The 288,358-nt window shown below is 46.0% G+C and overlaps 1 protein-coding gene and 1 long non-coding RNA gene across 5 annotated transcripts; one reads left to right on the forward strand and one right to left on the reverse strand.

Annotated features, from left to right (window-relative positions):
- Positions 1-4,036: 4,036 nt before the first annotated feature.
- Positions 4,037-204,625, reverse strand: Kctd1 (potassium channel tetramerization domain containing 1). Of its 3 annotated transcripts, none has more exons than XM_028892019.2 (5): positions 204,527-204,625; positions 49,741-49,919; positions 25,417-25,561; positions 8,952-9,257; positions 4,037-4,622 (listed from the first exon to the last, which is right to left on the reverse strand). In XM_028892019.2, the coding sequence occupies exons 1-5, from the start codon at positions 204,533-204,535 to the stop codon at positions 4,464-4,466; spliced, it is 798 nt and encodes a 265-aa protein (XP_028747852.1). In that variant the 5' UTR covers positions 204,536-204,625; the 3' UTR covers positions 4,037-4,463. The 3 variants fall into 3 exon arrangements, with proteins under 3 accessions (XP_028747852.1, XP_028747853.1, XP_028747851.1); XM_028892020.2 differs by lacking the exon at positions 204,527-204,625 and adding an exon at positions 103,469-103,666; XM_028892018.2 differs by lacking the exon at positions 204,527-204,625 and adding an exon at positions 101,318-103,430.
- LOC114708624 lies at positions 202,834-212,189 on the forward strand. Of its 2 annotated transcripts, none has more exons than XR_005089468.1 (3): positions 202,834-203,333; positions 206,768-206,882; positions 212,173-212,189. It is a non-coding gene; the product is annotated as an uncharacterized LOC114708624 (long non-coding RNA). The 2 variants fall into 2 exon arrangements; XR_003736829.2 differs by lacking the exon at positions 212,173-212,189 and adding an exon at positions 207,316-207,928.
- The last annotated feature ends 76,169 nt before the right edge of the window (positions 212,190-288,358 follow it).

Below are 288,358 nucleotides of genomic sequence, written 5' to 3' on the forward strand. Positions count from 1 at the left end.
CCACCAGCCTCCACACAGCATGGCACAACAACATACAAATAATACACATAGTAATTCTTTTTTAAAGAATCCGTTTGTACTTCTTTACTGTTATAACTTGAGACTCATTTTCCCTCAATAGCGTGGTTATTTCCACCTTCCTGCAAAAGCTTAAGGGGACATTAACTTCCACTTTGCTGCTCAGTTGATTTCTCAGCATCTTAGTTCCTTGAGGAACAATGTAACACCTGTGTGCTCATGAAGATGAACTGACCCAGTGGGGTTGAAAGGCTCAGCACATGCCTGGTACACAGTGCCTGCTCAGGGCATGGCTCTTATTCCTATGTGGAAACTCACCACGATTGGGAAACCAGTTTAGGCTTGCTCTGTTTTTCCAAAGTATTTCTTAAGAAAGAGCAGGTCAGAGATTGTGGCTTGTCTGCCCCAGGCTAAACAAATGTATTTTTCTTTGAAAAAAAAAAAAGTTATTTCAAGAATGAATAGTTTAGCCATTCAAAGAAGAACACTTTTAAGATTTTTATATTGTAACCAACAAGGTAAAAATTGAGGAAAACACTGCCAATGAATGGTAAAACCATCAGACATGTATGTGGGCGAAAATCTGGCCAGCCATGGTGGCACATGTCTTTATTCCCAGTACTCAAGAGCCAGAGGCAGGCTCTACGTAGTAAGTTCCAGGCCAGCAAGGGCTACATAGTGAGGCTATATATATATATACTATAACAAGAACAACAACAACAAATTGTCGTCATTCACACGGACCAAGGCTACTCTTGTGAAGTGAGGCAGTAAGGACCCAACCTGAGTGACACAGTGTTCCTGCAGAAACAGAAAATCACCTTCTGTGACTACCGACAAGGGCCAGTCAGGCAGACCCAAGCCTTTGTGCTGTGTTAAACAAGTGGGCTACACTCTTTAGAGGAGCCCAGGCGGGGGCACCCTCCTCTCCAAGGAAAGCTTCCCAGAAGGACTCCGAAGAGATGTTATTGATATATTGATACGCAATCCTTGATCAGATCCTCAGAGGGAGGGAGCAGAGCTGTCCAGGTTGATATAAGCACGGCTGGTCATATGTGCATATGAACTATATATTGGATGGTGAAAAGGTAGTGAGAAGTCGAGGCTGTGGCCCACTTGCGTTTTGAGTGGCGCACTGTTTCTGAAGTCCTTTAGTGTCTGAACATGGAGATTTTTACAAAAGGAATCTTTGTTCCACTGAGCTGATCAAAATAGTTGCAGCTGGGGCACACAATTCTGTGGGACATGCATACTTTTGGGGGACAGCACAAAGGGGGTGCTGGGTAAATATCAACTCTCGTGTTCATGTGTGTGCAGGTGCACGTGTGCCCTGTGTGTGTCAATTCTCAGGCACCTTCTGCCTTTGGTTTGAGAGCAGCTCCATAGCCTGGAACTTCGCTGCGTAGACTAGACTCACTGGCCAGCAAGCTGCGGGAGCCGCCTGAGACACTTCCCATCTCACCGGCGTGCGCTGTCGCTGAGCCCAGCTTTTTGCATGGGTTCCAGGGCTCAAATCCATCCTCACGTTTGCAAGGCACACGTTCCTGACTGAGCCGTCTCCCCAGCACTACATGTGGACTTGATTGTAACCGGTGGAATCCCAGAGTAGGGTCCTTGCTGTACTGATCTGGGGATATCTTGTCTAACGAAAACCGATTGCTAGTAAAAAACCATGGCAAACTTCTTCTTTTGGTAGGACGGGGGTGACACTGTGGCTGGCATGGGCAGCCCTGGCTGTCTGCATCGAATTCTGTGCTTTATTCGTCTCCTAGGGGACATTCTGGCAGCATGTGCAGCCTGACTGGCAGTCACTACAGAAATGAAGCGTTAGGGCTGCCTCTGTATTTCGGAGACGGGAAGCAGACATTAACGGCTTACTTTTAGTTCCAGCAGCAATGATATTTTCATTACTGGTGTCCTCAGGCACAGACTTTTAATTTAAAACAGGAAGGTAAGTTCAGGATGGAAATAGCCCTTCACCACAGGAGCATCGCTGCACCGCACACGCATTGCACCTTACCTGCCAATCTCAGCAGCATGCTGGGTGGTTTGGGGGTGTCTGGAAGGATGGAAGAAAGGCATGGGGAAAGAGGGACCAGAGTCACCAGGGCCCTGAAAAAGCTGAGGACTTAGTTCTAAAGTAAGATGGACACCTCAGGTTTCATACCTTTCTGACTGGTAAGAAAGCAATTGTTTTGGCACCAACATTTCCCTTATTAATTGTAAAAAGTTATAACATCTCTTCAAAGATCTTTTGGCTGATACTGTAGTGGATTTAAGTTGGCCATGAATTTGTTGTTATTGTCCTGGTCAGGTGGGTTTTATGAACTTCTCCTCGGTCTGAACTGGTTATGTCTGTTCAGAAAACGGAACAGAGCCACAGACAGCCTGGGGTGTGGTCTCTCACAGGCTGCACTTTCCACTGGTGGCCTCTCAGGGCACTCACAGTGGCACCTTGCTGAAGGAGTCTTAGCCACAGGGAGGCTGATAGCCATGTGGTTGGCAGCCACCTGGATAAGCTGCTATGGACATCACAGGCCTGCTGTCCCCTGGATGGCATCATAGAACAGGAGCAGACCAGCCAAGGCCAGCATGCACTTGAGGATCCCAGAATCACAAGCCAGAACATGTGTTAAGCCACATAATATTGGTCTGGTTCCTTCTGAAGCAAGATAATCTAAGTGTCACTGAAAAGTCTGTAGGAATAAAGACTGGAGTCCCTCCAGGCATGGTGTGCAACCCTGGAATCCCAGAGTGTGAGGGGAAGAGAGTCCTCCAGGCCTGGTGTGCAAATCTGGAATCCCAGAGTATGAGGGGAAGAGAGTCCTCCAGGCCTGGTGTGCAAGCCTGGAGTCCCAGAGTGTGAGGGGAAGAGAGTCCTCCAGGTATGGTGTACAACCCTGGAATCCCAGAGTGTGAGGGGAAGAGAGTCCTCCAGGTATGGTGTGCAAGCCTGGAATCCCAGAGTGTGAGGGCAAGAGAGTCCTCCAGGTATGGTGTGCAAGCCTGGAATCCCAGAGTGTGAGGGGAAGAGAGTCCTCCAGGTATGGTGTGCAAGCCTGGAATCCCAGAGTGTGAGGGGAAGAGAGTCCTCCAGGTATGGTGTGCAAGCCTGGAATCCCAGAGTGTGAGGGGAAGAGAGTCCTCCAGGCCTGGTGTGCAAATCTGGAATCCCAGGGTGTGAGGGGAAGGCAAGAGGATAGAAGTCAGGACCTTGATGGGAACTCAGTGATTCTGAGCCCTGCATGGGTGACATGAGACTCAGGGAAGGCTGTAGGGAGGGAGGGCCATGCAGGGAGAGGTGTAGGGAGGCAGGGCTGTGGGGAGGGAGGACCGTGAGGAGGGAGGACTGTCAGGAGGCAGGACTGTGAGGAGGGAGGACCGTGGGGAGGGAGGACCATGGGGAGCCTGGCCTGGGAAGCACCAGCTTTAGAATTCACACTCAGCTTGAATGAGGCCCTGGTTTCTGTCATCACCCTCCTCATCAAGAAGAAACAAAGTGATTTATCTTATTCAACAGGCAGAATAACGGAGCACAGGTGGCATTGTGAGTTGGGAGAGAAGTGTCAGGACAGACCCACATCCTGATCTTTTCCTGAGCTTTGCCTTTAAAGCTGGTGCTCAACACAGGAAAAAAAAAAAAAAAAAGGAAAACTTTCATTTTAATTTGTCCTTATCCCAACACGTGTGTTCTACACAGAACCCATTTTTTTTAAACAGCGTTTATTGTATTTAATACATTATAAAATCTGAAAAAATTGTAGGAAAGCAGCAGACTGAAACTGGAGATCTCTAGCAAGAAATAGCTCTGGCCCCTCTGTCAAACGGTCAACGGTCAGGGGTAAAACAAAGGAAAGGTCACTCCTGTACAAACTACGGTTCGAACGGCCTGTCCACATACATCCGGTGCAGTGTGCTCTTGAGCGGTCCTCTGAATTCCCTCCTGGTCCCTACCTGATGAGACATGAAGCCTCTGCTTGCAAAGAAAACACCAGCTGAGGTGTTTTGTTTGTTTAAAAAAAAAAAAAAGAAGAAGAAAGAAAAGGAAGAAAGATAAAGGAAAAAGAAAGAATGGATGGCTGCTGGCAATGGACAGTGTGAGGAGACTGCCCTCCCTGCTCATGGCTTATGTACTGGACAGAGACCTCAGAGGCCAGGACACTCGTGGCCTTCGCAGCATCCACCCTAGCTCGCTCTCTCTTTGCATTTCCTACCTTTTGACATATATATTTATATATTTATATATATTTTTTTTACATCTTGAGGATATCATGATTCCAATTGTTCCCATATGAATACAGGTGTGATTTCTAGTGGATATAAATGTCTTTTATTCAATTTTAGGTTCAGAGCTTGGTTTACTGTCCCAGCTGCACACAAATGTTCCTTTTCGCATATTGTTATTGGTTGTGTGTGTTTTCTTTTTGCATAAGAAATATGTCCGTTTAGTCCAGTGGCTCCTGTTTTATCCGGATGACCGAGGGTACTCGGGGTGTCCGCCTCAGTTCCCGTCGGAGGACATATTCACTGAACTGGGACGAGTCCACGCCTCCCCCACAGGAACCCACAATTTCAAATCCTCTTTGCTGTAACCGCTCAAGGACCTGTGAAAAAACAAGACAGGTGTTTACTTGGGGGCGGGGCGAGTTCATCGGCCACATAAACCCACCAAAGATGCTTCCAAAGCTCAAGTCACGTACATTCAAGAGGGAAAGGAAGGGTTTCCATTAGAAAGCACACCCCAGATTAAGCTTAGCTCGAGCTGGGGTTGCCACTCGGTTGTAGAGTTATCGGCTAGCATGTACACGGCCCTGGCTTTGACCTCTTGCCACAAACAAGCAAGAAGACACTGGAAAGGTCTGGTGTAGCCTAAATGTTGTTTAATTAAATGTTTCTGAATTCCGAAGTCAAATGCTAGCCAGATCCTTGCATTTGCTATGTTGGGCACTTCGACACAGGAAGCCACCCCTGTGACTCTGAGACAGGGAGACAGGATGCTAACTGAGAGCACTCTGTTTCTTTGGCATTCCAACAGATAGTTCACTAGATAGAACCAAATCCCATACATCTCTAAAGGAAAGGGACATTATAAACCATAACTTTAAAAATAAGCTCGCTTCAACCTTTTTTTTCTTGTTCTTTTTTTTTTTTTTTTTTTTTTTGAGTGAAATGCTGTTAAATAACTCTCAAACTGTCAATAATAAAGTGGACCACGTGTGGTGTCACACTCAACACTTGGGAGGCAGAGGCAGGAGGATCAAGAGTATGGGAACAGCCTGGGCTACACAGTGCCAGCCTGGCTGAAAATAAGCAAGCAAAGCCCTAAATATAACTAAGCAAGGCAATCCTAATTATAATTAACTGATTAATTAAGTGTAGTGCTGAGGGCTAAACCCAGGGTCTTGTGCATGCTAGGCAAGCGCTCTACCACTGAACTACATCTCCTCTGGCTTCTTAATTATCATTTCTTATCACCAACTTTTATACAGAATATAGAAGCAAAACAATGTACTAGAAGAGACCGGAACAACAACAGTATGTACTCCAAAAATACGAAGCCCAGACTGAGAACAGTGGCCAGCTCTGTCCACAGGTGAACTCACTGTACACATCAGTGTGCATCGGCCTAACGACAGGGTGACGGACCCTTCCCTAAGTTCTGGTGAGTACAGTGGTGAGGACAGCGCTCTGAGCAGAACTCTCTAGCAGAGGAAGAAAGGGAACCTGCCAGGGAGAGCTGCCTCGGTGTGCTTCGAAAGGATCTTCTGCCCCATTAGAGAGGACATAGGAGCAGGAGGAACCATGGGACAGCAACAAACTGTAGTCTGATGCCGATTTCCCCCGGGGGTGTTATGTCTGCTTGTCTTCCTACCCAGAGGTTACCACACCATGACAAGATTCTGGTGTGACCTAGTGCTGCTTGTATGTGGTCAATGCCGTGCAAACAGCTTAGGAAGTCATTGCTTTTTTTTCCTAAGTTTTTCTTTATTTATTTACATATGTATTCTCTCTCTCTCTCTCTCTCTCTCTCTCTCTCTCTCTCTCTCTCTCTCTCTCTGTGTGTGTGTGTGTGTGTGTGTGTGTAAGAGAGAGAGAGAGAGACAGACAGACAGACAGACAGACAGAGAGTTACCTCTCTCCTTCTACCACATGGGTCCCAGCAACTGAACTCAAGTCATCCGGCTTGAAGGCAAGCACCTTTGCCAGCTGAGCTAACTCACAGGTTGGTCAAACACCCAGTCCCACCTCTACCAGGTGAGCTAACACACAGGCTGGCTAGACACACAGTCCACAGCAAAGTTCCTCCAGTTTAGAAAACTTTTAGGAACTTGAGGAGATTCTGCAGGTATCTGATACCCTGTCCCTAAGTCTCTGTGTACTGACAGACAGGTGTCTACCTCTTGGTGATGGGTGGAGTGGGAAGCAAGAATGGGTTGGGGCCGTGTGAGTGATGAAGGTGATACAGGTGAAATTTTCACAGCTCATTTGGTCAGTGAAATCAGGCATACAGAAGGTGCTCACTGGCCAAGGCTGAGACCTTCTTCCTCTGGCTTTGGATGCTGTGGTTGGCTCTATGGACACCTGGCAGGGTGTGTGGGAGGAAAAAGGCTTTGAGGATTCACAAGCATTTAGAGACAACACAGCCGTGTGTGTGTGTGTGTGTGTGTGTGTGTGTGTGTGTGTGTGTGTGTGTGTGGCCTTGTACGACCACCTCATACCTCCAGGGGGTGCTATCCACAAAGGTGAGAATGCAGCTCTTGCCCTCTTGAACCCTAGTGAGACTGGGTGCCTTTCTCTTGGTGCTGGCAGGGTTCATTTTTCTGAGTTTCCTGATGTTCTTCTCGGGGACAACCGCTCACACATTTGAAAACTTATAAATGGTGTGTAACAATTTCCCCGAGGCAGCCTGATCCCGTGTTTCTAGCCTTTGAACTCTTGGAGAGCGCTGCAGACGGAACATGGATGGGGTTGCATTTGCTAGGTAAGCACTTTGCCACTGACCTACGTCTAAGTAGTGAACAAAGTCACGGGCCAGTGCCAACTACAGAGGGCTAGGGACCCTTCAGCCTGCTGCCTTCTGACAGAGTTCCGTGTGGCAGGGTTCTGGGGGAGCTCAGGCGTGCCTCTGCCTTCTCACAGCCAGGCAGGTGCACCAGCAGAGCTTGCCTGCTAGCACTGGTGTCAGAGGACAGTGACCCACTGGCCACAGCCCTGGGGAGGGCAGAACAGGTGTGCAGCACACTGAGGTAAGCTCAAGCAGCACCTATCAGCATCTGAGCACACAGCAGCACCTCACATGCTCTAAACCAAATCCTCAGCCCCCCCCCCCCAGTGTTTTCTTCTCCCAAAGCACTCAGACAGAGACCATCCACTCTGTAACCTGCCTCCTCATTTCCATTATCATCTACTGTTCAGGATTTTTTTTGTTTTTTTTTTAAGACAAGGTCTCCTGTAGGCAAAGCTGGCCCTGGACTTGCCAATTAGCTGGATGACCTTGAATTTCTTTATTTCATTTTACTTATTTTTATTTATTTGTATTGGCATGTCTGCTTCTCAGATTGTGCATCATGTGTATACAGTTGTCCGGGGAGGCCAGGAGATGAGATCCCCAGAGCTGGAGTTGCAGGCAGTTGTGAGCCAACCAAGGTGGATGCTGGGTACTGAACCCAGGGGGTCCTAACCACTGAGCCATCTCTCAAGCCCTGACCTTGAGTTTCTGATCCTCTTGCCTCTACCTCCAAAGTGCTAGAATTATAGGTTTGCACCACAGCTCATGGGGTACTAAGAATCAGATCCAGTGCATGCTGGGTAAGCCCTCTATCAACTGATCTACATTCTTGGACCCTGGAGTATTTATTTTAGAACAAAGTTACAGAAGCTTCCTCTTCTGTTCAAAATCCTCCACTTCTTCCACTTGGTCTCACACAGGCAAATGAACCTAATGCCAAACACAACAACCTTTCTCCCAGAAAACCCCACTAGTCATGAAAAGCCCGAGTGCTGACCACTCTCTCCGAGGCTCACCAGGACTGTCTCCATCATCCCCAACCTCGTGCACTAGCACAGGCTCCCTCCTCCGATTCCTTTTCTTCAAGTGGCGTTCCTGAGAGCACTCCACATGCTGAGGGCTCTGCCACTGTGGGCTCTTTCCAGCTTGATCATTCCTCCTGAAGACCCCTAGGGGCTGGGTATGAGGTGCACCTCACGAGGCTTGGGCATAGAAAGCCTGTCCGCCAGCTGGTAGAATTGGTCATCGAGGACACTAACTGAATAGACTCCGTGATTCCCTTAGGACTTTCTGATGAATGGCTGTCAGAGGTGGGGCCTGATTGCAGAAAGTAGCACACTTGAGGGTGTACTTCTGAGGGGTACATCTTGCCTGGGCCACTTCCTGTTTGTTGCCCTCTTTTTTTTTTTTTTCCTGGTCACCATAAGGTGAGCAGTTTGCTCTGCCACACCCGCCAGTCATGATGTTCTACCTCAGCACAGCCCAGGAAACGGTGGGGCCAAGTGATCATCCCGAGACCAGGAGCCCAAATCAGTCCTTAAGTTGTTTCTCTCAGGGATGTGTTACAGAGACAAACACTAACACCAACACTGTGCCTCAGATGTCCTCTTACCACTATTGGGCAGCATTTACATTGGCTGATGTCTGCCCCACCCCACTTCTGAGACACAGACTCCGTGAACACAGAACTGCTGTCTTGTTGTCTTCTGTATCACCCATACTCATAGTAGGTATACATAGTGTTGAGCGCATAGTAGGCACTCAACACAGACTTGTGGATTTATGGGATGGATGCTGTGGAGGCTGGGAAACCACCTACCCAATGTAAGCATGGCCCACGACAGTTCCTCTGCTCCCTGGAGGAACCGAGCTCAAGCGACAGCCGGAGAACGGCATCGGTGCCATGCGGCAGAGGCTGACATACCTGGACTGAGTTGAGGTGACAGTAGCCGTTAAGTGGAAACCTGATGACGTGCGTCGAGTCGTGATTCCAGCCTGCGTTGACAGAATTGCACATCACATCGCCAATCTCCGGAAACACTTCTTCTATCAAGGACTTGTCCCCACTGAGTGTGATCCTCTCTCCAAGGTCCGGGGCCACACGCACCACGAGGCACTCACAGGGCCGTGAAAAGCGGCCACTTTCTCTGTCCTGTTTCCATCGCTCCATCTCCAACAACATTGGCTGAAGTTGAAAATATTTTGCCTCTTCATATAACAAAGTGTAGTCCTGGGGGGATAAAAAGGCATTTTACGGTGGAAACCACACATATATGGTGCCCCAAACAGCCATCCATGCTTGCTTTGTTTTTCTTTAGGATCTTCCTAGGTAACCTGGGTTGCCTTTGAACTCATGGTCCTCTACCTCATCCCCTCCCCCGCCCCAGGTGTTGGGACTACAGGTGTGTGTCATAGCTCTGGACATGACGACACTGTAGTCTTGAACCCCCAGCACCTGTGGCTGTCTGCACATTCTAGCAAGGAGCGAGAAGGGCTCAGGAGCCTCCCGCCCTCCAGCTGAGGGGCTGTGACAACGGACGACTGCAAGGAGAGTCTGTCTCTTTAAGGGTGGCCCCGTCGGCTGACCCCGCCCCATGGATGGTCAGCTGGGCAGCAGTTATGGCTCCACGTTCATGAGCGTATGGATCACACGGACTGCACTCAGCGGGTTATTAAAACAAGAGGACATGAAATTGAAGTAGGGGGTAGGAGGTGTTTATGAGGAGCTGGGGGAAGGAGTGGGGATCAATGTACAATCTTGTATGCATGTATGAAATTATCAAATAACAAATTTTAAATGTTATATTAAAAAAGAAATTGATGTTTGCTCACTTCTGTGGTATTTCAATAATCAAATCTAAATGTAAATACTTCACTTACAACACATTTGCAAAGACTCAGTTTGCACTCACTCACTCACTCACTCACTCACTCATTCATTCATTCATTGTGCTGGCTAGAATTATGTCAACTTGTCACAAACTATAGTCATCTGAGAGGAGGGAACCCCAGTTGCGAAAATGCCTCTATAAGACTGGGCTGTGGGCCAGCCTACAGAGTGTTTTCTCAATTAGTGATCAATGGGGGAGGGCCCAGCCCATTGTGAGTGGTGCCATCCTTGGGCTGGTGGTCCTGGGTTCTATAAGAGAGCAGGCTGAGCAAGTTATAGAGAGCAAGCCAATAAGCAGCAGCCCTCCATGGTCTCTGCATCAGCTCCTGCCTCCAGGTCCCTGCCCTGCTTGAGTTCCTGTCCTGACCTCCTTTGGTGATGAAGAATGATATGGAAGTATAAGCTGAATAAACCCTTTCTTCCCCAAGTTGCGTCGGTTCTGGTGTATCATTACAGCAGTAGAAACCTTAACCAAGGCTTTCATTCATTTTGTTAACGATACAGGGGATTAAGGGCTAGCAGATAGGTGCTTTTCATGAATCAAGTCCTCAAATGACCTACGAAATCAGTCACCATGATTATTCCCATTTCACAAATGAAAAACTGAAATGTGAAAGGATTCGCTTTCTTCTTTCAGTTCCAAAATACACCTGGGCATTTCAAGCTGGATGGTGTTGGCGGGAATCCAAATGTAATCTTCTCTGATGGAACTCGCATGCGGTTAGGCTCAGCTGCAGACACACTCACAGGAGCCTTTAGTCCTTGCCCCCTCCAGAACTCATCCTGGGGAGGTGTAGGAGGCGACACAGCCTGGGGACAGGCTTGAGTGGGCGTCTAGAAGATGGGCATGTGACTTTGACTTAAACTTGGGTGTTGGTATGTGATGGTTTAGGTGAGGCCGACAGAGATTTGGAAGGTTCTCACCCTGCCCCTGGCCACCTGTCAGTGGTGTCTCAAGCACAGATGTCAACAGCATGCAGCTCTGACTCCCATGAACTGGGTGAGAGAGGGGACTTTTCATTTCTGAAAGGCTCTTCCTCAAGCCGCACACAGATGGCCAACTCTACGGAACAGGTACTGGAGTAGACACGGGAGTGATTGAAAGAGAAGACGGAATGGGGCCAGGGACGGGATGGAGACGCAGCCATGTTGACAAGCAGGCCAATATTATCTGTCAGTGTAGCCATGGTCACAATCATCCCTGGGCGTGAGATAAGTGGATACTTGTCCAGACATGTCGATTGAGAACACTTTAATCAACTGACAAAGTCATTTCTGCCTTCCTTCCGTGAGCTGACAGGTGGTGCTTGTCATTCACATGAGAGCCAGCTCTGTAAATACATGGCCTTGTGTCTCTGAGAGCAAGGGACAGCCCAGAAGCAGAGGATGGCCCAGAACTACATGGACAGTTCTCTCTCTCCAAGAAGCAGTAACCATGGCAGCAGCTTCATTCGTGTCTTCCTGAGAGAGCAGGGGAATGGTGCAATGGTCGGTGCCAGCGGGCCTCTCATTGGACAGTCCACTTTCCATGTCGGGGAAACAAGGGCCAGGTGTAAGATGCTGTCAGGGATGCTCATCTCGGGGCACAATCTGATGCTTCTTTACTCTGCCTTTCACCTCCCCAGCAAAGGGAGCCATGACTCTGATAATCCTCCTGCATGTGTTTCTATCTGCATGGCCTCCTGACCCTGGGGACACGATTTGGTTTTAAGATAATGAGAATTAGCTGAGATGTGCCCACTCTCAAAACAGGGCAGAATCAAGCTGGGTAAGTTTACACACCTATAATCACAGGATCTTTGAGGTGGAAGTAGGAGGATCAGGAGTTCAAAGCCAGCCTAGGCCACAAGAATAAAAGAACAGGGTGGGTGTGGGGAACACACCTTTAATCCCAGCATTTGGGAGGCAGAGGCAGGGGACTCTCTGAGTTCAAGGCCAGCCTGGTCTACAAAGCAAGTTCTAGAACAGCCAAGGCTACAACAAAGAAATCCTGTCTCGAAAAAAAAAAAACCCAACCATCCACAACAAACAAACAAACAAGAACAACTGGACAATGATGACAAAAGCTCGGCCCCCATGCCAGGCCTTCGGGGCAGGAGACAGCAGACCTGGCTCTCTGCCTGCCTGCCCAAGCTCTCCACTCTGGAGCGCCGTCATTTTTAAATTCTAATGACTGTGAGATACTGACCTAAAATAACTTATTAATGTGAACATTCTCAAGGAGATTTAAAAACAGAGCGGAGGGCTGGGGAGATGCCCAGTCAGGGACGTAATGGTTGCGTCAGTGTAAGGACCGAGTTCATTCCCGGGGCCCACGTAAATAAGCTGGGCAGTGTTGTCATCCGAGCTCTGGGCATGTGGAGACAGGTGGATCCCTGAGGCTCACTGGCCAGCCAGCCTAATGTCAGCAACTTTCAGGAAGTAAGATCCCCGTCTCAATGACAAATACAGTGGATGGAGTCCTGAGGAAAAACACCCGAGGCTGACCTCCGGCCTCCAAATGGTATACATGTATTCCTGTGCATGCACACACATGAACGCATGTACACACCCCCAAAACAAAACCCAGAATCAATAATAGTAGCAACTTCGGAGGTTGAGAAGGAGTATTGAAAGTTCAAGGCCAGCCCAGGCAACTCAATTAGATTCTGCCTTTAAAAAAAAAAAAAGGAAAACTTAAGGAGTAGGGAGGAAACTGAGTAGCACAGTAGTGCCTAACATGTGTAAGGCTTGGGGTTCAAGCCCTAGCATTGACACACACACACACACACACACACACACACACACACACACACAGACACACACACACACACACAGACACACAGACACACACACACACACACACACACACACACCACACACACACACACACACACACACACACACACACACACACACACACACGAGAGCTGTATAATTAGAGGGGAGTGTGGTTTGCTTGAGAAAGGCTCTATTAACGCACATGGGCTTCCTAGAGCCATCAGGCCTTCCAACCAAGTGAAGATGCTGGGAACAGCCTGCTTGCCCAGCTTGACCCCGGGAGAATTCTGTCCCACACCGCTGGGCCTCTGGCTGAACGCTTGAGCCACAGGAAGTTGACTCCAGTAAGTCACAGCACTTACAGGTGCTGGCAGCTTTGATTGTTATAAATGGCGGCATTAGAAAGCCCTGAATTTTCCCATGCTACCAACTCATTTTTTCTAATTCTCTCTGGAGTTAGGGTGATTAAAGAAAATGTTTTAGTTTAATAAGTAGTGGGCTGGGCAGTGGTGGCTCACACCTTTAATCCCAGGTGGTAGCAGGGGATCTCTGTGAGTTTGTGGCTAGCCTGGTCTACAAAGCAAGCTCCAAGACAGCCAGAACTATTACACAGAGAAACCCTGTCTCAAAAAACTAAAATAAGTAAGTAAGTAAGTAAGTAAGTAAATAGTAAATGAAAAGAAAAAGTCATGGGCTTCACTGTGACACCTCCATGAAGATGTTTCACTGCACTGGGCTTTTCCTCGGCCCTGCATTCCCGAATTTCCCTCTGCACACAGCATGTCCTTCCTGCTGGTCCCCTTCCTCCCTGACAAGCGGGGTGCCCCTCCCTTCCATTTCCCTCACAGGCCCTCCACTCCATTCAGACCGCCTTCCTCTCCCAAAGTCCCTCTTTTATTTACCTCCCTCCCTCCCTCTCTCTCTTACACACACAGCCCTAGAGCCTGCATATAAAAAAATGTGATATTTGTGCTTAATTTCCTTAACACGATGACCCCTATTTCCATCTGTTCTGCTGCTACCTACATGATTTTGTGTCTCTTTACAGCTGAATAAAATTCCATTGTGTCTGCACACTATGCTTTCTTTTTAAAAAATGAATTATTTATTATTGTGTGTGCATCATGTATGTGTACGGGCCAGTGTGTGCCATGATGTGTGTGGGGATCAGAGGACAATTTTTGTGGAGTCAGTGGGTTTGAGGACGGAGCTTCATCAGTTCTGTGATGGGCACCTGTGCCGGCTGTGTATCTTGGCAACCGTGAAGCATTAAACACGGACAAGCAAGTCTCTGTGGTAAGCTGACTTGGATTCCTTTGGCTGCTTATGCAAGTCCGGTGCTCGTATTTTTCTTTTCTTCTTTTCTTTTTTTAGGCACCCACACAGTGATTTCCACAGTGGTCACACCAGTGTGCCTTCCCGGCAGTATATAAGGGCGCCCCTCTCCCCACAGTCTCACCAATATTTGTCAGCGTTAGTTTTCTTATTGACTCGCATTCTGACAGGAGTGAGTTGAAACTGTAAAGCATTTTTTAACTGTATCTCCCTGACAGCTCAGGATGTGGAACAGGATTTCAAAAAAAAAAATATATCTTTTCTCTTGTCCTTGTAAAACTTCATTAAAATGCATGAAATCTGACTGCAAGACCTGGAACTCTAAAATTGCTGGAGGAAAACACAGGTAAGAACCTTCAAGATATGCATAGGGAGGACTTTCTGAACTGACCAATAGGAATGCATGAAGCCAAAGGCTTCTTACAGCCCGGAAGACAGCAGGGGCAGCCATAGAGTGGGAGAAAACCTTTGCCATCTATACATCTGACAGGAGATTAATACCTAGAATCGGTTAAAAAAAAAAAAAAAAGACAAAAATTAAATACCCCAAATCCAAATCAACAAATGGGCCAATGAACCCTATTGATGTAACTAACCGTCTTATTAAATAAGAAACACAGAAACAATGTAAAGGAGAAAGCCGAGAGGTCAGAGCTCAGAGCTAAAATCTCACCCTTCCGCCTGCGGTGTCCCAGCTTCTCGAAAGAGAGGGGGTCAGAGAACAGACAGCCACTAGATACAAAGGCTAGAAAATGGTGGCACTCACACCTTTAATCCTAGCATTCCAGAGATAGAAATCCCTCTGGATCTCTGTGAGTTCAAGGCCACATTGGAAATAGCCAAGCATGGTGACACACGCCTTTAATCCCAGAAAGCCAGCCTTTAATCCCAGGGAGTGGTGGTAGAAAGCAAAAAGATATATAAGGCGTGAGGACCAGAAACTAGAGATTTTGGCTGGTTGAGCATTCAGGCTTTTGAGCAGTAATTCAGCTGAGACCCATTCTGGATGAGGACTCAGAGGCCTCCAGTCTGAGGAGACAAGACCAGCTGAGGATCCGGCGAGGTGAGATAGCTGTGGTTTGTTCTGTCTCTCTGATCTACCAGCATGGACCCCAATAACTGGCCTCGGGTTTGATTTTATGAATAAGAACTTTTAAGATTCCTACTACAGAACCCAATACATAGTTCTGAAAAACAGAAAACCGAACGGCCAGAAAAGTAGAAAAAGTGTTCCCCACCCTGAGTGGTTTGAGCTATTGTGATTTCACCTTCTGCTGACCTCCTTCTGACACTGTAGCCTGGCGTCACACAGGCTGAAATCAACCTCCAGTCTTTCGTGTGGCTCCAAGGGTCTTCATCAGCCACTTTGCTTGACGCTGTTGACATGCTCCTAACACCCCAACAGCGCACCACACTGAAGAAGGTGTCACTCAAGAACACACAGGACAGCCTCTGCTCAGCGGGAGGCTCTGCCACTAGTAAGGACACCGTGTTTCCGGTCACCGCTGGCTCGAACGGACAGGTGAAAGGAAAGAGCCTGGTGGCTGGCAGTGTTTCCTTTCTCTGCTTCCCAGCTGCATGATGGGAACAGGACCATGCATTCTCCACCACACTGGATGCAGCCTTCTAAACCCGTGAGCTAAAACACTTCCTTAACAGAAATAACAAACATTGTAAGTAAGTAATTCTCACAGTCCTGGTCAAAGGCTATGCTGGAATCCACAATGGCTTATTAAGGTGAGTCTTTCCAGAGGCTCTGGCAGAAACCAATTTCTTCCCCCTTGCCAGCTTCCAGAGGCTGCCCACAGGCTGGCTGGTGGCCTCACAGTCACTCCATCCTCTGCCTTTATTGTCACACATCTTTTTCTGACTCTGACTTTCCTGCTTCATCTTATATTTTTAAGAACCCCTGTAACACAGCACACCCAGGTAATATGGGTCAACTCCCCAACTCAAGGGTCTAGCTTAATCAAACTGGAAAGTCCTTCTTTGCCATGTACAGGAATTAGGGCTTGGCAGTCAATGCTGCTATTCTGCCCCCCCCCCCCCAGCGCAAAGGTCATCCTCTTGGCACCCCATCTCTCTGTTTGTTTGCCTTCTGCTTACAGAGGGTTCTCTGAGCCTCCTTCACAAAGCTGCTGTGTCTGTCCTCATTTGGTGTCTGGAGTGTTCTGAGAGCCTCCATAATTTACCCCACCCTAACTTCCATGCTGTGGGGCTTTAATTTTTTCTACCTGAAGACTCTGATTCCCTCATCCAACACCCTGTGTCGCTCTGAACTGAGCAGTCTGTTCCTTGTGAGTCACTGTGCAAAATATCCAGACAGCAGGGCCAGCGCTTTGTGGGGTTCTGGCGATAAATCAAGGCTGGACTTCGGAAGCCGTCATTCTAAGATCTTGAGCTTACAGTAACGACATTTGGTAGGGGTCTTGTTGGAATGCTACAGTTTAGAGTAGGGTTTTGAGGGGACAGATGGCATTCTAGAATGGGGTCACGTCTCCACATTGCCCCAGGCTTCTCCTGCACCATTCAGACCTCAGCCTCTGTCTGAAAACTGAGGGAAACAAATTATATTACAGCTTCTCCCACCCTAAAACGCTGCATCTACAGCAAAACCATGATAGGATAGAGATCTTATAACCCAAAGGTGATAAAGCTGATGGTGTTTGGCAGGATGTGACCTTGGGTTCAACACCCAGCACTGTATATAATAAATACACACATAAATAAAATCAAAGGTAACGAGGCTAGAAGGACTTGGGGTTAGAGTCCCTCCTTAATCACTGAACCCTTACCTTTTTTTTTCTATAAATACACAAGTCACATATTTTTAAAGACTCTGCAGCCTGGCCATGGATGGACTGCGCATCTCCATGACAGACAGCACATCTCCTGTTCTAATGCTTGAATTCATCATTATCATCTTCTCTTGGAATGTTAGAGAAACAATGGCTGTTTTGAGACTCTGAGCCTTTCCTGGTAACTTCTGTTGCTAATGAAGGTCTAGGATGTCCTCTACCCCTTCCTCTGGGGCCCTAGATGGCATCCTGTGGGCCTCACATTGAACTGTGCCAAGGCACTGGGCATCTTTCTCCCTCTTACCGACCCTAGCTGTGCTTTCCTTTATCCCACCGCTCTGTCTGGTTCCTAGGGAAGATGAGCTCTCTGTGCTGTGTGGAGACAAAGGGTACCACTGGGAAGAGCTGAGCATATCGATGGCTCATCGCGCCAGCATGCCTCTGGGCACTGACCAGCCTGATCACTGCACAGGTCCACTCACTGGGCCACCATTTTCTGCACGGTTAGGATTACTCTGGCCATTCATTTTCTCAGCAAGCTCTTGTTTGTTTGTCTGTCTGTCTGTTTGTCTTCTGTACTTCCAACCAAGCACACAGTTATAGTTTTGATGCACCAGAGAACTCCCTATAATGTGGAGTCGGTCCTGTTGGCTTTTTCTTCAGAAAACTTGGCACCATCCTTTAGCAGGCCTGTTTAATTCCGTGATTTCAACTTCCTGCTTTGAGAGTTTTGTATGGCCATTTTGGGGTTCTCTGGTCCCAGGGTCATCCCCCTGTTGCCTCTAGATCTTTTGAAATATTCCTTAGGACCCTTTTCTGATTTGACAATGTCCTTTCTTTGCCTTGCACAGACTCTAAATTACTTCTCTCTTCATCTCAAGACACTTAGTGGAAACAGGCAGAAAATGTCAGAGCCGCAGCGGGCTGGACTCCAGCCCCTCTGAGAAGATGTCAGCGCCGCAGCGGGCTGGGCTCCAGCTCCTCTGGGGAAGATGAGCCCACATCATCTGCTTTTCCTCACCTGTGAGTGAGAAGTTTTCAGTACGGCGACTGGAGACTGGTGAAGGCTGGACACAGCAGTGAGAGCCCAGGGCCCCAGGGCCCACTTCCTCACTGGCAAAGGGCAACAGTTCTTCACCAACTTTGCATGTTTCAGGGATTTGAGCTTCTGAGAATATGCGTTTAATTTTTTGAGATTTATAATAAGTTTTTGAGATAGAAAGAGGGAAACCTCACTTTATAGGGGAGCTTCCCTAAGACCTGAAGACAAGCACACAGGAGAACATGTAAACATGGATGGACTCCAAAATGCAAATAAATCAGATTTTAAAAAAGTATTTCTTGGGCTGGAGAGATGGCTCAGTGGTGAAGAGCACCTGCTGCTCTTCAAGAAGACCCAAGTTCAGTTCCCGGCACCCATGTGGGAGGCTTACTACTGCCTGTAGCTCTAGTTCCAGGAGATCCAATGCCCTCTTCTGGCCTCTATTGGTACTGCACATACACAGAGCAGGCACTCGTTTGCACAGAGCGGGCTTACACATACACACACACACACACACACACACACACACACACACGCACAGAAATAAAAATAAATCTTAGGAAAAATGTTTTTGTTAATTACACATTTCAGGGGTGGGTAAATACACAACACACTAGTTTCTTTTTGCTGCTATAAGAGATGACTGGAAAAGCAATAAACCACTTTGTCTCTTGAAACCAACAGAGACTCATTCTCTTGTGAGGGCGGAAGTTAGAAATGGATGTCACTGGGCTGCAACCAAGGGTCAACAGGACCCCTCTCCTGCAGATGCTCGGGGCAGCTGTTTCCCGGTGGCCGGCCGCCATAGCACTCCGTTCAGTCACAACCTACCTTTGAGCCTCTTGTCCCCTTTTATAAGGTCCTAAGGGCCCACCTGGGTTCTCCAAAAAACTCTCTTCTAACCCTGTAACCTAACCTCCTCTGCAAAATCCCGCCTGGCACAGAGGCAGCATGTTCATGGATCTGGGCCCTGGGACTCAGCTCTCCACAGTCTCTGTCTCCTCAGAAGCCCTCAAAGTCTTGTTTGGCTCCTGACATGCTTGATGTTTTAATGTGGTTGACACATCCTTCTGCTTACAGGGCAACTAAACCCCTCACTCATTCACCTTAAAACCCGTGTCTGTGCCAAACATCACACAGGGCCCCAGCAGCACAGCAGATCACCCACAGGGAATGCAGTCAGTCCTCAGGACAGTGGGATTGGATCCCTGAGGCCCTGGGGAATGCTGGCTCTCAACAGCAGGACATCACAGGGATGTCATAGAGGGCACCATTCTTTGCTTTAAAACGGTGCCCTGCGCAGCCATCAGAAGTGACAGACCTCTGCAGGACTTACCTTCATTTAGTTTTAAGGACTTTCTCCCTACAAGGGTGGCGTGGCCACCATGGTTTTGCAGTGTTTGGACGCATAAAGTTAATCATTGTCCTCATTCTGCAACTCTTTCTTAGGCTGGCATTCTGGTGTTTTATTCTGTGTGTGTGTGTGTGTGTGTGTGTGTGTGTGTGTGTGTGTGTGTACACGTGAGTGCACATGCATGCATGTGCAACCACGGGTATCATTCCTCAGTTGCTCTACACTTGTTTTTCAAGGATCTCTCATTAGCCTAAGCCAGGAAGGCTAGGCTGGCTGGCCTGTGAGCCCCTGGAATCTGCATGGCTCCACTCCCACAGTGCTGACATTGCAAGTGCATGTTGGGCTTCTTCATGTGGGATGGAACTCAGGTCTTGGTGCATGCGTGACCAACACGTTAGCATCTTACGGAGCTGTCTCTCCAGTCCTGGGCTTGCTTTCTGTGTTTTCGGAGCCTGGGCAGTTGCTCATCTGTTCCCGTTCTTCTCCTGCTCTGACCCACGGCTTCTTACCAGAAACCCTCTCCCCTCACCAGTGGAAGGGGACTCCCAGCTTCTCCTGACGGCTCTTGGGTTTGGGGACCAACGGCACCCAGCTTTGTATTTATCTTTGCCGGCTAATAAAGGAAATGGAGACAGCAATGTGTCCCTTCTGTGCTTTGCTGGGGTCCCCGCCCCCTGTACACCCTGCAGAAAAGACTAGACCAAATCCAGCTAACAGTGACCGGATGCTTGATGACAGCCCTGAAGGCAGAGACACCATCAGGCTGGCAAGTCACATGGACATGGCACTGGAGGAGTCAGGCCTGACTGAGGATTTGGTGAAGGGAGGAACTCCAGGCCCTGTCTCGAGAGGGCTCAGGCTGGGACTGGCTGCCTGGTCCTCTTTGTCCTCCTAGGTTGCTGCAGCTAGTTTCCTGCCTCTGAGGGAGCCTCCTCGTGAGGAAAGAGGTAGGCATGGGCAAGAGGAACATGGTCTCTGGAGCGGGGAGCAGCGTGCAAGGTGGCAGCAGCTGTGTGGCCTGGTGCAGGCACCCTGAGTGGAAGTGAGGTCCCTCCGCTCTGAGACAGCTCTAACAACTGGAATAACCAGAAGCTACGCTTGTGGTGCTGGAGTTGACTGAAGAGTCTCTCAATGGAACCGGATGCGAGGAGAGACTCTGGTCACTGGTGGGTGGATCCAGGGCAGTGACAGTGATGTAGGAGAACTCAGAAAATCCTAACAGCGGGGTCCTCACAGCTGTCCCACTGTTTCTACCCATGACAGAAGGCTTCCATAGTTCCATGAGATAAACTAGCAAGTCTCTACCCCGCCCCATAAGGACTCTTTCCATAAGCGAGAGACCGCTGGTTCTCAGCAGGCCGACTCTGCTGCTTCAGGGCATTCGGCAACGCTTAGAGACGTCTTTGTTGCTATAACTGGGGGTGGGGCACTGTTGGCTCTTGGTGGGGAGAGGCCAGGAAAACTGATCAAAGTCTTACATTGTACAGGACAGCCCAACCCCAGAGAATCACTTGGCCGCAAATGTTGGCCAAGCAGAGGTTGAAAAGTAGTCTTCACAGAGCTCATTTCTCCAGCAGCCCAAGGGCATATGCCTCAGTAGCTGGCAAAGTTCAATCCTAGCATCATAGGCTGGCCACAAGCTTCGTTCGTGTGCAGCAACACGAAGCACACACTATCACGGGGCATGTGTTCTTGGTAAGATGTTGAACCTCAAGACCTCCAGATACGAACCTCCAGGTCAAATGAAATCAGGAGAAGACTGAATGAGCTAAACTATCAGGACGGCAAACAGGCAAATAAATCTAGATGACATACCATTCTGTGGGGCAGCTGGTCCAGCCTCGTTGCTAAGTAAGCAGGAACCTTACTATAGAGTTCCGAGAGTGATGGGCTGTAAATTCTCACTCAATATGTGGCCAGCCAGTATCCCGGAAACACTACCTGTGCAGGACATTTGGGGGACCAACCAAGTAAACTTCAGTGGGGTTATGGTATTACACGAAATACTGTTTAGTAAAAAGGGTGGTAGAAAATTGTTAAAATAAGTATAGGAAAAGTTCCAAGGGGGTATGTAAGGGTCTGTCATAGTTCTCTTTGGTAGCCCACTTGACATACCTGGACAGAGGGAGCGTCACATGAGGAACTGCCTCCATCGGACAGGCCTTTGGGCTGGGGGAATTTTCTTAACTTGGCTAACTACTGTAGTGCACAGAGAGCCCCCCCCTCCCATGGCAGTGCCAGCCCTGGGTGGATGGTCCTGGGGGTGTATAAGCTGAGCAACCTAGAGGAGGAAAGCCTGTAAGCAGCATCCCTCTGTGGTCTCTGCTTCAGTTCCTGCATCCAGCTTCCTGCCTTGACTTCCTGTCTTGGCCTGCCTTCATGATGGATTGTAACCATGTAAGCCCAGCGAACCTTTTCCTCTCCAAATTGCTCTTGCTCATGGGTTTATCACAGCAGCAGAGAAGCAACCTAGAGCAGGGTTTAACTCTGGTGATCTGAGCAGGGGGAATACAGTGCATCCATGTTCTTTGCTTTTCATATGTTCAGTTTTTCTGCAGTAGATACATACTTCTATAATATTAAAAAAGCATTAGAGTTTTCGATACAGTGTAGACTGATAAGCTAGGCTGCCTGGTAGTGGATTTGTGTAAATCTAGGAAGGGTGGATATTCACAGAGAGCGATCACAGTGGGGCTGTTATCAAAGATGTTAAAAATAACAAGCTGCAGGGAGAGACTCTTATGGGTCCTTAAGAGCAGTCAGAGCAAAGTGTCAGGCTTCTGGAGTGTTGAGAGCTGCAAACACGTTTGTGTTTGTATGGGGGACTGGAGCAGAAATGAGCAAATCATAATTGAGGACGGAATCAGACAGGAAGGGTAGTTAAATCCACATAAAAACACTCAGAGAATTTTTTTTTTATCAGAATGTACACTGATAACTGGCTTTCCGTGGAAGCCAGGACACAAGCTTCTGAAATATGAAATTATCATAATTGTTAAGTGGGTTTTTAGCACAGACAATGTGTTTGTGGAATTGGATGTTAATGGATGTTAATTGTAAGATTTCACACCCATGTCTGCTCACCAATGGCTGGAGTCAGAAGAAGCAATCAATAATCATTCTCCCTAGCAAACCTGTAAAGCAATTCTTTGCATGTGACAAGGCCATGTCCCATTGCCAGAGTCAGAAGGAAAACTCTGGCGTTCTGACAGCTCACATGGGCATGTGTGGTTCCTGAGAACTGAACTGCTCTTCATGGTTTAATTCCATCAAGGGCCACAGAGCTGAATGGCCATCTCAGCCTCCACCCCTCTTCCCGATGCTCGCTCTAAGTGCCCGAACACTATGATGTACAACCCATCTCCCAGCAGCTCCAAAGGAAGCATTTTAAGGCCCCAGGATATGTGAGTCTCTTTTGACATTTGTTTTGGGCTATGATCAACTAACGGTTGTGTTCTGTACTTAGAGTTGATGAACAACAGATATTTGGGGTTCAGGAATCTTCAGGGGACACCCCAAGGGTGTGGTGAAGCAAATGGCCCTGTCCTAGGCGACCTGGTGAGTCCCCAGGGCATGGCCTCTGGAACTGGCCATATCAGCATCTAATCTGAATGCTCTTGGAGACAGAACAGAGCCTCCCATGGAAGTCTGTGACTGAGGGTTAAGCCAAAGTATGTGTTTAAAATACCAAGATCCTTTCTTGAAATATGCTGCCATTAAAAATAAATGACTATATTTATTTTCTAACAGTAATTCCCAATTTACTATCTTATGGTCCCCTGGAGTCACATCCCTGTTAGAAATGGGAGTTATAAATGATGACATTATATAGATGCAAGCTTTCTGTTTTCAGGTTAGTCCTACATGATTCTAAGAGACGTGTACTGTCTGCTGACACTCAGCATCTGGCCTCCTGTGGTTATTGTCACTAAATAAGCAATTGTCACGGGCACAGTATATAATATCCTTTAGGAAAACACGTGTCTCTGTCTGTAAGAATATTACCATGCGGCAAGTTTAGGGTCAGACTCAGAGGGTTATATGGCTGAAATTTATTGGTTTACTTCCTGCTTGTGTGGGAGTGTACACATGTGGGTGTGCGTGTGGAGGTGTATACATGAAGGCTGAAGGCAATGATAGTTGTCTTTTATCAATCTCTACATTATTATTGTTGTTAGTTTTTGAGACAGGGTCTCTCACTGAACCTGGAACTACTCACCATGGTAGCTAGACCAGCTGGCCATCGCGGCCCCACCATTTACCTCTCTCTGGGCCCCTCTGGGCCTGGCGTTTATGTGGAAACTGGGGATCTGAACTCAGGTCCTCACACTTGCACAGCAAGCCACCTCCCCAACCCATATGGCCAACTTTTAGGTCAACTGCTGTAACCAGCAGATCCCAAGTCAATAAGGGGCTCTTTCCTGAACGTGAAACAGTGTGCATGTGCCAAGGATTACTAGTCAAATGGAATAGAGTACAGAAGTTACATCAGGGCATGTTTGTTTTAGATGAATAACAATGCACCTTTATAAGAGCATAGGAGAGTAATGGCCACTGCTGGGATGTGCAAGTCCCCTGCGCCTCTGCAATGAACGTGAGGAGGATCCATGAGCCTGCTGCTCACGGGCCAGCAATAAGTTCTGTGGGTCTCCCAAGGGCGCACACCTCACTTTACACTCCAGACTCTAAAGACTTGGTGAATACATTGCAGCTCTGAAGTGTAAGTGAATTACAACTGTGTATTGAGAAGACGCTATTTCAAATATTTACAACATGCATGATATTTTACATAAGTAGAAACACATTGCATATCATTTTATAACTTGCTATTGTCAATATAAAAATTCGGGTTTTGCCCCATGTATCAACAGATATACATGAACCATAATCTTTAAAATTATTCCATTATATGGATAGTCTATATTATTTCCTACCATCTGCTGTTTTTGAACTCCTTTTAGGTATGTTAAGTTTTCCTATTATAAACACAAGTACCAGACATCCTATGTACACACATGTTTACATGCTCTTGTGAATATTTAGAGAAGATAGATTCATAAGCATGGACTTGCTAGACAGCACGCATGTTTGAAATTTTAATAAATTTATTGCTAAATTGTCCTCCAAGAAGGCTTAGTCACTTTCCCTCCTGGCCACAATGTACACTCCCCCAGCACGGTGTCAAACGAATTTATAAAAGGATTATATCATTTTATTTTTTACCTTTGGTACTAGAGGGAGAATGAATACCACTTTAAATATTTACTGACAAAATCTTTTCCTCCCTTTGGAAAAATCTTGTTTATAGTTAAAAATTTCCTCTAGATTGTTTATATACTTTTATAGATTTGGAGGAACTCTTTTATGATGGATATTAATCTTTTGTTGCAAATATTTCTTCTACTAAGACATCTTCTATTTGAATATGATCTTTTTTGCTTCGCACAGATCTTTTTAAAAATTCCTGTGTATAAAAGTCTTAAATATACCCTTTCTGCCTCAAAATAGAAATTCCCTTTTTAAATACACTCTGTACACATCTTGTTAGGTTTACTGCTACCTGGACATCATAATTTCTGCTCTTATTTTTTCTGTTAGATGCTATGACTGATTCTTGCTATTCTGCATTGGTTGTTGAGCATTGGTTCTGAATTCAGATGTTTTAGTTAGTTCTCTATTAGTTCTAATAGTATTCAGAATTAGTAGTTTTAGAAATCTTCTATTTAGAGAGACATTACCAGCCATAAAAATTCTATTTCCATGTATTCCCGTCTAATAAATTCCATTGCCTACCGAGATTCCCTTTCTGTGGTTGATGCCAATACTTGCTACTCCGTTCAAAAGGAACAATTCTAAAAGCATATTGCTAATATTAACCTTAGATTTCTGGGAGACAAATTTTCATTGAGTTAAGAAGTTCTTTTACTATCTAGCTTGCTAAGACATAGCAGAAATTAAATTTGAATTTAACCAACTTCTTTTCAGTTTCCTAAAATGAAGTATAATTCAATTATTTAAATAAAAGGTGAACGCTTCCTGGTCCTATAAAGCTTAAATGCCCATGTACTGTGCTTGACAAAGACAGGATAGCCATGTTAGGGGGCTGATGCCACTGGAGTTGGCATGCGTGGCAGGACAGGGAACTAGAAAGAGTTTTTTGGAGCATATCAAAACAAATCACAAATTTACTGTTAACATGGATTCCCTCACCTTGAAATCATCAGGAATGAGGAGTTTTGATGTTCGTAGAAAATTCAAGATATATCTGAACATTTGTCCATCTCTGTCAATGAAATAGTGCTGTTTGAGACTGTCCAAAACAATGGGTTCTGTACCATCAAACAGTCTTCCGATTCTGTGATAAAAAAAAAAAAAAAAAAAAGAGGGAAGAGTGAAGACAATTAGTTGCTTGGCCACTGAGACTCACATCTCCAGCTCTGTGTCACTGTCCTGCATGCTTCCAGATAGCTGCGAAAATATCTACTCAGCAGTGACGGGTCTGAGAAGTGCTGCTCCTTACTTGATAAACATCTTAGGACGAGAAAACTCAGAATAGTCTTGGTCGGTTAAGGCACATGCCCGTATCCGTCACCTGCAAAGGATCATGGTGAGGGCGTCACTGTGACGGGAGACCCTGCCTTTCCCCCAGTGTTCCTTGCTCTCTGCTACTTGCAAAGGGTTCGTTCTCCCACGTGTCTTCTAAACCTCTTCTACTGAAAAAGGGGTTCTGTTTCTAAGAAAGGTGTTTCAGCGGTTTCCCCTCTTATGAATGCCAGGGTTCTAACAGGACAGGACGGCAGTAGAGCGCTAACGTCTAACTCAGAGCCAGTGAGGGCTGGCGAGTGACAGGAGGCACAGGAAACTTCCCTCCTTGACCAGAGGCTCATCTGCCTTCTCATTAATGGTACGGGTGGTCGGATCACCCCAGTTTTTAAATACGAGTTTTTAAACTGATCTCATAACTTGCCTGTCTTGGCTTTGGAATGCTGTTTATTGCTTTAAAGATTATTTTGAAATAATGCACTGTCTAATACTATGTTGAAATGTGACAAAGGTCACAGAAACTCAAGTATTCTACCCTTAAACATGACAAGTCATATTTTCCTCTCCTCTGGAATCAGTCCTGTGAATTTTTGTTTCAACAAAAATATTTTAAAGATAATTCTAAAACTCACCCTACCCAGAGGTGGGTCAAAGAAAGCCATGGTGGAGTTGCATTTCTCAAGCTCAGCAAGTTTTCTGTTGAACTTTCCATGAACCAACTGTGATTATTTAGGGTGCAGATTACAATCACCCCAGGATTCCTTCACTGTGTGTAACTTCTCGTTCCTTTCTCCCTGACACATCAATCAGACAAATCCACTGCGTGACTTCTGTGTAGCCTTTCCAGGACAGCCTGCTGCAGGACGGGAAGGAACGAGACTTGTCTGCCTCTGACTGAAGCATTTGACTCTTCGCTTAGTAACACGATAAACACTTGGTTGTCAGGGAAAGAGTGGAGACTGCATCGGTGAAGCGCTTTCCGGGCGTCTCACCGTCCTCAGCACTTTCTCCATGTGAACAACAAGTCCATTACCCTCATCTTAGCGGTGAAGAAATTTACTTGAAAACACGAGGAACTGGCCCAACTAGTTAAGTAGCAACAGGGATTTGACTGACTGGAAAGGGGCCTCCTTACCCTCATGGGAATGAAAAGAATTGCCATTGTGCAACGAGAGCTTTCGGCTTAGAGCTGTTCTTAACTGTATTGGTTAAACGAGAACTATATAATGAGATCCAAGCCCCGATACTGATTAATTTAGGGGCCTGAAACAAACCAGCGTCAATGCCTCTTATCACTCTATTAAACAGAGATGAAAAACATTTTATTTTTAATTAAGTCCTATGCTCCGGAATCACTGAGTACTCATTTGCAAGCTTACACCTAGCAGGGCAAGGTCACAGGGTGAGTCTCCAGTGTGGGGCAAGGTCACAGGAGGAGTCACCAGTGCAGGGCAAGGTCACAGGGTGAGTCTCCAGTGCGGGGCAAGGTCACAGGGGGAGTCTCCAGTGCATATGTGCCGAGCGGAGCCATAAAGGAACTGCTCACTCCTGTTCAAGGAGAGCGGCCGAGCAGCGTGGCCCAGCCAGTTACTACCTCTACTCTGGAAGCATGCCTTCCTTGTAGCTCCATTTCGTTTTTATAAAACTGTCTCATTTGTTTTCTAAAATAAGCTTTTCTTCCCCTCACAGTTGACGAGCAAAACCCAAGTCATTCTTAGCTCAAAAAGTGCACAGGAATAGAGAGATTCCAGGGGAGCCAACACAAATTTCTGTTAATTTATTAAGTTCGATTGAAGACATTGTTGGCTTTTGAACTCTCCAAATTAGGAAAAAGGTGTCACTGAAATACTTTTTACGGTGTAAAAAGCTAAACGGAAAATGTGGCAAGTATTCACAAAAGGTACCCGGGCAACATGAGACATTACAGAGAGACGGGGGACTCCAGTCAGCTGCTGCAGACTCGGAAGGCAGCTGGGCCCAAGGCAAGGCATGGGCAGAGAGAGCGTCTCTAGGGAGAACAGGAGGGGTTGACCACCGGGGCAGGAGAGGAAACCCAGCCAGGGCTGCAAGGGCCAAGGAAAAGACCCAAGTCCAGCACTGTCATCCTTAATGAAACCTCCAGCAATGGTCAAGTCCCCTGATGCTGCTGGCTTGGAACCTTTATCCAGCCCTAGGACTGTAGTGGGATTTGCTCCGCCCATGACCTTGGGCTATGCATCCCAGAGGAGGCTTCCTGCCTTTGTTTGTGACCTCTTATAAGAAGCTGGAGAATGGTCCGGCATCACTTATTATGATCAATCCACGTGAGTCTATTAAATGGGTAACAGAATTTATTAAAATATAAATTGAGGAAATACAGTCACGAGTACAGAACGGAGTAGACACCAGAAGTCATCCTCTGATCTGACCCGGGAGTGAATTCACCTCACAGGCAGGAGCAGGGAGAAGGGGCATGTGACCCTTCTCCAACTCCTTATAAGAGGTCAGTGGTAGGAATCACTGCCTCCTTTGGGACTTAGAGCCCAAGGTCATGGGCAGAGCAAATACCACTACATATGACCTATGACCATGGAGGGGCACTGGGTAACCAGAACCCAAAGGGAATAGGACCCCTACTGAAGAAGGACCAGGTAGAGCAGGGGTGACCCCAAAGAATAGGAACTAGTAAAGGCCAGGCTGATGGATACGCTCCCAGGAGTCTGGGGGCAAAGAAAGGCATGAACTCCTGGGTGGACGAAGGTAATAGAAAGCCTGGTCTGCTTAGGGTAGAAAGCTTAGGGTGCAGAGAGAGGGTCAGGGCTGTGGAGAGAATGGGAGAGGCCTGGAAAGGGGCCTAGGGCATCAATACTCAGTCCTGACCGAGTGAAAGCTCTCATGAGAGGCAGGAAGTTCCCTATCTGAGCAGCAAATGTTAGAAGTAAAAAGAGGTTGCAATGGTCTCCTTTCTGCCAGCCTCGAGCAGAAGGGGAGGGAAGGAGTGCCAGCAACCATTAGTGTTGTCTCCTGGTGGGGTTGGTGATGGGCTAGGTTGTGCTGTGGGAAAGTATTGTTTGGCTAAACAAATAACGGGAGAAATCAACGAGGCTGTATTTCTCGTGGACACATGAATGGGGCTACAAATCACACTGCAGTGACGTGTAAACGCTGCTGCCTGGAAACTATGCGGACTGATTACAGTGTACAGACCTTGGAGAACATTCCTGGTTTCCAACTGACCAAGACCGAGCTGGCTCCAGATGATGTATGGCTGCGGCTTTCCTCCTCTCCCTTTACAAGTGTGTCTTCACTGAACCAAGGGTAATGCTGAGAAAGACTTCCACGATGTTTCAAAGGCTAGTAACTATTCTAATATCTTATGCCATCCCTAAAATCAACTTATTCTGAATAATTTCAATCTCACACCAAAGCTGACAAGTAATGAAAGGAATCTCTTAAGTGAAGACACTGTTACCCCCGTTTCAATATCTGAGTTCTTAACTAGGCTTGTTCCATGTCCACCTTCATGCCTTACTGCCCCCTGACTGGGAGTTTTGAAAGAAATTTCATACAGCACATCATTTTATCTGACTATTTCACTAATTACTAGCATTAGAAAAGTCTGCTAAAATCTGAATTAAGTATGTTGAGTATTACTCTTCTTTGGTGCTTTTTGACATGAACATTGTTGATTCCTCTTGCTTACTGCTCAGGGCAGAACCTGCTGTGGAAAGCAGGCTCCTTTGGGTGAAAAGTTGGTCTGGTTTCCTGTTACAATGGGCTCCCCTTTTACCTGGCAGAGTGTGTTAGATACAGTGTGCACATGAATATGAAAGGGCTAAAATCAGATCTACCCGGCTCTGGATGAGTCAGTCCTGAAAACTGTTCTCTTCTGTCTTCACTCATCTGTAAGCCCTGGGTTCTGTAATTTACTGAGCTGGTTTGTTAAGAATTTCCCTTCCCTCCATTCTTGTGTAATCATTTAGTTATTCATTCAATATCCACTGAGCCCGACTACACCAGAAACAGGTGTGAGTATGTGAAAAAGACACAGTCCTTGCTTTTGTGGAATTTAATAGTCTATGTGGCTAGAAGCGCAGGTCAACTGTAGCATGACAGAGTGAATCAATTTGTGTGGAGCGGACAGTAGAGATACAAAGGAGGTACACCCAACACATTCAACTCAACTGCGCATTGTCAGGGAAGAAAGAAAGGCTCACTGGAGTGAAGGAGAGGAAGTAGCTGAGCACAGGGGTGGGTGGTCAGGGTAGGAGAGGGCCCAGGAGATTCAGGAGCTTGGGTGGGAAAAGGCTTCCCATGCTGTGCTGAGTCAGGCTGACTGAAAACTGGGCAGAGTCTGGTCCATCAGGAAATGGAGCACAGTGTGGTTTGGAGGGTGATGAGAACTGATGGCAGATTGTTCTCTTGGGAATCTTAAGAGAAAGCAAATTTAGAAACGAGACGAAAGTGAGACACCATATTGGGAGGCACATCTCCTCACGGCCACGGCTCATCCAAACCCAGTCTCCTGGGCTCTTCACCATTTCCTGTGCATGGTGAGGTGGTTCTCAGCCCAGGCTGATGATGGAAATCCTGGTGAGCCTTTAAAAAAATACTGATCTCAGGGTCCCCCAGTTATTCTGATGCAGTTAGGAATAAGGCCTAAACAACTGTAGTTTAAAAAAGCTTTCCAAGTTTGTGTGACCATTTGTTTGGGAGACAGGATCTCACTATGTAGCCCAAGCTGGCCTTGAACACACAGAGATCTGCCTGACTCGGCCTCCCCTCCCAAGTGCTGGGATTAAAGGTGTGCACCACCACAACCACACTGGACAATCCTGAACCTTTGAACGTCCTTCCATCTCCCGAATGCTAGGATTACAAGTGTGCACACCACAGAGGGTCTCACCGAGCTAAAAATTAGTGTAAGGGGGGGAGGGGCAACGAGACTAGAGAGTGAGCCAACCCACCCACCGTGGTTCCCTTAGTCACGTGGTTAACGGTGGCAGCCCTCACTCAAACAGCCAACCACACTTTTAGAAACGAAAGACTTGATATCATTCAACCTCCTGTTTATAAATGTAACAATAATCATAAATATGCCCTTCTAGAGACACAGTTGGCTAGACACAGTTTCTCTAAATCTCGTCTTGCTGCCCTGTGGTGGCCAGCAGAGACAGCACATGCAGCCCTCAGAGGGCAACCGAGCCTAGTGACGTGGAGTGGGTCCCCTCACTCAATGACCTAATGTCTTAAGAGCCAGATCTTGGCTCATCTTGATCTCCACAGGTGGTCTTAGCTTCTCATCTTGCAGGTAAGGGGTAAGCCCACGTTTTAAGTCACTTGGCCAAAGGGGCCATATTGAAATGATGGAGCCCAGATGACAACCTCAGTCTGACTTGAAAATTTTTCTTGATCATTAGATAGACTGCCTCTTCATTTATGCTCAAAAAAAAAAAAAAAAAAAAAAAGCCAACAGCTTCTTCTAGGAAATGTATAATTGTTACAGTTTGATAAAGCTTGATAGTACAAGATAATATGTTATCTGGTAATTACTGTGTAGGGAAAATAATTTACTTGATAGCAAGATAGAAAAAGCTGAGGATCTGGGGCCTCCAGTCAAGGTCAGTGGAAGAAATGATGTGCTGTGAAGGCACCACAATTGAGTCAACCCAAACCAAACGGAAACACCGAGACTTCTGAGGTTACTGTCAGGACAGCTGGTGGAACCGTGAGGGAGTACACGGAAGGACGGGAACTGAGGATGTGCGGAATGGTGAGAACTCCTGGAACAGGGCACACAGCTGACTCATGACCCCACCTACTCTGTCACCACTACCCCCGACACACTGTGTCCTTACACTGCGCCCGGAACACTCCTGGGATTTATGGCTTTACAGCTGTGGGAACTCAAGCTGGGGGAGGGGGCTGGGGGGTGTTCCCATGCCTTCTGCAGCTGGCCACCTTCTGTCTCCAGTCCTTTACACCCTCTACTCCCACAATGCCTGGTAGACACCTGATCATATCCTGTTTCCAGACATGGAAATGGACACTCGTTCTGGTGACCTAGGGACAAACGGAATAGCCTTCCCTGCTCTCCTAAGCCCAAGTGCCCTGGAAACTAGAGGACGTGGTTACCTGCAGCTTCTGTAGGATGGACATGAACAGGGAGGATGAGAAATCCCTGGGGAATGAAATGCTAAGACTGACCAAGAAGCAAGGGGGAGAATAGGAGGGAAGGACACCAGGTGGGCCTCTACACCCATGCAGGAGCTTTTTACCAATAAACACCCCTCACCTTTCCATTCTAAGGTAAACATGGCTTGGACTTGGGGAAAAGACTCCATTCAGTTTCTGGTCCTTTTTTTTTTTTTTTTTTTTTTTTTTTTTTGCTGGCTACCAGATTCAGAGGCAACTCTCAAATGATCTTGTTAGCACTGGGGGTATTTTTAAGTTCTAAGTGGTACCTATCAGTTGAAAATCAGGGAAGTATAAAGGGTAGAAATGAAACTGAACAGAACATCTGTCATGAGTCTACCATCTAATGGGGCATTAAAAAACCTCACTTTGGATATGAAAAGTACTCCCCCTCCACACATCCCACCAAAAGTTCATGTGTTGAAGGCTTGGTTCCCAGCTGGTGATACACCACTGAGAAGTAACAGGATGGATGGGCTGCTACTTCATCAACATATTAATGAGTTCACAGCTAAATGGGCTATTAGAGGTGGGACCTCATTGGAGGAAACAGATCACTGGGATGTGGCTTTGAAGTGGTATATGTGTCCCCGGGCCTTTCCTCTGCTTTCTCTGCCCCCCTGGGTACCATGAGGTGACCAGTTTTGTTCCATCACATGGTCCTTGCTATGATTCTGTGCCTCTCCTCAGCCTATAAACAAAGGAGTCAGCTACTATAAGCCAAAATAAGCCTTTTATCCTAGAAGATTTGGTCAGGCATTCTGTACCAGGAGTGAGGCTGGGAGCACCTGGTAATGCAGCTTTATTGCTCTTTATGTCTTTTGTTTGGCTTCCCAACCACATTTCTTCCCTAATATTTGAAGTCTAAGGTAGATGGCAAACAGGGTAGAGGGATGGATAAGGACACTTGTGTGTCCATGCACAGCTTTTTTTTTTTTTTGTGTGTGTGTGTGTGTGTGTGTGTGTGTGTATGTGTGTTGTTGTGTGTGTGTGTGTGTGTGTGTGTGTGTGTTACAGGTATAGGGAGAACTGTCACCACAGATGTTATCTGGCCTCAGAGCATCAGAGAGATAAGCACAGATGGGCAGAGACAACCTGTCATCAAAGGATTCCTTCCTGTCTTTTCTGCTGAGATTACAGAGGAAGGAAAAGGAGTGAATGAAGAGAAACTATAATTAATAATGAATATGTTTGAAATGTTACGTTAGACTGATCGAGGGACTCCATGATACCTTCTCTGCCATGATGGACTATATTTCCTGAAACTGGGAACAAAAATAAGGAAGAAGAAGAAGAAGAAAAAAAAGTCCTGAATGGTCATAAAGAACATCCAATCTCAAGCAAACAGCATGTTGTTTATGACCACTCTGGGTTCTGGGATAATCCTTTAATGTTTCCAGTCTTGGGAAATTTCATGTTTCATGACTACAGATAAAAATTGATTTAGAGCTTGTTATAGAAATGGATAGAAGTAATTTAAAGGAAGAAAGAAAATAATTTCTTAAGTAAAAACCAAAGCGAATTTTATCTACGTATGGGGAGCTGTGGGGTGCCTCCAGCACCTCTCCCTGAGGCAGCATCATTTTCTGGGATAGATGGAACTGGAGTCATTGGGGGAAAGAAAGAAGCATTTCAAATGTAAACAACAGGGTGTGTGCAGGGCCAATACAGGAGCTCAGTCTGGACAGTCGGTCTTGATACTGATGGCTCAGGCTAGGCCAAGGCCACTGAGACACTACTTCATCTACAGGAAGTTTCTAATGCTTTTAGTATTGCTGTCGTGTGCCTGTGTTCACATGCGCATGCATGTGCCCAAAGTGTCCTCACTTGCAAAGTGAGGGTAACAGTATAAAGTCAATGCCAGGAGTCTTCCTCAGTTGCTCTTCACCTGACTTTTTGAGACAGGGTCTCTCCGGGAACCTTGAGTTCACAGACTCGGCTGGCTGGGGATCAGGTTCAGGCCCCTGCCTGTCTTTACCTTTCAGTGCTAGGACAACAGGTGTGCACCACGTGGGTGCCCAGGCTCCAATTCAAGTCCCCATGTCTGCACAACAGGTTTACCCACTAAGCCATCCTCCCAGCCCATTAGCTTGAGTTTTGATTTGGTTGTTGTTGTTCTAACTAGAGAAACGGAATCCTATCAGTCAGTGAATTCTTAAAAGGAACACATGGACACACAATAAAACATGCACTGTTCTCTTTGGGGTACATGGTATCCAGTCTACACGACTGTTTGAGGCTCCCTACTGCAGCAAGCTGGTAAATAATGATGCCAAGACTCCCATAGGCAGCTGGACTACAGGGCCTGGCTTGGACCTTCTCCTGCACTACCCAAGAGTTGTTTTCTCTCTCCGTAAAGCACCGTGCCCTCCTGCCACAGACTCAGTAACCGCTGGCAGATGTTCATCCTCAGACAAGTAAGTGCTGTGCCCCAATCAGAATTCTTCAAATCTAAAGGATCAGGCTGAATGGGACAAAAAGAATTAAGACCACCTGGGCATACTCCTGGGTCAAGCAAGTGTCTGTTTTAAATGGTTTCTAGAACGAATGCCTGTTTTTCTCAGATGAGCCCAGGACGAAATCATCCTGCCTTTTCCTGGAGCCCAGCTGGGTATTTTCAGTGAACATAGTCTCTTCAGGGTTTTATCTTGCTTTCTGTATGAGCAGGCAAGCATGAACATGTGCGCACGAGCCTGCCTCCGCAGCCACCCCCTTCCTCCTCCCAACAGTGGGTTCTATATTTAGAGGGATTTTTGACACACTGCTTAGGCTTTTCTCTTGATTTAAGAACTCTAGAATATGTTTTCCATTTTCGAGTAATAATCCCTATTCAGAGGGGGAAAATGCTATAATAGCTAACATTTATTGAGAGTGTGTTCAACACTCTGCTGGAAATTTTACAGATTATCTGCTTGAATTCTCACTATGGTAATACTAAGTATAAAAATGCCTAGTACAGGGAACATTTTGACTGAGGCAGTGAAGAAACTGGGTTGTAGTGCCATCAAGTAGCCTGCCGAGGATGCTGAGGAAGCTGAGGTCTGCTTTCCTGAGAGTGAGGGCCAGTCCATCTTTGAACTGTCCCAAGTCTCTCTGCTACTAAACCATTCAAGCACACTAAAATGTCAAGTCAGGGATGAGGATTCATGGTTGAGTCCTTGTCAGCATGTGCAAGGACCAGGGTTCAATTCCCAGCACTACAAAACAAACAAAAGACAAGAGCAGAAGCTTAGGCTTACAGCACTGTCCCAAGTCTGCCTGCCTGTCTCAGAGCCCTGCTCCGGTCTTCACCTGCCATCTTGTGATCTTGCGGCTGTGGTCTCTCCTTCCTTCCTTCCTTCCTTCCTTCCTTCCTTCCTTCCTTCCTTCCTTCCTTCCTCCCTCCCTCCCTCCTCCCTCCCTCCCTCCCTCCCTCCTTCCTTTCTTGGACTCTCCATCTCTTCCCCCTCCTTTTTCTCTCTGCAAACTCTCAAATCCAGCCTATACTGCATGTTAGCCAAGAACTCTACCACCACACTACATCTCTAGGCCTTCATATTTCTTGTGACAGGAAACTCCTGAGTGTGTTCTGGGTGAATCTAGTTGTGCCTGATTTCTACCCTTATTCCTGGGCTTCTTCATCACGACAAGCCTGACTGTCAGATTACAGAATGTGACAGAACGTTCTCGAGTCTTCCCCCATGTCTAGCAAGCTCCTGGGTCTGTCCCGGGACTGCTGTTCACAGGTGGCCGCTGGCCCGCGCTCTCCTCATACTTTGTGACCATCGGTGAGGACAGGCTGGGGAGTGGAGTATGCCCACGCCTCCTTTGTTGTCCCACTGTTCCAGACTGTTGGAAATCACTTGCAATATTGCCGCAGTCATTGCTTCACATAAACGCGCATTATATTGATCATACGAGAGGACGATGGCCAAGCCAGCATTTCTATTTTCAACTTCGCAGTTTTCCCCACTTGCGATCATGCCAGCAAAACAGTGGCTTATAATGAAAGTATTTAAATCTTTCCTTAGTGTGTTTAAGTGAAAAACCTAGAAGCTTCACAGTTTAATGAAAAGAACATGAAATTACAAAAGACCAGGCCAATGCTTTTCTAACATCTTCAGGAAGATGGACAGGATAACTGAATCCACCCTGACCCATTTGTACTGCTTTCTTCCTCCCCCACGCTCAGAGACACAAATGCACACACACACCTACCATATACATTATTTCCACACATGTACACAAATGCATACATCTCACACATATCCACAAACATATACACAACACAAATACATACAAATTTATACACACCATATGCAAACACTTCACACATACAAAAATACATGCGCATACACAGACACACACTCCATATGCATAAACACCACACATATATAAATGCATGTATAAAGACATGCATACATGCCATATACAAATGTACATACACACATGCATATATACCACACACATATACAAATTCACACATATATACAAGTGTATACACACACATACACACACGTACACTGTCTTAGTCAGGGCACTATTGCTGTGATGAAACACCATGACCCAAGCAAATTGGGGAGGAAAGGGTTTATTTGGTTTGCAGTTCAGAGGAAGTCAGGACAGGAACTCTAACAGGGCAGGAACCTGAAGGCAGGAGCTGATGCAGAGGCCATGGAGGATGCTGCTTGCTCAGTCAGGCTTTCTACAGAACCCAGGACCACCAACTGAGGATGGCACCACCCACCATGGGCTGGGCCCTCTCATACCAATCACTAAATAAGAAAATGCCCTACAGCTGCATCTTTTGGAGGCATTTTCTTAAGAAGGTCCCTTCTTTCATATTGACATAATGTGTCAGGTTGACATAAAGCTAGCAGCACACACACACAAATACACACACACCAAACTTCATTTACGACCACTGTTCTCAAGAGTTTATACAGCAACAGTCTCACCAAAAGGTGGTTGAATGAACGGAAATGAATTCATCCTGGGACTATGATTGCAGAGTGATGACGTTAAAAACACATCCAGAAACCAGGCTCCCCCCAAGGACACCACCTCAGGACTGGGAGTTGTGCCTCTTTAAAGGAAGAGAGAAAAGCCGAACATTGAAATTCATTCCACAGTCAGTCGCACATAGGCACGTGGAAGGGCGCACTGGACATCTCTGTCACCCAACAGCCGTCTCAGAATGTCTGTTTCTTTGGATCACCGTGGGACGTGCCTGTTTGGCTACATGCTCTCCGAAGCCCCCTGTTTCTAGATTATGCTCGCCTGTGCGAGAGTGTCACATGAACAGCGTGACCTGGAGAGCCAGGCATGGTGCCTCAGGCCTGGACACTCGGCAGCTGGGAGGCAGCTTCAGGTACACAGTAACTTCTCCTGGTGTTGGCTATGAAGACCTTGTGTGAACCGCCCGGCTCACAAAAAGTTCAGACCTGTTCATGATTTAAAGACCACTCTTGCTGTTGTGTGTTGGGAAACTCCCGAGAAGGCTGCTGACAGCTCTTTCGGCCTTGGCCGCTGCAGGGCCAAGAGCAGCCACTCTGGAGGTGTCTGTCTCAGGCAATCAGCCCCTCCCTGCCGGGCTCATGCCTGGTTTACAGAGTTCAAGAATTCCCCCAGAGGTGCCATGCAGGCCTTCAGCACACTGAAAACAACAGATGCATCTCGAGATGTTTCTCCCAATGCTCGCCAACAAAAAAAAACAGAACCAGGCCCCGACCTGCTAAAGAAGTAAACACTCCCAGCTGGGAACAAGAACATGTCACTATTCCATTCCTGCTTCGGGTGGGCATAGAGAGGAGCTGACAGACTTAGTCCGCTGACATGACAGCATCCCCGACTTGTTCTCACACCTCCCTATGCAGAAGTCCTAAGGAAGAAGGAAGTACTTTTGCCAACCTGGGACTCTCTGAGGCAGATGAGCTCCTCAGGAGCCCACCCAGCACACCTTGTTCTTGGAGAGACAAGCCACTGCTCTTCTGTCTAGCTTTCTGACGGGTGCAGACACCTCATGGTGGGAAGAAAGGAACATGCTTCATTCAAAAAAAGCTTGGTTGTTATGACCTTGAGTCCAATAATTCAGTGTATCTAATGATTCTCTTTCTTAATTCTCCTGCATGCCAGTTCATTCCTTACATGGTATATTAGCAACGTGCTGGGGTTTTGGTGAGGCCTCTTCCTTAAAGCGCTTAAGATTATAGACTAATGGGCCAGTCTTAGGTTATTCCTTAAAGACAGAACTAGAGGAAAGAAAGGGGGGTCATCTAGGCATATAACTCAGTTGGTAGAGTGCTTGCCTAGCATTCCCAAGGGCTTAGGTTCAACCCCAGCCCTAAGCTGAGTATGTGGTGCACACCTGTAATCCCAACACTCACGCAGAGGTGGGAAGATTGGGCGGGGGTGTATCCTAGGCTACACAGCCTGGTTTGCCTGAGATCTGGAGGAGAGAGGAGTTAGAGAGGACCTTTCTTTTTTCTGTTCTATGGATTGAGCTGTTTTGAGGCCAGGGGAGTTTGTGTTCTGCATGGATGTGAGACAAACTCCCCATGAAGACACAACACAGGTGCTGTGTGACAGTGTGCTTGCTCACCCACAGAGGCCCCCTGTGTGACTGCGGTGGCCTGGAGGATGACATCAGGACTACCAGAAGACAGAAACAAGGCTGCGGGTATGATAAGTCTCACGTCCCAGGTTCCGATAGGACAGTTGGGTTTTTGGAAATCCATATAAATATTCGCTATTTTAGTTACTGTTATGTGTGTATGTGATGATGTGTGAGAGTAGAATAAGTACATCCACGTCACAGGATGCATGTGGAGGTCAGAGGACAGCTTAAAATTGTTTTTCCTTATTCGAGAATTTCATATATGTATACAATGAGATATACACCCCAATTTCTCTCCTCCAATTCCCCCTCATCTCCCAACATGTCCCCTCCTCAACTTTACCACATATTTTTACATATATTATATAATAGTTATAGACATGTATATGTAAAATATATTTGTATATAGCATATGAATATGTATGTGTATACATGTATGTATTTACACATGGACACACACACCTATAACCCACCAAGTCCAGTCAGTGCTGCCCATATGTGCATGGGCCTTGGAACAGGGTAGTCCTATCAGCAGCCACATCCTCAGGAAAGACTGGTTCTCCCTCCCTCAGAAGCTACCAGCTGCCAGCAGCTAGAGAGGACACCTTTCGGGAGTCAGCTCTCTCCTTCATTGCCGGTTCTGGGCATTGAACTCAGGTCGTCATGACCTCACTGGTCCTAAATCCTTTCATAGTGGCCTTTAAAGAACAAAACAAAATAAACCACAAACCCTCCCCCAGATCACGTGTGTGGCTGGCAGAAATGACAGGGTTTGCAGGAACAACAGTCGGTCCCTGAAAAGCAATGTCCAAAATCTGTGGGCTGAGCTGCATGAAGGAACCATTTAAAAACCGAGGCTCCTCTCACGGAACTGCTCTCACGAACACAGTGAGATGGAGCATAGTTTTTACTATTAACCTTGTAAGACATTACCCAAATGGACTAATTTTTCAAATAGATGAGTAGATCAGGCATTTGTTATTGTCTTGTATGATGAGAAGAAACATGAAGATACTGAAAACTGTAAAAATAATCTTGGCATTCTCTGTGACACTACTCATCATGACAAACAAAAACTAAAACTGTTGTCCCAACCCGTGTGATTCATGGCACAATTAGTAAGAAAAGCCTGGTTTTACAGACTGCATGTGGCCACACCAGAGCATGCACCGAACAGCCTGTGGACACTTGTACCTGTCATTGCACATCAGCTGCCCAAACTCTGAGATCCATGAGGATCCAGGGGCATTTACTCCGACTGGAGAGTTTGGGTGCTGAGGAGATGGCTTAGCTGATAACCATGTGACTCCCAAGCAGAAGAACCTAGGTTTCCTCTCCAGAGCCCACATCCAACTGGGCACCGCCCACGTCTGCAGTTCCAGGGCTGGGATTCAAAGGGACGCAAAGATCTAAGGGGCTTGCCGGCCAGCCACTTGAGCCAAATTAGCCAGCTTCAGCGAGAGACCCTGCCTCAAAGAACCTGAGGCCAGACAGGTCATGGGCCCTGTGGGAAAACCTACTACCATTACTCGGCTAGATAAACAGAGCAACAAAATGACTCCTAATGACATTGCTATACGCCCCAGGGTACCACTCAACCTTACCAGAGAAGTTTCTTCTTGCAGTAACGGTAATTTAAGAGACCCACATGGTCAATGTACAGAGAGGAAGTCACTTTAGAATGGTTAGCCCTAACTGGGGTGTCTTCACCATAGCTGTCTCTGAAAGGCTCAGGGATCTACGTGGAAGAGAGGGCAGAGAGACTGTAAGAGCCACAGGTGGTGGATGACTCCGAGGGAACTTTTGCAGACACCGTCGACAGATGCAGAGGCCACGGCAGCACATGGAAGATGGACACAAGCCCAGCCCAGACAACATCACAGCACTGAATGGGAAGTAGGCATGAAGTCCCGCCCCTCACCAAGGTGCCCCCCCCACCAAGGCGCATTTGATCACTGCTGGATAAGGAAAGTCAGTTCAGTGAAGAGACAGTTACGGAATTTCCCATGCTCCAGAGTGGGCACCACACCCAGAATAATCAGCCAGCAAAAACTGGACTCCATGGTTTTTTGTTTTGTTTTTTTTTAAGAGAGAGGTAGAACATGAAGTTGGATAGGTAGGTGGTTGGGGGAGGACCTGAGGATGTGGGGGAGGAGAAACAATATGATCAATATATTGCATGAAATCATAAATAAAAATAGTATTAAAAATAATGTAGAAAGCAATAAAAAAAGACATCCAGTATCTACCTCTGGTGTGTGTGTGGGTGTGTGTGGGTGTATGTGCACCTACACACACCCAGAAATCTACATTTCCCAAGATGGAGGATTCTGGTTCCAATTTTTCTTCTGGAGAAAGTAAGCTTAAAAAAAAAAAACAAAAACAAAAACACCACACCAAAACTCGTCTCTGGTTTGTGTCTTGAAGGAAGGCACCTGTCAGTCCTCACTACAATGTGCTGGGCCCCAAGGACATGGGGCAGAACGTAAGCAGAGCGTTGTAGGGTAACAGAAAGATGTTCAATGGGAAGCTGGGTGATTGACAAATTAGGACATAATTAACATACACAATATGACCCACAGTTCTGCCTGGAACCATTTTTCTCTGTTATTCCCAAGTGACTCTAACATGAGGGTGCCAGCAGGTGCATACATGTAAGGGGTCTGTGCCTCCTTCCAGGTCTAACCCGGAAGAATGAGGGGTAAGCTAAAGCATTATTGGCTTCCATGAAGCTTCTACACACATTTATCTCAACGGCTTTTCATTCACTACTTCAGTCAAAACCAAACAACTCCACATGTAAAACTGAAAGACCATGCTGGTCACAAAGGGCATTGTGGATGACGGAGCAGTGAGGGGAGCTGCCCCATGCCCAGGGCCTGCGGCGCAGACATTCTGTGTGTTCCTGACCACTGGAACAAAGGGCCAATGCAGCGATTCCCCATGTGTCCTCTGCTGGATGCATCAAAGGACACAGGAGACAGACAGATTGGGTAAGACTCAGCATGCCATAGTAGCAAAATTCTGCTTCCAAGTGTAAATTAAAACGCAAACTGAACTTTTGGCTTAATTTTACTCTCAGAAAAATGAAGATGTTTCTTGGGGAGAGAATTAACTTTGTGAAAATAAAATCATCTTAGATTTAATACAGTGGGCAAGTTAATTCCCCAGAGGGCCTATTTATCTTGTGTAGTACTCTTTTCTTAAGACAGTGTCTCATATAGCCCAGGCTAGCTCAAACTCATAGTGTAACAGAGATGGCCATAGACTTCTGTTCCTCCTCCTCCACCTCCCATGTGCTGGGATAACAGGTGTGCCCCACCATACCCAGCTATTATCTTTCTTTGTAGTAATTAACGTCTAGTGAATATTGCTTATTGACTGTTTTTCTCTGCCACCTCTGTCTGATAAGCTACAGAGGCCGTTGTAAGAGAGTGAGGACTTCTGCAGGCCATTGCATGCTCTGGTGGAGAGGAAAACACAATAATCCATCAGTGAACGTCAGCGTGTGGTTGGGAAAAGCATAGACACTGTAGTGGCCTTTCCTCTAAATTATACTTTAAGACAAGACACTCAAGTCCAACCCCACTGAAAGAAAGCACGGCCCATCTTGCTCTCTGTGACAGAGGAACCCGGCGGTTGTACAGTCCGTGTCAGTAAAGGATATTCTCCAGCACTAGACAGAGAAGCAGCTTCCCTGCTTAAACACAGAGGTCTCTTCAGTTGGTCGCCTGCATCCCAGAGGAGTAACCGTGGGGAAGCAAGACGACTGTGAAGTGAAGAGAGGCGAGAGAAGGAAGAACCCTCCCGTCAGCCCCGGGAAGCTCCACACCTTCCATTCCCAGGGCCTTGCCTCTCCCAAAGTCTAAGGCTTGGCCAGTCCTCGCTCCTCAGTCACTGGGTGGGTGTCCTCTCACAGCAGCAGTACGATCTCCCCTCCCTTTCTGGTGGCATTCCACGGCTGACCTACCCTGTGACGCTTTAACACAGGCATTGGATTATCCAACACGTGGATCAAAACGCAGGGTATAACAGAACGGCTTAGTCACTGGCATGCTGCAACTTTAGGCTTTTTGGTTTTGTTTGTTTGTCTGTTTGCATTTTAGACAGATTCTCTCTGAGCAGCCCAGGCAAGCTTCATCTGGGATCCTCCTGTCTCTGCCTCCTGAGACCTCAGATTACAGATATACACGACTGAGCCTGGCTCCATGCAGCAATTCTGAAGAAAGTTCAGTGAACCATTTGGCAAATCAGATGCATTCATTCTAGCAGCACTTAGGTTTTGTGGTCTTTAAAATATGGGCTTATGTGGTAACATAGTAGGACCCATGTCTAGGAGAGACAGCATTAAACTGGAAGCATAAAGGCAGGAAAGGGGACGTCACAGAATCCCCATGCCTAACACGGGAGTCTAGAAAGTTCCATAGGCCAGGATACAAGTGGACAGAAATGCAAACACTGGATTTGATTGTCTTCAGAACACAGGCTTCAAAGATTCTTTTATCTTAGGGTTTTAAAAAATATTTATAGTACTCAAAATTATGTGTATATGTATGTGTCTCTGTGTATGTGTACGTGTCTCTGTATATGTGTGTTCATATGTGAGTTTAGGTGTATTTTGGAATAGAGAAGAGGGTGTTGGATCCTCTGGTTATGAACTACCCAACATGGACATGAGTGCTGGGAACCAAACTCGGGTTCTCTGGAAGAGTAGGAAGTGCTCCTAACCACTGAGCCATCTGTCCAGCTCCATATTTTAGGTGGTTTTGTTTCGAGACAGGGTATATATGCAACACAGAGTGGCCTGGAACTCACAATCCTGGCCTCCCTGATGGTCTCCTATTACACTGACTGGCCTTCCCCTCAGTGCAGCTCTGCTGCACTGATCTGTAATGTCTAACGTGTGTAAGAGTGACGCATGCCAGATGACAGATCTCTGCTGGCCAGGCACACATGCGTGGCTCCTCCATCCTGAAGCTCTGGACGTACACCCTTGGGTGGTCATGGGTATCAACCCCATGGCTGCAAAAAGGGGGACTTGAGTTTTGCAGTTATCTACATATCCCCGTGTGCTTAGTAACTCCACAGCTATTTTGGAGACATCCATTTAGCATAATCTGCTTACGTGGGAGTTAACTCATGTACCAGGTTTAAAATATACAAAAGCTTTGTCAAGCCGTCAGCTCAGCTGGCACAGGGGACTGGAGCCTGAGCACTCCCTGGCTGACAGTGAGCTCTTTCCACCCAGACCCTCCCTTTATTACCACCCAGTAGGTCCTATTGATTAGTAGTATCAGGCCACTTCCCCAAGTGGAAATGTTCAAATCTGAATGAACAGCAGCATAGCACTACTAAAATCACTTTTGCTAAAAGGGACAGTGATGGATGTGAAAGACCCAACTTTGAACTCAGACAAGTCTTTCTTAAAATGATTACTGAGTGCCTGTTCTTCATACACATATGCCAAGAGCAGATCTTCAGGATGCCCTGTAATTTGGCATGGGGCTTAATAAACAAATTATCGCAATATTTACGTGTTTCATTATCAATTGTGTTAATAAAGTGTCACCCATGTTTTTGAGTCAGTCATAATCAGCTCTACCCTTCAAATATGCCCAGGCCAGAGAAAGAATACAGCATCTACAATCACCTCCCCTCAGATGCTCACACTACAAATCAAGTGAGTAGACCTGTATCTGTTTATTTTCTTTCCTTTTAAGTGGTGCTGGGTTGGATCAGGGATGTTGGGGAAGTATCCTACCACTGAGCTATATTCCCAGAGCTCCCTACCCTCTTTAAAAAAAAAAAACTATTGTGAGACACAATCTTGGTAAGTTGCCCAGGCTGGCTTTGAACTCACAACACCCCTGCCTCTGTTTCCTGATGAGCTCAGATTACAGGCCTGTAAATATCTGAAAATATCTGATGGTGGCATATTTTTCTTGACTTTTTCTTTGTTGTTGTCTCTAGTAAAACTTTATTTGTAAAAACAGGAAGCAGCTCCATGAGTGCGCATTTGCTGACTTCTGACCGCCCATCTTTACATGTACATGGCTGTCTCCTATCCCTGTACAGGTTTGGTTTGGTTTTTCTCATAGTGCCTCTTTCTTTAGGCCAGCTTAGCCCCGAACTCAATATACCTCTACTTCAGCCTCCCGAATGCTAAGATATAATGTGCATGCTGTCCTTGGTCTGGTTTTTGTGTTGGTTTGTGGGGTTTGTTTTTCCTTTAAACTTCGTGGGTATAAACTCATTATAGATCCAAACCAGGTGTTCTTATGGACTGCAAGGCCAAGTAGTAGCCCCGTCTGGAGATTTAGAGCAGTCACCGTTCCTGTCAGTGCCCGGGCCAAACTCAGGTCCTTGTGCATGTGCTGCTCCACAAAACTGTGCACCCGCCTCGCGCCCTACGCCCCACGTCTTTCAAGGCTGCTACTTAGAAATCTTAACTACAAGTCTTCCTTGTAATCCTAGAAGTCTCCCTTCCCTCTGAACCGCTCCACCAGAAAGAGGTAGCTGGAGAAGAACCAGGGGCTCTAAGTGGGTAGGGCATGGGGAGTCCTTCAGGGATAGGAGGGTTCAAAGCCCCTAGAACCTACAGAGTGCTAACCAGAGTTGCTAGTAATTTGAAGGTCATGGGTAACCCAATTGGTCTGTTGGGGCTTTATTGACAGAGGGTTGACTAGGTCGGAGATCTTCACAGAAATTGAAGGGACCTTTGACACCTATGGGAAATATCACAAACACCTGTTCTTCTATATATGTCTGACTGCTAAACTCTGAGTGTGGGTCCCTTTCTGAATTTTCTTTGAGATGAATACTAATTACTTATAAAAGTGTCACAAGAACCAAGGAGAAGCAGAGCAGCACATGGTGGCCAACTGAACACTGAGCCAGTGTTATCTGACCAGTGTCGTTTGTTTTAGGTATAAGCCATGGGGACAGAAGTTCCTTTGAAACTTGACATAAGCTTAAAGCTCTCTCCTGTTGGAAAGGCTGAGCTCAAGGCAGGGTATATAAGAGAGGACACAGTACAGACACAAGGAAGGAGACCCCAAGGTCAGGCTGTCTGTCCCTGGCTGCAGGGAAGGCAGGAGTGGGGGTCAGTTAGAATTAGGGAGGCAGTTTGAAAGGAGACAGCTGCTGCGCATGGCAGACTACTGTGCATCAAACGCAGGGCCAGGAAGTGATTTCTACAATCACATTAACGATTAGCTTTGCAAGAAGACGCATTTGTACCTGCTTCACAAGAGAGAAGGCAGGTGTTCGGCCACTGGGCCCTACCAACCTATCAAATAACTGCCAGGCGAATTACAGACCTACATCTAAATGCAGGTGTACGAGTCAAATCACTTCCGCTTGGGCTGGAGGTGAGACTTAGCGATGGAGCATGTGCCTACCATGCACAAGGCCCTGAGTTTGACCTCTGAAACACCAAAAGAAAGGAAACAGTTCTTTGTTGTTGCTGCTGTGATACTAGGGGTGACGAGTGACTGGAAATGACAAGAAAACTTAGGAAGGCAAGCTGAACAATTCTGCCTTTTCTAATTAGGTTGATGGGAAATTTCAATTTTTTTTTTTTTTGTTTTTCGAGACAGGGTTTCTCTGTGTAGCTTTGCGCCTTTCCTAGGACTCACTTGGTAGTCCTGCCTGGCCTCGAACTCATAGAGATCCGCCTGCCTCTGCCTCCCGAGTGCTGGGATTAAAGGCGTGCGCCACCACCGCCCGGCAAAATTTCAATTTTTGATATATGCAGGTATCAGGATGGGGAAAGGACAGGTTTAATTCTTTTCATAAAAATGTATATTCCTAGTTTAGTGCTGCCATACAGGAAAGAAGACACAGAAGCAATTTTACATTTTCTAGCAGCCACAAGGGCAAAGTGAAAAGAAACAAAACTTGTCTGAAACATATTTCTACATCACTAAAAATGTTATCATTCCAACAAGAAACGGAAATAATATAAAAATCATTGGAATAGTTTTTTTTTTTTGGTTCTATGCCTCAAAATTCAGTGTGTAATGTATGGCAAGAGGGGATTTCAATTGGGAATGTCCGCTCTCTGGATGCTCACTAGCTACATGTGGCAGCTGGTTACTAGGAGACCGAACAGCTCTAGAGGGTGAAGGAATCTGGAAGCTGATGCACGTTTCAAGACGTGAGCAATGAGGGTCAAAACATGGACTTGAGGAACATTCACAGAAAGGTAGACTAGGGAAGTCTCCTAATGAGACATTAATTGAGGTCTGTTTATAAAATATGGATCACCAACAGGAGGTGAATGAAAAATTATGTGAGACAGCTACAGAATGAAGAGGAGCGATCACCCTTTTAATCTGCCTCTGCAGCCCAAGGTCTAAGCGCGTCCAGAGCTCTACAGAGGACTGAACCTCAGACTGCACTAGAACCTCCATTAGACTAGGGAAAGACCCACGCAGCTGCACTGAGCAACCAGAACACAACCAGCTGCCTAAGGCACGGGCCAATGGTCCTAACACCCACATCCAAAATGTTCCAAAGTCCAAAACCTTGGCATGGGCTTCTACTCGAGTGTGTGCACATACGTGTTCATGCATGTTTGTGGGGCTTGGAGGGATGCATGTGTGTATGGAGGCCAAAAGTCAACCTTGGGCATCATCCCTCAGGAGCTGCCCATCATGTTTTTGGAGACAGGGTCCCTTATTGGCCTAGAGCTTGCATAATTAGCTGGTTGGCCAGTGAGACCCAAGGATGCACCTATCTCTGTCTCCCTGGTACTAGTGTTCCAGCTGCATTCTGTTGCTGGGATAAAATACCCTGACCAAAAAAGAGGGAATGGGTTTAGTTGGCTTGTGTTTCTAGGTCACAGTCCAGCACTGAGGGAAGCCAAGGCCGGAAATCAAGCATGATCCTTAAGTGGATACCCTAGGGAATGCTGCTTGCTAGTTGGCTTGTTTGAAGGCTCATGCTTAGCTAGCTTTCTTATACATCCTGGACACCTGCCTAGGGACTGTAATGCCTACAGTAGACTGGAGTCTCCTAGATGCATTAGCAATCAAGACAATACCCCACAGGCATGCCAACCTGACCTAGGCAATTCCTTAACAGAAGTCCCTTCTTCCAGGTGTATGTCAAGTTCACAATAAACGCTAAGTGGGACAGCTGGAATTATAGGGACATACCAGTTTTTTTTATGTGAGTTATGGGGATTGGACCCATGCTTTTGTGGCAAGCTCCTTACCAATTTAGCTATTTCCCCAGTCCCCAAGATCTTCTCTGTAACAACATAACACGCTACATGGAAAATTCCAGGTCATGAAACTTGGTTTCATACACAGAATTATTTGAAATATGATACAGAATGATACTTGGTGTGTGTGTGTGTGTGTGTAAAACATAAATCAATTTCATGTTCAGACTTGGGTCCTCTTTCCCCAGATTTTTCATTATTTATAGACAAATATTCTACAATTTGAAAACATGCCAAATCAGAAATGCTTCTGTTCCTATGAGCTTCAGAAGGAGGCCCCTCAAGCTGCATTAAGTTCCCCCTTATATCAGAAGTTTTAAAAGTTAACCAAAGCAAAGGCCACCAGACCAGACCACTAAGCTACCCTACATTTAAGGACAGGATTTGGACCTTTGTATATATTTTTTTACTTCACCCTGGATTTAATGTTGCATCTGAAGGGCCAGCAGCGATTTTCTGTAGTTGCATTTTGTTGCTGGGATAAAATACCCTGACCAAAAGAGGAGGAAAGGATTTAGTTGGCTTGTGTTTCTGGGTCACAATCCAGCACTGAGGGAAGTCAAGGCCGGGAATCAAGCATGATCCTTAAGTGGATACCCTAGAGAATGGTGCTTGGAAGGAATACAAATAGGTACACTTCAAAAAGAATAATATTTATAAAGCCATATTCTTGAAAACTACAGCCACTGCGACCATGGGCTTTTGTAGCGCCTTCTTAGTATTTTTGAGTCACACCTGCCCTAATACCTGAGAGACGGGGTTGTAAAATGCACAGCTTTGAGGACATCTTATAAACTTCTATTTTAACCCTTTCATTTTTCTTGTGGAAAGTAAAGCTGTAAATCAAGAGAACAAACTTTTCTATCCTTTTTACTCCGATTTTCAAATTCTTTTATAAAGTACTAGGCAATCAAGAGAGATCTGAAAAGCTAAAATGCCGGTCTTCATAACGTTTTTATGGTATCTATGATTTTTATTCTATCTTGTCTATTTAGGCTATAAACATTATTCTCTGTTGGGGAATATTATTTTAAGGTGTGTTACTTTAGTTTACGTTGCATTTAACTCTGAAGCTGTGTTACTGTGCCTGTGTAAAACACCGACGGTCTAAAAAAGAACTGAATGGCCAATAGCAAGGCAGGAGAAAGGATGAGTGGGGCTGGCAGGGAGAGAGAAGATATAGAGGGAGAAATCTGGGAGGGAAAGATCTAGAATCGAGAGAAGGAGGTGGACTCCAGGGGCCAGCCACCCAGCTACACAGCCAGCCACAGAGTAAGAGTAAGATTTACAGAAGTAAGAGAATGGGAAAAGTCTAGAGGTAAAAGATAGATGGGATAATTTAAGTTAAGAAAAGCTGGCAAGAAACAAGGCAAGCTAAGGCTGGATGTTCATAAGTAAAAATAAGCTTCCGTGAGTGATTTATTTGGGAGCTGAGTAGCAGGTTTCCCAAAAGAAAAAAAATAAACAACAACAATTTTCTCTGTCTGTCTGTCTCTTTTTCGCTCTCCATGTCTGTGTGCACATGTGTGTGCCCATGCATGCCACATACACATGTAGAGCTTAGAGGACAACCCTCTGGATTCTCTCCTTTTACTTTGACACGGGTTTGAACTGAGGCCATTAGGCCTGCTCCGAGCCATTTCACTTGCCCCCACCATTTTATTTTGAAATAGGGTCTCACTCTATAGTCCTGGCTGGCCTTGAACTCATTATGTAGCACCAGCTTGCCTTGAATTCATGATTCTTTTCCCTAGGGTTCCTGAATGGTGGAATTACAGGTATACACCATGGCACTCAGAAAGTGACATCTGGACATGTACTCTGTGCCCCAACTTGTGGAAGCCATGCAACCATAGCCCTGAATAGCCTTAGCAGGTCATGCCCTACACTTGGCATTGGCCAGGCCACATTGTTCTTCTGATGGAAGCAAACACAGTCAAGAGCATCAAAACACATGCACTTCTGAGAGCGACATCCCCACTTTTGTGATTACCTTGACTCGGGGTATTTGGTGAGGGTGGCCAGGCTGCTGGTGTACATGTGGCCGCCCACGTCAATGTGGACGGGTGCATTGGACTTGGTGAGCTGCGCTGGAGTTGGAATGCCTTGGTTGTTCAGTGGCGATGCAGGGGATCTAGTGATCAGGGGTCTTGACATATTGGGCCGACTGTCCTACAGAGAGAGAAGCACATTTAGATATGGTTTCTGTTGTTAACGCAGACAGAAAACAGGGATCATAAGAAATGAGGAGTGAGTACCAATGATAACCACTTGGTAATAAAATCTGGAAAATCAGCAGGTTCTCTCACTTTTGTTTTAATGATTATAAGAATAGCAAACCCTGCCACAGAGAGAAAGAAAACCTCATGTGCTCGGGATCCAATTCTGATGACTCTGAGGGCTTATTATACAAATGAATTTTCATATTATGCAAATGACAAGTGGCTTGTGGAGAAATCCTATTCATTTCAAATGAAGAGATAATCAATGCTTAAAACAATACGCACCCAAACAAAACATGTGTGGTTTATACTTCTCTTTGAAAACTCCCTCATTGTTATGCAGAGGGACTAAAGCAGATCTTAGCCATGTGTGTTCTGTAAGACAGTTTCCTAAGGTTCTTTTTTTTAATCACAAAAGAGTGTTGCACAGTTCTAGCCATCCACTGTTCAAAGAGACAACACGGGCTTATCAGTCAATAGATTTAAAAAAAATCAAAAGCCAGTTACTTGCTCCCCAGTTCTCTTCCTGGGAGTCTGTGGCTCTGGGATGCTTCAAAACAACAGAACTCTCAAGTGACGAATGTGTGCTTGCAGACCACAGACCAGCATCTGTGCCATATGCCTGACTTCTGAAGAGATCAAGTTTCCAGGGTGAAGAAGATGAGGCAGGTGCTGCTGCTATGATGTGTAGTCCCAGCAGCAGAAGAGGCGATATGAGCAACCAGATCAGAATGAAGGCAGTGTGTGGCAGCAGCAGGTACATGTTCAAGGAACTGCACTCCCAAAACAGAAAAGACGCCAGTCGTCCCAGGATACAGCATAAATGCTTAAACACCATGGGTGATTCCAAACCACAGGCAAGTCACAATGGGTTTCTGGCACTCCACAGGGTCAGCTATTCAGAGTCATCAATTTGATGACTCAGCTGATAAGCAATTGAGGAATATACCGAAAGAGCAGTCTGTAAGACTGAACACACACACACACACACACACACACACACACACACACACACACACACTCTCCATTCTCAGATTTGTAATTTAGTCAGAGACTGTTTTCAAACACACTCACCATATGTGCCAAAAATAGTGATGGGTTACATGAAAAATGCCTCTGATAGAGATTACAGAAGAAGAGTCGCTTAGTCTTGTGCCTAAAGTGCAAGTGATAACATAAATCTGCAAAGCATCATGGGTTTCTTGATCCTGGATCAGCTTGAGGAGTTACCTGGAGCTCAACTGTTAGACTACTTAGGGTTAAGGCCAAGTCCAACGGAGACTGCGGCTGGGCGAGCTTTCCCAGGCAGCCCCTAGAACAGTGAGGTGATGGGGCCTTGCACAAAATGTTTACCATCTGTGTGGCGCTCTTCTGCATGGCGCATGAAACAGAGCCCAGAAACTGTCACTTGAAGAGAGTTCATTTTTCAGTTCCTAAATCGGGTGGCAAATTCATGGGTATTCACTAGAGTATTCTTTACTGTATTTTTCAATATTGCAAAATAGAAATTAAGAACACAAAAGGGCCCCGGAACACACAAAGAAAAGGAGCTGAAAGGGTTATTAGGCAGTAGGGGTGGGGTGGGGGATAACTCAGCAAAGTCACAGATGGTAGAACATATTAATGTTAAGTGCCAGAAGTAGCATTTTCCATTCTGGATGACAGAAAACATACTTTACCCTTAAAAAGTGATCAAGAGCTGTGGACTGGTACAGTAAATGAAATGCTAGCAGTGTGGATGTGAGGAATGGAGTTAGAATTCATATACACCCTGGCCCAGGAGCACGGGTCTGTAATCCCAGTGTTCCTACTGGCCAGTGAGAAGTAGAAGCAGGAGACAGCCTGGGAGCTTTTGGGTCAGCTAGCCTGGTGTATGAAGCACAACTATGATCCATCAACAACCATGACCAAAGCAAGCGGGGAGGAAAGGGTTATTTGGCTTACACTTCCACATCTAGTCCATCATCGAGGGTAGGCAGGGCAGGGGTTCACGCAGGGCAGGGAGCTGGGGGCAGGAGCTGACAGAGGCCACAGGGTGCTGCTTACTAGCTTGCTCCCCATGGCTAGCTCAGCCTGCCTTCCTACAGAACCGCCAACCACTAGCCCAGGGGCGGCCCCACCCACAAAGTCCAGAGCACCCCGCCCCGTCAATCACTAAGAAAATGCCCTACAGGCTTCCCTGCAGCCCAGTCTTACAGAGGCATTTTTTCAACCGAGGCTCCCTCCTCTCAGATGACTAGAGATTGTGCCAAGTTGACATAAACTGGCCAGCACAACTGACCCCTTGCCAGCTTGACACACTAACACATCACTGTTAAGGTAAGCCACAACCTTTCCTTTCTTGTTCAATCCCAAGATCTCACGTTAATATTGATGTCACGATGTGAAACATTTTCAGACTTAAAAAATCCCACAAGTCATACAAACTCACTTTTAAAAATTCATTCTCTTTTAAAGTCCAAAGTCTTTTAACTGTGGGCTCCTATACAATAATAAAAAAATTAAATGGTTTTTCATTTCAAGAAGAACGAACCAGGGCACAGTCATAATCAAAGCAAAACCAAATTCCAACTGTGTAAATAATTCAGTATCCAATGTGTGGGATTCACTCACGATCTTCTGGACTCCTCCAAAAGGCCTGGGTCGCTTCTCTGGCTCCACCCTCTGCAGCACACACAACTTGTCTTCTAGGCTCTGGCTGGCTCCATTCCACTGCTGCTGCTGTTCATGGTGGTTCATCTCACCATACGGGTATTTCCAAAAGCTGGGGTCTCTTGCTGCAACCCAGCTGTACTTTCACCAATAGCCTCTCCTGGGCTCTCTTCAGGGATCCCAGCCTACCCCACAGTGTCCAAGCCTCGGCTGCTCTCCACGACCCCTCATGCCTTCAAAACCAGTACCACCTGGGTGATGCTTACACTACCAAGTTCAGCTACCAGGACAAGGTACAACCTCAGCTGCCTCTGAAATACAGCTTCTGTGTGCTGATCCTGATGAAACACTTCCCAGAAGATTTCGCCAAAATGACGCTGGCCTCTTCTTAATCACAGCTGATTCTTCAGTCCCAGCTGGCCAGCATCTATTGTCCCAGCAAAGCAAAGGTTTCACTTTCTGGTTCTGGTCTCTTGTTAATGGCAGCGAATTCTTCAGCTCCAGCTGACCAGAGCCACGGATTCTTCACACAGATGGCTTGGTAGAGTCTTTGTTTCCCTCTGAAAACTCACAAGCCAGGCCTCCAAGGTCTGCACTGCCCTCAACAGTCTTACCTTCCAAGCTCCTACAGAACAGTCCACTGAGCTCTCAACACTCAATGACTTTTCTAGCCCAAAGTTCCAAAGTCCTTCCACAATCCTCTCCAAGGCAACGTGGTTAAGTCTGTTACAGCAATACCTGCTGTGGGATGTTCTGTATGGCAAATGTATTGCTCTGATTGGTCAATAAATAAAACACTGATTGGCCAGTGGCTTGGCAGGAAGTATAGGCGGGATTAACAGAGAGGAGAAAAGAAAGAACAGGAAGGCAGAAGGAGTCACTGCCAGCTGCCGCCAGGACAAGCAGACTGTGACGATGCCGGTAAGCCACGAGCCACAAGGCAAGGTATAGATTTATGGAAATGGATTAATTTAAGCTATAAGAATAGTTAGCAAGAAGCCTGCCACGGCCATACAGTTTTTAAGCAATAGAAGTCTCTGTGTTTACTTGGTTGGGTCTGAGCAGCTGCGGGACTGGTGGGTGACAAAGATTTGTTCTGATTGTGGACAAGGCAGGAAAACTCTAGCTACAAATACCCATTATCCTGGTACCAATTTCTGTCTCAGTTAGGGTTCCTGTTGCTATGATGAAACATCACAACCAAAAGCAGGTCGGGGAGGGGAGGGTGTATGTGCCTTCTATTTGCACATCGTGGTCCTAAATAAGGAACTTGGAAGGAAGAAATGATACAGAGACCATGGAGAGGTGCTTTCGTATAGAACCCAGGACTAGCAGCCCAGGGGTGGCTCCACCCACAACGGCTGGACCCTCACATATCAATCACTAATTGAGAAAATGCCGTGTAGGCTTGTCTGCATCCTAATCTTAGGGAGGCATTTTCTCACCTGAGGCTCCCTCCTCTCCGAGTGCTATCGCCTGGGTCAAGCTTACATAAAACTCCCCAGCACAGGGACCCTTCTTCAAATAAGGCTGGAAACAGAAGACCAGCTCCCTACGTCACCCTCTGACTTCCACATGTATGCTGGGACTTGTGTGTGCACACATTCACAGACACACATACACACACACACATGTATCATATCCACACACATACATATCACATCCACACACTCACAAAGCAATAAGAAACCACTTTTAACAAATACCTACTGGGCCCAAGCTGCTGCTGAGGGCCCTGTCTGGGTCCATGGTCCAGCTGCAGTCGGGGGTCTGTGTTAATGTGTGTGGCCTGTGTCATCTCAGGGGACCATAGGAACCATGCATGATGAAATCAGAGGTCCATGCTGAGCCACCCTGCCCCTCACTGGCACTGTCCCTCACTGGACACTGCAGCAAGACAGCTGGCCCCGATGACACTCATGAGAGATGGTCCCACCCCTCACACGACTGAGGGAGAACTAACCCTTAGGGGAGCTGGCTTCATCCCCTCACCTGAGGTGGGTGGCCCCAGTGCCTGGACTGACCAGCTCAGCCACCACCCAGGCACACAGCTGGGCCTGGGGTTGGTCCACCCTAACATCTACCCCATCTAGGACCTGCTGGAGATGATGAAGGGACTGATCCTGTGGAATGATACCTACAGGATCTCCGTGACTTGAGGCAGCCACAGGATATCTGAGAAGAGTTCCAGTGAGGATCCAGTGATGATAGTGTACCAGAAACCAGAGTCCTGGAACCAGACCAGTGACTCATCGCAATGAACACTTGCTAGCAAAGCTGACTGGACAAGAGTATATATACTATGTGACACACTGAGGCTCCCAATGCCACCACGGTGAACGGCGAGGTGCTGGAGAGGTCGGAAAAGATGGAGGATCAAAGAGGTTGTTTGTTTGTTTGCTTGTTTTGATTTTTTTAAATTTTCTTTTGGTGGGGCCCTGCAGGGATGAGGGGAGGATATGGAGAGACTGGGGGGTGAGCATGATATGAAATTCCCCAAGAATCAATAAAGAAATTATGTTAAAAAGAAATACCTAGTATGTGGCTTCCTGAATGATTTCCTGGCTGTATGTGCGCACACTCACACACATGCACACACCCCAGTTACAATTCAGCCCATCACTGCACTGCAGTCTGTAATAGCTTTTCAATTGGACACATTCTATATCCTGCCTGAGGGGGCTCGGCGGAAATGAACAGATTTGCAGGGTTAATACTGTAGTTAGTCTGTGACCTCATTCAGCGCAGCTCCAACACTGCCAGGTCTGCATAGAAAGAGCAAAAATTCAAAGCATAACTGATTGGTTGAGGAGTCCAGATATCTACATTTACTTCTCCAGATTGCTACCATTTACAGTGTAAATCATAAACGGATGGCTCCTGCTAAATTTAAAATGAAGCCAGCATTTCTTCGGCTGGACCTGGGGAGGGGGCAGGGCTTAGCCCTTAAGGGTAAGGACTAGAATTGGTCTCCTGAACCTTCCTGAGTTTCCTTCTAGACTCTTGCCCCATCCTGATGCAGCTTCCAGCTTTTTGTATCTCTGTGTGTGTACATGTGTGAGGGTGCACACGTGTGTGCAGATACACGGAGAAGCCAGACATCATCCTGAGGTGCCATTCCCCGGACATCTTCCACTTCGGTTTCTGAGACAAGATCTCTCATGCCTGTGGAACTCGCCAGGTGGGCTGTGCTGACGAGGCAGTGAGCCCCAGGGCTCCACCTGTCTAGCGTCCCTGGTGCTGGGTTACAAATGTGTGCCACCACCACAGCGGGCTTTTTTGTCATGTCTGTTCTGGGGACTGAAACGCAGGTCCTCAGGCTTGCAAGGTAACTTCTTTACCAGCTGAACCACCTCCCCAGCCCCCAATACAATCCCAGGCAGCGGCGGTCCGTGGCAGAGTGAACGCTCCCTTCCCTTCATGTAGACACTGAATACTTGGAACTGTTGCTACCTGCTGTCTCCCTCAATGCCTAGAGATGAAGCCAGGGTCCAGGGGTGCAAACCGAGGCCTGGAATCTGCCACACTGAGCTTGTCTCTGGACTGCATGTTACTCAGGTAAGTGAATTTCTGCGTGAGTCGTAATTTCTCTCATGTGTCCTGGGGTAGAACACCTCCTTTCGAGGCAGGTTGGCCCTGGAGACTTGGCCTGCCATGCTAAGAACAGCTTCCTGCCACAGATGCAGGAGGATTCTCTAGCATCCTTCTTCAGTGCTGTTTTCCATCTGTGTTTCTGCAGAATCACTCACCTGCCAGCCCCATAGTCTGTACATGTCTGTCAGCACGACTTCTCCAGACAGGAAAACCACAAACTCGAACCAGAACGAGAGCAGAGGACTTAGATGTACAGCGGCTCTGCTGAAGAATCAGCTCAGGGCACAGAAGCCTGTTCGGAAAGCTGGTCACACAGAGAACTGTTTCCAAAAACATCCTTCTCGGAGCTGCCTCCACCCCAAGACAAGAGAAGCTGCCCTCACTCTAAGCGAGGCAGTTACTGATCTGTCTTCCTGTGGCCTACAGCCCCTTCCTTCCTTGGTATTAATTAACATCTCCCAAGTGTCAGGACTGGTACCAGGGGCTGGACCACACAGCAAAGGAGAAAGGCTAGCCCCTGGGTGGGGGTCCCCGGGAGAGATCAGCAGATGACTATGATTAGGGGACAAGAAGGCCAGATGACGTGGCAGCTTCACGGAGGGTCACTTAACCCTGACAGGGCTCGGGAGGGATGATGGGAGGTCCAGGAGAAGTCTGCGCTCCTGATGTGGGCTTGTGGGGGGGCAGTCTAAGCTGAGACCCAGTGGATAAGAGATTGACAAAAAGGAGAGCCATAGGGCTCCACAGAGCTTCGCTAAGGTCCCAAAGGGGGAAAGGCACGTCCTAGAAGTTATCATTTCAGAACAGCAGAGGTGTAAGTCCTCAAAAAAAAAAAAAAAAAAAGCTCAATAAAGCATCCTTACAGCTGTAAATGTGGAGGAAGAGACAGGGAGCTAATAGTTTGCTACACTGTGGTACCTGATGGTCACAGCTGGGCATCTGAAGCGTGTCTAGTGCCATGGAGGAAACAGATATTTTTTTGGTTTTTGCAGAGATTGGATCTCATGTATCCCAGGCTGGCCTTAAATTCACTAAAAAGCAACATCTGGCCTTGAACTCCTGATCTTCCAGCCTCAGGCTCCTGAGTGCTGTGGGAATACAGGTGTGCATCGCCAAGCTCAGCTTCTGCGTTTTCAATTCTCATGAATTTGAATTCATTTGAATTTTACCTTAACCCCTGCAGACAATGGCTATCATCTTGGGTAACAGAATAAAGTATGCTTGACATTTTCTTATTATTTGGGGAGGGTAGCTCATGATAAATCTAAAGGTATCTCCCTTGGGCTAGGGAAGCAAGGGCGTTTTGTGGCTTGTTTGTTTGTTGTGTTTAGCTTGGTTGGCTTTTCTTTGTCTTCTGCTCTTGATACAAGGTCCTAATATGTAGCTCAGTGTGGGTCTGGAACTCAAGATCTTCCACCTGGGAGTGCAGGGCCCTCCCATCCACCCATTTCTCCTGTTCTTTCCAACAGCATCTCTGTCTTCTTTTATCGGTCTTATGGCAAAAAGAAAAAAGAAGAGAAAAACCACATAGTGAAGGAAAAGGAGGAAAGAACGAGGTCTTCTGGATGGGACAGACGGTCATCAGACAGACAAGTGCCCACGCTGTGTGTCTGTCCATGGGGAGTGACAGGCAGGAGGCATCGGTGATGACAGAGGTCAGGATGCTGGCAGTCTCTGGAGGCCATTCACTGGGAATGGAGAGGAAGGCCTCCAGAGGGCTAGAAAATTCTGTCTAATCTGGGTGTTGCACAGGTATTCCTAAGACATATGCATACTCAAGATTTTTCTCTTTATCCTAGTTAAATGCAGCAAATTTAACCAAACATAAAATCTTTAAAGAAACCTACTCTAGTCAGAACACTCTCTTGCTCAAATACTTAACTTTCAGTGCAATGCTGCCTAAAAACAGAACAAAAGAAAAAAAGAAACCAGCAAGGGCTGGAGACGCAGCGCGGTGGTAGAGCACCTGTCTACCATGGGAAGGCCCTGGGGTCCACTCTTAACAGCGGGGTGGCCAGGGAGAGGTAAAACGGCATTTATTAGTTCCTTTCACAGAACTTGCTAAATCTAACTGAATACTCTGGCATGAAGCAACCCTCTGGGACTTCATTTCTAATTTTCCCCTTGCCCATATCTGGCCCCCACAGATTTCCCAGGCATGTCAATTGGTTTATCTCTACATTAGCATCTCCCAGCTGCTCCAGTTTGCTGCCTGGCAGTGGCGTAATCATCCATCTCACCTACCCAGCAATGGTTTGGGGGAAGTCGAATCCTTCAAGGGATTTCACTTGAGGCAGCTGCCCAGAGAAGCTAATGAAAAATTCGTCTCTTCAGTCTAACCTGGCTGTGTGCTGTTCAAACAGGAGCCCCCCGGGGCACAGCCTCAAACAAACGACCGAAGTTAAACTGAAAGTCTGAATGACTTTATCTGTTAGGAATGCAGCTTCTGCCTTATGTTGCTCTCACTTTCCAGCTGGACTTTTTGAGCTGGACTTTTCGAGCTTCCCAGTGACACCTCCACAAAGGTATGTGCAGAGGAAATTATTGCATTATTTTATGCTTTAATTTACAGTGTACAACAGAGTAGAAAAGGAATCTAGTGTAGATTCGAACCTTTCCCCGGTTTTAACTAAGGTGTATGATCCAGTCTCTGTCTCTGTCTCTCTGTCTCTCTCTCTGTCTCTGTCTCTGTCTCTCTCTCTCTCTCTCTCTCTCACACACACACACACACACACACCGCTAACATTTATACACGATGTATGGCACGCCCAGGGAAAGCAGCATTCTGACTCACTCTTTCAGACACCCTGACAGCTATTCGTAGCAAGCAAACTATAATCAGAGTCTCATGGGCAAGGACCCGCTCCCTGTGATGGAAATCTGTGGTTGACTGGGGCATGTCATTTGAGGAATGACATAATCTATTGGATTCTCATGGTTCTAGTTAAAAGCACCACTGGCCAGCCATTGTCCCCTCCGCCTATCCCAAGCTTCTCAAACAGTCGAGTCCTGAAGGGTGCTCCTGCTCCCTTTCTCTCCAGCACTGTTTACCAGGCCTTTCCCAGACGCTAACGCTGCTTTCTACTGACTCTAAATAAACAACAGAATGAACCTGAACCCAGGGAGAAAAACAAAAAAATCATTCCCAATCATTACACAGGTTTAAAAAAAAAGGTCAGCAAGCACCAGGGTGCTTCAAATTTGATGATTATTGTATTCATAATTTACTTAGAGGACTATTTGCATCAGTCTCAGTCATCTGGAAGACAGTGAGGAATTAGCCCCCCAAAATCTTCTGAGTATCCACATTTCATGTCAAAATTTCCACTTACTCAACTCATGGGCTCCTTCTTCAAATTCCTAGGGCCCATTTTATTATATTTTTAAGATTTTATTTTTAATTGAGTGTGCACACACACACACACAAGTCTGCACACACACGTATGCATGTGCCAATCTCTACAGCTCCTTGTTGAGTCTACTGACTCTGAGTTTACACACTGTAAGAATCTCAGGCCAGGCGGTGGTGGCACACACCTTTAACCCCAGCACTCAGGAGGCAGAGGCAGGTGGATCTCTGTGAATTTGAGGTCAGCCTGGTCTACAGAGTGAGATCCAGAACAACCAGTGCTATACAGAGAAACCTGTCTCTGTGGCGGGGGCAGGGGGTGTAAGAATCTCCGCTTTTGTAGCTCATTGTCAGAACCATTTGAAAATCAAAGCCCAGACTGGGTGCATGCAGACTTGCAGTATAGTTTAAACACATTTCCATACCCAAATTGCACTGAATCACTTTATTTTTAAGTAAAGGCCATCTTCATATATCTGGCAAAGCTCTGTGAATAGGGTATATTTAGTGTGAGAGAGAGAACCTATGTATCTGGAGCCTGAGGACCTGGGTTAGGCTCAGTCCAGTGATCAGTCCCGTGCTCAGCACGATCCTGGAGAAATCCAAACCATATGCTTCCAGCTTCCTCTCTGAGGTCAGGCAGGGATGACCCTTCCAACCTTTCAATAGGTAAAGATGGCAGGAGAAGCTGGGCATAGGAGCCCATGCCTGTAATCCAGCACTGAGAAGGCTGAAGCAGGAGGATTGCCACAAGTTCAAGACTCATCTAGAGTACATAGTGAGCTCTAGGCCAGGCTTGAATGAACCCTCCCCCTCCCTCTCTTACTGTGTGTGTGGACAGAGACAGAGACAGACAGGGACAGAGCAAGCTGAGGGTGTAGTTCAGTGCTTCCAAACACATGTAAAGCCTTGCGTCCCTCCCTACCTGCGCAGAAGCAGGTGTGGCGGCATACATCTGTAACTCAGCACTCAAAAGCCAGAGGCAGGAGGATCTGGAGTTCAAGGTCATGCATCATCAGCCACATAGTAGTGAGTTAGAGGCCACACTGGGCTACATGAGATCATGTCTCAAAAAACTGAAAAATATGACAGAAGATGACATCGCGCTGCTGAAGAGGTACAATGGGTGCTTTGCATGGAGAAGGACAAACGGCAGCAGGTACAGCACCTCCAATATCTGCGGTGACACACCCAAAGTGAAAGGAAGGTGACTGGCATTGTCTAAAATCCATACTGGGCATAGACAGATGCTTTTCTCATCACCATTCCTTACAATATCGTACAACTACTAGTTACATAGTGTTTACATTGTACTGGGGATAAGTAATTTAAAGTCTGTAAGAGGTGTACAGGTTCCATGAAGACATTATCATTTTACATGAGAGGAGCCCTCCAAGGTGGAGGGATTCTGTCTTTCTTTCCTTATACACCCACCCGTGTGCGCGTGTGTGCACACACACACACACTGAATACTGCAAACCAGTAACCATGATGCCCAGATGCCCGGGCTTTCTGCTTTCTGCAAATCTAGCAAAAAGTACAGGGAACTTGTTAATGTCTGTGAGGCAGAGTCCAGGGAAAGGACTGCAGCCCTGAGTGTGGTGCTTCTGGCTGTAGAGGAAGAGGACACAGGACAGAGCATACCAAGATGCTACTAACCACACACTCGGCAAAGTGCAGCGTGTGGGGAGAGACAGGAGTCGGCCCGGCAGCTCCTGGAGTGAAACGGCCTTGCCGCTGCATTTTTTTCTTTTCAGATAAAAATCTTAATTTCACTGCAAGAAATAAATGAAAATATGGTGTGAACTTCAAAGTTGCTTTGAAATGACCTCTACCCCATTACACGAACGTGTAGCTCTTTCCTAAGCTGAAGCCATGCAGGTGGCTCTTGTAGTGGCCAGGAAGAGGGCCACTGCTGTTTATGTGCTGCAGGGCACAGGGTGTCTAGCAGACATGGACTAAACGCCCTCTGTGTGCCTTTCTTTTTTCTCTGGAATAGTGAAATATGTATCTGAAAGCTCTGTTATTAGATTACCACACTGGAGCCATGAAAAGCATGCCCAGTCGTCAATATTTCTCTCTCTCTTTCTTCCAAAAGGAAAATGAACTTGAGAAAAACAAAGTACTGATGGAATTTTGTTAAGTGTTTTTAAAATTATATTGGTTAGATATTTGTAATATACTTAAAATACAATATATTTTAAATGTACAGCTTCACCTGTATATTATTTTTTTACAAATACAAATGTAGCACGAAAGTGGCAGAGTGTGCCCAGGGATGACAGTTTTAGGGAAAAGGCTGTTTGTTTGTTTGTTTGTTTGTTTTTAAAGTATATGAACAGCAAAGCACCGGGAATTATTGCATCAAAATATTAGGAGTTTGGGAATAGGTGATAATGTTACAAGTAAGCGTTAAGTGTATATGTATGCATGCATGTGTTCATGAATGTAGATGCATGTGTGAGTACATAGATACATGCATGCACATGTATATGGAGGTCAGAGACCTCAGGCATCCTTCCCAAGGCACCCTGACTGTTTTGTGTTTTTTTTTCAGTTTTTCATAGGCCTAAAACCCACCAAATAAGCTGGACCAACTGGCCGGTGAACCTGCCTTTTTCCACCTCCCCAACAATGAGGTCACAAATGAATGTCCTTAGATTTTTAAACAAAGGCTCCATGGATCGAATTCAGGGCTCATGCTTGGAAGGCACTCACTTTATTGACTGAGCTATCTGCTGGCCTCGTTAAAAAAAAAAAAATACTACAAGAAATGGACAGCTATCACTTTTGGAATATTTTTTAAAGGAGAGAAAACCAGGATGCTCCTGCTCCGTGACACCAGTTGGGAAGGCTGTTGGTGCACGCTGTAGCCTGTCTCTACAACAGAGATTTTTAACAACACAGAAGGAACTGGAAGACGAAATTCAGAGATGGAACCCACTTCGGGAAACTGCTTCCTCCCCTTTATTTTCTCGCCAGACAGGAAATGTGCAGAACAGAAAATCAAACAGGGCCTCAGGTCACAGTAAGCTCATATGCAGCAAACACAGGGCCATTTAGTTTGATCCTGAAGGCTAGAGGCAAAAGCCCATGGTGCCCACACTCTTGGGGCCAATCTGGCTGTCTGGTTCCCCTTCCCAGAAGCCTGCCTTCCAGGCTCTAAGACTCAGGAAGGGCGAATGATTCCAACCTAGGGTGAGACCCAATCTCCCACGCGCCTGTGGGCCAGGGCTCTGCAGGCCTCAAGGGGAAGCTTGAGTGGCATCCAGGGTTTGGCTCTGTCACAGTGTCTAGCACAGAGACCTTCTAGGCTGAAACCAGAAACCTCTGTGAGATGTTAAGCATTATCGCCCTTTTACAGAGAAGGAAGTTGACTCTGAGGTCAAGTGGCTTAGCCTATAATTACCTAGTAATGAATTTACTGTGATATTTTACACGCTGGCCTTTGTATAGCGAGATAAGGTTGCCACTCTCCCGTTACCCATGTGTGCTGGCTTTTCCCAGAAGGGGTGGATTTGCATTTGTACCATCCACATTCCTCCCATTGCTCTGTCTAGGGAGGGCTTTAGCAGGTATAAGGGTCGTGACTGGTCACAGAGGAGGCAGGAGGCAGCTGTCCAGCAGTAGACACCCCTGTCAGAGTCTTCCATGGACTCTGTATTCCCCATCACAGGAAAGTGGCATTCTATTTACCCCCAATTCATAGTTCTATGGGCCACATCTCCCTCTAAACAGGCACTGGTACGACGGCCTACTGACTGCTTATATGAACTCATAAAAGTTCCTTGTCAGGGACCGGAAGGTGGCTCAGCTGATACAGCGCTTGCCTTCAAAGCATGGGGACCCATGAGCTATCCCCTAGAGCCCACACACATGTCTGGGCTCACAGTGAGTGCTTGCAAAGCCAGCACTGAGAAGAAACAGGCAGACAGATCCCTCACTGGCCAGCCACCTTCGCTACCTGGTGAATTCCAAGCCAGTTAGCAGTAATACCCGAGGAATGGCACCCAAATAGGTCTTCTCTGGCACACACATCTCAAAGGAGGTGGATGGCATTCCTGAGGATGACACCCACAACTGCCCTCTGAGCTACACACACACACACACACACCACCACCACCACCACCACCACCATCACCACCACCCACCACCACTACCACCATCCACCCCTTGCCCAGTAGAGTATCAAAAGCGAAATGTGTTTCCTTAAACCCTGAGTTTCTAGATACCCCCTACCCCTGCTAGAATTTTAAATGCTCAGTTGCTTGCCCTATCTGAATTCAAAGAATACAAATTAAGATATGCAAATTTATGTATTCATTAAAAGCTCACTGACTCATTCATTTAGAAAATGTTCACTGGCTACTGTACTTGGAACCAGGCCAAGGCACTGTGGCCGTCAACTTCCAGGGAGTTAAGAGATTACTTGAACAATGGTTACATGCTCAGCAATTCTTGGTGACGAGAGATGCCTATGAATATAAAAGCCTTTTTAAGTGCCATGCTTTAAATCAGGGATGCCCAGCCTTTTGACGTTTTGACATAGCATTGTCATCACCAAATGTCTGGCCATATTCATATCCATGCTGGGATGCATGTGGCCATGGCCCACAGTTGGACATGCCTGCTATGAGGACTGCTTCTAGGTCCCTTTGAAGGCGAATAATACTTCGGTACAGAGAAGAACGTACTTCTCTTGGTTTCATAAATCTAGGGCATATCATTTTAAAATACAGCATACCTATATTTAGTATTTCCACATCACTAGTCTTCTAACTTTGACCCAATTACTTTTTTGGTTATTATGTTTTGTTTTATGGGTGTGTGAGTATGTGTGAGTGTGTGTGTGCACCAGTATGTGTAGGGGTAGGGGTAGGGGTGTGTGTGTGTGTGTGTGTGTGTGTGTGTGTGTGTGTGTGTGTGTGTGTGTGTGTGTGTGTGTGTGTAGGTCAGAAGGCAACTTTGGGTGTCATCACCTGAAGGAATGCCATCCACCTCCTTTGAGACAAGGTCTGTCATAGATTCTCCAGTTCTTGGATGACAAGCATGTGCCACCATGCCCAAACCTTTTTATGTGTGTTCTGGGGATTGAACTCAGGTCTTCATGCTTGAAAGACAAACACTTGACCAACTGCTGAGCCATCTCCCCAGCCCCAGTTACCCTGGAAAGAGGAAGTTCAGTTGGTACCTCGAACAGTGCAGATATCACTAAGGATTCCTACACTCAGGCCTTTCTTCCCAAGGACACAGTGAAGAAGCAGCCATGTTTCAGCCCGAGTCATGTCACCACTGATGCTTCACGCAGCCTTGGACAGTGATTCCATCTCTTACTTGAGTTTCCCCTTTATAACACATACATGCGGTTGGAGCAGATGGTCTAGGATGCTCTTTCTAGTTCTGAATTTTCACTACTCTGTGCTCTTAAAAAGTACAAAACTTGGAGACTCAAACATCTTAAGAAAGCTTGCATTTCAGGAGGTCACAATAGAGCTCGAAATCCCTCTGCAGGAATGAAGAACTGGCAATCAAATGAAAGGCGTGCCCAAAATAGCCCAGGCAGAAAAGGAAGCCAGCCCAGAAGGAGTTCTCAGCAACCATACTATCTTCTCCAGCTGATGGGGAGGATTAAAGTTTAATCACCCTATGCTTTGGATTTGCTTTCACTTACAGGAACAGCTAATAAAGCCTGGCTTTCGACTGCAATGTGCCTACTTTGGAAAGTTTTTTCTGAGTAGCCTTGTAGTGCAGTGTGGTTTGTTTATATCATGTATTGCTCTAAAATCTCAGGCTGTGTATGAGATTCTACTACTTGAGAAGCTGAGGCAGGAGGATTATGAGTTGAGAAACCAAGCTGGGCCACATAGTGAAAACCTATCTCAAATAAATAAAACATGGGACAATCTGTATGCTTCTGTTTGCAGTGTGTGTGTGTGTGTGTGTGTGTGTGTGTGTGTGTGTGTGTGTGTGTATGTTGGAAACCTTTGGCTAATCTGACTGCACTGTGTCCCAGAATCCTCCTGTCTGTGACTCCCTGGTGCTGAGATTAGAGATGCATGCAGCCATGCCCAGCTCTTACATGGAGCTGGGGATTAGAATCTGGGTCCTCATGCTCCTGTGACAAGCACTTTTCTGAGTGAGCCATCTCTCCAGGCCCAGGGCAGTATTAAGGAACATGTCTGAAATTCTTCAACAGAATGCAAGAAATCTGCTTTAGTAATATGAAGTGCATTTTGTAGAATAAAGTAAGCATCCTTTATAGGCAGAGTCAGTGTTTATCTTTCCAAGCTACCTAGCAGGTGAGAAAAACAGGGAACGTGGGCATTGGAGGGATGTGTTAATGCTTACACACTAGATCCAATGGGCCATGTGTCCCTTTGGGGAGGCATGCCTGAATCCTTGTGCTTTGCCAAAATTCTTCTCACAGGAGACATCTGATGCTTCCTGGGACCTTTGCTCTCAGGATACATGGGCTTATTTTCTCCTGCTTGCTTGGGTCATCCTGATTCTTAGTGGCTCATCCCCAAATGGGACCTGGCACCCAGCAATAAGTGTGGAGGTAATGGAATGGGCTCCTCTGGCTATCTTCTTACGGTGTCGTCAGCACAGGTTTGCCAGCAGCCAAGTGTGACTGCCAGGCCAGTGCTCACAACAACACTGCTGGCCCTGTGTCAGTAGAGGGGACACATTTCTAGGGATCATTTGGAGAGGACAGAGGTCTCTGGGACTTCTGGCTTAGGAGAGAGTGTTGAATGCAAGGAGAGATTAGGAAAAGGGACACAGTGAAGTCATCCTGGCCCTCAGCACTTTACGAGCTATTCTTTACGAGTTTCACACTGAACAGGAGACATCTGTGTTCTAGAAGACATTGCTTAAAATAAACACCAAAAAAATTGAAAAATGAACCAACTTAAAAAAATTTTTTTGGAGACAGGGTCTCATGGAGCCCAGGCTGTCCTCACTAACTATGCAACCGATTATGATCTTACACTCTAGACTCTTAGTGGCCTTTACCCACTAAGCACTGGGTCTACAGGCATGTGCCACCACTCCTGCAGAAAATGTTTTAAAAGATCAACCTGATTGGGAAGAAAAAACCACTATGAGAATGAAAATACCATGCCTTCTATTTACACACTGACTTCAGACAGAGTAGTTGTTTATGAGATCCAAGAACCCCAAAGACTATGAATAACCATGACCTTTATGTCATTAGAGGGTAGAGGGGGGGAAAACAAGGTCGGTCATTGTCATTTACAGAAAAGGAACAGCAGGGAGCCGTCTGTAGGTCGGAGGCTGGAGGCCAGCAGCAGCAAGGACTCTGGGATCGAAGCTCATATCCTCCCATCCCAGACGCGGTGTCTCTGTGGGGCGGGCGAGGCGGTAGTACCCCGCCTGCCCACCGTGCACGCCAGGGAGCCTTGCCACTCAAGGTAACAGAAGGTGAAGTCTTCCCGAGCTGCTCTGAGAGCTCCAGCTATGTTTTCTGACCCGGTTTCTTAATCCCAAGCCAGTAAAAAATGTCAAGTTGGTGGGACAGTGCAGTAGCGAGAGGTGATGTGTTTGAGGATCAAAAGAACCATGGCCAGAGAAATGGGAAAGGCCAGAAGAGCCCAAGAAAAGAGAGCAAGGGGAAATGAGAAGCAAAGGAAGAGAGGTGGGAAGTGAGCAAAGACCGTGAGTGGGCGGAAGACGGGAAGGGAAACTGAGGAAAAGGAAAAGAAGCTAGGACACGAGGAACAGGGTGTTCCGGGACAGACCCGGTTTATGTTCTGTTCGTGTCTTCATGAGACACAGTCTCACCTATCCCAGGCTGGTCTTGAACTTGCTATGTAGCTGAGGATGACTTGAACTTCTTGGTGTATATGTATAATTGTGCTGGTTTGAATAAAAATGGCCCCCATAGGCCCAGAGGGACAGGCACTACTAAGAGGTGTGGCCTTGTTGAAGTAGGTGTGGCCTTGTTGGAGGAAGTGTTACTGGGGGGCAGGGGGGGGGGCTTTGAGGTTTCAGAAGCTCAAGCCAGGCCCTAGTGTCTCACTCTCTCTCCTGCTGCCTGTGGATCCAGACGTAGAACTCTCAGCTCCTTCTCCAGCACCAAGTCTGCCTGCATGCTGCCTTGCTTCCCGCCATGATAATGGACTAAACTTCTGAACTGGAAGCCAGCCCCAATTAAATATTTTTCCTTTATAAGAGTGGTTGTGATCATGGTGTCTCTTCACAGAATAAAACCTTAAGACAACAATGTATGTGTGTGTGTGAATATACCCATGTATGCATATGCAGAGGCTAGAGGTCACCGTGCAGTGTGTTCCTCTATTGTCTTTCACGGTTTTTTGTTCGTTTGTTTGTTTGAGAAGGGTCCCTCAGTGAATCTGGGGCTCACAGATCTGTCTGGACTGGGTGGCCAGCGAGCCCCCAGGTCATGTCCCCCGCCCCTGCCTTCCTGCCCTGGGGTTGCTTTCATGTAAGTGGTAGCATCTCAGCCCAGGTCTTCATGCTTACACAGTGAACATGTCACTAAAGCCACCCCCTTAACGTGACCTTAAACGTCTGATTCCCCTGCCTCCACCTCCAAAATGCTATAGGCATGCATCATATGCCCAATTTACGTGGCATGAGATCAAAGTCAGGGCTTCATGCTAGGCAGGTACTCTATCAGCTAAGCTGCATCCCTGACCACTAAACAAACGCACAGTACTTTTGGAAGGTAGTGTCTGCTGCCCTTTTGCTGTGGGCAATTCCCCTGTTTGTTTGAGAGCAGGTTCCATTAGCATCTGCTAATAAATCTGAATGACCCTTCTCCAGACCACAGGGTAAAGCCTAACTTTTTAAAAAATCAAGTAGACATATTTTGCCCTAGTGGGGAGTTTGCCAATGCAGAGGCTCGTGGATAAATGTTGACAAATGGAAGAGCCAGTTAGAAGCCCAGGCACAACTGTGGTGAAACCGTGGAGTGAGCACCCCTCACTTCCGGTAAGCTCCACCCAGAACTTCAGGACCTGCTTGTGTCCTTTTTGTGCACAGTAGAAAATGAACAAAGTGACAGCGGTAGGACCCGTCCAGAGTCTCGGTGATCGAGTGTTCTGACCTTCTTCCAGAACATGGCCACGGCGTTTTGTCCTTTAGAGTAGTGGCCCTCAATGACTTCTGGTTTCTTCCACCCCCATCTCACCCATCAAAACAAAAAGATTAGCTTCACAGTCTCATGGTGTTCCCATGTCACATGGTGTTCCCATGTCACATGGTGTGCAGGTCAATTATCGAAAATGTCAATGGTAATGAGAGTTTGGATTCTGTGGAAATAAGTTAGGGTACTAATACCTCCCAGGACAAAAAGAATGTTGTCACAAGGAACTGGGCAGCCTACCCTAACCTGGGAATCACCCAGGGTGACGTGGTGACAGAGCAGACTATTAGGAAACTGTGTTGCTTTAAAAAACGACAAAGAGGTTGCCAAACCGGGGATGACTCTGCACCCCTACAGCAGACAGACAGACAGACAGACAGACAGAACAAGACAGCCAAACTTCATCTCAGTTCTCACCCAGGATGTCTTCACTAATGAAACGTACTATTCAAAATCAGGCTTGGAAATCAACCAGGATGGAGGTTCACCTAGGAGGGACTGTGAGTTTTGCTTGCTGGACCCTCTTTACCACAAAGCTGGGTTTAGTAGGCACACAATAAGCATCTGTGGAATGCAACAACCTAATGTGGGATCTCAGGCGGGAATTAAAAGGATGTGCATCGTGGCACCACGTCATTCACCTTTCTTCCCAGAGGTGGTTTAATCTCTTCAACAACCACACAGAGCCAGAACCACTTCAACACAGAGAACAGAGGCAGCAGAGGGGAACCACAAGATGATCCCGGGATGGAAGAGAAGCAAAACCTCAAGAAAGAGAATGCAGCAATATATATATAGGCTTATGATATTTAAACACCCAGACTAGGAGAGTGACCACAGGGAACTGGGGTGGACTCTGGGACAAAAGCAGTGACATCTTACGATGGAGTGAACTATTTTCAGGTATAATACTGGGAACTGGCAGCCATGCTTCAAAATTCTCTTTCTGGAAATCCGTTGACAGCATTTGAGCAGCGTGGGGAGGAGGCAGAGTGGACAGTGCCGGCCCTGGGGACACATCGTCGCTCTTTCATCCTGGGTGCAGCACACGCATTGTACCTCAGTTTCCCCACTGTGGCAATAGTAATCAGGCTGTCTTTTATGATTACTATTTAAAAAAAAAAAAACACCCCTTGGACAATAGTAACAAATTATGGAAAATCCTTGTTTAGTGCCTACAATATAACTCACAAAACAAAACAAAACTTGTCACTTTGAAAACTGGTTTTCAAAATTTTGCAAATTATTATTTTTTAATTAATGACAGCTTTTGAGAGGTATAAAATTTCAATCTCACATTTGCTGCTTCCATATTCTTTTTGTTTTTGGGGGGTGCCAAGCTGTGCAATTCCAGCATTTTCTGTTTTGCATAAATTGCAGTTGCGGCCCAAACACCTCGAAAGCTCACCCTCTGTAGCTGATGCAGAGTGTGTGCCAGTGAGCATCTGATAGTGTGGAGAGCCAGATATGAGGGAACATGCCTGTCATCCCAGAACTTCGAAGCAGAGGCAGGAGGAGTTGATGAAAATTTCAGGCCAACCTGAGCTAGATGGCAAATTCCAGGTTACTAAGTACTACACAGTGAGACCCTGTCTCAAAAACCTACGTAAATATATGTGGAGTGAAGGAATTATTTCTCTGGCTTTAGCTCATTCTCAAAGCTGTTTAAATACAAGTTCTATATCAATTAACAGGAGATGGTGTCTTAGCATTATTATTGCTGTGATGAGACACCAGGACTCAAAGCAATTTGGGGAGGAAAAGATTTATTTGGCTTACATATTCAGAATCACATTCCACCAAGGGAAGACAAGGCAGGAACTCAAACAAGGCAGGAACCTGAAGACAGGACCTGATGCAGAGGCCATGGAGGAGTGCTGCCTACTGGCTTGTTCCTCATGGCTCGCTCAGTCTGCTCTCTTATAGAACCCTGGATCACCAGCTCATGAGTGGCACCACCCGCAATGGGCTGGGTCCTCCCTCTATATTAAGTAAGAAAATGCCCTACAGACTAGCCTACAGTCAGATCTTAAGGAGTCGTTTTCTCAGTTGAGGTTCCCTCCCCTTGGATGACGCACCTGTGTCAAGTTGACATAAAACTACCCAGCACAGGTGGCTTGGCAGTTAAGACCACACACTGTTCTTTCACAGGACCCAAGTTCACAACCACCTGTACCGCCTGCTCCAGGAACCTGAAGCTACTTCTGGCCTCCACTGACAACGAGGGCTCGTGTGTACATACTTACACACACACACACACACACACACACACACACACACACACACACACACATACACACACACACATACACACACACACACACACACACCACACATACACACACACACACACACACATACACACACACACACACACCTCTAAGAAACCAGAATTATGCTTAAATCTCCTAAGTACTGTTTTTAGCCTGAATACAGAAAATTCTTAACAATGACGGCCTTAGAGAATCTCTGTATAAGGAATTCTCATTTAAATAGAAATGATTGCAGAAATACAGAACGTAATTCCTTGATATACTTATCTTTTTGAAATTAGACATTTGCCATATAGCCCGTGCTGGCCTCAAACTCCTGCTCCTCCAGGCTCCCGCTCCTACCAGCTGTGACTCTTGGCACGAACTGGAATACCTATTCTTTCCTACACATTCAATACCTGCCTCCTTGCTATGTATTACATACCCAAATAAGTTAACCTGAGGCTCCAGTGATGCTAAAATAGTAACTGCTTGCTTACATACCACTCCGTTACTTCTGGAAAAGGGGTTATTGAGACCAATTTTTAAATATTCTCAATCTCTATATTTGAAAATGCAATGGCCCTCTAATTGTCTCTAGCTAAAAGGTAATCAAATCAAGTTAATAATAATGGCTGTAATTTTCTGGTCTGCTCCTCACCATTTGGAGAACATGGCCCAAGATTTAATATTCAGTCTACTACTTATATAAACCAAGACTCCAATTCTGTCGCTGGAATAGTTTTAATAATATACTTGCTATCCTGATCCATGTACTTGATGTGCAGCTATTAAAATGTTAAACAAATTAAGCAGTGATGGCCGTGTCTCTTTGTGAAGCTATATTCAGTTGCTCTAATATAATTTGGCTGGATGATAATAAAGAGAGAGAGATAGGAGGAGGAGGAGGTAGGACATTAACATACTCGAAATGTAAAAGTAATTGTGGAAAGGGATGTGGCTGCCCTAGGTAAAAGCCTATGTATTCAGAGCCAATCGCTGCCATTTGTTACTCTTAATTTAAAAATCTGTAAGAAAGCATCAAAATCAATTCTGCTCAGTTTTAATGAGACAGCTCGAGCAGAAGTCTATTCACTGTACCTGTTCTAATTAGCATGAGTATGTCCTCAACGTCAAGTCTGACAATACACTTAGCGACATTCGTGTTCAGCTCCTAACACAGAACCATATTTGAGTTAGCAGCTCTGACACAGAATTTGCATATTAACATTTTGATAGTGAATAGCTGGTGAGGGTGAGGCTGGAAAAGAGAGGTTTGAGATCTTAAAAAAAAAAGAGGGAAACTGAGGTTCAAGGAAGTTCAGCTGAGAAGTGCCTGGCGAGTGGGTTGCTGGGTTTCAACGCCTCGTATGCCGGGGGTTGGGGGGTGGGGGGATGGGGGGGAGTGGGGGGTGGGGGTGGGGTGGGGTTCTTTCTGCCGTTGTGCGGCGCAGCGGAGCCCGTGGAACCTTGTCAACCCCCGTGGGAGGGAGATGACACCACCCACAGTATTGACTGAGAAGATCTGCTAAGGCTTGAGAGCAGAAGACCTCAGATACCCCCGTGGAGGTTATTAAGTTTAATTCCTACTTTTTAATTGCCACTTAAGCTGAAATTACTACCTCTTCACGATTGATACGAAGATAATTTAGAGATTTAGTTTGAGGTGGATGTCGACACACAAGCTAATTGACCTTAATTCACACGTATTTCTAAAATGATATGAAGGAAAAAAGATGGAAAAGTTGTAACAAATGAGAATTTTTTTAAAGTACCACCCTGAAAATAACTACTAAAAAGATGGTGCCAGGCAATTCCACACATTTGTTCTAAATTGTTTAATATGTCCCAAACACCAGACTAAAATGGCCAGCCTTTAGTTTGTGTCTTCTGGAGAGTTTGCTCAGGCTTGGCAGGTTCTGGAGGGCTGAGCTTGTAAGCCAGCCCCTGTTTTAATTAGCACGGCATGGACGATCTCAGTGCTGGGCTGGCCGTCGTCTGGGAGCCGATTCAAGGGCTGCTGAAGACACTTGCTGTCCAGCCCACTGCTCTGCCCATCAGGACAGGAAGCCTGGTGGCACACTGGCCACGTGGGCTCACTGTGGAACCTTCTCGGTCTTCGCTTGTTTGTTAGCTTGTTCTCTGAGACGGTAACTCACAGATCCTAAACTGGCCTCAGACTAAGTCTTCAACTCTTGGTCCTCCTGTCTCCCCCTCTTGAGTGCTGGGATACAGGCAAGTGCCATCATACCAATTTGTGTGGTTCTGGGAGGCAAACTCCGGCTTCGTGAACACTGGGCAGGCACACTCTTCTGCTCTCAATAAAGCTATGTGCCCAGCTTCTGAGACCTTCTTTTTAAGGGAAAAGTACTATTTTTATAGCCAATAAGGAATGAAGTTAGGGCGGACAGTACCATCTCTCCCTGGAGCTGGATAGGATGTCAGAATTCTAACAGCTAAAGAACTCTGGGAAAGAGCATCACCAGGCCTCCACAGTGACATCCTGAAGAGAGAGCATCACCAGGCTCCACAGTGACATCCTGAAGAGAGAGCATCACCAGGCTCCACAGTGACATCCTGAGGAGAGCATCACCAGGCTCCACAGTGACATCCTGAAGAGAGAGCATCACCAGGCTCCACAGTGACATCCTGAAGAGAGAGCATCACCAGGCTCCACAGTGACATCCTGAGGAGAGCATCACCAGGCTCCACAGTGACATCCTGAGGAGAGCATCACCAGGCTCCACAGTGGCATCCTGTGAGTTCACTGGTGGCAGTTATGACAGGTAGTGTTTGGGAGGTACTATGAGCCATGTTCAGCCCTTACTGCGTGATATCTCATTTAATCACTACAATGACCTTGTGACACCACACTAAAAATACAACCTCAGGCATACTCTAATACCTCAAGAGGCTAATGTTGACGAAGAGCTGAATTTCCCTCAGTTAAACTCATTTTCCAGGTAGAAGTGATCAGAGCTTTTACTGTTACGTGTTTTAAGAAATTGACTTGTTAGCCAGCTCTAAAGTACATGTCTAGAACCCCTACACTTGGGAACCGAGGCAGGAGGATCACAAATTCTAGGCCAGTCTGGGGTCCAGACTCTGTCTCAGAAACAAAACAAGCAAGCAAATGCTGCTCCTTTCATGAGCAGGAGGTGGGGGAAGAATACTTTCCTCACAGGCAGACCTAGGTCATCGGTGCTGAGTACAGAGAAGAAACAACTGTCTTAGAGGAAGATCTGTCAACACTGTTCTCTAGCAGCTGCTGAGTTCTAAGGGCTGGTTATGGTGATGAGAAACTTGGGTGCTAACTCCCGTGGACTCGCACACAGGTCACCTTAAAGGCGGGGCTGGGGGCACAGCTGAGTCGGCAAAGTCCGTGCTTCGTGAGCACGTGGATTGAGTTTGGTCTCTAAGAAGTCCTGATTAAAACAAAATAATATAAATAAAGGAATAAGAGAATAAATAAATGAATGAATAAACAAATAAGTAAATGGTAGTACCTGCTTGTCATTCCAGATCTGGGAAGGCAGAGACAGCGAGCGGGATACCTGAGACCCCCTGGTCAGCCAGCCCAGCCTGCTTGGTGGGCTCCAGGCCATTCAAAAAAAAAAAAAAAAAAAAAAAAAAAAAAAAACAAGGTAGACAGCATCTGTGGAACAGATGGTGCTGTCCTCTGGCCTCCACACGCATGTTGCCAACATGTGCACTTGTACCCAGCTTACACACCCGCACACACACGCACACAGAGCAGACATAAACAAAAAAGCCAGAACAATAAATACATGGGTATAATTTTGTCTGTAGGAAACTCTGGGGATGGTGCAGCTTCAGGTCACCTACGGCAGGACATAGGTCAGCAACAGGTGCTGGGCCGGCCCTTGGGTGAGAGAGGGGACAGGAAGTGGAGAGATGGGGCCATATATTTTTAAAAATCCACTGAACTGTACACTTGGTGCATTTAATCTGAAACTGGACCATTTTAACTAGCATACGCCTTAATAAGAGTGACGGAAAGAGCTGGGTTTGAAGAGGAAAAAAACAAGCTTAAAGAAGAAGCCCGGCTCAGCCTCCACTAAACCCTTCTCCTCCCGCACGTTCTTTCTGGGACCAGCGGACACACAGATGTTTACATCACATCTCTCAGACATTCGTCCACTGAAGTCCTACCTCAGAGTGGGGCCTTTGGAAACAGCCGCAGTGAGTGTGACTGTTCCGATGCGGGCATGTAAGAGCAGGGTAGGCCGGAGAGACGGCTCAGCTGGTAGAAGAACTCACCACGCAAGTCCAGTGACCCAAGCCCCACGGAGGGAGCCCACACGAAGGGCTGGATGTGGTGGAATACATCTGTAACCCCAGCACGCGCCTGGTGACATCGAGGCTCTCAGGCCGGCCAGTGACAGAAACACACGAGACGGCCTCAAGAGGGTACAGAGCAAAAACTCACCTCAGCAAGCTGTTCTCTGACCTGCACATGTGCACTGTGGGACTCCTGCACCCACACCTTCACCCATACACACAAATACATACACACATGCATGCATACACACATACATACATGCACACACACATACATACACATATACACACATACACATATACATACATACACACATGCATGCATACACACATACATACACATATACATACATACACATATACATAATACACACACATGCATGCATACACACATACATACACATATACATACATATACACACATGCATACAAACATACACTACATACACATATACATACACACATGCATATACACATCCACACAAACATTTTTAAAGACTAATTCAGCAGCTTATGCTACAGTTTGAATATGACATGTGCTCCTCAGGCTCAAGTGTTTAAACAATTGGGACCTAGTTGGTGGTACTATTTTAGAAGGTTGTAAGAATGCCTTGGACGTGGGATCAAGTACATAGTCTACCGGGACATAGCTTGTGAATTCTAGCCCTTCCAGGTCCCACCCAGCGGTCTAAACTAACTAGTTATAAACTAATAAAGTTTATTTATTTATTTATTATTTATTTATTTATTTATGGATTTTCAAGACAGGGTTTCTCCATGTAGTTTTGGTGGCTGTCCTGGATCTTGCTCTGTAGACCAGGCTGGCCTCGAACTCACAGAGATCCACCCGGCTCTGTTTCCCGAGTGCTGGGATTAAAGGGGTGTGCCACCACCGCCTGGCCCAATAAAGTTTATAAAAAATGAAGACCTGGATATAGATGGTGCAAAGAATGTATATAATTAAGACATATACCAGAAGGCCACTGGTGTAGCCGGGTGCTGTGATACATGTCTGTCGCTTCAGCTACTTGGGAGGCTGAAACTGAGAAATTGCCGTCCTGGGACCAGTCTGGACAACACTCTTTGAAACCACATCTCTTTTTAAAAAAAAAAAAAAAAAAAAGACAGGAGAGAGCCGTTCACCCTGACCACCCTCAGAAGGAGCCACGCTGCCAACACAGTCTCCAGCTTCCAGCCCCCAGACATGCGAGACAAGAAATTCCGGCAAAAGACACCACTCAGAGCTGCACTCTGGAGCTGTAGAAGCCCAGAAACTAAAATAGTCAGGTAGATTCTCTTTTCTCCAGCTACAAAGGATGAGATGCTTTTACCCACTTTCTCAAACTTAATCAGAGCTTAAAGGATCTCTTTCCAGACTTTTCTATTGCTGTCTTCAAGACAGAGTCTTAGACCAGAGTCTTCTGAAGCGCCAGTCTGCTCAGAGTTCACGAATTACATCATCCACGCTGGCATTTTCTGAGACTTCCTGTATCAGACACAGGGTCGAGGGCTTTATGCAAGCTGGCCCATCTAACCTAGTCAGTATGAATGACGTGTGAATTAACACTACGTCATTCCCCAAATTTAAAAAGAATTTATTTTTATATGTATGGGTTTTTTTTTTGGGGGGGGGAGATGTCTGTGCACCATGTGCATTCAGTGCCGATGGAGGACAGAGAGGGTGTCAGATCCCCTGGGAGCAGAGCCACAGAGGTTATGAGTTCTCATGTGGAGGTGGGGAATTGAACTTGGGTCCCCTGGAAGAGCAGCCAGTGCTCTTAAGCCATGACTGTCTTTCTAGTATCATGAACCAATACTACACCATTTTCAAAAGAAGTTTATATAGACTAAGTAATGCAGTCAAATCAAAAAATTCATAAGCAGCCTTATGAACTTTTGGAATTTCTATATTACTACTGTAATTATCTTAAGCAGTACAAATTTAAAGAACTCTTTGAAAGTTTGTGAAAAGTTACATGTTCCCTATGATGATGGGTTTCTCGCAGTGTTAGAAGTTGTGGTACTATGAATTGTCAAGTGGGAGCAAAGGAGGGTTAAAACTGAATAAATCTGGAAAGCACTCAGTTAAACAGGAGTCTTGCTTGCTTGCTGCTAGGGATTGAGGCCAGCGCTTGTGCATGCAAAGCACACACTGTACCACCTGACTACAGGGCTTGTGCATGCTAAGCACACACAGTACCACCTGACTACAGGGCTTGTGCATGCTAAGCACACACTGTACCACCTGACTACAGGGCTTGTGCATGCTAAGCACACACAGTACCACCTGACTACAGGGCTTGTGCATGCTAAGCACACACTGCACCACCTGACTACAGGGCTTGTGCATGCTAAGCACACACTGTACCACCTGACTACAGGGCTTGTGCATGCTAAGCACACACTGCACCACCTGACTACAGGGCTTGTGCATGCTAAGCACACACAGTACCACCTGACTACAGGGCTTGTGCATGCTAAGCACACACTGTACCACCTGACTACAGGGCTTGTGCATGCTAAGCACACATTGTACCACTTGACTACAGGGCTTGTGCATGCAAAGCACACACAGGACCACCTGACCACACCCCATTACCAACAAGTCAAAGAGGTGTCTCTTTTTTTGTTGACCATTTCTTTGGTTGTTTTGTTTGTTTGTTCCCAGTCAGGGTCTCATGTAGTCCAGGCTAGCCTTGACCTCATTATGCAACCTCAAACTCCTGGTCCTCCTGCCCTACCTAACAAGCTCTGGACTACAAGTGTGCAATGTGAGGTATACAGTGGATATCCAAGAGGACAGCACCACTCCCCAAACCTACCTGACCCCGAAATCCCACTTATTTAAATAATTCTTACATCTAGTAGAGCTAGTGTCTCCTCTAACCAGGGGTGAACTGTCACAGACAATGAAACTGTCACAGGCCTTGACTATTTTGAGTCTCATTTTTTTGCATCAATATAATGAAAATAATAGCACCTCTCCCCCGCTATCTTCCAGGGTTGGTGTGTAAAGACATGAAAATCTGAAAAAGCTGTGTGTGGTACTGGGAGGGGGGAAAAAGTCATCAATTTGTGGGTAGCCTTCTATAACCTCTTCCGTCTCCTCTCCTGTGAAGTAGGAAAATCCACCCACAGTGTCACACAGTACATGGGACACCCTGAAGGCATAAGCCATCGGACTCCTGTGGGTACTGTTCCAACGGACCCCTGGGCTTTGAGGTCTGAGCATGCTCACTGTGGCCAACGCCGCTTTAACATGGAACAAACCAAACTAGAACCTACAGCTCTGTGGAACCCTTCCACCTGAGCAGGACTTGGGACGCTCACAGCAGTAGCCCTGGAGAAAACAGGGCAGGAAGGGGGCACTTGGGCTGCTACTTGGTGACATCTCATGCAAACACCCCCCAATCACCCACTAGGACGTCCCATGGAGGGTTGAGGAGGTACACGCTGGAGCATCTCTGATGTGTTCCCCACAACAGCCAGGTCAGGGTCTAACCTGGGACAGAAGCCTCACCTGCCTTCCTGGCATTGGGGGCAGCTTCTGCCTGGGCTTTTATTTCTCTGCTGGGTGTGCACGTGCCTGAGTGAAGGCGCCCCCACGAGGCAGTGTTTATAGGCCCTTCTCACTTTCCAGTCTGCATGAAAAGGAAGAAAGGATCCAAACGATTCCTCTCATGCATATAAGACGAGAAAACTCAAGGTCTCATTTCATTTCCAAACATTCTGTCTCTGCAGACAGAATTAGCTCGATTTCACAGTACATTTATTTCCATTTCATCCCATATCATGCTTTGTTTGTGGTTTTGGTTTACATGAACCTCCAAACTCACTGTACACACCATTCCAGCGTGTTCTACAGTGCTCTATTTGGTCTGAACCTGTAAGCAGGAGCCTCACACCCTAGCTTCAGATAAAAATCTACCTTTCAGAGACCATGTGTGATGGGATGATCTGTGAAGACTCCATGGGAAACTAACCGTGCTTGTCTCTAAGGAAGAAAACAGGGGCTGGCAGGCAGAGTCCAGAGGCAGGCTCATTTGCCATGGTATACTTTGACATTTTAGCATGTATATGTGTTAAGCTTAAGGCTCTTTTCATTTTTGAACAATTCAAGACACAAACCACCGCTAAGCTGTTAAGAGCTGCAAAGGACATTTTTCTTCTGAAAACAAAAACAAAAACAAAAACAAAACCCAACTTGTTCTCATTGTATCTATGGCCTGCCCAGGTGAGCTGTATGTAAAGGGGGGGGGGGTCCACAAAGAGGCTGAACACAAAAGTTCATTTCCCCCCCCCAACAAAACCAAACCCCCTGCCCTTTAGACACCAATCCCAGCGGCTAGCCTTCAAAGCCCAGCTTTGGAAACCTTTCTTCTCGTGTGGCGCTTTCTTTTTCCTACCCTTCCCAGTCTTCGGGAAGGAGGGCTCAGGCTAGCCTCCACAAACCATTTCCACTGGCTGGCTGGACCATCCTCCAGACGCTACATCACTGTGGGACTCCTCACCTAACAGGCTCTCCACGGCCCTCTCCTCTGCTGGCCACCTGTCATGGTCCCTTTCTTCATTTTCTGTAGAACACTGACTGCCTTGTCGTATTTCCTTAGTGCTGCCCAGGTCTCCCTTGCTTCCATCGAATTCTTCGGAGTCTAAGCGCCAAGAGGGCAGGGATCTTGTCACTAGCTTCCAGCTATCATTTCCGGCCTCCAGAGTGGGTGTTCAATAAGGAGCAGAGAGCAATGTGCCAATTATTGATCTGAGTTACCACAGCCCCGGGCTCGCGCTGCCCTGGAATACATATCCTATGCTGCTGAGGCAGGAGGCCAGGTACAGACAGAAAAGACAATCTGCATGGAATTGAGACAGTTACACGTGAGAAAAGGGACCAGCTGGAAACCAGCCCGGTCTTGACAAAACGTGCTGGTTATTCATTCCTGGGGACCCTGGAGCAACTTGAGGAGACCACATCACCCGTGCAAGGAGCTACCAGGCTCCCAACAAATTCATGAAATTAAGCTCTTCCGTGTCCTTTCCACCTGAGGTTGTGATGTAGGTGGGTGGCCCCAGAGAGGACTCACACCCAGTAACGCTGCAGGGAGGACAAGGGTGCACAGCTGTCCAATTGTTTCCAAATAGTTGGGCAAGGTTTTCGGGGTCCCTGGAAAATCTAAGTATCACAGCAAACTGCTGATACTGCTTACCAGAAAGGAGATACTCCCTAGAAAGGCAAGTCGTAAAACGAGAAAAAAAGCAAAAGCCAGGCCAGAGGTGCTCCTGGGGTCCCAGAACCGGTTTCCCCCCATTCTCCATCTTCGCTTCAAGGTGTGGAGAAGGTAGCCTAGGAGAGGCTCCATTTCATAGCTTCAGGGACGAAGCAGCATGAGAGAGGGGACTTTTCCCCGGTGAACTGGCATCTCAGCTCAGTTCTTGCACATTTTGAGTTTCCTCCTCCAAGGACTTCCCAAGTACCCAGTGACACAATGCCATTTCCCCTGGCTCTAAAGCAATGCACTGGTGTGCACAGTGAGGAGCCAGGAAGCAGAGTGAAGAACAGGCGCCTTACCAGCTCTGTCCCCACACACTGCCTTTCTGCTAACCCTTGAATGTTGCTGTCCCTGCCCCCGGGTTTAGTAGATAGCTCAAAAAGCTGTTGGGCTCTTTCTAGACGGGGAGTTGGTGGGGGTTCAGGGTGGGGTAGGTGGGGGGAGGGGGGAGTGCCCAGCCTACAGCCATCAGGGAGGGGCAGGCCAAGGGCAGTTTTTTTTTTTTTTTTTTTTTTTTTCTTCATGGCCAAAGAAGGAGAAAGAAGTTTCTGCTGAAATGTTAACTACAGAGAGCTTTAAAAAGGGAGTGGGAATAATGACAGAGAAGAGAACAAAGCTGGCATTAGATAAGGACAATTACACAAATTAAGGGACTTGCTGCTTTAAAGTCATTAATTCCAGGTCAGTGACTAAATTTTTCTTTTGTGTACTCAAACCAAAACAAACCTATTAATAAGGTTGCACCACAGGATCTTCCGGAACGGTGAGATGGGAAAACAAATTGTTATGTTTACATGGAAGAGGGCTACAGCAGATGATGAATGAATTAGTGAATGGGAGCGGGGGATACACAGGAGGAACTAGAGGGCTTTCGAAACGGAGCCGCTATTCAGTGTGACCCTATCGGTGGACACGCTCATCCAAACTTACAGGACGCACGGGAGTGAATGCTCACGGAAGCTGGGGACACTGTGCTGGTATCTCAGCTGGAACCAGTGTACAGCTCCAGAAATGGAGATTGGTGGGTTCTCTTCTTGTTCTTTCTCTCTTCGTTTTCTATCTTATTTTTGGAGACAGGATGCCCTTATGTAGCCCAGGCTGGCCTGGAAACTCTGTATGCAGCCCAACCTAGCCTTGAATCCTCAAGCTTCATGCTTCTGTCTCTTAAGTACTGGGACATAGGCCCCCAAACCCAGCTTGGGGCAGGGGATCTTTTTGCATAGAGACAGGAGATCCATGGAAGCTCTAATTCTCTATTCAGTTTTCTGTGAAACCAAAGCTGCTCTTAAAAGGGTTTATTAAGAAAACAAATAATCCGGACAGTGGTGGCGCACGCCTTTAATTTCAGCACTCAGGAGGTAGAGTCAGGAGGATCTCTGAGGTTGAGGCTAGCCTGATCTATAGAGTGAGTTCCAGGACAGCTAGAGCTACACAGAGAAACCCAGTCTCGAAAAGCCAATAAAATAAATAAAAAACTACAGTTGTTGCAAATCACAGTAATTTCTTTTCCCAGAAAAAAAAAAAAAAAAGGTTGAGGAGTAACTAGAGGCTTGTCTTTTTTCCTTTATATGTCAAGTTTACACATGCCCAGCTCAGCCTGAAACCTAGACAGCGACCCTTTTTGCACATAGGCATCTTCTTTAAAACCAGTTAATGTGACCAAAAGCCGATCCTAATTCTGAGAAATCCCAGGACCAGTGTGCTGCCCAGAATGCAGCTAATGGCTTTCTCTATTTCAGCAACATTTTCCAACAATTTATGTATTTATGTGTTTCTTTACGTATCTGGGTCAGCAACAGGGTCTCCCTGGGTAGCCCAGGCTGGCCTTGAACTCTCGGCTCTCTTCCTGCCTCAGCTTCTAGGTAGCAGGGTAAGAGGCATGGCGCCCAGCTTCACTGTTCCCATTTCACTGAGCTTTGTTTTCAGTGGAGAACCGGACCCTCAGCTTTGGCTCTGGCTCATTTCAAATTCCACTTGAACTCACGCTGATCAATCGGGAACTTTCTTTAACAAATAGGGAGCCAGGATCCTTTACTGACAGAACTCCACTCTTCCCGCCTCCTCCTCCAACCTCGAGAACACAAATCCTGCTGGGCAGGGTCCCCTCTGGCCCAGTGAAGGAGCTACATGCAGCACAGGTCTAGCCTGGGCTAATCTTTTCTGCCTGTCACTTTTGAAAAGTACATTAAAGAGTTTATAGGACAATCCAAAGCCAGTCAATCTACCCACCCTCAGAATCTGGCTGGGTCCCGACTCCAGATTTCTCATTCAGTTTTTCAGTTCCTCTTCTTAAAGGCACAGAACCCTCCCATATTGCTTCACCTCCCTGGACTACACTATGGCTCCCCCTGCAGCAGCCCCTATTTCACACACCTATCCCTCTTCAAAACCCCCTTGCCAGTCGGCTGACTACAGGCCTCCCCGAGAAAATCCCAGACACACTGTGTGCCCCATCCTCCCACAGCTCTGGCTGCACTCAGGAACCGGCCCCTTGCTTTGCTTCTAACACTGCCTGATGCAGCTCTGTGTCAGGTTCCTCCTTTTCCGTCTGGCCCAGGCTCCTGAACGGCCAGTTGCTCTGCTCTCTCTTCCCCCCCTATCATTAATCAAGCAGGACAATCCATGCTGATGGCTTCATAACCATCCTGGGGGACTCCAGATCCGGCCACTGAGCCCAGCCTCCCCAGACCTGATGTCACACACTTAGCAATGTGCCCACGTGGGTATCCCAGACACAGCTCAGTTCCTAGAAGTGACTCCTGTTCTGCCTGCCTCGCCGTGCCCGAAACCTGTGGCTCTGCACCCCCTCAACCCTCAATATCCGCCTAAGGTCTGCCGACTTCTCTCCCTCTCTGCCAGCCTAACCCGGGCCCCCTGACCTGACCTCTCTGCAACTCAGTTTATATGTCAGTGAGACAGGACTTGTAAAACACAAACCGCCAGGAGAGGAGCACGATGCTGTCCTTGGCCCCTGCCTTCTGTGCTGCCTGAACGTCTTCATCACGACCTGACACAGGATGGGACCCTTCTCCAACCTCTCGGCTTTCTCTCTCACCACTGCCCCCTGGTCTCTGTGTTCCGAGATCAGAGCGTCTGTGCTCGAGTATTCTGGAATGTCCATGCTCTTTCTTTTGTGACACCCTTTGCTCGTGGTTCAAGATCCTTTTTCCTGCCTTTTCTCTCTCTGAACATTGAGAAGTGAAAACCAAGAGTATGTCATAAAGAAAAAGAAGTGTAATGTGTTGGCAATATAATAAATGGTAGATATATTTAAATGCCATTAAATATCATATTAATAGAAAGCATCATTTATTATATACGGAGGAGGGGAACTGTGATACACTTTCATGCATCCCAAGCTGGTCTCAAAGTCACTATGTAGCTGAGGATGACTTTGAACTGATCCTCCTGCCTCCGCCTCCCTAGTGCTGAGATCACAAGCTTGGGCATCCCCATGGCTCAGATGTCATTCTTTACATGAAAAGGAAAGGTCAGGACTGGGGGATGGTTCAGTCCATAAAGCACTTGCCTTACGAGTTTGGGAACCTGAATTTGATCCCCAGAATCCATACAAAAATTACCATGCACGGGAGTGGCCACACACACAGACTGGTAATGCCAGCATTCGGGAGATGGCAACAGAGGGTATCCAGGGCTTGCTAGCCAGCCAGGCTAGGCCAATCAGTGAGCTCCAGGCCAATGAGAGACCCTGCCTCAGAGGAGGTGTGTGGTGTTCCCGAGGATGACACTGATGTCCTCAGGCCTCCATAAACACACAATAACCTGTACACACACACACACACACACACACACACACACACACACACACACACCCCGCGGGGGAGGTGACTCCCCAAGGTTGTACCTACACTAGAACAAAGCACAAATTTCCAAATATTAAACCACCTTCAGAACACCGATTTCAATTTCTATAGTTATGAACAATAAAAAAATGGATTCATGGGGGATACTTATTCCCTTGGTATTCCAAAGCCATTTACAGAATTCTTACAGCTGTGTTTCCCACATCCGAATCATAACACAGACCCACCTGAAATTCCCAGTACCTCTGTGTGCCTATCCTTAGAGAAAATCCTACACATGGGGTGACTGAGAGAGACAAAATGGTTACTTTTGTGAAAGAGTTCTTGGTTGGAGTTAAGCAAAGGATGGCGAGGAAATGGGGTCTATGGGAATAGAACAGGAAGGGAAAAGTGTGAGGTCTAGAGAGAGGAGAAGACTCTATACAGGAAAAAAGCACCCGTGAGACTGGAAGTCGTGGTGACTCTGGGCAAATCCATCTCGGCTGGCTTTCATTTAGGCATAGATTCAACCCGCCGACCAGCCGCCCTCTAACCAGGAGAGCACTTCCAGAGCTGGAGCTTTATCTGGGCTGTATGTGATTTCTGTGATGCACTAAGAACTAAGAGGAGAACAAATGAAGTCGGAACGTATGCAATATTGAACGTGACAAATCTCAGCATCTGTCTTCACCCCTGGTCCATCAGAGGACAGCTGTGCCAGGCACCCTGGGAGTGTTCGACACGTGCTTAAGGAACAATATTTTTTTGTGCTATTAGGAAAGCTTTTTATTTCTAAGCTTCACAATCAAGGAACTAGTTTTCATATTTTCAGATGAGGATGTAACATTTAGGGGAGACCTTTTAGCTTTCAGCTTGGGGATGGGCAGAGATAATGAATTAGTGTTAAATGATACTTAAAACTATTCAACCTTTTCGTGGTACGTGGGGCTGAACCCAGAGCCTCGTGAATGTTAGGCAAGTACTTCACCACTAATTATATCCCCAGCCCTCATTTTAATTTTTATTTTGAGATGGGGTTTCACTAAATTGCCCAGGTGGTATGGAGCTGAATCTGTGGCCCAAGTGGACCTTAAAGTTATGATCCTCCTGTCTCAGCCGCCTAAGTAGCTGGGATGACAGGCCTATACCACCAGACCAGCTCATCGACCACTTTTCATTGAAGGACTATTCTGCATACATCAAATTAAAAATAATTAGAAAATTTCAACCATTTGTTCAAATAAGTTAAGTTCAATGCATATAAAGTATATTATAAAAAAGACCTCTTCTCGATGGGTGGTGGTAGTGCACGCCTTTAATCTCAGCACTCTGGAGGCAGAGCTAGGTGGATCTCTGTGAGTTCGAGGTAAGCCTGGTCTACAGAGCGAGATCCAGGACAGGCACCAAATCTACACAGAGAAACCCTGTCTAGAAAAACCTTAAAAAAACAAAACAAACAAACAAGCAAAAAAACCCTTCTCTCAACATACAAATGCCAACTAGTACTAGCAACAGATATCATGTCAGAGTACACACAAATACATTTGGCATTAAAGAGCCAAACTGAAATTCATACCAGGGACAGACAAATCGGAGCTTTAGTATATGAGCTGCCAAAGTGAGCACCGAATCGGAGCTTTAAAAAAATAATTTCCTTCCATGTATTTGTTTTGACCTAATCTGCAAACATTTTATTTTAGGTTCTCAGGGAAGGGAGAGATTCTATGTGTATCCTATGAGCCTGGTCAGTGCTTCCTACCTGGTCATCTGACGGCCTGGCAGGGCATGATGGGACTTAGCATCCATCCTGGCTAATCTCTCCTTCTCAGAATCTAACCCCATGACTCCGCTATGAGTCAGCATTTAATAGGAATGTAGCCCTGCGCTGCTGGCTGCTGATCCCACAGGTACACCTCAGAGGCTCTCTTTCATGGGAGTCTGAGAGAAAGAAGCAGCATTTGAAGAAGAAGCACCTGAGAGAGAAAGATGTCCAGTCCCCCCACGCCCGCAAGTGACTCATTTAATTTTTTGAGTGGCATGATAGGCCTGTCTTGGACGAGAGAGGCCTGGATGAGGCTCGATGGTGTTCTCGAGGTCATGCAGAACCTTGCTCAAGAGGAGAAGACTGACTCCAAGGGCTAGTCTAAACAGCCTGATGGGAAAATGATGGTTAGAAACCCTTTGCTAATAACTAGGAAAAAACCCCAGGGTTTCTCTTGTCTCTAGCAAGATGGGTCACCAACGTGGCCTTTATTCCGTGTGTACAGTCATCACAATGGAAAGGTCTACATGTCTGTGGTTGTCACTTCCCAGAGATGTTCTTGCAGCAGAACAAGTCAGGTGACTCCAAGAGGGCTGAATCCCTTCACTAGCCTGTTCCTGCAGGGCAAGTACTGCCTGCCAAGAGCCCGCAAGAAGAAGGAAGGCTTTGGTGGGGAGGGCCTGTCATCCCATGCCAGGAGGCAAATTCTTGTCCATAAAGCGCTGTGGTATTATTAAACATTTTCTATTTGTCAGGCACTTTATGGTCATTTTTATTGGTGCTTTTACTAGTTACAACTGTGCATCAGAACTGTGTGGTTTATGTTTTTTCCCCTTCTTTTAATTAAATGCTCTGAGTTAGGTGGAAAAGATGGAAGGATTTGGGAAATGAGTCCTCAGCTGCCCAACAGAGAACTGGCCTGGTCACCAGGAGTGTCTGACTCCCAATGAATATCCAGTGAGCACCCCACCACTGCTGAAAAGGTGGGGTTGGGGGTGTGTGTGCTCATCTTTGTATAAAAAAAAAATCCTCCAATCAACCTAGGATAGTAGTTTCCGGTCACTGACAGCTGAAGTGTGACCGGGCCATTCCATCCTAATCCATAATGTTTGTTTTCTATAATCTCCAAAAATCCAATTGCTTTCCAAAGACATGCCCAGCGTGTCCTAAGGTCCATCCTTTTCCTCCTCCCCCTCCTTTCTTCCTTCCCCTCCCCACTTCTGCCATTATTTTTGGTACTAGAGAATGAAACCCTTTCTCAAACATACTCGGCAAGCACTCTACCTCTGAGCTATAGACAGCCTCTACTTTCCCCTTTCAACTTTTAATTTTGAGACAGGAGCTAACTAATTTGCCCAGGCTAGCCTTGAGCTTTGTGACCCTCCTGCCTCAGCCTCTGGAAGAGCTGGAATCACAGGCCTAGCTCCCTCCACCTTCATGTCTACTTGTACCATGTTTAGAATGTTATTTATGCTTTTAAAAAAGTGCCCCTGTTGCTGGGCAGTGTGGTGCACACCTTTAATCCCAGCACTCGGGAGGCAGAGCCAGAGGATCTCTATGAGTTTGAGGCCAGCCTGGGCTACAGAGTGAGATCCAGGACAGGCACTAAAACTACACGGAGAAACCCTGTCTTGGAAAACCAAAAACAAAAAAAAAAAAAAAGTGCCAATGTATAAGAGGCCTAGACCTCAACCAGGAACTAGAAATTTCCCCTTGCTTTTTGGCAGGTGGGGGAAGTGGAGAAGTTGAACTCTTCAAAGTCAGATCTGTCCACCTGCTGAATGGGTCTGATCGTGATGTCTACCCTCTCCCTCAGCATGCTTCTCTCCTCTCACAGAATACCACAGGCTTAGCACACTGCCAGGACTCTGGTTATAACCAGGCTCTGGTTATGTTTCTGCTCCCTAGGACACACATGACTAAGCCCTCCAAAGAGGATTTCATCTTCTTTCAACCATACAGCATACAGATTGACAACATGGTGAACACGTAGAGTGACTGGTATACTGTGAAATGTGGCAGTTTACTTTGAGTTGGAGCATTTCAATTCTAGTGCACATATTGGTTGAGCACCCGTTATCTGAATATCCAAATTGTTCTGAGTGCCACTTTCCACCAAAGTGGAAAATTCCACACCTTACCTCATGTGCTGGATCGCAGCCTGAAGACTGGCATGAAACAGTATTATAGAGTCAGCTCTAGGCTGTATGTATAAAGAACATAGGGAAGGAACATAAGGGAATTTCACATGTATATTTGAGTCCTATCCCCCCAAGAGATCCTATTATGTATATGAAAATACTCTAAAAAGGCCAAAATGAAAATCTGAAACTGGAAATATTTCTCATCCTAAACTTCCTGGATACAGGACACCCAGGCTGTACTAAGCTGAAGTGTTATCACAAAGAAAAGGCTTGATGTTACAAACATTTTATTTTTTCCCCTGAGTTTCCACATACTATACAAACTAGCGGTGAAATCTTTCAGCTCTGTCAGGAGCCTCCAGTCGAGTTTCTGGGAGACTAGCACAAACCACCCGTTTGCTCTCTACTCTAGGGCTTGTGACCAGTCATAAACGAGAGGTGGCCTTCCTCCCCACCAGCCTGCTGGGCTCACCCAGACGCACACTGTGGCCCAGCGCCTTCTCTTAAGCACGTCCAAATTCTCCTCCTCCAAACGCCTCCAACCCTGGCACAAAGCAAGTGTGCTGCCAGGTCTGACGTCAACTGATCTGAGGACACACGAGCTAGAGTTATCTGAAAGGAGAGAGCCTAATTGAGAAAACATCTCCATAAGATCCTGCTGTGAGGCATCTTCTTAATTAGTGACTGATGGGGGAGTCCGCTGTGGTGAGGCCATGCCTGGGTTGTCGTCCTGGGTTCTATAAGACAGCCGGCCAAACAGGAAAAAGCTCCCTTCCATGGCCTCTCCATTAGCTCCTGCCCTGGGTTCCTGTCCTGTTCCTTTGACGATGAGCAGCGATAGAGAAGTGTAAGCCTGATAAACCCTCTCCTCTCCGGGTTGCTTTTTGGTCACGGTGCTTTGTCACAGCAATGGAAACCCTGACCAAGTTGGTCAATGTTCAACAAACACATTTGTAAACTAATCCAGGTGTTGAGGGTGCAGTTTAGCTGGGAGGACGCCTGTCTAGCAAGCGTGAAGTCCGCAGTTCCATCTCTAACACTAAACAAAACTGGGTGTTGCTCTTGCCTGCAATCCCAGTGGTTAGGAGGAGCCAAGAGGATCGGAAGTTCAGGGCTATCCTTGGCTACACCAGAAATTCCAGGCTAGCTTGGACAACTTGGGACCCTATCTTAAAATAATAAATCAGCTTTTCAGAGTCTTCCCGAGTAAGAGTCTCCATTACTTACTTCTCTATTCTCCAATAATAGCTTTCATTCCAAGAAAATGTCAGCAGAAACAGTCGGCGAGGCCAGGATGGGATTCGAGATTCCACTCTGAAAACGGCCAGGGCGGTAGCTCAGTGGCAAAGGCACTCGCTGCCAGACCTGAGGACCTGAGTTCAGTTGCCAGAGCCCACACAGTAGGAGGAGCGGACTGATCCCCACAGGCTGTCCTTTGACCTCTGCACGTGTGTTATAACATGCACACTGGCACATGTGCATGTACACACACACACACACACACACACACACACACACACATCAAAAACATTAAAACAACAGAGACCTAAGGACATTCCAGAAATTTTGTCATCCCCAGTCTGAAAAAGTCTCCGAGAGGGAAATCAACACTTCTCTAGATGGCCTGCCATTAGTTTTCAGCATGGGAACGAACACCAGGCTGTGGGGAAGGGAAAATGATACGATCATAATCAGTTTTCTAAAGTTCCTGCGAGGCTTTTATTTTGGTCTGTTTCCACAGCAACATGTTTTTGAATTGCTATCTCACGCCACTGAAAAAAATAAATGTTCTGCCCCCCCTCCATTTCTCTTATCCCTCTCTTCTTCCTTCTATCCCTCCATCCCTCCCTCTCTCCTAGAGGAAGAAAAAAAAACCCACAATAAGATCTTTGTTCAGGATGGAAGAAAATGCCTACAATATCTAAAACCTATTAAGATAAGTTTTATCAGAAAGGATGCCAAAACCTAGAAGCTAATATTCTGGATGAGCTATCTCCCTAATAAAACTTAATACCTAAAGCCCAGGAACTTATCCGACAAGGACTGCACTGGCTGAGTTTCACGGACTTTTGAAGGGCAAACTGAAGGCAATAAATCCCTGCACTGTCACATCCATCATTTCTATTTTATAAGCACACTTGCTCACACTACAAATAAGTCACAAGAGGTCACGAATTGGTTGGCAGTGTTCCATTAAAACCCCCTCACTCTGACCCTGGAGTCTATTCAGGACGCTCCTGGGTCACCGCAAACATCAACTGCAACTTCCTCGTTTACATTGTATCCAGGCGGGATGCGGTTTCAGTTCTAATTTTCAATTAGAAAACTGTAGTCCATTTATGCATTTGAGAAATGCAAGCGATAGACCGTGAGATCCAGACCAACAGGAACCCCACTTCTAGAGTACTGAAAGAAGATTCATGGAAGTGATTGCTCTAACAATTTTCATGTTTTAAGAACCCCGGTGTGGGTCTGCTCAGTGGGGAAAGGCACTTGTTGCCAAGCGAGCAACCAGAGTTCAGGCCTCAGAATCCACAAGGCAGAAGGAAAGAACAGATTCCTGCAAGTTATCTTCTGACCTGCACACACACACACACACACACACACACACACACACACACACACACAGGTACACACAGGCACACTCACACACAAATAAATGTAAAAAATAAAAAAATTAAAGACTCCCAGTGTGATGAACCTCTAACCCCCAAGCCATTCCAGATAAAATTTTCTCTCTTATGAGAAGCTTTTGTCTAAGCCAATATTGCTGAATCATTGGAGTTTGGGCAGCGGTTATATCCATCCGTGGTTCTCCCAATCCCCTTCAGCCTTAAAAACTCCCACAATCCTATAATGAGAAACAGGAAAGGCCTTCAGAGCAAGCCCAGAAGGTGCAGAGTGAATGTCTACTTTGGCCACCCAGGCAAATCTTAGAGAGAAAGACAACATGGAGTTAGGGAATCAAGCCGGCTAAAAGATGGGCTCTGTGAGGTAACAGAGCAGAGGTCGGAGAGGACTAGAGAGTCACAGGCTACAACAAAACGTCACCATCTCTCAGAGGCCCATGGTCTCCAGTAATCCCTGTCCAGTCCATAGAGAGGAAACCATTCCAGCCCCCTACCAGCCCCTGAAACAGCCAGGCTGACTCAAAAACTGCATTTCCCGCCACATGTAATCCTTTGTGCTTACAAAATGACAGTAACTCTTTCTAGAACGGCTGTCTTCAGATCAATCTTCAATCTTTCCTCCTTTCTTCCTTTTTTTTTCTTTCTGTGTTTTGTTTTGTTTTTTGGGAAAAGACCAAGCCCAGACTGACCTTGAACTCACTACATGGCTGAGGATGACTTTGAACCCCTGATCTTCTGGCCTCCATCTCTCAAGTGCTGGGTTTATAAAACATGTGCCACCATACCTAATTTTTTCTGTGCTAGGAATTGAACCCAGGGCTTCACACATGCTAAGCAAGCATCCTACCAATGGAGCCACATCCCTAACCTAATAAAGAATGTTTCAGACAGTAACTAATTTAATACTGATGGACATCCCATTTGCTTAATGATGGAGATGATCCCCAGGGAGTGGGAGGCAGAGCTGAGGGCTGGTCAGGGTCTAACTGTGGGGACTGTTGCTAACTGCTCTGTGATTTGGTCTCTCAAGGGTTTGTTCCAGTTCCCAAATCCAGCAAAGGCTGAGGTCCCACAGGGCTACGTGAGCATGCTGACCACAGGAAACAATATTCGTATTCTCTACATTTGCATGTAGTTATTTCTTTAGTGCTAATATAAAAACAAGCTGTCAAGGGAACCCCTCAGCCTGAGATGGGATTTGATGTGCCATTCTCTTTTCTTTCAGATTATTTTATTTGAACAGTTGATAAGAAATTTGGTACCAATAGACCATATATTCAAATATATGAGTTCAAATCCGAGCTTGGTTACCTGAAAGTCGCCAGGTAAATCAGCATCTCCTAGCCTTGTCCCTGCAGTAAACTGTGAAGCAGAGCCATGACTCAGGGCTGTGAGCTTCAGATGAGAGACCAGCTCAGTGATCGTAAAAGCAGTTAGGGCTGCTGTCAAAATGAAGACGCTGACCAGGCCGGCATGGTGACAGTCCGCGCTGTATGGTCTGGATATGACATGCCTGCCTCCCTCCCAACTCCACCAACTGAAGGCTTTATCTTCAGGTGCTTAGCCTGGTTTTCAGAGGTGCTGGGATTTCAGGAAGTAGGGCTGCACGTAAGTCACTGGGAAAATGGCCTTGGGGCTACACCTTACCCCGCCCCTTCCTGTCTGTCTTCTCTGCTTCCCAGCTGCCATGAGGTGAGCACCTGCACGCTAGGGCATGCTCCTCCCCAGGATGCTTTCTTTGCACATCATGGAACCGGGGCTTGAAACCACGGGCCGAGGAAGTCCTTCTCCCCTTATTTTCTCGGGTATTCTGTCACACCCCCCAAAGCCTGACCAATACACTGCATTTCCAACAAGCTCCTGAATGGTGTCTCCTTGCTGCCTGATGGAGCCCTGGTCACTGCCAACCGAGAGGTCACTGCTGACTTGAGTGCTCAGTGAGAGGCCGTGAGCACTTACACCAGGACGCGGCAGTGAACGAGCCCCGTTCGTCTCTGCAGCCTGCAGCCCAATGAAACAAGAACCCATTTTCCCTCCTGCCGAGATCTGGTCTGCTAGTCCACTCTGTGACCCATGACAGGTGCGAACGTGGAAACAGTTCACATGCCTACATTACAGCCCTTAAAACTACATGTTGGAAACGGGAGCAAGCAAGGGTATCGGAATTAATCATGTTCAGGAAGCTTGCCCTAAGTAATTACTTCCCAGACTATAACACAGTGAAGGATTGTTCTTTTAAAGTATCAAATGCAAGCTGGGCGTGGTGATGCACACCTGTAACCAGCACTCAGGAAGCAGAGGTAGGAATAGCCACAAGTTCGAGGCTACTTTGGACTACGCAGCAGGGAGTTCCAGGCCAGCTTGGGATTATACATCATGAAACCCTGTCACAAACACACACACAACCAAATTTATTTGTGCGCAAGTGTGTAAAGATGATGATCATTTTTATAAAAGAATAAAGTAGACAAATCTAAAGATAATACAAGATTTTAAATGTTTATCATATTTAATGTACTAAATAGGTAAATATACACGTTTTAATGTAGCCCCCTCCTTGGTACAGAGCGGAAAGGTTCCAAATGGGAACTGTGCTATCAACAGTGATTCCTTTTCCGTGTGTCCAGAAGGAACCACATGGGAGACACTGAACTAGCTACATTAACTTGGACTACAGGCATGAAGTAAAACTAAAAATTGACAATTCCAAGCTTCCCACACTGTCCTGACATCTTAATTTGGTAACCGAGCACCTCATACAGGAAGTGGCATCCTGGGTCAGGCTGCTGCGCATTGTTCTCAGTCCCATGTGCCATCTGAAATCTGTCAGCCCCTTCCCGTGGCACATTCCTGCGCCCTCCTCTCAGACCCAATCGCCAGTCTGCCAGAGGTCACTGCCAGCCAGCAGAAGGCAGCAGTTCCTGGTGTGAGTGAGGCTCGCAGACAAGGTCTGCCCCGCAAAGGGGGTTTCTAACGGCACCAGCCCTGGTCAGCATCCCAGGGGGACGGGCTGGGAGCTGGAGGTGGAGGCTGAAAGGCCTTGGGGAGCAGGAATGAAACAGCTCTTCTAGCCCGTCCTCCTTTTTCCCTTTCAAGGTCACTCAAATTCTCTCAGTTCTTGGGGTGTCTCTAAAGGGTTCACCAGGAGAGGCTGACACCATCCTCACTGTCCTGTGCCTCAGAGGATTAAAAACAACCAAAGTCCCACTGCCCAGCAGAGAGGAGGAGGTCAAATTACACACCTCAGAATGTAGAAGGTCTCCAGAAAAAGAACAGTCCCCTGGGACTAACCACGTGGACAACCCCGTGCACACACAGACGCGCCTACACGCAGTTCATGGGTTAATCAACGTTAATCAACGCTGCCACCCTCCACTCCTACTTTTATAATTACAACAACAACAGCAACAACAACAAAAGCCATTACCTAGGACTTGAGCAACATTTAAGCTATGACAGAAGAAAAAAAAAAAGTGACTAAGTTAACTGTTAAATACAGAAAGATCCCTCTCAGGTTGGAAAGGTATGGAAAGGTAGCCTGGCAAGAAAGTGTGGGTCGGAGGGACTGGGAGGATTACAGAAAACCTTCAGAGCCCCTCATGGGGTCTGGCCTTCTGTAGCTCACTGCAGCAAGCTTTCCTACCCAGTGACAGACACAGGTATGAGCAGATCCCACCACGGATCCGTGTTGAGTCCGTCATGGTCTTTGCTGTCCTGAGGCATCTCACAGGGCATCACTGCTCATGTATTTACAGACCACACAGAATCCACTTCCCACCACTCAGTCTGACCTCTCTCTGGAAGGTGGGAAAGAGCAGGCCAAGAGAAAGCTACCTAAGCACGAAAGTCCAATGGAAGTTTCCAGAGGCCAGGCTTGAAGAGTCTATCCATTTCTACTGTGTTTGCAACCAGACAGAGAACTGCCTTGGCACACAGCAAGACCCTCAATTAACAACGACTGAAGTGAATTCAGCACCAGAGAACATACAAGTGTTACATAAAACTGGGGCACTTCAGCTGTAGGGATGACGTGGTCAAGTGTTTGCCATGAGCATGAGGATCAGAGACCACAGAAAAGCCAGGCCCAGGAGAGGTGTGTCTACAACATCAGCACTGGAGGAGAGGAGGGAGTAGCAAGAGGACCCCCGGATGTCACTGAGGGCCAGCTAGCCAAATCAATGAACTCCAGGTTCAGTGAGAGACCTGATTTCAACAATGAAGATGGAGAGCAAGCAAGGAAGACAAAGTCAACCTCTGGCCTAACACACACACACACACACACACACACACACACACACACACACACACGCCATACACAAATACATACACACACACAAACACACACATGGTGGGCCACTTCAAAGATCTAAAACCGTATTTTGTTTTGTTGTGTTTTCCACTTTATTAATATCAATCAATATTCCATCTGGAACAATGTTTTCAATTGCACCATCCCTTATGTATATTCTCCAAAGAAGTCTTCAAACCATTACTTCCCCAGTCGGCACAATGCAGCGGACTCTAAGTGGAGAGAGCTCGCACAGCTGAGAGGAACAAGAACCCGGCTCGGACCCGGAGTGCTGGCTTACACACCTGTTCTAAGAGCTGTAGTGTAGACCCAGGAACTCCAGCATCAGTCACCTTTTGAAATGGCAGTACCACACCAAAAGATAACCTGAAACCAAGCACTTCAGAGCTCAGGTGGCTTTCTGACTGGCCAACGCTGCCTCCAGAACCCCAACTGACCTCCAGTCCAACTAGCAGTTCTGAAAAGAGTTTCTCAGGCTAGAGATTTAGCGCCGTTGGTAGAGCGCTTGCCTCGAACGCATCAAGCTGTAGGTTCGATCCCCAGTGTCCCATAAACTGGGTGGAGCAGTGTATCCCTGTAATTCCAACTCCAGAGCCTCAAGTTGACTCTTGGCTTCAGAATGAATTCAAGGCCAGCTTGGGCTACATGAGGTCTGTCTCAGAAAACCACAAGGGATATGGAGCTTCTCTCTGTTCAAAATCTACTTTGATCATAACAAGTGGGTGTCTAGGGTACCTGATTTCAAATCAAAGTGATAAAAATATTTAAATTTTATATCAGGATTATCCAGCCTATGGCCCAGGATACCTGTGAATGTAGTCCAGCATAAACTTACTTAAGATATTATGAGATTTAGAGGTTGGGAGGGCTAACCATGAACTTGGTGGATGACCACGAGGCTTAAGAAGCTCCAAAGGTTGGACATTCCAATTTTACATACATGACACCCAAGCCTTTGTTTCTCAGCAGGTACTTTTTTTTCCTACTCCATATATCTGCTTCAATGCACCGTGAACTGGCCCCTGGTGTTGATTTATATACGTTTGAAATAATAAACTTCTGGGTGTGGTGATGTGCCCCTGTAATTTTAGCTGCTCAAATGGCTGAGACAGGAAAATAGAGACCAGCCTGTGTAATACAGTGAGATGCTATTTTACCAGTAGTAATGAAAACAAAATAATAATATCCCCCCATACTGATAGTCATATTAATATGTAAGAGTACATAAAGGAGGATATAAAACTAGATTACTTTCTTCCAGTAACAGCTGCAAAACACTGAGTTTATCAGCCAGGCAGCTGACACTTGTAACTTAGAGTTTAGGAAATAGAAACAGAAGGATTAGGAGTCGAAGGCTAGCCTGGGCTACGTGAGGCCTTATAGCCCATCCCAGACAATTCCTTTTAACTTTTTAAAATTTTAATCTGGTTTTAATGTGAAATGAGGCTGAAATCTTGCCAACAAGACTACTTGCCAAGTAGAAAATTGATCAATTTATAAATTCCTGGCACAAAGCTGAAACAGTCAACACTCTGTAACTACTCCCTGAATGGGAAAAGAAAAAAAAAAAAAGTTACATACTTATGCACCAGACATGTAGTTCCTCTGCCAGTTTGAAGTTTCCCTAAAAGAGCAAACCTCTTACTGTAGAAAAAGGAGTGTAGCCACAAACCAATACTAAAACACGGGAAAACACCCATCGTTAGCGAGGCAAGGAAGCCCAGGACTGCCAGGCAGGCAGCCGCCTGCACAAACTCTCATCTTTAGAACATGGCATTTCTCCTGCCCCATCTTCCAGCCCTTCACACAGCCTTGGAGACTGTCTCAGCACAGCAAGTGCACACTCCTTCCCACCAGACACAGCCTTGGAAACTGTCTCAGCACAGCAAATGCACACTCCTTTCCACCCAACACAGCCTTGGAGACTGTCTCAGCACAGCAAATGCACACTCCTTTCCACCAAACACATACGCTTCACACTGCAGCTCCTCCAGCACTACAGCACCGCAGTGAGAGAACGGCCCCTGGAGCCGCCCAAAATCCCAGCCCTCCGGAGGCAAAGCTGGACGACTAGCAATTCTAGGCCAGTTCGGATACACGGCCCAACCTTCTCTGGACACCACTGCACCCCCAAAAAGCAACGGTGATGTTAGCCTCTGACTTCTTCCAGAGGTGAATTAAAGAGGGGTGTGTGTGTGTGCGTGCGCGCGCACGCGCTAGGTGGCTGCTCCTGTGTCTAGCTTGTATATTCTAAGGGCCACCTCAAGAACACCATGAGGCAGGTCACACAGAAAGAGGGGACTCACCCCACCCGAACCTTTATGATACTCAACTTCTACGTACAGAATTCCTTAAAAGTATTTCCAGAATGAATCTGGGCTAGGGTCAAGCAAGTGTAACCAGACACCTTGGTCACAAGTTGCAAGTACTCCCAATGTTGGGGAGCAGGGAGGGGGGGACACATACGAGAGAGAGAGAGAGAGAGAGAGAGAGAGAGAGAGAGAGAGAGAGAGAGAGAGAGAGAGAGATGTTGCCTGGGGCTCTGTGCATGCAAACTATAAGCTCTAACACTGAGCTACATCTTCAGCCCCAAGTATGTCTTACAGTGCACTAACTTGCCCATTTTTTCCACATTACAGGTGCAAATCATCTATAAACACATCAACAAAAAACTACGGCAAGTAGAGTGTAAAATTATTAATACTTCTTCCTTTGGGTTATGAAGAATAAAGTTCCAGGTACAGCTCAGGGGTAGGGCCTTCTGGACACACTGAAGACTGGTGTTCAATCACAGCTCAGGGGTAGGGCCTCCTGGACACACTGAAGACTGGTGTTCAATCACAGCTCAGGGTGAGGGCCTTCTGGACACACTGAAGACTGGTGTTCAATCACAGCTCAGGGGTAGGGCCTTCTGGACACATTGAAGACTGGTGTTCAATCACAGTACAACTGACAACTGAGTTACAAACCTCCACCATCTACTGAAATCGGGAAAATGCTGCATTTTCACGCAAAGAGAATAGCTATAAAGATGTAGGACATAGTATTAAACCTATTTTTCCAATTCAATATTTTTTAAATTTATTTTTGAGGTAGGATTGCACTACAGAGTGCAGGCTAGCCTCAAATACAAGACTCTCCTGCCTCAACCTACCCAGTGATGGGATTACAGTGTGTACCATCATGCTTGATGTGTTAACATTTTTTTAAATGGAGCACAGCAAGTATGTCTTCAACATAGACAAAGCCCTGGGTTCAGTTCCCAGACACTGAAATGAATAACCACGTAAAATGGAAAGAGTGATTACTACCCAAACTTGATCATCATGACACTGTGGCGGAGAAGGGACATAAAGCACTTTTGACCACTAACACCACTGACAAGAATCAGAGTTACCAGTTAGAACTACCATCACCCTCCCAAAGCAGACAGACACTCTACACTGAAACTCACAGACTCCGTACTCCTATTCATTTTCCTACCTTCCCCATAGATGAAGACACTAGTTAACATCCTCGGAAAGAGATTATTAATTCTTTACCCATAGTTCTCCTTTCCAAGGTCAACTACTGTCTAAAAATATTAAGTGGAAAATTCCAGAAATAAGTAAGTCATAAGTATTAGGTAAGGTGTCTTGTAGGATATTGTACTTGTTCCATTTTTATCAGAAGATACTATTGTCCATCTCTTATTGTGCCTGGTATTTAAATCAAACTTTATGACAGGTGTGTGTGTCTAGGGAAAACACCAGGGCATACCCCTGGTTCAGTGCTATGTGGGAGGGTGGTATTAAGAAAAACACAGCTGGAGTTCAAGTCACCAGGCATCTCCAGGGGGTTGAGGTGATGGGAAGAATGGATGTCTCCCATGTTGCCACTGACCACTAACCTTGACCATCATTAATCTGCCAAGACAGGGGTTTTAATATATGCCAAAGGTAAAGGTTTAGTGGCTCTTTTTACTTAAAGCAAACGTGTTTCGTGAGGAGAATGCCCAGGGCCCTTGGAGTGAGTGCTGAAGAAGCCAGCTGTTAAAACCACTGGCTTCTTAAGAAAGAAATGTTTTCTATTGTATTCTAACTGACAAGCTGACTATTAAATACATGCAAACCGGGCTGGGGGTATGGCCCCTGCCTATCATGCACAGGGCTTGATCTTTAGGAACCCCACCCAAAGAAGAGCAAATAGAATGCCTTTTCTGTAGTTGTAACTAAAAGAGTGGAACAGATAAAATGTTATTGGACATCCACAGTTAGTAATCACATAAGCAAAATATACCCAGATCTACATTTAACTTGGGAGTTGCCTGACAATGACTTGAGAATAATAAAAGTGTCAGAATAAAGTTTTATAGGCTGATTTAGCTCACTAGGGTAAATGAAACACCATGATGGGGTGGGGGAGTGCAATCAGAAAACAAAAGTGAGGAAAGAAGGAGAAAAACAAACAAAAAACTGTTATGGACTCTTGGGTTGCACATCTATACAACACTGATATCCAGAACGGACGTTTCATTATTATCCAGCGTACATACATATTTAATACACATTCTTAGGTGCTAAAGCTCTTAATCAGATGTGCCTCTAACCCGGGGCACTTTAACTGTATTTATTAGAAGACTGTGAACATTTTTGCTTTGCTTTCAAAGAAAGCAAACCCGACTCTCCACCCTTAAAATTTTTTTAAACAACCCCTGACAGAATGAACCGCATACAGGGAGAAGCACAGGACACAGGGACACAGACTATGGGAGGGGGGGGGCGGCGGGGGGGGGGCAGAGGGGGGCTCTTCGGGTTGAGAAGCCAGTGGTGTTTACCCTGCCGTTCACAGCCCTTCCTGGCAGCCTTGAGGCATGCCCATTAGCTAGTAAGCCTCTGAAAGGGTCAGCTTGTCCCAAACTGGAATTTCCACTTTGGAGAAAGCACAGAGGTAGTGATGGGCCCTCACTATTTCTCCAGACCTGGGGCAGAATTCCTATTTCTGCTGATGTGGTGGGGGGGGGAGGAGGGGGGGGTTCAAGATGGTAAAAAATTCCTGTGGCTCCTGCCAGCAAACCCGGGCCATAAGAGACCTCCTCCGCCTGCCTTCTGGAGAAGCTCCAGAACAGGAACATAACCTCAGCAGTGCTGGTGAACAGGTTCCTCCAGGCAATGCAGCCGGGAAAGAGCCTCTAACACTTCAGGTCCTAGTCTCTGTGTGGTCACCACCGTCACTGATAATTTCACGTTGGGGTTCTTTCAGATTTAATGACAATACCTAAAGTCCAAACGGGTGAACTGATTTGCCCAAGTTCGATCCTCCTGTGGCTGTTTACTTACTCTGGAGTGATGCCTCCTCCCTCCCCCACTCCACACACTTTCTTTCTTTCTCTTCCTTGTTTGGGCCCCAGATAGTGAGCCTCAACTGGGCTAGGGATGAATAAACCTGTTCCAGTGCCCAGAGCCAGCTTGGCACGTCACAGCTGCACATCATCTGGGTATCACGTCCGTAGCTCAGACATCACTTTCTCATCTGAGTAATATTAACAAACACTAATGGGAATGACACCCCAAAGGTCACGTTACACGCCGCTCCATGTTAAAAGAATAAACTGGCACTCCATTGCCTGACGCGGCAGTCTCCGCCCCTTTTCTTTAACAACAAAAAAAAGCCATCTACAGGAAGTGGAATTGGCATGCTTTCTTTTTAATCATTTAGAAGCGTATTTTTTCTACCTTCAGAAGTTGTGGCGAGTATGTAATGAAGCATTTTAAAAGTAACTTCATTCTAATTTATTCAAGATAACTACCTCTATTCAGCGCTCTGGCAATCCTTGCCTTATAAAACTCAGGCATCATGGAGAGGCACTTCAAGAGCGAGCTTAAACCTTCTCTTCTGACAGCCTCGAGGTTTCTAGCGTTACTTCGCTGCAAAAACTTGGAAGCTAAGGATCCCTGGCATCTTTTAAGGTTAGGGGTAGAGTTTCCGCCAAAGCACGAAGAGTTACATTTCTAGGAACTGTATCAAATCGGGTGCGGTATAACAACTACTTATATAAAGGAAAAAAAAAATCCCCCCGCCCCGCTCCACCCCGACCCCGACCGACAAGAGCATAAAAGTTAGTCCCGAAGTGGTACCCGACAAATGTTTCATGCATAGACGTTGGTTTGGTTACCTGGGTGGGGGAAACAATAGCAGGTGAGACTATGGAGGGAGAATTGGAGCTTCGGTGCCCATTGACTTCTGGAAGAAGAGGCAGGGGGTCGTGTTTCACGGAAACCACCACCACCGCATCCACAGGTTCCGAGGAAGGACGGATACAAAGTCTTTTGGGGGAAGAAGGGCCGCAGATTTCCCCGGACCCGAACACTGACTCGTACAGTGCGCGCTTGGGCGCAGCCTCGGATTTCACGTCGGGCCCGACCTGGCTGTCTTTGGGGAGGATATACGTGTTCCCCAGCGAGGGTGGCTGGGGGCGGTGGTGGTGGGAAGGATGGGTCGGGGGATGGTGGGAGTGGTGACGAGCTGACCCGTTCAGAGCCTCGGTATAGCAGCCCTGCGGGGCCGGGGAGCCTAGCTTGGTCCCGATGCCCGCGATGCTGTTGAGCGTGGCGATGGACACCGCGCCGATGCAGTGGTTAGTGTAGGTCTTGGACAGCTTGGCTGCCTTGGAGAGCATCTGCATCCTGGTGCCCAGCAAGTTCTTGCCTATGGCTTTGTTCTCGTACCAGGTCACATCGCCCTCGCTGCAGTGGTCCCGGGGCCGCTGGAAGAACGCCTTACAGAGGGGATTGCGCTTCGACAGGTACTTGACAAAGCTGGCATAGGGACAGAACTCAGTGCCCGTCTCGTACATGCGCGGCAAGTTCTCTTCGTCGCTGCTTTCCGCCCGCTTCTTACTCCAGGACGAGGAGCGCGACTTGTGGTAAGGCCCGAGCGACTTGAAGTAGACGAACTTGCGACCGTCCTCGTCCATGGCCAGCCCGAAGGAGTCCTCCTCCAGCTCGCGCTGGTTCTCGCGGCCGCGCGTGCAGAAGTACATGCAGGTCTCGAACCAGACCTTGTTGAGCAGCCCAAAGGGCGTGTTGGTGCTGAAGACGCTGGAGGTGTAGAGCTTGCGCAGGTCGGCGCGCGTGATGGCTTGCTTCTGCACCACCGGCCCTGCGCCCTGTTCCTCGAGCTTGCGGATGACTGCGGCTAGCGTCAGGTTGGCGCTGCGCAGCTCGGGGTCCTTGGTGAGGTCGAGCGTGCGACAGTACGGGGGCTCGTTGAGGTAGCGGTTGAGGGAGCTGCGGATGCTGATGAGCGAGGACTTGCTGTAGAGCTGGCCGCTCTTGGAACGGGCCTCGGCGTAGAAGGAGCGCAGCACGCGGCACAGCGCCCCCTTGTCCATGGTCTCGAAGTCCGGGCTCTGAGCCTTTTCGCTCAGGTACTCCCGGAAGATGCGCACGGCGTAGCGGGTAGCCAGCCGGGTGTTCTCGCTCAGCCGGGCCCGCTCGGGGCGCTGCAGCACGTCGGGGTCCAGCTCCGCGCTGTCCCCCGGCGGCCCCGCGCGGGCCCGGGGAGCTAGCAGACGCGGCGGCGCCTCGGGCTCCAGCGCGGCGCTCTGGTCCATATGGATCATATGGACCGGCTCGGGCTCCAGCTCCTCCCCGGCCGAGTCCTCCGGCTCCAGGGGCTCTTCCCAGTCCATCCCCATCTCCTCCTCTTCCTCCTCCTCCTCCTCGTCCTCCAGCCCCCCACCTCCGTCCTCCTCCTCCTCCTCGTCCCCCGTTATCTGCACCTCCTGGATCTCGTCCTCCTCCTCCTCCTCCTCCTCCTCCTCCTCGCCCGCGCTGCAGTAGTGCGGGCGGCCGTGGCGGCGTCCGCGGCCCCCGGCCCCGCGCTCGCCCTCGCCCCGCTCCCCATTGTTCTCCGCCGCGGCGGCGGCGCTGCCGCCCGCGCTGGTGTTACAGTCCCCGCTGCCAGGCATTCTCGCCATATTGCCGTCTCCCTGCCAGTCCTCGGGCAGGGCGCATGCGCTATATTGGACCGCAGCGCTGAGAGCTTTTGTGTTTAATGACCTTCAGCTACCGGGAGGCAAAGCCGGGCTCTTAAAGGAGCCGCGCTCCAATTGTCATTCCCGAGCGCCACTCGGGAGGGGCGAGGGGATGCCAGGGAGGGGAAGTGGGGGGTAACTGTGGCCTGGAGAGGGTAAAAGAGGGAGCCCGGCGGGACCTTCGTCCTTCCCCCAGTCCGATCCCCACTTCTAGGAAAACTTTGGGGGAAAAAAAAAATAGGAAGGGGAGGGAGAGCTGTCGGTGGGGGCGAAACACTCCCAACTTACCCTCTAGCGGAGCCGGCGCGCGGGCCCGGGCGGGCGCGAGGGAGGGCCGGCGGGAGGGCGGGGCGGTGTCGCTTCCCTAGGTAATGCCGGAGGAGCAGTGCCCCCTCCACCGCCCCCTCATTGCCCCCCGGAGCCGGGGGATCCGGGCGGCTGCTGCAGTGTGCGGGCCGCGGGTGCTGCTGCGAGGAGCGGGTGTCCGGGACCGCCCGGAGCAGGCAGGTTAATGAGCTGGGTGGAGGAGGCTCCGCGAGGCCCTGCACCCTCTCTGCGCCCGCGGCCAGGGCGCAGCGGGCGAGGCTTGGGAGCGGGATGGGGCTGGCGGCAGCGGCGGCTCCCCCACCTACTTGCTGGCGGCGAGGCGCGGGGGCCTGGGGCCAGCAGCGCGGCTCCCAGCTCCCATCCCGACTCTTGCTAAGGAGCGGAACACGCCCCTCGTCAGCCTCATCTGTTTAGACTTTTCCAACTGCCACTTTTAAGCTGTCATTAAAGACCTGGGGCGCTCCCCAAAGGTCTGGGGCAAGTCCGCGCCGGTCTAGCCAGCCCCGGGAAAGTGCAAGAAAGAAAGACTGGGAGGGGTTGGTGGGAGGGGAGACGTGGGAAGAGAAGCTTTCCGGGACCCCAGGGACCCACTCGCCACCCACTCGGGCCGCCGTCCTCCCTGCCCCAGAGCAAAATGACACAACACCCCGGGGCAAGGAATGCCTAGGTTGGCACTAAAGCAGCGCGGATCCCTAAAGGACAAGCCGGTGAGCGGGCTGTTGGAAAAAGTGAACTTGGGCTTGGGTCGCCCCCGCTCTAGCCACAATTCCGGCAATTTGGATCTCGAGCGCGCTCTCACTTTTAAGTTTGCCAACTGCCCTGCATTCACCCTCGGGGCTGCGCTGCCTCCGGCGCGTGGGGGCGGGCACCTCGGAAACTGGAAAGACAGCCAAAGAGCTCGCTGGGTCCCGCTTTCCCATAGGAGATACTGTCCCACTTCCAGCCAAACCCCCGCCCTTGGCGCGCCCAGGCTCTGGGCACGTCTTCGCGTCACTACCTCCCTTTCTCTCCCGGCCCTGGGGGGCAGTGCCCTAGTGCCAACTGGACCTTAACTGTTCTTTGGTGGCAAAAGCCAGGGCGGTCTCCAGAGATGAGCTGCATCCTAACTTTCTCCAGCTCCTCAGGATGCCCAACTGTCCCCAGGCTCTCCAGCGAGGTCTGAGACTCAAGGCCATGGAAAACCAATGGAGCCAGATCTCAGCAGTGTACCCATGTGCCAGGCCGGGCCTCCCTGGAGGCAGCCTCGCTGGGTCCTTGCGTGCGTCATTGGAATTTGCCTCTAAGTCTCAATGCGGCTGTGGAGAGTCCTGTCTCAACTATTTGTTCCCTTTGTCCCTGTTGCCTATCTTGTTTTGTCTTTTTTTTTTTTCCAGGGCGTTTATCATTTTGTGCCTCAATAGAAACCAGCCATCACATTGTAATTTACAAGGAATGTTAAGTAAGAAGAAAGAAAAGCTAAGTCCGGGCATCGTGGGCATCTGAGAGGGAGATGTCAGTGGCTTCTCTGCAACCATCTTTCGTCGCCCTCTGAGAGAGCCTCCTCAGCCCTGGACACCACAGAGCGCTGGGGAAGCCAGGCCAGGTGTGAAACAAGTTGTAACAAGTCCCTGCCTCTCAGGTTTCCTCAAGCTCCTCGGGGAAACACACACACACACACACACACACACACACACACACACACACACACACGCACACACGCCCACGCGCCCTCTCATCACAGACAAACTACATCCGTCCGAGGAGGAGGAAAGGGTCTTTGGGGTTGGACTTCTAGGGACTCCTTTCCTAGGTCCTACTAGAGAGGTGGTGGGATTTGTCACAGCGTTCTGTTCGTCGTCTTAGCCCCTGGAAACACGTTGTGAGATGCACTACCTTCCTAGACCTGGGAGCAGTGGGCAGCTAGACGGACACACAGCCGGAGCTCAGCTCATGAGCCTGCACATGCTAGTCACACACCGCCTCTTCTGGAGAGCGGACCTTTGATCCCGGGATGCTGTCAGATTTTGTAATCTCTGAGAATTGCTCGGGTACTGAGACCTCAGTTGGGCCGGGGGCAAGTCACCTTACTACCAATGGCTTTGATCTCTAGACTTGCCATGAACCAAGGGTCCTTCACCCTAGCTCGGGGGCTGCGCCCCGGACTTTGCCAGGGGATCCAGCTCCACGCTTGGGCCCACAAGGGAGTAGCTCTCCAGAGCTCCCCCTTTTTGCATCAGACGGGCTACAACCACTCCCCAACCGGCTCCCACGCAGACACCGGCTCCACTCCCCTCTGGGGGAGCTGCTTCCAATTGCTTGCAGTTTGCCCGAGGCAGTATGCTGGATTGGACGCTCCGGGGAAACAAAGCAACCAAAAACAGCTCCCAGTTGACGTCAACGTATTTCCAGAAAAGAAAATAGTTTTGTGTTCCCAGGACAAAATACCCCCCAGGGCAAGTCCCTACTGGCAAAAGCCAGGCGGTGGAGGTGGGAATCGCAGGGCTGAAGAGGGGGAAATGCCACCCAGGCACGAATCACTTTTTAACGGACTTGGAGAAACAGCAGTTTCAGGAACTGCCTTGGCGTTTTTGGAAGAACGGGCAGGACCCGAGCTTAAACTAGGGATGAAAAACACACCTTGGAAAGTATAAATTGGCCTGACTGTCGCAGGACTGTTTATCCACCTCCTAGCATCGCATCAGCTTCTGCCCCGCAACCAAATTTTATACCTGTAAGGAGACTTCATCAAATACTGAAGAAACCTCGTCAGGCTGGTAACCAACATAGTTACCAGGCAGAACTGCCAAACAAAACCAAACAAACACAACGAGAAATATGTGCTCTTTCTCCCCTGCTCCCATCAAATGAAAGACAGATAAGGAGGAAAGGTTGCTTAATTGTTAAGACCCGGTAACATAAAATTACAGTTGAACTCATAAAAGAGTTCAATTCCAGGTTTATTAAATGATCTTTTACATATACTCAATTTGAAATCGAAAAATATTTTTAAATGCCCTCTTAATATTTTTGTAGAGGCAATGTTATTTGTTTAGCCTCTCTGTTTTCTAAGTCCTTCACTTAGGTCGTGGAGTCTCTTCTGCTCACCACTTAAACTATGTGAGAGATGTGGTTTCTGTATTACAAGAAGCAATCCAGCCCCATGTGGAACTTTTGCTGCAGCCACCCCACTTTTGAATTCTTCACCATAAGGCACCTGAAGATCTGAGCAGCTTCCACAAGACGCCTTGTCCACATGAGCTGTCTCCACCAGCATCATCAGCAAAGACCACTCATGTATCTGTTTCCCTATCTCAGAAAGTGGAGACAAGGTGATTTGGGGAGGAGATCATCCCGGCACCCCTCACACACCTGCTTTATAAACCATGGATTCCCATTCCAGATTTTCATATTTTTGTTGTCAATATCAATTAGGAAAACCACCAGGCAAACTCTTCCAAAAGCCATCAAAACGTTCACACTCCGACTGAGCTATGGCTTCCAGCCTTCTTAGGCTTGTCTGCTAGGAACTCTGTCTAAGTGCCTTTAGTACCATGCTTCCTCTACTAACCCAATACACCTGAGTGTCCCAGCATGCTGCCCAGAGCAGGATGAGCTCTCCAGCTGTCTATTACAAATGAATGAACACGTGAACAATCAGGGTAGCATTTAGTTAAATCCTATATTTACCGGAATTTTTTAACTTGAAAAAGCTAATGAATGATATTCTACAATTCAAAAGCAGGACAAAGAAGAATGATTAGATACCACCAGTTCCTGGGAGTTAAAGAGAATTCAGTGACTGCTTTGGGTTAATATTTCTACCATCAATGTTTTTCTCTGGTGGAACGTTTCGTAGAAAGTGATTACAGCAGTAGAGGGAGGGACCACCTCCCCGACCCAGTGGAGTCAGTTATTATGGACTCTTTAAAGAGAGGGCTAGGGAATGGAAGTGTCTGTGTGTTGTGAGAGGTGAGTTGAGGGGATTTACCCTGGTAAACCCACAGGATTTTGTGGGCTCTTGGGCAGAGGCCAGAAAAAGCATTTAGTTAATCACTTTAAAGAAACGAATCAAAAGAGAAAACCATGCTCTCTTGATTTGATTACTTAAGGATTCATAAAGTGATTTTGAGGCTAAATATGAATTCAAATCGAAGCTATTTTGACATGTCTTTTTTTTTCAATTTCACTATTAATTCTGTTGCATTCAATTGAAGATCATCTTGAGTAATGTTTTTTGAATTCAGATGAAGTTTGGACTCATGTAATCTAACTCTACAAAGTAGCAGAGAAATAACTCTGAAAGGACAAAAACATGTCTTGTGACTGTAAACCCATTTATTTTCCCCAAATAGTTTAGCAAGATGGCTGGCATATAGTAAACACAATAATTGTGCACATGCTCACGTGTAGGGAGAGAGATGCTAATTGCAGACTGTGGAGCAGGACTGCTGAAAGTCTCTGTCTGAAGCCAGGTTGCGGTGGGGTGCATTTTACCTTCCAGCTGCTTTTTTTTTTTTAGTGCCTCAATCTCCTTATTCTGTGTTCTGGGACACAACTTTTGGTTGTTTTGAAATTTAAATAAGTTAGTATGCATCCAAGCATTTAACATGGTATCTGAAACATTAGTAAACATTTAACCATTGGCTCATTTTGTTTTGTTTTATTTTTGTTGTTGTTTTGAGTTTCGAGACAGGGACTCGTGTTGTAGCTCAGATTGGCCCCAAACTCAAGATCTTTCTGCCTCAGCCTCCCAAGTGCTGGAACGCCAGACATGCTGAACTGCACAAGGCTATTTATTAGCTATTAAAACTCCAATATTTTCCACATTTCTTTATATACAAGAAAACCAAGGCTGTGGTGTGTAGTTAGTGAAGGAACACCAGCTTGGCAAGCAAGAGGCCCTCAATTTGATCCCCAGCACTGCAGAAACATTGAAAATAAAAGTTAAAAAGTTAGACCATGTGGCCCAGGTCTTCCAGACTTCACTAGCATGGACAAACTGGTTCCATAGCACATGACCAAACTTCTTGACCACTTTCAACCCCTCTCTCTCTCTCTCTCTCTCTCTCTCTCTCTCTCTCTCTCTCTCTCTCTCTCACTCTCACTCTCTCTCTCTCTCTCACACACACACACACACACACACACACACACACACACTCACACACACACACAGACACCACTCGCTCTTAAGGAAATGATTCCCTGCCACTCAAATTTCTGTGCCTGTGTCTTAGATATTTTGGAAGGCAGGATGCCGCTAGGCTGAGGTCCTGGACTTCAAGTATTGTAGAAACAGTCTAAGCACAGCATAATCTTTGCCAGACAGTGGTTCTATTTTCCTAGCTTATTGGAAGTAAAGACACATTTGTGTTTTAGAGGAATTTGGAGACAAAAGGAATGCTTACTCACCCAACCAGATTAGCCTGCAAAACAACCAAGTCCCTGGCTCTTCTGTGTGCATCTTTGGGGGGCAAGGTAGAATATTGCATATCTTTGTCTTTGATTCTGTGCCAGAAAAACAGGTCACAGTAAACTCAACATAGTGATTGACAGGAGTAGAATGTTTAGATTCTAATTACTACCAGCTGACTGTAGTTCTGGACCTTTCCAGCTAAGTACTTATCTACTAGTTTCCTGGTGTTTTTAAAATGAATAACGTACAAGAGGAATGTGGTTTTCCATAAGCAAATTGTGTGTTTGTGAAATCTGAAAATGTGCTGTCTCCCTTTGTTATAATATCCTGACAATAAAATGTCACTTGGCCAATAAAGAATTCAAATGTAAAGATAGTCAAACCTACTCTTAACAAGGTGCGCCACTTCCTTATCTTCTAGCTACGCCTCTACAGAGTCCACTGAAGCATCCATCAGTATTGTTGTTAAGTAATATGTATTTTCATTTCATCACAATACTAATGAAAGTGGAAGAAGAGCTAATGATATTCATTAATGTCATGTAATAAATGTTTTTGAGTAATGGGGTTCTTTATAATGGTTTCAGTATATAAATTATTTCTGAAGGTATTTGCTATATTAAAATAGCTTATTGAACTAAAGAGATCAAAACAAAATGAACAAAATTAAAAACAATATGTTGATATAATTTTTTTTCGTGTTTTTTGTCATTATCATCGAGGTAGGACAGCCTCTTAAGAAAAATGACTGCAAGTCATGAAAATGTTCATAGTCTTTGGCCAAGAAATCACTTCCAGAAGGTCATTTTCTTAAGAAATATCTTGTTTTATTTCTATTTAGTTTCATTTGGTTTATTGTGTCTAGGCCATTTGGACTAACTGGTTCTGAAGTTTATGTTCAGAGGGTATTCCACAGTGATTTTTCATGGTGTCTCAGAGGCCTGCCTTCTTTGACAAAAGTTCAAAAAGTATTCCTAAATGGAGAAGGAAACAGACTTTCTCAGTAGCCTCACCAGGCACCTCTTAGTGACTATTGATAATAAAACTGAAGATAAAGGATATTAAATAAAAGGGCTAAATGTTAACGATACGTTCAAAGCTCTGAGCCAGTTTAAGGTCCAGCATTTGAAGCTCCATATAGCAGAAACTGGTATCAAGGTGTTTGGTGGCACCTCACAGGATGTGAGGAGGAGTTGGTATGAACCTGCCCTGTGGCTGTGTTTCTAATGAACTAAAAAAGAAAAAAAAAAAAATCGTCTTTTAAATACCCAGAGGCACTAACCCACATTTTGAACTAATTGACTTACTTTTTTCTTAGAAAAGCTTAATTTAACCAATAGGGGCACGTGGGCCTATCTGAATATTTAAAGAAGCCCTGGGATGAGTTTGTTCCATTTCTTCAACTTGATGCTGGGGATGCTTCACACCTGCCAGAGAGGACTGCGAAAGAGAGGGGCAGGAAACCAGAAACGCTGTGTCCAGCCTCTCCGTCCTGTGAGCCACGTGTGCAGAGATGGGACAAGGTTACTACGGAGGAAGAGTCTTAGCCCTTCACTGTTACTCTTTCTGCAGTCGGCCTTCTGACTGACCCATCCCAGGAGCGCATGTGACTCTCCGAACAGAACCGACTCCTCTAGTATTGATGGCATCCACTGTGCTATCCACTGTGCTATCGTTTCTGTCTTCGGCCCTTCCCCGAAGTTAAAAAGCACAAAACAGGATTGGGGTTTATCATTCTGGCTATAAGATAAAATGAACAATCCCATAGGAATCTAACCTGGGTAGGAGTGTGTGTGTGTGTGTGTGTGTGTGTGTGTCTGTGTGTGTATGTGTGTGTGTGTGTGTGTGTGTGTGTGTGTGATTTCTGGTTCATACTTAGGGAGTGTTTGCTGAGGGTCTCAGCTTGGAGCACTAATTCCTTTCTTACAAATACATGTGAAGCTGGTCCCTGTGTTACACACGAGTGGAACCTGAGCACACACACTTTCTAAACAATTCTCTGGGCCAGTCTCTTTTGATCCTTTTTCTGTTTTTCTGGGGCGGGGTGGGGGGTGAGGGGGATGTGTATTCCAGTATATTCCCACAGATTCAACTGCATAGAGTTTACTGTTTAATTTCTAAGTATTAAATATTTAAACTTCCAGAAGTCACAATATGCCATCAGTGGATGCTACAGTTTGAATGAATCTTCCAAATTTTATGTGCTAGAGACTTAATCCCTAAAGTGATATGTTAATGACACTTGAGAGGTGAGACCTTTAGGAGAGGACTGGGTCACGAGGGCTTGGTCCTCATGGACCTATTAATTCACTCAGGGATTAATGGCTTAATGGGTAATGGAAGGAGTGGCTTGGTCGTAAAAGCCTGCTCTCTCTGGCACAGTTTCCCTCTCTTGCATCAGACACCCTGTGCCGCTTCAGGCTTCTGCATCCTCCTCACCAGCTAAGAGCTTCTCACGAGGTTGTCCTTCTCACTGCTTCCAGAACTGCAAGAAACAAATCTCGTCCCTTCATCCATGGCCTGTTCTGTGAGGTTCCGTGAGAGAAAACGAGCTATGATGGTGGATTTTTGGTAAAATGTACCAAGCACATGGTAAAGCAGGTAGGAAGGGGATGTGTTCCAGGAAACACACATCACCTGGCACTAGAGAGGATGTGGCTTAGGTAGGCTGGTGTGTTTATTAATAGTTTTTTCTTAGGCCTTTCTTCCGGCTATCCTCTTTCAGCGTACCTTTGAAGGTCTCCCATCCTGGGAAGCTGTTTTGAGTTACTGGGGTTTGAAGACAATATCCAAGCCAGGCTCCTTCTGCAACCATATGCTGACACACAGGAGACAGCATTTAAGGGGACGACCATGGAGAGAGAGGACTCGGAAGGAGGAGCCTGGAGTCAATCCCAGTTTGGTACATTTAGGGGATTGGTAGCAAGGGCTTTTTAGACCTTAGCACCATGTTTTTGGTGACTAATATGTATTCTAAATTCATAGTTAATTTAGCTTTCTTAGAACTGTGTGTGTGTGTGTGTGTGTGTTGTGTGTGTGTGTGTGTGTATTCAGGCCAGAGGTCAGATTTAGGTGTCACTCATCAGGTCCTGTTCACTTTGTTTTTTGAAAAGGGGTATCTCACTGGCTAGGAATTCACAGAGTAGGCTAGGTGACCGGTTGGGGCATCCCAGGTATCCACGGGGTTCTACCTCTTCACTGCTAGAATTAGCTATAAGCAGGCTACACCTCATCTGTCTTTTTTCTTTGGGTTCTGGGAACTGAACTTGCAAGACAAGCACTCTACCAGCTGAGCTGTCTCCCAGGCCAGCGTTGCTGGCTTTTAGATTTGGAGCCCAAGGCAGCATCAGAATGTCTCATTCGCCTGGAGAACTTGTTTAAAAATGCAGATTCTCAGGTGTCAGCTCCAGAGGACAGGAATGTGTCTCAGGGATGTGCATGCCACACCCAGCACAGACCATTTTAATGCCAGTCTGACCCCACCACAAGAAACACTGCTTCTAAAGCTAATATAATTTATTAAACCAGAAAGCAATTTCCTTTCCAGCAATGGTAACTAACCACATTGGGACTGTGAATCCCCTGGAAAATGGGATGAAAATTACGAAACCTCTTCCTTAGAAGATCCACATGCTGAACCAATGTGACCTGTCAATCATTTAAGGGAAGTAGGAAGGGCTGGGGTCAAGGCTGCCTAAGCCCCGGTTTTCAGCAGCACTGTAGTCCACGTCTTCTCCTGGCCCAAATGTTAGCATGTTCCTTTTCTTTAGCTCCAAGCCTAACTTCTGCAGGATTTAGCCCTGGTCTGGTCACTCGGCATCCTCTGTGGGATTTCCCCGACACTCGTCTCCCCCGTGTAAGAGAACTCCAAAGAAAAAATGCTAGAAAGTCCACATACTTGGCCAGCCCCTGGCTGGCAGTTCCAACTGATCCTGACACTTGCCTGGGCCTCCAAATGGCCCAGGAGGCCCATGGGAACTGGGAGTGCTGGGCCTTCTCCAGGTGTCTGATGGAGCCAGACCCAGGTAGGGCAAGGGGGTTCACACTCCCAGGAACTGCTGCTGGCTCCCCACTTCATTCTTGAGAACCGCAGGCCAAGGAGAAGGAGGATACACATAGCTGCCCTGGTGTGAGTGTTGTGTGTCCCCTCTGAAGCACTTGTGGGTATCTGATTGTTGCTGCAATGGTGTTGGGGTGGAGCCCTGATGACTTGATCATCCAGAGGGATTGTCATAAGGTCCGGGGATGTAACTCGGCAGTAAGTGCTTACCTCACATGAGCCCATGCTTGCTCTCCAGCACTGTGAACCAGAGGGGACATTAATACTTTTCTCCAGGGACTGGATTAGTTTCTCCAAGATTGGGTTGTTACATAGTGTGTGTGTGTGTGTGTGTGTGTGTGTGTGTGTGTGTGTGTCCCTTCTGTACCAACCTGCTTGCCTTTCTACTCTCTGTCATGAGTTGAAGTAGGCCCATGCCATCACCCTGTTTGTGGGGTTCCCAGCCTACAGGGTCATGAGCCAAAATAAATGTCTCTCCTTGAAGTCATCTTCTCGAAGGTATTTTGTAACCGCAGCAGATAATGGGCTGAGACAACACCCAAAAGAATGACTCAGCAAAGGAGGGACAATGGGGTAAGGGTCAGGGGCGCAAAGCCTCCTCAGGTTGGCACGGCAGGACTACGGTGAAGTGTCTTTCATGCCTGTCCATGGCTCAGCCAGTGTGGGAGAAGCTGGGAGGATGCCGAAACCTGAGTTGGCCCTGCCCTAAAACACCAGGTTTTTTTTTTCTCATTTCTCCTCTGCTGATCCACATTGCCTTTGTTCTTCTATTGATTTATTTTTACATTTTTATTATCATTTTATTTTCTGTGTGTGGGTGTTCTGCTTGTATGTATGTCTGTGTATCATGTGAGTGCCTAGGGTTCACGGAGGCCAGAAGAGGGTGTCGGAGCCCCTGGAACTGGTGTTACAGAGAGTTGTGACCTGCCATGTGAGTGCTGGGAATTGAACCTGGGTCCTCTGGAAGAGCAGCCAGTGTTCCTGACTTGCTGAGCCATCTCCTCAGCCCTGTCTTCATTCTTTTTAAAAAATTGTTTTAATTGTGTTTATTTAGTGCTGGGGGTGGGTCATGTGAATGCACGCCAGGGTATACATACAGGAGGTCAGAAGAAGAACTTGTAGGGCCAGTTCCGTTTCCCCCATGCGGTCTCAAGGATGGAAGGCAGGCTGTCGGGCTCAGCAGCAAGCACATTTACCTGCTGAGCCACATCACTGGGTCCTACTTAGTTCTTTAGTTCCCTCAGGCCTCTCCTCTACGACAGAAGCTTTTGAGTCTGGTTGTGAGTTAAAACAACACATATGGACTGCAGAGTCTGCTGACCATGAGCTCCGTCCTAGGAAGCCTGATGGATCTGCTCTGGGTAGTGGTCTGGCCTGGGAGCTTGTCTAAGCTCTGCAGGTGATTCTTGTGAGCAGTTAAAGATGGAGACCCATTCACAAGTGTGTATTCAGAGTTATTTCATACAAGGGGGCAGGCTCCCGGGTGGTTAAAACCCACAGAAACTCTTTGCAGCATGTTATGTGATATATCTGCTTAATTTCCTAGAACAGAGATCCACAAAATTTTAAAGGAGTTCATGACCCAAAATAGCTTAAACAGTCCAGATGTGGGGTAATAACTATACATCATCCTTTATTGCTAGCAGTGTATACTTATAGAGCAGTGGTTCTCAACCTGTGGGCCATGACCCTTTTGGGGAATCAAATGACCCTTTCATAGGAATCACATATCATCTGATCCTGCATATCAGATATTTACATTATGATTCATAACAGTAGCAAAATCACAGTTATGAAGTAGCAACGAAAATAATTTTATGGTTGGGGGTCAGCACAGCATGAGGATCGCAGCATTGGGAAGGCTGAGAACCACTGTTTTAGAGGATGGATGGCAGGTGAAGCCAGTGGGCAGACTGTGTAACTCTTTCCACCCAGCAACTCATTTCTAAGAATCTGGGCCGTATTCAGACATGTTCCAGAATGCTGTTGAAGCACAGCTTCTAATTCAGAATTGCTGGACTGAATCTAATTTTGGAAGTGGATAGTGAATAAATAATGTCTGATCCATTCAACAGAATGCCAACTGCAGATGGAATAACATAGGTTTGTAGGTACTGAGTGCACCTGCCTCTAAGACTTTTGATGAAAAAAACTGAACTAAAAGGTTACGGACAAATTTTGCAGATGTAAACATGAGTGTGTGTGTGTGTGTGTGTGTGTGTAAAACGTGTGACCATTTACAGTGGTGACTGAGGGAAGACAGGTGGAGGTGCTCTAGCAGGCCCAAGCATGGCAAACACTGCAGACAGGTCTTCCCTTTTACCCCCTTTCTTCTCCCTTGCTAAAAATCGTTCCATTCCTAAAGCTCCCAAGGTCTACTCCCTTATTTGGGCACCGACTCATTCCTGAGACAAAACACCAAGGTTCAACAATCAACATTCATTATTTGGTGATCATGTCCAATCAGGATTTACCTGCTCACCCTAGCCCAGACTTCCCCTACCCTCCTTAAAAACCCACTCCTGCAGACCCCCCCTCTCTCTTGCCTTCCTTTCTTGCTTGCTGCTGCCGCCGCCGCCTTTGCAGCCTCTTTTTCACCTCCCCCCCCCCCCCCCAGTAATAAATCTCCTTTGTACTAAGAATTTGGTGCTGAGTATGTGCTGTACTGATTCAGGGTGGGGCATGACCTCCCTTTCAACACCTACTGAAAGACTTTAATTTCCCAGAAACTATGCCTTGGTATTGTTTTAATTGTTTATCCTAGAAATGTGGTCCCTTCTTGCTTCATTAATTGGAGATGGGTGTTTATCTATCACCCCTGAACCTGTCTCCATGGCTTGCCCTGCTCAGCTGAGTAGTCCACATCTTCAAATACTTGCTGGATTTTCCCGAAGTCCTGCGTTTTCAACTAAACATCCTTTAACTCAAGCAAGCCTAAAACCCAAAATAATGATCTTAGTGTCCGACTCTCCACCCGAAATGCTTCTGTGAAAGTGCCGGTCAACCCCACACCTGGCTCACAGCCATTGGTGACGAGCCAGGGTCTGTCACATGACCAAGGATGGGTGTCTGGGACAACCAGTCTGCAGGTCAGCCAGAAACTTGAGCCTGTCTCTCAGGAATAGAGAGGAGGAAGAACAGTGCGGTCAGGAAGGAGGTCCCCCATGCCGCCTGTGATGTGCTCCAGCTGACAGTGCTGGGCACGTTCTGTGTCGGAAAGTTTTTGAAGGCTGGCCTTCAAGATGATACACTCTAGAATTCTGACCTTGGGTTTCAGTGATTCTCTACTTCCATTATAGATCCATGACACCTGTACTGTGAAGCGCTCCTGACTTAAATTCCTCTTGCTTACAACTAAGAAATGCTAATTCTTGCTTTACCCTCGGCCCAGGTCTGGGCTGCATCTCAGATTCAAGGAAAGCCACCCTAATTCATCTGTCTAAGGTTTTAAACAACCCCTGCTCCTCTGCCTGGTCCTTCTCAGCCTCTCACCTGCACAGGAGCACCAAGCCCTGCCTAAACCCATGGCTTGCTTTCAACCCACACTGGGCCTTTATCAATAAGTGAACTAACTGTCGTTCCCATTGTGTCCATCCACATTAACTGCCATCACAAAATACTTGAGACCGGATGGCTTAAATGACAGACATTTATTTTCTCATCGTTCTGAAGGCTAAAAGTCCAAAATAAAAGTGCCAGTAGGGGCTGGCTGACTCTTCTCTGGTTGAAAGGGTGTGGAGAGCCTAGTGTCTTTCTGTCTTTCTTGTTCCAAAGATCCCAGCTCTAGCAGACTAGGGTCCTACCTTCAAGAACTCATTTTATCATAGTTACTTTCTTTCTTTTCTTTCTTTCTTTTTTTTTTTTTTTTTTTTTTTTTTTTTTTTTTTTTTTTTTTTTTCTTTCTTTCTTTTTTTTTTTTCTTCGAGACAGGGTTTCTCTGTGTAGCTTTGTGCCTTTCCTGGAACTCGCTTTGGAGACCAGGCTGGCCTTGAACTCACAGAGATCCACCTGCCTCTGCCTCCCGAGTGCTGGGATTAAAGGCGTGTGCCACCACTGCCCGGCATTACTTTCTTAAAGACTGTATACCTACAGAGCACACTGGGGGTCGTCACTCCTAAGGCACAAATTGGTTGGGATGGGGTGCTTACTTAAGTCCCCCAGACCATCTCCTCCTGTACTCCCTGCTTCACATGCCTCCAAGCCAGGAACCTAGAAGTTTTCTTCTTTGTCTTATTGCATCCACACCAAATCTGTCCCGTTCACTTCATGCTCTCCTGTTCCAATAGCATGTCTGTCACTGATCCAGGCCAGAGGAAAGACAAAGAGCAGAACAGTGCCCTCCCCAGGAGAGTGCACTGCTTCCCATTGCGTCCTGGTTTCATTCAACTCCTTGTCTTTGGATGGCCCTGGATGCCTTGGTGTCCTTTGCCTTGAGCTGTTATTTTGTATTGGTGTCGAGCTTGCCTGGCATAGTGAAAATATTCAACAGATTTGTATGCATGTGTATAGCTGTGACCTTAACTTGTTCATGTTACCCATTAGCCCATGAGCTCCTGTTTCTATCTTTCTCTCTGTACAAGAAGAGACAGAGGGCTAGCAAGTTACTTGGACCCAGAGCCAACAGCCTTGCTAAAATCAATCACTGCTATTTCTTATCTGTGTAACCTTCAAGCCACGTTTCTAGTCTCAATTCAAGGAACTCCACTGACACACCCAGACTGGGCTCTAGTCTCATTGCAGCACCTTATGAACTGGGCCATCTGTGTCTACTAATGTCAGGAACCTTGGCTCAAGTGTTCTCATTCTGCCTTGGATGCTTTACTTTCTGGAATAGTCGACATGTTCTTAATTATCTGTGAAGACCTCGATGGCTTCACAAAACCATCTCTAATAGTCTTTGTTGTTCTGTTTTTGAGGCTGGGTCTAAACCAGGCTAACTTCACACTTGATACACAGTTAAGAATAAGCCTGAACTAGTAATCCTCTTGTCTTTTGCTGGCATTGCAGGTCTGGGCCACCTAGCCGCTGTATGCCATGCTGGAGATGGAATCCAGAACTTGAGCCCTCTAGGCAAGCATTCCCCCAACGGACCTACATCACCAGTCCTCATCTCTACTCTATGTCCAATGGCAATGCTTCTATCATATTTTATAATTGTACTCCACAGAGAAGTTGTGGAGGGGAGGGAGGAGCAGGGAGTCGTCAAAGGAATTTTGCAAGGCCATGGATGATACACTATTTCTTGAGAACCAGGCACAAGGAGACCCCCCCCCCCCAGCACCGAAAGCCAGCAGGTGCTTGTGACAGTTCCCTCAGATGACAGGACTGTGTGAGTCAAGTCTGAAGAGTTCAACGGACTTTCCTTTGAATCACAGCTGACCAGGAGAGGAGGAGAGGGAGGAGGTGCAGCATCCCATTACCGGTGAGAAAGATTTTGAAGATGGAGAATGTGGGCAAGAATGCTAAGGAGGTATGGTTGCTACATAATTAGGGACCCTGGTCACTTTAATTCTGCAAACCCTTTAATTCTTGCATTTGTAAATTTTCCTCTTCATATGGCTATGTTCCTGAGGGGATCCACCAAAGGGCTTGGACAGAGTCAGCCATCAAACTGTCTCAATGTCTTTATCTGTCATACTGTTGAAATGCAATCTTGATTTTTCCTTCGTGTGTGTGTGTGTGTGTGTGTGTGTGTGTGTGTGATGGGGGGTGTATGGTATGCAAGTGCATACAGAGCTGCTCTTGCCCATGCAGGTGTGTTTGGAGGCCAGGTTGTTTTCATCGATTGTTTCTCTAAGTTTTTGAGAAAGTGACCTGCATGGAGATTGAGTTTCAGCTAGACTGGCTAGTGGGATTCTGTCTCCACACTCTGCTGGGGATGCAGACACAGGTCACCATGCCTGGCGTTTACATTGGTGCTTGGGTCCAAACTTCGGTCTTCACAGTTGTATGGCAAGCATTCTATCCAGAGAGCTAAATCTCCAACACACTTTCTATTTCTGAAAACAAGCCTTCCCAGAAAGTACCTGGGACTTACTTCAAGTCTCTAAGGCATATGGAAGTGTGCCTAAGGGAGCTGAGGATGCAGCTTAGTGGCAGAATACTTGCCTAGCATGTGGAAGGCCTGAGTTCAAGGCCTAGCTCTGAAAGAAAAAACATCAGACTGCCCAAAGATGCATTAAAAATAGCTTCCTACCCACCACCCACCTCCCTTTTGAGTAGCTTGCATTTTGTGGGCATTGGGGGTGATTTTTTTTGAGTCCCACCTTGCTTTTCTGGATAAATTAATAGGACCCTTAAATGTGCTGCTGGATGCTTCTCATATAGGGTGAGCACACATTGTCTCCAGAACGTTCTTCCCTGTGAGATGTGGATATTCGCATGCCAATTCTTTTGTTCTTTTAAAGAAGCATGGAAGAGTCAGCTTTAGTACCAGAGGATTAACACAGAAGTGTCTGCTAAAGTCTTTGAAATCATTAGATGAAAGGGAGGCGGGGAGATCTGTGCTAAGTACATGCATCATTGCTATTTTTCGTTATTGTTGGGGAACTACCCATTCAGAGATGTTCTTATGCTTGGATCATGTTCTCTCTGGATTTATGATGTTAAGTTTCCCTTAAGAAAAAGAAAACAATTTTTCTTCACAAGTATTCTTTACATTTCTTACCCAATATAAAACCTGTGTCCGGTCCAGGGTGAGCTCTGTGGTTTGTTCTGTGAGGTGTCATTTTATACCTAGTGCCTCACACAGAGCCAAGTGCATAATGGTCAAGAACCATTTTGTGAACTGTATTAAATCCAATGGCTTGCCATTTCAATGCTGTAATTAAATCTTGTTTTCTTCTAAACTATTTCAAACAAGATTTGGGCATTTTAACCCATTATTATTATTATTATTATTATTATTATTATTATTATTAACTACTACTATTACTATTTCTTCTCCTCCTCTTCCTCCTCTCCCCCTTCCTCCCCTCCTGCTCATTTTCTCTCTCTCCTCGCCTTCTCTTCTGGGTATTAAACACGCCAGGCATGTTTCCTATCACTGAATTACTTCCTGGGCCCAGGGATTTGACTTTTCTAAGTTTCATGATCTGCCCAAGGCCCCTGGGTTCTTTATCTGTGACCCCAGCATGGAGTGGGTAGGAGGCTGGGTTCCACAAGGACAGTGATGTCTGCCCAGCCTTCCGCCTGGTGTTTTCCCTGCCTGTGCCTCCTACACTGCCAGCCTCACACCTGCACCTCAGAGGCACCCGGCCAGTTCCATCAAGCTCTTTCTGTCCCCAAACAAACTGCTAGAACCTGCCCCTCCCACCACACCACCAGGATCTCTGAGCTAGTTAACAATTCACAGAGAGTGCTTCCCTGCCCACCAAGGGTGATGGTGGGACTCCATGAGTCTTTTCCAACTTGACAGGGAGTCTGAACTTGCAGCCTGGGAGGGTGGTTGTTCACGGAGCAGCTGCTGGAACATTATGTGGAGCAGCCTGTGTGCCATGAGATCCCAGAGTCTGGCACTGGAAGTTCAACTTGACTCTACAGGCCCTGTGGTCTCATTCCGAAGTCACAGCCCACACAACAGGCATCTTCTCAGCTGCTTCCCAGAACCTTAGGCTACAGTCCCCAAAACTCTGTCTGGGGAGTGGGATCTTAAAGAAGAAAGGGAAGGGATTATCTAATTGTTACTTTTTACTCCAGAATTGTCTCTGGTGTCCCCAGGCTGGTGGAGGTATCAGCCAGCGTGCAGGTCAATGCCACTTGGGGCCACTCACTGACCCAAGAGCAGAACACATTTTCCCTGGCTGCAGGGGACTCTGGTAGGGAAGGAATGAGAGGAAATAATTTAGAGGGTCAAGTTCACCTCCTCCAGGAATTCACATCCCTATCACCCTTCCTTTGATACTAGCTACCTAATCTGCCATAAATAATATTGCCAACAAATCCAGGCAAACGCCACTGCCACTCAAGTCTATCTTTTAGTATTTTTCCCCAGAACAGGGGATTGCAAGGCTTCTGCTAATCCTTATGTTGGGATAAGAAACCCCAGGCATGTCTCAGAGCGTCAGGCAGTGTGCTAGCAATTCAGCGGAAAGTTACTTACATAAAAATTATGTAACAGTGGCTGTGGCATCTACTTGTGACTTTTTTAGAGTAAGGATACACTCATCTCTGTAGCTCCAGAGGAGGACCCTGTCTGAGGGGAGCCTGGAATTCCAGGGCCTGTTCTCATGCAGAACCAAGAGGCCTGGGACTTGGTAATCAAAACAAGAAATAGACACAAGCTTTGAAGCTGGTGCCTGAGATTTCCCTTCCATTCCTTTCAAAGCCTCTCCAGCCCTCCCCAGGCAGCTTTTCCACCTAGAACCACCTCTCTGTCCACAGGAAACATCGGTAGAATGATGCATTTTCAGAGCAATATTGTCTATGCAATCCAAACCAAGATGATCAAAGGCCTGTTTTCTTAAACATTTGTGGGATTTTACGTTAGAATGTTTGAGGTCCTTTTCTTCTACAGGCAACAGAGAATTTGTTTTCTATGTGCTTAATGAAGCAGAGTGGCGATATTCCAGAGGGTGATGTTAAAGAAAGCCCACATACGGCAAAAGGAAGAAGTAAATCATCACAGTGAAAGGCGGACTAAGGAGCAGGCAGTGGTGGTCCCACCAGCTCAGGCCGCATCGGTCTCTTCCTGTGGCTCCCACGTGCTAAGCAGGCATCCACCCTTAGCGGCTGGTTCAGTCATCACACTTAAATACTTTTTACTTCAGACATTAAAACAACAACAAAGAACAAACCCCAAACAATCTGTGATAGGGCATAAAGACAGTCTTTTACATCACCTTGCAGCTACCGATTACACCCTAGAATAATACAAGTTTAAAAAAAAAAGATCAAATTAGCATGATCCATTTCCAGCTCATTCACGGCTGACATTCTGTTCCCAGCTGATTTGTAGCTGACCCTCTACTGGTAGACCTCTGATACCCAGCTCTGAAGACAGGAAGGAAACTCTGATGGTCCCCATTCTGCACCAATGCCGCCTTATGCTAAAACGACCTTTGTAGGTTGGTACTATTAAAGATTGAGGAGCTGGGGAAATGTCTCTGTGGTTAAAAGCAATGGTTGTCCTTCTAGACGACCCAGGTTTGATTCCCAGCACCCACATGGCAGCTCACAACCACGGGGATCTGATGCCCACTTCTGGTCTCTGAGGGTGCCAGGCACGAAACCAGTACATAGACAGAATGCAGGTAAAACACCTTAAAATATTGTATTTAATCTTAAAATATTATAAGAAAAAGAAAGGTAGCTTCGCTGGGACAACGCTTGCCTAGCATGGTTAAAGCCCTGAACTCTATTTCAGGTCTGGGGAAAAAACCACCAGGACACCAGGCACAGAGCTGAGTGCCTGTAATCCCAGCCCCTTAGAAAGCAGAGGGAGGGGTCATCCTTGGCTACATAAACATATTAAGTTTGAGGGCAGCATGGGCTACGAGAGACCCTGTTTTAAAATAAACAATTCTAAAGCTGCATTCACATGTATTTTCCTTGTGAAAAAGAAACCATTCATTCCCTCCACACACACCCCCACCACCCACCTCCTCTTCTTTTTCAATTTTGGGTGTAAATATTTGATTTGAATGGGAGGGAACAGATAGGAGTTACTCCTGAATATTTTTAAAGACACTTGGCCTGTTAACTGACTCCATCTCCATTGCCGAAGTAATATTTAACACAAGATTGAACGAAAAACACCTCAAATACTAACGTGGAATTGAGTTTTGTGTGGCGGATTACAGGTTAGAAAGCGCTTTCCACGTATTACTTAACTATACTTCCCAACGCACAGTGAGGAAGTTCCTCTGTTAGCCTCGACGTGATGAGAACTGAGGCACATTAGCAACATGCTACCGAAGACCCAGGCCTTATGCAGGGTGAGGAAGCTGGCAAGGCAGCTCAGTGGGTAGAGGTGCTTGCCGTCAGGTCTCACAACCAGAGTTCTACCCCCAGAACAGACGTGGTGGAGAAGAGAACCAGTTCTCAACAGCTGTCCTCAGACCTCTACACACCGTGCACGCACACCGTCTTGCACACGATTACATTAACAAATGTAATATGAAGATGGTTGTTGGTTTGTTTTTAATGTGCAGGGTGAAAGACTTCGCCCTGGCTTCGGATTCCCGACGCTGTGCCCCATCCCTGTGCCACTGCAGCGGCCAAGCTCCGCAGAAGTGCTCCAGGAGGCTGGATCGGCTCGCTGCTCTGCCCAGAGCCTCCCTAAGTATGGAACGAAAGCCCACTCAGAGCCCTCCCTTCCTGACAACTCCCAGCTCAAATGTCAGGGAAAAGAAACACTTCCTCCCTCTCCTCTGCCTTCCTCCCACCCTCAGCAACACTCTCCTATTCAGGCTGTCAGATTCTTCTTGCAGAAAGCATTTGGGACTCATATGGGGAGGAGGGAGGCACACGCTGCCTGGATTTTTATGACAGTGACAGTGCCTGAGCTGTTAGATTAATTGTTGAGGGGGAAGCAGGGTGAGGGTTATTCTTAAAGAACATGTAGCTTCAAGTTTACCTAGGGTCAGAAAGACGTTTTAAAAACTCCACCTTCACCCTCTCCCTTCAAACAGAACACCGTCTCCTGGAAATTTATTTTAGATAGAAAGGCACACAGCACATAGAGTGTGTAACAATAACGCACAGACTGTCCAAGAGTCTGAGTAAATTAGACAGCACAGCCTGGTAGTTAAAAGACACCTGAAGTGGGCGCCAAGGCTCATCTACGCCACCCACAGACCAAGGTCACGTGGGAAGCGAAGGGCAAGTTCACCAGTGGAACAGCCAATTGGTTTGGAACTTGGTTGTCACTGACGATCCTTGGCTTCAATACTGAGCAAAGACTTTAAAAGCCAGCATAATCATGCTGTCAACCACACTCTAAGTAAGACAGCCAAGTTCCAAACAGGGAGAGCTGAATAACTGGAATAACGCGCAGGCGCTTTGTGGATCTAGGAGGGGTCTTCTGCAGCATTGGTTAGGCCACTGTCAGTATCAAGTCCAGGAAATACTGAGGACACAGAGAGAGCTGTGTTCTGAGACTGTTTATGTTGTGAGCATGCAGGGATATTCAGAGCAGGATGCCTAGCCGGAGTGCGGTTGAAGATAGGCCTGACCTAAGGGCCACTGTAAGAAGCCTCTTCTACAGTATGTGGTTGGCCCGGAATCCAGTGCGGATCCTCATTAGAGGACCTGGGCTCTGTTTGAGCACTTTCCTGATGAGACTTATGACTTCAGGCGGATTGATCTTTCTAGATTCAGCCTCATCTTCTGAAGACAACCAAGTTGCCTTCTTTCTCAAATATTAAAGAATTCTATGAGTCCCGTGATTCAAAATTTAGGGACAGGGAAATCATGCTTCAGTTGACTGAAATAAAGAAATTTACTATGAAGATAATCTTCAGAGATTTATGATTCCATAATGTCCAAGGATGGTCAAGTCATACACTAAACACAACTCACTATCTATCCTGGAATGTTCCAGTTTTTCTATCATTATAATCCTTTTGCTAACACCCTCCTTATATACTCTGAAGAGAACTCCATAGCTCCCCAAGAAAGCCCAGGTCATAGATAGTGCCATCTCTCTGCAAAGACGTCTTGCTCATATTCTGAGTATAATCCTGTCACTCTCTGGGTTTGTTCTAGGCATTCTAAGGACATATTTGCACACACCATTTCCAAATCCTTCACTTCTATTGTTACCACTAATTATAAAATAGTTTTGCTGGTACATAGCCATTACATCTAAACTCCCTCTGCTTTTGTTTAGAGACTCTAAGGGTTTACTAATACATTTCCAAGTAACCATGAAGTGTGGGAAAGTGTTCTCACTAGCTGGAGGACCAGAACCGAGTTTCCATCCATTATTGCATAAGCTGGAGTCAGGACTGTCTCTTACTGGACCTGGACAGTCCATGCCAGGGAATGGGTCAGTAAGCAGAGGACGGCCACACTTTGGTTCTCTTTGGGAAAGTGACACAATCCTAAGAACAATAAAGAAAAGATGAGAACTAATTAAGAACACCGCATAATTGCAGTTTTAAAACATGCCCACATCTGACTATTTATAGGCATTTTGGACTCATGTGTGACAACTGTCCACGCTGCCCAACAGTCCCATTTCAGATCAACATCCTTAAGAGAAGCTGCAGAGGAGCAAATGGAACCAGGTGAATTTATTCAGTGAGGATGAAAAGTACTGATGACATTTAATTCAGGTCCATTTTTTTAAATCGGCCTCATGCTAGTTGTAAGATTTTTTTATTCATAGCCTTTATGGAATGACAAATAAGATTTCTCTCAGTATAAGAAAATCATTTCAGATAATTCAAGGGAAGTAAACTAACCACCACAAGCTTGGTGCTTAGCAGCACATGGGTCAGATGGTGTCCACTGGCACTTTTTTTTTTTTGAGTCAGGGTCTCATGTATCCCAAGCCTGGAGCTTGCTATGGATCCAAGACAACCTTGAACTGCCAATCCTCTCCTCTTTAAAATGCTGGACTCACAGGTTTTGGTGTGTGTAAGACAAGCATTCTACCAATCGACCTATACATTCCCTTACTCAGTCCTCTTTGTTGGCTTACGAGGGCTCTGCTGGGACCAGAGATGGGCAATGCTAATGTATCTGAACTTTGTGATGACTGTCAGCAATATACCAGCCCATCAGAACTGATCAGTGTGAGGTGCTCTATGACCAACCCATCAGAAATGATCAGTGTGAGGTGCTCTATGACCAACCCATCAGAACTGATCACTGTGAGGTGCTCTATGACCAACCCATCAGAACTGATCAGTGTGAGGTGCTCTATGACCAACCCATCAGAACTGATCACTGTGAGGTGCTCTATGACCAACCATCAGAACTGATCAGTGTGAGGTGCTCTATGACCAACCCATCAGAACTGATCAGTGTGAGGTGCTCTATGACCAACCCATCAGAACTGATCAGTGTGAGGTGCTCTATGACCAACCCATCAGAACTGATCACTGTGAGGTGCTCTATGAGCAACCCATCAGAATTGATCAGTGTGAGGTGCTCTATGACCAACCCATCAGAACTGATCACTGTGAGGTGCTCTGACTCTGGGTGCAAAGCTTGGGTCCTTCCAGACGCAGAAACCATCAAATGGAATGTGGCCGAACCTCATGGCTTGGATCCCACCCACACCAGGCTCCTTCTCATTAATGTATCTTTCAACGAACCAACCATTATTTATCCAGGAGTGGTGTCATGGTGGTATACTCCCAAGATACTAAATAAATTGGACCAGTTTCTTAATTCGGGCAAGAACTTCATGTGCAATCATGCTACTGAAGGAAAGGGAATCAATAGTAAAAGGTGAATGTACAAAAACCAAAAAATAATTCAAAAATCAAATGCACATGACTCCTGTTTTGGGGTGTACTCACTTGTGTTGCACCACACAATGTGACTGTAGCCTTGGTTCTGCACACACAACACACACTTTTCACTGTGCATGCCATCCTACCAAACCACACCAATAAACTATCCCAAACACCCTAACTAGGAATTGAGACTACTGTATGAATTGCAAAAATTATATACTATATACACAACATTTTCTGTCTCTATAAAACACAATAAATTATAGAAATCAAAGATTTGAAAATTTTTCTATCATTCCTCAGCATGTAACTATTACAGCAATATATCTTCAGTTATATTGTGTTAGAATGTTTGTTTTTAAAACTCTTGGGTTGCTCATTTAAAAAAAAATCATTAAATGAATTTTGGCTGGGGATGAGGACAGAATTTCTGGCATGGCCCTAACAAATTCTGAAACAGCACTAGACATACTTCTACCAGCATATGCTATGTATTTATGTGAAGCAGAATTCCCAGAATTGGTGATTATAACAGCAAAATGTCATTCAACTCCAAAGGACACTGAAGCTGCTCCAAGACTCCCAGTATCAAATGCCCAGTCAAAATTTACTTCTTTGTGTAAAAATAAAACAAGCATTCATCTCACTAGTATGCAAATTTGCTTTCCTCTTTAATAAATGGGTAAAGTTTTATATATCAAAGACTTGTTTTAAAGTAAATTTCTATATGACTCATCATCACTAAACATTTGATTTCTATACTGGTCTTAAAGACCTGTCTATCCCGAGATAATGTAAAAAATTATGTGATAAAGGGTCACAAGTATAAAAGAATTTAAGAAGTCTTGATGTATGTGACAAGTTTCTATTTTTGTTGACCAGAGTAAACTTCAAGATGGCCAAACTAGTTAGTGTAAGAACCAGAACAGCACTGGGAATGCCCAAGTAGTCAACAGCCAGCCCAATGTGACTTAGATTTGGAGGAAAACGTTATATATGATGTAGGTGTTTCTGGTTGGGAGAGCTGAAAAGAGGCTATAAATAGATGGACATGCAACATAAGTGTGTTTAATACCCCTTCACTGAAAATGGCTAGGATGGTAAATATTATGTTATATGTTATAAAACATTATGTTTAAGTGATGCTACCATCACAAAAGGTCATAGTCTTAGGCTGGCATTATGACCCAAAGGGTAAAAGAGCCTGTCTCCTTGAGTTCAATCCCTGAGACATGGCAGAAGAAGAGAACTGATTCCCACCAGTTATCTTCTGACATCCACTTGTTCACTGTGGAACACACACACACACACACACACACACACACACACACACACACACACCACAGACAAAAACACATTATATAAAATGTAATGATCTTGTCCTATTCATAATACAAATGAGAAATAAAGGGAAATCAAGTTATTTTGAAATAAGCAAACATAAACAATAATGTTTGGGCACGATGATGCTAAATGAGGTAACGAGGTGGCAAGAAGCTGTTGGATCAGCATGAATATGAGTGTTACAAACACGGTGTGCCAAAGTGTGTTTCCAGGGCTATTGTGGACCAGGTTGCCAAATGATACATGAGAAGTTTGCATAAAACAGCGGAGGTTCTCTCTGGATGTAGACTGTTGTTTAGTCTTTGGAAAACTCAGTGCTGTTTAAAATCTTGTAGGAAGAGTGTTTGTGTACAAAACAGGCTGGGTCCATTGGCAATAAACCTTCATATCGGGTTGCATTTGAAAGTCAAAGAAGATAGAGGATCAGGCCTTTGACATTTGGGACTATCCTTAGCATCCCACCACGTATCCCGCTGGGGCTCCTTTCCATTACATACCAACAGCGCTCCGCTGTCATGGCAGTCATGGTGACTGCCAAAAGGCCCCCCAACATAGCCACCTGGGCCCTTCCTGAGAGCCACTGACGTAGACTGTCTGCACTCTGTGCCCGGAACCAGGCAATCTTTCACTGGCACTGTTTAGAGTTCTCATCCCACCAAATTTCCCTGTTCTTGGTGATTATAATTATATTCTCTTTTATTGATCATACATAATAAAATAATTTTGATAAGCTTTCATAATTAGCAGAAAACCAAATAATAGAGAATCTAAAATAAACAGCCCCCCCATCTCCTCTGATAAGAGATGACCAGCAAATGAACTGATGTTAGAAAAAATGAGATTTTGGTGCTCGGTGCGATGGGAATCCACGCTGATACCCTTCAGGGATCGTAGCACCCGCCACAGAGACTAAGGCACATTCAAAACCAGTCCCAGGAAACACACCCAACACTGGTGTTTATATAGGCACACATACAGTCCCCAGAGTGCAGGTGCTGTGGGGCTGGGCTTTCCTTATCTTAGAACTTCTCGAGATACATAAAGGGCACTCTTTTCAATGTATCTGTTGAAATGAATTCAACTTGTCCACATAAGTTATTTATAGTAACTACTGATATTAAATTAATCAAGGGCTGGAGAAATGGCCCGGCAGTTAAGAGCACTTGCTGCTCTTGCAGAGGGCCCAATTTGGATTTCCACACGGGGCTCACAAATTCCTGTCGCTCCAGTTCCAGGGGATCGGAGGGACATGCTCATTCTGGCCTCTGTGTGCACCGGCACCCTGGTGGTACACATACTCGCATACAAGCAAAACACATACATTAAAAAAAAAAAAAATTCTTCAAGTTAACCAAAACATCCAAGTGCCAATGCTTCCAAACCCACAGCTTCAAGAGTTAGAGTATGTCACCCGCTCAGTGGGAGACACAGATGAGTGTCATGGAACATCAAAACTCTTCAGGTGGCTGAACCGGTGATTTCATTGGAGATAAAGTGAAGTCACCTGAATCCTGCAGTATAATTACACTAGACAATCCTGCGTCATCGTCATTCAACCTCAGGATGGAACTGCTTCTCCTAGGTTCCCCCAAGAAACAAGCCCAGCTAACACAAGCAACCTCCAATTACCGTGATATCTTGGCGGCAGGGAAAACAAACGTGTAATTAAAATTTGCAGGTGCAACAGCCCAGCTACTGCGAACCGGGGAGGAAATCTGTGAAATGATCCTGAGCAGTTTTCTCCAGTGTAATTTGGAAATTAGCCCACCTGGAGACATAAACCACAGCTTCCTCTGCTATTGTCCCATCACGTTTATCTTGTCTTAAACGCTACTGCTCCTGCTGCAAAAAGAAACAGGTTGGGCCATTCCAATCCTGCCTATGCAGGGGAAAGATGTCAGAAGTTTGAATTCCAGGCCCACTGACTTTCACGGTGGCTTTAAAAGACCATAAAACCCAACCGAAAGTACTGCAGGGCATAACGAACCTGCCAGGAAGGTTCTGCAGGGGCTGCGGCGACTCGGATACACGTGTAGACTTGAACTGGTCCAGCCGGTGCCAAGGCCTGCATCCCCCAAGGCCACGTGCAGCGCGGTGTGTGCGTGCGTGCGTGCGTGCGTTGGGACCTGGCTGGGATGCAGGGCTGGCTCCCACCCACGGCGGCCTCCTGGACAGAACCTTGTTAACTTTCCTCTGGGTCCCTTCGGTCAGACTCTGCATACTGTGTTTGTGCGAGTGTTCACTGTCCCTGTGTCCTGGGAGAAGGCTTGCTCAGCCCGGGGTTAGCTAGGTAGACCTTGGCGAATCCTTGTCATGATTATTTGGATGTTTGATCATCCTTTAGGAGCTCAGTCTTTAAGATGCTCCCCAAACCTCCCTGGAAGTTTACGTGCCTGGGAACTTGACAAGATCATCTTGGCTTTCTCCTCAGGCTCTCAGAACCAAAGATGGTGGCTCTAATCATCGGTTGTGACAAGGTTTGACATTCCCTTGCTATTGTTTAGCACACTGTTGTGTCATCCGAATGCTTGCACATCCTAGATACGCAGGCATATTCAGTTATATCCCTACAGAACGACATGCCCTATAAATCCCTCCACGTGGCTGTCTTTGTAACCCTTTCGACAACACTGTCAGGCTGGCCTTGAACTGATCCCCCTGCTCCCACCTCCCATGTGCTGGGCTTACAGGTGTGTGCTTCTTTATATATTCATCCATTCATTCATCATTCATTTATTGGCCAACATTCTGTGCCTACGCCTATCAGATCATTTATCCATAGTGCCCCAACTCCTCAAGGCATGGATGACATCATTTATGGCCATTTCTCCTGTGTTGAGTACAACGCATCACGGGAGAGATGGAGGAGTCCAGTCCCTTGAGAAGTGAATGAATGGGTATCCATGTGTGTTTATGTGAATTGATATTTTCATACGCTTTTGCCAATCTCTTTATTTCTTTATCTTAGCTACTAAGAACTGTCTACATATTTACTGGGGTGGGGGGGGGTCACATCCATGCCATAGTGCTTGTGCAGACCAGAGGACACTGTCAGGGTTCCTTTCTCTCCTCTTCTCGGGTGGACCTCAGATCACCAGGCTTGGTGGCAGGCCACTACCCGCTGAGCCATCCCACCACTGGCTCATTAGTTGATATGAACTGTGTTTACACCTTCGAGAGTCACAGGTGCTCCTGGCAACTATTTTGAACAACAAGAAGAACGCTTAGAGGAAAAACAGTTTCTCCAAATCTCTCTCCACCAGTTCCGTGAGGTTTCTCTACAGAAGAACTAATACAAAAGCCTTTTCTTTACCTTTACAAACATGTGTTTAATATATCAGCCAAATATTTTTAAAATATTATTATTATGTTTAATGTATATTCCATTCTTTGTTTTCAAATATTTAAACTATTCTTCATATATACAAGTTCAGAATACTTATTCATTCTGATATTTATTTATCTACATATCTATTCTACTGTCAGCATTATGAAATAAGATATAAAATTGCCCCTGTTACTGTTCCTTGTTTATTCAATGTTTAGAATCCTACATATTTTGTTTACTTGTTTGAGAGAGTCTAACATACGGTCTAGACTGATCTGGAACTCATGTAGCTGGGGCAGGTCTTGATCCTCATCTTAGGGCAACCTTCCTGCTTCAGTCTCCCTAGTGCTGGGGTTATAGGCATGAGCCAATATACTGGCCATACTTACTTTTAATATGCAGAGTAGTTATCCCCACAAGTTCAAACTATTTCTTTAAGAAAAAAAAAGAAAGAAAAAAGTGTTTGTGTGTGTGTGAGTGTATGGCACATGCCAGTGGGTGAGAAAAAACAGGAGAGGCCAGCGAGGTGTCAGATGGCAGGGAGCTAGTTGCAGGCGGTTGTGAGCCACCTAACATGGGTGCTGGGCAAAACAGTGAGTCGGCTCTCCAGCCTTACGTTGTTTCTTAATGTGTCAACACTAGACAGGCTCTGTGAGGTCCTTGCAGAGTTGGTGTTTTTATCCCATTCTCTTTCTACCCGGCTCTCTCCTGACTTCTCTTGTGCTGTTTAGCTATTTTGGTGGTTACATTGGCAACATTATGCAAAGCACTTAACAGTCTATGTGGTTCCATCAACCTTAGCAGCCACTGGTGCCCTGCTGCGTGCCTTGCAGATGTTAGAGCCGCCAAGCTCCCTCCAGCCCCCGACTTCTCTCACTCATCCCATGTATCACTGTCACGGTTTATGATGCTTACATCCGGCCCTTAGCAGTTTCCATTTCTCCTCTGCAATGCCTCTGCTTATGGGTTTCAAAATTTTTCCTTCGTTCCCTCCCTCACCTCTGTCTCCCCTTCTTCCTCCCCTCAGTCCTGCCCTCTCCTTCTGTTTGTTTCTGAGGTAAGGTCTTATTCAGTAGCACAAGCTGGCCTCAAACTCATGGTAATCCTCCTGACTCAGCTGGGATTACAAGGATAAACTACCATGCCTGGCTCTTTTGAAATTTCTTGTCTGCAAATAACATCTGTCCTGGGGTTCATTCATCCTAGGATGCGTTTGTTATACAGGCTTCCGGGAGTCACGGGGATACATTCATGAGTGTAGACTGCCATCTTGAACTGGGTCCCTGGTTTCTTTTGAATGTGATCCTTTCAGGAAAGTTAATGAGCATTAAAAAAAAAAACAAAACAAAACAAAAACAAAAAAACTCTGCTTTCCCATAAAAGTCAATGATGTCTGTGGCTTGAATTGGTTCGGGACCACATTAAAGATCTGGGAAGAAGCCATTGGAGACGATCTTTTCAATGTTATCACCGCAGCCCACCTCAAGGGACTTCTTTACGAACAATGACTTCAAAGTCCTATAAACAAACACAGGGAGTGTATGTTGTTCGTAAAAGATCCAAACTTGCTTTAACAGAAATGCTTTCACAATTGAAGTTGAAACTCTCTGAAGGGGGCTGGCCATGGCTCAGCTGGTAAAGCACTGGCCCTCAAGCCCTGCTGTCTGAATTCAATCCTTGGGATGGATCCACATGGTGGAGGAGAGAAGCAGCTACTGCAGGCGTCCTCTGACCTCACACACACATACTCTCTCTCTAAACAAATGCAATCAACCATCACAAAAACACTCCAGGAAGGAGGTATTTTGTTTGTTTGTTTTCTTTCCCCCGCCCCCCTTGACAACTGGAGATCACTACCATGAGCTACATCACTGGCTCTTTTTTCCTTTTTTTTTTTTTTGACGAAGGGTCTTGGTAAGTTGTCAGGATGGCATTGAACTTGCTCTATAGCCAAAGCCAGCCTTGAGCTCACAATCCTCCTAAGATTACAGGCTGTACCACCAGGTGTGGTGCCTGTCAAGCAACTGAACTTGTCACTTATTTTCTTGCCCCAACTGTAGGGAGCTGTGAAAAGGTTCATAAAGATCTTCTGGGGCTGAGTCTTAACCGATTCTTTTTAAAACTGATTGTTTTTAACTGGTCTTTTTCACACTGCGTGTTGGTGTTAGGTTGGGTTAGCTAGTCTCCCCTGAACCCACCTTGACAATTCCTGTTGGTTCTACAGTGCTGACTTCTGGGCTTCAGGCCATGAGAGCGTCATGGTTTTTCCCCTTTTGTCTATAGGTAACTATAAGAAGTAGTCCTTGAGATGCTGAGAAACTCCCTTTTAATCACAGTTTTATGACTTCCTTTCTCTTTCTTGGTACGCCAATATTAAATGTACCAAGGAAACTGATTTCAATTATCATAGGTGCTTCCCCTTCCCATTCATCAGATCACACACACACACACACACACACACACACACACACACACACACATACACACACACACACTTCCGTGGAAGTGATCCAGTGTAATTTTCAGTGCACAGGAGCACAGACAGGGTGCCAATTACTTAAGAGGTGCTCATTAGGAATGAAAAAGCAAATATAATTACCACATGCCAATTGCATAGGAAATAAGAATGCTTTTCAACAAAGCCAGGCTTATTTTCTGTGGCCCATATTGTTCCCACAGGATGTGTTCTTGCCTGTTTCTCCCCCACTCTACCAGATACTGAACACACATGGAAGAAGCAGGCTTAGGAAGTAGGAAAGACACTAGACTGCAGACTCTGTGTTCAGCTCTCCCGGTTGTCCTTCTAGCACTCATGTGGGCTTGTTGCGGATGCCCTGATCAGACCTGGGGGATCGCTGAAATACTTCCAGTAAAAAGAAAGCTAATTTTATATAACACGAGCCCTTTCTTGCTGACACACACACACACACACACACACACACACACACACACACACACACAAATTCACCCAGAGGTTTGAATGCGCCGGTGTAGTGTTTAAGTTTACAAAAAGCTTCAGAGCTCGTATTTACTTTAGTGATGAACTATCTTGTCCTGATTTCTTGATGGGTAAGATCAAGGTTCTGTATGACAGTGTGGCTCCATGCCAAATAGCCTCTTTCCCAGACTTACAGTCTGCTTTCCTTCCGTCCTTCACTGTAGCTGCCCTACAGGTCAGGACCGAATCAAACATACCACTTCTGCCTGGCCCAGCCTCACCCATATTATTTCCCCTGTCCCTTGCATACTTGGCAATCAAAATATATTTGAGGGTTAGTGACTTGGGTTAATTTGTGTGATATTTTAAACTGATTGTGCAGTTGCTTGGCAGATCATCTGTAGATTATCAAGACATACATCTATAGAGAACACAAGTCGGAGGCTGAGGATGTAGCTCGGTTGGTCTCTACTTGTTTGCTGGGTTGTTTAGCACTCATGAAGCCCTGGTCAATCCTCGACACTACATAAACTAGACCTGGAAACAAGCTCCTGGAATCTCAGCACTGGGAGATGAGGCATGAGGGTTAGAAGTTCAAAGTCATCTTCAGCTATACAACAAGTTGGAGGCTAACATGGGCTACATGAGGTCTTGTGTTGGAGAGAAACGGATTTCCAGTCAAGGTGATTAGGCCAATTCGAGTTAGCTTGGGCTTTGTACTGTTTCTCCTAAGATGCCTGGCTGCCTTTTGAGAATTTAGTAGTATTCAATTAAAGTATAAATATTAGTAATGTTCTCTTCAAATGAAAACATTACACAGAAATATTTGGGGAAGGGTTAGGTACATGGCTCAGTGGGTAAGAGCAGGTGCTTCCCTGGGTGTGAGGACCCACGTTTGGGTCCCTAGAAGCTGTGTAAAAACAAACAGGTGGGTGTGGCTCAAGCCTGTGACCCGGAACTGTGGGAGGAGACAGGAGGACTGCTGGAGCTTCCTGGCCATAGCCTAGCTTCAGGGTCAGCGAGAGGCCCTGACTCCAAGCCCCCCAAATAAGGGACAGAGGACACGTGCTGTCCTTATCTGGCCTGTCCAGGGATGTGCACATACACATGCTCACACACCATACATACATTCACACATAGACAGAGGAAATATCCGAGGGGTAAAAGGTCAGCTCTACATAAATTCTGTGGAAAGTCCTGATTTTCCCATTTCTTTCCTGTTGGCATGAAGAAACATGAACAATAATGAGATAGTTTAGGACTGGCCAAGGATAATGTGAAGGACTGGTTAGTTGGCTTTGGTTTGGTTTAGTTTTTCTCCTGTTGGGCAATTTCCTTTGCTAATGGGTTTCCATGCTCTATCAGGGATCTGTTTACCTCTTGAGTCACAGAAGCAAGTGGGTCAATGCTGTGGATATCGTTCTGTATAAATAAAACACTGATGGTCCAGGCTAGCAGGAATTCGGTGGCAGAGCAGCGCTCTTGATGAATCCAGCCGAGCAAGTCGATGGAAAAGTGCAGAGCCAGGCAAGGATACGTCTGTGTAAGTGAGTAAGCCTGCGACGGCCAGCCCATGGATGCTACCACTAGTGAGTTCCATGGATGCAGTGCCACACAAGCTACACAGAGAAACCCTTGTCTCGAAAAACCAAAAAAAAAAAAAAAAAAAAAACACTGATTGGCCAGTGGCCAGGCAGGAAGCATAGGCGGGACAGGAAGAGGAGAATTCTGGGAAGTGAAGGCTGAGTGGGAGAGACACTGCCAGCCGCCGCCATGACAAGCAGCATGTGAAGATGCCGATAAGCCACAAGTCATGTGCAAGGTATAGATTTATAGAAATGGATTAATTTAAGATGTAAGAACTAGATAGCTAGAAGCCTGAGCCTAGGTCAAAAAGTTTAAATAATATAAGCGTCTCTACGGGGCCTCCTAGTTCTGGGACTGCAGTGGGCTCCACACCTGGCTGATGTCTTCCTCCATGCTCACTTGTCAAAGCAATTGGCATTCTACAGACTGGGCTGTACTCTAGCCGTATTTTGTTACAGTTTTGTTGCTGTTGCTTTACGTGCTGGCAATGATGGTTCCAGGCCCCCAAGCTTGCTGTACGGGGCTCTACTCCTGAGTCTACTTGTTTGGTTTTGTTTGTTCCTTTGTTTTGAGACAGGGTCTCACCCTGTGGGTCTGGCTCTTCTGGAACTTACTATGCAGACCAGGCTGACCTCGAACTTATAAGAGATCTGCCTGCCTCTGCCTCTCAAGGGCTGGGATTAAAGACATGTGCTACCAGTCTAGGCGTTTTAACTTTTAAACCTTGTAGAAATTTGAGAGAGGGTTTTGTAAGTTGCCCCTGTTGGCCTTGAATTCAGTATGTTGTCCGGCACTTCATCTTTAGTGAGGCTCTACATTTATGAGTGTTCAGGCTCCAGCAGCCTAAAGACAGGTCATTGATGTGTGAAGAGAGGAAGCACACTTCCAACCCACCTGAGGTCCAGCCAAGTTCCAGGCACCAAACATCGAGTAAAGCAGACCTAGTTCTCACACCAAGCCCAGTAGGAACAACCAGAACTTCATTAATGTATGCGGTGGGATCAGCTGTCCTGAGCACCAGGATGCAAAGGATGCAGAGGTTAGGCAAGCCTGGGAATGCAGATGGGGCTTCGGTGAGCGGGGCTTGCAGCCTACGGGGGAGGAGCCAAGGCTGCCAGGATTCCCTGGAGGAGCACCTCGGGTCTTAGTCTCCCATCCTGGTCTACACTCTGCTAAAGGCAGGCACACGGAGACCGCTCAGTGAGTGGCATCCTGGAGAGGGCCTGGTTTGTGGCATCAACTGCCCAAGGGCATGACTTTTACTTTTGTTATTACTATTACTGATAGTTTGCTCTCTGCCGACCTTGGCAATGATGTTCCTCTTGTTTCTAAACCTGATTCTGTAACAGGCCATAGACAGAGCTTGGAGGGCATCCAGGAGGCAGTGTGCTGGAAATGTTAGCATTCGGGTCAGCATCCTGTGGCTTACAGGACAATCCAGCCCACTTGGTATTTCATAAGAACCATGGGCTCAGAATCAGTATTTGATTTTTTTGTTGTTGGTTTTGTCATTGTTTTCCTGCCATTTTTAAAATAAGAAATAAAGTGAGGACTATTTGCAACATGAAAATTCTATGAAATTCCACTTTCAGTGTTCATAAAATTTTGTTGAAACATGGCCCCACTCCTTTCCAACATACTGAGCATGGATGCTTTAGTGCTCCATCAACAGAGCTGACAGCTGGGTTGGACTGTGTGTTCCACAAAGACTCAAATATTTATGATTTCATCCTATAAGGAAAAGTGTGCTGATCTTTTGCTAAGAGAATTGTGTGTTTATAATGTTCTGGGGAAAGGGATACTATACAGTCATGAAAAATAGCAGTCTATATGGTCAACATCTGCATTGGTAAGAGCAAAACCCATCTGAATGCCATGCATTTGGCTTCTGTACAGGTAGGATCCCATCGTCCCAAGTGCGTCCTGAGTCTGTGTAGCCCACTTTCGTGTCTCTGCTACCCAGAACTTGGTCATCCACGGCGCATGCTCAATAAATGCTCATTGAGTGAATGATCATAACACAATCACCCGGGGGACAACTAAAGAAAAGATGCATAGATTCGGTTGTGTAAAACACAGGATTTTTCACCACAAACCATCAAGGCCTCCTTTAAAATCTCTGTTTTGTTGTTTGAGACAAGATTTACTCTGTTACTGAGGTAGCCTTGAGTGCAATCCTGTCTTCCTGAGTACTGGGATTCTAGGCATGTGCCCCACGCCTGGCTTTCTTGAGAGCTCTGTCTCTTTCTCCCTTCCTTCCTTCCTTCCTTCCTTCCTTCCTTCCTTCCTTCCTTCCTTCCTTCCTTCCTTCCTCCCTCCCTCCCTCCCTCTTTCTCTCCCTCCCTCCCCTTTTCCCTTCCTCCCTCCCCTCTTTCCTTTCTTCTTGTGACAGGGTCTCATGTAGCCTAGACTGGCCTCAGATTTTCTACATGTAGCAGAGGATGGCCTGAATTCCTGCCCGCCCCCCCCCCACCAGCTTCCACTTCCCAAGTGCAAACACGGTGATGGAACCCAGGGCTCTATGCATGCTAGGCCAGCAGTCTACCCACCGTGGTCCATCCCCATCCCCAAAGCCTGCCTCGTAATGAGTTCCTCCAAATAGTCCTGTTGTGAACTCTATGGACACGTGTGCTAATGATATTAACAGAAGAGCAATTGCAAAGGTGTGTGAGCCTATGGTGACAATGGCCCTGTGCACTCACGGAGAAACCAAATGGCACCATATAAGATGCTGCATTCCCTCACCTCTTGGCCCATGAGCAAACACTGTACTAATAGAATTGTAATTTGGCCAGACTTTCTAGGGAGCACAGTTTGGCCAAATCCAAGCTGTCTAGCCAAGCCAAGAGTACATGCATTCTCTGACAGTCTATAAAACTGTCCTACAGAAAAACACCATCAGAAATGATAGCCGTGCATGCTTCCACATGGAGGGGCTATTCATAATTCCGTAATATCAGGAAAAAAGTCTGTCAGCAGGAGAGATAGATTAATGGATGGCCGACAAAGTACCATGCAGTACCAGGGATGAACAACTTTCCCTGCATAGACTTGGAAGGCCCTTCAAACTCTGTGGGGTAAGTATGAAAAGCACGCCTGCAGCGACCACTTGTTTTAAAAAGCAAGAATAGAAGGATTTATATGGAGTTCCTAGCACAGATGTCTTTAGAGAAATGCAGCTGGAACCGGTACTGGAGTTACTGTGAGTGTGGGAACCGGTCCGCTGGGCACCAGGGAGGAGGGAGTCTCGCTTTTATTTCATATTTTCAATCCTTGTCTAAAGAGTGGCTTGTGTGGCAAGTGCTTTAATCCATGAGCCCTAACATACATATTCCTATACCGTTCAATAGGGAATGCATAGTGAAAACAAAGAAGCCGTGATGAGTTACATGAGAAAAGGGGCGTGGGCTTTTTATTGAGAGACACAGGAGTTAACTCCTTATTTTGACATCTCTGAAAACCACTGGGTCATCTAACACATCCAACACATCGAAGCCTGGCTTTGGGTGTGACTTGATCCCACGCTGACGATCGGGATGAGCCCTGTTTGTCTTTGCCCCAAAAGCGCTTGGCCATGGATAAGTCACACCAGGAAGGTAGACAGGTCTCATCGGATCCTGCCACATCTAAATCCTCAGCATGCCAAGCTGCAGTGAGGTCACTTGTGGGTCACTCTGCACTTACCTCCATCACACGCTGTCTCCTGAGTAAATCAAAATTAAAAACAAAAATAAATCCCTTTTCTGTTTAATAAACTTTGTTGCATTTATCAGACTAGCAATCTATAAAACCGGCTCCAAAGGACCCGGAGGAAATGTCCGTGTCTGTGACAGAGACAGGGTCTTGCTACACAGCTCTGGCTGGTCTGGTTCCTGCTATGTGCTATGAAGTTGACCTCAAACTTGTATCAGTCCCCCTGCCTCAGCCTTCTGAGTGCTGAGATTACAGGTGTGCCCCACTTGGCCTGGCCTGGCAGCTCTTTTTTAACACAGAAGATGGCCGCCCAGTTTCCCCTTCTAATAAATGCCTACTTTCTGGATTCTGAGCTTGACCTGTTGTTTTGTATCCTCAAGGGAATGTGACTCTCAAATTTATGACACAAATTGTAGGCTGTGGGTGTCGCTCAATGGTAAGCTCCATGCTGAGCACTCAGGACATTACACACACACACACACACACACACACTGCTGTGGATATCATTCTATATAAATAAAACACTGATGGCCAGTGACCAGACAGGAAGTATAGGTGGGACAAGGAGAAAGGAGAATTGGGGAAACAGGAAGAAGGAGGAGAGAGACTGCAGCCACCACGAGGACAAGCAGACTCTGGTAAGCCACCAGCCACGTGGCAAGGTATAGATGTATAGAAATGGGTTAATTTAAGATATAAGAACAGTTAGCAAGAAGCCTGCCATGGCCATACAGTTTATAAGAATTATAAGCGTCTGAGTGATTATTTTATACGTGGATTGTGGGACTGCGGGGTTTGGTGGAACCTGGAGAGAAGCCCTCCAGCAACACACACACACACCTTCTATAATGCGGTCTATTTTCCAAAAGTCAATTGGTTTTGGTGCTATCCCAGGAATTTTTGTCAATTTGAGGTCATCCCTGGCGTGAAAGGTCAGGACTCTGAGGCAATACTGTTGGCAGGAGAGTGAGCTCTGAGGGCCATTGACTGTGATGCAATATCACAGACAGAAATTTCTTAAAGGGAATCTGTCCGTGTTGCCCATGACATGAGTGTTGCGCTGTGAAATGTGCCTGCCATAGACTGACATAACTATGACACAACATTTAGGATATTGAAGATGGGGCGGAAAAGGTTAACTATCTTAGTATCAATGTCTTACTGATTATGTGTGGAAAATGAGCTCTGAGTGGGTGTGGTCATGTGTGCCTGTAATCCCAGTGTGGACAGTGCAGGAGAAGGATCGGGGTTAGCTCCAGCTACATAATGATTTGGAGGCTACTCTGGATTGCATGACACTGTCTCTGGGGGGAAAAAAAGTGAAATGACTCAGCAGATGATGTTGCCTGCTGCCAAACTTGACAATCTGAGTTCAGCCCCCCAGGCAGACCCTACAAGGTGGAAGGAGAGAACTGACCCCTGCAAGCTGTCCTCTGACCGCTACGTAGACATGCACTGTGGTGCACTTGCATGCATGTGCGCTCCAACACACACACACACACACACACACACACACACACACACACACACACACACACACACACACTCAAAATAGATAACTAAATACGTAAATGCTAAAAGTAATCTTAAAAACCTTTTTAGAGAGGAGGGATTCTATGAGCAAGAGAGATCGAGACCATGATGGGAAAAAGTACAGAGACAATTAGCCAAACTAGTGAAAACACATGAACTGTGGACCAATAGCTGTGGAGCCCCATTGGGACTGGACTAGGCCCTCTGGATAAGCTAGACAGTTGTTTAGCTTGAACTGTACAGGGGGCCCCCAGGCAGTGGGATCGGGACCTGTCCCTAGTGCATGAGCCGGCTTTTTGGAGCCCAGTGCCTATGGTGGGACACTTTGCTCAGCCTTGGTGTAGGGAAGAGGGGCTTGAACCTGCCTCAACTGAATCTACCAGGCTCTGCTGACTCCCCAGGGGAGACCTTGCCTTGAAGGAGGTGGGAATGGGGAGTGTTTGGGGGGAAGGCTGGGGGTGGGAAGGGGGAGGACAGGGGAATCTGTGGTTGATATGTAAAACGAATAGAAAAATCTCTTAATAAAAAAAAGAACTTTTAGACACACTGGATTAGATAAAAATATATTAACAAAATCATTTTCATTTGCTTCTTGCTTTTTGAGAGTTGACCATAGGAAACTAAAGCCCACATGTATGAGCCTGCACCAAGTTACAGGCACTGGCTCAGCCAGGCATTCTTTCAGCGGTGATCCATAAGGAGATGACTACGTGCCAGGCACAGAGCTGGACCCATGAGGCACCCTGGTGAGAACCAGCACCGCCTGTTTTCAGGAACACTGGTTTTTGTGCAGGAGGCAGACGGGGAGTGTGGAGACAGGTCCTCACAAGTATTTTGAGAGCATGTACAGAAGGACTCCTGACCTAGCCCAGGTGGTCAGGGTGTGGCGACCCACATCAGAGGACCAAGGAGGTCTAGAGGAGATGCAATTCAAGCTGAGAGCTGGGAAGTGGGCGGAGTTAACAAAGTGCCTTGAGGGGAAGGAGCCTCAGGTAGGAGAAGGTACCAGCTGCCTAGCTCTAGTCTGTCAGCTGAGAACAGAGACTATAGCAGGCAGGATTGGTCTCCGGGATGCCTCCTCTCAGCTGACGGCTGCCTATGACTTTGCGTGAAACCTCAGCAAATTTTCTACTTCCATTTTGTTAATTTCTTTTAGTTTGTTGGAACAAGGTCTTACAGTGTAGCCCAGGCTGGACTACAGACTTCTCCTGCTTCAGTGTCCTGAGAGCTGGTATGCAGGAATATACCGCAGCTCTAAGTGTCTTTCTTCCTGTTGTTATCATGTCAGAAGTCGCCTCTGAGAGCAGAGGAAGGGGGCTAGCCAGAGACCCATCGCCCCATGTGCCATACCTAGCCAGAATTGAGGTCTGACGGGAAGAGGCATTCCTTCTTCATTTCTGTCACTGGAGAATGACCTAGCAAGCATGGTAAGGTCACTGTCTGTCTTCATAGTTTACTTCAAGCTTAACTATTCAAATGGAATTCTTTTTGAAAAAATTACAATTATTTAGTGTGTGCGCATGCATGAGCACACACTGTACTTGCCTGGAGGTCAGAAGGAAGCCCGTGGACATCGGTGCTGTCCTCCCAGACCTGTCCAGAGTGGACCTTGGATCATCACGTTTAGCACCAGAGCCTTGACCAGCTCAGCCATCTTGGTAGCCCTAAATGGGATCCTTTTCCATACAAAGAATTTCATGATTGACCAAGATAGAGCAGTCAATCCTGGTGTCAGCAGCTCTTCCTCACCTCCTTAATGAGTGACCTCCAACAACATAATCAACAGGCTGGTGCCTCTTTTTGTTTGGTAACGAGGGCTTTCACACGATGACCTGTAGTTTCCTTTGGGTTTTAACTTTCACAGAGTCCGGTGCATGGTGCACATCCGGCAATGAATTATCTAACTGGGAAATGTCCAGGCACAATGGCAAGAAGGTCAAAATGAGATTTTTATTCAGCTCAATGGCCCAAGTCAGAGGAGTAATTACATATTTTGCAACTATTATTCAAAGTGTCATATTTTGTTGAGTTATGCCGTGTTGGTGCATCTGATATTTTTAAGCAACTGGTCAACGGGAGAGTACCAGCAATCCTTGGACAGAACGTTCCTGATGCTAGTTTTTAAATCTATCGAAAGAAGTGAATTTAAAACTGTCGCATTTCAATGGCAGCGTTTTAATTAGAATATGAACTAAGCAAACATGACTGGCAAAGTGGCCCTTCTCGTGGCACTGGGGTTGAACCAGGGCCTCACACACCCGTTCAACTGCTCTGCCACACCCTCAGCCCAATATTGGGAGAACTCTGACAGCCCTTCCATTCACGTTGGAGCCTTTTCCAAGCCAAGTCAATATTTAGCCTCTGCTGTGGAACTTATTTGTGTGTGGAAAAATCTAGAATTCATCAGGGGCTACAAAGGCACTGTGCTGGGAAATCCTAGAACACAGTGTCGAACAGCAGCCTTGGACCGCTCAGCCTGGCAATGACTTTCCACCAGCAAAAGCCATTAGGGGCTGGTGAGATGGTTCAGAGGGTGATGGGAAGATGGCTAGGGGGTACCAGGGCCTGCTGTGCAAGCCTGGACTGGATTGTGATCCCCTGGACCTGTGGAAGGGGTTCTCTGACCTACCTCCATACACCGTAATGGCATGTGCATCCCACACACACTCACTCACTCATACACACACAGTGTACACACACATCACATACACACGCACACATACACACCATGTACATACACACACAATAAAGAAATTTAAAAAATTTTAAGGCCATTGATTTAATTGAGATTTTATAAAGAACCATTTAAGGTCCCCAAAAGCTTTCATGCATGGATTGTATCTATCAATATTTATTATCTAAAAAAATGAATGCTGAGAAAACATTGAAAGATATAGTTTTAAAAATATTTTGAAAACATCATATGCGCGCATGAGTTTTAATGAAATTGGCTTTTATTCATACTTATTTTTGAAACCAAGACTAGATAGCTATCCCAGGCTAGCCTTGACCTCACAATCCTCCTGCCTCAGGCTACTGAGTGCAGGGATTATAGGTACACACCATGTTTATCTTAACTGTGGCTTTTATTTTCCAAAACAATAAAAAAAAATACAGTAGGAAGTGTGACATCATGTTATGTTTTCCCTAAGTCTCTGCAGTGTCTGATGTAATAAAGACATCAGGGCCCTCATCTCTGCTTCTGCATCGAATCTATTCTGGTGTCACACATGACGTGTCCTCTAGAAAACTGCACTGTACAGTGTAGGACAATAGACCAAAAGTAACAATGGCTTAGAAGAGCTAGGACAGTAATTTGATTGACATAATCCATGAACTGTGGGCCCCAGAGGTGACTCCCATGCCTTTTGTCACTGCAGAAAGAAGACACTGGATACAGAAGATGGACACAGCCTAAACCTATCCGTATGCGTGGGATTTGGAGTAATAAAGAGTGGGAGTAAGAACAGACGTGCTGGGTAGAGTGTTGGTGGCGACAGCCGTACAGGTAGCAGTTGGCATCGGAAACGCGGCAACCAGTGTGCACAAGACACATCCTCAAAGAGTTGTGCCTGGAGACTCCAAAACCACTTCCTCGGCAGCTGGGCTGCTCAAGAGGCATGCAACCACAGGGAGCTGGTAGGGTGGGCATTAGCTGAGACATTTGGACTTTGCCTGAGATAAGAGGTAAGGGCAGAGCTAAGCAAGGTTCTGTAAGTTCTGGGAACCCCACTGCAGCGATCATCCAGCCTATGCAAGGAGCAAGCGCCCTTTTGTTCTCAACAAGACTCAGACAGAAGCCCCTGAGAGACATATGGTGGGGAAGTGGGTGCCTTGGCCCAAGCAGGGAAGTGGCACATGGCGCTTGGTTTACTGGCGCTTACCAATGTCCCTGTCTTGACCTAACCAACCCTGAGGCTTGGCCTCAGATCCTAGACTTCAGGGAGGGTGGGAAGAAAACCATTAACTGCAAACCATCCTCAGAGCTTCAATAAATAACCAGGTTCTGTCTCCTGGGCCCATTGATGGAGATGCTTACAGGAGTCAGCTGGCAACCAAAACCTCTCACGCCATCCACGGATTGCATCTGGGACGGAAATAAGAGAACGAAGGCAGCAGAGGTGACGTTCGGCTTAGGGCTCCAATTCTGAGTCTTAGATCCTGGGTTAGCCATTGGCCACATGAGAACATTAATAAAGAGTGAGGATTATAACAATTAGCATTAATTGAGCACTTATTATATACTAGGCATTCTGTGATGAAATCTCCAAGTACGACCTTATCTCACCCTCACAAAAATTTTATAAGGTTTTATTCCTGTCCCCCACCCCCAATTTTACAGAACCAGAGAAATTAAGTAACTAGAGCAAAGGGTACATGGAGGAGCAGGCTTTCTGAATTTTTTTAAGTAGCTATAGGGCTCATGAGATGGCCCAGTAGGTAAAGGGGCTTGCTACCAAGCCTAGGTTTGTTCCCTGGGGTTCCAGATGGTGGAAACAGAATCAACTTCCAAAAACTCTTCTCTAACTCCTCCTCCGTGTGTGCCACATAGTTGTGTGTGTGTGTGTGTGTGTGTGTGTGCACGTGCACACACACACACACACACACACCAAACACAAATAAATAATGAACATAATTAACATTTTTTAAAATGAAAACTAGCTTTAAAAACTCGGTTTGGATTAAGCAGACTTGAAAGCAACATGCTAAAGATGCATTCAACATGCTTCAGGCACTGTGGTAGCTACCTGCCTCCTGGCCAGCCTCCCTTCTCCCTTGTTAGCTGAGCCCCAACCTCATTCTTGTGTCCAGTGCCTGGTTGTGTCAGACAAGGTTCTCTTCTTCTCTAGACACAGTGGGTAGAGATGAGCTAGCAGAAACCCAACAGGGTGGTCCACCTCCTTGCCAGAAATGGACACACAAGATAATTCTGGCTCTTGGGGCAGATCTTAGAATGCGCTATGCTATGTACTCCTGTTAATAAAGAGTTCAGTGGGAGGAAACAGCGGCTCTTCTCTTGTCATGGAGCCAATTACACGTGATACTATTTCTGTAGTAGTTCTCAGTGCTGCGGGTTGAACCCAGGTCCTTGCACATGCTAGGCAAACACAGCCCACTGAGCTCCATCTCTGGCCCAAATGTTGTCTCCTGTACTCTTACCTGCCCAGCAGCCCAGCACCACCACAGTCACGTGACCCGTGTATTGCACTGCCCAGCAGCCACCCGTTACTAGGTGGCAGAAGGATCTATGTCAGCCTTGTGAGCCTGAGGAGAGTTGATATGAGAGGGTGAATGGAAAGATGTTATGGTTGAGCTGCTGGTGTTTTTCATTTATTTGTTTGCTTTCTTTTGAGATAAAAACTGTGCTATGAAGCCCAGGCTGGCCTGAAAGTCACTATGTAGCTCAGGGTAGCTCCAAACACATGCCAACAAACTCCATAAGGCCTAGCTCTGAGCTACAGAACTACCAAATTCTGGAGTGTGTGTGTGTGTGTGTGTGTGTGTGTGTGTGTGTGTGTGTGTGTACTCACAAGTGCATTTGTCTGTATGAGGCCTGATATCTTCCTCAATAGCTCTCTATCTTATTTTTTGAGACACGGTCTCTCACTGAACTGGGAGATTACTGATTGGGCTAGACTATTTGGCCAGCAAGCTCCAGGGATCCCCCTGTCCTCTTGTCCCCTCTTCCTCCTGCTCACAGTGCTGACAAACTTCCCTGAGCCTGGATTTTATTTGGGGCCTGGGAATCTGAACTTGGGTTCTTATGCTTGCATATCAGACCCTTTACCAATTGAGACAACTCCTCAGCTGCTCTGTCCTTAAGTAACAATAAAGTTTTTCTTGTTCATTAGAAACAGTTTCAGCCATTTTTAACATTCCACTCTTTTCAGCTAGAAGCATCCTCCTTGAGAAGATACTTGATCAAGCAACACTTCTCGATAGAGGGCTGTGTTCAGCCGCAGTCTCCTGTCCATGCGTCAGGCCGTCCCTTCTGTTGCTGTTCGCAGAGCCATGTTAACGGCCACCCTAGCAAGCTCCCCTCCTTCGGTCCACGATGCATAGTCTACTATAGGTAGAGATGGCTGTGTGCGTCCTGAGCATCCCTACCTCCAGAACTCTGGATGTGACACACGTGGAAGGTATGACATTAATCACGTCGTCAGCAAATGTTGACTGAGCCACACTGTATCTCTTCCAGGGACTCATTTTAAAAAGGAATTCACTTAATAAAAAACAACAGTTTCCATCTAACGGCCATACCAGCACATGCTAGTTAACTTCTTATTGGGTTGTGTCGTCTATTTTCTACACTAGAGGGAATAGAAAGCACTTCAGATTCGATCGTGTATTTGAAAATACCTTGAGAACCTATTTCAATCCTTTTTGCACCTCTTTTAGGGACCACCTAACCATCTTTCACACGGTTCAAGGTCTCCTGACCCACGTAAAGAGGTCCTGAGCTGGGATTGGATGTTGAGTCTACTTGACTTTGGAACACAGTCACGAGTGCCACACTCTGCCGCACCTTCCAGAATTATCCACCCCCAGCCATCCCATAAGCTGCCCAAGCGATGCACATAAGGAGTGGGCAGGAAAAGACAGCAGAGGCAGCTGGGCCGATCTCTAGACACTTTAGCGCCCTGTCTAAAGCGATAAAAAGAAAAGCCTGGGCCCAGAATTGTTTTCCCCAGATGATATAAAACCACAAAACATTCCGTTACCATGGCTACTCCTTCTTTCACTTGAGAGGCAACTGTTGGCACCTGTGCATATTCATGGTGCCTTTTGCCGCGTCTGATAGAGCCGTGTGCCACCTGCCAGCCACAGCTATGGTGGTGGTTCCGTCCGAGCAGAGCTAACTGACCTCTGCCACCTAGAAACAAGTAGCTGCTGGGCAGGGCCGTACACGGGTCACGTGACGGTGCTGGTGCTATAAAAGCCTACTGTGCTGCTGGGCAGGTAAGAGTGCGTGAGACAACATTTGGGCCAGAGATGGAGCTCAGGGGGCTGTGTTTGCCTAGCATGTGCAAGGATCTGGGCTCAACCCACAGCACTGAGAACTACTACAGAAATAGTAACGATTTTTTGAGACAGGGTCTCTAGGGCAGGCCAGCCTGAAACTCTGTGTGTAGCTGAGAGTGATCTTAAACTTCTGATCTTCCTGCTGCCGCTTTCCCAGTGCTGGGATTGCAGGTGTGTGCCAGTATGCCCAGACAACGTAGTGCTGAGGATGGAATTCAGAGCACCGTGCACACTAGGGCAACATCTATTCTTTTTCAAAAAAGGACAGCACATGGGATTGTGCACAATACACACTAATTGATGATGATAATAAATAACCATGTGGCTGCTCTGTATATTTGTTATGCTGTGCCTTTTAATTTTTATCTGAGCACATACTCATCCGGAAAGGCTAGTGTCTAGCAATGTGATGCCGACAGCCAGCAGCCTCCTGCATCTCTGCAGCTCTGCAGTGTTTTAAGGGGTCAAGTCGAATGACTGACCGAAAACCATGTAGGCCTGTGCATGCTCTCTGATGTTCCCCCCAGCAATGACACTCCCCAATGACGGATTTCTCATTGCCTGTCCCCGTTACTAAGGGATGAGCACCTGTCCTGCCTCATACGGCCTGCTGGCTGCACAGGAGTACCAATGAAAAGGATTGAGTTCTCAGTTCCTAATCTTACAAGTTGACTGTATGATTGATTGATTGGTTGGTTGGTTGATTCATTGATTGATTGATTGATTGATTTGAGACAGGGTCTCACTATGTAGCCCTGGTTGGCCCAGAACTCCTTGTGTAGATCAGGCTGGCCTTGAAGTCACAGAGATCTGCTTGTCTCTGCCTCCCAAATACTAGAATTAAAGGTGAGGACCATCACACCTGGCTGACTTAAATGATTCTTAAAACCTATCCTTTAAAATAAACGTTTACAATATAAAACGGTTTCATTTACTTTCATTGGACAGCAAAGGTAATTCAAATAAGCTTTTGAAACCATTCAGTTTTTTTTGGCAGTGAAGGATATGAAGACGCTCGTGGCCCTAGGATGGCTCATTTGCAGTGGATGATGGTAGCCATCATCTACCTGTGATGATTTTGTGCCCCGTATCTCATTATTACCAACTCTTCTCCCAGCATCTACTCTTGGCTTTCTTGCCCCAAATCGCTCTCACCTGGACTCCACCAGCCTCCAACGGGTCCCCCCAACACGAGACCCATGCCACTTCCATGCCCACAGCGCCGGCTTTGCCTTTTCCTGCGCCAACTCTGCCTCTTGGAGCTTATGTATTATAATCCCCTTTCTATGCATTGTCCTATTTCCTTCTCTGCTCGTGACCCTGGAGGCAGCTGAGTAATGAAAACAAGTAGAAAAGAAAGGACAGTTTTAGCAGTAGGGAGATCGTCTAGCTGGCCATGTGACAGGCACATTCTTCATGCGTCTGAACTCCCAGTGGGACAGAGGACTTGTCGGGACCCTGAAGTGGGCTTCAGGGACTGGAAGCGGCCGGCGGCACACGTCTCCCACCCCTTGCTCTGCCTCACACCCACTCTGTTCTCAGGTCTCCAAGCCTAGGCTGGTCTTTCCAGTCTCCTGACTCCTCTGGTGTTCCTCTGCTTGGTTTGGGTCAGCCCCAACCCTGGGACAATGCAATTCTCCCACGGTTCACTCTGTGCCCAGCTGCCGGAAGCATTTCGCTGGCTGGGAAGGCCCTGGGTGTTTGGTTTCAGAATAGGTCAGGTAGAAGAGGAGGAGAAGGAGGCTGGGAGGAGAGAAAGGGAAGGAGAGGGGGAAAAGGAGGAGGAAGGGAGAGCAGAGAGGATGCCCCATGGGCTCCACTGTGATTTTTATGTGTCTCACAGTGATGGTCATCATAAATCTTATTTTTCACCTTTAAAAGACTTTGTTAAATTGAAGCTTTTTGATTTTTAAGAGATCCTAATAAAATTCACTTCTCAGTTGTGTATGGTGGTATCCGCCTGTAATCAAGAACCAGGAGACTGAGACAGGATAGTGAGTTCAGGGCCAGCCTGGGCTACACAGCAGGGCCTTTCTCAAAACAACACAGCAGCAAAGTCAAATAAAACAAAAACACCCAGACCGGAAACCTCTCCAGGTGGTTTACAAACACCAGCAATGACTGGGTCTGAGCATGCGTGCCAAAATTTCACCCTCACTGCTGAATAAATGTGCATTCGTCGTTGGCTGAGCAATCATCCCAATCCCATTTACACGAAGCTCCCTACTCTGACTTGGGCAGCACTTGACCTTCTAGAACAAGGAAGGGCCGACTAACTCGGCAAGCTAGTGGAGTTCTTCCTGTAGTGGTAACACCAGGGCTGGGGCTTCCCATAAAGATAGACACTCCCGTTCCTGATGAAACTCTTGCATGTTTTCAAGTATCCTTTTTATTGTTGAGTCATAAAAGTTATTTATGTATTAAGGATAAAAAGTCTCTTATCAGATCATAATTTATATTTTCTTCTACTTTATAGATTGTCTGTTGAGTTCTTGATGACAAGGTGTTAGTGAATGAGTGTGTGTGTGTGTGTGTGTGTGTGTGTGTGTGTGTGTGTGTGTGTGTGGGGGGGGGCTCCTGTTGCTATGTAGCTGAATGACCTTGAATTCTAATCCCTCTGTCTCTGCCTTCTAAGGGCTGGGATTACAGGCATTTAGTGTTGGGGAGTCTCGCCCAGATCTTCGTGAGTGCTAGACAACTCGTGAAGTTACATCCCCAGCCCATGAGGATATCTTTTGAAAATGTTTTTAATTTTGGGGAAAGTCTAATAAAGCTAATTTCCTTTTGTATTTGTGGTTTGGGTGTCAACAACAACAAATATTACCAAATCCAAGAGCGTGAAGACCTTATGTCTTCATCTTCTTCTATGAGTTTTACTGCTTACTTAGCTGTTCAGTTCACCTTTGTACATGGTGATTTTGCACGCGGTATCATGCATGCCTTTCAGTTCTCTTTCCTGTCATGTTCTCTTCCTCACGGGGACATAGTTGTCCCATTTGTGGAAGATAATATCCTGCCCTCATTAGACTGTCTTGGCATTCATACCCATTCAACGGACAGCAAAGCTGAGGGCTCTGGAATCTCGGGTCTATTCCATATTCACCTACCTGTCAATCTGTATTAGTCATTTTCTGTTGCTATGACAATAACAGCTGAGAGACAACAGAAAGAGGAAGCATTTACTTGAGTCATGGTTTCAGCCTGTGGTCCCTTGTCTCCTCTGCTTCTGGAAACGAGGTCTTATGTAGCCCAGGCTGCCTCAAACTTGCTAATTGGCTGGATGTGAGTTTGAATTTATAGGCTTCTGCATCCACATCCTCATGCTGGGATTAGAGGTGCACAGTGCCGGGAATCTAGCCCAGATCTTCATGAATGCTATGTAAGTACTCTGTGACCTGACTTACATCCCTGGCCCATTGTACCATCTTGTGGGGGAAAATAGTGAGACAGAAAAATCATAGGGCACATTCAGTAGAACAGAGTGGTTCACCACATGGTAGACAGGGGGTGGAGAGTGAGATCACAGACCAGATAGGCTCTCCCCAACAACCTATTTCCTCTAACCAGGCCCCACCTCCTAACAGATCATTCAGCTATGAATTCCCCAATGGGCTAATCTCTTGATGAGGTCTCCTCTCAACAGTGGGGACCAACCCTTCCACATACCCAGCCTGAGGGGACATTTTCTCCAAACTATAACACAATCTTTATGTCAGCACCCAATGTCTTGATTCCTGTATCCTTGCAGTAAGTTTTGAAATTGAGGAAATTGGGGTCTTCCAATTTTTCCCCCCTTTTCAAGGTGGTTCTGTGGAGGATTAGGAGGCTCTTGTTACTGGAACACTTGCCTTGTGTGTGTAAGACTCTGGCTTCAACACTCAACATTGAAAAGTTTGCTCATTGTGATGTTTCAAATTTTCCCATAAATGTCAAGACCCTAATGTCAGTTTCTACAACAGTTGGGATTCTCACAGAGTGCACTAAATTTGCACATCAGTTTGTGCCACCATCTAAACACCTTCCCAACTGTGAACATGGGACACCATCCCTGTTTTTTCTCTTCTTTCATTTCCTTCCATGTCATTTGTAGTTTTCAGTTTACAAGTCTGGCTTTTCCTTCATTAAAGTTATTCCTAGGTATGTTCTTCTTTTTGATACTATCACACATGAAATTGTTTGGGGTCTTTTGTCTCTTTTATTTGTCCTTTCTATTTTTTAGCCCAGGCTACCTTGAATTCTCTGTGTATCCCAGATGGGCCTTGACCTGGAGGTGAGCTTCCTAAGTATAAGAATTATAAGTGTGTGCCACCACTTCTGACTACATGAGACTGCTTATTGTTTTAATTTCATTGAACTAACTTATCACTGTTAACATATAGAGTTGTTTTAAATATGAAAATTATTATTTTACAACCCTCCAGAACTTTTTTTTGGATAACTTTTTAGTGGATTTCTTGGTGTTTCACACACACACACACACACACACACACACACACACACATGCACACGCATGCACACGCATGCACACACACACACACACAGTGGCATCTGCAGTTAGTATATCTTTTCTAATCCAGGTACTTTCATTTTGTTTTCTTTCTTAACTAAAAACTTAAAAAAAAAAAAAACCTTTAATTATGTGTATGTGTTTGGGTGGGGGTGGGCAGGGGCTTCTTGTACTGAGTGTAGGCACCTGTGGAGTTCAGAAACGCTGGGTCCTCCTGGACTTGGAGTTACTGATAGCTGTAAACAGGCTGACATGGGAGCTGGGAACTGAATCCAGGTCCCCTGCAAGGAGCAGCAAGTGTCATTAGCTCTGCAGTTTCCAGAAGCTTTTCAAAATGTATGTGTTGGTGCTGGAGAACGTTCCCAGTGCCTAAGAGCACTTATTGCTCTCATAGATGACCTGGATTTGATTCCTAGTACCTACATAGTGGCTTACAACTGCTGTGGGATATCTTTCTGTATGCTGTGAATATGTGTTGCTCTGATTGGTTGATAAATAAAGCTGTTTGGCCAATGGCAAGGCAGAATACGGTTAGGTGGGACATTAGAACTGAAGAGAAGGGAGAAGACAGGAGAGTGAGGAGACACCAGCCTGCTGCCCAAGGAGCAACAAGATGCTAGCAGACCTAGGTAATGCCATGGCCACATGGCAACATATAGATTAATAGAAATGGGTTGAGTTAAGTTATAAGAGCTAGCTAACAAGAAGCCTGACCCATAGGCCATACAGTTTGTAAATAATATAAGCCCCTGTGTGTTTACTTGGGGCCAAGCAACTGCAAGACATGGATGGGAGAGATTTGTCCTGACCATGGGGCCTGGCAGAACCAGAGAAACTTCTGGCTACATACAACCATCTATAACTCTAGCCCTAGAGGATCTGACACCTTCTTCTGATCTCCTCGGGCACCAGGCTTACATGTAGGATGCATGCATACATGCAGTCAAAACATTTATGTGTATAACACATAAAATAAATAAATCTAAACATAAAGAAAATGGAAATTAGAGGCAGAAAAGTGATCTATTTCATAAAATAAATAAAGTGTGTGTGAGCATATGTGTGTGTGTGTGTGTGTGTGTGTGTGTGTACTTGTATCTGTAAGGAATGTGTCATTTTCCTGCCTTGGATGTCTTCATCTGAACAATACCAGAGTGATGTTATTTGTAGGCTAAGCTGGGAAGCATTGTCTACTCCTCTCTATTTCCTAGAAATGTTTGTGAAGTGTTGGCATTTAGTCATTTATGCTTAGGTAAATAAGCAGTCAGCACAGCAGGGATGTATGTAAAGGGTCTTAGTATCAGGTTAAGTGGTCTTGGTCACTCTTTCAGGTTCTCTTCATACAACTCCAAACCTTAGGCTTAAAAATCTTTGTATCTCCGTGGGTGTGGTAAACCCACCAGTTATATGGAGAACTCATAAAAACAGTCTTGGGTTGTCCTAACAGCTCAGAGAAGGCTCACACATGAGCAGGGATCCCATGCTCAGGACAGTCTATGAGCTTCTCTTTTATCTGAATTCAGGAAGTAGGCAGGCAGTCAAGAGTTCATATGGTGGCTTTTTGGAACCTGGACTCCCTCCAGATTACATGCTATTTCAGGTATTGATTTTATTCTCCTGACCCCCAAAATGGATGATCATGTTCCAGGAAATACGACAGTGGAGAACATGGCCAAACAGTGTGCTCAACTCTGGTTTAGCAAAAATTCAGGAAACCACCACATGACACTTGGCTGCAGCCCCACTGACCAGAGTGTACCTGCACTGTGTTGGTAACCAAATCCATGACAGAAACGACTTTAAGTAGGTGAAGGTTTATTTTGGCTCACAGTTTGAAGGTTGCTTACATTCCATGGTAGTGGGGAAGACCAAAGTATGTGACAAAAGCTTGTCACATGTTGTAGACCAGAAAGCACAGCACTCTGACCAGAACCACAAGCAAGAACCTTCAAAGTTCTGTCCCCAGTGACCTGTTTCCATCAGGCAAACCCCACCGCCTAAAAGTTCTATGGCCTTCTAAAGCTGGGGACAGAGTGTTCAAAGCACAAGCCCACTCAGGATACTTGAAGTTCAAACCATAATATATGATCTTGCTTAGCTGCAAGAGAAGCTGGGAAACATGCCCTCTGTTCTCAGTCAACATTGCCTGAGGTGTTATAATGGGAAAAGAGGAACAGCAACAATGGGCATACTACACATTCTTCCCCTACATCCCCAAATTCAATTAACCCTTCCATGTCCACGTTTGACTCCCTGGCACAAACATTTATCATTCCATACCAAAATTAGCACAGATTTCTCCCCTCTTCAAGGCTGGGAATGGAACCCAGGGCTTCATACTCTTAGAAAATGTTCCATCACTGACCTATACCCAGGGAATTTCTTAACTGTTTTTTAAACTCCAGTCTCTTCTGGGATGTTTTCTTTATAACTCTTCTAAAATACAGATGTAATCATCCAATCCTACAATGATCTTGCAACTGCCTCCACCAACTAAACCCTAAACTTGCTCAAGTCTCACCTGGATCCCATTTTTATTTCCTTAAATAAGTTTCTTTGACATCTTTGTAACTGCTGCAGACAGATCACCCATCCCAGTTTGTAATGTGTCTTACTTATTTCAGTTGAGTGATAAGGCCTATTTCGTCACTCTGTGGTTGACCCTGTGACTTGCTTTGTCTAGTCAGGTATGTATAGAGCTGAGTACAGGTTTTGAGTCTGGGTCTAAAGAGGCCTCGTGTGGCCCTGCAGGCTCTTAGACCACTGTCTCTGTCATTAGCACAAGCCAGAGCTGGCCTTCTGGACCACGAGAGAACAAGAACTATGGCTGAGTCAGCCCAGCCAAAACCAGCTCCGATCATGCAGCCCTCAGCTGATTTGCCTGTTGACCCTAGGTCTGGGAGCAAGTCTGCGTGAGATAGACCTGGCCAGGCACAGATCAGGGATGGCCTCGCTGACACACAGACCCTTGAGACATAATAAATGGTTGCTGGGTTAGGCCACAAAGCCTGCCAAGGCTTGTTAAGCAGCATTATGTTTTGTGTGTGTTTCTCCTTTGCCTTGAAGGCCTCACCCCATTTCTTCCATCTTAGTACATTCTTAAATTTATCTCTGAATCAAGACCCAGATCAAATTCGACAGCAGTTAGGCAAGTTTCTTGTCCGGGTCTAGTTGCTTCCTTCAATGAGCTCCATGGCTCTCTCTGAGCATGTGACTTCTGGTTTCTCACATGCATAGCCATCTCTCCTCTAGTCAGAGGAAGCTGAGTGCAAGGATCACCTCTTGTAGGGTGTGTACCAAAAATACTTAGATGAATTAAAAAAAAAAAAAAACTCTCAAATTGTAGGTTGTGGAGCAAATTTAAAGCCCTTTCCTGACTGGCTTTGTCTTTGGAACCGAAGCCCATTCTCTGCACTGCAGGTCTTCCTTCCTGTGGTGTGGGGCCCCACACTTATCTGCTAGTGATTACATACTGGCTGGGGTGTCTTTCTTTTCTTAATCCATTTTGTGCCTCTGTAATAGAATCCCATGGATCAGGTAATATAATAAACATAATGAACAGAAATGAATTTGGTTCCTGGTTCTAGAGGTTGAGTTGTCCTAGGACAAAGGACTGTACCCTGTGGGGGCCTTCTGGATGCATCCAAAGAGAATAGAAGGCTTGGGAAAGAAAGATCAAGAGAGGTCAGTACTTGTTTTTAGAACAAACCTCCTCTGGAGAGAGAAGGAGCACATCACCACAGTAATGACAACAATCTACCCCGGAGGACAGAACACTGGTCACCTCTTAGCAATCGCCTGGCGCTGCTGCACAGGTCAAGGCTCCAATACAGACTCTCGGGACCACTTAAGGCATCTTCCTGAGTTTCATGAGGTTATGCAATGTCATGTTGTTTTTGATTGGCAATGTCCTGTATTTGGTAGTCATGTGACTATGAGACTTTCAGGTTCTTAAAAGTGTCTCAATTGTTCCCCTTACTTTCCAGTTCTACTCCCTACGGCAGCTGAAGGTTGTACATTGAATGCATGAACTTCCACTTCCGGGAGGGTCAGTCACGGCCGTTCTGTTTGATACCTCAGCTTATTCAACTCACTAATTTTGTACTTCCCAAGTAAGGATGCTGTTCTCGCCATGGGCCTTTTGGAAGTCAGGTGGAATTCTGTGTCCTATGGCTTTCAGTTCTTTAGAGTTGTCTCATTCACTCAAGTCTCAAACGTCAGGCCTTAGTGAAAAATGACAAATTGTGATGAAGGACCTGAAGAGAGGCCCAGATGATGCTCTGGCTAATCACTGAAGTATTCTGGAAGGAGTCTGTGAGAAGACAGAAGCCCTCACTCCAGTGGCCAACTGTCCATGCTCTGCATTGTCGCCCCCGTCCACCGCTCCCCAATGCCCTCTGCACTGTTTTATGGCAGCCTCAGAATGTCTTAATTATAATTACAGCTGTTCTTCAGCATCTACTGAGGGTGGGCTCTGGTCCCCCGAGAATGCTAAAGTCCAAGTATTTGTATATAATCTATGAACATCCTTGTTTGTGCCACATAATCTCCAGATGGGCATGATACCTAAAATAATGAAAATGCTGGGGAAGTAGTTATTATTGTTGGAGAAATAAAGACAGGAACAATAAATTGTATTTACATGCTTAGTACATACGGATTAGGGGATATTATCCATTTGTGAGTGGTTCTATCAGTGGGCATGGAACCCCAGGCTGACTGAAATCATGTCCCGTGTCTCACTGTGCCCAGCGATGCTTCTCTGGCTTCACAATAACACGGGTTTTTAATTATCTTGGAGAAGGAGATATAGGAACAAGATGTGTGTTGCAAACTTCCATTTCATGGAAAAGCTTTTCTGTCTTCTGAGCTGGCTGTTCCTGAAGTCTAAGTTAGCAATCATTTTACAGAATAATACAATGAAAAACATTTAGCGCCTTTCATCAAGCCACTTTGCAGACACTAATTAGTTACACTTCATGGTATTCTGGTGGGGCTCCAGCAGTTAGGATGCTTGCTTTAGAGATATTGAAACAGAGACAGGAGACGAGTTGCACTTGCCTATGGGTCCAAAGGAAGACGTCACAAATGGGGTCATAAATCTTGTGTCCTGTCCACTAGATCTCTCTGGATAAATTTTTAAAACAGTAGCAACTGTTCATACAATGTAACAAAGAAATCCTGCTGTATCAGCCATTGCATTCTGTATACTACATGGAAATAAAAATCCCTCAGCATTAATTATTTAAGAAGAAAAACATTTAATGAAAAGAGTAAACATCTCAAGTGCCTGGCCATCATGCACCATGGCCTAATTCTCCCTAATAGGCAATGAATTTAATATGATTCAGCTCTGGCCTCACACAGCACGCTGCCATGCTCCTTTTACAAGGTTAATGGAGTCGTAGTACCAGGTGTCTGAAAGTCTCGTCTTAACCACAGGTCAGGGGACAGACAAGCCTTTCTGTAAAGTTCTTTGCTGCTTCTAATTCTGGATTCAATTCCTGTTTTAAACAATCGATTTTCCTGCCCCTCTTTGAACTCTGAAGAAGATTGTTTGGCCTAACCAGCCCCCAGATTCCTACCACCCTTGCTGTCCTCGCCACTAATGCTACTTCCTGTTGTCTCAGTGACATTCCATGCTTCAAATTCTGGAAAGGGTTTTCAAGACATGAATTTTACAAGTGCAAAATCAATTATATTTCACAGGGAGGGGGGACATTTGTTAAAATTTCACTGATAGACTTCTAAAATGATGTGGCTAAAAGGGAACAAAACTTTTGCCTTGACATACACAGTGTCACATCATTGTTTTGTCTGTGAGGTGCAAAATGAGAGTTCACACTTAAACACTGCCTGGGTTTCTCTCAACACAAACCAGAGTCACTTGGGAAAAGGGACACTTTGATTGAGAAACTGGCTCTGCAAGATTGCCTGTGGGCATGCCTCTGGGGCACTCTCTTAATTAATTATTAACATGGGGGGGGCTTAGCCCATTGTAGGTGGGGCCAGCCCTGGGCAGGTGGTCCTGGGTTGTGTAAGAAGACAAGCTGAGCAAGCCATGAGGAGCAAGCCAGATGCAGAGTTCCTCTGGAGCCTCTGCTTCAGTTCCTGCCTCCAGCTTTCTGCCTTGGTTTCTATCCATGACTGCAACCTGTAAGCCGAACAGACCCTTCCTTCCCAAGGCAGTTTCTGTCAGTGTTTATCACAGCATCAGAGGAGCAGACTAACATCACACTGTATCTGTCTTGTGAGGAATTTATTTACTAAACATCCAACCATGCATTCAAAATTGCTTCATTTGCTGGGCGGTAGTGGCTCACACCTTTAATCCCAGCACTTGGGAGACAAAGCCAGGTGGATCTCTGTGAGTTCAAGACCAACCTGGTCTACAGAGCGAGATCCAGGACAGGCACTAAACTACATAGAGAAACCCTATCTCTGAAAAAAACAAAACAAAACAAGACAAACAAACAAAAAACCTGCTCCATGCAAAATTCTCCTTTGAGGAGCAAGAGAATGAGGCCTTAATATTTATGAGAACAATGTAGGACATGTATGTATCTATGGTAACCTTGTAACCACATCTATAAGCAAATATTTTCACATTGGCAAATGTCACAGAAGGAAGTGCAGTAGATGAGAGAGGATCACAGCTTTTTGTGTGCGTGTGTGCGCGTGTGTGCATGTGTGCGTGTGCGTGTGTGTGTGCGTGTGTGTGTGTGTGTGTGTGTGTGTGTGTGCGTGCACATGTGAGGGTGCACACACCAAGTGTCCTGCTCTCACTCTGCCTTCTTCCCTAGAGACAGGGTCTCTCACTGAAGTGGGCGCCGGCCTGGCAGGCTCCAGCAATCTTCCTGCCTCTGCCCTGCTGTGGCACACGCTCTTAACCAGTGAGCCATGCCCCCAGCCCCAGCCACTGCCTTTTATTCTTCCTCTCAGTGGAAGGCAGTGTTGCTCTCCTGTGACGTGAGTTTGATCCAAGCCCCTGGCTAATTTTGTCTGAAAGAATGCTGTAGAACCTGATTCCGGTCTCACACTGGCCATCCAAAGCCTGTCGTTGGGTTGGTTGATGGCTCTTGCTCTCAGGGTGTTCACACTCACACTCCAGCTGCCACGTGCACACCACAGGATGCGGCTGGTGGTCAGGCCTCAGGAAGCTCCCTGCATGTGCGGGTACCATCTTGAATGCCCTGCCCAGTGGCTACCTTCCCAATGTCTCAGTCAGCGTGGCACAGGGCAGAACCAGCCACCAAACTCACAGAAGCCTGAGTTACAGCATGATGTTTCAAGGTATTAAGTTCTTTACACAGAATCCGATTGAAAAAACAGAAGGAGAAAGAGGACTGTTTATGAAATAGGTATAAGGCCACAACAAAATGTGAATTACAATGCTATCTTTAGGTAGGCATGTATATTATACCATCTGAATCCTATGAAGATAATGAAAATTATCCACCGAAGACCTCCTCAGATAAGGGGGACTATTGAATATACATGATTTGCAAACACTATCCTCCAGTCTGTGGGTTGTTTATTAAGTATCTTATTTGAAGAGAGCAATTTTAAATGGTTTTCAAATTAATTTATAAATTTGCTCTCGCACGGGTGAAGCCATGGATCCACTAGAAGTTCGTTTTAATTTTCCTATAATCCACTTTGAGGACTTTTTATAGATGGTGCAAGGAACGGCTCAGTGGCTAAGGCACTTGCGTGCGCCAAGCCTAATTCCCGAGTTCAGTGCATGGGAGCCATGTGGTGAAAGGAGAGAAGTGACTTCCATAGTTTGCATGTGAGCACACACACACACACACACACACACACACACACACACACACATCTGTACAGGTAATGCAATAACAATAACAAAGGCAGCATCTGTTTGGGGTTTTGTTGTTTCAGGTGGTAAGGTAGTTCTCATTTGAATGGTGTGTGTGCTCATGTGTGAGGGGGCATGTGTACAGATGTGTAATCACACTTGTGTGTTTTTGTGTGGAGGCCAGAGGTCAGCCTTGAGTGTCATTCCCAAGATGCTGTCCATCTGTTTCCTAAGACAGAGTCTCTCATTGGCCTGGAACTCACCAAGTCCACCAGGCTGGCTGACCAACTGACCCCAGGAGCCTTCCTGTCTCTGTGTCCCCAGCAGTGTGGTTACAGGAGAGTGTCACAATGCCTGACTCTTGTATGTGAGTTCTGCCGACCAAACTCAGGTCCTCATGCCTGTATTGCATGGACTTTATTGACTGAATTATCACCCCCCTCCCTCACACTCATTTGATTCTAAATTTGTGATGCTGAGTATTGACCAAGGCTGCCATACTGGAACCTTGTTTGGGCTTGTGTGCTCATTACTCTTCTTGTCATGTGACAGGTACCAGACAAAAGCAACTTCAAGGAGAAGAGCTTTGCTTTGGCTCACGGCTTGCAAGAGTTCTCAGCCTGTGGGTCTTGAACGACCCTTTCACAGGACTTACACTTCGGCTATCCTGCATATCAGATGTTCACATTACGATTCATAACAGTAGCCAAATTACAGTTAAGAAGTAGCAATGAAGTACTTTTGTGGTTGGGGGTCACCACAGCATGAGGAGCTGTATTCAAGGGTCACAGTGTTAGCAAGGTTGAGAACCACTGAAGAGGATGCAGCCTATCATCGAGAGAAAGCACGGCCGTGGGAATGGCTTGGTCTGTGGTAGCGAGAGCTTGTGGACTGGCTTGCTCACATCTCGGCGGACAGGGTTCAGAGAGGGCTTGGGCTGGAAATGGAAGCTGGCGTTCCTATCAATCCACTTCTGCTAGCAAGACCCTACATCCCAAAGATTCCACAATCATCTAAAACAGCACCAAGAGCTAGGGATAAGTACTCACATCCAAGAGTCCGTCAGGGACAGTTCACATTTAACACCAAACAGCATACCAATGGGATTGTAAACTCTGAATCAGAGGCCATACCTAAATAAAATTCCTTGTACCAACCACCATGTCTGTGCTAGCAGACATGTGCTCACAGTCAGGGGACTGAACAACTCTGAGCTGAACGTGTATTTTCGGTTCTTTGGACTCAGCACACTAAAGATTGGCTCATGATGAAAAATCAAAGGATAGGAAATTTTTTATTAGACTTGATACTTTTAGAGCATGAAAAATAGCTTGAGGGCAGGTTGTGGTGGCCCCCGCCTTCAATCCCCCTCTCAGGAGGCAGAGGCAGGTACATCTTTGTGAGTTCCAGGATAGCCAGAGCTACAAAGTGAGCTACCCTGTCTCAAAAAAAAAAAAAAAAAAAAAAAAAAAAAAAAATAAAAAAAAAAAAAAAAAAAAAACAGTAAAAAGAAATAGAGGGAAAAAAGAAAGGAAGACTGTGAACCGAAATGAAAATACTTTTGTTCTTCTCTTGTTTTCAAAGAAGCGGCACTTTATTTCCTTTTAAAATGAACAGTCACGTATGCTACGGCACAGAACCTGAAGAAACTCTTGGGTCTCAAACCACGCAGACTGCCAAGCAAAATGACCAGCCTGCTGGTGTTCTCGATTCCGCACCCTCGCTGCTGCCCCTTTAAAGAAGCCTGTAACTCTGTGGTTCCTGCCTTCCATGATGGAGGTACCGAGGACACTGCAGACGACCTCACTTTCAGTTTTATTCTGAAGCTTCCGGTTTTTATAGGATTGCTAAAGAAAAGCACCCACTGAGACCAAAGCCTTGCCAAACACAAGCTTTTAAGATTCATAAGTGGGGCTGGAGAGGCAGCTCAGTGTTAAGGGCACTTGGTGCTTTTGCAAGGGACCCAAGTTCCTAGCAACCATATGGCAGCTCATAGCTCCATGGTAACTCCAGCACCAGGGGATCCAATGCCGTCTTCTGTCCTCTGGGGGCACCAGGCGCACACATGGTGCACTATGTAATACAGGCTAACACAAAAAGGTGACAAGTGAGTGTTATGGGTGGAATCGTGATGTTAACACGTGATTGATAAGGTGGGCATTTTTGTCCTACTTTTATCAAAGAGGGGAGATTTTCTCTCACAGAAGCAAACTGCTGACAGAACAGAGCTGGGATGTAGCTCAGTAGGGAGAGGGCCAGCCTAGCACACCAGCAGCCCCGGGTTTGACCCTCAGCACCCCCTAACTGGGGTGGTGGCAGCAACTACAGGGCTGTCATCTCGGATACTGAGGGTGGAAGCTGCAGGGTCAGAACTTCCGGCTCACCGTGGGCATTGGCAGCTCAAGGCTCATCTGAGCTCCATTTTACCCCAAGTCAAACAACAACAGAGTGTGCTAATATCACTTTGTACATTTAACCAATAATTATGAGGCATGCTCCTGTCTCAGGGCCTCACATACTGCACCACATTTTGAAAGCACACAGGCGGAAGGGATGAGGAGATGTGGTTTTGTCCCAGAAGATGATGGGCAGGGAAGAAAGGAGTGAGTCTAGCCTGAAGGCACAAAATGAGCAGCTATTTGGAACCCTAGGAGTTGGAAGAATGTTTTAGACATGGGGGGAGATCTGTGTGGCTGGGTCCAGGAAGACAGAGCAGGAGAAAGGTTGCATTGGAAGCTTAGGGCATGATCGTGGCCACGGTGGTTGGTGTTTAGAATTTATCTTAAAGGAGTTAGGCAAGGTAGTATTTTAGATCCATGCCCAGCTCCCAGTCTCTGATCTGGGATTTAGGAATGTCTCTCAGTGCCCCATTGATCATAAATTCGTTAACATGGTGCCTAGCGCGTGTCTTGATCCCTTAAGTACACTTATGGGTGCTGCTTCTCTAGCAAGTTACCCTCACGCTGCTGTAGCCAACTGCCTGGCAGGACATCTTAAAGGGATGACGATTCAGTGTGTCTTACGGTTTTAGAAGGTTTGGTCTGTGGTTGCTTGGCCCCAAGCATTGGCTCAAACTGCGGAGGCAGCCATGTGTGGCAGAGGTTGGTCTTCCCTTCTTGGTAAATGAGAAACAGAGATGGGGCAAGGCCTTCACCCAGCTGGTTTTCCTCTTTTTTCCCCTTTCATCCTGTTCAGGACCATGGGATGGAGACACCCGCATTCAGGGTGAGTCGTCACCGCCTGTTACTTTGCTCTGAAAATATCACTTTGGCGGGAGTTTGGGGGAGGTTGCCACTAGTCTCCTAGGTCATTCTAAATCCAGTCAAGCTGATCATGAAGATTGATTGTCCAGGCTGGTACACACATAGAGAGCACAACACTCTACGTATAATGAGTAGCTTTCACTGATGGTTTGCTCACTGGATAATTAAAAAAAAAAAAAAGATATAAATTTTCATTTATGTTTCTGTTTAAAAATGAACCCAGCATTTATTTGAGGAAGCTTCTAGATCTGGTTATGTGACCAGATAAATCACAAAAGGCCTATGGAAAGGCAGAATAGTGACATGGGCCGTAAATTACAATATTCTCCCTGTCTGAGCAAGTCTTACAAAACTTTGTTGACCAGCTTACCATAAAACTTTGCCAACAGCTTCCCAGCCCATCTCTTTATCCCATCTAACTCCACCAAATCCCTACACTTCACAGTGGAGAAGCAGGGTTCAGCCAGTTCCAATGGTGCCCAGCCGCCTAGAGGCTGGACAAAACCTACCTATCAGGTGACATCTCTCTTCACCCCTCATGGTATAGAGGGCACGAGGCTCTCATGCTCATGGAGAAGCACTAGCAAAACCAGGAATGATAAGCACGCATGCCTGTCTCTTCAAAGAAGGGATAGCTACACCTGTTTCCACCCTGGGAGGGGACGTCTCTGATAACCTGGCAACCTTTGCTACTCTGTAGAGCCAGGCTTCACTGGAATCCCCCAGACTTCTCAGCTAGTTTCTCAGTCAACAGAACCCATCCTTATGGAAGAGGTCCCATGTACATTGAAAAGAATTTACAGTTATGCTTATTACACACCCTTCCTCCCTAGACCCTCATCCTGAGCATTGCGTCTCAGTCAACAGAACCCATCCTTATGGGAGAGGTCACAGGTGTTTTGCAAAAGACATGTTCTTTGCACGGGAGTTTTGATGTAGTCGTTTCTTAAGCTTTGCTGTGATAATTGTCAAAGGAACTGTCTTCCAAAGTTGTACTTAAATATGTCAAAAATAAACTGCCTGGGCTCAGACTCTAGAAGTTTGAACCGGTACCAACTACCTAAGTCATGCTGAACCGGATTTCCATCTTGCCTCTCAAGGATCATTCCTCTGCCGGCCATAGCATTTACAGGGACCTGCACATCCTGACTGTGAAGAAAGGGGCCATGTCAGGGCTACTGGAAGGGTCCCAGCACCGTGGTAAACACTTTGCTGGTTTGGCTGAACCAGAGTTTGGGGAGAGAGAGTGGTTAGCGGTTAGCAGAGTTGGATGGCTTAAGAAATAAGTAGTATGGAGTATTGCAATGTCCCAGTGAGGACTATATAGAGTGTGAAGCCAAGACTGACCTTCAGGTTGGAGCCGGAGATGTCCGGGAAATGTTTGTTTTGGGGAAGTCCCTCTACTCTCAGTACGACCGCTTTCAAGTACTGCACACTTGCACAGCCTGGGGCACAGCATCCTGTCCCATTTGGAGTGTGAGTGTACACCTGTTTTAAAGTGACAGTGTTTGCACTGACGGAGACAAAAGAGAATTCTAAGCAGGGAACCTGGGCTGTGGAGCATCCATTGGATGAACGCACATGTGCATGGCATCCACAGCCCAGCTCCAGAGGCAGGAGCTATGGCCCTGGTGCCTTTCGTCAACATGGGGGACAACAGTCGGTTAGTGGTTTTGCTCGTTTGCTTCTTTTTCCTAGTGGACCTCAGATAGTGACTGGAGCTAGTCAACGCTGCCATCCACGGCTCATCACTGTCGCTGGTTCCTGTTTCAGGGACTGGTAGACTGAGTGTCATTCGTCCATGTTCTCCCTCACTCCCCCATCAGAGGCAACCTTGCTCAGGATTTGTCAGGGGGATATTTGCATGTTTTGTGTGCTGCTACCAGGTGTGGGTCACGTTTTCTGTGCCTCTTTCTTTTCCATTCTGTATTACTCCTTCTATGCTCACCCAAGACATTATCTTGATGTTTAATATATTATTTTGTTTTTGAGACAGGATGTCATGTATCCCAGGTTGGCATTGAACTCATTAGTTAGCCAAGAATCACCTTGAATTTCTGAGTTTTCTACCTTTGCCTCCAGACACCGAGATTATAGGCTCATGACTCCATGCTTGACTTTTAATAGATGCTGGGGATTGAACCCAGGGCTTTGTGTAAGCACTCTACCGTCTACATCCCCAGTTCTAATGCATCACTTCTTGTTTTAATTAATCATAGCATTTTGATTGATTTTTTTTGATTAATTGATTGTGTCTATGCACACGTGTGCCATGCAGAAATCAGAGAGCAACTTGCAGCTCTCCTCAGGTCCAGCTTTTTGGGTCCCAGACATTGAACTAAGGTTACCAGTCTTTTTGGCAATCGTCTTTACCCACTGAACCACCTTGCCCTCCTCTTCAAAGCATCATACCTAACATAGCCTAGAGCTGCTTGTATTTTCTTATCCACAGTCAGAGAGATGGTCATGGAGATTGGCTTGCTTGGAGGAGAATATCTTAGAGGGGTAGACTTTGATATGCAAGTTCAATATTCAGTATTTTGTTAATGTGGAGAACAAGCAAAATCTGTCATTATTTAGATTGTTATTGGAATATGTATTTTCTCTGACCTTGACTGAGCACAGTCAGAAAGGAAAAGGGGCCAGGACTTTCTGGGCTTGTTATGATCTGCTCACTTGACACCTCTAAGTGGTGGAAACGACCAATTTAAAAAATCGGTCATTCCAAAATAACCCCCAAGGTCACCTCTCTAGCTAAGCGCATTCAAGCACTCAAAGCATAGATTATGTCTGGGTATTGCTAAACTCAGGGTCAACGAACAGGCATTGCTATAATCCACCAAGCTAGTTATGTCAGCCAGGAGGAATGCACTGTCAACCACTGTACACAGATGTGTATCGTCCATGGGGCTCCTCAACATACTTCTTTCCCACGTTTCCTTGAGAAGAAATAGCTTTCTAGAAGTGAGGGAACCGACAACCTAGCTTCTGAAATATGAGACAGGAAAATCAAGATAAGCAGGATTCTTTTGCCCTGCTGGATACTTTTATTATTGAGCTAAAAATAGGAAAAAGGCAGAGGGGGATCATGTTTTATAAATGACGAGAGGTATTTTAAGTTAACCAACGGTATCAGTTTAATGCTTTTAATTTTTCAAACTATGCCATAGCCGCCAATGCGGCGCAAGATGGTTTGGCACTTAGAATGTGGTATGCAGATCTCCTGAATGTTATCATTGAAATGAACGTTGCACACACACACACACACACACACACACACACACACACAATGCACACACACATATGATGTATGTATATATGTATATAGTGTTAGATGGGAGAGATAACTTAGCTTAATGTATTTGTTTTTATCTCTAAACTACAGCTCTGAGCAATAATGGACAGGAAAGGAGAAGAAAAGGAAGAGAAAGAAGGAAGGAGAGGAAAGAGAAGGAGGGGAGGGAGACAAGAGAATGAAAGGAGACAAGAAAGCCAGCTGGCCATGTGAACTTTTAAAGGATGACGGCTCAGAAAATAACCCTTCCTCTGTTGTCTGTTCCCCCTATGCTGGGCACCAAGACTGCAGTCATGAGGTAAAAACACGCACTAGAGCTGAAGGAGTAAGAAGTTAAAAGGTTGGGGGGCGGGGGGACACTCTACCACTGAAAGCCATATGACCACAGGCAATCCATTTTATCTTTTTAAATCTTATTTTTCTCATCTGCAAAAGAGGTGGCACAAGCCTCTTCAAAGCAGCTGTGCAGATGGGGGGTGGTGCCCTCGGGTGTGGCCCAAGTGGAAAGGCCCAGGGACTCGAGCTTACAGAGGCTAATGAGGTGCTCTAGAGAGCTCTGAGCTCACCGTGCGTCATCAGAGCCCCTGCACGGTAAGCCAGGCGGTGTCGGAGAGCCCCACCATGTAGCACTGGACCAGCAGACCCCACCTCCATCTTCAGAAATCACAAGTTAAGGACTGAAGGAAATTAGAATAGAGTGCCTGCATCCATCTTACTCAGAAAAAGCCCCACGACAAGGAAAAGTGTGAGCAGGCAGAGACCTAACGGCAAGAATCATCAGTTTTGTGTGGATCTGTGCAGAACGTGATGTGCTGCAGACCCAGTAAACGTTCTCTTAAGGCGGTTTTCTGTTTTGCAAATCAGGGCTCTTATTGCCCAGCTATAATCGAAGTAACAGTGTACCTCTCAGAGAAGTTACACAGGATGCATGCCGTTTTGGGGTGGATGTGTGTGGATGTTTAATCCTGGGCATCAAACACAGCCCTGCCCACATGCTAGTAAGCACTCTGCTGAAGAGTACAGGCCATCCCAATGCTCTGATTTCCAGTAGAGTGGACAGAGTCCAGTCTAGACATAAGTTACATGCATGTCTCTGCTGTTTCCAAACCTTTGGAGCACCATGCTGTACTAAGTGGGTTAACCAGCTCCTTCTGGTTAAAAACTAGAGTTGATGCTTTGGGGATGCCCAGTGCAAGCCTCCTGTGCAAGCATAGCCCTAACAATACCTCTAGCACTAACAATCCCCCAGTACTAACAATCCCCCCATAGCACTAACAATCCCCAGCACTAACAATCCCCAGTACTAACAATCCCCCAGCACTAACAATCCCCAGCACTAACAATCCCCCAGTACTAACAATTCCCCCAGTACTAACAATCCCCCAGCACTAACAATCCCCCAGTACTAACAATCCCCAGTACTAACAATCCCCCAGTACTAACAATCCCCCAATACTAACAATCCCCAGTACTAACAATCCCCAGTACTAACAATCCCCAGTACTAACAATCCCCCAGTACTAACAATCCCCAGTACTAACAATCCCCAGTACTAACAATCCCCCAGCACTAACAATCCCCCAGTACTAACAATCCCCCATAGCACTAACAATCCCCAAGCAGTACTCATTTCTTGTCTTTGTGTGTAGATTTTCCCTCTGCTTGTATAAGAACGACCGTGTACTCAGTTTTTGAAATTGACAAGGAAAATAACGAAAGTGAAACATGTCCATCACTCTTTCTCCTGGTGACCTCCCAGTCCCACTTGGGAGCATGCGCTGTTGTCAACAACTGCAGGCTTCCCAGCACAGTCATTTCTCCCCATTTTCACTGCTACTAGGACGTGGGTTTGTGGGGTGGGTGGGGTTGAGTGTGAATACCCACCACCGGATCCCGTGTTGAGCACTTGGCGACCTGCTGCTGGCACGGTTTGGGAAGTTTCCGGAGCGTGCCAGGATAGGAAGCGGGCTGGCACAGGTGGACCACGGGGTTGGGGTGGGCCCTTCACGGTTATATCACAACCTGCCTCTGGTTGAAGCTCTGTTCCTCAGTCACCAACTGAGTATAGGACATTCTGCCAGCTCCGGCCTGCTGTCATGGACTAAGCTGCGTCAGTCCCCATGCCTTCTCTACCATGACACTGAGCTAAACTAAACGTGTTCACATACAGCTCAAGTTCCTTCTGTCCAGTATTTGGTCACATCAGTGACACCCACATCAACGCCATCGTATTTTCCTGAAGCCGTTTCTCTAGATGAGCCTCCTGGGAGCATACTGTTTCCTCCTCGTCGTCTGGACCCAAGGCCTAGAGTCCTTCCACTCTGGTCTGAGTCACTTTGGTGAGTGCCAAACAGAAAAGGAGGATTCTTACTGGAAACAATGGGTGTGTGCTAACTTGGGAGTGTGGCAGATTCTCAATGAAGGTGGCATTTAAGTATGACCTGAAGCAGGTATAGGGGCCCACCAGTTGAGAGGAGACAGGTGGTGGCATTTGGGAATATGCCTGCAGGGTCTTGGGTTTGTTAAGACCCCAGCTGAGTAGCTCAGGAATGCAAGGAAGGTGGGTGTGACCTGGAATGAGAGGGGCATGGGAGGAAGGGGCCCCCAATGTCTCCCAGGCCCTCAGCAGGTGGTTTATCCTAGGAGACGTGTGCAGCTTCTCTATCTAGTTCTGGTATTCATCATCCCGTATCCCGTCAGCCCTCACACTGGTTCATACTAGTTTTGAACACATCTATGGGTTGTTGGCTTTTAAGACAAGGTCTCAGCTCCTGCCTTTACCTCTCAAGGCCTAGGATTACAGGCATGTGCTATGCCTGGTTCATGGGGTACTCAGAATGGACCTCCAGGTCTGGAGTGTGCTAGGCAAGCACTGTACCACGTGACCACATACCCAGCCCCAGCTGTCTTCTACTTATCTCACCCTTGTGCTTGCTTAGACTGTTCCTTGATAGGCCTCCCTGGCTCCAGACTTTCCCTGTCCCCAACGATCCACCCTGCCCCTCCCCACACGGAAGTCTCTTCTCACTGAGTCTACGGACATCTACCAACGTTCCCCACAGCACTTCATTAATGAGATTAGGAGGTAACCAAGGCTTCCTGAAGTGCTCCATCATCTACCGAATGATGGCTAGACACTCCCTCTACGGTCTACAGCACCAGCTGGATGTGGAACCTCACCTGTGATCCCTGCAGTTAGGAGGCTGAGACACGGTTGCCAGGAGTTTGAGACCAGCCCAGCCTAGATAGCAAGACCCTTTTGAAAAAAACAAAGAAAAGAAAAAACAACAACAACAACAAAAACCCGGCATCTTCACACTGAGCCCCCACACTCAGGTTTTCAGCGTGGTTAGCGAGTGTCCTCTACGGTTCAGGGTCCTACCCGGGCCCAGCGTTTCCTTCTTGTTTTAAATCTCTACATCTTCCACCCTGGCTCGGGCAACTCAACATCCTCTCTCTGGACCCACTCCTCTGGCTTTGGAGCGAGCACATGAAATGACGCCAGTCGACCCAATCAGAGGCATTCAAGATTCCTCTTGAATCCTTGGAAAAAGTTGCTCTCTATCCCTGAGGATGTCATATTAGTGTGAGGCCTGGCGCTGTGGCAGTCATTTTACCACTGTGAGGTACAAACTGAAGCTGACACTGTGGCGACCAGTGGAGACAGAAAGAAACTGGATCTTCCTTCAAAGATTTATGCTATCAGTGGCAAAAAAAAAAAAAAAAAAAAAAAAATCCTGCTGGATCTAGTTCAAGTGGGGTTTCTGTTGCTTACAACGTAACTGCCTAGGCCTGCGCTGGGCATGCCCTCTCTCATGCTGCTGAGTTCTCCTCACAGGGCTTGGAGGAGGCAGTTCATATACTGGTGATGTCTGGGAGGAAAGGGCTGGAGTGGGGGAGGGCTGCCTGGCTGGGCAGGCAGGAGCTCGTTCAGCGGGTGATGCTCAGTGACAAACAGGAGCTGAAGCCGATGGGAAAGAACCTTCGAGCAAAGAGAGCAGCCAGCACGGGCCCCGGAGTGGGGAGTCATTCGACAGATCCCAGAAACAGAAGGAAAGCACCATGGTAGCCACGCGTCTTCTGAAGATCTCAAGGCCTAATGTATGTCCCACCTCCTTCTGCCATGGTTCCTGGCTGGTCTCAGGGTCCCTCCTTCGGGCTACAGTGTTTCCAGGCTAGACCAGCTTTGTACTTCAAACTTCACAGGGAAAGACGTATATTGTGTACCGTCTTTATTGCCGCAGGTTTTTCTCATGATTTAAACTTTTAAAAATTTATTTACTTGTGTGTGTGTGTGTTGTGTTGTGTTGTGTGTGTGTGTGTGTGTATGAGTGTGTGTGTGGAGAGAGAGAGAGAGAGAGAGAGAGAGAGAGAGAGAGAGAGAGGGAGTACACTTGCCATGGCAAAGGTGTAGCGTTAGAGAACAATTTATTACTCTCCACCTACCAGTGGGTCCTAAGGATTGAACTCAGGTTGTCAGACTTGGCAGCAAGCTCCCTTACCAATGGAACCATTTTGCTGCCCCCCTTTCCTTGTGGTTTTATTACTTTTGGGTCTTGGAGAGCATCTCCTATTTTTGGTTTGTTCATCACAAAATCTTAGTGTATATCATCCGAATTGCTCTGAAAACACCATGTATGCAGGGTCACCGGTCCCCTCCCAGATGCACACGACACATTTGAACGATACAGATGCAACTGTAACGTGCTTTCTGGTCAAAACCGCTGGACACCGTGCAGCACTGCTCACGATAGCCGAGCTATGGTGCCAACCTAGCCGCTGGGGTGGATAAAGAACACGGGGTACGTTATACACACCGGAACTTTTCCAGAAGAGTGCAGTGCATGTAATCAGTGTCATCTGATGAAGGACCAGCATGGCGTGCTTCCCCCCATTTGTAGGCCCTGGATATTACAGATGTACAAAGCCATGTAAACACACCTGTCAGGAAAATAGAAACAAAACTGTTTGGGGAAACGAGGGAGTTGACAGGGGCAGAAAAGGAGTAGCAGGCGTGGGTACGGGCATCAGTGTGCATTGCACATTTGTGTGAAAATGGCCTTACGTAACCTCATGTGACACAACTGGAAAATATGAACGAAAATGCTTATCGTTTGATCCATACTGTAACATCGTTTTAAATGTCACATGGTCCAAAGTTACCATTTTCTCAGCTTCTGAAAAACTCTCTATGGAAATGTTGCCCTGTGCCCTTGGTCACCTGACTGCCCATTAATTAGTTGTGGTCAGTAAATAGAAGAACCACAATGGAGCACTCCAACAGTATGCAATTTAGCATTTGTTTCAATTTAGGTTTATGTCTCTATCAAACTTTTAGTGATCTAGTCAGACAAAAGGGGGGGTTACTTGAGCCTGGGTGAACTGGCCATAGATTGATCTATCTATCTATCTATCTATCTATCTATCTATCTATCTATCTATCTACGATCTATCTATCGTCTATCTGTTTGTTTGTCTGTCTATCTATTATCTATTTATTATAGATAGAGTCCCACTACTCAGGCTGGCCTGGAACCTGCTCTTAAGCTCAGGCAGGCTTTGAATTTGGAATCCTCCTGCCTCAGCTTCTTGAGTAGATGGGATTAAAGTCTTGTGCCACTAGACCTAGCTCTTGGACATTTTAATTTTGTTTTCTTTCTTTTTTGAGACAGATCCCATGGGATCACGGGCACGAGCCACTCTGAGGGAAGTCACGGCTGCATTTACTCATACAGGAAGAAGCACCTGCTCCCCCCCAGAGGCTGCTTTTCAACAAAGGGCTGGAAGAAGGCAAACCAGTGCACACAAGACAGGCAGGCTGCCAGGAAGCTGGCTGGGCCCTCCAGTTCCCCTTACATGATCTGCCAGGGCCAGTACATCCCCCTTGTGATTGCCAGGATCTGTGTGATTATAGCCTTCTCCTAGGTAAGGGGCCCTCCCAAATCCGCTGTGTTCTCTGTGAAGCGCCCATTTCATCACCACTCACGTTTCCATTCAGGCCAAACCACTCATACAACTCTTTGGATGTGAATTTTCTCACCTGTAAAACAAGGACCTGACCCTCAAAGACTTCTGAGGTCATTTTCATACAAAAGCCAAGTAGCTGACCAACACACACACACACACACACACACACACACACACACACACACACACCTTTTATCATAGATGTGATTTTGTCATAATTCCCCATGGACCATTTCTATGCTAGTTGCTTTTAAAAAGTGGAAATGAATCTCTATCCAAACAACATACATTTGGGAAACAACTTCATTACAGTTCAACAAAATTTCTTCATACATGCCAAAGGCACCTAGAAAGGTAACTTGAAAGTTCTTAAAAAATCATTTTGCATTGAGCTTTTTTTTTTAAGTAAAAAATGTATCTGAGTGATTTCTTAAGTGGTGAAATCCCCCCCCCTGCCCTTTTACTAGAATTTTTAAAATAGCCTAAATGAAATCTCACTCAACGCTCTACAAGAAAATATACCTTTAGGCTGAGAGGCAGCATGAATTTCATCCTACAGAATTATTTTTGGGGCTGGGGTGGGGTGGGGTTACAAGTGCCTAGAGACAGAGGCTTCTAATTAAATTGCCCTCTCGGCCAGAACTGCAGAATCCACACTGCAGTCACCATAACTGGGCTCAAATCTGGGGCAGAATGATAATTCTGTAAGTTTAGAGTGGTTGTTTTTTAAGTGTAGCTCATAATGGCTGGAGAGTTTCTGATGACTTTTCAAGGTTTTGCAAAGTGTGTGTATTTGCTGAGGGACCAGGGGACTTGCAGCCAGTGAATAAATAAGAAAGATTTTACAGTCTCAGGAAGTCTGAGGCTGTCCCAGATGAACAGGAAGAGCTGGGGTTGTCTTTCTGGCTCGCAGATGATGAGAAGCCCGAGGCAAAGTGTGAGGCAGGAAGTTTGGAACTATGTCCCATCAGAAGATGCGTCTTAGTCACCTCCACCCCACTGCACTGGCAGTCAGAGCTGGAGGAGTGAAAGACGGAGAGAAAGGGGGAAGCTGTCGTGATTGATTTTATTTATTTGAACACTCTTTAGTACGTTTATTTACGTCTGTGGTGGATGTGTGTGTATGCGGCACTCAGGATGGGTGTGGAAGTCAAAGGACAATGTTCTCAGGACTCCCTGCCCAGGCACAGAGACCATTCATTGATTTGTTCAACCCATCCACTGAGGACACTATGCTCAGCCATGTGGGGAATGAGGAAGTATGAAGCAGAAGAAGTGGGTGGGGCCAGAAGTTTATATTCTTTGAGAATCAGATATCAATGGATAAACACACAGGAACTACGTAATTCAAGTTTCAGTAAAAGCTGTGGTGGAGATTCAGGTGTTTACCGGAGGTCCAGAGCACAGAGCACTGTGACTTTGGGCACTGACCTGTGAAAGAGATGTTTGAACTGCCAGGAAAAGATAGCTCTGTAGGAGAGGTCCAGTTGAGGGACCAGCCTGTGCTGGTCCTGAGGTCAGAATGACATTGGCTTTTTCAAAGGGCAAAACAGGAAACCATTTGTCTAGAACAATGGTTCCCAAAGTGTAACCCACAGTGTGGCAGGAGCCTACACAAAATGATTTCAAGCTTTCATGGGTGAAGAGATGTTTAAAAATAGCACAAAAATACTGGAAAGAAATAGCAAAAAAACAGAACTGACTCCCCAGACCTCAGAGTACACTATAAAGCTGATATGAAATAAGGGTTATGTGGGCATGAGAATAAGAATGCAATGGAAAAGAAAAGAGAATCTAGGTGCAGTCTTCTGTGTGAGAACTTAATATACATTATACATCAAATGAGCAGTTCTGTTTTGTGGGAAGACAAATTATGCACAGAACCCCACCAGTGTAACTGGCTATCCACCTAAAAGAGAATACCCTTCTGCAAACACATATCCCCAGAGACTACAGTATGAATCATGAACAACAAAACAAATTATTATAGCAGTATCTAGGAGAGTTCACAGACGATGTAGAGACCAAGAAATTTGTTTAAGATTGGAAAACGCAGAGACCATATCAATATAAAAATGCCATATTAAAAATTTATATGATCCCATAATACATACAATAATTATTTGAAAATTAAAATAAAAATTTAAAATCTACAACCCATCTGTGTGGTAAAATATATAAACAAATTCAAGCCACAAATGATAGATTTGGGGAAAAATAAAACCTTATAATTAAAATGACAAAAAAACCCTTATATAACATAGGAAGTGGCTTTGGAAACTGGTAACAGAACAGAAAAATAAAGACAAAGGAACGAGAGTTTATAGAGCCGTAAATCCAGACAAGTGTACAAAACGATGCTGTAATCTGCCACAGTCATGTAAAGTAATGACACTGGACAGTAGGTCCATCAAGCCTGCCAAAGTCAAAACTTTCTACAATTTATGTTGTTGATGTTTTGTAGAAATGCGATGTTTATAGCATTTGGGTTAAGATGCAGGCAGAATCTACTGAAATAGATATGTTTATGTAAAATAGACATAAAAAATAAGCAATGGCATATGTGTACAGTGGAAGACCACTCAGCAATGAACAGAACTATTTTATACACAACAGTGTGGCTGTGCACTGTAACTGTTCATTTGATCAGATTTATGAAACTGCTCTTCTGGAATGTCCACGAGGGATGATCTCTGTTGGTGAGTTGAGGTGAGAAGACAGCCCACCATTGGTGGCACCACTCCCTGGGCTGCAATCCTGGACTACATAAGGAGAAAATGAGCTGAGCACAAATATGCACCGCTGTCTGCTTCCTGACTGAGGGCACAATGTGATCAGCTGCCTGAGCTCCAGCTCCTACTCCATGGCTTCCCTGCCTTGGTGGACTTTCACCTCAAATGGCAAGCCCAAAGAAACACTTTCTCCCTTAATTTGCTGCTTTTGTGAGGCTATTTGATCCCAGGAACAGAAAAAGGAACCAAGATAAACATGGTGATTCACTCTAAAAAACATTACACTGAGAAAATAACCCAGCCATAGCCGAGTCCTGGCTGTGCGAGATTCCATTTGTATCCTGTTCTAGACCTGGGGAAATGAATCTACAGCACCTGAACCTCCGATCAGTAACTGTGGCATTATTTTCAAAAGTGGGATCAAGTACAGCCTTGTCCACTAAGAATGGGAGGTTGAATCTGTAGAGGACCAGTATACTGCCACTGACAATCAGGCAGGGACACAGCAGCCAGGGTTTCCAGGTTATTATCCATTGGTAGAATTCAGAAAAGTATGACATCATCCTATTCTATGGAACAAGAGTCCTAACCTTCATAGCTGAGTTATACCTTGTTATGGAAACATGGAGAGATATAGAAAAACATACATATTGGGTTTGCTTTTTTGTTTTTTTTTTTTTTTTTTTTTTTTTTTTAAAAAGTGTAGTTCTTCAAATTATTGGTGCAGAATTTTGTCATGGAGCCCAGATTAGCCTTCCTCCATATCCTTTTGCTTTGTTAACCCATCACTAGAATTACAGACCCATGCCATGTCCAATTCAGGGATGTCAACTTGGACCACAAGGCACGGGGATGGAGGGAAAGAGGAGGAATAGGGCCTTGAGCTGAGAGGAAAGACTGAGCTAAAACCGTGATATGTTTGTGATTCAGAGAATTAAAACTTGTGTTGATAGATCATCTGCATCTGAACTGCGGTGCTGGGTCCTTCTTTGGCAACCTACGGTGACCCTCGCTCCTCTCAGTGTGACAGAGCTGCAGGAGCTGTGGGCTGTGGCTTGCCCTGGAGAACACGATGGGCAAGTATGGACCCCAGGATTTAAAGCCAGCCAGCACGAGTCCTCAAGCCGCACACCCAACATCCTCTGAGAGCTGAAGCAGAGACGACAGTGGCAACATTTAAGGGGGTTCCAGAAAACTCAGGAAGCAAGAGGGAGAATTTGAAAACTATACAATTATTATTATGTTTTATATCTATGCTGAGCTGGAGAGATGGTTCAGTAGTTAGGAGCACTGGCTGTTGTTGCAGAGGTCCAGGGTTTGGTTCCCAGCACCCATATGGTGGCTCACAATGGACTGTAAATGTAGTTCAAGGGGATCTGACACGCTCTGGCCTCCTAGAGCACTGTGTGAATGTGCAGTGTGATGTGTATACACACATGCAGGCACTCACACATACACTGTGCTAAACAGAAGCCCTGTCAATGGAGAAAGAATCCTAGAATTAGGGTCTTGGCTCACTGCTTGCCTTCCATGCCAGAGGCCCTGGGTTCCATCTCCAGCATGGCAGAAAACTGGCCGTGGTGATGCACACCTATAATGCCAGCACTCTGGAGGCAGAAGCTGTTGTGGAATATTAGTTGAAGATGTGTTACATTTGTTTATGCTGCAGAACATTTGTTTAATGATGCAAAGATGTGTTGCATTGTTTTATGTTACATTTGTTTAACTCTGTGAAGCTGTGTTACTGTGCCTGTCTAAAACACCTGATGGTCTAATAAAGAGCAGAACAGCCAATAGCAAGGCAGGAGAGTGGGATAGGTGGGGCTGGCAGGCAGAGAGAATAAATAGAAGGAGAAAAAGAGGAGGGTGAGCAGGAAAAGGAGAAGAGGAGGATGTTAGGGCCAGACATCCAGTCACACAGCTAGACATGAAATAAGAAGAAAAGAAAAGATACGCAGAAATAGAGAAAGGTAAAAGCCCAGAGGCAAAAGGTCGATGGGATAATTTAAGAGAAGCTGGCTAGACTGGTGATAGGAGGGGGCTTTTTGTAGCCCACCACCTACGGTGGGATGCTTTGCACAGTCTTCATACAGAGGGGAGGGGCGTGGACCTGCCTCAACTGAATGTACCAGGCTCTGCTGACCCCCCCGCACCATGGGAGGCCTTACCTTTTCAGAGGAGGGGATGGGTAGGTTGCGGGGGAAGGCTGGGGAGGAGCGGGAGGAGGGAGGCGCTGTGGTTGGTATGTAAAAGGAATAAAAAAATTCTTTTTTTTTTTTAGAATACACTACAAATCTTTTTTTTCGAGATTTATTTATTTATTATGTATACAGAAGAGGGTGCCAGATCTCATTACAGATGGTTATGAGCCACCATGTGGGTGCTGGGAATTGAACTCAGGACCTCTGGGAGAGCAGTCGGTGCTCTTAACCTCTGAGCCATCTCTCCAGCCCCTAAAAAAATTCTTAACTAAAAAAGAAAAAGAAAAGAAAAGCTAGCTAGAAACAAGCCAAGTGGAGGCCAGGTATTTATAAGTAATACTAAGTCTCCATGTGTTTATTTGGGACCTGGATGGCAGGCCCCCAAAGAGCAAAAAAGTAAAAACAACAACAACAACAACAGGAATTGGGGGCATCAGAAATCCCAAATCGTCTTGGACTACAAGTGGCTTTGAGGCCAGTCTGAACTACATGGGACCCTCCCCCTTCTCTTGCCTCACTCCTCTCCCAGAATCGGCCACCCTAGACCCTATCCTTATCGGCTGTTTCCATATTTTGTTCCCCATAGCTTCTGTGCATTAATTTTGATCCCCAAAAACATTGCATTAAACTATTGCTGGAGCAAGATACAGTGGTGCATTCCTATAGTCCCAGCTACCAGGGAGGCTGAGGCCAGGAGGACCATGAGGCTAAGATGGGTCTGGATGCCTCCACACGACCTTGTCTCCAAGTTAAATTAGGAAAGGGCTGAGGACGTGCTCAGTGGTAGTGTTCTTACCTAGTCTGCGCGAGCCTCTGGGTTCAAATCCCCCAGCACTGATAAAAACATTTTATTACTTATCTCAGTTTCTGAGGGTTTTGTTTTTTCAGACTTGAAACTTTGTCCCTGGTGGTTAGTCTATATCACTTGTTTCATCCTGATCTCTGACCCATTTGTCTCTACATAGCGACACCCAAGGGAGACAGAACAGAGCCTGACACATCTCTGAGGCTCCGTTTTCTCATCTACAGAATGAGAATAACAACAACAATGAACTCCGTGCTGCTTCATAGGGCTGGGCTGAGAAACTACGAAGATGTGGACATGAAATTGCTTCTGCCATTTCTGTTTTTGACGCTGGAACTGCTCATGAATGGTAGTCTCACTTGTGCATGTAAGGTCCCCTAGCCTTGGACACACTCCCTGAGCAAGCTTGGCTTGCCTACACCAACTCTGGGAAATCCCCAAGAATCTGGTCTTGGCTTAGCTGGCAGCAATCTCTTTAATCACGCCCTCCACCCCAGCCTGAGCACGTGATAGGAGGTGGGTCTCCTTTACCACATCAGTGCTTTTCTTGGATGTAAGAGAGACTCCCTCCAACAAACATACACCCACAATCTTGTTAAAAAAGCTCTGGGGGCTGGCAAAATGGCTCAGTGGTTAAGAACACTGGCTGTTCTTGAAGAAGACCTGGGTTTGATTCCCAGCACCTACATGGCAGCTTGCAACTTTTTGTAACTCCAGTTCCAGGGAGTCTGACATCCTCTTCTTACCTCTGAGGGTACCAGCAGTGCATGCAGTACACATACATGCAGGCAAAACACTCACACACAAAGTAAAACTGAAAAATCATTCAAAAATTTAAAACTCAAAACAAAACCACACTGGGAGCTGAGAATGTGGATCAGGTGGTAGAGCACTTGTGCCCATGCATGAAGCCCTGGGTCCAGTCCCCAACACTGCCCCAGCTGGGCGTGGTAGCTCACACCTATAACCCCAACATTGGCAGGAAGAACAGAAGATTAAGGTCATCTTGCTACATAGTATTTGAGGCCAGTTTGGGGCATATCAGATCCTGTTTTGAAAATCAAGAACAAACACAAAATCAAACCCCTCAATGGTAGAAACATAAGCTTAGCAAGCGAGAGTCTGGGATGGGACAAAAGAGTCTGCATTGCCAACAAGCTCCAAGTGACATCCTGGCTATTTGTCCCCAAGGCTCTCTTTCTTTGTATAATGAAGAGTTATTAGTATTATTAGAGTTATTAGATGAGTAGATTAGAAAGACCCCAGAATATCCCCAACAATGGCACGCCACACACCAGCCAGAGCTGTGAGCTATTTATCTTTACGGGAGCCCTGCTGCTGTCCACAGACTACCAAGAACACACCTCTTACTAAATAGATGTATTCAGCCTGCTATGGCAGGCAAGGGTGTAGAAGAAGAAAGTTGGGGGCAGGGGGTTGGGAGGATTTATGGGGTGGGACTGTGGGGGTGTCTCAGCGGGGTGAAGGAAAAGAGAAGCTAGTGTTGGGACTGGTAAAAATGCAAAAGCAAGGTCAACTGAATGGTAAAGAGCATCCTCTCAAAATGTGTGTGTGTGTGTGTGTGTGTGTGTGTGTGTGTGTGTGTGTGTGCAGGTACATAAGTATGGTAGGCAGAGGACAAACTTAGCTGCCGTTCTTCATGCCGTGTGATTGGACACATCACAGGACAGCCTGGCAAAGCTCACTATCACCACCGTCCACAGTACAGTATTGCCTTTGAGGACCCTGGGGATTGCGTTGGCATAATGGTTCCAGAGCGACAATTTTGAGTGACTCAAATTGTTTATAATGGGGGCTGGGAGGGTTGCTCATTTGGTAAAATGCTTGCCACAAGGTGTTGAGCGCCTTGACTTTGAGACAGAGTTTCCCACTGGCTTGGAACTTGTGACGCAGGCTAGGCTGGCTGGCCAGTGAGGCCCGGGGATGGGCGTTTGTCTGGAGGGTAGAGGTGATGCTGACGCAGAAGCATGAGTGTGATTGGCCACAGGAGGGACGTCTTTGGTCCTGATTGCAGCATTCTTCTCTCCTGCTATCCATGTCTGCCTGGGGTTTGTTCTCACGTAGCCTCAGAGTGACCTTGTCTGGTGGCTGTTTTGATTCTGAGAATGAAACCTATGTTCTTCGAGGAAGGCTACAGCCAGTATTATTTTCTGACCTGGGGAAATCAGGCCCCTGAGACTGGAGCAACTTCCTTGGAATTTTCTAAGTCCTTTCCCAGTACCAGGATGGGCTAGTGGTGCAATGTGTCCCGAACCCCAAATGGAACTCACACAGCTCCAGGCCTTGCTCTCCCTTCAGAGACTGAGCACATGGCTGTTCTGGGCTCTGTTTCGGGATACTTGTAGGAAAGCCTAGCAACCAGACTGTTCCCACTATCCACCAATACAGGATTTGGGGACATTGAGTTGGTGGAATGGTCCCAGCTTGCCAATTTGGAGTGACTCAAATTGCTTATATAGGAGCTAGGGAGAGGGCTCATTTGGTAAAGTTCACTGCATAAGCATGGGCCCCGGAGTTTGCCCTTAAGAACGCACATTACAAAGCCAGGTGTGGCAACCTGTGCCTATAATTTCAGGACTGGGGAGGTAAAGAGGAGCAGATCCATGGGGCTTGCTGGCCAGCCAGCCTAGATGACATGATACGTTCCAGGCCAGTGAGGGACCCTGCTTCACAAAACAAGGTGGACAGTGCCTGAGGAATGATACCAGAGCTTTTTCTCTGGCCTCCAGATGTATGCTACTGGAATCCACAAGCATACATGTGCATGTGTGTGCGCCACCCCTGCCCCACACACACTCACTCACTTTATAATAGATAAGAATGCCACAAATATTCTTTGCTTGAGACAACACCACCCAGGATTGGACCCCATGTCCATTATTTCCTCTGCAATGATCAAGAAGAAGAAACTGAGGTTCACAGAGGTTGAGTAAGTCCCACCAGGTTTCTGAACTGAGGAGCCTGCCCCTGCTCTCCTTTCCCTCTCTCGCCGACTGCACAGGTCCCCATGTGCCTCCAGACCCCTCCACCACAGCTGACACGCCAGCCCTCCTCGGAGTCTGTCAGCTGACGAGCTGACCCCTCACTCTTTCCCTGCACGGCGTTTGGAAAGCTGCACTCATCTCTCTGCACCGCTCTTCTCTCACTCTTTCCGTCTCCCTAGCCCTGCTTCCAGCTGGGGCTTGGGGGTCCCACATGCTCCAGCTGAGCTCCCACTTCCCCCGAGTCCCCGTTTGCTCTAGATGACAGCTGCCCTTCAGAGCTTCCATCTTGGCTCTCCGGCCACCAAAGCCTCCGAACATGAAGGCAGTTCTCTCACACGGCAGGCAGGCGGGCGGGCGGCCGATCCAGATTGCTGGGGGTGGTGCCGAGGTTAGCTGTGAGGAGGAGGTGGAGAGCGTGTGGGCAGGGCTGTGAAATGTGCTAAGTCTTCTATTATGGGGTCAGCCCACTTAGTGTGGCCACCCTCCACTCAGGAACTGGAGACAGAAGGTGAGCTGTGATTAATCCCATTCATTCGCTCACCAGCTTTTCAGCAGACAAGGAAAACAGTCATTCCTGTGAGGTGAGGCCTGTTTACCTCTCTGGGAAGGTTTCTAGAACACAAAAGCATTAGGAAGCTGTTGTGGAATACTATTCTAACATTTAAAAGATGTGTGACATTTGCTTATGCTGCATTTGTTTAACTATGTGAAGACGGGTTGCTGTTTCACCTTGCCTGCCTAAGACACCTGACTGGTCTAATAAAAAGCTGAACAGCCAATAGCTAGACAGGAGAGGGACAGACAGGGCTGGTGGGCAGAGAAAGTGAGTAGGAGGAGGAATCTAGGTATGAGAGAGAAGAAGGGAGAGAAAATGAGGGAGAAAGAGAGGGGGACACCCAGGGCCAGCCAGTCAGCAGGCCGCCGGCGGACACAGAGTAGGACATACAGAAAGAAAAGTAAAAAGCCACAAGACAGAACATAGATGAAGAGAAACAGACTGATTTAAGTTAAAGAAAAAAGAAGAAGCTGGCAAAAGCTAAGGCTGAGCATTTATAATGAATGTCTCCATGTATTAATTTGGGACCTGGTTGGTGGCCCGAAAAAAGCCTGGTAGAGGTAGCTGCTGTGTGAGACCAGTGGGCAGCCCACCCTAGATCCAATATCCACGTGTCAGTTAATCCTGATTATCAAAAGAGACAAGCCTCAGGGAGTGCTCCTGAAGAAGTGTTAAGGAAACGGAGGCAGGAAGACCCACCCAAAATGTGGACAGCACCAGTCTGAGGCCGGGGTCCTGGACTGAGTAAAAGGAGGAGATGAACTGGGACCAGCATTCACCTCTCTCTGCAGATGCGATGTGACCAGCTGCCTGGCACTCCTCCTCCTCCTCCTTGCTGTGGTCGGCTGTGCCCTCAGACCCCACCCCACCCAGGTAAACCTTCCATCCTTTGCATTTGCCAGGCGTTCTGTTGCAGCAGTGGGTAAATAATCTGTCCTCTGATCCAGCCTCGGAGGCCACTGGTCTGCACTCTCAGCTCCGCTGTGGTCTGAGCTGTGTGACCCTATGAGAATGGCATGTGGCATAGCTCTCTGTGCTTCCGTCTCCTCATCTGAAGGGCAGGGACGGTGACCCTTAAGTAGCGCTGTGGACAGTGGATGGCACAGGATGCTGACTCCAGGGCCAGGACAAGGTCTCGCAGACTGCTGCCATCACTATGAAAATCTAACTAAGGACAGCTCGAGTTAACGGGCCACACATCCCTGGCGTCATTTCAGAAAGTTGTAGAAGTCTCTCTCATATATATATACATATAATATTTTGAAATACTGTTTGCAGATAATTCGCCCACTAATAACACCCAAGATTTCTGTATCCACCATATACTTTCCTCCCTATCATCCCACAAGAGATGAAGTTCAAAGGCTCTCCATCCCTTGTGTAGTAGAAGCTTCTGTGATTAATCCTAAACCCCCATTCGCCACAGTTAATAGCAAACCATTCCAAATTCACTCTAATTACACTTTCCCAAGGTCCCGCTGTGTTAATTCCTTTTCTATTGCTGTGATAAAACACCATGACCAAAGAAGAAGGTGTTTATTTGAGAATATGGTTCCAGAGGGTCAGAGTCTATGACGGGAGAACAGAGGCGGCAGGCAGCAGAGCAGGGAGCTGAGGGCTCACATCTTGATTGAACCCTGTCTTGGTTAGGCTTTCTATTGCCGTGAAGAGACACCATGACCACGGCAACTCTTATAAAGGAAACACATTTCATTGGGGTGGCTTACAGTTTCAGAGGTTTAGTCCGTTATCATCATGGTGGGACAAGGCGGCATGTGGGCAGACGTGGTGCTGGAGAAGGAGTTGAGAATTCTACATCTAGCAGGCTACAGGAAGTGGACTGAGACACTGGGTGTGGCTTGAGCATATATGAAACCTCAAAACCTACCTCCATAATGACACACTTCCTCCAACAAGGCCACACCCACTCCAACAAAGCCACACCTCCTAATAGTGTGACTCCCTTTGGGGGCCATTTTCTTTCAAGCCACCATAAACCCCAAGTATAAAGCAGATAAAACAAACCCAAAATGCTACAAGTTTTTAAACTCTCCATGGCACACTTCCTATAACAAGGCCACTCCTCTTAAGCCTCCCCAAACAGTGCCACCAGCTGGAGACCAAGTATTGGAATGTCTGAGACCGTGGGGTAGTTCTCATTTAAACCACCACACCTGGGCAGTCAGTGATCTTCTAGTCTCGTAAATACTTTGCTTGTCTCCACGGTGTTTCTGGTAACTCTGAGAGAGAGATTCCCTTTCTGTGACTTGATTGTATGGTTCTGGGGCTCTACAACATGAACGTGGAGGACGACAACAGCATGCCACCATAGCACATGGTTGAATCTGCAGAAAGTTCCATGTGTCTCACCATCACCACTGCCAACGACCTCTCAACTGACTTCCTGACCTCCTCACATTATCTACTCTTGTTACACCAGCCCTCAGGACGAGATGGCTCCCCATCAGCGTGGACAGAAAGTCTGCGGCTCTTGTTGAAGTCAGCCCTCGGGACGTGATGGTTCTCCACCAGCGTGGATAGAAAGTCTGGGAACATCGCTTGGTAACAAGCATGTGCAGACATTTCCCCCTTAATACCTTCCCCTAAATGGCACAGCACGACCATTACACCACACTAAGTGTTATAAGAAATTTAGATGGGAGGACTGTGAAGGCTACAGGAAGACACCAGGCCATACAGGACTTGGGTGTCTGTAGACTTGGGTGTCAGCAGAAATCCTGGCGCCTGAATACAAGGGACAACTGTACTACCAACCCATACTTCTAGTCAAAAGATCTTCCCAAATCCTCTCTGTCAGTTGGTCACACTCTCAGGGAAGCCCTCCCCTCTCCTTGGCCTCTACTCCCCATCTCTGGTCCTCTTCAAACACCTGAGAAATCTGACGGAAATGAGGAGATGCTAACACAGTTGCAACCCAAGCTCTCCTCCACGGTCGGCACGAGAGACCTGGGCTTGAATCTCTCGGCGCATGAGGGAGCGAGCAGCTGGTATCTGTCCTGTGTCTCTGAGTGTGCTCAAGGGTGTGCCTTGCAGTACTGAAGCCGAAGGAGATGAGGGTCCCTGAGGAAGGACACTGTAGAGAAGACAGCCGGACACAGCGGTTTGGGACCAGGAAGTCTAGAGAGGCCTTAGCCTTGGATATAAGTGGGGTAGTGGGAGGGGTCCCCAGTAAATCTGGCCAAGGCCAGTGGATGTAGGGATCCTAGGTCGGGCCCAGGCTTTTCTGCCATGTCCAGTAGGCTGTGGGAGTTCCTTGGCTATTTGAAAGCAAGGACAGAACGCCAAAGAAAAGAGCAGTGTGATGGCTGGGAAAGGACCTCACAGCCACTGTCAGGCGTGGCGGTGCATGCCTGAAATCCCAGCACCGGGGAGGCTGAGGCCGCCTTCCAGTGTGCATGTCAACGTGCCCCACACGAGCGTGGACCACCTGCACGTACATCTGCCCTCGAGTCGCTGTGTGTCTGGGGGAAACAGAGGGAAGAAAGACGCCACAAGGGTATCACACTGGGCACGTGGCCGGATGGTAAGGCCACTGCAGGAGAAGCAGAGAGAGCTGGAGGGCAGTGGGCTCACCTGGAGACCCCACAGAAGTGTCTGCCGGGTGAAGGTGTGCCCTAGGCGGGTGGAGACACAGGAGGAAAATAGTTCTTACGCTAGCCAAGGACACGATACCCTCTGGGATGGACAGACAACATCAAAGGGAGACATCTTCAGAGGAGGCTCAGGGAAACCAGAGAAGGCAAGAACTGTAAGTTAGACAAATTGGGGGGCTCTAGAGCCTAGGAAGGAGCCAACAGCATCTCGGAACCCACATTGCCTTTCTCTGTGGCAGCCACGTTTACCTTGGGTCTGCTTTACTGTCCCAGCTATGTGGGACTCGGAGCCCTCACCGGTCCTTGCTGCCTCCAGCAAGCCGTGGCCATTGCTGGGCTTCCGCCGAGTGGTGGGTGGCCATCAGCTGCCCCTGATGCCATTTACTCTCCTCCCCCCAGATCCTAAGCTGGAGAACGGGGACCGTTCTCACAGCCCAGCCATGCCAGGTGACAAGACGCTGGGGAATCAGTTCCTTGTAACTGACAGCATATATAAAACCCACTTGTACAGTTTGCATTTTTAAAAATACACCCGCACCCTACACCAGAAGCTCCTCTGCCCTTTTTAGCTTAGTCACAGCTTTGAGAATTCTTCCCACGACAGACCCTTTCCCTGTCGGGCTGGCATTTGGTAACTCGGGTAGCTGGAGCTGAACCTCATTTTCTGCTCAGTTTGCTTTTTGAAAAATTTCCCTACTGGTCTCTGTCAGAGTGATTTCCCCCAAGTCTCCTTGCCCCTGAGTTATGAGAACCCTCCTCCCCAGAGTTCAAGGTGCATTCCTTCTGGCATGCCATGTCTAAGCGTGGACTCTCCATGTAGGAGCGCATCATTCTGATGGTCAGGTTGCTTCTTCTGCTCAGTGCCTCTTTTAGACACAAAATGAAGTGGCTTTTCCCCAGCTTTTCCAGCAACTCTGATAGGTACCAGTTCGTGATACATTTATCGCAACTCCATCCTATGTTTCTTTAACAACTGGACTGTCAATGTAGCTCACCTGGTTGAGTGCTTGCTTGGCATGCATGAGGCCCTGAGTTTGATTCACAGTACCACATAAACCGGGTGTGGTGGCTCACACTTGTAACCCTAGCCAACAGCATCAGAAGTGGAAGGTTATCCTCAGCTATGGAGACTGACATACACCAAACAGACCAAACCAAACAAACAAAACTAGACCAGTAGGTTCCATTTAGAAGCAGAAAGGCCAGGCTGATGGTACACACCTGTGATCTAAACACTTGGAAGGCTCTAAACACAGAGGTAGGAGGATTACCACCACTTTGAGGCCAGCCTGGGCTACGTCGTCAGACAGACAAACACACCTCACTCATGTAGAGGTGCGTGTGTGTACCTGAGCACGTTTGCAGACCTGATGGGTACCTCACAAAGGTTGGGGTGATATCACTGCCGTTGTCTGAGCACTCACCAGGATTCAGGCGGAGTGCTCGCCAGATGTAGCTTCTGCCCTGCAGGTGCCTTGCCTGCCTGCAGAATCTGGGCCCTGCCTTTGATTCCCTGTGCATGGTGCGAAAAGGGATGAGTCCTGCCGGAGTGCTGGGGGCAGCTGACCAGCATGGAAGCTGTAAGTCACCCGCTGCAGCAGAAGTCAGAGAGCTACGGTCTCATCTCTACCTACTGTTTCCCATAGACAGTGACCAGGAGTTGCTGTCACGGGTTGACTTGGGAAAGTGATGGCATGTATCCTAGAGATAAACAGGACCTTGCAGGCATGTGATGTGACACTATTCCATTAAATAAACAGTTGTTGGGATTCTAATTTCATATATAAATCTTGAGGTCACACACACACACACACACACACACACACACACACACACAGAAAGGGGGGGCAGCAGAGTGTAGGAGGAAACATTTCCTTAAACCATCTTCCCAAATTTGATTCCAAACTTGCATTTCTGCTCCAATTGGAAAGAGGCAGACAACCAATGGTACCTATGTGGAATACTAAGAAATTCAGTGATAGTTCCCCATTTTTCTAAATCGCTTGGGAAAATACATTCAGTTAAAGAAAAAGACAGCACTGTATCAGGAAAGGGACTGAGATTCGGGGACAAGCAGAGACCAAAGTGGCCTTCAAGGTCAATTAAGTAGCACAAAATACTGGAAGGCAGCAGAGGTTTCCACTGGAAGAGAAGTTAGGGAGAGCCCTGTGGAGCATGCTGCACCCGCGTTTGCGATCCTGTTCTACTCCGCCATGCTACTAGGACAAAATCCACGAGGAAAGGAGCTGATCTGAAAAGAGCAGTCTGTGGGAAGGAAGAATCAGGAGGGAGAGGAAGCCCGGCGGGCGGGCGTGTGTGCGTGCACGTATGCATGCGTGTATGTGTATGTGTGTGTGTGTGTGTGTGTGTGTGTGTGTGAGAGAGTGTGAGTGTGCCAGAGTCTTTTTGTTTTTAAGAGTGTGTATTATAGCCGGGCGGTGGTGGCGCACGCCTTTAATCCCAGCACTCGGGAGACAGAGGCAGGCGGATCTCTGTGAGTTCGAGGCCAGCCTGGTCTCCAAAGCGAGTTCCAGGAAAGGCGCAAGGCTACACAGAGAAACCCTGTCTTGAAAAACCAAAAAATAAAAAATAAAAGAGTGTGTATTATATTCAGCTTGGCTTTTATAATAACTCACTTTCAGACAAGTTGGCTTTAAACAACAAATTTATTTCTCCTGGAATTCCAGGAATTCCACCATCAAGGCACTGTCCAAATCAAGTGCTGGTGAGGGGTGTTCCTGGTGCTCAGACAACCACCTGTCTGCTGTGCACTCCGCAGTCTCTGGTGGGTAAGCCTCACTGACTGGAGCCCCATGGGTGTGTCTCTGAGGGTGTTTTCTCGGAGATTAATTGAGGTGGGAAGACCTACTCTGCATGTGGGTGTGCCATGTCTGAGGGCTGAGGTCGCAGGGAGCCAGCAGAGCACCAGCCTTCAGTGTGCTGAGCTCCCTGACTGCAGGTGGAGCATGACCAGCCGCTCACCCTCTGTAGGCCGGGCCACTCCCGCTACCACAGCCGCTCACCCTATGTAGGCCAGGCCATGATCGCTACCACAGCCGCTCACCCTATGTAGGCCAGGCCATGATCGCTACCACAGCTGCTCACCCTGTGTAGGCCCGGCCAGGCCTGCTACCACAGCTGCTCACCCTGTGTAGGCCCGGCCAGGCCTGCTACCACAGCTGCTCACCCTCTGTAGGCCGGGCCACTCCCGCTACCACAGCCGCTCTGCCACACTGAACTCTAGCTTCTTGAGCTGCCATGAACCTTCCTGACCTTCAGCTGCTCAGTCAGGTAGTTGGTGTGTAACAACAATGCCCAAAGTAACCAATGCCGTCTCTTTTTGATGCAAAAGCAGGTCTTCGTTGCTAACCTGACCAGGTAAGGACTCTAGGCCCTTATGACTGACTCTATTTTCCCTTAATTATATGCCCAAAGGCCAGATATCCAAAAATAGCCACACTAGAGTTTAAGATGAAAAATTTGAGGGGCGGGGAGGCACACAGACACAGGGATTGTTTTTGTAGTTGTAAGCTAGGGTCAAGGGCCACTGAAGAGAGGAAGGGAATTTTTTATACCAGAACCTCCCCATGAAGAATGAGGTAAGACAGTAAGAGGGTCCGCCAAGCACAAGCCGTACCGAGGGACCAGCTATGCCCAGTGACGGGTGATGCCATCCAGACACTGGCCTGGGCACCACACCCAAGCACCTGCTTTAATTGTTGCATAGCACTTAATTATACCCAGTTAACCTCTTTGTATGTGTGCCTGCATACATGTTCATATGCGTGCATGAGTGTGTGTGCCCAAGTGTATGACCCAGGGGTCATTCTTTGCTGTCTTCCTTAGTCACTGTTCGCCTTGCTTCTGAGACAGAGCCTCTTACTAGCCTGGAACTCTCCTACTAGGCTAGACTGGCTGGCCAGTGAGTCCTAGACATCCTCCTGTCTCACCTCCCCAGCGCTGGCATTCCTGTGTGTACCACTGTGGTTGGCTTTTAGTGGGGTTGCTGGGGACCAAACTCAGTTCCTCATGCGTGTATGGCAAGCACTTTACTGACTGGGCCATCCCCCAGCCCTTGATTACCTTATTCTGTTACCCCAAGAATGAAAACGAGACCCTGGATCACTGCCTTGCCCCTCACTGTTTAGGAAGATTTAGGGTCATGCCTGGCACACACAAGACAGACAAGAACCCACAAAAACAAAAACAAAAAAAAAACATATAAATCATGTCTAAATGAACAGATGACTTTAAAGCACATTTAAAACTACATTCATTTATCTGTTAAGAGGAGCTGGCTGCACATGCCATAACACGTATGTAGAGATCTGAGGACAGCTTGCAGGAGTGGATACCTCCCTCCTACTGAGGAATTGTCCTGAGAATTGAACTCAGATCCTTGGGATCGATGGCAAGTTCCTTTACCCATGGACCCATTTGGTCAGCCAGGAAGAGAAAATTTTTTAATGGCACCAATGAGGAGAAATATGTGACAAAGTACCATTATCACTCATGTCCCTAGGTTGAAAAGGGAGCCTTAGAGAGCCAGGAAGGACCAAGGGGTCCAGGAAATGGAGGAATAAGGCAGGGGGCGTGGCCTGTTGAAGAACTAGGCTGCAACAGCCAGGAGCAGGAACAAAAGCCATGCTCACTCATCTTCAGCTCACTATGTAGCCAAGGATGACCCTGAACTCTTGTTTCTGCCCCCGAATCGCTGGCATCACAGGCAGCACTAGCATGCTGTAGTTTCTGCATCTCTACACTTTGAACCCAGGGCTTCTCCTCGTGTGTTAAGCAAGCTCTATATCAACTGAGCTACGTCCCAGCCCTGGGAGACAGAACACTTGCAAACTGCATTATTAGCTCTTGAATAACCACAAATGGAGCCTATGTATGACTGCACAAACTCATAATCTGGGGTTAAGAACAATTATATGCAAAGAGCCTTGTACATCAATCAGCTAGAAGCATTATACCATCTTCATAAGGTACTGAGTTAACACAGAAACTTAGCAGAAGATAGCTTTTGTTTTTCAGCTGTTAAAACAAAAAAAGAGCTATCTGTCTTACTCCTTAGTGGGGTAATTTAGAAATGTTCTTCGCAGGCATTTATAGTTTGCAGAAGAACTGTCAAAAATAACTGAAGTACATGAATATTGCAATTGTACAATGAAAGGAAAAGAAAAAAAAAAGAAATCTAGGGCCACATTTTCCAAAGCAAAATCTGAATCTATGTCTGAAGTCTGAAATGCATTTAAATTGTATTTTATTTTACTTACTTATGTATTTAGGTGTGTGCACTCATGTTCCCATGTGGGAATTTTCTAAAGTTCAGAGAACAAGTGGAGGGAGTTAATTCTTTCCACCCACCATGTGGATCCTGGGAATTGAACTCAGGCCACCAGGCTTGGTAGTGGCAGGCACCTTTGTCCCATGAACTGTTTTTCTTGGCCCTGAAATCTATTTTGACTAACACATTCTTTAAGGTCAAGGGATGACCATGGAAGCCCCTTGAGTAATTATGCAGAATGAACCAGTTCAGCCTTTTTCCTTTTCCTTCCTTCATTTCTTCTTTCTTTCTTTCTCTCTTTCTTTCTTTCTTTCTTTCTTTCTTTCTTTCTTTCTTTCTTTCTTTCTTTCTTTCTTTCTTTCTTTCTTTCTTTCTTTCTTTCTTTCTTCTTCCTTCCTTCCTTCCTTCCTTCCTTCCTTCCTTCCTTTCTCTCCTCTCTCTCTCTCTCTCTCTCTCTTTCATTCTTGAAACAGACTGGGTTTCTGGCCATTCTGGAACTTGCTCTGTAGACCAGGTTGGCCTCAAACTCAGAGAACCCCCTGCCTCTACCTTCTGAGTGCTGGGATTAAAAGAGTGTGACACCACCAGCCTGGCTTGGTTGCACTTTTTAAATGATTTGAGCTTCTGCTAGAAATATTCATAGTTTCTCATGCATTTAGACACAAAGACACATCAGAAGGAAGAGAATAGCATTGTGCAATGATTTGCATAAACACAAGAGTTTAATTGCAGGGACACAATGATAAGAAATAGCCCTGATTGCTTAAGGTGGAAGTTTGTAGAACTTACTCCATATCACGTCCTCAGCTCTGACTCATCTACCAACATACATGATTGGCAGGGTCGCCACGATTCCACCGGCTGTGAACTCTCATGCTTTTTCTGCTTAGCAGTGACACATGAACTGGGCAAAGGTTAGATCAAGTCCTGATTTTCTTCAGAAAACCACCTGCTTTTTTATACAGCTAGTGTGACTTACACAACCTTGGAATGATTCATCACTGCTTTCCTTCAGATTTCTGAAATATTTCAACCACTCAAAAAGAAGCCTTAATTCTGAAATTTTGGCTTTCCTTTAGAGACTGATGTGTCTAACCACTTCATGTGATGATAGTACAGGCCACAGAGTCCAAACCCATGAAAGCTCAGCCCTAAAACTAGTCTTACCTCCCCAGCAAGGCTGCAAAGGGCATTTGCTTTGTCGGCCTGTTTATTTTTGAGAGGGGTCTCGATAAAGGTAGCACAGGCTGGTCTTGGACTCAGAATCCTCCTGCCTCCATGTCCTAAGGCCAATGTCCCATGTCCTCCGTGTCCCAAGTCTGGTGTCTCAAGTCCCACGCCCACCCCTGGGTCAAGGAAGGGCTAAGTTAGTGCATACTGCATGTGACTTTCTTTCACCATTGTGCGTTGCCAGAACTCGTGTGTAAAAGAGTTGTTTTACTAGCTGTCCCTCGTAAGGGATGAGAAGAGCTTGTGGTGGAGTGTGCCTGCTGTCTGAAACTTGGGAGGCGGAGGCAGGAGAGTCAGAAGTTCAATCATCTTTGACTATGTAGCAAAGAAAGACTTAACAAATCACCTGACTCTTCCTACTTCCTTGGGAGATCACATGTGGCAAGTCTAGGAGAGAAGGAATCTCCCAGGGAGTGGAGCCATCCAGAGCCTCTCAGGGAGTGGGGCCATCCAGGGCCTCTCAGGGAGTGGGGCCATCCAGATCCTCTCACAGGGTGGGGCCATCCAGGGGAGTGGGGCCATCCAGAGCCTCTCACAGGGTGGGGCCATCCAGGGGAGTGAGGCCATCCAGAGCCTCTCAGGGAGTGAGGCCATCCAGAGCCTTAGCTAACAGTTCAGCTTCCTGAAAATGGCTTAAAGGCTATAAATGTCTAAAGATCTCTCATTAAAAATGTAAAGAGAAGGTTTTTTTAATGCTGACATGATTTATCACACACAACTAGAACATAGTCCCCATATGCTCTCATTGTTGATTTCCCCGTATCTGTAAATCAAGGCCAGGCTCTCAGAGGACCCAGCGCGTAGCGCTTTACTATACAGTAGGCTCGCCATTCACTCGTTTTCTGGGTCTGGGTATGAATTATAGCCAATGGATTTATGCTTCTTTTGAAATTTCCTCTCTCCCCCACCCCCTATGAAGTTTCTTGCATCTCAGGCTGGCTCGAACTCCCCACGTAACCAAGGACGACCTTGGAGTCTAATTCTCTTGCTTCCACCTTCTGAGTGCTGGGATTACAGGCTGTGCCACCCTCCCTGGTTTAAGATGACCAGGGGACCCAGTTCATGGGTTCCTGAATGCAAGGCAAACACTCTGCCACTGAGCCACATCCTCAGCCCCGGAAGTGCCTTCTCGTGTTTCTTATAGGTCAAGACATAACTATTTCCCCCATTTCACAGAGTGGCTGGGAAGAATTAATATCTGCAAAACACTTAATGAAGCCAGATTTAAGGTCATAGAGTTAACAGAGGACTCAGGGTTCCAAGCAACCGAAAGACCAAGTTTCCAGTGCCCTACAAGACAGAACCATGTTCAGTGACATGTAGAACGTTTCCCTTCATGGTGGCTCATGAATACTTACAACTGAGTTATCATCTTTATTAAATTCTAGATTTCTCAGGAATAACTGATCTCAAGTCTTTTCAACGGAGCATGTGATAATATGACTCATGCGGGGTGATAATAGCACTTTCCTCTTGATTTCATGAGGCATTCAGGACCCCACACCCACCTCCACCCCAGTCCCAGACAGTTCCGATCTCTGGGAAACCACAGCAGATGCTAACAATTTTATCTCTCCTCCCTGCCCAGGAGGAAATGGGCTACTTGGAGGTGCTGATGCTTCGAGCTTCGAGCTGTCCCTCTGAGCCTCAGTTGTTCCCATGGAGGAGCCAAGGCAGGTTTTAAAAGTTGGCTCAACCCAGAAATGCCAGAAAGTAAAAAACCCGAGGCTTGGCAGACCAGGAGTGTGCGTCACCGCCACCTGCTGGATGGAATGGGCATCGCACCAGCTCCCAAGCCCCTCTACTGTGTAAAATAAAAATCTTCTGGTTCAGAACAGGGTGGGGTCAGAACACGGTGACTTATTCGCCTTCTTCGAACACCATCTAATTGTCTGCAGTGTCTGGTAACCCTATGGATTTGCACAGGATGGATTTCCTGTGAGCAATCAAGCAGTAAATGGGGACTGGGAATGCAGTCTAGCATGGATGAAGCTGGGTTCAGTCTCCCAGCACGGTTTACACCAGTTATGGGGGCACACACTCGTAATCCCAGCACCCAGCAGGTGGGAGCAGGAGGCTAAGAAGCTCAAGGTTCTCATTAGCCAAGCTCAAGGCCAGCTTGAGCTACAAGAGACCCTATCTTTAAAGAACAAAACAAAACAAAAAAGTAAAAGAGGACTGTCTTTGAACGAAAGTTTGTCTGTCCCAAATGATTGATCTAGTTAATTAGAAAAACCCCATAGCCATCAGGCCAGGGCATCTGACAGAACACAGATCTTCTTGTCAGTAGTAGAAAGGATTTACAGGAAGGTAAAATCAGCATCTGGCCTCCGATTCTGTGTTCATGTATTCAGATTTACTGGGCATCGATGCTGTATGCCTCGCAGAACTGGGTATGGCAGTAAACACGGGCAATCCCAGTACTTGAAAGCAGAAGCAGGATGATAAGGAGTTCAAGGCCAACCTTGACTAGTAGCAAGTTGGAGGCTAGCCTGGGCTATGTGAGCCCTGCCTGACTCAAGAAGAAACAAACAGGCAAACGGGCTGCAGCCATGGCTACACATTTAAGAGCATTCGCTGTCCTTGCTGAAAACCTGGATTTGATTCCCAGCACCCACATAAAGGTTCATAACTACCTGCAACTCCAGTTCCAGGGGATTTGACACCCTCTTTGGGCCTCAGAGTAATAGATACCCACATAGTGCACAATACTTTCATTCTGGCACTCACACATACACACAAATAAAAATAAAACTTCGAAAGAAAAAATTTAAAAAAAAATGGGAGCTCACAGGTTGGGAACACTTGCTGCTCTTCAGAGGACCAGAGTTTGGCTCCCATACCCATGCTGGGTAGCTCACAACCGCCTGTAACACTAGCTCCATGGAGTCAGAAACCCTCTTGTGGCCTCTGTGGGCGTACACACACATTGACACACATAAATAAAAAATAAAAATAAATATTTAAAACAAAACACAACCTAACAAAAAGAACTAAAGAAGCAAGGAAAATAAATACAGTCTCTATTCTTAAAAGAACGTGCTATCTTCTGAGGGTCAGTGTGTGATGGGCATATGCACCTCCTTAATTCTCAGAATAATCTTCAGGCTATTGCTGTCTTATTTATAGTCATCTCATACTGTTACCTCAGTCACAGGGCAGAAAACTACTGCCATCTCCTATACAGTTCTGAACACCAAGGCTCAGAAAAATGAGGTCAATCAGGACGATACAGTTAGAAACTGATGGAGGCGGGTGTGAATACGGGATCATGGAGCAGGTAGGTTTGGGAGAGAATTGTTAATGCCCAGGACCGACATAGTGCTTGATTTCTTTCACACAGAGATTCTTGGTCTTTAGTTTTACATACATTTTCTGTTCCATTAGCTACAGATTTCCAACAAAGTGAAACTGGTACCCAAATAGTAAGTGATGATGACAATAGATGCTTAGGAAGGATGCATCCCTAAGAGTTTCCCTGCCTCTAGAGAGCATTTGCAATCCATCCAGTTAACACTCTCTTCAGTTCAGAAGGCATTGTCCTAGCGACAGCCTGTGGCAGCAGCAGGGACCACTGTCAGCTCGCTCTCGCTCTCCGCAGAAAACAAATCCACGTTTTGACTGGCAGGACAGAATATGCACTAGTATACACTTTGCTCGGCAAGAGCTTTACAGCTGGGTTGTTCTGAGGGCAACAATCCCAAGCCACTTTGCTGTGTGCTTGTATGTGAGGGTCGCATACACGGGTGTCTGCATGAGTGTGGACATGTGTGAAGACCAGAGGTTGGTATCTGGTATCGAGCTCAATGTTGCTCCATCTTATTTTTTTGAGACAGGCTCTCCCACTGAAATCTGAAGCTTACTGTTGTGGCTAGATTGGCTGGCCTGTGAGCTCCTGGCGTCTGCTTCCCCCCACCCCCCAGTGCTGGAGTTACGGGTGAGCACCACCACACCAGACTTCTGTGTGGGTGCTGGGGACCCACACTCAGGCCCTCATGCTTGTGCAGAAAGCACCGTTACCACTGAGCCACCCCTTAAGCCGTTTCCATTCTTTCCCTTTTCTCTTATGAATGGGGCAGTAGTGGGGGGAAGTGCGGGAGAGAGTGAATGGGAGCTGCTGAGTTCAGAGAATGAATGGGAGCTGACTGTCCGGCGGGAACACTCTGCACAGTGCCTATCAAAATACTCAGAACCGGGTGGCAGAGGCAGAAGGATCTCTCTGAGTTTTAGGCTAACCAGCTCTACATAGTGAATTCTAGGTCACCTAGGAATTTCACATACTGAAACCCTCCATCTCAACAAACAACCTAAAACAAACAAAAACAAACAATCAAACAAAAAAACCATCCCATTAACCTAGATTGGATAGTGAGCTAGGAATGTGCATGAAACAATGAAGAGATTAATGCTACGGTTTGGCTGTGGTGATGCATTATTATGAAAATACCTGCTACACCCAAAGGGACAGAAACTTTTGCTGGACCCCATAGACAAAGTTAATACTATACCTTAGAGCCACTTAAGACTTCAGACTGCTATCCTACTGCATACTAAGCCTGTTTACAGAAACTGCTTTTAGGAGAACAATGTAAAAACCAACCTTACTTATATTTCCCATATAATCAACTTTTATAACCTAAGCTAATGCATAGCTGTAATCTTAAGTTATATACTCTTCCATGGCCAGACCCAAGAGCAGTGTGTGTGTGTGTGTGTGTGTGTGTATTATGGTAATAAATGTTGGAAACAGAAGACAGGCTGAAAGCAGCCTTATCAAACGAAGACTCCCCACAAATGCTGGAAACAACATTTGGGTAGTTCTGGACAGTGTTGGTTTGTTTGATAATGAGGTCAGCTAGAACCAGTGACTTATGAAACTCTGTTAAAGATTTCTGTGAGGTACCCCATTCCTTCCCCATGTGGTGCTTCCGTCCTGTTAAGTAAACACAGAGCAAGGGAGGAGCAGACACAGACATGCAAGGATGGACATACACCCACAGAGAAAGAGAGAGAGAGACAGACAGACAGACAGAGAGACACACACAGAGAGAGACAGAGACAGAGACAGAGAGACAGAGACGGATGGATGGATGGACTGACGGGCAGAGGGACAGACAAGACACCTTTCAGGCAGGCTCAGATTCAGACTCATACAACAGATAGGAATGACAGAAGGCAGAGGGAGGGAAAGAATTCAAATCTAGCCTCACTAACTTGGTGAAATTACACCAAGAGGAAGCTTAATAATTTCTTTCCTTTAGTTCAATACTAACACATTATTGGTAGCTCTAAGTTTACCATGAATACTTTCCACCTGACACATCTGATAGTTGGTCTACTGGCTTAGAATCCCTGCTTTGCCACAGCCCCAGACTTACACATATAACCTTTGTGATTAGTGTTTTTTGAGGGGTTCAGTGAGGTATGGTGGATTTGCTCCTCTTAGCCGTGGACATTCCCAGTGTCTGGGCACTCATGCAGCCCGGACACAGTGGGACTCAAGCAGCCAGAATTGGGGTGGCTCCTTCAAGAGGGCATGCCTTGGGGTACTCTCAGCAACCACACAAGGCAGGGTGGAGTTGGAACTACAGGTGACATGGCTGAACTGATGGAGATTGATCTAATTAGAGCCCATGCCTTAAGGCTACCTGCATGAGAACCATCAGGAAAAAATGTCTTAGGGAATCCAGTTGTGTATCAAACTCCCACAAAGAGAATTCACGTTGTTTCCTGGAAATCACTGAAGCCTGAATTTTCTGGAAGGAGCCCCAGCCTGGAATTTTCTGGAAGAAGTACAACCAGAAAAGGCACATATTATTATAAAAGATCTGTAGCAGACTTCTTTAGTGGAAATTCCCTTCCTAATAAATTTTATGTTGAAAGCAAAACCACTTAATGCCCAATTCTAGATTATTTAAAAACAAACAGTCAGTACTTAAGTGCTGCTTTGGTGGTGAATAGCAGGCTGGACAAAATGATCTCCCAGCTGTTTTGTATTTTTGGGAATCTAGACATCAAGGAATAAGTTTTGGAGACATAAGAACAAATTAAAAGAAGGAACCAATATCAGATATCAGAAGTACCAAAATGTTCACTTATATAGAAATGTGAAAAGGTTGCCTGGAGACCAGGCTAGCCAAGGGTCAGTAGAGAAAGTTCAAACTGCCTTAGGGATCATATGGTTTGAATTTAAAATGTCCCCCAACTGGCTCATGGTCTGATGTTAGTTCTCCAGTGGATGACGGTATTTTAGGGGGCTGTGGACTGGCTAGGAGGTGGGTCTCGGTGGTAAAAAATAATGTCTGTACTTCCTGGTTAGTCCCCACAGGAGCCTGGGCCTGAACCCAACCTCTCTACCAAGGCGGTCTTCCGTGTCTTTCTTGTCCTAAGCTGAAACCTTCTGAAATCAAGAACCAAGACGGACGTCTCTTCTCCTAATCGCTTCTCTCGGGTATTTTGTCACGGCGACACTGTGACACTGTGGTGGCAGGAATGCTTGGTCATCAGGGAGCAGTACTGTTAGACAAGGATTAGGAGGTGTCACCTTGTTGGAGGAGGTGCAGACTTCCTGGAGGAAGTGTGTCACTGGGGGTGGGCTTTGGGGTATCAGAAGCCCAAGCCAGGCTTCCTGCCACCTCTGGATCCAGTTGTGGAATTTTCCACTCCTCTCCAGCACCATGTCTGCCTGTGTGCCTCCATGCTTCCCACCATGCTGATAATGGACTAAACTTCTGAAACAGTGAGCCAGCCCCAATTAAATGCTTTCTTTTATGAGAGTTGCCATGGTCATGGTGTCTCTTCACAGCAATAGAACACTGACTAAGACAGATGCAAAAAAAAAAAATCTATCTAGGCAGGAGACAATGATTACATACAATGATTATAGTTTGTATGTAAATGACATTAAAAGGCAGAGTTGAACAGTTAATTTTTTAAAAATGCGTATTCATTTATTTTATGTATGTGTGTGTGTGCCTTGCCTGCTACATTTTATGTGCACTACATGCAATGCAGGAACTCACAGAAGCCAGACATTATATGCCATTGTGAGGCAACATGTGGGTGCTGGAAACCAAACCCAGGTCCTCTGCAAGAGCAGTAAGCAGTCTTAACCATTGAGCCATCTCTCAAAAGATTTTTCTAGTAATTTAACACCTTAATATTTTTAAAAATTACTAGGATAAATTTATTATACAGAATAACAGATTTCATACATGTACACAATATTCTATTCACCCCATTTCCTTCCTTGTCCCCTAGCTCCTGCTCGTCCTCCTCCTCTTCCCACCCAGTCCTCCTTCTCTCACGTCATTTTAAAGGACCCAATGAATTGAACTAGACTGACTTACAGGGGCATGGGTGCAGGGTTATTTATAGAAGCATGGGCAGCTTGCCAGTCACGACACCACTGGCTTTATGAGATTCTTGACACAATGTGTGTTATAGGACACAGACCTGATTTTGTTCCCGTAGGTTAAACACAAGTGTCTCTCAATGATGACTCCCAGCTTATCAGGAGCTAGTTAAACAGACCTCACAGGGCAGCTCACAAAGAGAGAGGGGGCTTGGAGAACAGGATGTGAAGGGCCGGCAGAGGAGGGCCTGATGCGCTGCGGGCACCGCATGGACCGTAGAACAAATGGAGCCGTTGAAGAATGACCGGACCAAACGCCTTGGCTGCCTTTGTGACTTCAGAGACACTGGGTGTGAATGAGGCTTCTCATTGCCAAACCCTGCCCACCAAACACCACCCTTTATCTGATCAACAGGCCCTGTATTCCTTACTTCTCTTGCTGCGACCGAATGAACATACAGGAGTAACCGAATGAACATACAGGAGTAACCGAATGAACATACAGGAGTATTACTTAAGGAAGCAAAGGTTTGTTTAGGCTTACAGTTTGAGGGGGCCAGTCCGTCCCGGAGGGAAAGCCACGGTAGCAACGGCTTTATGGCGGCAGGGGTATGCCCACGGACTCCCCCACCCTTACATCTTGCTTGAACTGCCAGCAGAGAGAGGACAGGAAGCTCGGAGCCCATCCTCAGTGACCTACTTCCTCACGCAAGGCTCCGCCTCCTAGGGGTTCCATAACCGTCCAAATCTGCAGCGCCAGCCGCCATCTACTCGGAGGACATTTTACAGTCAAATCAAAACACGCCCCAAACAGTGACACGCAACAACTCTCTCCTCCTGGTGACCCGTAACCAACCTTCCCTCGACTCTGCGATGTTTACCTGCTAAGTGGATCTCAGATTCTTCCATCACTGCGTCTTCTGCCACAGTCCCATCTGCTCTTGCCCCACCCACTGCAATAGCCCATTTGAGGGTTACATATCCCCCAGCTCAGGCTGCCTAATCATCTGCCCATGTGCTTCCAGAGCTGTCCTTCCAGTGCACACACCTCACCATGGCTCTCCTCGTCTTTCTCACCCACCCACCCCTTGGTGTTACTCTGAGGGTGAAAACCAGGTCTCCGTCCTGCAGCCCGGCTCTTTCACCTGCCCCTCAACATTTAGATTCAGTTTCTGGAGCTTTCTCTGGAAATCTGACCCTAGGCGTGGCCATTTTCCCCCCTCTTGGGTTCATTCTACTAAAGTTTCCCTTTTCTTCCAAAGCACTGATCTCTTATCTATTACTCTGTGAATGTCTGTCTCTGGAATCAGGCAATCACGGCTCTGGATGCCCTTCCCCACCATGGTGTCTCCAGCCGTGAACGGGGAGTTTCCTGTACAGCCAGAACAAATAAATATTGGTTGAATGAATGGATGAGCCTAATGAGGACAGGCTTCAGAAAATAATTCTTTTTTTTTTTTTTTTTTTTTTTTTTTTTTTTTTTTTGGTTTTTCGAGACAGGGTTTCTCTGTAGCTTTGCGCCTTTCCTGGAGCTCACTTGGTAGCCCAGGCTGCCCTCAAACTCACAGAGATCCGCCTGGCTCTGCCTCCCGAGTGCTGAGATTAAAGGCATGAGCCACCACCACCCGGCTAGAAAATGATTCTTAAAAGACAATCTCATCTTACTCTTGACTGAGCTCTCAAATCAAACTCTTCAAAAGCAAAGCATTAGCTATGACTAGTACATTTTTATGAATGAGAAGTCAGGGAGCTGTTACTGTTTTCAGGGAAGTCCAATTGTTCCTCGAGCCTGCATGAGGAAGCTCTCAAAATAAGCACACAGAGCCAAAAGTTGGTATTCCCAAGGCGTTTCATCTTGAGGATAGATAAATGTTTTGTTTATTGGGATAATTTATAGTTGGAAAAAGGTTCAGAAAATACAGTTTAAAAAGCAAATTTAAAAGAGCCTTTGAGTGACTCAAGAGGGATGCAAAGGGGAGATCTGAGCAAAAAGCATATTTCAGGATGCTACACTGTGCTTAGAAATGTCAAGACCAGAAAGCATTTGTACAAGCGCTATTTGTTAAATGCGGAGTCAAATGGAACTTTAATTTCAGAACTCTCTCCAACGAATACAACTTTCACTTTTTATGTTTGTATTTTAAAAGAAATTGCTTTGGGTAAATAATTTGGTGTAGGTAAGCCTAAAATGCAGGATTCAATGCAAACTGACCAGTACATTTTCACCAGTCAGTAGAAGTCTTTCTAACTGTAGTTATTTTCCAAATGCTTGGGTAGCATAAAACGGGCAGTAATTACTTACTGAATACTCTCCCCCAAATGCATGCCTCCCATTAGAATATGAAGAATAACCAGGAAGACAAAATTACTTATGAAGCAGGCCTTTACTGAACACCCTTACTACACAAGGTCTGGCAAAGAATTACAAACTAACAATTGTACAGCTAGAAGAGAGACCTCTAGTGTGTGTTCGGGGAGTTTATACTGTGCTCCGGGCATAATTAATAGAGCAAAAACCACTGCAGTCATTTTGTGTGCTGTGGTGGGAGATTTTCCCCCCAACTATCCTTCATACTTAATGCGTCTAGAGATTTCGTCCCAGGAAATCTCGACAGTTTTGCCTCGACAGTTACATTCTCCTTATACACAAAAGCCCCATCCCGTGAAGTTTTCTCTGCGATCTGGAGTTTTAAAGTTCCAGGGTCACCTTTGTCCCCTCATTAGGAAACACTTAGCCGGCTGCCGTCCTCACAGTCACCAACAGCTCTTCTCAATCTGCATCAGCAGGACTCCTAACACAGCCAGCCCCTTCTCCGAAGCCACATGCCACCAAAATCTAAACACGAGGAATAAAGCGGCATCTTGCCCATTATCCTCGAGACAAATGGACTCACTGCTTTTTAAAATTCGCCAAGCCGGCTGGCTATTAGCTCCCACAACCTCCCATACGGGCAGGTAAATTCCTTGATGTCGGCTCAGATTTAATGAATCATTCCATGGTATCAGTCTCCGCCTTTAAAAATCCTTTATTTTCTTCTTTCCCACATTAAAAACATTTGAGATACACACAGAAAATGCTTCCCCCGAAACGCACACACATAACACACGAAACAGGAGGTCTCTTAAGGAGTCTACTGCTGAGAAGGTAAAAGCATTTTGCTCATTTTTAATTTGCTAAAACAATCCAAGCATGCTTGGTACCCAGAGGGTATTCTCAAATAAACTTGTATCTCTGGCTGCCAGCTTAGTTGATTGAAAACAGAAGGCAAACGTTTCTTAAAGAATGAGTATGCTAAACTATTGTATCTCCCTGAGTGCCACCAAGGGCACACCACACCACACACACACACACACACACACACACACACACACACCCCACAGGAGGGGTGAGCAAAGATTTGCTTGAAGGCAGCCAGTCCTACGGTCTAAACGGTAGTATAATATTTGTACAATATTTGTATCAAATTACTTCTGCCTACTGCGGTGTCCCTCTTAGCCAGGAAGCCAGAGCCAAGAGGGTCTCGGACAGTTCCCGCGTGCGATTCTCCACGTACAAAACCGACCGCCCCAACGTAACTTTGCTAACTTAGTCCGCTCCGGCCCAGCCGGCCCCCGAAGCACAGTGACGGTGAAAACGTGTTGACACTGGAAAATCATTTCCACGACAGCCTAAGTGTGTTGGAAAGCACAAAGGCGATCCCTGTCGGCCAGCGATCGCTAGGAAGTTGCTGTATGCGGGACGCCTGTGCCAGGCCGGCGTCCAGGTAAGGAGTCCCCGCACCACAGCTTCGCCCTCCCCTTCTTGGACATTCAGGGGCTCCACCTCACTTTGGAACCGATTCACCACAACGCGTCACCCACCCCGTTCTTTTTTCCAGGAGGTGAGGACTCTTTTATTTTCCAGCCAGGTCCCTCTTGGGGGCAGAAAAGGAAGCGCACTCCACATTTCCATCAAGAGGGGAGGCAGGCTGGGGGGTGGGGAGGAAAGAGGTCAGAAAGGAGCCAAACTGCCTCCCTTCCTCCCACCTCTGCGCCCCGGAGCGCCGGTTCCGACCGCGCACACCGGTGGCGACCAGGAAACTCTGTCCCTTTAAGGGAACAGTGGCCGCCAGAAGAGGAGGAGGGAAGGACGGCGGCTCCGGACTCCACGCCGCTGGCTCCGGGAGAGGGGGCGAAAGCCAAAAGCCACCGCCGTTACCTGCGGCGACCGCAGCCTTCCCCCACCCCAGCGCCCCCAGCCCGCGCCGGCCTCCCAAGGAGACTTCTTAATCCTAGCTCTCTAACCCGGGAGGAGGTGGGGAGGAAGAGGAACCGGCGCTTTTTAAAAAATAAATGAAACATTTGCACCCCGGGAGGGGGGAGGGGAAATGGGAGGGGATGGGAAAGGGCTTTAAAGGCGCCCGAGTGGGCGGAGGCGACGAATCTGGATCAGCCCGGGTTGCACGCGGGCCGGCTCTCGGCACCAGCCGCCGCTCACAAAAGGGTTCAGCCCGGGAGAAAGGGGAAGGGAAAAATAATAAATAAATAAAGCGCCCCGGGGCCCGATCCGCTCGGCAGCCACAATGGCGTCTTTGAGCGGGTGTCCCGGGGGGCGCCGCCAAGGCTGGCTGCCAGCGGGGCGACGGTCCCCACCCCCACGCGATCGGCGCCGAGCCCCGGGGCGCCCCGGGAAGAATGGACGCGCGCGGCTGGCGGGAGCAGGGACGGGGCGCGGGGGTCCGAGAGCCGCGGGGCTGAGCTCGGAGACGCAGGACCCGGCCGCGGGGACACCCCCCAACCACCACCACCCCAGCCCGGTCCGCGCGCCGGCTACCGACCCCGCGGAGCCCCGACCCAGGCTCCCGCCGCCTCGGCCGGCACCCGCTCGGCTCCCTCTGCCAGGAAGAAAACCGAGGAGCCGCAGCGGCAGCCGGTGCGAGCGGATCCCCAGCCGCCGTCCGCGCCCGGCTGCGTGTGTGCGAGTGTGCCGCGCTCTCGCCCCATGCCTGGCACATGCGTAAAAGCGAGTTGCGCCCAAAGTCCCAGCCATACCCTCCTTAGCAAATAATAACAAACCCAAACCGTCAGATCTTACCTGAAACATTGAAGCACAAAGTCTCTCTCCAAGTCCCCTTTTCCTTTTCCTCTCCCCCCTTTTCCGATTTCTCTCCCAGCGATCTGCTCGCCTCGCCACACCAGAGAGAAATGCAATAGCTTGGCTAAGGTAGACAGAACAAAATACAGAGGAGAGTTGCTCCAGGGCTTTGAAACCCCTCAAGGCAAGGATCAGGATACAATTAGCTCGCGCCTCTACCTCTAGTCCAAATCTCCAAAATAAAACTTAAATCAAATTAACCGATCACAGGGTGCACAGTTGATTTTCAAAAATAAAGCCTTACATAGACTATAGAGAAATATACATATAGGAATTTTCCCCAGATTTTTTTTTGTTGGAAAAACAGTCTCATTCCATCCTCCAACTTGCTTTTCACTCTCCTCTTGCACAGAAAAGCTGATTTTAATCGTTGTGATTAGTTTTGATGTAACGTGTCCGCAGGCGATTTCTACAAATGGATGGAGTGTTTCTTTGCCAAAAGAGGGAAACGCAGCAGATGATGATAATTATAAGGATTGTTGGTTGTTTCTTTTTATTTGTGTTTAGAGCTCTCGCTTCACTTTCTCGAGTTGACCTGACGTTGCTGTTACAGGAAGGTCCCACAACTTGTTGATGAGGCTCACCGCCCTGTCTGCTCAAAGGCTAGGTGATAATTTGGCAATAGAACAGCATGGTTTTGGTTCCTTTGGCGAAATAAATGTCCCAAATGACGTGGATAAAAATAAGCACATGCAGTCTGCTTTGCCCCAATCAAGTCTGAATCAGTGCCTGGGGGTGATACACAAACTCATTTCAAATGTTCAACCATGCAGAATTGTAAAAAGATTGAAGGAGTTACACTGCATTTTTTTTTTAGTGGCAAAATTAAAAGAAAACAAAACCCAACATACCTACCATTTAGGTTTATTTGATCAACCCTCTGAACATACCTCCTGTATTCTCTGCTTGCCTCCCCCTGATACCTTTGTAGGGGTTTCCTAGGGCTCATGTAGGGAAAGAGACAACACAGACACATCTCCCCAGACTGCAGCTCTGGGTTCGGACCCTTCCCCCATAAGTTCTTCCTCTCTAGGTCTTTGTTCAGACTTTTGCTGAAGACTGTTCTTTATCTTAATTCTTTTCGGTTAGAGCGGGATATTTGATTGTAAACTCAGGGGTCACCTCCCATTAGTGTTAAATCCTTGCAGGATGCTTTTTGAAATGGTATGCTTTTGAGTACTTCACAGTTCATTAATTCAAAGACTTTGCTGACATTTCATATATACTTGTGTATACACACATAACACACACACACACACACACACACGCACACACACACACACGAGAGAGAGAGAGAGAGAGAGAGAGAGAGAGAGAGAGAGAGAGAGAGCGCCTGAGCAGGTTGTACAGCCAAGGATACAGAAACAGGAAAGCCTACCCAGAACCAGATATGCCTTGCAAATACTTGTAGCTGGCAGCATTGTACAGGAAGTGATTTTTACCCATCATTTTACCTTCAAGGTGAGGAAGCGCTACAATGTCAGTAGAAAAAGGAAGGAATTAGTTTGTCTTTTTAAAAATAGGATCCAACAAACTAATCTGTAACGACTTAAGAGACTGATTTATAATAAGAGTCAGAGGTAGTGGTAGGTTTTTATTTTTAGTGGGGAAGGTGTATTAGGGCATGGGCATTTGCTTTGAGGACTTCATTCCCTTGGAAGAAAACAAAAATATCTTAAAAAGCAACACAAAGAGACTCACAGTTCCTTTGCATATCTCTTTGGTAGATATATTCTGTGACCTGCAATAAAATGTTTAAAGTGACTACAAAAGCTAAATTAAACAGAATGGATGGTTCACTTTCCAAATGACATGAACATAGAGAAGTGAAAAAACAAATCCAGTCATTTGATGTGGTAATTCAAGCAATGTGAGGATCTCTTCCCTGAAATGCTTAGAAACAGGGAGTTCAGATTTTCAAAGAAAACATACATATAAAAAGACCTGAGTGGATGGGACCCAACTCTGAACATGACGTTCATTTATATCTTATGTAATACCTTCCACACACAACCTGAATGTAAGCACACACATTTGTGTGGGGTGTCAATGTATGTGTTCATGTGTGTGTGTGTGCATGTATGCAGATGCAATTTTGTGTGTGTGTGTGTGTGTGTGTGTGTGTGTGTGTGTGTGTGTGTAGGCCAGAGGTCAACATCTAGTGTTTTCCTTTTGTTTTAGTTTTTTGAGACAGGATCTCTTACTGAAGCTCACTGATCCAGCTAGACGGGCTGACCGGCAAGCCCCAGGAATGTCCCTATCTCGGCCTCGCCTCCTCAGCTCTGGGATCGCACAGGTATGCCGCTGCACTCACTCTTGCAAGGCAAGAGTATTGACCGAGCCTGTCTCCATGTCATTGTGTAATGTATTTGAGACTCTTGCGCATCAAGCCAAGTCTCCCAGTGTGGAGTTTTCCACTTGTGCAGTCAATCACAATGCTACTCAATGAGTTTCAACTTTTGGGGCATGTGATAGTTTTGTCAGTTTATGTAATCTAGAATCTTCTAGGAAGAGAGTATCAATGACAGATTGTCTAGATCAGGTTGAACATGTCTATGGGTGATTATTTTGATTACATTAATTGAAGTGAGAAGACCAACACCCTGTGTGTGGCAACATTACAAAGTAGAGAAAGCAAGCCGAGCACATGCACCCTTGCATTCATTTATTCGTTCATTCATTCATTTTTTTCTGTTTTTAACTGTGGATGATTTGACTTAATGCTTCAGGTTCTTCATGGTGTGACTCCCCTCCCCACCCATGATGGACAGTACTTGGAGCTGTGAGTAAAATCAATCCTTCCTTCTTCAGCTGCTTCTGCATAGCATTTTACCACAGTAACAGAAAAAGAAACCAATGCACAGCATTTCAGAGTTTGGGAATTAGGGATGCTCAACCTGTCTGTTAAAGCCTCGATCTATAGAGACTATTAATTAAAAACAGAAACACCCCCCCCCCAATCTCAAACCCACATGTCCTGTGGAGAACAATGCACTGCTGTCCTGGAATGTTTGAGCTGAAAGCTCCTTTGCAGACTAGTCTGTCACCATCATTTCAGCAATGAAGGTAGGAAGTGAAGAAGCTTGCCTGCTTATTTTTAAAGGTTCCGTTTCTCATTGGTTATTATTGCGGGTGTGCATGGTGAATGAATGGGAGAAAGTGCTTGTGTGGAGGTCAGAGGACAATTGGGTGGAGTTGGTTCACTTCTACATTTACATGGGTTCTGGGAATCGAACTCAGGTCATCAGGCTCAGGCAGCAAGCACCTTTTACCTGCTGAGCCATTGTGCTGACCCAAGATGCTCTTTATAAAAATTGGTTCATTGATATGTTGAGGTGGTCCAAGTCTGTGGTAGTTCCAGTGGCAGGAGGTCCACACAAACTTCTCATTTTCACTAGCTTGAAAATGCATTTTGTTTTATGCAATACAAATAGATGAATGAACTTCAGGCTCTCTAAATAGTGAAGATGATGAACTTTAAGTTTTAAATTTTAAAATAGGTGGCATGAGAGTGCACCCGTAATTCAGCACTTGGGAGGTGGAGGCTGGAGGCTTGCCAGTTCTAGTCATCCTAGGCTATCCAGGGAGTGCTAGGCCAGCCTGGCTACAGAGACTGTCTCCTAAAATGAACAGGCTACTCATCAAACAGCATGGGAAGAGCCAGGCCCTGTCTTACCTCAAGGCCAATTTCAATTCTATTTGCAATCACAAAATGACTTGAAAATAACTTTTTCAGCTGGTGTGGTACATGCCTTTAATTCCAGCACTCTGAAAGCAGAAACAGGTGGAACTCTGTAACGAGACCAGCCTGGTTCACAAAGGGACAGTCAGGACTAGAGAAGAAAATCCTGTTTCAAAAAAAAAAAAACACGAAGAGAGAGAGAGAGAGAGAGAGAGAGAGAGAGAGAGAGAAGAAAAAAAGAGAAAAAGAGGGAGAGAAAAGAAAAGGAAATACTTTTTTCCCTAACTGATACCAAATATGAACTTCAACCACTCTGGAGTTTGTGTAATGTGTGTGAACACCTGTGTTTTAATTACAGGATGAAAAAAGGAGTACATTCAAACTCTTTCTAAGCTCTTACTGTTCACAAATAACTAAAGACCAGCAGTCTAACACACATTAGCAACAGCTAATGGTTATAGTTTTTGTCAGCAAGAAAACAGTCAGGGTGTTGTTGGTGCACACCTGTAAACAGTCAGGGTGTTGCTGGTGCACACCTGTGCACAGTCAGGGTGTTGATGGTGCACACCTGTGCACAGTCAGGGTGTTGTTGGTGCACACCTGTGAACAGTCAGGGTGTTGTTGGTGCACACCTGTGAACAGTCAGGGTGCTGGTGCACACCTGTGCACAGTCAGGGTATTGTTGGTGCACACCTGTGCACAGTCAGGGTACTGGTGCACACCTGTGCACAGTCAGGGTACTGGTGCACACCTGTGCACAGTTGGGGTGCTGGCGCACACCTGTGCACAGTCAGGGTGCTGGCACACACCTGTGAACAGTCAGGGTATTGTTGGTGCACACCTGTGCACAGTCAGGGTGTTGGTGCACACCTGTGCACAGTCAGGGTGCTGGCGCACACCTGTGCACAGTCGGGGTGCTGGCGCACACTTGTGCACAGTTGGGGGCTGGCGCACACCTCCGTAATGCCAATGCTCAAGAAGCCAAGGTCCGAAGACTAGAGGACTGCAGTGAGTTTGAGACACCAGCCTGGACTGCCTCAAAACACAAAACACAATAAAAGATACAAAGAAAAAACCAGCAGGACACAAACTCAGCGTTTTCCGTGAATATTCCAAGATTTCAGAGTCATAAGTTCTACTAGTGTTGAAAGGCATCTAAAAAAAAAAAAGGATATTTTGAATTTGCAGCCAGGAGCTTGGCTGGAAAAGTTGAGCATGACGATGGTTGTGAAAGAGAAAATAACATGTCCTTCCAGGAGTGTGTGCTCCCTCTTTCCTGTGTCACTGTGGGGCAGATCATTTGGTCGCTTCGCAGTCACTGAACCCTCAAATCGCAAGTTCCACAGAACATCTCAGTTTTGTCCAGGGCAGCCCTGAGGTGCCTTCTTGGTGGCAATTTGACAAGATGTGGACATTAGTTGCTGAGATGAAATGTGAAATTGAAGAGCCCTCCAATGAAGCAGCCCGACACCCAGATGGAATTGAACAGATCAGCTGCATTTCGTATTAGAAAATGCAAACAGACCTCGGAACTTGGGTTCAACCTGGCTGTGCGGAGACCTCACTAGCTGAGGCTGCGTGGCCAGTCTTTCTCACTGGCGTGGTCTCTGGATGAAGATCTTGCCATGACGGCTCCAGCAGCTTCCACCTGTGACGCCACGAGAGGTCCTGCCACACAGGAAGGGCAATTATGCTGTTTTATTTTATCCCCCGTCAGTGAGGCAGTTAGGGGCTGGGGGTTGGAAATCACCTGTTTTTTATCAGCCAACCCGAAACTCCTGTAATGCTATGGAATGCGCATTTTTCCTGGAGTTGAATAGAAGCATTAATGAACTGAACAGAATGCGTTTGTGATTCCTGGAGTTCGGCCCCAGCCACCACCTGTTTATAATTAGCCTTTGCAAGGCATCATAGCTTTCTGCTTCGCTGTGGATGTTATGCACGGGTTGGTGATATCTTCTCTCTGACAAGACGGATCTTCTGTCACTTGCAAGTCCACTGATGGGTGTCATTTTCCACTGGTGTGTGATTCTGACACACACCAAGTCTTCCTACAGAGGCCCTCTAATCAATGTAATCTTTTGCCAGAGATTCTTCTCTGTCTTCCCAGTGTGAGCACTCATTATAAAACAATACAGATAACGCAAGAAGAAATCACATGCAATCATGGTCAAACCACCAACTGTAGTAGTTGTATTTAATGGGAAAATATCCGTGATCACGAGGGAGAGGTATAATCAGGGAAGGGGTCATGTATCTGCAATCCCAGCACTCGGGAGGCTGAGGCAGGAGGCTTGTCCGGAGTTTGAAGCTATCCTGCCTGCATAGCAAGCCTTGTCTGAAAAACAAAAGAGGAGGCTGGGGGAGGGTGGCTCAGTGGTAGAGTGCTTAACTAGCATGTGCAGGGCCTTAGGTTTCGTTCCCAGCACTGTAAAACTAGTAAAATATTTACTCATTTATTTTTGAAACAGAGTCTCACCATGACTGCTATGTTCTTATGTTTTGTTTTGTTTTTGTTTTTGTTCTTTTTTGAAAGGAAGCAAAGCCTGGACAGGTGGGTCTGTGTGAGTTTCATGCTAGCCTGGTCTACATAGTGAGTTCTAGGTCAGCCAGCGCTGTATAGAGAGACCCTGTCTTTAGATAGATAGATAGACAGATAGATGGATAGATAGATAGATAGATAGATAGATAGATAGATAGATGGATAGATAGATAGATGGATAGGTAGGTAGAAAAATGATAGATAGACAGACAGAATAGATACATAGATAGAAAGATAGATAAAAAGAAAGGGAGGAAGGAAGGAAGGAGAGAAGGAAGGAAGGAAGGAGATTATGTAGTACTATGATGAATAAAAGGATGTGTATCTTTCATCAGCTTTAAAAATTCTTTGTGAGGACCAATGAGATGGTTGAGTAGATAAAGGATATTTTGATGCCCATGTTTGATCCCTAGGACTTACATGGTAGAAGAGAACTGATACCTCCAGGTTGTCCTCTGACGATCTACGCACACACATGTGTACATGTATATGCGTAGATACACAGATAAAGGTAAAACAAATTAAAAATAAAAGTCTTTGCCCAAGAATCACTAATTTTTAATAATTACTTGAAAATGTTTCATGACTCTAAATTACAACCGTAACTCTTGACACCTTAACTTGTCAAGAGAGAGCCTTAGCTTCTTTAGCCATAAAATATAAATATAATGTATCTATAAATATAAAACTTTGAAACAATTAAAAATTCTATTTGAAGGGATTCTATTCAGTGGGATTAAGATGTATAAATTGTTCAGAACTGTAAGCAGCTTGGTGTACTCTCTCAACCAATGACAGAAATTGTTCAGTAATTAACGCTGTCCCAGCCAAGTGCTACAGTTTAAATTAAAATCACACAGGAAGAATTGTCTTTGTCGAGTTATTGTGGCATCTCAAGGTCATGATGATCTTTCACTTTTTTCGTATGAAAAATAATGAGGAGTGAATGAGATCTCCTCACCTTCTGGAGGTAATCCTAGCCATAAGAAAATGTACATGGCAGTCACGGTGGCACACGCCTATAATTGTAGCACTCAGGAAGCTGAGGTGGGGGTTTGTGGGTTTGAGATCAGCCTAGATTATGTACCAAGACCTATTCAACAAACCAAGAGCAGGAATGCGAGGTAGGGGTGGGGTGGAGAGGTGAAGGGGTGAGGGAGTGAGAGGATCCTATTTTTATGATGCTGCCTCCTAGCGAGCACACTTCCTGTCTGTTCCTTTGAGCATACTTCATTCTGACAAGACGGCCTCATGCACATAAAACAATTAATTAAGCGTTTTGTATAATTGAGTAAGAAGCAAGACTTGACTAGAATTCTTTCACAATTTCTTCCTTCATAATTATTTGCTTTTGCCTTTCAGGAATTACAAAGCCCCTTAAAAAAAAGAAAGAAAAGAAAAGAAAAGACAATCCAGTTTTGAAAATAGGAAGACATGAACTTTGGGACTGATTTCCAGTGTCTAAGGTGTCCCATCAATCGTCACATCACCTGTGTTCCCCCTCCAGGTTTATGGGTATTTCCTTTCCTAACCTTTAGAACTCATCATGTTCCGATTGTACCGGGTAATCTGTTAGGGTATCCATTTTCAAGTTATGCAGAGGCTGTTTTAAAAGAAACCTTTTTAATAAGATAAGCATTTCATTAGATGCATACGCTTTCCCATTTCAGTGCCTCACAGGAACGGGCCAGCATCCAGGCTACTTCCATTTGCCCATAATTCGGCTCATGGACAGCTCATCCGGTTCAGAACCACTTAGCTTTGCTTGGCTGTTCCACTGAAGCTAGGCTGTTCATGAGAAACCCCGCAATACAATTGTGGCCCCTCGGGGGACCATATACATTTATGTAAGTTATCTCCGCCTGCGCCCTGTGGTGTCAGAACCTCTCAGATTTGCTAACCATAAAAAATCTGCCTTAAGCATATTACTAACTTTAAAACCCTAATGATATGGATGTCATATTTCAATTTTTAAAAAACCTCTTCATACTCCACCCCTGGAAGAAAAAAAAAAACCCTGTAAAACTTATCCAATGGAATCATGCTAAGGTTAAAAACACAATTTATTTAAAAGAATGGCAATGCACTCTAGTTTAAAACGCACACGCACACATATATATACACACACACACACACACAGATGTGTTGATGTACACACAAACTGTTTGGTCAAAATGTAATACTTAAATAAGAAATAAACGGATTACTCCCAAGCTGAAGTAAGAACTTTAATAAAAATAATAAAAATCGCTAATGAAAGCAAGGATCTATGTAGTTTCTTTAAAGTGAAGAGAAAAAAAAAAAAACATTTCTATGGGGCTAATGAGTCTAAGCCTGATTAGTTAAACTGATCATGGGCAGCAGGTCCATGGGACTTTTTAAATGGTTCTAGCAAAATTGTTAATAATACCATCCATAACAGCCAGAAGAAACAATTGGGAGTGATGGTAGGAACCTCCACTGCATATAGACCATCTGGTTCTGAAAGGCAGATAGGAAATTCTAAAACGCAGCCCTCAGCCTGTCCCTCCAAGGTTACTCTGTAGATAATGGATTTCTTAATTTTTTAAAAAGGAAAAAAAATCCATTGTACCAAGCATGCTGCAATTCCTACTGAGAAAACACAAGTCTGCCTATGTATTTCTAGAACCTTCATGGATGGCTTAGAAGATAATGATAGTAAATCATTAACCTTTTATTTTGTTATTCTGCTTCTGAAGATTTTGATAGACTACTATTAGAACCTTGTTGCTTGCTGGGCATAGTAGAACATTTCTATAATTCCAACTTTGGATGTAAAGGCCAAGAGTCAGGAGTTCAAGGCTATCCTTGCCTACATAGTGGGTTCAAGGCCAGGCTAAGAACCTATCTCAAAACCAGGACTATAGAGAGGGTTCTGTGGTTAAGAGTATCTACTGCTCTTCTAGAGGACCCATGTCTGTGGCTCATACATCTGTAGTCCAGTTCTAGGGAATGAGATGCCCTCTTCTAGCCTCCGAAGGCAACCATGAACTTGTGGCACACACTCACACAAACACACAGATACACATAAATTAAAATAATAAATTTAAAAAAAGTTCTTCAGTCTAGCGTGCTTGCAATCCCAGTACTCAGGAGACAGAAGGAGGAGAATCAGGAATTCATGATCATTCTTGGCTACATAATAAGTTCTAGGCCAGCCTGGGCTACAGGAGGCCCTATCTCTCCTGTCTATGCCTCCTCCTGTAAAAAGTACAGAAAAGGGAGGGAGGCAGAGAGGGAGGAAGTAAGAAATGAAGGAAGGGCAAAGGAAAGAAGGGGTCAAACAAACCCAAAGGGCTAAGAACGCTTCTAGGAAGAATCAGCCTACGGTAGAAACTTAGGAAAAAGTATTTAGGAGATACTTGCCAAGTTAAGGGACAGCACACCTCAACCATTTGGCTTCTCTTCAGGGTTAGGGGGCCCAGAACCAGGGCTGAGTGGTAGTGACTATATGGAACCACTGCTCCCCTCCTGGGATGTTGGATGTCAAAGGTTCTTACCTCTGGAGAGGAGTAGATGAAGCCGGCGGGGACAAGCGCGGCTTTAGACCCAGATCACAGTCTGTATTTGAACTGGCTCTGACATTCTTCACCCAGTTCTGCTTATTTTGTTATTGCAACCCCCTTTGTTTATGACTCTCTTTATTAGAGGGAAACAATGAAAAGTCATTATCACTTAGCAGGGAATCTCACCTCCAGGACAGTATCACTGTGCACTTCCTTCAGGGTTCTTGTCCCCACTGAGTGGGAAATGGGTGAGGAGAAAAAGCGACTCTCACTAAGTCCTGCAGCTTGAGGTAGAGGCATTGGACTCCGAGAAGAGGGCTGCCCATGCGGACATCTTGTCAGCCCACACCACTCACCTGGCTTTTGTGTGTCTCTTCTGCATGTCTCTTCGGCTTTCCAGAGAGCAAATGGACTCTTAGAGCAACCACACTGAAGGTAAATCAGTCAACACGAGTTTTCAGATAACTGGCTCTGCACCACATTAGCCATCAAGTAAGAGAGGGAAATCAAGTCAGGGAACTGTAGCCAGAAGGGTGAGACTCCTTTTTGCCTCCTTTCTGTTTCGAGGAGACTTCACCTTGTCCGTTTGCCTTGCACCGATCTCTCTGTGGACAGGGCCCCTTTCTCTGGAATTGCTTGCTCTTCATGCAGCAAGAAACAGCTGTCCTCAGGATTCCCAGTAAGACCTCTGTCCTGTTCCTGAGCAGGAAAGTGGTGGCTTTTTCATGAAGGATGAGTAACGAGCTATTCATGGTGGGATTGAGGTTTTTTGATCTCTGAACGGAAGGGGGTAGAAAGGCAGGCAGGTGGGAGAGGAACAGGAACATTCCCAGGGTGACCATGCTAATGATTCCTGGACAACGCTATGCTGGATCCCAAACCATGTGGCTGGATGGAGTCACAGAGTCCAACCAGGATGCCTGGAAGCTGAATGGACGGAGAGAGGACTGGGGCACACAAGGTCCACAGTCGTCAGATGCCCTTTCACCTTCCTCATCCCCTCTCTTCCTCCCTCTCAATTCTTTTTTCTTTCCCTGCCTTCCCTCCCTCTTCTTTATTTCCTTCCCTCCCTCTTTCTCTCCCTCCCTCCCTCCTTCCTTTCCTCTTTTCTTCCATCTCTCTTTCCTCCTCCTTTCTTTCCTTCTCTCCTCCCCCTTCCCCTTCCCTCTCTTGCTTCCTTCCTCTCTTTATTCTTGCTGTTCTCCTCTTTTTCACTTTCTTTCATCCCCTCTTCATAACACATAAAGGGAAGGTGTTTCCCAACCAAAGCAAGTTCTAGAGGAAGATCTTCACAGCCTAATTAGCTGGCTCTTAATTTGTGAGAAGCTTGGCTGTGTATGTTTCCTAATTAGACTAGGAAACCCTAATGGGACGGCAGCTCCTGCCTCCCCCAGGCAAGCTGTGTTCACAAGACATTGACCCGGTCGGTCCCAAGGAAAGTGCAGACACTTTCCCTTTGTAATTACTCTCCCCGACTCCAGCTTCAGTTCAACCTGCACTTTGTGTAAGAAGAAGGCTTTTCATTCTCTGCCTAGTTATACTTCCGATGTTGAAAGCTCTGAGAGTCTGGGGAGGAGAGCGTCCAGGTGTATCCCTTAAAGCTGGAAGATTGTCCCAGCTTTCTCTGTCCAGTGTGTCTTTCTGTGCAATCCCCTCCCTGTTCCACACACGGCTATGTATTTCTTCCCGAAGAAGAAAAAGGAAATTGCTCCCACAAATGAAAACAAACCCCATTATTTCTTAATGAATCTAAGATTCCCAAAGCTGAATTGGACCCTTCTCTGGGGAGTCAGGTAACTTGCCTCTGGCAGAGGCCACAATGCCATCCGTCAGGGCAGAGGGGGAGAAGTCCCAGCGGCACACAAAGCCAATTGTATATTTTATATACAACAGGAAATATCTCTCTGAAGCCCCACGGGTGGTCTCATAGCCTAAAGCATCGGAATTGATTACCCGTGGCTTGTTTAATTCCAAACGTCCTTGATGGTCGACAAAGGACCATGCTGACATAGGATTCTCAGTGCTCGTCTGTGGGAAGACAGTCTAATAGTGAGAAATGGAAGGAAATCCCAGGAAGAGACTGCATCCACGCCACTGACTTCCAATACAGAAAGTGAGCCTGTCACGCTTAGGCCCGTGCTCCTTTCATGTTTTGTAGAGGAGTCAAGTTTCCTCTCCGCACACAGGAGAGATGTCACCACAGTGCAGGGGCAGAGACTGCAGCTTCCTATGCTTGCTGAGGATGTAGACAGACTCCTGGTGTTCATTGATGGGACCTGACCTGGACCTTAGCGGCCTGATGTTAAAGAACAGCTCTCCAAAGGCTCTCAAGGCTTCGCTTGGTCTTGCCCATCTCTTTCTGCACCCTCAGGGGGTTAGTCTCCCCTGCTCTGGGTTGCCTTTGCTACTCTATAGCTTTTCCGACTTAACTTACTCACTGCCCCAGGGCCTTTGCACAGGAGGTATTACCTGAATACAAAATGATCTTTCCCTTCCCTTATCTAATTCTTCTTCATTTTTCATTCCTTCCCCTTGGGACCAGCTCAGAGCTCTCTATTACAATCAGCTATCACAGTTGACTAGTCTTTGCCTTTAAACAGAAATCAGCTGATGCCCATGCAGTCGTGAGATTTGATCATCCTTTGCTTCCGTAAGGTAGGAACAATGCCTGCCTTGTCTCAGAGGGGTCTCCGTATCCAGCATAAAGCTCAGCAAGAGGCTGCTGCCCAATATGAGACATGAAGGAATGCATTGACTGAGTAGACGAGAGAATGGATGACATAGAGAAAGGAGTCATCAAGAAAGCAGCTGGACGGGGCGGGCAAGACCAGGGCTGCTACGGGTCTGAGAAGGGAAAACTGTATGTCATTGTCATTTGGTGGTGTCACCATCTGGCATGTTGGGCTTTGCTCAAAGTCCTGAGAATGAATCTTAAGACCTAAGGCCCCACTCAGGAGAGTGTATATTTGTACACTATGTTCACAGAAGTGCTATAGATAAGAACTGTACACATCACAGGTGGAAGAATGGATACTAAGTTGTACAGGTGGGTGGCAGGACAAACCTGGAAACCCAGTGCCCAGGAGGTAGTGGCAACAGGATCGTGAGGCCATCCTGGGCGACACCGTGAGATTTTTGTCTTATAAAGTACTCGAGTAAGGGCTGGAGGGATAGTTCAGTGGGTATGAGTGCTCGGTGTGCAAGCCCAGGTGTGAGCCGCAGAGTGTGGATCCCAATACCTATGGTAAGAGCTGGTGTAAGTCATTCGTGTGCCTGTCACCCCACACAGGTGTGAACCGGGGCTGGGGAGGGGCAGAGGCAGGAAAATCACTTGGGCTTGTTAAAGCCCAGCACAGCTCCCGGTTTAGTGAGAGACCCTGTCTCAAAGGACTAAAGCAGAGTGATGGAGCAGGGTACCTGACGTCGTCCTCTGCATCCACATGTGCACAGATGCACGCACTCACACCCAGAGCCTCACCCCTGCCCCCTGTGCACAGATGAGCACACTCACACCCAGAGCCTCACCCCTGCCCTCTGTGCACAGATGAGCACACTCACACCCAGAGCCTCACCCCTGCCTCTCATGAATACATGCATTCTTTCCTGACACATTTTCTAACACTTCTACTTGCAAAGGCATTGTGGGGGCACCTGAGTGGTGCCTAAAACTGGGCTTTGGAGGAGGACAGAGGGATGAGCTGTTGCCCGAAGGTTGCTCTTTTGTTTGTTTATTGTGACCCTGACGACCTCCAATCCTTGGTTACTTCATTTGTGAAATAAGGAAAATGATATTTGTTTCTCAAGGTATTATAAAGATTAAATAAGATAAATTATATAGAATACATGTGTATAATTATAAAGATTAAATGAGGTAAACACACATACACACACAGAGGAGACAGGTGTTGACCAGAGTGAAGGATTGGCAAAATGACTTCTTTGTGTCTCTCACTAAAAGTGAGTCTTAGAAAATAGCAAAAAGATGGCAAGAATGTCGGAAAACGATAATCCTTGCACCTACTTGGGGCATGTGAAAAGGTGCAGCCACTTTGGAAAGGAAAGGTTCCTCTGTGTATTAAAGCTGGAATTAGTACTGGAGAGATGGTGGTTAAGAGCACTTGTTCCTGCAGAGGACTCAGGCTCAGTTCCCAGCACCCACATGTGGCTCACAACCGTCGGCAGCCCCAGTTCTGCCCAGGGGACTGCTGATTCTGACTTCTGTGGCACCAGGTACGCATGTGATGCATAGACACATGAAAGTTATGAACAAAATGCCAAATTATTATCTGACCCAACAATGGTGCACAAGAGAAATAAAGTTATGTGTACATATGAAACATGAGCCTGAGTACTTAAGCAGCAATATTCTTAGCAGCTAAAAGGTGGACATCACCCAGATGCCCCCCACTGATGAACGGATAAACAAAAAGTGGCATATCCACGTAGGAGAATATTATTCAGCAATAAAAATGAAGGCGGTACTGATGCATACTATAATGCTTTTTGATTGTCAGTTTGGCTGGATTTGGACTCTCGTAGGAGACACACCTCTGGGCGTGTTTGTGAGGATGTTTCCGGAGAGGTTTAATGGAGAGGAAGATCCACCCGTAGACAGGAGAGCAAGCTGAGCACCAGCATCCCTGTCTGGCTCTCTGCTTCCTGACTGCAGGTATGACATGAACAGGACAGCTGTGTCCTCTCCTGCTACTGCCCATCCCAGCCATGAACTACACCCTCAGACCGTAAGCTGAAGTACTCCCTTCCTTTCCCAGGTTGCTGTTGTCGGTATTCTGTCACAGCAGTCAGGAAAATAGCAAATCCACGTGCTAAACATGAGTGAACTTCAAAACCAAGTGAATGAAAGTAGCCAGCCGGGAACACAGTCTATGACGCCTCGTGTGTGTGAAAGGTCCCTGGCAGGTGTATGCTGGCCAGATAGGATCGGCTCCCAGTGGCTCCCATGTTTGAATGCTTGATCATTAGGGAGTGACATGCTCAGCTACCATGTCTGCCCGTGTGCTGTCATGCTCCCCACCATGAGGATAATGAACTAAACCTCTGAAACTGTAAACAAGCCCAGGTTAAATGCTTTCTTAACCACTGAGCCATCTCTCTAGCCCCAAAGGAAGTCTTAACTCTTTTTTTGTTTGTTTGTTTATTTTTTGCTTTTTGAGACAGGGTTTCTTTGTGTAGTTTTGTTGGCTGTCCTGGAACTCATTCTGTAGACCAGGCTGGCCTTGAACTCACAGAGATCTGCCTGGCTCTGCATCCCAAGTGCTGGGATTAAAGGCGTGCACCACCACTGCCCAGCTTAAAGGCTTTCTCTCATGATCGTGGTGTCTCTTCACAGCAATAGAACACTAAGACAAGGTGAATCATCCAGAGACCAGACAGGCATGGGCACAGGGGATGAAGTGGGTAAGGGGAGGGAGGCGTGGGCAAGAAAGGAGAGGAATGCTGTTGGTACTAAGGCTTCTGTGGGGGTGGATGGACATGTTCAGGGATTAATGATGGTGGTTACTCCACCCTGTTAATGCACTGACTGTCACTCAACGTAACACTTAATGAGCAATGTAATATGAAATATTGGATCCTAAGTGTCAGTTCTACTGGAGCGAGAAGCAGCCGGGAGACCAGGAAAGCCTGCCTTTACCACCTCTGGGGTGTCCGTGAGAGTGCTTCCAGAGAGGTGCAAACGAGGAAAGACCCACCCTCAGTGTGCATGGCGATACCTCCTAGTCTAGTGGCCCAAATGGAATAAAAGAGGGCTAAGAAGAATGCTCAGGGTGTGGGCGTTCTCTACCCCTCCCTCTCTTCCTCCCTCTCCTTTCTGGCCACCATGATGTGAGCATTCTGCTGTACCCTGCCAAGATGAACTGAAACTTCTGGGCCTCTGAGCCAAATCTCCTTTTAGCTGCTTTGTCCAGTACTGGGTACTTAGTCACAGTAGAGAGAAAGTTAAGCGGCACTCAGTACAGACAGTGTAGTTCAATAACACTATAAGAAAGAAGTGAATTTCCCCCAAATTGTGGGGGCCAGAGAGACGGCTCCACAGCTAAGAGCACATACTGCTCTTGCAGAGGGGTCCTAGCACCCACCCCGGGCATCTCACAACCACCTGTTACTCTGGTTTCAGGAGATCCAACTTCTGTCCTCCTTGGGCGCCTGCACACATGCCACAGTTACACAGAGACACATGAATAAAAAGAAAAATGAAAGAGAATGTGTTGTTTAAATAGACAGAGAGTGGCAAGAAGTCGGAGTAGAGAAAAAGTCGATTCTGAGATCCAGTTACGTGGTCATGGGTTTGAGTGATGGGAGAGAACATATGTACATGGACACATATGTGATGGGATGAAGAGCAAAAGCCAGTCATTTAGGGGGAAACAGCGTGTCAGCTCAAAGATAACCTAAAGGCAGCCCAAGGCCCCCCTGGGTAGCAGAAAGCATGGAGAAAATGCATGGACTGGGGTGAAGGAGTAGGAAACGGGAGGTGGAGGGCCTGTGGGGTTTTGATGCTAATGAAACTACGGTATTGGGGGTTCGGCCCAGTGGCACAGTGCTTTGCCAATGGACACATCTCCCTGTGTGTCTATGGGTCTGAAATAACCGGAGTCTGCATTAATCGGGTATGCAGTGAATGCCACAGTCCGGAGTAAAGGAGTCTCGGGGCCCTTACCGGCCTTCCCCAGCAGGTGTGGGGCCCAGGGTTTCTATGGGGGCTGTGGTGGTAGAGCACCCCATTTGAGCTTTCGCAAGAATCTGTTGAGAGACACCATCGTCCCTCACAGTGTGTTTTGCTCTCTGCGAAAATTGTCCTTGGGGTAGGAAGAGCCTCGTTTTTGGCAGAGAACAAACACAAATATGATATTTCATATCTTCTCTGCCGTTCTCACCTTTCCCTGTAATTGGAAAGCTCGCTGCCTGTCTCACCTGCAGGATTCTGTCTTCAAATGCAGAAATCACTTCTCTTCATCAACCCCTCCCTTCCTGTTTCCCCTCTCCCCCCGCCCTTCCACTTCTTAGGATCCTGTCTTTTCTTTTGATTAAGGATGGGATAGGGAGTAGGGACGATGAGGGAAAGAGCCTTTCTCTTTGATTAGTCTTCTGATAAAGTGTACAACATCCCACACTGCTCTTACACACCGCCAGCACACTTCCTGCCTCCTATTCACACTCTGGCTGTGTCCTCAGAGGCAGGCAGGCCCTCGGCCACCACAGCTCTCTAGCTGCAGCTCTTCTGAGGGCCTTTTTGTCCTTTAGTCTGCTATTAACCCTTTACTTAGAGCTTGTGCCTTTTTCTCAAGCTCACCATGATGGAGCTTCTCTTGAGAGCCATCTTCCATGATAACATCAAGCTTTACTGTGTGGGGTTGGGGTGGAGCGATGTATTAGTTACTTCTCTCTGTGTTATGCCCAGACACCTGGCAAGCAGCAATTTGAGGGAACAGTGTTCTTGGCTCACCATTTAAAGAAAGGTATATATAGTCCATCATGACAGGAAAGACATGGCACTAGGGATGCAGAGACTAGGTAGGACACGCGCAACCTACGGCATCCCCTAGTAGGTGCCTCAAAGTTCCACATCCTTCCAAAGAGCACCATCAGCTGGGGACAAAGTGTTCAAACACATGACCTGTGTGGGACTTACTCAACCCTGGCAGGTTCCACACTCCACCTCCTTCTGCTCTACAGGACTCCCCAGATTCTCCCCTCCATTGGTAGCACCCACACATGTTGTGTTAGTGAGAGCCTTTATAAGGCATCCATCCCTGGGGGTGGAGATATGGCTCAGCGATCAAGTACACTTGCTGTTCTTGTGGAGAACTCAAGTGTGGTTCCTGGTGCCCACATCAGGCAGGCAGGTCACAATCACCTGTAATTCCAGTTTCACACACACATACACACACACACACACACACACACACACACACACACACACACACACGAAAGCAAGGAAGGAAGGAAGGAAGGAAGGAAGGAAGGAAGGAAGGAAGGAAGGAAGGAAGGAAGGAAGGAAGGAAGGAAGCATCCATCCATTCATCATGTCCTTGGCAACCCCTAGTGTGCTTTAGAAGTAAAGCCCCAGAGTCCCTTTGCCATGATAATCACTGTTGTTGGAACAATTTCAGGGCTGAGCAGGTAGCTCAGTGGGAGAGGACTTGCCTAGCATGTGCAAGGCTTGTGGTTTGATCCCCAACAGCACAAACAAAGCAGAAGGAACCCCTCAGCTGTTACTCAGTAAAGAGACATTTTTCTCGAAGACTTTAAGTCAGAGTCTTTGTTGTCTGGTTGAAACCCAGTGACTTAAATACAGTTCTTCTGGAGGTATTTTCACCTTTGGGATGTATGCAGCTTAGACTGGTCTTCAGGGCACCTGTCCTTAGGTAGCAAACTTTTGGCCAAGGGTCTTCTGCAGGGGTTCTCTCTCCCTCCCTTGTCCATCCTGCCTCCCTCCCTCTGTTCTCTCTCCTCCAGCACCCCAGGCTTTCCTTCCCTTCTTCCTGGCTGGCTCTCTCCAACTCAGCATCCAGACTGTGTTTAGTTATTTTCAAAAGTTTTTATCATCACACACGGATTATATAATGGGCTTCATGATGACATTTCATTCATGTGTATGGTGCATGTTGATCAGACTCTCCCCATTACCCACTCTTGTTCTCCTCTCCTCCCAATGATCCCCTTCTGTTCCCCACTAGTTATCCTTGTACATCTACACCTGTTTATGCCACTGGCTACACCATGGAAGAAGATGTCTCCTCTTCCCCAGCAACGATTAACTGACTGCCTACAAGTCCTCAGAGAAGCACAGGGACTTGTGAGCCCTCCTCCTAGTCCATGATGAAATGTGGATGGGCTTCATCTTCTGTAGCTCTTCAGAGGTAATTACAGCCGCTGAGCATTCCGGAGTGCATACCTGGAGGGCAGTGTCCCACAACACCCCACCCCTTCTTCCGGCTCTTACATTCTTTCCTCCTCTTCCTGTGTTTTGTGAGCCTCAGAGGGGGCGGTGTCCGTGTTTCCTTTAAGATTGTGTATTTAACTGTTATTTATTGCCATGTAAGGCCAACTTAAACTCCTTCTTCTTCTCTTGACTCTGATCCACTTCACATCATTCAGAGAAAGAACCATTTCTTCTTTCCAGGTGTGTTCCTCACTCTTTTTCATCTGGAAGACACTCAACAACAAAGTAGCCTGAAGGCTTCTTTCCATCTTAGTGTCTACACACACACACACACAACACACACACACACACACACACACACACTCACATACTCTTCAGGATTTCTCTGGAATTCTTAGGACCAGAGAATGTTCTAGAAATTTTGAGCTTACTATTTGAGTTACAGTAGTTGTGAACATGACCTTGTATCTACAGCCTAAATTTGATCAGATTTGTTGCTTATTCCCAGAACACCCAACTCTGAACATTCTCCTCCAAAGTGGCCCCTGTCCTAGACTTCAAAGATTTGAGAATATGGTTTCCAACTTATTTATTCATTCATCACTCATTTTTGCAGCTGGTCTGCAAATTTTTGGAAAAGGTCCAAGGAAAGCTGTGGTTTGTGTTAATGTAAGAATTAGAAGAGGGCTGGCAATGTAGCTCAGTGGTAGAACACTTGATTGGCATGTGTGAGCCCTTCAGTTTCATTGCCGAGAGTTAAAACCAAAAACTGAATAATAGCTGGTTTCAAGCTATAGCACAGGGACACCACGAGTCTTGGGAAAGGGTTGGGGTTGAATCTACTTCCCTACTATAAGATAATGCTCATTCTGTTTACTTATCTCTTGGTAAGTTAATCCTGTATTGACCCAGGCTCAAGTTCAATCAGGACTCATCAATTAGGGCTGACTCTTGTGTGTGAAATGGTCGCTAAAAAGGAGTTCCCCCATGATATGCCCAGAACCTCACTCTGGTAGTTTGCTCATGTGCCTCTATGGCAGATAATTTGGGCCAGCTTTTTGCCATATCTGTGACAGCAGGCTCGGAGAATCTGCACGCTAACTTTTGGGGTGAAGAGGGTGGCAACCTGTTGTGGGGGCTGCCTTTCCCCTTCAAAATGCACATGAACCAGGGTGTCCATCATGACTTCTGCCCGCTACATGGATATACAGTGGAGTAAATCTCTTAACCCCAGGTTCCTCCTAAGAGTGAACACTTCCATCTCTGAAGAGCCTCCTCATACTCTGCTCTCACAGAAGCATTCTTCTCAGTCGTAAAGTGAGCAGTAGTATTTGGGAATGTTTTTAGGAACCAGAGATTCTCCATATGAACCTGATAATAAAGTAAGACACTAGAGATCCAAGATGTCATCAATCCTAAGGCATAACATTATTTTACTTCTGTATTAGTCAGCTTTCCACTACTGCGACAAAGTACCCGAGACAGTCATCTTAACATAGGAGAAGGGTTATTTTGGTTTATGATTTTAGTCCATGGTCACTCAGCCCCATGGTCTTTGGGTCTGTGGTGAAGCAGTGTGGCATGATGGGAAATGGACTGTGGAGGAGCATTTCCACCAGATATAACATGATCACCCCACCTTTTTCTTTTAAGATTCATTTCATGGTTATGAGTTTGCCTGCATGTACACCTGAGCCCCGCTTGTGTGCCTAGTGCCAGCAGAGGCCAGAAGTGGTGCTGGATCCTTTGAAACTGGAGTTATGGATGGTTGTGAGTCTCCATATGGGTGTTGGGAATTGAACCTGGGTCTTCTGGAAGAACAGTCAGAACTTTAACTGTTGAACCATCTCTCCAGTCCCTCATTTGGACTTTTAAATTAGAAGAAATAGTGTTAGAAATTAAACCCACGGCCTCATGCATGCAGACTCAGTGTCCCCACCCCCTCGCTGAGCCGAGTGCCTGGCCTTCCATTGGGATCTCAGAGCCCCACCATTGAGCCGAGTGCCTGGCCCTCTATTGGGATCTCAGTGCCCCACCATTGAGTTGAGTGCCTGGCCTTCCATTGGGATTTGTATTAGATACTTATTGGAAAACATCAGTTTGTTTGGTCATTGGTTTGTCTCATTTATATCTTGTGCATACACAAAAAAAATATGAATAAATTTGTCAAAGATATTTCTAGAATGCCATACTCTCAGCTTGACTCTTATCATTCTCCAGCTTGGCGTTGTCAAGTCCAGGTGTGCCTACACAGATTTCAGAAATATCAATGTGTGGAGAGACCCACAGCTCTATTTACTGGGCATAAGGGGTGGCTCCTGGCACCTGTCCCTGGGGTGGATGTTTCACAGTGCTGGTTTAATCTAACTTCTCAGCACCCCATTTCTTTTTTATTTTATTTGTGTTTTGCCTGTATGTATGTCTGTGTGAGGGTGTTGGATCCTGGAGTTACAGACAGTTGTGACCTGGGAATTGAACCTGGGTCCTTTGGAAAAGCAGTCAGTGCTCTTAACCGCTGAGCCATCTTTCCAGCCCCAAGGACCCCAGTTCTTACTCAACTACCAACATCTCTCATGCTCTTACCTAACCCTCTAGCAAGACAGCTAAGAGTCTTGTTCAGTCAATGCCTGAAAAGCTCAGAGCGCTCCAGGACTCCTGTGGAGCACACGGTCCAAACCTCCGAGCCGAGGCGCTGTCAGTTATGAATGCAGACATTTTCCATTTCATTCGTGGAGAGTGAAAGGACGAAGAAACTCACAACGCCTCCTGCATGTGGTGGCTCTTAGGAAGGGATTGTGGTGAGCTTCCTTCATATGTCTCTAGCTTTGGTATTCATAACACATCATGTGGCTGGGTTGGGTAGAAGATTGTCATAGGTAAAAAGCTTCCTGTTGATGACATGTAATGGCTCACTCCTGTAATTCCTACATTCTGGGGCCAAGACAGGAAGATTGTCACGAATTGGTACATAGTGAGTTCCAGACCAGCCTGGGCTACAGAGTACAGAGTGTAACACTGTTAACAAGACAAAACAAAACAAAAACAAAACAAACAAAACAAACAAAACAAACAAAAAAGCCAGGGAGGTGGCTCAGCCAGTAAACGGGCTTGCCAGAGAAAGCCTGGCAGCCAGAGCTCTCTCCCTGGGCACAGCTGGATGGGGGCTGTATCTGTAATCCATGGAGAAGTGGGAGACAGAGGCAGGAGCAGCGTGCTGACGCTCACTAGCCAGTAAGCCTGGATGGAGTAGCAGTGCAGGGACCAGAGAGACCCTGTCCCAGTGAGGCTGACTCCTGCAAGCCTTCTCTACTTCCACACTCACACGTGCACACACTTACATTGTGCATGCACACACGCACGCAGGCACGCAGGCACGCAGGCACACATGCACATACACACAATTCATTAGAAAACAAAAACAAATAAAACCTCTAACAGCAAAGTCTTCAGTCTCTCTCTCTCTCTCTCTCTCTCTCTCTCTCTCTCTCTCTCTCTCTCTCTCTCTGTGTGTGTGTGTGTGTGTGTGTGTGTGTGTGTGTGTGTGTGTTGGCACCTGTTCACTTGTGAGCAGGCACATGTTTGTGTATGTAGGTACAAATATACCTGTGCATACACACATGTGGAGGCAGTAGATAAAGTTGGTTGTTCTCCTCCAGTACTGTCTTTCATTGGCCCGGAGGCTAATTTATCTGGCCAGCAAGCCCAGAAATCCCCCTGCCTCTGGGTCCCCAGCAGCAGGATTACAAGCATTGGCCACTATGCTCAGCTTTTTCGCTGGAGTTTCTGGTATAGAACTCATCATGCTTGTAAGGCAAGTATTTTACAGACTGAGCTCCTCCCAACCCTCACACCTCAATTTCAGAATCCCAGCTGAAGGACAGATGCTCCTTTCATAGTTCACAGGAAAGGCTCCCACCTGCCGGTGCAGCGCACCTGAAAATAGGTCTGTGTTCTTTCCATTTCCCCATTTCCAGTTTTCTTTGAGCTCTGGGGTTTGTTTATTTGTTTTCTATTTTGGCAGCTAGGGACCAAGCTATTTGTCTTCTGTTTGTTTCTCTAACTCTTTTTACAGTTTAACAAGTCAAATACAAAACTCAAGGGAGCCGATGAGCCTCGCGCTGGTCTTGTGCATAGCATCATATTTATTGATTGGGTATACTGCAATAGAACGCCGTGGAAAAGCCCCCAAACCAAAAATCTCAGATGCCTGAAGCTTTGAGCTTTCCAATTAGAATGAAGGGTTCCCCTGATATCCAGTAATGCTGGAGCTCTTAATATTGTTCAGCTCTACCGGCTAACAGCAATGCTTACTGGTTTTGAAGGCCAGTGGATCACTCCATGTCAGGCAGGTGGTACATCAAACGTACTTGCAGGCCTCCTGATAAAGTATTCTACCTAAAAAAATAAAAACTTAGGTTTAACAGAAAGTGGTCATAATTGGGAACAAATGCTTCTTGCCCTTCTTGGAGGCTGTCTTCTCCTGGGCAGCCTATTTTGCATCCAAAGATACATTTGAAAGTCGAAATCCCTGGGAGCGAGATATTCTAAGCTGGCAGGAGAACTTGGAGCCGCACAGCCGCCTGGAGCGGTGTTTTTATGAGGACGTCACTTTCTATTTCGAAGCTGCAGCATGCACCCTTGCTTTCTTATTGCTGGGAGCCATGCCACATCAACTTGCCTCCCTCTCAGCTTTTAATGTTTTTTTAATGGAGTCCAGTTTTCCGCCTAAGTTATGGTTAGCTTTCTGACAAACCATCAGATACCTAAGTAACCATAATGGAGGAATCCAGATGCGACGGGGCAGTCATGGCGAACTGTTATGCCTTTCAACACAATCATAGTCTAAGCATTCTCTCTCTCTCTCTCTCTCTCTCTCTCTCTCTCTCTCTCTCTCTCTCTCTCCTTCCACCTGGCCTTTGGGTTTGCCACAAAAGTGAAAGGGCCCATACGAAAACTTTTTAAAAATGAGTAAGTGATATAAAGGCTTTTCTTGTAAGCCATGAACTAAACCGACTCGTTCTGTATCTCCCTGCACAGCTCTGCATGGGCAGCAGCAACTGCATGCTTTGCTCAAGCCTGGAATTGCTCACATGGCAGTGGTGCTGGCTATCTAATGAAAAAACCGGACATGCTTTGGCAGGTAACTGGCTGTTAAGCAGAATTTAAGAAAACAACAGTAAATTAAAACAAATGGTTAGCGGTTGGAGATTCAAACTCACCAGGGACTTCCTTCCGATAAACGAAGGGCTATGTGTTCTTGAAGGTCAGCTCTTTATAGGGCTTTATCTCTACAATTTGGAAGACGTTTGCAGAACATCCCATAATTAAATAAAGTCCTCAGCTGGGCTGTGATGCCTGGGGTGGTCCTGCTGGTACGTGAAAGGGGAATGCTATGAGAAGATTAATATTTCTGCTTGGAGTGTGTGTGTGTGTGTGTGTGTGTGTGTGTGTGTGTGAGAGAGAGAGAGAGAGAGAGAGAGAGAGAGAGAGAGAGAGAGAGAGAGATTGTGAGGTTCAATAATCTATGCAGTGATTTGAGTTAGTCAACATTAAGAAATGATTAGAATTCAAACTCAACATGGCCCCCCTCAGTGAGACCTTCCCATCCCCACTATCCCTTCCCATCCCCCACTATCCCTTCCCATCCCCCACTGTCTTCTCAGGGCTCCTCTTTCACTCACTACTGCAGAGATGGTTGGCTTTCTTTGTTGGCTGACTTATCCTATGTCTGCCTGATAGAAATGAACCTGAGGGCTGGGCTGTGGCTCCCTTGGGAGAGTGCTGGCCTAGGCTGAAGGAAGCCCCAGGTTCAGTCTACAGCAGGACCTGAAGCTGGTATGGTGGCGCATGCCTTTAATCTCAGACTTTGGGAAGTAGAGGCAGGAGGATGGGGAGTTCATGATTCCTTGACTACATAGTGAGTTGGAAGCCAGCCTGGACTACATGAAATAAACGTTTCAAAATTAAAAAAAAAAAAATGGAAGAAATAAATTTGAGAGTAGGGTGTTACTTATCTCTCAGCTTTTGGGTCCAGTGCCAGGCCACACTAGCAAGCACAGTGGATGAGGGAGTGAGTGGATGGATGAAATGCCGTGGATGACAGCTTTACTTCAGACACGCATGGAATGTTGGGTGACGGGCTCTGAGTGAGATACGGACAGATTCATGGCACCAAGAGGGCAGCCATTAGCTTCACACCTGATGGAAGTCCTCACAGCGTCCTGGACCAGAGTCTTATCTTTTACTTTGCACGTGTGGAAAGGATTTGGAGGATGACTCAGGGTAACCCCTGTCAGCCAGGAGTCAGGGGAATGGGAGCAGAGGGGGTGTGGTGGCTGAGAGTCAGGGGTTATGCTCACAATTATAGAGGGCTCACAGGGCCACCCTATGGGAGCAGACAATCTTACCATCGGGAAATGCCTTGAAGAAAGTCATTTTTCTTAGGGGGAAAAAACCACACCAAAGCCTTCTTTATTAATTAGTATTTTGGTCAACATTTTGTCTGCTGTCAGACCAATCTTGCCATCTTATGCAGTAAAAATTCATTCTGACCAAACCAGCAGTTTAGCTGATGGTCTAGAATCATCACAAAGATCACTGCCCTAAACAGAAAAAGATACTTCCCCGAGTTCCTGGATTTTAAGGAATGGCCTGGTTTGCTGTCTCCAGCTTGTTGCTTCATCCAAACTGCCCTAAAGGGACTTTTTTTTTTTTTTTTTATCAGAAGCAATTTTATCCCTATGTTCTAAAGTGGAATTTTCTTCCTCTTCCTTCCTTCCTTCCTTCCTTCCTCCCTCCTTCCCTCCCTCCCTCCCTTCCTCCCTTCCTTAGTCCCTTCTACTGAAGTGTAGGTATTAGTTTTATTCACTCACAGGACAGTTCACTTACACATAGCCAGGGGCACAGTTGGTCTCCGTGTGTTCGTGTTAGCCTGAGGCTGTCACACGGGTGCATGTGTTTTACTTGGGAATTGGGGATTAGTGTCTCATACACACAGTATGTTTTCATCTATGAAGTCTCAGGTCTCTATTTCACCTTGTTCCCCGCCGTTTTCACTACATTGCCTCAATAAAGACAGTCACTTGATGGCACATTGGCCTGGAGAATCCTCCTGCAAGTGCAGATTTCCCACGAAAACAATTTCTGTTTGTATTTTAATTCTAGGCAAATCAAATTTAAGATTTATATTTTATATATATTCTGTAGTATAAAGAGAAAAGAAGGAATCAGTGTGTTCCTATAAATTCTGTCTAATGCTTCTGTTAAATGTGGTTACCCAGGGAAGTCTACCTGAAGGGAAGGTTTGCAAACACACACACCATATAACACACACATACCTCACACTCACAGACACACAACACTCCCCCCACCCACCCATCATACCACCCCTGACCCCACACACTCACAGACACATAGCATACACACACACACACCTCACCCCCCCCCACACACAACACACCTCACCACACACACACACACACACAACACACCTCAACACACACACAACACACCTCAGATACATAGACAACACACACACATTTTTCTGGTGCTAGGCATGGGAATCATATATGTTACATGTTAGGCTTGTACTACAGAAACACACCCTAGACTACTGCACATTTAACTAAGTGTGGGACTGAAAAGGACACACTAATGCCGTGTTCTCTTTAGATGAAGCTCACTAGTATGATGAAATCTGGTCATGTGTAAAAACTCCTAAACAATAAGTTTAGGGACCAGGCACATTGTCACACTCCTGCAGTCCCAGCTCTGAGTGGCCTCGAGCTTGAAGCCAGCCCAGGATATATAACAAGACCTTGTTTATAAAAAGGGGAACACCTTCCTGTCCAGTCTGTAAACACTGACCACACTCTTATGTGCCTCAGTGAGTCTAAGAGGTTCCGATGTGTGTACTTGCATCATGAACTATTTATAAAAAGCCACAACCAAGTGGTTAAATGTCACCGTCCAGCCCTATGATGTCAGTGTGGTGGCTTAGAGCTCGCCAGGCCCCAGTTACCGGCAGAAAATAAACTAGAATAAAAACAATAATACAAATCAGCTTTTAGGAAGGGACACATAGACTGGTCAATTTGGGAGGGATTTTTTTTAAATGTGTAGGAAACAAAGCTTTGTGTAGAAGTTGGTGGAGCCCATGTCTGAGGGCTCATGAGAGCCTTCTGGAACTTGTCATCAGGATAGTGGTACAGTGCTCAGCCCTTAAAGAGAGGGGTGGGGATGCTGAGAAGAGGGAATCTGGAGTAGGTGGAGGAGGAAGGGTGGTCACCGGAACTTGGGAGCACCAGAGAGCCTCCTCTGTAAACATGGAGCTGAGAGATTCCCCGAAGAGTTCGCATGTGATATTTCACTGGTGCATTCATAGAACATCTTGACTCAATAAAGACTCCAGCTAAGGGAAGGGAAGAAAAGAAACCCGCAGCAAGACAATAAAACGCTTCCTCCTCTCCCTCCACAGCCTCGGGGCTTTTTCCTTTGAGTTTCAGAGCTCGTCCCACAGAAACTCATCAATTTTTGCTTTTATGCTGGAAATGCCTGAGAACATTTGAAGCTCCACAGCTGCCCCTTGGGGTAGAAGATTTCCCAATGCTGCTGTGCCCCACAGCATGTCCCCAGAGACAGCCACCGGCCACAAGGCCAGGAGCTCAGGACTCTCTCCACTCTGCGGACCTGGAAACAAAGGATGAACCTCAAGGCTCCGGTCCCAACTCCTGACCTCAGGCCCAAGGCGAGAAGTTTTATCTCTGGGTCCTAGTGACCGTAGGTCCTCCGGCTCTGCAATTGTGGGTTCTGACGTGACCAGAACCTTCGATGGCCGTCCTGCTGCCCTCTACGGCCCTGCCTGGCCATTTATTATTCTGTATCTTTTTGAGAGCTGTGGGAAACTTTCATAACCAGAGCCTAAGCCAGGCGAAAACTTGTTCTATTTGGAATTCGTAATGAAGGCAAAACAGGCCCCGGATTCTCTGAAAGCCTCCTTTGCTGCCTGCGGAGCCCCAGGGCACAATCAGGCCGGGTGGAGGAGGCCTGGGAGCAGATTGGTTACCGAGAATAGGAGGGAACAATATTTGCCTCCCAAACACTGGGTCCGTTGTTGTTTACCTTCCCAGCTGCAAGGAGGAGAGAGAAATGCATGGTTCACATAGACCGTAAATGCCAATTTTTTTTCTAATTTTCAGGATTTTTTTCCCCTTTGTTAAACTCCCCCTACACAAAAGGTTAGGGAGAAGGTTTAGCATATTTGATTTCCTGCCCCGAGGGAAAAAATTCTTTATTTTGAACTTTTGACCCCAAATAGTGCTGTTACTTTTCCGGAGATGAAAGTATTATGGGGGTGGTGTAGAAGTTGTGGGTACGTTTTGAGGTGATTAGGCTGTGAAACGCCTATTGGCGGACATGGGTGTAAGGGTTGACCACTTCGCCATGTTTAGATGGAGAACTTTACCTCCTTTTGAGAAGTTCTCACAAATTATTGACTGGCTCAAACATGCTCGCTTAAAAGGGAGTTAGACATGCCACATTCTCCCCTCCAACAAGCCTATATGATATAGTTCTTAATTTTTATTTAAGTCAAAGGTTAATGGTGGGGGAGGCTGATCCCTCACTCTTTCAAGTTAATGTTTATTTTTTTCCCTCCACCATTTAAGGAATTTCCTAAGGCCCTCATTTCACTGCTGACAGGAAAGTAGGCGAACTCAGACTTCATGCCCCAGGGCTCGAATAAAGAAAAAAAAAATTGCAACAACACTCACATCTATTTAACCAGCTCAGTTCTCAGAGTCTTCTCACAGTCAGATGGAAAAACTCTCTCTTTAGGTTAAATGAAGCTATTCTAGGAGATATTTGCCAAAAACACAAGTCAGGGAGGTAATTATTGTCAGGAATGACCTAGGAATCTAAGACCCGCGTGATTAAAAACAAAACTTGGAGAGGAGCTTTGTGCGGCTTCCCTTCCTGCCCGGATATCAATGAACAGCTAAAGGTGGCTGAAGAGCCAATTTCATGCGTCTACTGTACGAGGAAATGAACCGAGCCAAGGGCAAAAATAAAATTATACAAATGTTATTATAGACTAGCCTGCTTCTGTCCTAGTTTAATTCAGATTTCAGTGCTGCAGGTCTTGCTCGGGGCCGTAGCCTTCCTGAATAAATCAACATTTGCTTACATCTAAATTATTAGGGAGCATGTGACTTTGTTTATTGTATAAATTATACGCAAGGTTAAAGCATTAACTGCACTACTGGCTTTGTTCAGTCACCTCTCCAGCTCTCCCCCAGATAGGAAATACAACAATCTCAAACAACTAATTTTGTCTTTCCAGACAAACCCAATAACAAAAGCTGGAAAGCATTAGGATCTGAGGTTGTGGACAGCAGCATTGTTTGAGGAAGGATGGGAGACAATCTGGATAGTCAGGAACAAAACAAAACAAAACAAAACACCAGCAGGAGCCAGGGCCCACTCCTGTGCTCTTGGATATGGCGTCTGCACGCAGGGAAACGGTGAGCTGGTGAATAATCAGTTAAGTTGATTAAGGCAGCCAACCAAATGAGATAATTTAATACAAAACCAAAGAAAGCCTTTTGGCTAGGATTTCAGTAAGGTGAGGAATTCAAACAGTAGTGAGATGATGGGACTCAACGTTCTTAGTGCCATTATCTGCCAGAAACTTAGATGCAGAGTCTGGAAAATGTACCTAGGAAATGAGTGGTCTATTTAAGAGAAAAAAAGAAGTTTTATTTTGGTCTCTACACGTCACTGTGAATGACTTACCAGAGCTCATTCATCCACATGTTTGAGAAATAAAGGTGAGATTTGGGAATTAGACACTGGACCTTCCTAGTACTGAGACAAACTAGGAATCAGGTATGTCTCACTATGAGAAAAACGTCATTTAACTGAACATCGATGTTGAAAATAGATCAGAAGTTTATTGATATCATCACCACCACCACCATCATCATCTTCATCTGCCATGCTGGGGACAGAACCTGGGCTTCATGGACCCTGGGTTCCATGCTAGGCAAGCACTCTTCCACTGAGCTAAGTCTCCAGTCCAGAAGCGAATTACTAGTTTATAAAAGGTCTTTTTAAAAGTATGTGAATAGCCGGGCAGTGGTGGCGCACGCCTTTAATCCCAGCACTCGGGAGGCAGAGCCAGGCAGATCTCTGTGAGTTCGAGGCCAGCCTAGGCTATCAAGTGAGTTCCAGGAAAGGCGCAAAGCTACACAAAGAAACCCTGTCTCAGAAAAAAAAAAGTATGTATCTAAGACCATCTATTTTGACCTTTTCCATATTGTTTCAGTTAATTTTTAGCATTGATTTTAAATTCTTCTAAAAATATATAAATGGATCACTTATAGGAGTCACCCAGAGAGAGAAATGGAGCCTGGGAATCAGCCTGGTTTGTGGAATGCATGCTAGTCAAGCCCCTCCATCAACTCTGCTGGGTCCTCAGCCCCAGTTTATCAAATGTATAAGTAAAATGTGTTCCATCATCCTGCAGGAAATAGTCTGCATTTATTTTTATTTTTTATCGTGTGTATATGACTGTAGTGCCCCAGGAGGCCAGAGCTGTTGGATCCTTTACAGCTGGAATTTCAGATAGTTGTGAACCTCTTTATGTGGGCACTGGGAACCCAACTTGGGTCCTCTGCAAGAACAGTATGTAATAGCAACACGTCAAAAAGAGTTTCACAATTCACCCTCATGTGGTGCTTGGCAGACAACTGGAATTTGTCTGAGCCCAGTTTCCTTGTCTGTGACAAGAGAATAATAACACATCAACATGCCCGGTGTAGGAGAACACTAACAGGCCTGGAATTTGGGAAGACGGCGGCTCCACTGCAGACAGTGGCAGTTATTCACAATTGACAAAGAGTGTTCAACGCTATAACTAGAGGACATAGAATGGTAAGCTTTAAAGGCTGGGCTTCTGCTGCTGTTGACAAAATATCAGGGAGTTGGGGGTAGGTAGTTAGGTTGCTCTTTCAGCCTGGAAACTTTTTCAGCCCCGGAGGCTACAAAGCTCTCCCAGGGTTTCCCCAGGGAGGAGACAGACTCACCTAGGAACAGCAGGGCAAGCTGCTTGCAAAGCTGTCATCCGTGCAGACCTATGCTGCTACACATTTGTGTGCTGAAGACCTTCTGCATGAAATGGAACTGGAGACTGCTGAAGACAGACCGCTGAAGCCTACTAATTCTAGAGGACTAATAATAGTTACTCCAGGGGACAGAATCAAGGAAGACATAGGGGAGAAAGGCTGAGCAGGGAGAATGGACCATTCGGAAAGCAGAGCAGAATCGAGACCTGACAGCTCCCCAACTAGACACCTTCAGAGGCCGGCAGAGACACTGCTAATGGCAACAATGTCATTTTCTCAACCACTTTTATTAGCATACATCGTACAACATAATGGTGCCACTCATTACGACATTTGCATAATGCAAATAGTATTCTTTGACCATATTCATTCCCTTTACCCTCTCTTGTTTTCACTTTCCTTAACATCCTGCTAGTCCTGTGGTGGTGGCGCACACCTTTAATCCAGCACTGGGGATCTCTGTGAGTTTGAGGCCAGCCTGGGCTACAGAGCAAGCTAGTGCCAGAACAGCCAGGGCCACACAGAGAAACCCTGTCTAGGAAAATACAAACAAACAAACAAACAAGCAAACAACCCACCCCCTTCTACATTCATGTCTGTTCTTTTCCACATGTGAGGGAGAACAGGCTTCTTTCTGAGTCTGACATTTTCCTTAGGTTCCCATGCATCCGTTGATGAGTACCTACGCTGATTCTATAACTTGGCTGTTGTGAACCGTGTAGCACTAAACACTGGTGTGTGGGTATCTGACAATGCTTTTGTTTGTATACCAAGGACTGGATCACACAGTAATTCTAGTTTTATTTTTGAGCAGCCTCTAGAGTGATTTCTGTGTGGCTGTACTAATTTCCCCTCTCACTGACAGTGCATAAAGGATGCCATCTTGTCCTCACCAGCATTTGCTTTGCTGATGGCAGGCATTCTAACAGGACTGAAATGCAGTTTACTTCCTGAGCTCTTTATTTATTGTGGGTATGACCTCCCAATGAGATAGATGGAAAGCTGCAAAAACTCGCTCACATTCTGTATGCTCTCTCTTTATTCTTCAGAGAGTTTTCTATGCTGTGTGTCGACGCTTTTTAACATAATGAAATCCCATTTGTCTATTCCATCATTTCCTGAGCTGTTAGACTTTTCCCAAAATTTCTTTCCTATACCCACCTCTCGAGGGAGGCATTTCCCTCATTTTCCCAGTTTCAGACTTCATTATAAAGTCTGTGGTCCACTTTGTGTTGCTTTTGTTACTAGGAAAGACAAGGATGGATTTTTAGTGTTCGACATGTGAACAACCAGTTTCTCTAGCACCATTTGTGGAAGCTGTTTCTGCTTCAATGTGTGCTTAAGCACTTTGCGTGTGTACAAGTTCACGTGCATAGACATGTGTGTGCATGTGTGTGAAGGTCAACGGTCTATTTCCCAGCTGGTCTCTCACTGAACGTGGAACTCACTGATTCAGCCCGACAAGACGGCAGGAGGTTCAGCCGGGGTTCCTCCCATCCCCTCTCCCAAGCTTGGGTCTTTCTGCTGAGGGATGCTTTGGCTACTCAGAGTCTCTTGTGTTTCTATATGAACTTTGGAATTGCTTTTTCTCTTTCTGTGAAGAACCCGATGACGGTATTAGAGTGACCTAATTTGATGGAGTAGATGATAACCTTTGAAGAACAGGACTTTTTCAAACTTATTCTTACTAGGAGAGTTACTCTTTATAGCTTTAAGTATATTATATAATTTAGTATTCATATCAAGCCTGTGAGATTGGTTTTATTCTTATTATTTGTATTCTTTTATTCATTGGAGTGGAGTTACGTGTGCTACAAAGTACTTGAATTTTGAATCTTGGAAAATCAAATAAAATTCCATGTTGTGTCAAATGTCTACATACTAGACACATATCTCTAGTTTCATTTGTTCTTTTTAAGGTAAAACAATACCCCAACTATCCTCTCCCATTGAGAGCCAGTGGGACTTAAACAGCTTCTCCAGTTAACTATCTTAGACAGTCGATAACAAACAAGTTCCCATGCCTTTTATCTTTGCTCTTTGCCCAGTGTGTGGTCAAACTGTAGTGTGGTTGTTGGAATTCTGTCATCTTATATCATGAAATGAGGTATCATCTTCAGAATTGTTGTCACTGGACATTTTAGGGTCGGAGGCTAGGCTCTGACAGTCCCAGTAAGTTATGGCAGGCTTACCCCAATGGCTTACGCCCGCCCAGTGTGCCAATCGAAGGGACAAAGAATACTGAAAAGCAGAGAAAAGTGATCTATTCAATGCAGTCACATAAGGAAGACAAGGAACAGATAAGATGTAGTCAGGGACATCGACATGAGGTTTGGGTTTCCGTAGAGGGCAAGCTGTATGGGCAACTAAGTGGGCATGGTCAAAGTGTGGGCCATTCCTGACCCGTCATTGTCTCTGCTCCCTCTCTGCTGCTAGGTGGTCTGGTAAAGATGTAAGAGCTGTGTAAATCTCTGTCTGGGTGACAAGATCATTTTCTATCTGGCGTCAGGCTTCAACCTTTCCCTTCTCCCAACATGAGATTTCTAGAGAACATTTAATTCTTTGGACATTATTATTTTAATAGTTTGATCACCTTAGGGAGGGACATAAATGTTTCTAGAATATCTCTTTCTGCCAGTCCTGTGTTCCCAGTTCTTTAGAGAGCAAGCTGTTTCACAGCGGTGGTTTGATACATTTGGTCCACATGCAACTTCATTCTTGCTTTAGAAATAGACCCCTCTCTTGTTGGAATTTGTGTTTGTTAGCGGTGATCCCAATCCTCCCAATAGTTCCTGATCCCTGGGAATGTTTTTTAAGAGATATTCAATTACTTCCTCAAGCACTTGCTATTGTGAAACAGTAATCGAGGATTGCCAATGTATGCAAAGTCCATAGAACGTTAATCTACTCTTTAATACATATGACAAAAAGGTTAGTATCAGCACTAAACTAAAATTCAATGCAAGGGAAACGACTGACTTTGTCATGCGTACCAAGCGCTGAGCCAGTGAGTCCTGTCATGTTGAAGGTATAAATTCACTTTATTGGCTTGTCTTAAAAATGTGTTACTAAAGTTGACTGGCATTATGTATTGCATATGTGTACGTGTGTGTGTGTGTGGGGGGGGTGAGTCTACATGCCACGGTGTGTGTATGAAGGTCAGATTTTAATCTATTATTTGGTATTTGAGGTGCACATATCCTCTCCCATTCCTTTCCCTTTTGTTGATTGCTTCTTTTGCTGTACAGAGGCTTTTTTTTTTTTAAATGTAATTTCACTTCGTTCTTTTATTGCTTGTGTTTAACTTCATATCTAAGAAATTATCACTGGAGCCTATGGAAAGATTTCCCTTCTGTTTTCTTCCGGGACTTTTATAATTTCAATCTTGTGTTTAAGCCGTTAATTTCTCTTGACCTGATTTTTTTTTTCATGATGTAAGATAAGGTTGTCCAATTTCATTCTTTTATATGTGGATACCCAGATTTTCCTAGCAGTATCTATTGAAGAAATTGTTCCTCCCTATTGTTTATTCTTGTCACCTTTGTCAAAGGTCACTTGACCATCCATGTGTGGTCTGAGCTCTCCGTCTGTGACACGGGTCTATCTGTCTGCTTTTTAGGTCAACACCATACCATACTATGTTGATGACAGTAGTTTTGTGATGATTATCAAACCAGGAAGTGTGATGCCTCAGTTTTGTTCTTTGGGTCATTGTTTTTGAAGGGAGTGTTGTTTTGAGACAGAGTCTCATGTAGCTCTGATCAGCTCTGAATTCTTGGTCTTTTTACCTCTTGCCTCTTGAGTTCTGGGATTCTAGATTTATCATGCCTGATTTCAGTTTTATTCTTGATAAAGGTGAAAATGTAATAAACTTAAATAAAATTTAAGTTTTTGTAATAATTCAATTAAACAATGCATCAAAAGAGAAGATTTGGGGGCATTTTGTAGAGGAATGAGAATCAAGGAACCACGTGCATTGTTGTGGTGTCGGCCATGGTGATATGGATCTTACCTAAGAATGGTCCCTTACAGTAGCTGTGATGCATACTCTGTAAGTATTGATGCATTAAGCCACATGGAACCCAATGGATTCAACTTTCCTCATCCTACAGAAGTATTTCATGTTGCTGGGTGAATTTGAAAGCAAGTACTTTCCAGCTTTTAAATTGAGGCATTAAGTCCCGATATGGTAGAGGATGACTTTGATCCCAGTATTTAGGAGGCAAAGGCAGGTGGAGCTCTGTGAGTTCAAGGCCAAACACAAACAGAAAACAAACAAACAAACAACAACAACAAAATGAAAGTTAAGGAGCTGGAGAGATGACTCAGAGTTTAAGAGAGAATCCGAGTCAGGTCCAACATCCACACTGCAATGCTCATTACTACCTGTGACTCCAGCTCCTGGAGGTCATACACCTCTGACCTCCATAGGCACCTGTACACATGTGCACACACCTACACACATATACACACAGTTAAAAAAAATCCTTAAAAAGATAAAACTAGGAAGATACAAATAAACAAAGATAAAATTAGGAAGCATAATGTATTATATAATATATGAGTAATTTTGAAATAACTGTGAAATAGTAATTTCCTAGTAGTAATCTGGGTGGTGATGTTAGAAATTGGGATTAGGGGCCAGTAAGATGGATCAGCAGATAAAGGAGCTTGCTGCCATTACCTGAATTCAAAACCCAGACCCCCACATATTAGAAGGAGATTCCTATAAACTATCCTCTGCATATACACACCAAACACACACACACACACACACACACACACACACACACACACACACACACACACCACACACTGCAAGTTAGGGGGAAGCATAATTTCTTTGGTTGGCAAATGTCCTTTTCCAACATGTGCTAAAATTCTTGGGAAGAAATATGTGTTCTGTCAAGTGTGATGAATGCAGAGAAAGGGAAAAGAAGATAAGATAAATGTATCATTTTGCTTTCACAGTGTAATACATCACCCTGAAACTTAGTGGCTTAAAACCACAGCCATCCTTAGTGGCTTCAAAGAGTGTAATCGCCAGCGTGGTCTGGCAATTTAGGCTGGGCTCAGCTGGACAGTTTTGGTTTCCCACCATCTGTTGCAAACACTGCGTTGACGAGGTGGGTTGACCCCTTCTCTAGAAAATTAACACAAGGATGGGAGTCTTAAGAATCCAAACACACAAGGCAGGAGTAATAGTCCCATTCTCTGGGCGAGCAGAACCAGTAGAAAGGACACACTACAAACGGGCTGACTAGACTGCTTTACTTGATCGGTGGGTATCCAGCAATGGCTGTCAGCACTCTGGAGAGGCTGAGAATCCATGAGCAGCTCTGTCTGCAAGGCCGGCCTCCGCAGTCTCAGCCTGGGGCTGAAGGTCTGTAGGATGCCTGAGAGCTGCTGGTCTTCAACCCACATTGGAAGGCGGCCGAGAAGCTGGGATCTGACGGCAGCAGCAGCAGCCCAGGGTAGACTCACTGACCAGCAAGGAGAGAAGGCAGGTAAGGCCACAGCACTGCTTCCCCTGGGACCTCTGTCCGGGCTGCCTCGAGAGAGTGCGGCCTACTCTTGGGGAGGGGCTTATCCTTTCTACTAATTCATCTGGAAACACCCTCCTAGACTCACTCAGCCTGTGTGTCTTAGTTGATTCCAGATCCAGTCTAGTTGACAATCAACCGTAACCCTTAGACATCCTAAGAATTAACCTTAGTCTAAGACTATTTAGTCTCAGACTACTGGTGGACACAAGCTGCAGGGCCAGCCCTTCAGATGGGATGAACCGAAACTATCAAAAGATAGAGATACTGGAAGGTGAGAAGTGTGGCCATGTTTCATTTAATCTACGGTCATGGGGAAGAAGCTGAGGGAGGAGCTGTTAGATTTGTTGCTGAGCTAATGGAAAAAGGAGGAAGAATTAAAATTTAAAAAAAAAAAAAAAGGACTCAGGCAAGGGAGAAAAGAGGGCATCCCATCAATGAGTGGTAAAATGTGATACAAATAGCAATAGGGAAGCCCAGAAGACCCTGGAGCGAGACAGCAGTGGATGAAGCAGAGGGCATGTATGAGCATCCAGAGTGATGGGACGCTTGTAGCTGAGGGCCTACCAAGATAAGTAGAGCGTTTGTGTCTCTGGGTTTCCGAGTTAATGACGCCAGCAGTCTCTGGACTAGCCAAATTGTGTTGGATTTATTATTTACATTACAACTCCATTTCAAAATGAAAACATAGACCCACATCTTCAGTGCTTTGAAAATACCATTGCACATGCTGTAGAATTTTATATCCAGTAACAGGATGCAATTTCCCTATCAGATACAATTGCTGTTTGTTTTCTGAACTCTGTATTATTATGGAAATTTCAGTTTGTCAGCTAGAGTGGAGATGGATGAAAGAAGCAGACCAGAATGTGAGCGGTTTTCTGCTGTCTACCTAGCGTTCTGCTTCTCTTTCTTTTTAAGGCTCATATTGCTTTATGCTGATGAGGTACTTTTTTTTTTTTTTAATTCCTCATAACTTGATTCATAGGAAAAAAAGCAAAAAATAAAATAAAATCAAGTTCTCTGGTGGGAATGTGAGTGGGCCGACATCAAGGGAGTGTCTTGGTGGGACGTGGCTGGGTTGTTTTCTTCTCCTGCCTGACTGAGAACACACTGCTGAAAACAAGTTGGGAGCTGCTGAAGGCCTGATGTAATTTGCTGCTTTCTGCAGAGCATGTGTGACTTTGTTCCAAGTGACCGTGAGAGCAATGACACCCGACGACGACGGTACGACTGTGTAGTGCTGGGAGCAAACCCATTTTCCAGGAGCCATTCAGAGATGTCTTTTGACCCCCCCACCCCCTTTTCTTTTTAAAATGTGTTGCAGTGTGACAACAGCCAGTCCCCAGATCCTGTTAGGAAATAATGTCATTTCTGAGCTTGGGTTCTGCCCTAACAAAGTTACAGGGTGTGTGTCACCAGCTTGGGGAGGAAGTTAACAGTGGCATGCTTGGAAAAAGACGCGAGGCTGGAGTCCAAGTGGTCTCTGGGTCTCCTCTCCCTTTTCTCAGTTTAATTTGTTGTCTCAAGCTTGGCGGGCTATGGGCTCAGGGCAAGAGAGCCAGCTCGGCTAGGAAAGCGAGGAAAATACCGTAGGAGAGAGTCTTTCTTTACAGCATCAGAGAAGAGTTATTTAACCCCAAAACCATAGAGAAATGTTCATTTTTGTCAAATAATATTTAAAGAATGTATACATGTCCTTGTTTTAAAGTCACAGCAATGACGTCAGATCCTAACAGCATGACCCTAGTTTTGACCTTGTCCCAGCTACGTGACTCATGGCAAATGCCCTAAATCAGTCAGTTGCAGTTTAGTGGTATCTCATAAGATGGTGGCAAAAATCAAGTTCATAATATACCTGATGCGTAGTGCTTGGCACACAGTGATTTTTGAGCACTGATGTCTGCCATTGCCGTCATCCACTTTATTGTTATCAGTTAGCCTCTTTACATCCATTTTCTTAGCCTGATATTCAAGGTCAGTTCCAGCAGGCTGACTTCATTCTATACATATTGACAAGTAGGTGCTAAGCTCATGTAGTAGGTCCTCAGTAAGTTCTGGGGAAATATGGGAGTGAGTGAATTAATCTGTTAATAACTGTAGTGGTGGTGGTCTCTCTCTCTCTCTCTCTCTCTCTCTCTCTCTCTCTCTCTCTCTCTCTCTCTGTGTGTGTGTGTGTGTGTGTGTGTGTGTGTGTGTGTGTATGGCGGTGTCCTTCAAAGGAAGGTTTAACCTATGAAAGCTGCTAACTGCTTTTCATAACACACAAATGCCTGGCCACCAAGAGTGCCTTTGTACCGAGGATTTATTTATGTGTTCCTTTGAAAATCCTAAGTGGACACCCGATAACAAGTCCAGTTGCTCTAAGGCATGCTGGCCTCATTGCATTATCTGTCTTATCTCTCAAGGCTGCCTTGGAGGCCCCCCTTTGGAATCCAAGGGCTCAGAGGAGCTCAAGGCAAAAACAACTGCCCTCAAGGATCATTAAAATGGATGCCTTTCCTGTTTGGCTGTTTTAATAATGCTTAAAAATAAAAAAGGGCAACATTCAAGGTCCAGACTGGATTTTTCAACCTGGCTGACAATATGCTCTGTTTTGCAGGGAAACCCTAACATTATACAGAAGGAGAAGCTTGTGTTGAAATTCACTGACTTCTCTGCATTTCCACACTGTGGTCTCTAATCACCCTGCTTCCCAAGGCATCCTGGGGTGTTATCTTCTTGCTAATGATGCATCTTCTTAGTGCCCTTAATTACACCATCTCCTCTTGCTCTTAGTGACACCTCCCCCCATCCTCTTCTCTCCTTGTTCGAATCCTACATGTCTTTCAAGCCCTAAGACAAATGCTCCCTCTCCTAGCATTCGGTTTTCTACAACTCTCTGCCTTATTTAGATCCATGGGAGCAGCATTTAATTGTTCTGTGTCCACTTTGTCTTCCTAAATAGGTCACCGTCCTCTGGAGGGCAAAGACTGTGCTGTGGTCCTTCTTGTTTCTTACTCAGAGAGGCTCCAAGTGATAGATACATAGTAGATGCGCTGATTAAATATGTGTTGATTGATTTCCTGCAAAGAGCTAACTGAAAACTAAAGTTAATGCATGAATCAAATCAGAGTGTGTGTGTGGGGGACGGGGGGACGGGGACGGGGACGGGACGGGGAGGAAAGACCTGAATCTCCCTTTGGGAACATTTCTTGTGGAAATGCAGAAAACTCTTCCAAGAGCCTTTCAGCTGAAGTTCTGAGAATGCCCTTCTAGTGAGCGATCACGTGGGGGTGGTGCCAGGTGTTCTTTCTGGATGCTTGTGGTTGGAATGGATCTTCCAGTATCCAAGGCACAGGGCCTCAGGGGCACTGGGCTATGTTATATGTTGAAGAATGTGGCATTTGCGCACTCAGGGAATTTGGGGAAGTTCTGAGGACTGTTCCTGGCCTTTCTGCACACTGGGCATGTGCTGTACCACTGACTCCACCCAGCCTCTGTGTACCCTCCTATCACACCCCCTACATTAATGTATACTATTCACCTACAAGGCAGGGTGAAGAGACGTTTAACAGAGAGAGGAGATTGGGAAGCAAACCCTTTAGGGGTAACAATTAGATGGGGGAGCTGCTAAGCAGAGGCGACAGGTGACTTGAGAATCAGCCTGAGACCCCAGACCTCAGCTTTCCACAGTTTACTAAACATTGAAGATCCTTCCCAGGGCAGAGACTGGGCAGTGTTCCCCTAAGCGATCTTTATAAGCTTCAGGGCTCCAAGAAAAAGCAAAGGCATGCAAGGTACCCCAGCATGGCTAGAGTCAATGTTTCAGGAGAAGAAGGCTACTTCTCCCATTTTTCCAGAGCCAAGCACAAGTAGGTAGAAGTCTTTGTGCATGCACCCCTGTCTCCCCTACACACACACACACACACACACACACACACACACACACACACACACACACATTTGATGATGGCGTAGTCAAGACCACGACTGCGGCTGTGAGGGGTAGGATCACTGCTAGGATGCACATGTTTCTGACAGCTCGGCAACCGTCCTGTCGTTAGGGAGCAGTATGTGCTGTCATTCAAGAATTGGAGGCAAGGGCCAACTGCCTCACTTGAGTTATTTGAACAAGGATCATATAGTCTCTCAGCTAAGTACTGATATAAGTGAAAAGGCAGTGATGTTTAGATCTATGGAAATCGATGGTGACTGCCTCCCACCCCCACATAAATAGACTCAACTCTAGTCTTAGCTGTGGAACTTGGCTGCCCATTGACTAACTCGACATGAGTTACCTTGGAAGTAAATATACTTTGGTTATTTATAAGAAGGGATGATTCCTGATGTTGGCTTTGTAATGTATGAATAATGTTTTCATCTCTAGTTCCTGGTTCCAAAATATTTACTTCTATAAAATTATTCCTTACAAAGTAACTTCTTTAAAAAAATTTAAAATAGATTTGTGTGTGTGTGTTGTTGTTGTTGGTTGTTTTTTTACTCTTTGCTCTTTGGGGGCCTGCCACCCAGCTCCCAGATAAATCACACAGAGACTTATTCTTTCTTATGAATGCCCAGCTTTAGCTTGACTTGTTTCTCTCCAGCTTTTCTTAAATTATCCCATCTATCTTTTGCCTCTGGCTTTTTACCTTTTTCTATTTCTGTATAATTTTCCTTTCCTTCTTATCCTGTGTCTGGCTGGGTGGCTGGCCTCCAGCATCCTCCTTTCCTTTTCTCACTCCTCAGTCTTTTCTCCCCCGATTTCTCCTCCTATTTATTCTCTCTGCCTGCCAGCCCCTCCTGTCCTTTCTCCTGACTCACTGTTGGCCAGTTCTTTGTTAAACCAATCAGGTGTTTTAGACAAGCACAGTATCGCAGCTTCATAGAGTTAAACAGATGCAACATAAAAGAATACAACACATAGCCAGGTGGTGGTGGCATACACCTTTAATCCCAGCACTCTCTGTGAGTTCGAAGCCAGCCTGGTCTACAGAGTGAGTTCCAGGACAGCCAACACTACACAGAGAAACCCTGTCTCAAAAAAAAAAAAATGCAACACATCTTTGCATCATTAAACAAATGTTTCACAGCGTTAACAAATGTAACCTCAACTAATATTCTACAACGTGTGTGTGTGTGTGTGTGTGTGTGTGTGTGTGTGTGTGTGTGTGTCAATGGAGTTCGGAGGATAACTTGAAGGATTGTCTATTCATGTGTGTTTCTGTGAGCCTGGTCGCTGTGTTTTCTAGCATTACGCCATTTGACAGCCTCGTCCTATTCTTTCATACCAAGGCCCAAACAGCGCCCTGTTCACTCATCAGCATTCAAAAACTAAAGTCAACAAAACCGTACAGGATCCAATGCCCTGGGATTTCCCACTTACATGCTGTTTTTTCCGTATTGCTTTACTCTCTCTTAAAGATTTTATTGTTTTTTTAACTATTTTTTTTCTAATGAATTACCCATTTTTTTACTTGCAGAGGTTTTCTCAGTCTTGCAACACTTCACTCCTGTCTTTGCAGCTTTCTCTAACCCACACAAGCCAGCTTGAAACCACCGCAAGGCTCCACAATGGTGTGGCTGCCTCAAGCCTGCACCAGGAGCTACATCTCTGTATGCCGTGGCCCACCGAGAGACTGTGGGATTAGAGCCTTGCCGCTCTTGTTTATGTGTTTGCGAGCTTTTTTTTTTCAAGCTTTCTCAGTCCTATGTGAAAACACTCCCCACAGATACCTGTAATCAATTTTCCTTGGGCCCCCAGCTCCCAAATATGACTAGGAGACTATTAATTTGAAGGCTCGATTTATAGGCTAAGCTTTTCCTAATTAGTTCTTAGCTTTAAATGAAACCCATTTATAATAATCTTGTTCTATCATGTAGCATTACCTCTCTCTCATTGTACCTCTGTTTCCTCTCTGTCTCCTTGGCGTCCCTGTGCACCTAGATTCCTCCTCCTCTTCCTCTCCCCCCAAATTACCACTGTACCCCTACCTCGCTATTGGCCATTCAGCTTCTATTACCACCAATCACAGCAGCACACTCACACAGTGTTACAAATATTCCATAACACTGCGTTCTCATCTGTAAAATGCTCTCCCACCCCACGTCTATGAATTGGAATGAGACAACCCTGAAAACACCAGCCCATCTCCAACTACAAAGCACTCACGTACAGACCTCATTAGATGAGTACTCAGAAACAGTGCTCAGTTTGACCAAAGTAACGTCTACCTCATCAACATATATATGCCATAAAAATTATGTTAACACCGATGTGTTTTCAGAGTGGTGTAGCATGGATGCGTGCCTTGCAGAATCCAGAAGAGACCTCTCAAAGCTATTACCGGCTGTTGGAGCCGCCAAGTGGATGCATCGACTCATTCTCTTGCAAAAGTAATCTGCTGTATGTTCTTAGGAAAAAAAAAAAAACAAAAAACAAAAAACCTGCACTTGAAGAAAATGTCACTTGAGCCCCTGTCTTTACCATCATCTACCTTAAGTTGTTCATGCAAACAGTACCCTTCCACTAACCCCACGCTGTCTAGAACAGCACTGAAACCGTCGTCAGGTGGAAGAGACGTCAGCCTAGAGATGTTCATTCATGCTCTGTAAGGAACTCTGTTTCGGTTCCCACACCACAAGCGCTCACGCTACTTGGACTGCAGCTCCAGATGTGACACACTTCTTCTGCCTCCAGGGTCCTCACCCGATTGTTGCACCAACCCCCTCACAAAGCATGATACGACATAAATAAAAGTTAATTTTAAATAAAAAAGAAAAAAATCAATGTGAAGATCTGGGGTGCTGCCACTTGGGCCTGCTCGATTTCGTAATCTCATTTAACCTGAGGCATCCCACACACACCATTGCCCTTTCCCCTTGAAGAGCACCCTTTGCTCATTAAGGACCGCCCACCACAGCCCCTGTCAGCAGCACGAGTACTTCTCGCTTTTCCTTAGCCTGACAGAACCCTGAACGCTGAACAATAAGAGCTCTGTTCTCAAGGGAGCTCATGCCAAAAAACTAAAAATAAATCCTAACGCACCAGATAAACCCTTTCCTTGTTCCTGTGAGTGCCTGTGTTCAACAATCACTAACTCGTAGGAAAATCTACTAAGGGGTCAAATGCACAAGCATCGTATGCCACACCTGAGAGATTTGCAAATTCCCTGGGCTCATCCCGTCTCTTGCAAAGTCTCGCAGCTCAAATATTGAGCGCAGCTGCCCATCCGAGCGGCTCCCTTGCCTATTGACCTGCTCCGCCCAATGTCCCTCTGCCTATATGAGGTATTCTTTCGCAGATTCATGATGCACATTTCATGGGCTCGCTCACCCCTCTGAAGGAAGATTTAATTTAGGTTTCAGCAGACGCCCATAACAGGAAGACAGAAGACTGAGAACTAGATCCATGCATGTGGTCATCCGTGTGGACATGAGCAGCCTTCGCACAGCAGCTCGTGGCTTCCCCAGTAAAACGGAACTGGTTGGTCATCCTACTGGCTGAATTCACAAATAGCACTCATGTGTTCATCACTTTGGGGCTCACAACTACCACAAGTCCAAATCAACGGACCGTTTAATTAAAATGTGCTGAACAATCAAGGCGAAGGCTGACAGGAGAAGAATCAGTATTTACATGCATGCCCATCCCACCTGCCCAACCCTGGAGCACCCTGATCAAATACCTGTCTCTGATGCCTATTAGCTCTCAACCAGAACAACCATTCAGTACACACAACAACACACATACACACACACACACACAACATTACCAACACAATAAATACATCACTATATCACATATACACATACACACAATTACAATACACAACATAATAACACACAACAACACAACTATACACAAAACATATACACATATACACATAAACACATATACAACACAAGAATACCCAACACTCTGGTTTTCTTTCTCTGATGTAAATGGAAGAAAAAAAAAACCACCATAGAGGTTTGTAACAATTGAAAAAATAAAGTAATAAATAAATGTATGGAACCCGTCCCGCTTGGTATGAGCCATATTTTATAGATGTAAATTTGTCTGATTGAGAGTGAAATTTGCCGGATTTTTCTAGGTCTTCTTGGTTAGAAAATGAAGAGGAAACGGTTCAGAGCAGAAATCCAAAATATCGCCTTGCCAAGTCACCCGTGGACAAGTAAAGACATCCAACGTTCTCATCCATGAGGAAATTACTTCCAGTTTTATTTCCTCCAAAAAGTTCAGTCGGGCCCCCAAATGATGGTCACCCACACACAATCTATCTTCAGACTTGATTCAAATGAGTAAAAATTGTTGAGATCCCAGCCCTTGCCAAAAATTCCTTTTAAGCACTCTAGAAACAGAAATTAGTAGGACCTGGAGCTCACCCAAAGAGTTGTGCCTGTTGGGATGAGGAGAAGAGCCCTTCACTTCAGGAATGTTGACTAGGCGACCCTGATGCCTGGGGAAGCAACCTCGAAAAAAACAAGAAGAGGAAGAGGACTTGGGCAACCCACGGACACTGTGTGCAGTCAGGAGGTAAGGACTGCTGACCCCAGTCTCTTCCTCTCTACCCCAATTTCTCTCGGTGAGTAAGCCTGCTGAGCCTGGACCGGGGTTTGCAAAAGTGCTTGTCTGCCAGGAAACCCATTCTTCAGGTAGCTCTGCCCTTGCAGTGTGTGCCTAGGGTGGATGGCCTTACACAAAGGTGGAGAAGTGGAGTGGCCCAAAGAACAAGGCTTCTAATAAATTCTTTCTGCCACACAATCTTCGATTGCAGTACAGTCTGCAATTGATTTACTCTTAAGTCATGAGTTAATCTGATAGTTGTTTGGGTTTTGTGTTGTACTCGTTTTTTCCTCAAAGAAGGTTTTCATAGCCCATGGCTGGCCTTGAACTTCTACATGTCAAGGACTTTGAACTCGATCTCTGCCTCCCACCACACCCGATCCAGTTAGAATTACAGGGAATATACCTAGGCGACAGCGCGAGATAGAATCGGTTTTGTGCACCCTATCACAAAATGCCCTAAAATGATCACATCCTACGGCCACTTGACTGTTCACATTACATTCTGGTGCAGTCAAAGACCAGGGCAAACCTTGGTCTTCCATTTTTCTATCTGACTGTAGGTCTGCATGAAGCACATGGCTGCCCCTCACATGCACAGGACTACCCCGAAGCCTCCCTAGACATCCGCAGCAGAAGGGAGACATTGAGGAGTCATGCCGTTGCATCAAGCAGTAGGAAGAAGGACTCGATTCAAGGAGCTGTGAGGGCCGCATGCGCAAAAAGGAAATTTGTCGATGGTACGGCTCACCTGAGGACCCGTTAGGCCTGCGAGCCTCCCGTTTAAGACCTCCCCTTTGCCGTGGTCGGAAACGTGAATCTCCTCGATCTTGATTCGCCTGAGCCCAAGCGGGTGTTAAGGACAGAGCTGGGTACCTGCAGTTTTGGCTCACGTTGGACCCTCAACAATATGCGCGATCTGCTCTAGGGACTATCTTCACGTGATGTTCCCTGCGCACGCCACATAATGAATGATTCTAGGAAGCGTACTCATTCCCCAGATCTAAGCATGTGAGGAATAATCTCATCTATTGCGATTGATTATAAATACTTCTTTTTCACTTTTCTCCTTATCCTCCTTCGGAATCTTCTTGCGCTTTGTCGTGCTCTAAGAGCATTTCTACCAACAGAGACTTCTGTGTCTACTTGCTCTGTTGGGGGGCACTCTTATACAGAACTCTCCTGTCTACCTCGGTAATATGGACTAGAACGTCAAACCACAAACATCTCTCCTTAATGTTCTAAAAGTCGCCCGCCAAGTTGCGGGTGTGTTCATTATGCCTTTAATGCAGCAATCTCATGGAGACAGAGGCAGAGTGATAGATCTACTGTGATGTCTTCACTTCTGTCACAATTGCTTCCAGGACGGACAAACCCTACTTACAAGACCTTGCCCTTTGAGTTAATTAAAACACACAAAAAAAACTATAATAATAATTAGTTACTGGAGCCATTGGCGAAACGTCTCATAAGATATTCCCTCAGCGAGATCATGACAGAAGTAACGAAAGGTGAAGAGAAGTCTCTAGTCATTGCTAGCGTGCGCGCTGTGCATGTGTGTGTGTGTGCTCTCGTGTGTAGTGATAGTGATGTACAGGCGTGTGTAATGTCTGTGTTGTGTGCAGGGGTATAATGTGTTTTCTCCTGTGTCTTTTGCCACACGACTGTTCAGGACAATCAATGTGCATGTGAGCTGTGAGCAAAGATCAATACATTAGAGTATATTTCCTCAGATATATCTTGTTTTTTGAGAAAGGTCATTTAAGTAACTAAACGAACATGGTCTTCTTCTATATTTTGCTGTGAAACCACTCAACTCATGACCACATAAAGGATAGAATGCCTGGCTCCTATTGTGCGCTCTAGGGATGTAGAGTCTAGCCTTTGCTTTCTCACGGCGCAATTACAAGATGTGCCACTCTTCTGGCTTTCTTCGCGGGGTTGTCTGGGGAGGATATGATTGCCGATCCATGCAAGCTTGCACAGCCAGGATGACTTTACTGATGATTATCTTTGTCACGCCAGTAGACATTGTAAACAAGCTCACTTTTTGAGATTTTGGTGTTTTGTTTGTGTTGTTTGTGTGTGTGCTGTGTTAGTGATGTCAGGATTTCAGAGAAAATGAGTTTCTTATTCTCCTTATATTTCCAAGTTGCTGTGGGTGCGTGGCAATATTATCATTTGCTAGGTTTCTGTACAGGCCAGACGTGTAAGATGCGTTCTGGAAAATGCGAAGGTACAGGGACTCCTTGTCTGAGCCACCCAAAAGCGAAGCTGTGAGCCTTGAACGTGAAATCGCGATAGTATTTAAGGCTAGCCGTCGAATCACGTAATGAACACCTTCATAACCACTCCTCGCTGCTAGGGATCGAGATGCTCCTTCCCTTCACGACTTCGTTTGACTAACGAACATTTTTTTTTGATATATATATATACATATATATATAGACCCAGGGCCTGTTTTGATGCCTTCCTGGATCTTTGCTCTGTAACCCAGGCTTGGTCCTTGAACTCACCAGCCGAATCCTACCTCCCTCTTGACCTCATTACAGACTGGAAGTGCCTAGGCAGATGAAGTGTTGTCTCTGCTGCGCGACCTCGCATGCACCCCTTCCAGCTGCTCCATGATGCCATATTGCACTTGCGACTATCGAGGTACCACATCACATGCTTCCCTTCTTGCTCGTGAGTACTGGAAATTGCAGAAAATGAGCGTCTGCTTGCTCTACGATTTCGCCCATGAGGGTCTTCCAGTAAGATCGTTCTTACAAAGCAGAGCCCCGACACGCTGTAGGGCCGAAGCGCGGCCGTAGCCATATCTACATTCCACTATTTGAGAAGACTTTGTCAGGCTCTTAGGCTACAGGTCGCTTTGCCAGGGCAGCCTCGCTCTACTGTGAACATCTCTGGAAAGCAGGGGCAGCTCTCAGGTGACAGAAACTCTGACAGACGACTTTTCCCCACTACCTGAGAAGAAGGGAGCTGGGTGGAGTGGGATGAAGCCCGGTGTGTGGCAAACAGATGGACGGTGGGGGAGAGAACCCAGCCTCAGCTGCTCTCCTGTACTATTGGGACATTGCAGACACCACATCGCGCTCTGTGGACCACAGGACAGTCTCTGAGGGTTGTGAGGCTTCAAGCACTTAATCCTGTGAAGCTGGGTTTCCTTCAGACACAACAATTAAAACAACATATTGCAGCAAATTGAATATAGGAGCAGATAAGAGAAACTAACTATCTTTTATTATGACAAATGTTAGGAGGCTAAAAACCAGGGGGCAGCGCTCTCTCTGCATCTCCCTTTCATTAGTTTTGGAAGCAGTTTTTGTTGTTGTTACAAAATAAAAATGTCGTTTATGTTACTTAAGATTTTTATGCTAGCATGTAGCAAATTCATGTTTTGATTGAAAGAGATGGCTGCGTGAATCCTTTAAAATATTTTGTTTTAATTTCTAAATATGGTTCTTGGGATAGGTAGATGTAAGCAACATAAACATGGCGTCTTGAGGGTTCTTGCCAATTCACAAGAGTAGAAGAGAGTCCCTAGGCCAAGCGTTTGGGATTCTCTGCCCCAGAGGACGGAAGGGTCAGAAAATATTCCAGAAGCTGTGATCCTGGGGAAGGCAGGCCCGATTCATGCCCATGGTGAGTCTAGAAGGATCGCTTGCTCTGAACCAACAGCTCTACTCTTCCCTGCAGTGGGAGCTCCCAGGGGAGGGGAGGCTGCAGGCTTGCCGGGTAATCCACTTCCTGTCCCTCACAGCCTCCTTTGATCGAGTCCTTTTCTTCCTTACTGACTTGCATGCAACGGCATGGACTCCTTCATGTCTCCCTTCTGCCTGCGGATGTCTAGGTGAAGGACTTCGTAGTCCCCTGTGCAGTGTGAGCGGGCAGCCATGTGCTCAGTGCAGACCTACAGGTCAGGATAGAAAAATGGAGACCACGGTTTGCCCTGGGTCCTTTGACTGCCACCAGAATGAATGTGAACAAAGTGGCCTAGGGATGTGACTCATTTTAGGGCATTTGATAGGGTGCACAAAACCCGATTCTATCCTCGGCGCTGTACAAGCCCTAGGGGTATATTCCTGTAATTCTAACACTGGGATCGGGTGTGGTGGGAGGCAGTAGGATCAGGAGTTCAAAGTCCTTGACCATGTAGCAAGTTCAAGGCCAGCCTGGGCTATGAGAGACCCTTCCTTGAGGAAAAAACAGTACAAAACAAAACCCAAACAACTAACAGATTAACTCATGACTTAGAGTAATCAATTGCAGACTGTACTGCAATCGAAGATGTGAAAGGAAAAGAACTTTTATTAGAAGCCTCTGTCTCTGGCCACTCACTTTCTCCCAACCCTTTGTAGCTAGGCATCCACCCTAGGCACACACTGCAAGGGCAGAGCCTACCTTGAAGAATGTGGCTTTCTTCTGCAGACAAGCACTCTTGCAAATCCCCGGTCCCAGGCTCCAGCAGGCTTACTCACCCAGAAGAGCCCCACCATTGGGTAGAGAGGAAGAGACTGGGGTCAGCAAGTCCTTACTCTCCCTGACTGCACACCAGTGTCACAGTGGGTGTCCCACAGTCCTCTCTCCTCTTCTGTTTCTTTCGAGGTTGACTTTCCCCAGGCATCAGGGTCCTAGTCCAACATTCCTGAAGATGAAGGGCCTCTCTTCTCATCCCAACCAGGCACAACTCTTTGGTGAGCTCCAGGGTCCTACTATTTCTGTTTCTAGAGTGGTTAAAAGGGAAATTTTTGGCAAGGGGCTGGGGATCTCAACTCAATTCTTTACTCATTCTGAATCAAGGTCTGAAGATAGATTGTGTGTGGGGTGACCACATCATTTGGGGGCCCAGACTGAAACTTTTTTGAGTGAATAAACCTGAAGTAATTTCCCCTCATGTGATGAGAACGTTGGGATCGTCTTTCTACTTGTCCCACAGGGTGAGACCTTGGCAGAGGCGATATTTGGATTTCTGCTTCTGAACCAGTTTCCTCTTCATTTTCTACCAAGAAGACCTAGAAAACGCTCCGGCAAATTTCACTCTCCAAATCAAGACAAAAATTTACATCTATATGGCTCATACCACAGCGGGACAGGGTTCCATACATTTTATATTTATTACTTTATTCAATTGTTAACAACTCTATGGTCTGGTTTTTTTTTTCTTTCCATTTTACATCAGAGAAAGCAAAAACAGAGTGTGTGTTCATTTGTGTGTGTATATGTGTGTATGTGTATATATGTGTATATGTTTATGTGTATATGTATGTGTTTATGTATGTGTGTATATGTATGTGTGTATATGTATATGTGTGTATGTGTATATGTGTATATGTGAATGTATATACTTGTGTGTGTATGTGTGTGTGTGTGTGTGTGTATGTGTGTGTGTGTGTGTGTATACTTGAATGGTTGTTCTGTTGAAGAGCTAATAGGCATCAGAGACAGGATTTGAATCTAGGGTGCTCCAGGGGTTGTGGCAGGGTGGGATGGGGCTTATGCATGTAAATACTGATTTCTCCTGTCACCTTTCAGCCTTATAACTTAGTTCAGCCAACATTTATCTAAAACGTTCCGTGTATTTGGACTTGTGGTGAGTTGTGAGAGCCCCAAAGTGATGAACACATGGTGCTCTTGTTGAATTCACCAGTAGGGATGACCAACCAGTTCCGTTTATACTGGGGAAGCCACCGCAGGGCTGCTGTAGCGAAGGCTGCTCATGTCCCTACCCGGATGACCACCATGCATGGATCTCAGTTCTCAGGTCTCTCTGTCTTTCCTGTTATGGGCTGTCTGCTGAACCCATAATTAAATCTTCCCTTCAGAGGAGGTGAGCGAGCCCACTGAAATGTGCATCATGAATCTGCGAAAGAAATACTCTCAATAGGCAGAGGGAGCCACTTGGGCGGAGCAGGTCAATAGGCAGAGGGAGCCGCTCGGATGGAGCAGGCGCTGGCCGCTCATATTTGAGGCTGCGATGACTTTGCAGAGAAGACGGGATAGAGTCCCCAGGGACATAATCTTTGCAATATACTCCCTCAAGAGGTGTGGCATCTACGATGCCTTGTGCAATTTTGACCCCTTAGTAAGCTTTTCTCTACGAAGTAGTGATGTTGAAACACAGGCACTCACAGGAACAAGGAGAAGGGTTTAATCCTGGTGCGGTTACAGGGATTTTATTTTTTATTTTTGGCATGAGCATCCCTGTGAGAACAGAGCTCTTATTGTTCAGCGTGTCAGGGTTCTGTGCAGGCTAAGGAAAAGCTGATGAAGTACTCGGTGCTCTGAGCAAGGGTGTGGGTGGGCGGTCCTTATGAGAAAGAAGGGTGCTGCCTTCCAGAAGGGGAAAGGGCAATGGTGTGTGTGGGCATGCCTCAGGCTTAAAATGAGGAAAATTACGAAATCGAGCAAGGCCCAAGTGGCCCAGCACCCCCAGATCTTCACATTGATTTTTTTCTTTTTAGTTTAAAATTACTTTTATTTATGTGCGTATGCATGCATTTGTGAGGGGGATTGTGCACACAAATCCCCCTGGAGTGCAGGCACCCCTGGAGGCCAGAAGAGTGTGTCACATCCCTTGGAGCTGCAGTCACAAGTAGCTGTGAGCCGCTTGACATGGGTGCTGGGAACCAAACCGAGTTCCTCTACAAGAGCAGAATGATCATCTCCTAGGCTCGGAGCTCTCTCCAGCCCCTGACACGGTTTTCAGTGCTGTTACTTAGACAGCGTGGGGCTTCAGTGGAACAGGGACACTGTTTTGCATGAACAACTGAAGGGAGATAGATGGTAAAACAGTGTGCTTCCAAGTAGACATTTTCTCAAGTGCAGGTTTTTTGTTTTTTTGTTTTTTTTTTTTTTCCTAAATGAACAAATACCTAGCAGATTACTTTTGCAGAGGACCTGAGTTCGATGTCCCATGCCCACATTAGGCAGCTCACAACAGCCGGTAACTCCAGCTCTTGAGGATCTGGCATTCTCTTCTGGATTCTGCCAGGCAACTGCACTCATGCATACACCCCACTCTGACAAACACATGGATGTTACACATAATTTTTATGGCATATAATATGTTGATGTCGGTAGCACGTTACTGGGTCAAACTGAGCACTGTTTGCTGAGTACTCATCCTAATGAGGTCTGTACGTGAGTGCTTTGTAAGCTTGGAGATGGGCTGGTGTTTTACAGGGGTTGTCTCATTCCAATTCATAGAAGTGGGTGGGGAAGAGCTATTTTACAGATGAGAACAGCAGTGTTATGGAATATTTGTACACTGTGTGAAGGTGTGCTGCTGTGATTGGTGTAATAGAAAGCTGAATGGCCAATAGCGAGGTAGGGGGTACCAGTGGTATTTCTGGGGAGAGAGAGGAAGAGGAGGAGGAATCTAGGTGCACAGGAGACGCCAGGAGACACAGAGAGGAAACAGAAGGTACAAGATCAAGAGAGGTAATGCTACATGATAGAACAAAGATTAATATAAATGGGTTCATTTAAGCCATAAGAACTAATTAGGAACAAGCTTAGCCTATAAATCGAGCCTTCATAATTAATAAGTCTCCTAGTCATTATTTGGGAGCTGGGGGCCCAAAGGAAAATCTGATTACATACGGTATCCGATGTGGGGAGTGTATTTCCACATAGGACCTGAGAAAGCTTGAAAAAAAAAAAGCTCCAAACACATAAACACAGAGCCAGGCAAGGCTTTCTAATCCCACAGTCTCTCGGGTGGGCCACGGCATACAGAGATGTAGCTCCTGGTGCAGGCTTGAGGCAGCCAGCACCATGTGTGGAGCCTTGCGGTGGGTTCAAAGCTTGGCTTGTGTGGTTAGAGAAAGCTGCAGACAGGCAGTGAAGTGTGCAGACTGAGAAAAACCTCTACATAGTAAAAAAAATGGGTATATTCAGTTAGAAAAAAATAGTTAAAAAACAATAAAGTCTTTAAAGAGAGAGTAAAGCAATATAAAAGGAAAAAACAAGCCATGTAAAGATGGAAAATACACAGGGCATCTGGATCCTGTACGGTGTTTTGTTGACTTTAAAGTTTTTGAATGCTGATGAGTGAACAGCGGCTGCTGTTGAGGTTATGGAAGGGACTGCTGAATTAAACCAGCCCATATACTTTAGAGTAGTTTTGGCTTCAAAATGGGAGTTGAAAAATGTGTTGCATTGGGGGAGAGGTTATGCCTTTGTTTTCACAGGAAACAAAAAGTTATGGTTCTTTTCAAAATTAATGGGGATCAAATTTGATTGGGGAAGACCTCCTGAAAATCTTGGCTATAGACATGAAAAAGAAACCAAGAAAGACTATAGGGCAGATGATGCACATGTTAACTCCTCTACTATGGGAACAGCTCTGAGACTGGATGAGACATGATAAATCTTGTTGACTACAGAGTCTTAATGACTTATTATTACATGCCATCCTTTCATATAGATTGGCTATACAGTCGAAACAAATGTATAAGGTAACAGATGCCTTTTACCTGCTCAAACATAGAACAAAAAAATCATCCTTAACTGACTTGTGTGCACCACATATTCCACACTTGTGTTAATGCAAATATATATATATATATATATATATATATATATACACATATATATATATGTATGTATTTATATTACCTTTTAAAGTTTATGTGTTTTCAGAAAAATAGACCAAAAACCAATGAAGACAAGTAGCCCAGGTGATCCACCCTCTCAGAATGCCTCTGTTGCAGTTTCCTCAAAATTTTGTATCCAGAACAACTTCAAAGCTGCTAGCTGAGATGGTCAAGCCTCACAGAGTATCCAGCCAAGACTTCAGATAAACTCTACACTTTCCTATCACACAAAAACTAAACAACAACAACAACAACAAAAGTACAGCTAGCTCTCCCAGGACTTGACCATTATCCCAATTTTCTCAGGGTCCCCTAAAGATGCCATCACCTCCAGGCAACAGGAGGAAGTCTAGAGAACCAACACCCATATTCCCAAGAGGTGGGGTGGATGGTTTCTGGTCATTCAGTGAGTTTTGGATGTTTGTCATTGTTTAGGGGGATTGGTTACAAGTTATTATTGATTATGGTCAGAAAAAAAAAAGCTGAACAAAGGAGACTAGATTTAGGAATCTTTTTCTGAAGGGAAAAGGGGGGAATATAATATAGAAATGAAGGGATAAAAAGGTGGATTGTTGAGTCTACTTTTGAACAATCACTAGTCTCAAATATTTTACATTGGTATGGATTCTTATATATTGATACAAATTTAAGGTTATTTTTGTTATACTATATATGTAAAACTATATATATGTATATATATAATCTTTTGTTTAAGATATTGTCTTTATGCAGCTCATTTAACAATATAATTTCTAGTCCTTGAAAGTTATTATTACAAACTATTTAGATAATTAAGAAATACAGGTTAATAGTCATCCAACTAATTTGTGGCCATGTTAGGTATGTTTTCAAGGTCAAACAGATATATTTTAGATGGACAGATGGTCTTCAAACACTTCAGAGACCTACAGAATATGGCATTTAAGATGTTTTAATAACTGAAGACTTCTTATAACAGTAAGGCATGTCTTCCCCTGGCAGTACCAATTTACTTCAAAAGAGGATGATGGGCATCGAAGAACATTCATATGGAGTTTGCTTTTATTGTGGCAAAGTTAGCCCCTGGGCAAGAAACTGCACTTGTCTTGACTTCTGACAGTATGCTGTCCAATTTGTACAAATAGGACACGAAAGAAGGTGACGGCTGAACTTTGCTAAACCAAGGTAGGACAGTTCTTCAAAAATTTCATCTTCACAAAAAAAGTCTGTCAGATATTCTAGGCCTGTATATTGAAGATGGATGTCTCAAGATTGCAGAGGAACTTTCGGTGACTATCTAGGCAACTAGCTGTCTCTGTCATTTCTATAGTTTTGGAAATTGTTTGCTTTACACTTCCTGTTTACTCAGGTAATATTATGTCTTTTTTGGGTCTCTGATAGGGATCAAAGACTAGATAGTACACAGTTTTCCTTATTACCAAATTCAGAAAAAAACCTTATATAAGAGATATAAAGTTCATATGGTTGAGAAACATAAAAGCTTAAGTTGTTTATCTAAGAAGAAGATTTTAGGTTTAAAAATATATTTTTAGAATGGTAATACAAGTTATGATAGAAAATGGTTTAGGTATAAAACTTTGGACTCATTAAGATAAGATAGATAATACAGTACTTTCTCCAAATTTGCCAAATACATATGGACTAAACACTGTGAATGTAATTGTTACTTGGTAATTTTTCTTATTGTATATAGTTTGACTATATTCAAGTTAAAACCTTTCCTTTTTATTTAGACAAAAGGGGGAAATGTTGTGGGATATTTGTATACTGTGTGAAGATGTTTTGCTGTGATTGGTGTAAAAAAAAAGCTGAATGCCAATAGCTAGGCAGGAGGTATAGGTGGGATTTCCGGGGAGAGAAAGGAGGAGGAGGAATCTAGGCACACAGGAGAAGCCAGGAGACATGGAGAGGAAGCAGGGGGTACAAGATGTAAGAGAGGTAATGTCATATAACGTAATATAAGTGGATTAATATAAAGTGGTCAATTTAAGTTATAAGAGCTAGTTAGGAACAGGCTTAAGCTATAGGCTGAGCTTTCATAATTGATAAAAAGTCTCTGTGTTGTTATTTATGAGCTAGTCATACAAAGGAAAGTCTGACTATGCAGCAGAGCTCAGAAAATAGGCAATATCTTCCAATCTAGCAGAGCCAGGATTCAAGCCTGACCAAGTTGTGGGGCAAAGTTTGCCATAGGCTCACACTTTCTTCCTGTTCTGCTGAGAGATGCTTGGAGGATGCTCTGGGTGATATGCTTATGTTCAAGTAGATGAACTTTACAGTTAGAGTTGGAAATAAATGTGTATGTAAAGTTTGTATTCATGTGTGTGTGTGAAAAGACAGAGAGAGAGAGAGAGAGAGAGAGAGAGAGAGAGAGAGAGAGAGAGAGAGATTGAGCATTTGAGCATAGTCCTAAATCTTAGTAGATTTAATCCCAAAATTTATAAAAACTTTCATATGGACAACAGGGCTGAGAGTTTATCATCTATATGTTCATCCCTCTATCCATATGTGAATGTGACTTTTTTGTTTTCGTGTGTGTGTGTGTGTGTGTGTGTGTGTGTGTGTGTGTGTGTGTGTGTGGTTTGAGAGTTAACTGGGAGCCTTGTGCATGGTAGGCAGAACTCTACCACTAAGGTATACCCCCATCCCAAATCTGTTGTTTGGGAATACATTTGGAAGTAAATTGAAGACACCATTTTGTTACCCTCAAACTACCTCATAGTGTTTATGTCTAACTAAATTTTAATGTTTCTTTTCTTAACTTCATCTGATGCATGATTTACATGCAATGAAGTGTATAGGTCTGGAGGGCATATTTGCTGAGCTTTCATACATCTGGGGACCTGTGTAACCCAGTCTTAAGATAAAAATATTATCTACAACATTATTATAAAATAACAAGGTGGGAATGGTGATGCACACTTATAAGCTAAGCATCCAGTAGACTGAAGTAGGAGGAGCAAGAGTTTAAGGATATACAAGACCCTGTCTCAAACACACACACACAGGGATGAGCTCTACGCATATTGCTTTAAGATCCAGGGTTTGTTTCTGTTTGCATGATTGGGGAACATAGCTTCACTCTGTAGCCCAGGCTATCTAGAAACTCCCTACAGGCTCAAGGTTGGCCTCAAACTATTGGTCCTAGAATTTCTGGTAATCCTCCTGCCTCAGTTGCTCCAGTGGTGAGTTATAGGTGTAAGTCACCGTGCCCCACTTCAAACTGTCTCCCAGTCCCTCTGACAATATGTGTTCAGTATTATCAGTTTGGTCAAATTCAGTCATTCTGGTAAATTGCTGAAGAAATGTGGTTGGGATAGATACCTCTCTAGCACAGAGGACAGTCGATAGTTCTCTCTTGGAAATGTGTCACACTGGCTGCTGGGTCTGGCCTCAGCTGTCTAAGTACCGCTCTGATGTTTCCTGGGTGACAGATGGAGGTGCTCCAGGCAGTACTGATGCTCAGGCGAATGCTCCACACAGTGAGCTCCGAGAGGCCTTCTTTGTGTGCCTGGGATCCTCAGCTCAAATCTTTCCACACTGCCCAGCTTTACGTCTGTGTTAGAAGAACTTTCACCATTTTTCTTCTTTCTCTGAGTTCTCGCCCAGCATCAGGTCCATCTCTCAAATGTTCAAAGAGGCAAATTCCCAGTAAAATGCAGAATAAACAAAGTTGAGGACTCACCTTTCTTTTCTACCAGCACTGTTTGGCTGGCTTCTTGAGTCCTGACGAGCTGTATAGAAAGGGTAAGTAAGCAAAGGGTGCGATGAAAGACCGTGTGCAGAGCTGGGGAAGGGTCCCCTCCTTCCCTGTGACTGATGGATTTGAGAGGCTCGGGTCCCTCACTTGGAGAGCAAGACTGAACACATGCATTGCTATACATTTTTGAAATTTCAAACCTAACTTTCCATTTTGTTTATAATTTCAGAACTATTTCTGAAGTTTTAAGGTAAAGATTCTTAATTCATTTTCCTTTAATTTTTTGTTATTTTAATACTTCCTATATCCCCTCCATTAGCTTCATGGTACTCTGATGTGTTCATGGCAACAGCCCTCCCTCTTCCCCCTCTCCCCCTCCCCTCCCTCCTCCTCCTCTCCATCTCCCCCTCTCCCCCTTCTCTTCTTTCTTACAATGTTGATATACGGGTTTCATGAACCCCAAGCTGGTCCTAAGCTTGCTGTATAGCTGCTAAAGACGACCTCAAACTTGTAAACCTTGAAAAAGCCTTACCTCTGCCTCCCAAGGGCTGAGCGTGCAGACACACTCCACCTTGTCCCTGTCTCCACTGTGCAGGGGCTCGAACCCCTGGCTTTATGCATGCCAGGCAAGTACTCTACCAACTGAGCTATGTCTCTAGCCCCAGGTCTCTCTTTCATATTTTCACAATTGCGCCCTTGACTGCATCAGATGTCCTAGTAGCTCATGATGTTCACTGGGTTCCTAAGTCACACTGGGGCATGCTGGGTGAGGTGGGGTTGATCTTGCATTTGCTTTGGGGTCCTCCTGGACAGACTGTCTGCATTGCAGCTGACACTCCCATGCTTTCATTGTCCTCCTACGCTTGTGTTTCATAATTGACTGGCTGCAGTAAAGAGAAGGGAGTGAGAGAAAGAATGTTTAAGGCGTGCTTTGTCTGCAGGCAATAATTTTGGAACAGGAAGGAAGGCGCTGGGATGGCTGAGAGGACTCGCTTCAGGGCAAATAGCCCAAATCTCAGTTCAAACAAGATAAGGGCTGCAGAGATAGAAGCTGCAGATAAAGGTGTTTTCCCCTGGACTGCTGTTAATGCCTTAAATGTGTGGGAGATTTCCCTGGGCTTTCATTCCCCACGGTCCTGGCAAGACAGAGTCTCTTGGTTACAGAGGAAGCCTTTGACTACAGACAGCCCTCGGTCCCCAAATTCTCTGGAGCCATAAGGTTTCAAGCACAAAATTCTTGAGCAAACACACCGGGTGCCTCCCGCATGGATGTAGTGTTTGTCGCTAAGCAGAGAGCTTTACAGATGCTGCTGAAGGTCAAACCAAGGTAGAGAAACCTCAACACAGCACGGCGCATCACCCAACTGCAAACTAATTGGGAAGGAAATGGTTTCAGACCGACACACTGTGGCCTGATAACCGAAACCTCATAGGGACAAAAGGTTCCTGTCATTTAAAGGGGTAGCTTTGCCTATTTCAACTGTGCAAACAAAAGAAATGAAAACCCCTCGCGAGCTGGGAGCTCCATTAGCAGATATTACATCCTGGCGTTTATGCCCTCCTGTGTCACAGACCCTGAACATGTGCCATGTGTCCTCAGGCCCTCACTGGTTAATTTACTTATTCAAAGTACAGCAACAGCAACAGCAGAGAGACCCCAAACACCCAAGCCCAGGCGGCATTAGGAGGCAGTGCAGTTTGGATCGGTGGGTTTGATCTGAAACTGTACACAGGTTAAACTCCAGAGAAAGTGGGTGCTTATAGTGGCCCTTCAGGGAATTCAGGAATAAAAACACTGTTGAACATATCGCCTTATTGAGAAGGAAGAGGAGTTGCACAAAGCCATGTGCCCTGCTGCCGAGAACAGCCATTTGGGGCTGGCTTTAATCAATGTTCTAAGGAAGGCCGCTGGAAGAAGCCAATTTTTCTATCGTACAGATGTGGTGAGGATTATGCACTTAATGATATCCCACTGAAGGGTCCTCAGGTCTACGAAAGCAGCTTTGTATATATACATTCCTTATATTTTACAACTGAATTGTAGTGAGTCGAATAATACTTCAAGCCAAATAAAATTGAAGTATAATGAATGAATTAATTCTTTAAACTTTGAATTTAGGGTTTTTTTTTTTTTTTGTGTGTGTGTGTGAGATCCCTTAACAAACTTTGATGATACCACTCAGTGGTTGCCAAATCATCACATATGGTTCACAAATAAGAATGTTATGATCCAGGACAGCCAAGGCTGCTACACAGAGAAACCCTGTCTCAAAAAAAAAAAGTTAAGATCTGGAAAGATTAGAAAATTTGTTCATGCCATAGAAGAACTTGGGGTTCCTTAAACACACACACACACACACACACACACACACACACACACACACACACCATGTGTGTGTGTGTGCGCGCGCGCGCGCGCATGTACATGTCTGTGTAACTGGTATACATGCCGGTGCGTGTGTGTGTGTGTGTGTGTGTGTGTGTGTGTGTGTGTGTGTGTGTGTGTGAGTGGAAAGCAGAGGCGTGTACTGGGTGACTACTCTATCACTCTATCTTAGTCTTTTGAGACGGGGCCTCCTGTGACTGAACCTAGAGCTAAGATGGTAGCCATCAAGCCTCAGTGGTTCTTCTGTCTCTGATCCCCTCCGATGACTAATCTTGGTGTCAGCTTGACTACATCCAGAATTAACTAAAACCCAAGTGGCTGGGAGCACCTGGGAGGGACTTTCTTGATTGGGTGATTTGAGGAGGAAGGTCCACCCTAAATCTGGGTACCCCTTCTTGTGGCAGGCTACAGAAAGGTCGCGTAGGAAGGAAGCACTTGCTTTTTGCTCCTTTGCCCTCACGCTCACTGGCAAATCCGTTTCTCTTGATACTGAACCAATCTTTACCTGGTGTTAGAACCCACTTCTTCAGGATTCCAGTGTGGACTGAAAACTGGCCACACGCTAGGACTTCTTTGGGACTCCAGCACCAGACTGGAACTGCTGAGACGCTCAGTCTCGTGGACTGAACAACTACGGGATCCTTCATGATGGCCATTGTTGGACTACTCTGACACCAGCCTGTAAGCCACTGAATAAATTACATATATATACACATATGTGTGTGTTCATTCTATCAGAAGTGCTCTTTTAGAGGACCCTAACTGATACACCCCCTCAGTACCGGGGTTACGGGAATGTGAGTAGAAAGCAGAGGAGCGTATTGGTTATAGGAGTGCTGGGGATCTGAACTCAGGCCTCAGGCTTGAACGGCAGCCACTTTTACCTACTGAGCTCTCTCTGTAGCCCTTACCCTGAGCTTTGGATCCTCTTGCTTCATCTCCCAATTGCTGGGATTACAGACCTGCATCTGTTTGCCTGGTTGATATACAGGCGGGGACTGACTCCAGGGCTTTGTGCGTGCTGTGCAAACACTCCATCAACTGAGCTACAACCCAGCTCTTGGGGAAGTATTCTAACTGATGACTCTTTTTTCTTTTGGGAACGATATATTTAGGGTTGTCCTATCTTTGACTCTGATAACCTAGGAGACTCCTCCCCCCAGCTTCATCTGTAACATGAACATTTTCTAACCTTCCTGAATCTTGACTCTATGGATCGTCTTAGTACTCAAAAACTGTTTTTGAGACAGGGTTTTTTACATGGTAGCCCAGGCTAGATTCAGGGGGGCTTGGCTAACAATCTTCCTAAGATTGCCTAAGCCTGTCAAGTGTTGGGTCCTCTCCTCCCTGAACTCAAAACTGTTATTCTTTTTATACATTTTTGCTGCTTGACAACTGCATTGTTTTCTCTGTCTTCAGTGGGTAAGAAAGTGTTGGTGGAAGGTCACAGGAAACTTGTATGTTCCCGCTACGGTCTGTACTAGAGTTACTTACAATCCTGGCATTAGAGAAGTTGGTCATTTCATCAGCAGTATAATGTGATCAGTTTACAAAGTATTCACTGACGGTTCTTTGGAGATACTGCTGATTGGCCTAAACTGGAGTCTGAGGTTTCCATGGCAGGTTCTCAGAGAGCCGGCGACTACATTCTTCAACACCTCAGAGACACCCCCCCCCCTTATTTTTTCTTCCTGGCTTTCTGACTACTATTGGCAATTTCTCACCTGTCTATACCATGCACATACCGCACTACACATGCTACCTATTCAGAGTGGTTTTCTAGGGTGCTAACATGTCCAATGGAAGCACACAGGGGTCTGGAGCTCGGCCGGAATCACTACCATCTTCCCTCCAGCCTCTCCCATCACACCACAGAGAGGCTGCAGGGCCTGGGAAAACACCCTCAACATTCCAGATGCTAATTATCAAGAATCTCCATTAAGTTTCAATTTCAGGTGAGGGAGGATACAGGCAGGTGCCAGAGGCTGGGGTGAGATAAGGTATAATAACTGAGAAGGTAGGCAGAGGCGAGGAGAGCAGCAGTTACCCAGGAAGAAGGTGCTGACTGGCCCTAGGAGAGGACCTGGGTGGGTGAAGTGAATCCTCAATTCCTAGGAAGGTAAACTAGAGGCGGTGACTACCTGTGCCTGTCCCAAGACCTGGTGCTATCTACCACCCCAGGATCACTGGGACCCCAGAAGTCTAAACTGCTTAGGCTGCCTCGGGCAGGATTGCAGTGATGTGGAGATTCACGGGCTGGCTATGCAGAATCAACCAAACTGCCTTGTACACCTAATGGAGAAGCTGTGAGGACCTCCTTGATGTCTCCGTGTAAAGTGATGACCACTTGCTTCTCAGTGATCCCTGTGCACACTTTCTAGAACTGTCTTAGCAAACAGCTGGATGCTAGGCACATGCTTGCTCAGAGGCCCTGAAATCCCCCTCCACGGTCACCATATCTGAGTATGTTAAGTTAGGGTTTCAAGCCAGACCCCTCCCCCCCAACACACACACACACACACACACACACACACACACACACACACACACACACACAAAGTTGGAGAGCAAAGGACAAGGACAGAAGGAAACTCAGTAAGAAAGAAAGCAGCCCAAGTCTCTTAGGAGCTGCTGGTGGGGGTCAGCAAGCCGCATTCTTGAATACCTGAGCCAAAGACTTAGGCAGTATGCAAAAAAACAGGAGGAGCCAGGAGGGAACTTTCCAAGGATGTGGGGAATGAGGAGAGGAGGCTTAGCCTGCAGGCAGGTCAAGCAAGCAGTCAGCAAGCAGCTGACCTTCTGCAACGCCTCTTGCAGGCCTGAGATCTGCAGCTGAGTTTGAAGTGGTGGTGGCTTCAGGCCGTGAGGCCCCATCCTAAGCTGAAGCAGAGACTGGAAGTGAAATCACCCATATTACATGAGAAAATCAAGCCGAGAGAGCACCAAAGACCAGGAGGCACACTTCGCTTCCCGGGGCACCGGGCAACCCTGGAGACAACTCTGAAGGAACCAGACCTGACTGCAGGTGGGGGAACCGAAAGTAAGGTCTTTGAGAGAAAGGTCTGAGTTGTCATTGTGGGCCAGTGAGGGTGAGTCTGAATTCTGTTATTGTGTTGGAGGGAAGTCCAGTGGCCATGGAAGAAGTTAAAACAGCTAGAGTGGGGTTAGAAGATGGAGGCTGTACGAAGGCCTCTGGTCAAGCAGCAGCAGCAGGTGTAGGAGGGAACTCGGGATGCCAGCATCAGGAGGATGACTGACCTGGCACGTGGGAATCCAGGTCCTTAGCAGAATAACACAGAACTTGAGACTGGGCATGTAGCCTCATGGTAGAGGGGTTTCCCAACATGCGCAAGGCCCTAGGTTCAAACCTCAGTACTGGAAAACAAAAATAGTAGCAAAAAAGGAGCCAGGCTCTGGGGGGGATGCTGTAAGAGCTGGAGGATCCCAAGTGGAACAAAGGAATGAGTTTACAACCCTGGTGCTGGTGTGCATGGGGTGAAGGGTAGGGGTTGGGGCCTGGGGTAGACAGTCATAGCCCTGGGGCTCGTTGATTAGCCTGCCTAACCAATCAGTGAGCTCCAGATTCTTGAGAAACGTTGTGTCTTAGTTACTTTTATATTGCTGTGATAAACCACTGTGGCTGACGCGACTTATAAAACAAAGCATTTAATTTGGGGCTTATGGTTTCAGAGAGGTAGAGTCCATTAGAGTGGAGGAAAGGAGTAGTTGAGAGCTCACATCTTGATCCACAGTCCACAAGGCGAAGAAAGAAAGACACCGGGAATGGCACAAGTCGTTTGGAACCTCAAAGCCCTCCCCCAGTGACACACCTTCTCCAACAAGGCCACACCTCCGAATCCTTCCCAAACAGTTCTACTAACTGGGGACCAAGTATTCAAACATATGAGCCTATGGGAGAGGTGTGGCCTTGTGGGAGGAGGCGTGGTACTGGGGATGGTCTTTGAGGTTTCAGAAGCCCACACCAGGCCCAGTCTCTTCTCTCTCTCTCTCTCTCTCTCTCTCTCTCTCTCTCTCTCTCTCCCTCCCCCCCTCCCTCCTCCCCCCTCCCTCCCTCCCCCCTCCCTCCCTCTCTCTCTCTCTCTCTCTCTCTCTCTCTCTCTCTCCTCTCTCTCTTTCTGCCTCCAGCTTGTGGATCAGGTGTAAGATCTCAGCTACTGCTCCAGCACCATGCCTGCTGCCCTACTTCCTGTTATAATGGTCATGGACTCTAACACTGTTCCAACTATGAACAAGCCCCCAATTAAATGCTTCCTTTAGTAAGTTGCCATGGCTATGGTGTCTCCTCACATTAATAGAACAGTGACTAAGGACCATGAAGAAGTCTCTTGACATTGATCTTTGGCTGCCACACACATGAACATGCACACACAGAGAAAGTATATGTAGGCATAGAAAATGCACACACCCCCTCACATAGAAAACAACCTGGGTTCTTTTCCAAGGACCAGGCTGAGATGTTCTCTAGGAACCAAATCAAGAATAAATCCAGGCAGGTGGTGGTTCACCCCTTTAATCGCAATACTTGGGAGGCAGAGGCAGGAGGATCTCTGAGTTCAAGGCCAGCCTGGTCTACAGAGAGAGCTCTAGGATAGCCAGGGCTACACAGAGAAACCCTGTCTTGAAAGACCACCACAACCACCAACAAAAGATCCAAAGTTATCTTGAGAAAAGTGGATGGACTTGGACTAGGAACCAGAGCAGATACTCTCAGGTATAGTAAAAAATAAACAAACAACAACAACAACAACAAAAAAAAAAACCTATGAGGACGGCTTTGGGACTGCGTGCTACTACAGGAAAACATTCAGTGTGAAAAGCCATTTTTTAATTAATTAATTTGTTTTACATCCGGCCACAGTTTTCCCCTCTTCTCTCCTCCCAGTCCCCACTTCCTGGCCACTCTCCCCTCCTCTACCCCCAAAAGGAGTCATCTTGAAATCTGGAGTAATTGAGTTGGTGGCATTTTCCTGGAGAGGATTGGTGGATCAAAGGGAGGGTCATACTCCTGTGCAGACTTCACATTCTAGTAACTTCCTCAGTGTGCTGTGAATGCCACCCTACTCCCCAGCCCCCAGCCCCAAACAATACTGATTTAAAACTATTGTAAAACTCTTGAAACATTTGGGGACCTTTTTCAAAAGAGGCATGTACCAATCGTTTCTCTAGCGGCATTTGAAGCTCTAAGATAATAAGGAAATTGACCTGACTATGGTGAGCTCTTCTTCCCCTTCCTGCTCTTCCGTACTCCAGGGTAGCCTCACTCACTATGCCTACTCTTTAGTCAAAGCCAAGAATGGCCTTGAACGTTTGATCCTCTGCCTCCAGCTCCTGAGGAGCTGTCATGCCTGGTTTAAGTGGTGCTGGAGATCAAACCCAGAGCTTTTTGCACACAAACATCTTACCAACGCAGCGACATCTCCAGCCACTAAGTTTTTCTTAACGTGTGTCGTCCCCAGCGCGCCTCCTGTAACTATATATTTGTGCCCATTTTTAAGAGAACTAGAAATCATCTAGTAGTGTCTTTTATTTGGGAGAGGTGTGTGTTTGACGTTTGTGACAGACTAAAGCTGGACAAGTTATATGTAAGACTGTGAACCTTCTCTGGGAGTTCATGTTTTCACAGTGCTCCTCTATAGGAAGATGGAACCGATTTTACATTTTCTAGAAATGGTTAATAAAAAAAACTTAAGATAATTTTCCATAGTTTTTTATTTTTATTTTTTTACTGATAAGTAAAATGAAACCAAGTCGGATTGGATTACAAAAGGAAGTTTGTCTACATGCCTTCAACCCTGGGCCCCTGCAGTGCCCACCACCCTGTTCCTCTGCACCGGCATGCGCTGTTTGCTGCTCTGCCTCGTGCGCAGGCTGCAGAACCACTGCCAGCACCCACAATGTTCCCACATCTTCACTGTGTGGTAGCAGCCCGGGTGCTGCGGAAGGGCCTTCGTGGACCCATAGATGGAGAGCTTCCTTTGCATGTTCAGAAGAAAATGGAAATCTGGCTATTCTTAATTCAAAGGCTGCTTTTAAAATGGAAAGTTGTTGGAATATTAACTTAAGATGTGTTACGCTTGTTTATGCTGTGGAATATTTTTTTAGTGATGCAAAGATATCTTTTTTTTTTTTTTGCATTTTTTTTTTTTTTTTTTTTTTTTTTTTTTTTTTTTTTTTTTTTTATGCTTGTCAAATGTCTTTTATGTGATAAAGATATCTTGCATTCTTTTATGTTGCATTTGTTTAACTCTGTGAAGTTGTGTTACTGCGCATGTCAAAAGCACCTGATTAGTCTAATAAAGAGCTGAACAGCCAATAGTAAGGCAAGAGAGATGATAGGCAGGATTGCTAGGCAGAGAGAATAAATAGGAGAATAAATCTAGGCTTGAGAGAGAAAGTGGGAGGTTTGAAAAAAAAGAGGAGAGGAGGATGCCAGAGGCTAGTCACCCAGCCACCCAGCCAGCCACAGAGTAAGAAGGAAAGAAAGATATATAGAATTAAGATAGGTAAAAAGCCCAGAGGTGAAATGTAGAAGAAGGGTTAATTAGTTAAGTTAGAAAAGCTGGCTAGAAATAAGCCAAGCTAGGGCAGGGCATTCATATGCAAGAATAAGACTCCGTGTATTTAGTTGGGAGCTGGGTGGCTGGCCCCCAAAGAGTTAAAAAGAAAAGGATCCCATTTGTGGAAAGTGGAAGTCAAGGGTGCTTTGCAGAGAACAGTCATCAGGTCACAGCTGAGGAGCCTGCTCACGGAAGACTCTAAAGAAGCCTCTCCACACACCAGCCTATGGGGTGATTCGAGGCTACACGGCAGTTGTTTCTGAATCTAGACTTTGGGTCACTGGGGTAGGAGATGACTCAGTGTTCTTCACCATTTGGACCCTTTCCAACTGGAAATGTGCACAAGTGCCCTTTAGACACACCAGAGAAGACAGTGCTGCCTCCAGATCCAGGTCCTCTGAAATCTGTGTCAGCAGCGTGTGCAGCAGAGAACAGGCAGACTGGACTTTTGTTTCGTCTACACTTTGACTCACCCGATAATGTTAGTTTTCTAGCTTGTTTTAAAGAACCTTTTTTCCCCCTTTGTGGTAGGATCAATATAATTTTTAAAATTTAAGCTTAATTTTCAAATTTTTTGAATTTCTTTTCTTTTCTTTTTATTTATTTATTTGGTTTTTCGAGACAGGGTTTTTTTCTGTGTAGCAGTCTTGGCTGTCCCAGAACTCACTTTGTAGACCAGGCCTCGAATTTACAGAAATCTGCCTGCCTCTGCCTCCTGAATGCTGGGATTAAAGGTGTATACCACCATGCCAGGGCAAATTAAAAATGCCCATGCTGACTGCAAGTGTGAAGATCAGAAGACAACTTTTGGGAGTTGGTTCTCTCTTTCTATCTGTGGGTCTCAGGACAGAACGAACTCAGATCTTTATATATAAAGCAAATTTCACATCTATCTGTCTATCTATCTATCTATCTATCTATCTATCTATCTATCTATCTATCTATCTATCTATATTTTTAAACAGGGACTCATGTAGCACAGGCTGGCCTTGAGAGGACTACAGTGTTGGCCTCCAACGCCCAAGCCTCCTGTCTCTGCCTCTGAGTGCTGGCATCCCAGGCATGTGCCCCACACCTGGCTGTGTTCTTCTGCCATTCTGTTAAGGAAGCTGATGACCCAGACATAGAGAGAGAATGAAATGATAGTGTTGATGTTTGGGCAGATCTTACCTTGCTGTGGAAGCGCTTTGATTCCAGACCTCCTGTAGGAGGAACTTAGCCCTAGTCCTTGAACAGCAGGTAGGCCTCCTGAGATGGAAAAGGAGCCTTTCAAATACACAAATGATTAGTCTGTGAAATTAAAATGAATCAGCTGCATAAGCTTTTATGAAATCTACAATGTGCCTTTCACGTCTAGCTGTAATATTTTTGTGTGACATATGTACTTCATTAAACAATGTTTGTTGTCATTAAAAGGGAAATTTGGGGTAGGGAGAGGTGACAAACTGCAAAGAACATGTTTATTGTGCTTTATAACGTTTCAAGACTGACATATCTGTCCTGCGGGGAGAACAGGCCCATGCACTACGGGGCTACTCTGTCGCACAGAGGTTGTCATTGGGCTTGCAGAGCGTTCAGACCCTTGCTCTGGCTTTCCCAGGGAGCCCTGATTAGGAGGCCATGCTCTGGTGGTCAGTATGTGATAATAGTGCTCCCACCAACGCTTTCCTGGCAAACTGTGTTTTGTTAAACCCTGAACCATGAGACCAGCTCCCCATGGGAAGAAAGAGAGATTTACCTACCCTATAATTTCTCCCCCACCAATTTATCACCCTACTAGAAATGGCCAGTATTCATTCTAGGATTGACCAGCATTCACTGCTGTTTCTTTGGTTTAAGGCTGTGTCCGGAAGGTCCCTATTAAAATGCAAATATGTTACTTAGAAGGAGCTATTCATCAATCCATTCCCACCTCAGCAAGGATTAGTTTATCAGATCAGGGAGGAAAAAGAATAAGGCCTCCAGGAATGGGAGATAGGAGGTCTGTTTTGATTGGAAAGGGGGCTCAGACAGGTCTTTTCAGCAGGTCCTTTGCAGGAGTGCCTGGCCGGCTGCCTCTGCTCGTGCTTTAAATGCTCTAAGTGTAGAGCAGTAGATTCAACTCTGCTCTAACTGCCCACTTGGGCTCTTATCTTCCCCTGCCACTGTTTTCTGCCTTTCCTAGAGAGATGACCCCTCCCTTGGAATTCTTTATTAGCCAGCTACCTTCCATTCATTAATGAAATCTTATCTGTGTTCTTGATAGTCTTCTATTTGTTGTTGGTGATTTTTTTAATTTTAATTTTTATTAATTTTAAAATTAAAATGCAATTATAATACTTGTCCCCTTCCTGTCTCCCTCCAAACCTTCCCATGCCCCCCTTCATTCTGTCTCAAATTGGTGGCGTCTTTTTTTTTAAACTATTATTTCTGCTACATATGTGCACACAGAGATATATAAATACAACCTGCTGAGTTTTTTTGGTATCACTTGGGTATATACGATTTCAGAGCTGACCACTTTGCATTGGATAAGCAATTATGAGACTCATTCCTGGGAGAGGCTGACCTTCCTTCTCTCAACGTCATTGGTTGCCTGTAGTTCTCTGCATAGGGTCGGGACCCATGCGATTTCTTCATTCTGCATTAGCCTGCCGATTGGTATTCTCACTGTTCAGGTCTTGTTTAGGCAGCCATATGGTTGAGATTTCATGGATGCAGCTTCCCCGCCATTTCCAGGAGACACAGTCGTACGCACAGCTGACTTCTGGGTCCTGTGGCTCATTCAGTGTTTCTGCCCAACACTCCCTGAGCCTTTGGGGCAGGAATTGTGGCTATGTTGTTGGGCCTGGGCTCCACACTGTTGACTTCTGCATTATCACCTGTTATGGTTCCTGTAATACTCTCCTTTGTCCTAGAGAGGATTCTTCTATGAGCGGGGAGAGCTACACTTCCTGTGGGTATAGGATACTTTTCTGAATGCAGTTCGTTGTTATAATTTATATATATATATATAACCTTTAACCAAGTTAAGCTATTGGGCTGACGATGCTCCCACACGATGAACCTCCACTGGCCTTGTTGGTCAAGGTAATCCAAATGGCTCCCCGGACAATATAGACTATTGCCATTGCCCTCTGTTGCCTCTCAGAGGTTGAAGGTGAGTCCCTGTTGCTGATGATAGTCTTCCATTTGTATGCATCTCGTCTGTCAAGCTCTGAAAGAGTTCAGGACCTTCAGGGGACGGAGTTGAACTTTGTGGGAGTTCCGAGCAGTGACTTCTGTGTGTTCACCAGTATCCTGGGGTCTGCAGTGGAGCTGGCAACAAGTCTTCTCTTGGCCTCTTTCCTTCTCCTCTAGAGTCCCTAGTTTGCGTTCTGATTTACTGTTTATGTATGTATGTATGTATGTATGTATGTATGTATGTATGTATGTATGTATCTATCTATCTATCTATCTATCATCTATCTATCTATCTATCTATCTATCATCTATCTATCTTCTGTGCCCTGACCCTTCTTTGAAACACAATTTCTGTAGTCCAGGCTGCCTTTGAATTTGGAATGCTGCTGTGGAGGACCTTGAACTGTTGATTCTCTTCCCTCCATGCAGGATTACAGCCCTACATCACCGCAGCTAGTTAGCGCTGTCCTGGGGATTCAGCCCGATGCTTCCTGCCTGCCATTGGAGCACTCTACCGGCTGAGCTCCACCCTAGCACTGGTTCGGCTGTGTTTTAGGTGGACCTCAGCCTCCGATTAGAGCCACCCAAGAGCTTGCTGGGTGAATCCTGGTGGGATCATTCTGTCAAGTGATGTTGAAGGGTCCAGGAATATAGACATATAAAATTATAAACTTATGGCATAAACACTAACAGCCATTAGCTTGGCTAGCAAAAAAAAAAAAAAACAAAAACAAAAACAAAAACAAAATAAAACAAAACAAAAAAAACAAAAACAATTAACCTTTAATTGGTCCCTTCTGTGTTTTATGATGGGCAGCTCTGTCAACAACCCAAACCCAAATGTTAGTATTCTTTTACTAAATATTGCCCTTTTGCAGCCCTGCGGTTAGCTATTCTTTGATAGCCCCCTACCATTCACTACCAAAACCAAAGTTAACTTCTAGTAGTTGTTTCTATGTGACTTCTAGCATGCATCCCGTGCCTGACACTATTAAAGGGGGCCAGTACCCGCCTCCATTGCCACAGCCTCAGAATTCCAACATTGGCTGTGGTCTCAGCTAGCTGATAAGCTTTTGTGCCTTGCGGTGTTTCATAATTTTTATTTTTTATTTTTCTGAAACAAAGTTTGCTTCTGGTTTAATAGACTTTGATGGTCTGTCCCCCATTATTTCAAGACCCCAGACCCAACAGTGTCTGTGTTCCATTCAGTGATGGATGGGAGCACCAAAGCATCATTCTGCAAGTCATGATATTCTAGCTCTTTGCTTGTAGAAAGAATGTTCTGGACCAAGGAGTCTCTAACAAAACCAGGTCATCGGAGAATGATCTGATGTCCAGACAGCAGGCTACCTACACGATCAGTCCAAAACCTGATAGGAAAGAGGGTGGGGAAGAACAGGGAGAATAGAGATCATATGGTGTATCAATCAGCTCTTTCCCAAACCTGGGGGTGCAAGGAGCCCTGACAGGGAAGCCTGTGTGGTCAATGGGCATCTTTTGAACTTCCTGCCCAGACCATAAAGCCAGGACTTATACGTTATACTTCTTCATACACTATTATATCCTTTAAGACTTGGTTACAAATACAGGTGAACTAACTGAACTAAAGAGACCATTTAGTGACTTTGATGAAAATGTCAGGGATACAATTTTACATTTGAAAAAAAGATTTATTTTATTTTTAAGTGTGTGTGTGTGTGTGTGTGTGTGTGTGTGTGCGTGCGCGCGCGCGCGCGCGCGTGTGCGTGTGCGTGTGCGCACGTTCCTGTATGAGTATGTGCATGTGAGTGTAGGTACATGCCAAGGTCAGAAGGGTTTGATACTCTGGAGTTGGTGTTACAGGCTGTTGTGAGTCATTTGATGTGGGTGCTGAGATCTGAACTTTGGTCCTCCGCAAGAGCAGTACACAACATTTAACTGCTGAGCCATCTTCTCCAGCCCTAGGGATAAAATTTTAGGTGCTACTTAATCAAATAGTTAACAGTAACAACTGTGTATATCCCATTTTCAATTATTTTCTGGGTTGGCTTCATTTTCAGGCCCAAAGATTAGTATTGTCATCTCATAGCTTGGTTCTGAGAGCAAATGGTTATTCAGAAGAAGAAAACTCCAGCTCTCCTTCCCTCCCTTCCTCCCTTCTCCATCTTCCCTCTGCTTACAAAGGACGAAGATATTCATCACTTGGTGGCATGGTCACCTCTGCTCATCAGTTCTCCTGGGTCCCAGGTCCACCATTGTCAGGAGGAAGTGTTGTCCCTTATTAACAGCCCCACCAGAGCTGTGTGGAATGGTAAATAGACCTCTGAGGAAAGTCAGCAGTAACAGATGCCCAACAGATCCTGTAAACGTCTTCACACTTTGTCTACTCAATTGAAATTTGTTCATAACTATGGTGAAATGTTTCCAGGAGAGAGACGAGCTCTAAAGAAGGAGGTGCTGGGTCTCCCATCAGGAGGGCACTGGTGGGGCATGGGAATGGCCAAGAGTTCACAGAGGTTGGGGAGAAGGGTGCTGCTAATAGAGAGGATCAACTCTTTCTATGCTGTGTTTCCGCTTGTGTCTCACGCTGGTGGACACACAGTTATCTATAGAACTAAATGACTCTAAACGCAGCATGTTTTCCAGGGGTTTCCTTTGGCTGGGGAGTGGCAGGCCACACTTTCTGGTTTTGATGAATCATCACAGATAGCAGGAGGCTTCCTTTGGCTTTCCTGCTAGATCAGTTCCACAGCCTCAAACTGTGCATCGTAATTAGCAGTGCAGACCTCTAGAGAATAAGCAGTCTCTTGGTCTGAAGAAAATATTGTACAGACCCAGTCAAGGATTCTCATAAGCTTCCCCGTTTCCCCTTGAGTGGGGTTTTGGTGTCTGGGGTGGGGTCTCTTTGTTAATAAGTTTAGGCCAAAGGGTGGATGGATTGCCTTTCAGGCTTAATGATGCTCTGTTGTTCAGTCTAGCACCACAGAACACAAAATGCAGCTTTACTTCTGTGGAGGGAGAAAGATCTCATTTGAACCAGTTTGTGGTATCAGACATAGTTCTGTTTTATGGGACTGAGGAAGAGAGTGGACATTTGCTCTTTTCCAGTCCTTGAAGGTAAGTGGAAGTAAGTTCTTCGGTGAGCAAGTCACCTTCAGCAGGGAACTCCATAGAGCAGAGTCAGTAGGGAGAGAACCAGGGAGTCTTTGGTGATATTCCTGAAGCTCTGACAAAGATACATGAGGCCCACTTCTTTGTGCTAATCTGTGTGTGTGTGTGTGTGTGTGTGTGTGTGTGTGTGTGTGTGTGTGTGTGCGTGTGTGTCTGTGGATGTGGGACATATGCATATGATGTGTATATTTATGTGAGTGTGCATGTGTTCTAAGTTGTGCATGTGGAGGTCAGAGGACAACCTGGTGTGTTGGACCTCACCTTTCCACTTTAAGGCAGAATCTCTTGTTGTTCGCTGCTGTATATGCTAGGCTAGCTGGGCCATGACCTTCCAGATTCTCCTGTCTCCCATTTTCCCATAAAGGCACAAGCCCTGCAGATATGTGCCCACCTGTGCCTGACTTCATGTGGTTTCCGAGGATCTGGACTAATGCTTGTATGGAAAGCACTTCCTCCGTTCGGCCCTCTCCCCACCCTGATTTTAATTTTTTAATAAGCTAGTTTGTGTTGCTCCCCCTTCTCATTTGCTCGCTCCACCCACCCCTTTCTGAGGCAGACTCTCACTACATGGCTATGGCTGGCCTAGAATTTGCTGTGTAGCTCAGGCTGACCCTGAACTTGGAGTGATCTGCCTCTGCACCCCTGAGTGCTGGGATTACCTTAGCTCTCTGCTGGCTTCTCTCATTTTCAATCAAGGATTCTGACAGTCAATGTCCAAGGACAACTTTACTCCCAAAGTGGATGCTCTAATGGTGAGTACCGTGGACAGAGGTGAAAATGAGGATTTGAGGTACAGGGCCTGTTTTCAGCTCTCTTATAACCAGGGTTTGGTCTGTTGGAATCCATGAATATGCCCCAAATGAGTGAAGTTCCGGTCTGTTCTCCAGTGGGGACAGAGAGAATAGGTGTTGGTACAGACTTAGGTATGTTGAGGGTTTGGTTGTGTGTCTGTACATGTGTATGCAGGTACACATATGTGTATGCATTTCCATGCATGAATGTCCCTGGAGGCCAGAGGATAGCTTTGGGTATCATCCTCAGAGGCCATCACTTTTTTTTTTTGAGGCAGTGTCTTTTTTTGGCCACAAACTTACCCAGTCAGCTGACTGGCTGCACAGGGTCTCCAGGGACCAATCTGTTTAGCTGACTGAGTTTCTCCACAGATCTAAGTATATAATCCATACAGGAAGCTCTCAGAATCAATGCCTGGCTGAGAGAGCCCTGGTCAGGGTACGGGAGGGAAGGGGCCTCCACTGACTTGTGACTGGGATCAGAAACTTACGTGTCCTGGGCTCACCTTTCTCCCTTGTCAATAAAGGGCCCAGCACCAAATGACAGGAGGATTTACAACTCTATGCATGGGTGAACCAGTACCCGCTGGCCAGGATGTGCGTGTTTGGGGTGGGAGTGTGGGGGTTTCGGCCCTCTGGAAGTACGGCAGAGATGTGTGACAGAAGTTATGACCCTTTGGAAGGATGATATTATGTTCCCCAAAATATTGTGCACCCTAATAAACTTATCTGGGCTCAGAGAACAGAACAGACACTAGATACAGAGGCCAGAAAATGGTGGCACTCACGCCTTTAATCCTAGCATTCCAGAGGCAGAGATTCAACTGGATCTCTGTGAGTTCGAGGCCACACTGGAAACAGCCAGGTGTGGTAACAAGAGCCTTTAATCCCAGGAAGTGATGGCAGGAAGCAGAAAGGTATTTAAGGCGTGAGGACGAGGAACTGGAGCCTGGTTAAGCTTTTAGGCTTTTGAGCAGCAGTTTGGCTGAGATTCATTCTGGATGAGGACTCAGAGGTTTCCAGTCTGAGAAAACAGGATCAGCTGAGGAATTGGCAAGGTGAGGTGGCCGTGGCTTGTTCTGCTTCTCTGATCTTCCAGTATTTCACCCCAATAACCAGCCTTGGGTTTGTTTTTATTAATAAGACCTGTTAAGACTCGTGCCACAGAAGGAGGCTTCCAGGTCTGCAGTGGTGCCAACTGGCATTTACATTCAGTGACTGTCAACTCGAATTTTACTGTTACTGAAGACCAAGTGGGAAGTTGTCATTTTTTTTTTTTTTTTTTTGAGAGGAGAAAAATGCTATGAATGAAGAAACCCCTTCTCTTAGTCTTTAATTAGAGGCCTAATGTTTGGAGAGTTAATCTGTTCCAAAGAATGCCAAGACTATTGCCTGAAGTCAAGGCACACGAAGGTAGGTGTCTTAAACTGTGTATGGTTCTGCACACCTCCAATCCCATCTCTCAGGAGGGGGAGGTAGGAAGTCTGAGCCAGCCTGGGCTATGTGAGGCTGTTTGAAAAAATAAACAAACGAAATGGATGAGGACATGACTGGGTGGGGAGCCCAGAACCGGCTCAGGAAAAGAAGAGCCTCCCCTGTGTCCACACTCTGGCTGCCTCCCTCACCCCTGCCTGAGAGGTGCTGGGCGTTCCAAAGCAGCCACTGCAGTTTGACAGTGTCTGAAACAGCAGTTCGTGAGAGGAGCCTTCACTGAGTCATGCCATCTGCTGGCTTGTGTGCCTGGCTTTCTTAACCTAGGCCCATCCAGATTGTACTGTGTACCAGTGCTTTCTCCTTTCTTACAGAACGATATTCCTCAATGTGTCCTGCCATGATTTATATGTCCATACATTATTTGATGGAGACTTGGTTTGTTTCCTCTTTGGAACTATTGTGTATAATGCTACTAGGGATATTCATATACACAGGTTTTTCCTTCTTTGGACATTCTCCTAGGAGTGCATCCTGTTTCATATGGGGTCTAACCTCTTACAGAACTGCCCTTCTGTCCCTTTTTAACTGAAGCTATAGTTAGAAGATGGAAACTACTGTCTTCTGAATAAAGAAAGGATGGAGTGTTGATTCCTTATGCGTCTGTCACACTCACAACACATTCCTTGTCCTCGTACATTGTAGTCAATAGTGACCTGGAAACAGTTTTGACATTAAAGTCAGAATAGTATCTTACTGTTTCCTGTCCAGGATTGTTGAGTGATCATGAGGAGGACAGTGTCCCAAGAGATCCTCGGCAGAGCTCAGCAACGAGGAAACACTCACTCAACAAGATAATTAATCCTTGGCCTTCTCCAAGCAGGTTACATCCTTTTCTAAAGGTCCTCTGTTTTTTAAAAATCGTGTGTGTATGTGTGTGTCCCTGTGGGGGAATGTGCACATGCTAGTACAGTTACCCCTGAGTCCAGAAGAGGGTGCCAGGTCCCCTGGAGCTGGAGTTGCAGGCTGTTGTGAGCCATCTGATGTGGGTGCTGGGACCTAAGAGCCGAGTCATCTCCCCCGCCTTAAGGACCACATCTTAGAGATCTCTGTTCTCTGTATCCCTGGTAACTGTCAAAAGGGTCCTGACAACAATCCTTTAGTTGATTGATGAGTGAACTGTAAAAATCCATGTACAAGAAAATGTGCTAATAGGCATTCAATAAATGATAGAGGTTTTAAGGAATGAAGAGAAAGGAAAGAGCAGCCAGCCAGCTAAGCATGGGGGCATGCCTGCAGTTCCAGAACACAGGAGGCTAAGGCAAGAGGACTTGTGGGAAGAACCAGTTTCAAAAAACGGCATACACACGAAAGATTAAAACTGCAGGGGAACCCTCCTCTTTAAGAACATCCCATCAGAAATATTTTCCTGGGGTTTGCAGACGCTGTCTGTGTACGATCATGCGCAGGGAACATATGTGGTGTTGTTCCTTCCCCTTTGGAACCAACTGCTCTGTGCTCAGGCTCCTGCCTGTCTCTACCGAAGAGAAGCAGCCTTCCCTTTTCATTTTTCTTTCGCAATAATCACTTGGTGTTTTCCTGTCTGTCATCCCTGGGAGCCTAGTCACGGGAGAGCCCAAGCCTGTCTGTCCTGTCCGAAGGCTCTGTTGGCCGCCTTCTGCTCTGACATCCTGGCCCACGCTGAGATGCAGTTCTGGACATGCCAGGGACAGCCTGGCGCACAAGGAGATAAGACAGTTTGCTAACACAAATTGAATGATCCCAGCCTCAAGTCCCAATCAAAGGGACTTACTATGGTTTTAAAAGGACATGAATGTTGACTAGTGAAAAGACACATGGAGGCTGCATGGAGCAGAGGGTCTGAATGAAACACTAAATGGATGTGGCAGAAGCATCTCTAAATCTTAATCGGCCGTGGACAATGAGATGAACCCATGCTCTCTGGCTTGCTGCCTCTCTTTAAGAATAGTACAAGTTTTCATAAAAAAAATATCAGCTACACAAAAGAGCTATCAAGGACCTTGGCAAATTTCCTCTTCTGAATGGGACAATTTTCTCTGCTCTTTTCATAGAGATCAGACCAAGTGTGATTATTCTCTTAATTCAGGCAGAAAAACCTCTATGGAAATGGGGAGCAGAGAGCCTGGCATTGTTGCAGATGGTCTGTCTGCATGGATGAGCCCCAAGATCTTGCCTCCTCAGTTCTTCCCTGCAAAGAGGGGGCTCAGCTCACCATGAGATACACAGCGTAGCATGGGGTGGGCATGTGCCGTAGTCTAGTGGCCTGGAATGCTGGGCCGATGGTACCTTCAGAGCTCTTCTTGGGGGGCTGTGGGGGTTGTGTTGCATGGTCCTTGCGATGTAACCCCTCTGGGGTGTTTCTATTTCATGTAGGAGAGGACTTGGGGCTGACAGTGAAACGAATCCCTTCTGCTCAAGAAGACAGGCGTTCTCTCACTAATTCAGAGCGTGGGGTGAGCTGGAGAGGCAGTTCAGAGCGTGACGGATGTCTTTTTGCTTGTTTTTATGTGATTTGAGGATTTGTGTGTTCTCATATGTGAATTTATATGGTGCTCAGAGGTCGACCTCGGGGTCATTCTTAAGAGCCATTCATCCACCTTATTTATTTATTTATTTATTTATTTATTTATTTATTTATTTATTTATTTATTTATTTATTTATTTATTTATTTATGTATCTGTCTATCTATCTATCTATCTATCTATCTATCTATCTATCTATCTATCTATCTATCTATCTATCTATTTTTTTGAATTGGGAACCTGGGGCTTTCTGAGCAGGCTAGGTTACTGGTCGGGAAACAGCAAGGATTCTTCCTTCTCCACGTCCACCAGGCCATGATCACCAGCAGGCCAGCAACACGCACTGACTTTTAAAAACTCTTACTTAGTTTTTTTTTTTACATGAGTACCGGGGACCAGATCTTTCTGTCTGTACAGCAAGTGTTTTTCTGACTGAGTTGGTTCTCTGCCTCTTCCCTCCTTGTCTCCTCTCCACTTGAGACAGGGTTTCACGTGGTCCAGGTTGGCCTCAAACTCCCTGCATAGCCAAGGATAACCTCGAACTTCCGATCCTCTGGCTCTGCTTCTCCAGTGCTGACATTTGGTACCACATCCACCTTATGTGATACTGGGGATAAAGCCCGGCCTTTCTGAATGCTGGTTTAGTTCTCTGCCAGCTGACCAAGTATCCAGCCCCTGAGAAACTCTTTCTGTTGAGACTTTGTGAGAGTTCTAGGTTGACCTTTTATACGTCACTTCATCTTTCTGATGCTTACACTATGGTCCTTTCTCCACAGAGGAGCCTCAGCTTAATCAGTCTGCCACATGGTCTCCTAGGAAAATTTAGGTCCTGTCAATCAACCCCCCAATGCTTCAGGGCACAAGGGGGAGGAGCTAGGCAGAGGGACTTTTACGTCTCCTTCAAAACAGTTTTGTTCTTTTTGTTTTATACATTGTCTTTTACCCAATGATGTGATTTCCCCAAAGAGAGGTCTCATTAAAAAAAAAATGTTCGGAAACCCACTAGACTTTAGGTTTTTTGTTTTTAAATTAATTAGTTAATTACTTTATTTTTTCCTGGTATTACAGACTGAACACGGGAGCTTGCGCATGCTAGGGGAGCACTTGGCCACTGAATTATATCCCTAGCTTTTAAAAAATATTTTCTTTCCAGAGAAAGTTTCGCTAAGTGGTCCAGACAGGATTTGAATTTGAAATCTTTCTACCCTAGCTTCCCAAGTAGATGGGTCTACACCACCAGACCCATTGATCGACTGATTGACTGATTGAGACAAGGTCTCATAAGTTCCAGGCTGGCCAGGAACTTGGTGTGTAGCCAAGGATGACCTTGAGCCTCTGCTCCTCTGTGCTGGGATTTTGGGGAATATTTTGCCATCATACCAGGTTTATACAACACATACTAGACAGACGTTGGCCAAATAATCTACACCCCCAGGCTCATGTAGCCCAGGCTGGTCCTGAACCCCAGATCCTTCTGTTTCTACTTGTTGGGGTTGTAGACATGCCCTTCCCTCTAAATTTCCTTCCCATGTTCAGATTTATAGTATCAGAGCCTCTGCATTCCCCACTCTGGTTTTTCTCTTTGTTCCAGGAGAGGTGGGACTCCTGCCTCTCCAGGAAATGGGAGCGATTCGAGGCCGGCCGCTTTGTGAGGAGCTCCACACACACCGCCAGCCTCATTTAGAGACAGGTGCATCTGTGCCTGACTCACGTGGCACACCCAGGAAGCCATCGTTCCTGCAGGGTTTCCTAGAAGAAGGGCTCTCCCCAAACAGGTCTCTGCTTGTGTAAAGGATGTTGCCTGACTTCCCAAAGACCTGCCTGGGAAGATGAGGGAGTCGATCTCCACCCCGGAACTGGATGCTTGGAAGCTACGCGAATGCAGTGACCATCTGCATAGATAATTACAAGTGGTCTCTCCTGACTGATCTCCGTGTGCTGACACAGACTGAGAGGAGGTGCCCCCTTGGCGGCTGCTGCAGCCTGGGGTGGAGAGGCCGGAGAGGAGATCATGTGGCCCCCTTCACTCCGAGGCACACAACCTGCTGAGTGGACAGGTGCTGGCAGCGTGGTGTCCATGGGCGATGAAGCCCGCCTGTCCTGCAAGCTGACATCTATATCTCTGTCTATATGGATTTCAAAGCTGACATGACATAAGGAATGTCACTTTCTATTACTCCGTGTTCACATGTGTCTCTGTTGCAGCGAAAGTCTTGTGAACAAATGTCATGGTCACAGCTGTCCTCCTACCCCAGCTTGATGGGACAGACCACCACGATGGGGTTGAAGTGACAGCTCCCACGCTGCCTTTGTCTTCTAGCTGTGTGGCCATCCAGTGTTTTCTGCAGTGATGGAACGGTTGTCTGAGTGTTTGATAATTTGGGCCAAGTTCAACCTTACCTTTGTTAGTTAAATCCAGTTGGCATTTAGACTTGGTGTGCATAGACTCTGGTGCACGATAAATGTTATGTGTTGATTTAAATAGGCAGTGGTGCTGCAGACGCTGTATGTTAGATCAGCGTGGTGTAGAACTCGGGCCGGCATATGCCCCTTAATCTCGGCTCTGGGCATTTCCTGGTTCTGACCCTGGCTCCTTGCCAATTCTTTCTCCTCTGGCACTCTCTCCTGTTCTGAAAAAATCTCTGGCCAGACAACTTCAGGCCCCATTGGGCAGGCACCAGAAAGCCCTTCTGGTAGGACTCTGTATAAATAGGAGTAGAGAACCTCTTTCTGTTTGCTGAGAAAAGCTAAAATCTTCTGAGGGTGAGCCTTTGTTTTACAGCTGAGAGATGATGACAGACATATTTCTACTTGTGTTTTAAAGCAGATTTTAGGCCATCCCAGGGAGGGGTTTCTGTATGTATTAGACCAGAATTTATTTTTCTTTAGATAAAGAATATTTACTGTTTAAAAGGAATATCAAGCAGACATCTAGGCCTTGTCTTTCTTGTTTTTGTTTTAGACATTTTTGATCCATTGGTGGATTCAAATCAACTTTCTTCAGTTCTGTTTGCTATTTTTCTTAAACTTAAAAATATATTATTTTCTCTGTGTGGATGATTTGCCTGTATGTATGTCTGTGTGTCTCATACATGCATGTCTGTGTGTCACATGCATGCATGTCTGTGTGTCAATGCATGCATGTCTGTGTGTCACATGCATGTATGTCTGTGTGTCGCATGCATGCATGTCTGTGTGTCATATGCATGTATGTCTGTGTGTCACATGCATGCATGTCTGTGTGTCACATGCATGTATGTCTGTGTGTCACATGCATGTAGTGTCTGCAGAAGCCAGAAGAGGGTGGTGGATGCCCTGGAACTGGAGTTCAGATAGTTGTTAGCAGTCACATGGGAGCTAGGAACTAACCCAGGTTTTTGGAAGAGCGGCCAGTGCTGTTAATCACTGAGCGTTAGTTCTTGACAATTCCTTTTATCAAACAGGGAAGAAACTATTATCTATCACCATCTGCCATCTTTGACCTCTGACATCTTTATATCAAATGTATGACTAGTATCAATTTTCTAGGTAAAACCACATCATTGTTTCCTGGGAGAAAATGTACATTTGCAGATAAGAATAACTTACTAAAGAAAAGTATTAAATTCTCAATGAGATTATTTGTGTTTGCTTTCAACTCAGTCTAAAGAGCATATTGACTGTGTGTGTGTGTGTGTGTGTGTGTGTGTGTGTGTGTGTGTGTGTGTGTGTGGTTGCTGAGGATTGAACTCAGGGTCTCATGTATGCCAGGCAAACTCTCCACCACTGAACTGTGTACTATACCCCTCATAATGGCTTTTTGTTTGATTTCTATTTATACAGCTCTTTTATAGTCTTTCTCATTCTGTTCTTCCAACAAAACTAAAGGAAGACTTTTTTTTTGTAGTTTTTAGATCAGGAATGTATCTCTGGAAGATAAAAGAAGGAAAATTCAATAAAACACTATTTTACTGTTCTAGGCCTTTACAAACAATAGAAAATTAGTGTAGACATGTATTATTTGCTTCTTAGATATTTTGGAAAAAGTCATCATTGGATTCTTTTTGCAATGTTTTCAAGGAATTCTCTCTTTAAAAAAATCTCTTTTTGAAAAAATATTTCTTTAATTTTGATATTATAATAGAACTACATAATTTCCTTCTTCCAAACTCTCCCATATACCTCTCTTTGCTTTCTTTTGAATTCATGATTTCTTTTTTCATTAATTGCTGTTATATACATATATAGGGATACACACACACACACACACACACACACACACAGGTACATACAGTCTGCTCAGTCTGTACAGTGTTACTTGTATGTATGTTTTTAGGCTGACTATTTGGTATTGGATAACTAATTGGTGTGTTCTTCCCTGGGGAAGAATTCTCCCCCTCTCAGGATTCCTTAGCTGCCTGTGTAGTGTTGAGGACTCATGGTCTTTTCCACATCCGTTTTAGCATGTATATTGCTGTTGTCCTTGTTCAGCTCATGTTCGGGCAATCCATTTGGTGAGACTTTGTGGGTTTAGCTTCTGACATTCCTAGAAGTTACAATAAACTCCCTGACCCCCTGGCTTCCACCATCTTTCTGCCTCCTCTTCCCACGGACCCTGAAGCCTTAGGTGTGTTCATTGGCATTGGGCTCCCTTTGCTTGGTTGTGTCTTCTCCAGTGTTTTCCATCTGTGACAAAGAGAAGTTCTTCCAGGAGTTTGGTTGATGTGAAAATTTTATACCATAGTCTAAGTTCATTTATTGTATATAAGGTAGTTTAGAGTATACATTTCTCTTGAATGAGCTTTAGTAGTTTAGTATTTTAAGAATCTTTTAAATGTTAATATTTCTCCATTCCACCAAAAGTAAAAACTTATTAGCATCAACTTCTTAATATTTATATTCTTTGTAGTAGTTGTAGAAACTGTAATGATGTTCTATTTGCTTTGAGTGATGATGGTAACTTGTGTCTTTTCCCCTTTATTTCTATTCTGTCTGTTAGAGGTTTGCCAATTTTGTTTGTATTTACTTTTCTGTTTTTAATTTTATTAACTTCTGTAATACACATACACACAGAGCTGTATTATGGTCTCAACATCTAATCTGCCCGGTGGTTGCTCTAGGTGCATGCAAAAAAAAAAAACCAAAACAAAACAAAACAAAAAAACAAAAAAACAAACATCAATCCTGCCACTGTGGAGTGGAATATTTTATGAATGTCAGTGTAACTTAGTTTAATAATAGTGCTGCTCAAATATCCTGTAACTGCATTTTTTGTCTCGTTGCTCTGTCAATCACTGAGAAGATCATCAGCCTCCCCTGATGGACTATGGACTTGTCCGTTTTTCCTTTTAATTTTGTCAATCTGGTTTTGTATATTTTGAAACTCTGTTTTCAGCATATAAATTTGAAATTGTGTCCTCTTGATGAATTGACTTCTTTATTTTTAAATGTTCCTCAGATACTGGGCAGTGGTGGTGCATGCTTTAATCCCAGCACTTGGGAAGCAGAGGCAGGCAGATCTCAGTGAGTTTGAGGCCAGCCTGGTCTACAAAGAGAGATCCAGGACAGCCAAGACTGCTACACAGAGAAACCCTGTCTCGAAAAAAATAAATGTTTCTCAGACAATATTTTGTGTTCCAAAGTCTACCTTGTTTGATCCAGCAATTCTTTCTTTTATTAGTATTTTTATAAGCATAATTCCCTGGCCCTTTACTTTAAACTTATCAATATATACTTACTTAACGTAAGTTTCTTGTAGACAGCATGTATCCCTCCCTGCAGTGGCTCTTTATTATTTGCTTTTAAGTTATGTTAGGAATGATCAAAATCAAGCTTCACTGAAGCTTTAATTTAATCACATGATTAAGACAGAAACTTTATGTATATCCTACCCACCAGGCTGCGTTACACAATCTTTCTGGTTTCTCTGCTGGCACAGATAGCCTGTGTAAACTTTGAAAATAATTTTCTATGTCTTTCTCTGGCTATTCTTTTTCTTCCAGAAATTTCTTTTGCTGCACATGGAGTTCAGGACTCATTCAAAGTCTTGAGGAGACTTTCCAACAAGGACCCTGAGTTATCTCCCTTGGCCCTCTGCTGCTCCTGTGGCCGCTTTCTTGACTTTTTAGAGTTCTGTCCCTTCCTCAACTCAATGACAGTGTCTGTGTGGAATCTTCTTTCCTGCAAAGAGGCCCCCAAACTGCCCTGTCTGATGTCAGTCCCCGTCCTGTCAGCAATCACAGCCCCACACGACCTTCATTTCAGTGCCTGAAGGCAATTCATACTTTGTCTGGGTTGTTTCGTAAGACAGGAAGATAGACACGTCTCTGTTAGTCTACAGTGAGCAGGAGTCTTGTCTATATGTTATTTGATCTTATAGACAGCGTTTTAGCAGGAAAACAGCAAGTCCAAAGGAAACTTAGAAGTGATCTTTGTGTGTGTCTGTGTGCACAAGTGTGTGGAGGTGAGGTGCAGGTGGGGTTTCAGCTCAGTGCTGGTCATTCCTCTGCCTCCGTCCACCTCTACCTCTTTCTTCATTTGTTTTTTTAGTTACTCACTGGC

This window comes from Peromyscus leucopus, chromosome 19 (assembly GCF_004664715.2).
Source record: "Peromyscus leucopus breed LL Stock chromosome 19, UCI_PerLeu_2.1, whole genome shotgun sequence".
Taxonomy (NCBI): domain Eukaryota; kingdom Metazoa; phylum Chordata; class Mammalia; order Rodentia; family Cricetidae; genus Peromyscus; species Peromyscus leucopus.

What these genes read in the sequence shown, in the direction of transcription:
- Kctd1 (XM_028892018.2), bottom strand. Translation starts at nt 103,123, where the DNA reads ATGGCGAGAATGCCTGGCAGCGGGGACTGTAACACCAGCGCGGGCGGC. An exon ending in ACCAAATACCCCGAGTCAAG is followed by an intron (nt 25,562 to 49,740) that starts GTAATCACAAAA and finishes TTTTTATCACAG; the next exon opens with AATCGGAAGACTGTTTGATG. An exon ending in GTCACCTCAACTCAGTCCAG is followed by an intron (nt 4,623 to 8,951) that starts GTATGTCAGCCT and finishes GTTTTTTCACAG; the next exon opens with GTCCTTGAGCGGTTACAGCA.